At 44.4% G+C, this 271432-nt stretch overlaps 1 protein-coding gene across 1 annotated transcript; it reads right to left on the bottom strand.

Annotated features, from left to right (window-relative positions):
* Positions 1-53164: 53164 nt before the first annotated feature.
* LOC309341499 (craniofacial development protein 2-like) lies at positions 53165-270197 on the bottom strand (the record flags this gene model as incomplete). The annotated part of the gene is made up of 2 exons (XM_081861051.1): positions 270034-270197; positions 53165-54222 (listed from the first exon to the last, which is right to left on the bottom strand). Exon 2 carries the CDS (start codon positions 54218-54220, stop codon positions 53165-53167), a length of 1056 nt encoding a protein of 351 aa, XP_081717177.1. The 5' UTR covers positions 54221-54222; positions 270034-270197.
* Between the last annotated feature and the right edge of the window lie 1235 nt (positions 270198-271432).

Here is a 271432-nt window from a genome sequence, read left to right as displayed (position 1 = left end):
TCCTCATGTAGATGATAAACAAAAACAACAACAATGGGGTATCTCACCTTGTAGTTGTAGAAATTTTTGCCAACTTAGACTAAAATTCAGTGAAAAAAGTCTTTGCTGATAAAGGATTCTCTGGGTTATGGGTAATATGAAAGGACAGCAGATTAAATTAAATAAGAGGAGGAATTAATTAAACAAGGAGACAAGAACAGAGCAATGGAGTTTGATATATAGTCTTGATCTTTTGCAGCTTTGAAATGGAAAGGGATATCCCGAACAGAATTAAGAAAATTGGTGTTCAGGTAGACAACCCACAGGTTGAAGTAAGTAGAATTGCTTCTTTATCTTAACATGTGATTTTAGCAATTTCTCTCTATGTTGCTGTTCTTCAGTTGATGAAAGCAGAGCCATAGACCAACAAGGATTCTGACTCCTATTTTTTTAACAATCGCAACAACTTAAAGATATCCCTTCCAAATTAGACAGCTGAGAGGGATTTGCTGATAAGGGATTCTCTGGGTTAAGGGTGTTAGGAAAAGACAGCAGATTAAATTAAATAACCCTCGCTGTTGTGTTTCTGCTGTCAGATTCCCTGCCTATTTTCTCCGTGCGGGACAACTGTTTGGCCATTACAGTTGGATATGATTTCCCTGGGAGCCTGGGAGTCATTTTGGACTCACAGCTGTCCATGGAGGCGCAGGTCAATTCTGTATCCAGGGCAGCTGTCTACCAACTCCACCTGGTACGCAGGCTGAGACCCTACCTGCCCGCGGACTGTCTCGCCAGAGTGGTGCATGCTCTAGTTATCTCCCGCTTGGACTACTGCAATGCGCTCTACGTGGGGCTACCTTTGAAGGTGACTCGGAAACTACAACTAATCCAGAATGCGGCAGCTAGACTGGTGACTGGGGGCAGCCGCCGAGACCACATAACACCGGTCTTGAAAGACCTACATTGGCTCCCAGTACGTTTCCGAGCACAATTCAAAGTGCTGGTGTTGACCTTTAAAGCCCTAAACGGCCTCGGCCCAGTATACCTGAAGGAGCGTCTCCACCCCCATCGTTCTGCCCGGACGCTGAGGTCCAGCGCCGAGGGCCTTCTGGCGGTTCCCTCATTACGAGAAGCAAAGCTACAGGGAACCAGGCAGTGGGCCTTCTCGGTAGTGGCACCCGCCTTGTGGAACGCCCTCCCATCAGATGTCAAAGCGATAAATAACTACCTGACATTCAGAAGACATCTTAAGGCAGCCCTGTTCAGGGAAGTTTTTAATCTGTGATATTTTAGTGTATTTCTGGTTTTTATGGAAGCCGCCCAGAGTGGCTGGGGAAACCCAGCCAGATGGGCGGGGTACAAATAATAAATTATTATTATTATTATTATTATGGTAGAAAACAGAGGCCAGGAGCGTGAAGACATCTCCTCTCTGTGGTCAGAAATCCCCTAAAGACTTAATGGTCCTTTTGGGCCACAACAGTTCCAGTGGCCACTCTAGCTTTTCAGTCAGCTGCCCACATGATTTAAATGGGCCTTTACTTTCAATAAGATTTTTTTTTTTTAATTATTGGCTCCCTATCAAATGACCTAGCTCATTTAAAATCAACTGGTAAAATAATACATGCTAAATGACAATTACAGATTAAAACAACGTCAACTTTACATGCCTGGGTAGGGTTGCCTAAGCAGAATTTTTTTTTTTTGCAGGTGCTGAGAAGAACAGAGCAAAGGTGATTATCTAATGTCAATATGAGAGTCAATCCTTCACATGAGCCACAATATGGCTTCATGTCTCACTTCAAGCGAAGCAGGAGCAAGAATCATATTCATTTTCCTTTTTTAGTTTCAGCAAAGAATACCAAAACGACTACTCTCACCCATTGTGACAGTGGAAGAACTTTTAGAAGTAGAGGGCAAGAAAATAGACCTCATGTTTGAGATGAGTGAGTTGGTCCTGGCATAAAGGAGCAAGAACCTGGGAGAACATGCTGCCGCCAGCTGTGGGCTGTTTTGCACCCCGCAATTAGGGAAGAAAGGAAGTATCAGCTGCTGGCTTCACGGCAAGAGCGGAAGCAGCAGCACTTCATGTGGGTAGCCAGAGAATGGCTGGTACCTCCAGGAAGTTTCTGGGGAAGAGAACAAACTCGTCTTCTGTTGTCACTGGGCTTCATGCATTGTGGCTGAAACTTTCTAAAGTCCATGAAGAAGAAATCCCTCAGAAAATTTTGTTTTCTATATAAAACTGTTTCAAAAAGCTTGTCTATAATATTATAGCTTCCAATTCAGGATCAGGTTAATTCTTCAGCCTCCTTTGGTTATCAATTTTCATTTAAAAGAAAAAGTAAGTTTCCAATTCTTATGACGTTGGAGAGAATTCTGCCCAGGTTTAATGTCTGGGTAGCTGGAAGAGAGTTTTTACTTAAGACGATTCCCAGTTCTCATGCATCTGCCCTCACACAACTAGCCCTCTCTCCTTCCTCTATTTGCCCAAATCTGTAAAAAATATCTGGATACAAAATTCTAAATTGTGTGTCCGTGTGTGTGTGTGTGTGTGTGTGTGCGCGCACACACACACACACACACACACACACACACACACACACACATGTGACTAAGCAAAGCTTGTTAATAAGCCTATAAACAATTTTGCCTAAATGGCATAAGTTGCCCTGCTCGCAAATTTTGTTTCTCTGGTTACTGAATTTGACACTTCATAGTCCAGTAATGCTAAAAAGGTAATGGGACTCCAGACCGTTAAGTCCAGTCCCGGACGACTCTGGGGTTGCACGCTCATCTCGCTCTATTCTATAGGCCTCCGCAGACAGTTTTTCCGGCTCATGTGGCCAGCATGACTAAGCCACTTCGGTCGAACCAGAGCAGTGCACGGAAACACCATTTACCTTCCCGCCAGAGTGGTTCCTATTTATCTACTTGCAGTTGGCATGCTTTCAAACTGCTAGGTTGACAGTAATCCTACTCCCGAGCTATAAAAGTTGCGTGGCCATCACAGGAAAACACGGACCCCATACTCCTTCCAATCCAACAGTAAGACTTTCAGCAAATTTGCAGTAAGGAGAGTGGAAATCTGAGAAAATAATCTTGGGCTTCTGGACATGTTATTTTTGGGCCTGCTGTCCCACTTTCAGCTGGGAAATTGACCTTTCCTCTGTTGTCTGACAGTAGTCCAGCTGGCTCACTGGCCTACCCAACCCAGGGTTCAACTGGTGTGAACTGTATAAACATGGAAAAGCAAGTTTTTGTGACATCACAACTCTTCTTCCTCACAGCTTGTAGTTTCCCGGTTCATGGAAGACAAGTGTTAGTTTTGAGTGATGTGATGTTATTAGCACAAGTGAGCAAGCTGGAATATAGCCTGGCTGTAATTCATTTGTCATATCAGGAAAATCTATTTTATCCACTGCACATAGATGACAGAGGAGCACTGTTTCCAGCCGAATGTATTACAGTCAGCCATTGTGTGGGGTCCTGTGTAGTTTAAAGCCAAAAAAAATTAAGATGGAGAGAGCGGGATCAGGACCTGGAGGAACCCTGAATGCCCTCAGCTCCTGTTGGCTTTGCAGGCATATGAACTTCATCCTGATCATACGGATTAGTTTAGTTTAAGCTGCTGCTGAGCTGGTAGTGGCTGCAGAAGCACAATCCTGTGCGGAGCTGAATACGGTCCAGAAGACTCCATGCATCTTTCGTATTTTCCACCCACTGCTGTGCTTGTGTCTCACACTGTTTGCTTTTAAGTTTGAACATCTTCATCGGAATGGTAGGCAGGTAGCTTCAAGGTTGCAAACATCAAAATTGCAAACATGCGCTGGATTATGGAGAAAGCTAGAGAGTTCCAGAAAGACATCTAATTCTGCTTCATTGACTATGCAAAAGCCTTTGACTGTGTCAACCACAGCAAACTATGGCAAGTTCTTAAAGAAATGGGAGTGCCTGATCACCTCATCTGTCTCCTGAGAAATCTCTATGTGGGACAAGAAGCTGCAGTTAGAACTGGATATGGAACAACTGATTGGTTCAAAATTGGGAAAGGAGTGCGACAAGGCTGTATATTGTCTCCTTGCTTATTTAACTTATATGCAGAATTTATCATGCGAAAGGCTGGGCTGGATGAATCCCAAGCCAGAATTAAGATTGGCGGAAGAAATATCAACAACCTCAGATATGCAGATGACACAACCTTGATGGCAGAAAGTGAGGAGGAATTAAAGAACCTTTTAATGAGGGTGAAAGAGGAGCGCAAAATATGGTCTGAAGCTCAACATCAAAAAAACGAAGTTTATGGCCACTGGGCCCATCACCTCCTGGCAAATAGAAGGGGAAGAAATGGAGGCAGTGAGAGATTTTACTTTCTTGGGTTCCATGATCACTGCAGATGGTGACAGCAGTCACGAAATTAAAAGATGCCTGCTTCCTGGGAGAAAAGCAATGACAAACCTAGACAGCATCTTAAAAAGCAGAGACATCACCTTGCCGACAAAGGTCTGTATGGTTAAAGCTATGGTTTTCCCAGTAGTGATGTATGGAAGTGAGAGCTGGACCATAAAGAAGGCTGATCGCCAAAGAATTGATGCTTTTGAATTATGGTGCTGGAGGAGACTCTTGAGAGTCCCATGGACTGCAAGAAGATCAAACCTCTCCATTCTGAAGGAAATCAGCCCTGAGTGCTCACTGGAGGGACAGATTGAGAAGCTGAGGCTCCAATACTTTGGCCACCTCATGAGAAGAGAAGACTCCCTGGAAAAGACCCTGATGTTGGGAAAGATGGAGGGCACAAGGAGAAGGGGATGACAGAGGACGAGATGGTTGGACAGTCTTCTCAAAGCTACCAGCATGAGTTTGACCAAACTGCGGGAGGCAGTGGAAGACAGTGGACCTGGCGTGCTCTGGTCCATGGGGTCACAAAGAGTCGGACACGACTAGACACAAGATCTACCCACCCTGGAGGAATGGCAGATGAAAGTAATGGACTATATGGAACTGGCGGAAATGACTGGCAGAATCCGAGACCAGGGAGAAGAGTTGGTGGAAGAAGATTGGAAGAAATTTAAAGACTATTTGCAGAAACATTGTAAAATTAATGAATGTTAAAATGATGTTGGATTGAAATGAAACGGTTTTAGCAATAAGGTTAAAAAGAGTATGTAAAAAATGGATTGATAATCAGATGAAAATATGAAGCTATAATATGTTAAGATATAGAATTAAGATAAAAACAAAGAGGGAAAGGATTTGCTGAACCAATCATGTGAACTGGAATACGAAAAAGGGAGGTGTGAGGAGGTCAGGAAACATGTAAACAAAATGTAAGATATGAAAAGATTGATTTTTTTTCTTTTTCTCTAATTGTTTTTTCTTTTTCACTTTTCAGGTACTTTGTATTTTTCTTTTGTATTTTTGTATTTGTAACTTTTTCTTTTTTATTCTGTAATTACTTTCTTTTTTCTGTTGGTAAAACCTCAATAAATATCTTTAAAAAAAAAGAGTCGGACACGACTAAACGACTAAACAACCACAACAGCTTCAAGGTGCCTTTGGACCAAGCTTTAGAGATGTAAAATACCTACATAGTACAAATTTTGAGCTGATGGAATATTGGAGGGGGGTGGTGGAAATACCTTATTTTGCTTTGCTGGACTTCGTTATCTTTTATTTTTACACAAATATCTTGTGCCTTTCATTTCAGGCTCATAAAAGATGGGAGCATAGACTTGGTAATTAACCTTCCCAATAACAACACAAAGTTTGTCCATGACAATTACGTGATCCGCAGGACAGCTGTTGACAGTGGTCTCTCTCTCCTCACTAATTTGCAGGTATATTGCTCACCATTTCCCACAATCGGGTTGTTGTTTTTTTAGCATGATTGAAGTAAAGGCTTTTAATTTTAATCTGAGGTGGAGAATTTTAGGGCTTATAAAGCTCCCCTCTTGTTTTGAGGGAGGCCTCTTGCTCCCCTGCAGCCTGTCATACTGCAAAAACTGCCCCTAAAAGCATGGGTTCAAATGGAGTAATTTGCAGTAAAATACTGGTGAAATTTTCCCAAGATATTTTTTTTTAAATTATTTTGCAAATTGCTGCAGAAATGTAGAGAACCAAATTTAAGATTAGTAAATAAGATGCTGAGAGCCCCGAAACTGACCTATCCCATTCATACCCATTACCAGGCCTGCTGGTAAGGATGATTCTTTGAGCCAAGCAGCAGTGAATGGAGGTATTTTGGGAGCTCCCCCATCATGCAAGCCTGCCCCTCATGAGTGGTTGGTTTCCACAACAGAAGTTGTCCCCATCTAGCCCAGAGCTAGGGAGCTCCCATCATCCCTGACCATTGGACATCCTGACAGGACATCCAGTCCTGAAATAACTGGAGAGCTTTTAGTTCCCCGCCTCTGATCTTGCTGTAAATCCCAACTTTACATAGAAATACACATTAAGGGCAAAATTCAAAAGAAGGACTATTGCATATTTATAGATTGAAGCAATGCATTGAGAGTAAAGCATCAGGACTCAAGTGTGTTAGAAATCTCTTACAAAAACTTGGCAAACCATTTAACACCCTCCCTGCATTTGGGATCTGGGTTTGGCCTGTGGACCACCAATTTGCCATCAATGCTCTAACCTGCCCTTCTCTCATTACCTTCAAAATGCAGCAGGAAAATAAAGAATTTGGAGAACAGCATCCCCACTACTGTATTTTCACCATTTTTATCACTTGTGAACTAAAATATGATTAAATACGACAAGACTGAGGAATTGGCAAAAACAGTAGTTTTGAGGGGTTAGAATGCAGGATATAAATACCCAAAATATATAAATATATGTGGTTTGTATTGTATAGTTCCATTTGCTGCCCTGTGATGTGTACTCTCCCTTATTTGCCCAACTGAACCTTTTGAGAAGCAGGAATTTGTCTTGTTCTTGTATGGACTTGATTTAACCCGAGCTGAGCCCTTTTTCTGATATAATATTTATTAAATTTCCATTTTATACTATTAAAATACATCCATATTTTCCATATTATTTTTCAAATAAACTGTTGACCTCCCTCCCTCCCATCTCATGGTTACCTTAATTCTTTTTTTAATATCATAGCATTTGTACTTCTTCCTCTTTACATTTATGTCCCTTCATTTATCAAAAATTTTAACCAATATATAAAAAGGTATATATTGTCATAATTACGGATCTTCTTAATTAAGTCCTGCCAGTGTTGTTAATTGCTTGCAACTGTCCTTCCAAGTATTGTATAAATTTACTCCTGTCTTTTTGGAACATTTGATCATGCTGGTTTCGAAGTTTCACTGTCAGCTTTGCCAATTCTGCGTACTCAGTCATTTTCATCTGCCACTCTTGTATTTTTGGTAAGTCTTGTTGCTTCCATTTTTGAGCTAGTAAAATTTTTGCTGCAGTTGCTGCATACCTGAACAATCTTTGGTCTTTTTTTGGAATTTCTTCACCTATTATCCCCAGTAAAAATGCTTCTGGGTTTGTTTTTTTAAAAAACATACTTTTGTATATTTTCTTTAACTCATTATAAATCATATCTCAGTAAGAAGAAGAAGAAGAGTTTGGATTTGATATCCCGCTTTATCACTACCCTAAGGAGTCTCAAAGCGGCTAACAATCTCCTTTCCCTTCCTCCCCGACAACAAACACTCTGTGGGGTGAGTGGGGCTGAGAGACTTCAGAGAAGTGTGACTGGCCCAAGGTCCCCCAGCAGCTGCAGGTGGAAGAGCAGGGAAGTGAACCCGGTTCCCCAGATTACGAGTCTACTGCTCTCAACCACTACACCACACTGGCTCTCACAAGTAAGCTTTTACTTTACTACAAGTCCACCACATATGATATAAATTTCCTTTCTTTTGTTTACATTTCCAACATATTTAAAATTTGTACGTTTTGGCCAAGTTTGTTGGTGTTAAATACCACCCGTACATCATTTACATTATATTCCTTTTCAATGCGGTGCAGGCAGTAAAGTTAATTCCTTTCTGCCATAACTTTTCCCATGCCTCTAACTGTATACTATAACCAATATCTTGTGCCGATTTAATCACAACTGTTTTAACCTCTTCATCTTTGGTATGCCATTCTAACAATAATTTAAACATTTTTGAGCTGAACCCTTAATATGTGTTGCTTGCAAATCACTACAGCAAAATAAGCCCCCCCCCCCCCAGTTCAGCCTTGGTGATTGGGTTATAAATCTCTATAAGAAGTATGTTTTTGAATCAGCAATAAAAAAGCTATTAAGATGATGTTTTTAAAATGGATAGATCAATAATAATAATAATAATAATAATAATAATAATAATACTTTATTATTTATACCCCGCCCATCTGGCTGAGTTTCCCCAGCCATTGCATAAAAGTTTCCCCATATGCATAAAAGAACCTGTAGAAGAGGCCTAGATGTAGCCTAATTCTCAGCAGTCTGCTTTGTTAAATTAATCCTTTAAAAATGGTTTGTAAACATGTAAGCAGCGCCTTGATTTTTCTGGTTTCAGGTGGCAAAGCTCTTCACCGAAGCTCTCAAATACTCTCTTCACCAAAGCTCTCTTCACCGAAGCTCTCAAATACTAAAAGCCTCTTCCACTACAGACAGTTCAATGCCAACACAGCAGTGTAGAAGAACATCCCTCACTGATACTGAAAGGAGGAATGACATTCCCGACTGATGACATGTGCCCAGTTCTGTAGATAATGACCGCAATGAATGCCTGTGTGTCAAAGATTTGTCTTCTACTTCGGAGACACTTTTGTACCCACATATTCTAAATGCTGAATATTTGTAAAGGTGGTACCCTTGGACTGTGTTCCTCGGAAGGCTTCCTTAGATATATCCCATTGAATAGAGTGGGACTTACTTCTAAGTACATTTGCATTGTTTGGGTGGTAAGCTGAAATCCCAAAGAATTCTGAAATTGAAGTATGAAATCAGTGTCTGGTTTTAATTTTTGGTGTTGCATCTGAGCATCTCCAAGTTCATTTATGTTACAGATGGTAACTTTCTAGGAATCAGAGATTATGCATACGATGGAATGATTTCCCGGAAAAGACCATAAAAATATGAAATGTAAATCGAAGCTAGAAACGGAATTGTTAGAGCCTAAGACTAAGGTACTTTCAAAAATGTATAACTTGCTGTTAAAATGGAATACACAAGATGAAACGGTCAAACCGGCTATGATAAAGTGGGCACAGGACATTGGATATAACATCATGTTTGAGGACTGGGAGAGGTTGTGGACCACTGGGCTGAATTTCACTACATGTAATGCTTTGAAAGAAAATGTTATGAAAATGATATATAGATGGTATATGACCCCAGTCAAACTTGCAAAAATATACCACTTGTCTGATAACAAATGTTGGAAATGTAAAGAAAATGAAGGAACATTCTTTCACCTCTGGTGGACTTGCCCTAGAGTGAAGGCTTTCTGGGAAATGATATATAATGAGCTGAAAAAGGTATTCAAGTATACCTTTCATAAGAAACCAGAGGCCTTCCTTCTGGGTATTGTCGGCCAGAAGGTGCTAAAGAAGGACCGAACATTTTTTATGTACGCAACAACAGCAGCAAGGATACTAGTTGCCAAGCACTGGAAATCCCAAGATTTACCCACACTGGAAGAATGGCAGATGCAACTGATAGACTATATGGAACTGGCTGAGATGACTGGCAGAATCTGAGACCTGGGAGAAGAGATGGTGGAAGAAGATTGGAAGAAATTCAAGATTTATCTACAAAAATATTGTAAATTGTATGAATGTTAAGAAGGATGCTAGAGTACAAACAACTTGGCACCATTAAGCTAGATGAAGTGAAATATGAAGATAAGCTAAATTTAAGAAAAGATAATTTTTTGGAAATTTTAGGTTATATTTAAATTTTTAAGATTTGAATAAAGGATATCTAAAATTAGAGACACAACATTGGAAAATTAGATAATAAGAATAGAAACAAGGGGATAAATTTGCTGGATAAAATTTTATAGTCAGGAACGCAGGAGCGGGAGATGTGAGGGAGTCCAAAGAAGTTAAGAAAATCATGTTAAGAGATGTGTTATATTGTATTGTTTATTGGTATTGTAATTAAAAATAAAAACTGTTAATAAATATTTATAAAAAAAATAAAAAAATAAAAATATGAAATGTCATGAGATATAGCAGCATTACATACGTTTTAACCAACAAACCAATTTGCATTTCCCCGCCTCAGAAGTTGCTCAGAAATATTGTCTCCTTCTAAAGAGAATTTTTTAAAAAGGTGATTTCTTGGGCTTTTCTTGGAGACTCGTTCTCTGCTCTACCTGCAACTGCCAGGGAGACATTCAGAAGACTCGTATAGGCTAGTAAAAACCCTCCATTTAGCTGTCCTGTAGTCTTAATCTATTTCCTTCCCACCACAGCTCTTTCTGAAGAATTTCCTGCCTTCTCCTTGGCAGTAATCAGCCTTCTCCTGCTTGATTTACCTCAGCAATACTGCAATCACTTGCTACTGAATATGATGAATGTGACAGGAACTCTTTCAAGTAAAGAGAACAGCAATTCACAGCTTTCAGTGACAGCAGATGACAGTAATAATGCTGCTTCTTTTTGTTTGTTCTTAAGCCTCAATTGGCCTACTGTCTTCCTCTGCACATGGGGGGGGGGGGCAGTTCTCACTCTGCCTTGTTATGTGATGCAGGAATTGCATCAAGTTGCTCTTACGATGACAAAAGATTTGTGGGGGAAGATTTTACCCCAGGACACCCTCACAATAACCCTGTGTTATGGCAGGGCTCAGGGAGAAAGTCTTCTTTGATAACTTGGAAAGATGTGGGAGGACCGACGCTACTGATACAGTGCCAGGTTTTTCACACAGAAGCTCCCATTACACCAACAAATGGTTGTTGTATCGTTACTTGTGCTGCAAAAATGTGTAGAGGCCACAGTACAGAACAACAGGACACCCAAAAGTCTAGCAGAATGTCTGGCAGAGGTTTTCCCTTAGCAAAGTGTTTTTGGAATATGAGGAATGGCAATATAATGCTATTCAGTATCTGTCAGTGGGACCATGCATATTTATTCCAATTCTGCTTCCTTCCCACCGCCTTTCATTCCTTTATTGGCCCTTACTCCTCCTGCACTGATAAGGAATGGCACAAATAGGCCAAGAGCATTACCTGTGTAACTGCTACCTGTTATTACTGCAATCCTATACAGTGGTGCCCCGCAAGACGAACGCCTCGCAAGACGGAAAACCCGCTAGACGAAAGGGTTTTCCGTTTTGGAGGCGCTTCGCTAAACGAATTTCTCTATGGGGTTGCTTCGCAAGACGAAAAAATCTTGCGAGTTCCCGCGGGTTTTTTCCCGCTTTTTTCGCCCTGTTCCTAAGCTGCTAAGCCGCTTAACAGCTGATCCGCTGATAAGCCGCTTCTCAGCTGATCGCTAAAAGCCGCTAGACCGCTAATAGCGCTAATCCGCTAAGCTGTCAATGGGCTTGCTTCGCAAGACGAAAAAAACCGCTAGACGAAGAGAATCGCGGAACGGATTAATTTCGTCTTGCGAGGCACCACTGTAAAGACTTGAGAGCAGGCCCTGGTCAACTGACACCTTATTCACACTGTAGCAATAAACTTACATCTGGGCTATAGCATTTCAGACTGTGTCCTGCACCATACAAATAAATATTCTTCCATAGGAAACTTGCAGGTGAGGGATCTTCTAGAACCCTTCTCCCTGGTATGTTACATTTTCTGTTCTGCTTTTTTGCACACACAAAGCTTCATGTGGAATGATTCCTTCAGAGTGGAAGCTGCCTCCAGACTTGTCAATGTTTTGCAGGAGGAATTATTGAAGTGCACACCAGAATTTTAGGCCTGCACAATTAAAGCAGATTCAAGTAGATTAAAGCTCTTTTGCCACAGTACAACAAATCCACTTAAAAAACAACACTTTTTGTTTGTCTGAAAAGTGATGAGGATATGCAGTGATAAGTGGGGGATGAACAAATTGATTTTGTGGAAACACCACACAACTAAATTAAGATGAATGCTAATTATCATAAAAATGGCCCAGAAATAAATCAGAATGAGTTTTCAATAAAGACTGAATGTAAGCTACTGTAGCCTTATTGGAATTCACCAATTGGGTCAGCGTTGCTCCGGGACAGGAGGAAGGAAATCAAACGACACCTGAGGTTGATTCAAAGAAAGAGTTTATTCTGCTCTCCGGATAGCAGAAGGCACTTGCGTGATCAAGTCCACAGCAAGTCCAAAGAAATGACAAGTTTCATGCAGTATATATATCCTCCAGGCACCCTCTCCCTCCTTCCAACCACATCAGCTTGTATACGTAGGTTGACATCACATATGTTCCTGCTCCGGCACTCTTAACCATAAAAGGGATTTCCTTCCTGCACTCCTGACCATAAAAGGTTATTCCTGTTCCTACTCCTATCTTGGAGCAAGAGGTCACTACTTCCGAGAACATGCTCTGGCGTTAGTCCCAGACTTGGGTCTCTGCGTCATTTGTGGTCAGGACATAAGATATGTCTGTGTCTGTTCTACTGGTAAAGTCAAGGCCAGTCTTGCCGTCAAACTGATAAGGGATAGAGCTGTGTTCTTGTTTTGCATTTGCTCAACGGCTAAAGTTTATGCATTTTAGCTAAGGAGAAATGGGGATTTTGGTGCAGTTTAAAAACTGCCTGCACAGTCAGTTTTGGGTTTTGGAAACCCATTCCTTCACTACCGCGTAAACTTCCTGCAAGCAAATATGGATGAATGCTGAATAAGCAGGTCAAGTAGAGGAGCCCTCAATAAACAAAGGATTGGGCTATAAATGGTGCAGTGCCAGTTGAACCAGGAAATTCTTCCTACATCTCTAAATTCTTACACAAAAACCTTAGACATTGCCTTCTATGTCTGTGATTTCCATAATTAATGTATAGGGGACTTTACAGTCCCTTTAATATACCTTTTGCATATGTCACATACATCAAACTTAAACCGAGATGTTTTCCTGGTTTTCATTCTGCTTGTGGCAGCTCCCTTCCTGCACAGGAAGGAAAAGAATGGGGAGCCCTACTCTGACTTGAACGTTCATTTACCTCAACAGCTGCAGGTACTTGAACCACACTTTCTGCAGCGTCCATAGCCTCTCATACAATGGATGAGGAAATTAGCTGAGAAACAAACCAGGATTGAATGCATGCTAAATGCTAGTTAATTGCATACCAGTATTTCCATTTTGCAGCGAGTGCCAAGCTCCCCGCAGGCACAGGTGCTATCAATGCACAATCCTTCTGCAATCACCCCTTTAATTACACGCTGCACCAAAGGCCTCTCAAATGGCAAAGATCTTCTTGCTCACGGTGACCATCGCTCTGCTTTTTGTTCTGACTAAACAAAAAAGGTTTGTTCCCTCCCTCGCCCTGCTGCGCCCAGTTCCTTATGCCAAATGATACAATGCACTTTTGCAAAAATGCTCACCTCTGTTTTGATATGTATCCTGGATACCGAGACAGAGAACAGTCTTTCCTGCCCTTTCTTCCTGGGCATGCAAGCTCTGATTGTATCTGCATCCCAGGGCCCTCTTATCCAGGAGGAAGGGTATAACCTTAAAGCATTCTGGGAGAAGGCTTCAAGTGCTTGCAGCTGCTGTGGGGATCAATGCAGATTAAAAAAAAAAGTCTTTGCCTGCTGTGAAACAATTTTGACTTCTAAATTTTCAGTCTTTATTATTCTGCATCAGAAAGTTGATGTAGCAAATATAAGCAGCGGCCATTTGCTAATCTATAAAGAGCCAAGTCAACCTTTGTTTTAATGAAGGTTGAGGACCAAAAAAGGGGATGAGGAGGCAGTAAAGAACAGAAGTTTTATTACTGCACAAGCTAGGAAGCATGAGTCTCTTATCATAAGCACAGGCTGGGGAAAGAGGAGGACCCAGTTTCCGGTAACAAACCGTGTTCTGCAGGAGGCTTTTACTACTTGATAGCATGTTCTTGCAATGCCTACAACTTGAGGCCTAGTTCTCACTGGGGTGCTGGGCCTGTCTCTGGGCTCCTGGCCTCAGACTGCAGGCAGAATCTCATGACTGAATGCTCCTTCTTGTTAACGCCACTTCCCTCTATGTCAAAAACCAGCATGCCGGGGAGAAAAGTTCTTTTCTAAGCTTCATCCCAACATTCTAATTTTCTGGGTCACCTCGGAGTCCTGCATCCAACAGCCTAGTGCTGACAGAAAGTTCTGCCCTTCACCCATATCTGTCCTGACTCTGATTCCTAGTGTATTTGTTGACATTTTACAAACTGATAAAAACCTGGGTTGTGCCTCGAGACAGAGCAGTAAATGGTGCCGTAGAGGGCCCACCACTTAATACCACCAATTAATAATGTGGCGGATCCACTCCTCTAACTGCCCACTATTAAATGTAGTGCACCCATAGCTGTCAACTGTCCCTTATTTGGCGGGAAACTCCCTTATCCCAGCGTCGTGTCCCGCTGCTGTCCTGTAAATTTCCTGGGTTTCAAAGGAAGCAGCTCCTCTCCCTCCCTCCCTGAGTCCCTCCCTGAGCTCAGCCTCTCCGACCCTTCTCACCGCCGCCGGTGGCAGCAACAACTACACCCCGCAGCCACGCGCTGCTTGGCAGCATCCGTCTCCCCCCCGCAAGCCCGGGCCCGCCAGGCAACAGCCCCCTGTGGCCCAAGGCCCCGTGTCTTCCGCCCCTTCCTCTTCGTCGCCTCCTTTCTCCAGCGGCAACAGAGGTGGCGGCAGCAGCAAAAGTGCCGCCCCCCCCGGCCCAAACACATCACTCTGCCAGTTTCCAGGATCCCCGAGTCCTGGCGCCTCTGCACGATCCCGCCGCTTCTGCGTGCCCAGGGCGCTGTCACTTTCAAAGAAAAACCCCACAGGCCACGCGTCGTGGTTGCAGGGCGGGCGAAAGGCAACTGAGGCGGGAGGAGCAGCAGTCTCCCCCCCCCCCGCCGGGGAGGGAGGGGGGTTAGCAGCAGTAGCCCGATGTCCTCCCTGTCCTCTCGCCTCGCCTCTCCCGGCGGGGCTGCAGCTGTCCTCGGCTCGTGGCGGAGCTGGAGAGACCGTCCCCTTCCTCTCTCCCTCCCTAGGAAGTGTGGTGGGGAGAGATGAGCGAGCGCGGAAGAAGCGAGAGGCAGAGGGCACAGCGAAAGGAAGGCTTGCAGGTAATGAGGGGAGCTGGGCAGCCCCCACTTCATGCTGGTCACAACATGGGAACCACCGCTTGAGGCTTCGTTTGGCTGCTGGTTGTCTAAAATCCCTTATTTTGGCTACTGATCTCTTATTTTCGAGGCTGCTGGCCCCTGACACTCTGGAGTTGTTGAACAAACAGAGAAGTTTATTGAACAAAATAGGTTTATGAAACAAAGTGGGCCAGGAAATGCGTTCCTTCAGGTAGAAGTTAACTTGTTTACTCTAACTAACTTTAAGATGTCCCAGGCTTAAACGCAATACTATAGGCACATCCTTTCTTGAACTTCAGTTACTAAAAGTCGGGTGTTACACTTCAAGTGGTAAATATTCAGGTTTCTAGGATAGTAAAATCTTCAGCTCCATTTTTGTCCTTCACAGCTTAATTGTTTGGTGTGTGAGCGAGGGGCACTCAGTTATCCACTCTTTTAACAATCCCACAGCTGAGGGATTCCCAATGGTGCAACAGACCCGGGGATCCCCTCACCCCTTGTCCCTGGACCTAGAAGACCTCTCCCTCCTGGCTAGACTGACTCAGGGAGCCTGGTTTCCCACAAGATCCACCTCTCCCGGTTCAGTCACAGCCCTCCCACTCCTTTCCCAGACCCTCAACCCAGCCTCCCTATCCAAGCTGTGAGGCTCTGTGCTCTCGCTGCGGAGAGTCTCCTCAGCGTGGAAGTCTCACTTCACCCAGAACCAGTTCTCCATATCTCCCAGCCTGAAACCTGTTAACATCTCAAATCCAGCCCTAGCCCTCTTCTCCAACCCAGCCCTGCCTCTCATCTTAAATCCAGCCCTATCTAACTCATTCCCTCAGAAACGGCTCCTTTTATTCAGCAAGAGGCTCCAGCCCTTCAGAGGAACTGCATCCACAGACTCTAGTCTGACTCTGCTGTCCATCACAGGTGCCTGTCCTTCCCCCAAGGTAAAAAGTACCAAGACGGGCACCTAAGGAAGAAAACCCCACAAGCATTTCTTCCCCGGCCTGACGGTGAAAACATCAGCATCAAGTAACGGGCAATGTGTTGTCCCCTGGTGACACTCCTCAGCATCAGCCTGAAACAGCTGCTTTGTGGTCATCCCTACTTGAACTGGGATTTCCTTTATTACATCCAGAATTTATTACATCCAGAATTTCAGCATGCATCTGCCAAAGCCAAAAGGGAGCCAGTGTTTTCTTGATTGGATCCATTCTGTTTACACAGTCAGACATTGTAGGCTACAAATGCATGGATTTTGCCTCCCCATATAGCTGGACTTGAATCACAGCCAGAAATATAGTGCCAACAGAGATGAGTGAGAGAGAAAGGAGTGGGGGCGGGGGAGGATACCAGTTCAGTTAAGAGGTAATAAAGATTGAAGCCTCAATAGAATGGAGAGTGGCAATTAGACTAACATGTCTCACTTGTAAATGATTGCATGGCAGTCTTGTTTAACCCACCTAGCTCCTCTGATGCACCATGGTTAAGATATATTCATGCCAAGTAGAGTCATCTTTAAAAGAAAACAGTATTTATCATTAACTACTGGAGAAAGAGCCAACAAATTGAGAAAAGTTATTGAATAGAGTCTATTAAAATAATAGATACGTCTTCCATTGTCAAATAGTCCATAATGAAATTTTGTCTTATAAGTACTTCAGATTAATTGTTTCCACACTAATTTTGGTGCTTTTAGACTGCTTGAGATGAGGAGGAATTTCTTTTCCTTGGTATTGCAATCTTCTTACATAAAATAAGTAGTAGCATTATGTCGCCTGATAGAGGAAATTCATTGCCTGACCCTTGAAGAATTTTTTTAATGGTGAGAGGTGCTGATATAATATGTAGTCCTCAACCATCATAATTAATGGAACAAAAAACCTTTACTTCAGTGAAATAACAAATTCAACAAATCATGCACAGAGACTTTAAAATACAACATTAAAATCCAACTAACAGTACTATCCTAGCCATGTGTACTCAGAAGTCAGTCCTATTGAATATGCCTATTTGTTGAGTAAAAGAGTTCACCTGAGCCGGAAGCTATGCTTACAACCTGGGACTGCAGTTTCTTTTCTGCACACTACATAGCCCGACAGAGCAAGCGTTCCTTGAAATGTGCTTTAAGTAGCTTCTCAGATAAGGCCTGAAATGAAGCCTTATTTACCTAGGGATCCATTAGCCTCGCCATCCCCTGGACCATGGAGGGAACAAAAGTACCAGGAAAGCAACTTCTTCTTTGGAGAAAAGAGTTTATTGCAATCTGCGCAGAGTGACAACCAGCAGGATCCCTCCTGAAAGACTGGCTGTGCCCCAAGACACTTCAGCAGACTTTCTTATACTTTTCTGAACACTCTTCCCCCTCCCATACCCTTTCCAGATTTGCCCAATCACCTGGCAAATGTTCAACTTATTCCCTTATATGGCACATCTATATTGCTTGCTAAACACATTTTTAATGCTTGCTAAACATTCCTCATACGTGCCTTTCTGCTAGCTAAGCACTCCCCCCTCCCCTTCTGCTTACACGTGTCTTTTCTTATCTTTGCATTAGTAAGCATAAGGCAGGAAGAAGGGGCTTCCTGGCCTCCTTATGAAGTCTGGTTAAATCTGCAAACAGCAGCTAAAATATTTTTGCAAGCTAAGAAATGGACTTTTGACCTGCCAGACAAATTTAGCTGGCGATGTGCTAACTGTCTGGTCAAATTTGCAGAAGTAAGATTAGCACAGGATTTTTACTGCAGATAGCATTTGAGAGCAATCTTTCTTAGGTACAAAGTACAAGGCACAGAGAGTATTGAAAGAAATCCTTCCCATCTCCCTTTACTCCCTCCTCTTCTTTTGAACAATCTATTACTTAGATTCGTTCTGGGGTAGGGGTCTATATTCTCTCATTACAGCAATCACGCGAGGTCCCATCATGCGAGACATCATCTTTTCCATCATATTCTGCAAGCATTGCATCAAGCAGGGAATACAAAAGCAGAGAAGCAAAAGGATTATAAGTGGCCCTGCTATAAATACCATAATATGCCTGATCCAACCACCATCGGGCAGCCAAGAATATAACCAATTCCATGGATCACCTTCTGTAATTTTTAGCGGGTTTTCAGCTATCATTGTTTCCATGTGGTCAATTGTGGCCGAAATGCTGACATTATTATCTGGGATAAACATACAGCAATGAGAATGAATTAACGCACAAACTCCTCCCTTCGAGGCCAACATTACATCTAAAGCATAACGATTTTGCAAAACGACCTCCCTCATAGCAGACACTTCTTGGTTGAGGTCCTTTAATGCCTTAATGGTATCATTAAATAGTCCTTCTGTCCAATTGGCGAGCAAATGAAGATCTCTATAATTCATGGCTGCCCCTAAGGAGGGTAGTAGGGCCCGCGATATCTGGGTCCCAACATAGTGGTTAATAGGTGCGTTCACTGCCCTGCGGTTACGCAGTCTGAGAGATGTTGGTAACTCTCCTATTTTATATAAAAGGGGAACCACCACTCCTAGGGTACAAACTCCAGTAAGATCTCGGGGAACGGATTTAAATGCTGCATCGCCACAAATTAGCCAGAGCTCTTCCGGAAGAAGGCGACTGATGTTTCGGTGTTGCTCCGACCACTTGAAAGCTTGTGAAAACAGAAGGCTTACGTGCCATAGCTCCTGGGTAAAATTTAATAGGGTCTGAACAGAGGAATTGGAAATAGAGCTTTTGTGGAGGTGGTGCATATCAGTCATTAACTTGGCGCTAGTATCGGATTGATAACACCGGGAGGTATTTCCATAATTAACGAAGGCAGAGCAGGCCCTATCAAATACAAAATTCAATACATGTAAGCAATCAGGGTAAATCCCTCGTGGGGTTGACCCTTCAGAAAATTTTAAACAAATAAAAGCTGGCTCGGACAGGGCCAATTTTACGGGCGGCCACTGAGCTTCTTCAGGGTTTTTTCTATTTTCTATATTGAAGATATCATCAATGGGAATTCCATGTAGCATCAAACCTGGCCTTTTAGCATAAGGTGGTATGTGCATACACAGCCAACAATTGGAAAGATTTAACATTGTGGTGAACTTGAACATATCCTTGATATAAATATTGTCTTTCCACATCTTATGATAATTTTCTCCTCGTGATATTTTACTCAATAATCTAGTCCCCATCTGACCATGTTCACCAGGTGCAGCACCTTCCTTGTCTCCTGCAACTATGAGAACGAGGAACACTAGGAGGATCATCAAGGGGATAGAAGGATCGGGCCGTCGTCTCCCGCAGAGCCTATGACGCTCATGCCAGCAGAAAAAGAGACACATCCATGTGGCAAGGGCAGTTGAAATAACTCCCATCCACCATCCCCAATCACTCCATGGTTCCTCCCAGCAATATTCAGGGGGTGTGCTCATTGTTGAAGAGCCCACTGATATTCGTGCTCGATTACCTGTTGAGCCTCAAGGATGAGAGCCCACCGGTGAGCTGATGCTCCCACTATGTGGGTCAACTTTCCTACTAACCCTGTTGGGTGGATTGAACTCTCGTGCTGCCTCCCTACTGACCAGAGCATATGGAAGCTGAAATCCTGGGGTGGCAACTCTTACTGGCACTTGTTCAGCAATTTCAATGCACACCTGGTTAAGGCTCCCACCCCTGCAACACTTGCATTAAGATAGGTTCCGTCCCATCTAGCGCCTGGATTAAGAGTAGGACCTGGTCTATCAGATGAGGTTGGTACAGTGCTCTACCCCCCAGATAACAGTTGACTACCCTCCCACAACAGCAAGAGCGGTCCAGAACTTGATAGAATTCGACCGTTTCTGCAACTTCCCGTATGAGCACTACCCACGCGTGCTGGACAGTGGTGTGGGAGAGGAGCCACAACGGGGCAGTGGGGTGTTTCAATACGGCAACCTCATCAAACCCCAGTTTCCAATAGCCAAAGAGCACGCCATCTCTTACCACCGGCAAGACGAACCATTCGTAGCAGAGGCCAGCAGGCCAGTAAGGGCGGTATGGCTCAGTGGGGTCAGGGCTGTGGGGCATAGAGCAGATAACACACACACACAAAAAGGAAAAGTCCTTATGAAAGTATTAAATGTCCTGGTGGACTTCCTGGATCAGTCCCAGCACGGGTTTTCACGTTGGGGACGCTGCCCGCGGGCGCCCCTCCCATCCAATTCTTCAGCTGTGCGTAGAGATATCAGCTTCCGGTGTGATATCAGCAGAGCGGTCGTCAGCGGAGGGTCTGGAGATGGTCAGCCGAAGGGGTTAATCGGGATTTAGTTGCACAGTCCAATCTGTAGTGGTCACTCTGGTGTGGTGGACCCAAGGGGTGATGCCGGCAACTTTCACGGCTGTGGGTGTGGAGAGCAGGACGGTATAAGGTCCCTTCCAGCACGATTGTAGCTGCGTCCGTGCCCAATCTTTTACCCACACTTCATCACCTGGCTCGAACTGATTCAGCCAATACACAGGGGTTGTGAGCCTGGGTCCACCTGTGGAAACAGGAGAGAACTTGGGAGAGTGACTGCACATAGTTATTCAATTGCATATCTTGGCTAGCATATGGAGTTAACATTCTAACATATGGGACTGGTCTCCCAAACAAAACCTCAAAGGGTGTTCACCAGGTGGGCAGGATGGACCAGAAGTGAAGGGTGGCAGGAGGCAACTGAAAGGAGTGGAGAGGACTAGAAGTGTGAAAGGCAGAGCAGGAAGGGAACAAATACAAACAAATAAAAGAAGCAATAAAAAAAATACAGTTTCAAATCATCCAGCATTCAGCATTGCGAGTTACCATTGCTACAAAATCTTCAGCTGGAACACCAGCCAGAATTCACTAAAATGCATCAATTACAGCAGAAATTCATTTAATCACACAATTAAGCTGCTAAACTGCCCATAGGGGTTTAGATAAAAAGAATCCATGGAGGGATCAAGATGTAATATCCTGCAGTGTGAAATTACTAGATTAGACCTAGAGCAAATTTTCTATTTTGGGAATCTCAAAACAAAAATGCTTTTTAGATAAAAGAATAAAGACACTCCCCCCCCCCCAAAGAAATGAAAAAGAAAAGAAAAAAGAAATCTGTGAGTGAATTCAGGAAGATAATACCAAGCATACAATAAAATTATTATTATTATTATTATTATTATTATTATTATTATTATTAATGCTGTTATCCTCTGCTCTGTCATGGAGAAGTTATGGAGATGCGAGCTCTGGGCCTAGTGCAGAGCGTCCTCAAGGTATGACTGGTTTGCAGTCATATAGGAATGTGTGCTCCTCTCTCCGCCATCCTCTCAACCCTATTTTAGCTGTTCCACCGCTGCAGCCAGTAGCAGAGGAAGTAGATCCCTGGAGTATTGCCCAGCAAAACCAGTTTCTGCCAAATCAAAGCATTGTGCCTTAAGATGACCAAACACTCTCTCTCTCTCTCTCTCTCTCTCTCTCTCTCTCTCTCTCTCTCTCTCCCCCCCCCCCCCGCCCACAAACCCAGCAGCAGCAGCAAAAAAGAAAAAAAGAAAGTGTAGAAAGCTGATCACGGCACAAATATTGCCACTGCCAGTAATATCATATTTTTGAACTGCTGTAACGCTACTCATAACATATTTAACCTACACTTTCCTCTACCCCTACCAGATGAATGTATTTTTATATATGTACCAAAAATACACTACACACTGGCTTTATTTTTAAGCACACATGAAGGAAAATATACCGTACAGTTCATTACTATTCCATGAATACTTATTATTTCTTTTCCAAAATGAGACTGAGTTTCCTTTTCTCTGAATTCTTTTTAAATATAATGTCCAAGCTGTTCAGAAAACTACTATATGTGTGTTATGGGGCAAGTGGGGGTAGAAAAAAACAAAACATTTGGAAGTTCAAATGTATCTCTGGGGCATTCAGGCTAAAGCATCAACAATACATAGATTTTCTTTTTCTATTTTTGCTTTCAAGTACAGGGTTTGCATATAGTACAAATTCTTTGCAGGGGTTGGACTAGATGCCCCTTCTTCCCTTCCAGCTCTACAATTCTGTCATCAAGCTATGACTCAAAAGGTGGCCTATAGAAAAAATTATTAAACACCCAAAGCCATGTTTACACTTCTGTGGTATAGTGATCCATGTTTTTTGCCAAGAACAACTGAATTTGAAACTGCTTTGGTAGTCACAGGCAGGACTCAGGAGCAAGCAGTTACACACAATGAGGTAACCCTGAGTGGTGTTTGAAGACGTACACAAAGCCTGCAAGCACAGAGAAAACTCAGGAAACCCAATAGCTTAATTTTGGGGTGCAGCCCCCAATGCAAAGCCTGAATGTAAAGTGCAAACTGTTCTGATTTTTTGGTTTTGGTTGCAGTAACTTTAATAAACATTGCCCAGTGATGAGCTTTCGAATCCCCGTGATGGGGTGAGTCCCCGTTGCTCGGTCCCTGCTCCTGCCAACCTAGCAGTTCAAAAGCACGTCATGTGCAAGTAGATAAATAGGGACCGCTCTGGTGGGAAGGTAAACGGCGTTTCCGTGCGCTGCTCTGGTTCACCAGAAGCGGCTTAGTCATGCTGGCCACATGACCCGGAAGCTGTCTGCGGACAAACGCCGGCTCCCTCGGCCTATAGAGCGAGATGAGCGCACAACCCCAGAGTCGGTCATGACTGGACCTAATGGTCAGGGTTCCCCCTAGTGATGAGCTATGAGTAATTAAAAACATGAGACAAACCACAGTAATTGTTTTTTCTGCCTCCTAACACCCCTCCCCCAGTTTGTAAATCAAAATCAAACTTCAAACATATTTTGCTCCTTCTGATGAAGTTGCTTGGGTTGGCTGCTACAGAGGATTTTCATAGTCAGAGATAAGGGCATGAAGCAGATAGGTCTCCCTCCCAAAGCCTGGTCCCATCCTTCCCGGCTTGTGCAAAGAGGCCTGCGGATCTGGGTCTCACTTCATGCCACGTGGGGAAGGGGAAGGCAGGACTCTCTCCTGGTCTTTGGGGCTTCTGGGAGGGGGCGTCGGCTCATGGGGGCAAAATGCACTTCCTTTTCTCTGTGCCATAAGCCACAGAAGCCAGGCTTTGTGATGCAGCAGCAGCAGCAGCAGCCCTCCTGAAGACCTGGAGGAAGGCTGGCTGGGCGAGGGGTCTGGTCAGTCTCTGTCTCCTCCTTGCCTTTGACATGCGCTGTGTATCCGAAGCCGCTATCTAAAGTCTTGTGTCAGGTACATAATGCGTAGCTCCAGGCAAGCTGCTCTCTCTGAGCCCCAGTCCTCCCGTCACTAGCCTCCGTCTGCAGAATCCTCATATTACCTTTAAAGGTTTACTGAGATCATGTCTATGAAAGACTTAAGCAGTCTGGGAAAGGATTATAAACACTGTGTTAATATGGAGTTCTACCAAAGGAATGTGTAAAATGTGCAGCAAATAAATGCCATATATTGTTTATGTTTTCAAGGTTTTTGTGGTAGCAGACTTGGAAACCCCCATAAATATATTTTGACAAAGTGGGGGGAGGTAGCTCTCTTCCATATTTTACCTCCAAATTCTAATGATTTCAATGTGAAAAAGACAACTCAAAACCTGAGAAACTATTTTATATTTTTGTTTGAGCAGAGTTTAGGCACCTTTGCTGAGGAGGGATCAGAGTGGTGATGTGAGAGTCAATATTCTCTTTCTGCAGCTAGGGATGTCAGAGAATTCAGACAAAAATGGAAACAGAAGTGGAAATCCCTTTTAACAGAAATTAAAAGATTTGAAGAAGGAAATTAATAACAGCAAACTGAAGGCATGATTAAAAACATTCATATTTTTTAAAAGTAGTTGCAAGCTAATGTAAATGCATATAATATAGAGAAAACAATTTGATGGAATCTAATAACAATTAGAAGCAAACAATACATGACTTTTTATCCAAAGCAAAATAATATGAACACAAACAGTGTATATTTGCCAGATATCAAGAATATCCATTTGTGATGTTCCCTTTTGATTTATATATAAAACATTTGGTTTACTGTTTGTTGAGACCAAGAGGAAGACCTAGGTCACAAGGCAACTGGGCTTTGCGATAGTTTGTTGGCTGAATTTGTTTTGTTTGTTGGCATTTTGGGGCTCTAGGATATCTTATGAGATTTCTTCAGTTTGTTGATATTTTAATGCAACAGAAATAAGTCCAGCTGTGTTTTTTCCAGGCCACAAATGGTTTGTAATTGATTACTTCCCTCTTTGTTTTTTAACTGTGTTTCCTTTGCATTGAAACAAATGGTGTGGAAACAATTATGTTTAATACTACTATTACAAATATTTATAGTAATTTCATTATTTGTCCCCTGCCCATCTGACTGGGGTGCCCGTGTCTTTAATTGTGTTAAATTCCTAACTTACATGACTTATGTAAATAATTTTGTATATTATTATTATTATTATTATTATTATTATTATTATTAAATTCTCCGTACTGCCCTTCATCTGAGGATCATAGAATAATAGGAAAGGGCAATCACAAACAACCTGTAACAAGGTACATGCAAAAAACCCACATATCACACCCCGGAGAATCTCACTGAACTCTCCACTGATAAATTTCAAATGTAAATTCTTATGAAATTATGGGCAACTGAGGCAGCTGGAAGAATAGGACTGGCTTTTAGCACAACAGGGAGAGAGAAAAGGATCCCCAAGAATATGTTTATCTAGTGCATATTGCATTTTGGTTTTGATTTGCTCAAGAAAAACCTTGATCACAGGAACTGATTTTACCAAGCACCTCCAAATATTTAAGGCCAGAACAAGGCATTTGAAATAAAGGGTGTCACTTTTGCACTGATCTTCTCACTGCGCTGGCAACGCCCTCTGAGTAATCAATTATTTTAGATTGTAATGGCATTCCTGTTTTGTGGTTCATTTGGCCAGTCAGCTTCTGTGTGCTGGGGAAGGTCATGCTGTAAATAAAAAGAAAAGGTTTATGTCCACCTTTAAACTCCAACCAAATTATAGCTCATCAACTGTCACCCCAAACTAATTGATGCTGGTGGGTTTTATTGAGCTAACACTCCTTTCTCATTACCTGTAATCACTCTGCTGTCCTTTTGTCTGCAGTGTTTTGGAATGAAACTCTCCCACATTCCCAAAAAAGCCATACTGGAACCTGCCTAGCAACTGGTACACAGTCATGGGCTTAGGATTTGCTCCTTGGCCCCCACAAACTGGGGGAGAAGTGAAGTAAATGAGTCAAGAAAGAAAGCAGGAAAAGGCCAGGTATACATAAGTATATAATAATGATAAGTAAGTCGGGGACACAAAGGAAGACATAAACTGAAAGTGCAACAGCAAAGGAAAACCCAAGAGAAACCAAAGCACAGGAAGATAGTAAAAAAAAAAATAAAAAATGAGTAAAAGTACACAGTTATTTGGGGTGGGTTAGGGTTAGGGGAAAAGGCTGAAGAAAAGGAATTGATAGGCCCCAAGCAAGCAGGATTCAGACCGAACCAGTCAACTACGGACCATGTTTTAGTCTTGCACCATCTAGCCCGAAAATATTCCTCTTCAGACCGAGGCCAACTCTGTGCGGCTTTTATCGACCTTAAGGCTGCATTTGACAGCATCCCCAGAAGGTTACTCTGGGAAAAGTTGGCCCGATGGGGAATTGATAGAAGACTTTTATGGTTAATAATCCAGCTGCATGAGGGGTCAGCTGCTAGGGTGAGAATAACCCCAGCCGGCGATCTCACAAACTCTGTGCCCATCAACAGAGGAGTCCGGCAAGGATGTATCCTGGCTCCTTTTCTTTTCAATTTATTCATTAGTGACATGAGGATACCATTGGCTGAATCTCAGGAAATCATCCATGACCCCATCTCGCAAACTATCGTTGCCCATTATTACTCTATGCTGATGATGCTGTGATTCTATCCTTCTCAAGAATTGGCCTCAGGAGAGCATTAAAAATTTTTGTTTCATACTGTAAAACCAATCCCCTTACTATAAATCAATCTAAATCAAAAGTACTATTTTTTTCAAAAAGTCGGAAATCCTATAAGTGGCAATTAGATGGGAAACCTTTTGAACAGTTCTATAAATTCCAATACCTGGGAGTTTTTCTCCAATATAATCTGGGTTGGAAGGCGCATATTGCACATATTTTAAACAAGGCTAAGACCCTATCCTTTGCACTTTTGCGCTTTTTCTTTTCGGATGGGGCTCTTCATGTTCCATCTGCCCTGAAAATATTTAAAGCTAAAGTAATTGCAACATTGGCATATGCTGTTCCTTTATGGGGGACCGCAGTAAACTTGATACCCTTGGAGGTAATCCAAAATCAATTTCTAAGACGACTGCTAAAACTTCCACAGTGCGTTAGTAACGCAGCTATTCGCCTAGAATTAAAAACTACATCTTTAGAAAATACTCTTTGGAGGCGCAGCCTTTGTTACTGGTTGTCCTTAAGGCATAGGCTCCGGAATCTGTATCTGATCCAATGCCTTTGGAGAGATGATTTCCCCGTCCTATGGGCAAAAGAGATCCACTCTAAAGTAGTGACCTATGGGTTGTCTCCATCAGAATTATTGGAACTGGACTTAGCCACAGCAAAAAAAATCCTCACTCAAAAACTTGAGGAGATTGACCTACAACACAACACCATTTTGGGTAGTGGCACTTGCTCACCATTAAATCTTGGCATAGTGCCCTCTCAGCAGATACCATCTTATTTGACTTCTTTGTCTGTAGCGGTCCACAGATATGCCTTTATTAAGGCAAGATTTAACGCCTTTCCTTCCAATGTCATGAATAATAGATTTTCCAATGGTCAGATCTCAGCGGTGTGTATATGTGATAATAGATCTATAGAATCCTTACAACATATACTATTCTGTTGTTCACTACATTCAGTTTCTCGGATCAGATTTTTGTCCCCTTTATTATTGGAAATCTTGGGTGACTCATTGGAAACACAGCTAATACATTTACTGCAAGATTCTGATCCGAGTAGGTCTCTTTCTGTTGCCAGATTTCTGATAACAGTATTAGCTTATAAGAGGAAAAATGGATTACTCTATGATTATTGATTTTGCCTAAAAACATTGATTTATATTGATAATTTGATATTTTAAGCGCTATATTGTTCTTATTTTAATAGAATTTAGAAATTTACGGTTTGAGATGTACTTGATTTAAACGTATTTTAATTTATTAATTTTACTTTGTTATACCTGTTTTGCAGTATGATTTATTGAATATGGGCCTATGGCCGTAATAAACTATCTATCTATCTATCTTGGGGTGGGGGGTGAGGAGTAGAGTTTTATATTGTTGTTGGCATCCGTCTGTCTCCAGAGACATTGGACTGCACTTCCAAGGTTAAATCAAATTTCTGCTTTACCAGCACCAAAGTGACTGGGAAGTGTGGATGGAGGTTCTGCTCAGATGACAAGACCCCCTCTTGGCCTCAAGGACGTGCTCCAGATGAAAGTAGAACAACACGCTTGGCACCAGCTTGGCACTGTCTTGGATCCTGGGGCCCAGAAACCACCTGGAAGGAAGGTGATGCTGGACTCAACCCCGAGGGGCACCCAAGACATGGGCAGTGTTGTCAGTCATAGCAGTGAGTGGGTTTCTCCAGTTCTGCTCCATTAGTGACCCTCCATTCTGATATTGTTTGGGACATGGTAGCTATTGATGAACCTGTGTAAAAATTAACAGAGTGAATTGATCCTTCCTCTCTCATAGCTACCAGTCCTACCTTGCTTTTCCTATCTCTGCACGAGGCTGAATCTCAGATCTTCGCAGATACATTTCCCTTTTATAGGGAGTATCTGCTGACACCTCAGCAGACTGGAAAAGGCAAGCAGGAAACAGACAGCCGTTGTTTCATAGCTGCTAATGCTCTACTATTCCCAGAGGCATTTTGCACAGAGGAAGGAGAGGTTTATGTCAGATGCAGAAACCTGCAAATACCTCCCCTCCTCTGCGCAGATTGTCTTGATTTTTGTCAGGTCAAATCCTGATCAGTTCTCCTGCCTGGGTCATGCCTGGGTTAATGGCCACCTCCAGATGCAAGTCAACTCAGCTAGTTCCCCAGGCTGTCCCCCGGAAGTTTGGTGGCCCACCTGCTCCCCTCTAGGCTTCAGGGCAGAACTTGCCCGCAGAGCCCTTTAACGGGGGACCTGGAGATATCACACCTGTGGGAAGGCAAGAGGGTGATGTGCCACTTCGCCCCCTCCCAGAAAACAGACTCCGGGATTCAACCCAAAGTTGTGGTGATTGATATGAGGAAGGCAAACACCCTAAACGGGCCCAATTTGTTTACATGCAGATTCTTTCCCAGCCGTGAATACAGAGACCAATTATACCACAGCAAGGTCTTAAAACCCCAGTATCCACAGACCCGGTGGCTGGGCTGAAATGGTGCCAACTGTGCCGCTTGGTCAGAGTGCAGCTGACCTTGAACTGCAGCAGCAAAACTAGATATGATGGGACAGATATGCTTGTTTGCTTTTTCACCTGTTTGGAGAATTCACATGTGTGAGCCACTTAGACGGGGAGAGGCTCAATTCTGAAGGGTGGGAGTCGCACTCTCATTCAGCACCCACTGACCATTTGACACCTAAATGAAGTGGTGTGAATAAGAAAGGTGCCTGGCTTTTACTCCTGAGAAGAGTAAAAGTCAAAGAGGTGCAAGACCCACCAGAAGAGCTGCAGAAGGTCCTGGAAAGATGGGATGATAATCTACAGATGATGGTATTTTGGAAGGTCAGTGGAACAAAGGGAGTCAGCGAACATAAAATGTTCAACTGGCAGATCATGAACTAAAAGTTTAGTTGTTGAGGCCTTTTAATGGACTAGCATTTAAAACATTATCTCACTGGATCAGGGAAAGGCAGAGAAGATGATTTTCTGCTAGGCAATGAAACCCCTGCTGTTGCTATAAGGATTTAATTACTTGCCACATTACAGGAGAGTGAATGAAGCTGGCAATGGAATAGCTGAGGATTTATTTTTGTCAATGAAGGTTGCAAAAAATATTACAAAATGGTGGCTAATAAACTGGATTTTATTAGCTGTACTTATTAACAGTCTTTATAGGCTAGCATGCTGATGGGCACTTGGATGGAATTGCACTCCTCAGTTGCGATCACTTAGGGACTACTAAACAACAAGAAGCATGCCAGAAACCTGAAAAACATAATGTGCGCATATGTGAAATCAACGTTTATATATCCAGACAGTACATAATTGGTTTGGCAGCAGGTGTGAAAAGCTGCTGAAGCAGTTGCGGTATTGGTCTTAGTTGATTTATACATTGTTTTGAAGCAGGATTGACCACCCTGATGAATTTAAACTTAGAATAGAGGCAGGCAACCGTCTTTTAATTTTTTGCTGTAAAACCACAGTACAAAACAATGTAGTGTAGGAAACAATGACATCAAAAAGAAATAATACAGAGATTACTTTTAAGCTATTGTACATAATTTATACAATATAAAACTAAACTGTTCTAGGAAATTTGTATGGTTCAAGATTATCTTGTGTTTGTTGCACCAATACATAGTACAGAGCAGCAATACATAGTACAGTGAAGCAGTCACTGAATTCCTTCCCTTACTCCACTGGTTAATTTTATCATTTGTACCACTTTCCATATTCATGATATCCAGCTCTCCAATATCAGTACTCGCCCCCAGTTATAATTATCTAATTATCTATATGAGGATAACCAGCCTCATATAACCAACATGGTTAAGTCTGATTAATGCACAAGGGAGTCAATGCCATGGGGTAAGCTGTCTTGACAGGCTTAGCTAGGTCAGTCCCCCACACCTTGGGAGGAAGGTAATCAAGCCTATTGTTGCACCTCCAGTCTACCCGAGAAGCTCAGTTTGTGAGAAAATCTGAGCTCAAACCACATGGGTCTAACAAGTGTCTTTTGAGTTCCTATAAATTTAGGAACTTCCACGACTGTAACCAAGCCATTCTGCCTGTGCAGCTATTTCTCAATGCTGAACAGAAAAGCACATGAAACTGACTTTTGGAGAATTTGTAAGTAAACCATTGTTAACCTACAACTGTGTGGTCTTTTTCTATGCTAGTGGAAGGGGGAAACTTTGGAAGGAACTTGGAAGGGCATATTTTAAAGATCTAAAAGCCTATATTTCCATGCTTTATTTTGCTGTGTGTTTTGTGATTTTAAATAGCTACTGGGGTTCTCTTACTAAAGAGCACTTGCCCCCAACCTGGATCTTGGCATCTAGGAATTCTTCCTTTACATACTTATTTTTCTTCCTTGCCACCAAGATGGTTAACTGATGTATTACCATCACTCTTTCTCTAATAAAAGATCTTTTAACAGGCTCAAACAGTATGACTTAATTACTCCATGGCTAGATCACATCCAGTTGGGACTTCATTTTCTCTTATTATAGCAGATCAGAAGGATCAAAAATGTTATATATTACCTTGGTTTCCTTTATATCTCCAACATAAATTGTTAGAACCTCTACAGATATTATTTGATCTCCGTGGGTGTTAAATATCATCAGACAGTAAACTTATTAATGATTTCTTTCAAACTACTGCCAATAGTTTGCTGTAGATTTTGCGTGTCAAGGTCCCCAAGCCACCCCCAAATAAATCACAATTCACACAGAATTTTTGTTTAAGGTTTTTGTGTTAGAGGGGGATATTCCACTGGTGGCAGATGACAGAAGACTGTGACACCATGAGACCAGTGTAAAACCAAATAAAATAAAGATTTTATTTCAAAACAACAAACAGTAAAGCTTGTGGGTGTTTTTCTGCAGGCAGAGTTCAAACTGCAGCTTTTCTCCTTTTGTAGCCATGGCCAGCTGCAACCAATTAGCCCAGAGCTCACAAAAATTGTTCTTAAAGGTACAAACATCTTTACTGTTTCTGTGCAGAATGTTTCCCAACATTTTGGCATAATTTTGGCCACAACTTTATTAAAATACATAAATGTGAGTGGTTGCTTAGGCATTGGTTCCGACGATCTGTCAGAACTGACTTGCGGATTCCAGCGAAAGCCAGTAAGGGAAAACAATATTGGGGAGAAAATGGGGCTGAGCCCCAGGCCCTCACCTCTCACCGCATGCCCCCAGGAGCTTGCGCGGCCCAAGCCCCACGCCAGGGATTCGGACGAAAGCATGGCGAGCCACTCTGCTATCCACACGCTTTCTAGCCCTCATGGTGGAAGCTGGGCAGTGGCTAAAGCCACAGGCTGCAATAACTGGCGCACAACGTGAGCAATTAGATGCCTGTCTAATGAGAACCCACTTTCGTGCACTAGGAGCGAGCCAGCCCCCAGGGGAATGAAAAGCCAAATATTTCTGGTATCCATAACAGGGCAAGGGCCCGCCTCACCTGTGACCACAAGCCTGATGGTGGCAACCCTGCCCACTAGGTCTGACTTAGAGCGCCAGACACTAATGACAAGCTCCAAAGCAGATAAGGAAAAGTCCTGAGGCAATAAGCCTCCAGACTCACAGCCCCGTATTGGCTCCAACCCGACGGTCCCTGAACTCCTCAGTCCAGATGTGCACTGCCACTACAATGGGGAAAACTCAAGAAAAGTTAGGTCACATGTGATTGCCTTGCCCTGTCAGGCTCAAGGCCAGTGTACATGATGATGAAGGGACCCCGGGCCATGAGACAACCTGGCCAAGCAAGTATGGAAGGGGCAGCCTGGAGCAACCACCCTGCATGCAAAATTTAACTGACCTAGCAATGATAGGATCTGACGAAGCAACACTTGCTTCAGAGGAAGTATTACAAGAATAACTTCCTTCAAGGGAAACAGCTTTTCCACAGGCAAGCAGATGTTTGAGCAATGGTATCTACCGTATTTTTCACTATATAGGATGCACCTTTTCCCCTCCAAAAATTAAGGGGCAATGGGTGTGCGTCCTATGGTGCAAATGCAGGCTCCTTGGCTTCAGCGATAGCAACATGAAACCTCTGAAGCGCAATACAAGAGATGGAAGGCCCCTGATGAAGAAGGCCTCGGGTGGAAGGTAGAAAGCAGGCTGGAAACACTGCCAGAGTACATCAAATTCTAGGGCAAAGCAGGGCAAAGCCCCAGGATCACCTGCTAGGCCAGACATAAATGTTTCCAGTGAGATAACAGACTCGAGGCAGCCCACCACCTGTCCAGGTACCCCTGCTTGCCCTTTTAGAGGGAAGCACCTCCTCAAGAAACTCAAAGTTCTTTTTGGGAGCAATATCACAAATGGGCCAAACTACCCAGCAACAGAATAGTCCATAAGGAGCAGTGTTTTGTTTTGTTTTGTTTTGTTATAACAATGGCTAAGTGTGGGATATGAACCCAGACTCCCAGGTCCTAGTCCTGCACTCTGGCCACTAAGCCACAATGGCTCATCTCTAAAATGGCGATCACCACTATCAGGGCAAAACAAACTTGAAGAAAATAAACTTGTTCCGAAACAGCATAGTTAAAGAGCATACACAGAGTGCTCATTGGAGGCACAGAGAGCCTCTGGCTCCACTCTGTCTGCCTCAGATATACATTAGCAACAACTGAGCCTGCAAGCAGATACGTTCTTATAGAGAGAACGAGTCACGTGTCACAGAGACTTAACAATTTACTGTACTGCTAACTGTAGCAGATTTAGGATTGAATGATATGTGCAGGCTGTGAAGGCTTCCCTGCTTCTGCTCTTAAGAATCTTTGTCTTATTGCAATATTAAAGGAAGCTCAAAATAGCGCTCTCGCCCAAGGCTAGATTAAAATTTGGCCAACAGCACTGCATGCACCCAAAATAAAGCCAACCTTTGGGGATACTATAAACGAAAGTGATTCCAGCTAAGCTGGGAACAGCCCTGGCTAGCCCCACAGTTAACAAACAGGTGAAATGGGGGGAACCTTTTTGTGAAAGAAAGCCCCTAACGGGGGGCTCTCCCCTATTGGGAAAGGCAAGCCAAGGAGGATTACGCACAGACAGCGCTCACAGATACAGGAAGAATCTTCCCACAGGGCAGGGTGAGGGGTGGGGTGGGAAATCAAACAGGAAAAAGGGGGAATTAAATTATTTAAGGAACTAGAGAGGATTAAAAATAAGGGGGAAATAAAGAAATGTAACCAGACAATGAGAAGATCGCTCCACTGTCCTCCAGACTGTCCGAGTGCTCCAGGTGATCCGGTGCACACAGCGAAAGAGAAAGTGCGAAGCTGCGAGCCCAGCTTAAAAAACGTTTGGTCCATCCCTGGACAACATCAAAATTAGCCCAATAACCCAAACAGCCCAATCACTGCCAATGGCTATCTAAATGATTCCGCCCAGCAACTGAGGGGGTGGCCTGTCAGATCCCACTGCAACACGTGCTCTCCATGAAGGAGAAAACGCTTTGCCAAATCCATTTTCATACTGGGATATCATGCCATTAAAATATTGTACAACAGATCCTATTCTAAATGGTCAAATGCTGTTTCCACATCAAAAAATAAAATCGTGTATGACTGTTTTATTAATGAGGTTTCTTGAGCTTACTTATATTTTTGAGATATGTGTGTGTGTGTAAAAAGGTAAAGGACCCCTGGACGGTTAAGTCCAGTCAAAGGCAACTATGGGCTGCAGCGCTCATCTCACTTTCAGGCCGAGGGATCTGGCGTTTGTCTGCAGACAGCTTTCCAGGTCACGTGGCCAGCATGACTAAACCACTTCTGGCATACAGAGGACTGTGATGAGTGCCAGAGTGCACGGAAATGTTGCTTAACTTCCCACTACAGCTGTGTGTGTGTTCAAATATGGAACACAAGTAACATGTACAGCAATGTGCCAAAAAAGTAATTTGACAAGTACAGATAAATCTTATATTGTAAATACATAACCATATTTACAATCTAATAGGGAATAGGTAACCAAGTCTTTTGCTCTCTCCCTCTGCATGTGGGCTTCAGCAACTAAGCAACTTTTTAAATTGCATGTGCATCTTTTCTGACTGTTTGTATGTAAAAGCACATGAATCTGACCTTTGAAGAGATTTGTAAGTAAAACCATTTTATGACTTACCTGTGCTAGGCAAGTGTGAAAGTTTGGCAATAACTTTTAAAAGGGGACATTTTGAGGGTTCACTGGAAGAGCACATTTTAAAATGAAGGGTTTTTTGGTGCGTGTTTCGTGATGCCCCATGCCCTGTATAGTCTATGCCTTTCCCAGAGAAGTTTGCCTGGCACAAATGTTGATTTCTCTTCGGCACCAAGTGAATACTTTTTTATTTGCCCAGGCAATCCCAACAGTGTGTGAATTTTTTAATGGCTTGATGGATTTTACGGGTTCACTGTTTTTTACTGGTTCTTGGTTGCTGCTCCTTATTTGTACTGATGTTTTATGGGATCATCACTTTATTTTAATTACTTTTGTTGTATTCCATCCTAGGAATCTTTGTATGGAAGGGTAGTCTATGCATCAAATAGCAAAGCAACCAAATCATTGTGGGACGAGACGTCACATTTGAGCTCATGGTTGATTCACTGGTATTTCAGAGAATATGCTTTGTGCAGCATACCCGAGAATTGGTTTGTTAAGTTATGTAGGAAGACCATTGCCAGCTCATAGTTTTTATTTTGAAAACTGTTCTGGAATACAGTGCTGACTGGGTGCAACAATTTATATATTTTAGAAAATGGCCCAGAAATAATAAGAGCTTCAGTCTAAGGATGGCTTTTGGAGTTATGTAAGAGTATGGGACGTGGGTGGTGCTGTGGGTTAAAGCCTCAGCGCCTAGGACTTGCCGATCGAAAGGTCGGCGGTTCGAATCCCCACGGCAGGGTGCGCTCCCATCGCTCGGTCCCAGCACCTGCCAACCTAGCAGTTCGAAAGCACCTCCGGGTGCAAGTAGATAAATAGGGACTGCTTACTAGCGGGAAGGTAAACGGCGTTCCGTGTGCTGCGCTGGCTCGCCAGATGCAGCTTGTCACGCTGGCCACGTGACCCGGAAGTGTCTGCGGACAGCGCTGGCTCCCGGCCTATAGAGTGAGATGAGCGCACAACCCTAGAGTCTGTCAAGACTGGCCCGTACGGGCAGGGGTACCTTTACCTTTACTTTTTAAGAGTAGATTGCAAACAATGCTAGGCAGCCCTGCTCTCCTTGTATCCTCTGAAGTTTTTCTGAGTGCCAATTTTGTACTGAGTAAGCATTGCAAATTTTTTTGTATCTTGTAGTTAATAAAAGTTTGCCAAAATGGCATGTGCTAATTTAAGCAGCTGAAAGGAGGGAAGGTAGTAAGTATGGATAATTAGGGACCAGTTCTGTCAATCTGAGACTCAAAGTTAACAGAAAAGTTTCTTTCTTATTTGTGTGATTAGTGGGATGGTGATGGGGACCATATGTGTTAACATCTGTACTGGGAGATCGAGGACTAATCATGCAGAACGAATGAGATTCACTCAGTGCTGCAATGCTCTCTCCCTCCATATGTTATGGTAGAAATTGCAGGTGGCTACCAGGACTTGCAATAGGGACATACGGCACCATTATCTACAAAGAGGTGGCTTCGTCTGGCTTAGAGATTGCAGACAGTTAAAATGTGTTGTTGACAAAAAATAAAACATAGAGCTGAAGAGTAGGAGAGACATGTGGAGTTATTGATTGTCCCATCTTTAAGTTACCAAACTTTTTCTCAAACAATTTCCAACCCCATGAGGCCCAAGCTTGTTAGAACTCCCTAAGGAATGGGTTCAGAATTTGTTTCATACTTGTGGTATTGGTCAGCATTTCCACAGTGGTACAAATCATATGAAACTTTTGATTAGATATGTCTTCACCCAAAAGGCAAGTGATGCCCAGCCTGGTGATAACAGAATAAATGATGTAAGGAGGTAACTGCAGCCCAAGATAGGAAAAGAGGTAGCAAGGGAACACCAGGCTACTTGAAATGAAGTCAAATCTCCAGGGAGCTGCATCCAAGGGTTCTAAAGGAGCTTGCGGAAGTAATTTCAGAGCCTTTGAGAATTCTTGGAGAACAGGTGAGGTCCCTACAGACTGGAGGGAGGTAAATGGTGTCCCCATCTTCAAAAAGGGGGGAAAGGAAGACCGGTGAACTTGACATCGATACAAGGGAAGGTTCTAGAACAAATAATTCAACAGTCAATCTGTGAGCTGTGGTTATTCTTCTTTGGCGATCACTCGTAGCCGAGTAAGATTGTCTTCCATAAAAACGGTTTTAACAATGCGTCTGTAAGTGAGGCCAATTCTGGATCCTTACGTCCTTCCATTCGGGATGTCATCATTCAAAATTCCTAATAAATATGATTCTCTTTTATTTTGTGATGTTTTTATTACCTTTTTAATTTCCTCATATATCATATTCCAATATTTCTTAATTTCCGGACATGACCACCATATATGGTATAAGGTTCCTATCATTCTATTACACCTCCAACACTTATCACCCGGTTTTTTCATTTTTGCCAACCTGTCTGGCGACATATACCATCTATGATGCTTCTTCATGAAATTTTCTTTCAATTGATAAGCCATAAAATTTATATTTTTTTGTCCAAAATTTAACCGAATCTTTGTATTCAGTTTCATAACCTAAATCTTGTTCCCACTTTAACATATTCTTACTTTTGATTTCTTGATCTATTTGTATATTATTTAGTAATTTATACATTTTTGTAAGTATTTTTTGTTTACTCTGTAAGATTTCTTTATCTAACATCAATATTTTATTTTCAAAACCTCTGCTTTTTATATCTTTCTCAAAAGTCGCTTTCAATTGGAAAATATTCCAGCCAATTTATTCCCATCTTTTTAAATTCTTCATAATCTTCTAATTTTGGTTTTTCATTCATTTCTTCCACTAACTCTTTGTAGGTTGGCCACAGTTTTCTTGCATTATTCTTGAGTGTGGAGGTTGCCTCTACTGGGGAGGTCCACCATGGAGTTTTTTCTATGATTTTCTCCTTTGTTCTCTCCCAAACTTCAAATAGAGCCTTTCTCACTAAATGGCTCATAAATCTTTTGTGTACCTGTATTTTCCCATACATTAGATAGCCATGCCATCCGTAGATTCTATTCCAACCTTCTAATTCCAAAATCTCCATATTTTTAAGTAACATCCACTCTTTCAGCCAGATCCAACATGCAGCTTCATAATATCTTCTTAAATCTGGAACTGCAAAGCCTCCTACTGTGGTACCTCAGGTTACATATGCTTCAGGTTACAGACACTTCAGGTTACAGACTCCTCTAACCCAGAAATAGTTCCTTGGGTTAAGAACTTTGCTTCAGGATGAGAACAGAAATTGTCTCTGGCAGTGTGGCGGCAGCAGGAGGCCCCATTAGCTAAAGTGGTGCTTCAAGTTAAGAACAGTTTCAGGTTAAGAACGGACCTCCGGAATGAATTAAGTACTTAACCCAAGGTACCACTGTATTTCTTCAGACCCTTTCATGATTTCAGATTTAATTCTAGCTTTTCCCCCTTGCCAAATAAAATTGGTTTCCTTCCTTGAAGCCTGCGTTGAGTTATGATCTTGATAGCCATCATGGAGCATATTAGTCGGTGATCTGTCCAGCAATCATTGGCGCTTGTCATAGCTCTGGTAAAGAGCACATCACGGCGATCTTTAGCACGGACAATAACATAGTCTAAGAGATGCCAATGGTTTGACTGAGGATGCCTCCATGATGTTTTAAATTTATTTTTCTGTCAAAAGAGTGATTACTAATTCCCAACATGGGTTTCTCAAAAATAAGTCCTGCCAGACCAATCTGATTTCTTTTTTTGATGGAATTACAAACTTGGTGGTTCAGGGAAATGCTGTAGTCCCCCATGTCGGCATCCTTCAGGGGTCGCGAAGCCAGCTGGCTAGCCCCCAGCTGGATTATGCCCTTCCAGCCGTGATGATCCCCCAATCTCTGGTGCAATGTAAATCAGCGACTCAGACTTCAAAACCTGAGCACACTATATCAGCAGAGCATACTGTGCAAGCAGAAGTGGCATAAGCCTTGTGTAAGCATACTAACAAGCTACAGATTTATTAAGCATAAATCAGGACAAAGAAAACATGTCATCTCTCTTTCGTCTCATCAGAGAGTCAAAAGCAAAAACTATACACAACGGAAGTTCCCAGCAAACTGTGCTGGAATGTAAACAGACATGTGACATGTAACAATCCCATGTCTGCTCCTTAAGGTGGAATAGAAATTCCCAACAGATATTCTCACAAGGAAGCTGGTAAAATGTGGATTGAACAAGGTATCTGTTATGTGGATTTGTAGCTTGTTGACTAACTGTACCCAAAGAGTACTCATTAATGGTTTCTCATCATCCTGGAAAAAAGTGACAAGTGGGATGCCACAGGGTTCTGTTCGAGGCCTGTTGTTGTTTAACATCTTTATAAATGACTTGGATGAAGGAATTGAGGGGATGCTGATCAAATCTGCAGATGACACCAAACTGGGAGGGGTAGCTAATGCCACAGAAGACAGAATCAAAATTCAAAATGACCTTAACAGATTGAAGAACTGGGTTCAAGCTAACAAAATGAATTTCAATAGGGACAAATGTAAGGTTCTGCACTTAGGCAGGAAGAACCAGATGCACAAATGCAGGATGGAAGACATTTGGCTTACTAGCAGTACGTGTGAGAACAATCTCAGGGTCTTGGTGGACCACAAGCTTAACATGAGTCAACAGTGTGATACAGCAGCAAAAAAAGCTAATGCTATTCTAGGCTGCATCAACAGAAGTATAGTGTCCAGATCAAGGGAAGTAATAGTACCACTCTATTCTGCCTCAGTCAGACCACACTTGCAATACGGTGTCCAGTTCTGGGCACAACAATTGAAGAAGGATGTTGACAAGCTAGAACTTGTGCAGAGGAGGGCAACCAAGACGATCAAGGTCTGGAAACCAAGCTTTATGAGGAGCGCTTGAAGGAGGTGGGTATGGTTAGCCTGGAAAATAGAAGACTAAGACGAGATATGATAGTCATCTTCAAATATATTAAGGGCTGTGACAGGGAGGAGAAAGCATGCTTGTTTTTTTCCTGCTCTGTAGGGTAGACCTGAACCAATAGCTTCAAGCTGCAAGAAAGGAGATTCCGATTAAACATTTGGAAAAACTTTCTGACCGTGGAACAGACTCCCATGAGAGGTGGTGGACTCTCCTTCCTTGGAGGTTTTTAAACAGAGGTTGGAGGGGCATCTTCCATGGATGCTTTAGCTGAGATTCCGGCATTGAAAGGGGGTTAGACTAGATGACCCTTGTGATCCCTTCCAGCTCTAAGATTCTATGATCTTGAAGAGTAATTTTATAGTAATGGGCAAATCTATTATATTTCTGCTTGTGTAATTTTCACATATTTATCAATAATTCAGATCAATTTCCACATTAATTGATGATCTTAAAAATTTCCTCTCAATTTCAAATTTCCTAAGCACGGGCTTAGAACTTTTATGTATTTTCTTTCAAAGCACTTTTATGTATTTTCTTTCAAAGTATTTTCTTTTAATGCATATTATCTCTCAAAATTCACATTTAAACATGCATTTTAGAATGTTTAAAGGAGTGTGAAATTTGAAAGATAGTAAAATTCTGATTTACATATTTGTTTGAACTTGTGGACCATGTTATTCCGCATAGGAATTCCCCAAAAATAATTTTCTCAAGTGTCCCTGTGATTTTTCTATATCCTTTCTGAATGAAAGTTTTGGTAGCATCTGGAAACTAGCAGCAAGCTGTTACGGAAATTACGGGGTGGGCACATCTTTAAAGTTGTTAAATGATACAAATATTATGCCTGAATGTATCCTTCCAACTTGACAGCTCAGAGAAGTTACCTAGCTTTAAAGTAATATAAAATCATCTCCTTTCCCAGTTTCCTCCATTCCAAAGCTACTTTCCCCTTGAAAAAGGACTCCAGGAAGTTCTCAGAGGTGAGAATTGCTGGGCTCATTGTTAGCCAAGGGAAGCCAAATCTCATCACCTGACTTGCTTCAGGCTCCAGACATGCAAAGGAACTTCTATTGTACTTTTGGGTGGTGGGTACTTAAGACATATTTGTCTATGCTAATCTTATACCTGAGTCTTGCTTATGTCTGCTTATGCTAATCTTGTACCAAGGACTTGTCTGTACATGTTTGCCAAAGTTAACCCCTCCTCTTTTGTGACATGTCAGTGATGTAGGAATGATGTAGCAATGATGCTGTACGAACTGTATTCTGGGATATAGTGGGAAAGTTTTAAAAGTCTTTGTCACCCCATCCTCGGGGTTCAAATTTCCTCTTTGAACCTATTGCACAATAAACTTTGGTCTGCAGCTATTTGCTCCGGTTGACTGGAATCCTTCCTTTATTCCGCAGGGACCTGTGGGCTCTGCCCGACCAGCTGGGGGACTGAGCAGCCTCACACCTAGATTTTTCTGAAACAAAACCAAGTGTTGCTTAGCGGTGATGAGCAGAGTCCCTGGTCAAACTAGTAAAAAGTATGATAGAGTTAGCCATATTGTAAACACAGGTGCCCAGAGAGTGCCTGTCCAGGTGTGCAAAAAAGTCAGCTGGGTAGTAGTAGGGAGACCACACGGCTGGCAAAGGTGGCACATGGTAGGGGGCTGAGCAGTGGGCATTTTATGTGCCAAAATGACGGTGCCTGGGGGGCTGGGGAAGAGTTTCAATTGGCTTAAATGGGATGAAATGTGACAGAGGGAGGAAGAGGAATGCCTTAAGAAAGAAGTTCAGTGTTCCTTTAGGAATAGTGGTGTTTAGTCGTTTAGTCGTGTCCGACTCTTTGTAACCCCCTGGACCAGAGCACGCCAGGCCCTCCTGTCTTCCACTGCCTCCCGCAGTTTGGTCAAACTCATGCTGGTAGCTTCGAGAACACTGTCCAACCATCTCGTCCTCTGTCGTCCCCTTCCCCTTTCTGCCCTCCATCTTTCCCAACATCAGGGTCTTTTCCAGGGAGTCTTCTCTTCTCATGAGGTGGCCAAAGTATTGGAGCCTCAGCTTCAGGATCTGTCCTTCCAGTGAGCACTCAGGGCTGATTTCCTTCAGAATGGAGAGGTCTTGCAGTCCATGGGACTCCTTCAGAATGGAGAGGTCTTGCAGTCCATGGGACTCTCAAGAGTCTCCTCCAGCACCATAATTCAAAAGTATCAATTCTTCGGCAATCAGCCTTCTTTATGGTCCAGCTCTCACTTCCATACATCACTACTGGGAAAACCATGGCTTTAACTATACGGACCTTTGTTTTTTTGTTTTTTTTAAATAATATTTATTAGCAGTTTAAAAATTACAAAAGAAAAGAAAAAGAATTAAACAAGACAATACAATACAATACAAAAACAAAAACACCACACAACCCAAGCCCTAAAACATTAACTCAACCAAACAAAACAAAAACAATTAAAAACACATCCATTAATTTCAATATCATAACTTTCGTTCACTTGTTTCAGCGACCTCCTCACACCTCCCTTTTTGTATTCCACTTCAATTAACTGTTTCAGCAATTCCTTTCCATCTTCCTCTGTTTTCTGTCCTGTAATTTATCTTAACATATTCTAACCTTGTTTTTTCCCTTTAATACATTTACAATCTGTCTGTACCTAATTCCTTATAACATTTCTGCTAAAGCCATATAACTTCATTCCATCATTTTTCTAACATTCATTAATTTTACAATATTTCTGTAAATAATCTTTAAACTTTTTCCAATCTTCTTCCACCGACTCTTCTCCCTGGTCTCGGATTCTGCCAGTCATTTCCGCCAGTTCCATATAGTTCATCAACTTCATCTGCCATTCTTTCCGGGTGGGTAAATCTTGTGTCTTCCAATACTTCGCGATGAGTATTCTTGCTGCTGTTGTTGCATACATAAAGAAAGTTCTGTCGTTCTTTGGCACCAATTGGCCGACCATGCCCAGGAGAAAGGCCTCTGGTTTCTTCAGAAAGGTATATTTAAATACCTTTTTCATTTCATTATAAATCATCTCCCAGAATGTCTTAATCCTTGGGCATGTCCACCAAACGTGAAAGAATGTACCTTCAGTCTCATTACATTTCCAACATTTATTTTCGGGCAAATGGTAAATTTTTGCAAGCTTGACTGGTGTCATGTACCACCTATAAATCATTTTCATCAAATTCTCTCTTAGGGCATTACATGCCGTAAATTTCATACCTGTGGTCCATAACTGTTCCCAGTCAGCCATCATAATGTTATGTCCAACATCTTGTCCCCATTTAATCATAGCAGATTTCACCGTTTCATCCTGAGTGTTCCATTTCAACAGCAAGTTATACATTCTTGACAAATTCTTAATTTTGGGATCTAGCAATTCTGTTTCCAATTTTGATTTTTCCACCTGGAAGCCAACTTTTTTGTCCAAATTATATGCCTCCATTATTTGGTAATAATGGAGCCAATCTCGCACTTTGTTTTTTTAATTTTTCAAAGCTCTGCAGCTTTACTCTGTCTCCATCTTGTTCCAAAATTTCCCAATATTTCGGCCATTTGGCCTCCATATTGAGTTTTTTCTGTGCCTTCGCTTCCATTGGTGACAACCATCTTGGGGTTTTATTTTCTAACAAATCCTTATATCTTATCTAAACATTAAACAGTGCTTTTCTAACAATATGGTTTTTAAACGCTTTATGTGCTTTTACCTTATCATACCACAAATATGCATGCCAACCAAATACATTGTTAAAACCTTCTAAATCCAGCACACCAGTGTTTTCAAGAAGCAGCCATTCTTTCAGCCAGCAAAAAGCAGCTGATTCATAGTAAAGTTTAAGGTCTGGCAGGGCAAATTCACCTCTTTCTTTAGCATCAGTTAATATCTTAAATTTTATTCGAGGCTTCTTGCCCTGCCAGACAAATCTGGAAATATCTCTCTGCCACTTCTTGAAACAGTCCATCTTGTCTATAATTTGCAATGTTTGAAACAAGAACAACATCCTTGGCAATACATTCATTTTTATTGCAGCAATTCGACCTAGCAATGATAGCTTCAAATTTGACCATATTTCTAAATCCAACATTTTTCATAGTTATCTGTCAGGGTTTCTGGGAGAAGTGAGGAGATGGCAGAGGAGACGGAAAGCGAGTGGGAGGAGGGAGAGAGAGACGAGGAAGAAAATGACGGAATTCGAAGGGAATCTATGAGCCTAAGCAGTGAGTCAGAGGATTCCCAAAAGGGAGCTAGCATGATCAGGCGAAAAGCAGGAGAAGAGAGAAGCTGTGAAAAGTCAGGGAAGGAGGGGAGAAAGCCCAGTGAAGCACAGACGCTGTCAGAGGGGTCTCAGCCGGAACGGAGTAAAGGGGGTGGAGTTGTCAGCCTCTCGGAGGGAGGAGGAACAGGAGAAAACAGAGAGAGGGGGTTGGAGCAAGGTGTTCAGCCGGAAAGGGTAGAGAGTGGAACAGGGGGCAGTATAGAGGACGAAGGAAAGGTCAAAAGCAACGTACGCGCGCCAAGTTCAAACATAGAGGCGCGCGGAAGTGGGGAAAGCTCAGAGGAGGAGCCCGGCCCCAAAGCCAGAAGGAGGGGGCAGGAGGCGGCAGAGGATTCAGCCTCAGGCGAATCCCGGAAAGAGAGAACCCAGGGGGGCAGAAAGACCCTGCGGAAAAGAAAGGAGAGGAAGAGGTGGTCTAGAGCCAGGCTATTAAGTTGGTGTGGAGGAGGGGAGGAGTCAGAGGGGGACTTCGGCGGTCTAACGTGAGAGACGTACAGCCACAATGCTGAACTGTGAAAGAAGCAATTATCTTCAATAAACTTTTCCTGTAAGTAAACTATAACGGAGTAAGGTCTCTCGTGAGCTGGGACCCACCTGGGTGGCTGTGACAGAAAGTCCCCCTCTCTCTGAAAGCAAAAATTTTTTTTTTGCGAAGCTCACGAACGGGGCAGCCATGAGTGCTGAGGAACAGCTGGCTGCACTCCGGGATCAGATTACCACTCTCACAACGGCAGTCATTGCTTCGCAGAAGAAGAATGCTGACTTGGAGAAAGCGTGCCAGGATTTGCAAGCAAGGTGGGAAAATGCGGACAAGGCGGGGACCCCGGGCTCCAGAGCGGAGGGCATTGCGCTTGGAAGGAGGGGGGGTGCCCTAGTTTCGCATTTTAATGGCAACTTGCAAGACTATCCCAACTTCAGGGCAGATGTCGTGTATGCACTGCATTTACTCCGTCATGATTTTAGAGATGAGGAGGAGAGAGTGGGATTTATTGTTTCGCACCTGCATGGGGAGGCCAGGGCTTGGCTACGCAATCTGTGGCGCGAAGATGGACCAGCCCGTCGCAATGCAGATGCGTTTATCAAGGCAATGGATGCTTGTTTTCAATCCTCTGTGGATAAGGACATTGCGCGCCGGCAGATGCACGGGCTGAGGCAGGGGAGAGCCACTGTACGCCAATATCATTCTAAATTTTTTGCATTGCTCACCGCCTTAGATTGGCCGAAGGACAGTCTACCGGTCAGGGATCTTTTTTGGGAGGGATTGAGCCCCTCCGTCAAGGATGAGATCGCAAGGGGGGACAGACCCCAGACCCTGGAAGACGTGGTGCAACGGGCTTTGGCTATAGGAATTCGACATGAGGGACGTCCGTGGCACGAGGAGGGGGGGCCCCAAGCGCGCGCGCAAGCAAAAGCTCTCCCTTTTGTGCACAGGGATTTCAGCCGTGCGCACCCCTCACCAATGGGGAAGGAAGGCGAGGAGCCAATGGAGATTGGTGGTGCTAGGGCTCAAAAGCCATCCCAGAGCCCCATCCCTGCTGCAGCCAAAGCGAAGCCTCCTAGAGGGACCAGGAAGTGTTACATCTGCGACAGTGCACACCATATGGCGAAAGAGTGCCCCCAGAGGCTCCAGAAGCACACTGCAGCACTAGCAACTGTGACAGCAGAGGTGCAATCAGAGGAGCAGCTTCAGGGAAACTGCAGTGCCTGGCTGGAAGCAGAGCTACTGGGGCTCAGCCAGGCGGATCTGTAGAGAAGTCCCCAGCATCCTTGCAGCGCATGGACCCTTTACCTCCCAAACCAGCAGTTTTACTCACAGCAACACTCCAGCTGCCTGATGGGCGACTTCTCGAGGTTCCAACAACCATCGATTCGGGAAGCAACGCCGATTTCGTGGGATTACAGTTCGTCAAGCAGCATAACATAGCGCTCCTGCCTGCAACGACGCCTCTGAACGTGGTCACGGTAGACGGCAGGAAGTTGCTGGGGGGGCAAGTGGTGCAGCAAACCCCTCCCATGATGATGCAAATTGGAGACCATCGAGAGCTTATTAGTTTCAATGTGACCCACTTATCGGACACGCCCATCGTGTTGGGCATGAGTTGGCTGGACAGGCACAGTCCCGCGGTTGCTTGGTACCAGAGGCAGATCACCTTTTGTTCATCGTATTGCGCCCAGAATTGCATCCAAACCGATCAAGGAGGAGAAGCCGAACAGCAGCTGCATCTGAGTATGGTGCAAGCGGTTCCTCACAAGTACGCGGAGTTCTTGGAGGTTTTCTGCGAAAAGGAAGCTGACAAATTGCCGCCTCACAGACCTTACGACTGCGCGATTGACTTAGTGCCAGGCGCGCAGTTGCCAACTGCCAAGCTGTACTCCATGTCGGAAGACGAGCTGCAAGAGCTTCGGGAGTTCATAGAACACAACCTCAAGCGCGGATTCATCCAGGAATCTAAAGCAGCGGGAGGCAGTCCTGTTTTCTTTGTGAAAAAGAAAGACACGCCCCAGAAGAGGCTCATTGTGGACTACCGGTTCATAAACAGACTAACTAAGCCCAAGGCCTTCCCCATGCCCAAAATTGACGACCTTTTGGCTACAGTCAGGAGGGGGAAGATTTTTACCAAGCTGGATTTACGTGGAGCTTACAACCTCATCCGCATCAGGAAGGGCGACGAGTGGAAGACGGCCATGTTCACTCCTTTGGGCACGTACGAATACAGAGTTATGCCCTTCGGTCTACAAAATGGCAGCCATGTTTTCCAAGCATTCATGCATCACGTCCTGGCAGGTCTCCTCTACAAGAAGTGTGTCTGTTTTCTCGACGATATCCTGATTTTCTCGGAATCGCCAGAGGATCACGATAAGGACGTGAAGGAAGTTCTGCAGAGGCTGAAGGAACACAGGCTGTACGCCAAGTTGGAGAAGTGCCAGTTTGATGTGAGAGAGGTAGATTTCCTTGGCTACAAGCTGTCCGACGAGGGACTGGCCATGGACAAGACTAAAGTCCAAGCGCTGTTGGACTGGAAAAGCCCTCGAAATCGGAAGGAGGTCCAGAGGTTCATCGGCTTTGCCAATTTTTATCGCAAGTTTATTAAAGGTTTTGCAAACGCGACGGCGGCAATCACTGACACCCTCAGTTCCAAGAAGAAGAAGTTCGTCTGGACCGAACAAGCAGAGCGATCCTTTCGGAAGCTTAAAAGCCTTTTCGCCTCCGAGGAGCAGCTGCTGCACGTGAATCCTGGCAGGCCCATGCGGGTAGAGACAGATGCATCAGACAGAGCAGTTGGGGCCGTCCTCTTGCAAGAGGATTCGCAAGGCAACTGGAGACCGGGTGCATTCTACTCCCGGAAGCTCAGCAAGACGGAGCGCAACTACACCATATGGGACAGGGAGTTGTTGGCCATTCATGCAGCTTTCAAAGCGTGGCGACACTTCTTGATAGGAGCCAAGCACACGGTGCAGGTCCGCACGGATCACAAGAACTTGGAGTATTGGCGGACGGCTAAATTGCAAACCCAACGACACATGCGCTGGGCGGAATTCTTTGCGGATTTCGATTTCAAAATAGAATACATCCCTGGAGACTCCAATGTTATAGCAGACGCGCTGTCCCGAAAGCCTCAATACCTGGAGGAAGTAGCTCCAATCGCAGCAAAGTACATCTTCGCACCGCAGGCGTGGACGTGCGCTACCATCGCAGTCGACCTGGACGCGGTGCGACGCGCGCTGCAAGAGGATCAGTTTGCACAATCCAAGATGGAGGAGCTCCGCAGAGGGTCGCCTGACAACAATGAGTTTCAGTTGCAGGATGGACTTTTGACTCGCAAGGGCGCCCTTTACGTGCCCACCGACGAGCTTCGCGCCACGGTTTTGCAACAATTGCACGATGCCCCGAGTGCGGGCCATTTCGGCAAAGAGAAGACGATGGAGTTGGTGGCAAGGGACTTTTGGTGGCCCCAGATGAGAGGAGAGGTGGCGGACTACGTAGCCAGGTGCGATATCTGCCAGAGGTCCAAACCAGTGCATCAGAAGCAGGCGGGATTGTTAGAACCGCTGGAGACACCGCAGCAACCGTGGGAGAGGGTAGCGTTGGACTTTGTTACAGACCTGCCCAGCTCCAGAGGTAAGACGGCGGTGTTAGTGGTTGTGGACTTGTTCACCAAGATGGCGCACTTCATTCCTTGTGCCAAGGTGGCGACGGCAGAACAGACCGCAAAGCTCTTCATCGATCACGTCTTCAGAGTGCATGGACTACCGCAGTCCGTCTTGTCCGACAGGGGGCGCCAATTTGTTTCCACTTTCTGGCGGAAGCTTCTGGGTATCTTGCACGTCAAGATCAACCTGACGTCGGCGAGGCATCCACAGACCAACGGTCAAGCGGAGAGGGTCAACGCGATCATGCAGCAGTACCTACGGTGTTACGCCAACCAGCGACCCGCGGCGTGGGTGGACTACCTGCCGATGGCTGAGTTCGCCTACAACAACACGAAGCACGCATCCACCGGGGTGACGCCTTTCTTCGCGAACTATGGACGTCATCCCAGAACCTTCCCGAGCTTTACAGCACCTGAAGGGGGGGGACCTCAAAATGCCGACCAGTTTGCAGCAGAGTTGCAAGAGGTGCACGAGGAGCTGCGGAGACATTTGGAGCTGGCAAAGCAGGCGTATAAGGTGCAAGCCGACAAACACAGAAGGGCGGGGGAAGACATTCAGGTTGGGGACTGGGTATGGTTAGCAGCCCACGCGATGCCGGCCAGGTCGTTGGCCAAAAAGAAGTTAGAACACAGGCAGCTAGGACCATATCAAGTTGAGGCTAAGATCAATCCGGTGGCTTTTCGCCTAGCCCTTCCGGAGGGCTCCAGGGTGCACCCGGTCTTTCATAGGTCGGTGCTCACTCCCTACAAAGCCCCACACAGGTTTCAAGAGTCAGGAGCACCTCCAGAGCCACGTAGAAGGGCGCCTGAGAGAGGGGAGTCGCCAAGACCAGAACCTCTTAATGAGGTCACAGAGATACTGGATTCACGATGGGGGGAGGAGGGAGTTGAATATTTTCTCGCCAGGGAAGGCACTCCAGTCTCTGCAAATAGCTGGGTGCCGGGTTACGCTTTGGACGAACCCCTGTTGAAGGAGGAGTTTCATGCAATTTTTCCGCACAAACCCATGCCCGAGGAGTATTTTGATGATTGGCTTTTCACGCCCACTTTGTCGGGCAGCACGTTCGGGGGTTTCTCCTCGCCCGAGGGCTCTACGCCCAAAACAAGCCCGACCAGGGATCCCCGCCTGGGGGGGGGAGAGACAAACCCTTATTGGTGGGTGGATCAGCCAAGGGAGGTATGGAGTCAGAGGTGGATGATAGGTCCTTGGCAGGCAGCGCCAGGAGAAGCAGTGAGGGAGGAAGAGACTGTGATGCCTTCAGGGGGGGAACCCGAGTTCGAACACACGTATACGGAGCTGCCAGAGGAGAAGATTGACGTGGACACCCGGTATCCTGAACCGACCCAGGAAGAACCACATTTCCCTCAACCTGCACCCAGCGACCGGGAGGGGGGAAGGGGGGGCTTCGAGGGGGGGATGGATGTCAGGGTTTCTGGGAGAAGTGAGGAGATGGCAGAGGAGACGGAAAGCGAGTGGGAGGAGGGAGAGAGAGACGAGGAAGAAAATGACGGAATTCGAAGGGAATCTATGAGCCTAAGCAGTGAGTCAGAGGATTCCCAAAAGGGAGCTAGCATGATCAGGCGAAAAGCAGGAGAAGAGAGAAGCTGTGAAAAGTCAGGGAAGGAGGGGAGAAAGCCCAGTGAAGCACAGACGCTGTCAGAGGGGTCTCAGCCGGAACGGAGTAAAGGGGGTGGAGTTGTCAGCCTCTCGGAGGGAGGAGGAACAGGAGAAAACAGAGAGAGGGGGTTGGAGCAAGGTGTTCAGCCGGAAAGGGTAGAGAGTGGAACAGGGGGCAGTATAGAGGACGAAGGAAAGGTCAAAAGCAACGTACGCGCGCCAAGTTCAAACATAGAGGCGCGCGGAAGTGGGGAAAGCTCAGAGGAGGAGCCCGGCCCCAAAGCCAGAAGGAGGGGGCAGGAGGCGGCAGAGGATTCAGCCTCAGGCGAATCCCGGAAAGAGAGAACCCAGGGGGGCAGAAAGACCCTGCGGAAAAGAAAGGAGAGGAAGAGGTGGTCTAGAGCCAGGCTATTAAGTTGGTGTGGAGGAGGGGAGGAGTCAGAGGGGGACTTCGGCGGTCTAACGTGAGAGACGTACAGCCACAATGCTGAACTGTGAAAGAAGCAATTATCTTCAATAAACTTTTCCTGTAAGTAAACTATAACGGAGTAAGGTCTCTCGTGAGCTGGGACCCACCTGGGTGGCTGTGACATTATCCTTAAACAGATTCACATTCTTGGCAGTCATGTTAACCCCTAAATATTTCACTTTCATGACCAATGTTAATCCTGTCTCCTCCTGGAACCTCTCTCTCTCATTCACAGTTAAATTTTGCCTTAGTTTTCATTTTGTTCAACTTAAAGCCTGCTACCTGTCCAAATTATTGAATCAGTTCCAGTACCCTTTTGGTACTAGATTCTGGCTCCTGTAAAGTCAAAACTAAGTCATCAGCAAATGCTTTCAGTTTGTACTGTTTAGCTCCCACTTGTATACCTTTAACCAATTGGTCCTTTCTAATCATGTTTAAAAACTCCAGGACCGATATGAAAAGCAATGGAGAGATTGGGCAACCTTGTCGTGTTCCTTTCTCAATCTTAAACTCTTCTGTCACTACATTGTTCACAATTAATTTTGCCTTTTGTTCTGAATAAATTGCACCTATACCATTTTCAAAACCTTGACCTACCCCCATCCCCTGTAAATTCTTCTTCATAAAACTCCAAGAAATATTATCGAAAGCTTTCTCTGCGTCCACAAATATCAGAACTGCCTTAGTATTAATATTCACTTGTAGTTTTTTCTAAAATATTAATTATGTTCCTCATATTGTCAGACAAATGTCTGCTCGGGAGAAAGCCTGCTTGATCTTTATGGATTTCTTCTACTAGCACCTTTTTTAATCTTTTAGCCAAAATGTCTGCAAAACTTTTATAATCCACATTAAGCAGCGATATGGGGTGGTAATTCTTAAGCTGTGTCTTTTCAGTCTCTGTTTTCAGTATAAGTGTAATATAGGCTTCCTTCCATGACTCTGGTGCCCTTTTTCCTTCCAATATTTCATTACAAACTTCCTTCAATGGTTGTATTAACCATTCTTTCAAAGATCTGTAATATCTTGAAGTCAAACCATCCGGTCCTGGAGATTTACCCAATTGCATGTTCTGGATGGCCCCTTCCACTTCCTGATCCGTTATTTTATAATTCAACATTAACTTATTTTCCTGAGAGATTTTCTGTAGTCCATTTAAACTATACGGACCTTTGTTGGCAAGGTGATGTCTCTGCTTTTTAAGATGCTGTCTATGTTTGCCATCGCCTTTCTCCCAAGAAGCAGGCGTCTCTTAATTTCGTGGCTGCTGTCACCATCTGCAGTGATCATGGAGCCCAAGAAAGTAAAATCTCTCACTGCCTCCATTTCTTCCCCTTCTATTTGCCAGGAGGTGATGGGCCCAGTGGCCATGATCTTCGTTTTTTTGATGTTGAGCTTCAGACCATATTTTGCGCTCTCCTCTTTCACCCTCATTAAAAGGTTCTTTAATTCCTCCTCACTTTCTGCCATCAAGGTTGTGTCATCTGCATATCTGAGGTTGTTGATATTTCTTCCGCCGATCTTAATTGTATGGACAGGCGGAGTCCCCAGATCCCGCGCAGTCCCCCCCCCCCCCGTCATGTGGAATAACGACTCAAGACAACATGCTATGGGATTAAATTGGCCACAACTTTATTAAATTTCAAATGTGGGTAGACCTTGGCTCAGGCATTGGGCGTTCTCCCTCCCCAGTCCCCAGCCGGGGACCTAGGGAGCATCAGGGCTATCCGGGGGGGGGGGGGCGATGGGCTGGCTCTGGAGAACATATGTTCAAGCAGAGATAGCCGCCCCCGTTACGCCGCCGCCGCAGGGGAGAGCAATGACGACCTTTCGGCGTACGGTCAAAGCCTCCCTTCAGAAACCCCTTTAACGGGGAACCCTGGTATCGTCGGCGCAAAGAGGAAGATGGACTAAAGGATTCCGCCCAAGGCCTGATACTGCCAAAGTTGTGACGTTTTGCTACGGGAAAGGAGAAACCTGCCAATGCAGGGAAATTCCTTTGCGGCCCTTTAACAGCGACCTTAACGTAGCAGCGCCCGCATACCTGTGAAGGAAAGTTAACCTGCAAAACCTGTGAAGAAAAGTTAACCTGCAAAATAAGACATTAACTGAGGGTGGGTAGGGTGGGAGAAGCTCTGGAGCCAAGTGGGGATTCCCAGGTAAGATCCTCCCTCTATTGTGTGGGCAGGTAATCCCTCTCCTACCTGGCCTGGTCTCCTTGGCAACACTTCCCCCAGGTGGGATTGGACAACTGACTGAGGTAGGCGGAGACCTCCAGGTATCCCACCTGAGGGAAGGCAAAGCCAAGCCTATGCTGTTGGAGCCGCTCCAGATCTAGGGGCTGCGCGCGTCCCCGCAAAGGGCACCCCCCGTTTTAAGCGGGGAGCGGTCAGTCCGGCTTGGGATTCGTCCAGCCCAGCCTTTCGCATGATGAATTCTGCATATAAGTTAAATAAGCAGGGGGACAATATACAGCCTTGCCGTACTCCTGTCCCAATTTTGAACCAATCAGTTGTTCCATATCCAGTTCTAACTGTAGCTTCTTGTCCCACATACAGATTTCTCAGGAGACAGATGAGGTGATCAGGCACTCCCATTTCTTTAAGAACTTGCCATAGTTTGCTGTGGTCGACACAAAGGCTTTTGCATAGTCAATGAAGCAGAATTAGATGTCTTTCTGGAACTCTCTAGCTTTCTCCATAACCCAGCGCATGTTTGCAATTTGGTCTCTGGTTCCTGTGCCTCTTCTAAATCCAGCTTGCACTTCTGGGAGTTCTCGGTCCACATACTGCTTAAGCCTGCCTTGTAGAATTTTAAGCATAACCTTGCTAGCGTGTGAAATGAGTGCAATTGTGCGGTAGTTGGAGCATTCTTTGGCACTGCCCTTCTTTGGGATTGGGATGTAGACTGATCTTCTCCAATCCTCTGGCCACTGCTGAGTTTTCCAAATTTGCTTGGCATATTGAGTGTAGCACCTTAACAACATCATCTTTTAAAATTTTAAATAGTTCAGCTGGTATATCATCACTTCCACTGGCCTTGTTATTAGCAATGCTTTCTAAGGCCCATTTGACTTCACTCTCCAGGATGTCTGGCTCAAGGTCAGCAACCACACTACCTGGTGTATACGAGACATCCATTTCTTTCTGGTATAGTTCCTCTGTGTATTCTTGCCAGCTCTTCTTGATGTCTTCTGCTTCTGTTAGGTCCTTTCCATTTTTGTCTTTTATTATGGAAATCTTTGTACGAAATGTTCCTTTCATATCTCCAATTTTCTTGAAAAGATCTCTGGTTCTTCCCATTCTGTTGTTTTCCTCTATTTCTTTGCATTGCTTGTTTAAGAAGGCCTTCTTGTCTCTCCTTGCTATTTTTTGGAAATCTGCATTCAATTTCCTGTGTCTTTCTCTATCTCCCTCGCTTTTTGCTTGCCTTCTCTCCCCTGCTATTTGTAAGGCCTCATTGGACAGCCACTTTGCTTTCTTGCATTTCCTTGAGATGGTTTTAGTTGCTGCCTCTTGTATAATGTTACGAGCCTCCATCCATAGTTCTTCGGGAACTCTTGTCCACCAAATCTAAATCCTTAAACCTGTTCCTCACTTCCACTGTGTATTCATAATGGATTTGACTTAGATTGTATCTTACCGGCCCAGTGGTTTTTCCTACTTTCTTCAGTTTAAGCTTGAATTTTGCTATAAGAAGCTGATGATCTGAGCCACAGTCAGTTCCAGGTCTTGTTTTTGCTGACTGTATAGAGCTTCTCCATCTTTGGCTGCAGAGAGTATAATCAATCTGATTTCGATGCTTCCCATCTGGTGATGTCCATGTGTAGAGTCGTCTCTTGTGTTGTTGGAAAAGCGTGTTTGTGATGACCAGCTTGTTCTCTTGGCAGAACTCTATTAGCCTTTGCCCTGCTTCGTTTTGAACTCCAAGGCCAAACTTGCCAGTTGTTCCTTTTATCTCTTGACTCCCTACTTTAGCATTCCAATCCCCTATAATGAGAAGAACATCCTTCTTTGGTGTCATTTCTATAAGGTGTTGTAAGTCTTCATAGAATTGGTCAATTTCAGTTTCTTCAGCACCAGTGGTTGGTGCATAAACTTGGATTACTGTGATGTTAAAAGGTCTGCCTTGGATTCGTATCGAGATCATTCTATCATTTTTGAGATTACATCCCAGTACAGCTTTCACCACTCTTTTGTTGACTATGAGGGCCACTCCATTTCTTTTATGGGATTCTTGCCCACGGTAGTAGATATGATGGTCATCCAAACTGAATACGCCCATTCCCGTCCATTTTAGTTCACTGATGCCCAGGATGTCAATATTTATTCTTGCCATCTCATTTTTGACCACATCCAACTTACCCAGGTTCATGGTTCTTACATTCCAGGTTCCTATGCAATATTTTTCTTTACAGCATTGGACTTTCCTTTCACTTCCAGGCATATCCGCAACTGAGCGTTCTTTCGGCTTTGGCCCAGCCGCTTCATCAGCTCTGGATCTACTTGTACTTGTCCTCCGCTCTTCCCCAGTAGCATGTTGGACGCCTTCCGACCTGAGGGGCTCATCTTCCAGCGTCATAACTTTTATATGCCTATTGTCTTTGTCCATGGAGTTTTCTTGGCAGGAATACTGGAGTGGCTTGCTGGTTCCTCCTCCAGGTGGATCACGTTTGGTCAAAACTCTCCACTATGACCTGTCCATCTTGGGTGCCCTGCTCGGCATCGTTCATAGCTTCTCTGAGTTCTTCAAGCCCCTTCGCCACGACAAGGCAGTGATCCATGAAGGGGGGAATAGTGGTACATAATTAAAAATGCTTATGTCTCCTTGAGCAAAGTTGTATCTGATAAAATTAATCTCCAAACTCCACACTCAAATACGTTCTGATTACTCCTGTTTTTCCCAGTTTAGCAGCTTCTAAGCTGCTGAAGTGCAGTCTTTTGTTCATAATGTATATCCTCTATTGGGATAATTTTCTTATTGAAAATGGAGTCCATTCAGCTGCAGATAAGATAATCAAATGATCACTTGCCTCCACAGAACAAAGCACTGCCTTCCCTCAATTTTGCCAGCTGCAGCCAATTCAACAGATCAGCCAAGGGCTGGGGGTTTGTTGTAAGCAATAGGAAATGGGCGTGAACAACAGAATCTGAATTGGAACATTCTTTCCTGGCTTTTCCACCTCCTTTCCTCTGGCTGTCACTCACACTGTTGCTTTTCCTTTAGTGAAAGAGGAACACATCCCATTAGTTAAAAAACCTTCCCATAAACCACCAAAGACAAATAGCTTCAATATAATCTGATTCATAAACTTAGAGAAGAAATAAATCTCTCTCTGTCTACTGAATTACTCTCGAGTAAGGTGGTGCTGTGGTCCACAGAGCCTAGGGCTTACCGATCAGAAGGTCAGCAGTTCAAATCCCTGCGGCAGGGTGAGCTCCCGTTGCTCGGTCCCTGCTCCTGCCAACATAGCAGTTCAAAAGCACGCTAAAAAGTGCAAGTAGATAAATAGGTACCGCTCCAGCAGGAAGGTAAACGGCGTTTCCGCGCGCTGCTCTGGTTTGCCAGAAGCGGCTTAGTCATGCTGGCCACATGATCCGGAAGCTGTGCGCCGGCTCCCTTGGCCAATAAAGCGAGATGAGCGCCGCAACCCCAGAGTCATCCGCAACTGGACCTAATGGTCAGGGGTCCCTTCACCTTTACGTAGGGTACTGCCTAGCTATGTGTTCCTCTCTCCAGACTTGCTTGGTGAGGCCCCAGGTCCTGCAGTTCCCCTCAGAAATAAACACACCAACACAAGTATGTTGGGTTAATGGGATAAATAAGGCCACAACTTTATTGGTTACAGATGTGAGCGGTTTGGCTAAGGCATTTGGGTGAAGCCAGACTATAACCTGACTCTCCTGCCCATCTACAGGAAGTCTCTCAAGGGTCAACCACTGACAGGGGGAGCCCTATGATATGCATCAATTAAGAGCACCCCCAGGGTCGCCAATGGGGTCGTGGCACGGCCCTAGCCCACGCCCAGGCTTCGGACAGGAACCACACCCCCGGATCCCTTTAATGAGGTACCCTTAACGAGGAGGGGCAGGCGGCAGCAACAAACTCCCCTCCCACAAACAAGGCTTGCCCAATGCAAGGCAGGCGAAAACCAAATGCCTGGTGCCAATTTGCCAAGTGGAAAAATTCCTACCTGGCCCTCGCAACTAGGTGACCAACATTAGTCCATAGCAAGGCCAAAGTCAAGCAATGCATGAAATAGAGGGCGGGCGGGCTGGGAGATCTGGCGAGAAGAGGTTGCACCCTAGCTGCGCGGCGGTGTAAACGGCAAGCAGCCACGCCCCCCGGCTAATCCAATTGGGTGTGACGCGGTTGGGTGCCCTAATGACGTGGGCAGCATCCATCCACCCACTCTCAGGTCACTGCGAGGTCCCAGATGTCTGCCAGCAATGCTGCGCCCCCGGGGAAGGGGAGCGGTCGAACACCTGCTCCTAAGCCTCTTTTTTAAAAGGCACATGCACCCAGACTCAGAAGAAGAAAAAAGAAATGATGTACATGAAAGCAAGTCTGAAAAGTAATCACACAGATTGAATGGGAGGAATTTGCAGTAGAAACTCTTCAGATTATCAGTTAGGCTGCAATCCTAACCCCACATACTTATGGGGGTAGGCCCCACTGAATTCAGTAGAACGTGGTCAGGATTGCCCTAAGCACCCATTTGGTCATTAACTTACTGCAACAGTTGCTGTCAAACACCATACTTTACAGAACATGCTGAATTTCGATGCTCTGTTTTCTCTGCACTTTCTGCTTCCACCACATGGTGGAGTGTGCTTGTTTTTTTGTTTTTTAATTGGGTTTTATAAACAAGAATAATGTTGTACAAACAAGTATACCAAATTTTCTCATGTCATTAGTATGTCACAAAAATAGCATAATAAATGTGGAAAAATATCTACAACACATTTCATTATTAGTGATCAATGTATAAGTTCTTGATTTATGAATTGGTTTAAACAATTAGGAAGAAGAAGGGGGGAGAAAAAAGGTGGAGTGGCGAGTGGGGTGGGGTGGTTATGCTTCTTTTTTTAAAAAAAATAATTTTTATTAACTGGCCAATCACATCAAATTAAATCACATCATATAAATTCCGAATTACAAAGCCAAATTTTTAAATTTTGTTGGGGGAACCCATACTTCAAGATCCAAAGGGGAATTCAGATCATCTTATTACTGCGTTAATGTCCAAATCAGTCCCAATCAGTCCAAACAAAGTTCATAATTCTATCCAGTCTTATCTTGGTGTTGCCACATCATATCTTGTTCATATAATTTCTCTTTTTCCTTTACGATCTCTTCTGTTAGTCTCCTTAAGCCGATAGCAAGTGTAATAATCCTGTGTGGATTTCCCGTTCCTCCACTAAGTCCAGATGGTTTCCATATATCTCCTTTGTAGATAACATCACTTTTTCCATCGTAAATTTTGGCATTTGTCGCTCTTAAGTCCCACCGAGGAGTTGATTCACAATATGTAAACAACTCTATTTCTCTCTTTCTCCTCCCAGACCCAAGAGCTCCCACAATGCCTCACAAAATGGCGACGGTATTTTTCCTGAGTGTGACACTCCAAAACTCTTAGCTTTTCAGCTTCATCTTGAAACATTGCTTTGGATCGAAAGTTTATCTCCACACAGCCTTAAATCCACAGCTTAAGTCCTTAATTTCTGACTCATTAGGGGAGGGGATTCTTGTTAAATCACATAAAAAGGTAGAGGCAGGTTTTTCCCCCCCTCCCCCCTCAGTCATTTGTCATACCGTATCTTTACGTTCTTCTCGTATTTTATTGTTGTCTTGTTATCAGAGATCTCTTCTGTCAGCAGTATTTACTCCCCTTTTTCCTTGATGTATGTGCAATTAATCATGTCCAAATTGTTTCTTTTTAAAGATCATTGCAACCAGCGGCGCGAATCGGGGACGGCGTCGAGGAGTGCCGAAAATCCCACAGGAGGGCTTTGTGCCTAGTGCCCCCACCCCCACAAATTCGGGGGTGGTATAGGGCACAGCAGGCAAGGGCCGTCCCCCCCATAATCCTGGGGGGGTTAAGGAGGCTAATTACCCCCATCATAGCCTCCAAATTACCTCGTGTGGGTCGGAGAGATGTTATTGTCAGCCATCTTCCGATGCGCCACCTGGGGTGGTTATGCTTCTATTATTCTACTTAGTGTGTGTGAACGATTTTGTCAGCATTACTTGTGTGGGTTCTCTTACTATTCACTTGTTGTATTTCCTTGGTAGTGAGAGAGGTTGGGGGTGGCTTAGGGTGTGGTTGGTTGCCTTTGGTTGGCTGTAGTGAGAATTGTTTTTGTGTGTGAGCAGGGTGTGAATGTGTAATTTGAATCAGGTTAGCCAGACTGATTCGTATGCTGTCGGTGGATTCTTGTTGTTGTCTTGTTGGGCTGTGTATGTGATAAAGTGGGACCATACTGGAGTGAGGGCGTCTTCTTCTATTTGTTCCTGCGTCAGTTTCACTATTGGTTAGTTTTTCTAAAAAGGCTGTTTCCCATACTATTTGATACCACTGGTCCATGCTTACTCCTGACAGGTCTCTCCAGTGTCTGGCTATGATATTTCTTGCTGCTGAGAGTAGGTGGGTTATGAGCTCTTTATGGTGTGCTTGTTAAAGGGTTGCACAAGTCAAAACATTTTCCTATTCATATTTGTTGTGTTGAATATGAGTTGAACTGTTTTGGACCCAACTTTTGAAGAGAGTAATCTGAGTTTCATTTAGGGAGAGCATTTTTGGCATCATGTGCAATACAGAAAGGGTGGTGTCTTTCCTCCAGCAATGTTTTAAAACTTTTCATTCTTTCGAAAGCCCTTAGGGTTACAACAATCGTGTGCATCTTCTCAGGTCGTATCCCTGTTGTGCTGCAACAGAGAAGACCCTCTTCCTGCTTATCACCTATCTCACCTCTCCATAGGCAGGTGTCCTTCCAGGAGGAATACCTCACAGGATGATCTTCAGGTTTGAGCAGTTTCATGGAGAGCTAGGCAGTCCTTTAAATACCTGGGTCTTAAGCCATATAGGATTTCAGAAGTTGTACAGCAATTCAATTTTGCCCACGGAATGTTCATTCCTGAGTGATTATTTTGGTGGTCCTCCAGACTGACGAGTTTATGCACATTTAAAAGAAGTCCAAAACCCTTTCTGGCACATACAGAGAGGCAAGCAGTACAGATAAGTGAGATAGCTCTGTCCCCATCAATGTTCTGATAAGCAGGAAGTAGGGGACCTCCGATGCTCATGGAAAATCGAGGTTCTGAAATGCATGGGAAGCAGGGTTTGTTTTTCCCGGGGGAACTCGCTGGAACTTAGTTCTGGCACCTCTCAGGTGGGTGTCATTGCAATTCTAAGAGAAAGAGGGAATCTTTCAAGAAAAGTTGCACTCCCCATTTCAGAATATCATCCTCCAATCTCTGGAAAGTGATTAGACTAGCAATTGGGGGAAGTAGAATAAGCTTGCCCTCTCATGTGTTTACTTAATGTGGATAGTGAATGTCTGAAGAAGGCTACAGTGTCATAGCTGGCCATGCAACTGTGGATTACAACAACACCTACTCTTTACTGGACTGATTTCTTATTCTTTGAAAATGCTCTCCTTTGTTCTCTCCCTCTTTTCTCCTATTTATCAGACATGTAAAATTTCCATTGTGTGCTTTTTATTCTGTTTTGAAAACGCATACACCTGGGCTCAAGCCAAGCATTGGGGGCAATGTGCTCCTCACAAGATAACTTTTTCTGCAAAAAGGTTTCCTGCTGGAGCTGAAGAGTTCATTTGTTCAGTTGCCAGGCTGCCCCCACCGTTCAGCCGATATGAGGCCATTCAAGGTGACAGAAAGCATCCTCTGTAATAAGCAGATCTGAGACCATCCAGAGCTTTGAAGAGCCTGATCAACCCCTCAAATAAAAAGTATGTATGACATAACCTTCAGAAAGACAGAATATATTTTAGTCACCACTCCAAGAGCTCCTCTGAGAATTAGAATGAAAAGCTTGTCTGAAGGAGGGGGGGGAGCATACCCAAAATCTTCAAAACCCAAAATTTCTCCAATGAGCATATTATTCCAAAATGGCTCTTCAGGAACAGAGTGAAATGCAACATGACTTCTCCCCATATGCTCCCAGGGGCTCTGGCGTGGCCCTAGCCCCTGGAAGGCGAGCCCCTGGATTCCTTTAACAGAATACCCTTTCGCACATTGGAGGGGCAGATGTAACAACCTCCCCTCTCCTCCACATTGAACCAATGCCTAACTGCCAAACCTTACAAAGTTGTGAGGATTTGCTACGTGGCAGGCGAAACCCAAGTGGCACCAGCCAATTCGCCAAATAGGAAAATTCCTCCCGGGCCCCTGTCTCAGAAACAGACGACCCACGATGGCATAGCAAGGTCATAGGTAAAGGTAAAGGTACCCCTGCCCGTACGGGCCAGTCGTGACCGATTCTGGGGTTGCGCGCCCATCTCGCTTAAGAGGCCGGGGGCCAGCGCTGTCCAAAGACACTTCCGGGTCACGTGGCCAGCGAGCCTGCACCAGCGCAGCACACAGAAACGCCGTTTACCTTCCCGCTATAAAGCGGTACCTATTTATCTATTTGCACTTAAGGGTGCTTTCGAACTGCTAGGTCGGCAGGAGCTGGGACCAAACAACGGGAGCTCACCCCGCCGCGGGGATTCGAACCGCCGACCATACGATCGGCAAGTCCTAGGCTCTGTGGTTTTACCCACAGCGCCACCCGCGTACGGGTCATAATGAACCTTAAATAGAGGGAGGGTGGGAGGGTGAGCTGATGCACGAGGGAAAAAAAGGAAGCTCAGTGCAACTTGCAGCGGTATATATAGGTCCCTTGGATAATGCATGAACAATCCCAATGGCCAGAATTACCGCTGCAGCCGAGGGACCACCAATCGGGTTGTTGTGGCTATCCAGTCGCTCCTACCCACACAAGCAGTGAGGTCAGTCCTGATGATCTCACCGCAACACATGCTCTCTGTGAGGAGGACACGGTTTCTAACACCCCCTGCTTATTAGCAAAGGGAGCCCTATAGCAACAAACACAGATCCAAGGAGAAAGCAAATTATATAAAAACAGTTACAAACTTCATAGAAGATTAGCAGTGTTTATTACAAATCAGTTTGTTGCAGAAAACTAGAGATTTATTCCTATGTTATGACGAAATGTACACTCAAACCTCCTCCCTAAAAATGCAGAGAATTTTACCGGGGGGGGGGTCATACTTACAGGTATGCCAAACTTGCAAAATACACAGAAAAATGGCTGTCCCCTTTGTAGAATTGGTGTGATCCAGGATTCACATGCTATGACAGCTTATGGAGCAGTGCTATTGCCAGCATTAATACTTGGAATTGATCAGGCTTGCTTCATATAGTCTGAGACTGAACAGGTTGCAAATGTGGCTGTTTTTTGTGGTCTTGGCACTTTTTTAAAAAATTGAAGTGATATGTGAAGTGGCCGTAACTCCCCCCACCCCCACCCCCCGGCATGGGCACGTAGTGTGTTCTCCTCAGCACTGACAAATGTTTTCACTGTTCCCAACTATAAAAGGAAAATAAATATGCCGTTCTACTGGGAAATCCCAGCAGGCTTTTTGGAAGTAATGACTGAGTAGGAAGGAAACTCCCATTGCAGTCTCTCGTCCTCCCTCCCTCCCTCTTCTCCTCAGCTGCCAGGGCTCAGGGCTGAACAAGGCTGGCTGCTTGGTGACAGAGCTCTGAGCCACCTTGGCGATGATTACCTGATGACAATTTCACAGGCTGTCAGTGACCGTCTTGCCTGAGTGGGTCTCCTGAAGGGTAATGGGGTTTAATTGCCCTTTGGAGGACAGAGGAGAGGAAATTTTTGTTGGGACTGTGGATACCATTAAAAAAATATATATTTATGAGGAAAAGCTGGAGGGACAAAGGAAATGCTGAAAGCTGTTCATTTATGGAGGGGGGGGGGTTTAGAGGTGGAAGCTGCTCTGTTAAGCAAACCTATCCCAAAATCTGCTTGAAAATATTTCCCGTGCCCCCCCTTCCTCCGGTTTCCAGGCAAGATTCACATCTGACAGACGTTGGTGGAGCTCCATCAACACTAATCTGTGCTGGCTAAAAATTCTATCCATCTTCATTTAACTATCTGCTCCACCGTGTCCCATTTATCTCAAGCTGGAATGCTGGACGATGCCGTGCAAGGTTAATCGGCTCACCCTCCACCTCTGCAATTCCGTTACATGGAGAAGAGTTCAAATGCAATTCTCACACCTTTCCCAACCTGCACTTGCCCAAATTTCAAAATCACCATCCGAATTCATCTTGGCACCATTTGGTACTTTCTGCTGAGCATTAGAAACCACTGGAGGTCAAAAGGAAGTGGGGCCCTGGCAGAATCATGAGAGGGGGACAGCTGCCTGTCCAGACGAGTTTTGCATAATAACTGACTCCCTGTATGCCCTGCAAAATGATTCCAAGCCTGCCCTTTGCAGGGCAAGTGTCTTCTGTGAGCAAGGTCAGTCTGCACGTTCCCTCTTTGTTCTCCTTGCCTGCTCTTTTGACTGGTGAGACGGGCCCTGGCAAATCCAATTTATTTGTTCATTTTTCACTCTCAGTAGCGCATTTGAAACTCTAACTGGTACCTTGGGAAATGATCTGCAATCACCAAGCAGGAGAGCCCCCTCTGGATGCAAGTTAGCTGGATTACTGATGGATTAGGCAGTCCAGCCCTGAAAACCACCAATGTATTTGCCATTGGAAAAAGACTAAGCAAAAGCCAACCTGACTTTTGCCATTCAGAGAAATATGGATTTTTGTTGTAGTAGTAAAAATAAAGAATAAAATGCCTTCCACCATTTGTTTTATAATGCCGTTGCCATTTCATTTATTTTATTTCATTTTACAACATTTGGATATTTTACCATCAGTCATACTTCAGCTATATTACCTAAAATGTCCTTGGTTTTTTGCGTGTGTGTGTGTGTGTGTGTGGATGAAGTTCTTATTTGCCTTTTATTTTGGGAAAAGATTACAGTGTAACTAGCCTTTAGCTGAGGAAAATACCCCATCTTTTTATTCTGCACTACACTTGCTGAAGGGACGTGGGTGGTGCTGTGGGTTAAACCACAGAGCCTAGGACTTGCCGATCAGAAGGTTGGTGGTTCGAATCCCTGCAATGGGGTGAGCTCCCGTTGCTCGGTCCCAGCTCCTGCCAACCTAGCAGTTCGAAAGCACGTCAAGTGCAAGTAGATAAATAGGAAGGTAAACGGCGTTTCTGTGCGCTGCTCTGGTTCGCCAGAAGCAGCTTAGTCATGCTGGCCACATGACCCGGAAGCTGTACGCCGGCTCCCTCGGCCAGTAAAGCGAGATGAGCACCGCAACCCCAGAGTCTGCCATGACTGGACCTAATGGTCAGGGGTCCCTTTACCTTTACACTTGCGGAAAAGGTCTGAGGCAAGCTAAACAAATGGTATGGATAATTAAAGCTTGTGGGCCGTATTCAATGAAATTGTTGTGCTAGTGGAAGCCAGTTCAGTGATTCCCACTAGTGCAACGGGGCTTCCTCCCTGCTCCATCTCCCCATATCTGCTCTGGAGGCCTGGGGAAAACCCCAGAACTGTACATGGGGAAAAAGGAAATGTTGCTCCGTCAAGCGAGTAGAAATGCTTCTGCTGATGGAAAAATTTCCGTGGCACTAATTGGAATACAGTCTTTTGCTCTGAGACAGAAGACGGTTTCCTGGCAGACTCTGGTGTATCATACTCATTAAGGGACCGAGTTTGGTTGGCAACCCACCTTTGCTAGGAACTTTCTAGGTCAGCCATTATCCACCTGCTGTCTTCAAAATGTATTGGGCAGGTTGCTGAAAGCGGCTTTAGTTGGGCTGATACAAGTCTTTATTAATTTCATTGCATTAATATCCCACCTTTTTCTCAGTGGACTACAAAGTGGCTTCCATGATTCTGCCCCCCCCCAATCTCATTTAATCCCCACAATAACCCAGCGAGCTTCATGGCCAAGTGGGGATTCGAACTGTGGACTCCCAGGTTGCAGTCCATCACTAACTGCTACACCACACTGGCTCTCATGTGGGATCAGCCTTCCTGCCCCTATAATAGGGGAATAATATAATATATGTGCTTTACAAAGTTGCTGTAAGGAGATAAGAACAATCTAAGCAGCGTATATGAATTCTAAGCATTATTCTATTAATCCACAAAAATAGATATGCACACATTTATTGCTTATATAATCTAAAAAATTATATCCTGCTTTTATTTAAAAAGCTCTAGGCAGCTATCAATGACAAGTTAAAAGCAAAATGAAACCAACATGACAAAACTGCATACCTATCCACACCCTCCCTCTTAGAAGGCATGCTTTTAAAAGCACAGAATTGCCAAGAGGGATTAATTTGAGCTAAAGTTGACCACAACCTTCCTCCACCACTTCTTTCAAATGCTAAGCTCCAACATATTCATGCTGGAACAGGCGAAGTAATAATAAACGTAAAGGCACCTCTGAGTTTATGCTTGAGTACCAGGGTTTGTATTGGTCCCTGAACTGTGTCTTTAACATCTGTTTGATGGTACATAGAATAAATTATGTGGAATATTAGGATATTTTCCTGTGCAGTTTTTAAAAGTGAAAGCAGCTGCAAGTAAAGCTGTATTGTAGTGGGTGTGCAGAGTGGCCACACTTAATTCTGTCATTTCAACAACTCAGAATCAACATCTCTGGCTGGTTTTTCACCTCCACACAGGGAAATACTGTATATGGGTCCTCATATATGCCACTTGATTACAGTAAAACCTCTAAGCGGTTTACAAGAAGAATGAAAATTACCAATAAAAAACAATTGAAACAGTTCATTTAATTATTTTTAGATGTTTGTAATTTAACATTAAAAGTAAAAACAGTAAAATTCAGATCAAAACTTTTCAACTTATTTCAACAGGACATGACTGGCTGAAACCCCTCAATAGGAACATTCTGTTAGAGAGTGATGGTGTGTAAAAATGTTTTGTAGCAGATAGAATTGGGGGGGAAATGGACTCAATTCACATTTAGAAGTAAATGTATGTAACCCACACTTTCTGAAACAATTCAAAAACCAAAACACCCACCCTTCCTTTGAAATTCTGCAATGCAGTTTTCCAGGCAAGTAATACATGAATGATGCTATGGTCAGGTAAACTGCATATAAATGCATACAGTAGTGAAAATAATATACGAAAATACATTCTATTACAGTCATACCTCGGGTTACGAATGCTGCGGGTTGCGTGTTTTCAGGTTGCAGACTGTGCCGAACCCGGAAGTACCGGAACAGGTTTCTTCCGGGTTTCGGCGCATGTGCAGAAGCGCATAATAACATAATGACACACATGCGCAGAAGCGCTGAATCACATCATATGTGTGTGCAGATGCAGATGCAGATGCAGCGCTTCAGGCTGCGAACGCTGCGGGTTGCGAATGTGCCTCCCGCATGGATCATGTTTGCAACCAGAGGTATGACTGTACGGGAAACTGATTTGCAAAATCACATATGAAAATACCTGTGTCAGGAGAAATTTGCACTAAAATGATGCTGAGCTTTCATGAGGATCTTTAATATATTTGGCAAAACTGATGTGGAAAACTGAACTTAAGAGATACCCGACTAGAGATCTTCCCCCATCCCTAGCTTCAGGTACCACTTGCACACTCTGATCACTGGGGACGAAGAGCCAAGGGGTGCTGCTGCCTTCATGGCCTCTTTGTGAACTTCCGAATGCATCTGGCTGGCCACTGCTAGCCACAGAATAATAGACTAGATGGAAATTGGTTGGATTGAGGAAGAAATACTTGTGATGAGACATAATTCATACTTCATATAGCTCTTTGCAATGTGCAGGCTATTTTATAAATTGCTTCCTCCTCCACAAACAAATCTGTGAGCTATTTCTATTTTACAAGTGTGGAGCTGAGGAAGAGACTTGTCTGGGAAAGCATTTTTCAAACTTTCTACTGTACTTTCAATGACACTTTGCAAATTGAATCCTTTGTCTGGGTCATGTAGGGACATCACACTCAGGTCATTGGTTGTTGTTTTTTTAATGAGCCCATTGAGCTTCACTGTTACCCCCTATGAACTGAGACTTCAGCTTAGCACCAAAGATATATCACATCTCTTCAAATGTCTTTTAACATTTGTCGCGTGGCTTAATCCTTCCTTTCTAAACAGGGTCAGATCAGTAAACTGAGATTAAAACAGTTTCCCAGTTTTAAACGAGAACATTGTGGCTTAATGGGAGGAGAGGAGAGACAAGGAGTGAATGTGCAAGGCTCGTTCTTTGGCCAGTAAATCATGGTTGTTATAGCAGAACCAGTTTAGGCAAACTATAGGTCCTGGGAGAGGAAATAATTATAAAAATAATAGGTCCTATGGAGAGGAAATACCGTATTTTTCGCTCTATAACACGCACCTAACCATAACACGCACATCGTTTTTAGAGGAGGAAAACAGGGGGGGGGATTCTGAATGAAACAGTGGATGTATCATTTTTGTGCTTCATGCTGTGGCTACAGACATGTGATCTGATGGTGAATTTGGGGTGACCCAATGCAAAGATCCTGAGGAACCATGTGGATCCATGCTTTGTAACCACATTTTTGCACCATTGCAGCCCCAGGCAACAGTGGGTGCGTGATTTTTTTGGTGCAGGCTGTAGCCATGGACATACTATGTGATCTGATGGTGAATTTGGGGTGACCCAATGCAAAGATCCTGAGGATCCATGTGGATCCATGCTTTGTAACCACATTTTTGCACCATTGCAGCCCCAGGCAACAGTGGGTGCGTGATTTTTTTGGTGCAGGCTGTAGCCATGGACATGTAATGTGATCTGGTGAATTTGGGGTGACCCAATGCAAAGATCCTGAGGATCCATATGGATCCGTGCTTTGTAACCACGTTTTAAGTGGGGAGGGAAGGAAAAACCAGAAGGGACAAGGAGCACGAGAGGGGTGTGCAGAGAAGCATGCAGGAGAGGGGTTTAACGGGAGGGAGAAAAGGAAGGCAAAAGTTTCCACCCACCCACCCAAGCCAGCTCTCTCTCTCTCTCTCTCTCGCGCGCTCTCTCTCTCTCTCTCTCTCTCTCTCCCACCTGCATGTTTACCGGCTGCCTGGGAATCCCTAGAATGCTTTCCTGGACGCAGCAGCAGCAGCACCGGAGCATGGAGAGGAATTAGAAGGAAGGACACAATCCTTTCCTTTCCCCTCTGCTTGCCAGGAGGGGAGGGGAGGGGATTTCCCTTCTCTTTGTTCTGTTTGAGCAAACACAGCAACGGAACAGAAGAGGGTGGGCAGTAAGACCCTGAGGCAGAATACAGGAAAGTAGCAGCTTCCTCTCTTCAGACTTCCCTCCTCCTTGACGCGCGATTTGATTTTTGCCTGATTTTTACCCCTGCACTCATGTCAGTCGGCTCCAGGGACCACACATTCGCTCAATAACACGCACAGACTTTTCCCCTTACTTTTTAGGAGAAAAAATCTGCGTGTTATAGAGAGAAAAATACGGTAATTGTGAAACCACTTTGGCGGCTTGATGATTCTCATCAGTGTTAGCTCTCCATGGGTGCCCAGGCTCCAAAGCTTACTTACAAAGTGTTAAAAGTTCCTAGTTTCATAGAATCATAGAATCATAGAGTTGGAAGAGACCACAAGGGCCATCGAGTCCAACCCCCTGCCAAGCAGGAAACACCATCAGAGCACTCCTGACATATGGTTGTCAAGTTTATTGGTATAGGAACTCAAGAGAGTCTTGCTAAAGCCATGTGGCTGGAAGGAGCAGCTCAGAGTTCCTCACACAACAAAGTCCACATGTAGATTGCAGTGGGTGGGACAATAGGCTTGCTGAGGGTAAGTAGACATAGTTGAGCCTGGCAGAACAGTTTACTCTATGGTATTAATCCATTCATGTATTAATTAGACTTAAGCATGTTGGTTTTAAGAGGCTGGCTATCCCACACCTGTATTTTGTACAGCACCCAGAGACAGAAACGGAAATAGAAGTAAGTGATATCAGTACTGAAGTAAATAAACCTGTGTCAGTTACTTCACTGGGGCAGGGGAAAAGAAATGATATGGCTTAGTGGAAGAGTTATACTGCTGTTCCTTCTGCCGCTGGAGGGAGAGATTTTCCCCTGGGGATTTCTTAGTAGGCTTCTCCCACCTGGCACTATCTGCTGCACTCTGCTCTCCTTCCCTCTCTCCCTGAGGAGGAAGCAGGGAAGTCTTTTTTTTATTAAGGATGGACCTGGCATGCTCTTTCCAAGCCCCCTTTCTGTGTGGGACGCTCCCCCCTGCCCTCAGCCTTGCTCCCAGTTAAGTCCTGGAGCGGGCAATGAATCATCGAGCCCCCATCCCTTCCTAACTTATATTGAAATTTCATTGCAGCACCAAATAAACTAAATAATGTCTCTTTTAAACAATTCCTATGAATGGGACCATTTTACACACACACTATTTGAAAAGGCTGCCTCTTGCATTCACCATGCTGACAGAGGCATTAAAATGTATTTATAACAGCCAGAGATAGCTTGGCCTGAAGAGTGAACTTAATTCTTTGTCTGCCAGGCATTCTTTTATGTATGACAGTGATTTGCCCCTGGTGTTCTCACTCCCTCACGTGCCCTTCTCTGTTTCTCTGTGTCGCTTATAAAGCTGTACTTGACAGTCTAATTTCATATAACTAATAACATTATGTGGTAAACTGACTCTTTATTAGTCTCGCAGGAAACTATTTGATAAACACTCTCCTACTCCATTGTTTTCCTCACCTCTTCTATAGCCTGTTGGTTCTACAAATACGCTTGATTTAAAAAGTTAGTTTTATCTTGTCACCCAGTGACTTTTCAAGGAAAAACCTATGGAGGCAACCACCAGTGTATTAATGACCTGCAGTGAGTGACCGGTTAGGCCTTAAAGTAACACTTTCATTTAACTAAGAGAACCAATGTGGCGGGCAAATCTGACCTCCAGAGTTGCCACTGAATTTTGAAGCATATTTGCTAAGCAAAAATCTCAGAGGATCTTCAGGGTCTACCCCATTTTAAAGCCATACAAGTTGGTGGCAACAACTTTTGGTGGCCAGTTTCATTGCTCTGTCCTGAACTGACAACTTTTTTGAATGGCTCTGTGTTTGAGTATTGTGAGCAAGGAAGGAAAACACACTTTCTCTACACACCATGCAAAATCATGCGCTGTACAGTTGTGTCCTGCAGCAGTTTATTCACCTCATTGCAGTAACACAACCATTGTGCTAGCCTAACCTAGAGTTCACCAAGTCATGGATAAAATGGCCCAGATGACCTCTTCCCAGTAGAGTTTGTAGCTGGTGAAGTTGATAGAACACCTTGGACAATGATATGATCCAGCAGAACTCCCAGGCCATGAACCTGGTGCTTTGGGGCAGTGTGGTCACATTCAGAACAGCTTGCACCCCACTTCCTTAGATAGATACGGGGCCACCTCCCTACCACAGAAGCTCTGGTCTGAGCTGCAGTTCATCAACCCTCATCCAATCCATTACTGATTCAGAATAGCATCAGCATTAGGAATTAGCAGCCAGATATGAGCTGCATCATATTTGCCAAGGATTTTAACAATAAGGTATCCTACCTTAGGGGACCTGCATAAACGAGATAAAAAAGTTATTTCTACAGTGGTTTCTGTGGGCCATGATGAGAGACCGGCTGGGAATGTGCCACAATAAATTGTGAAGTTAAAGTAGCCTGTGAGTTGTCCAAAGTGCAAACCCCAGAAGATGCTGCTGTCCGTTGCCTCTCTGCCCGATTAACCACTCTGGCTTTTTCTCCTTCCAGCCGCTCCCACTGGGATTCTGCTGCATATTGATATCAGGAGTGTTTGGATCATCAGTCTCTGCTGTACAGAGAAATGCAGCAGAATTATCTTCCTTCAGAGGAAGCACACCCAGGTCATTCAGAAATACAAGGCAGGGAGGCAAACTTGTCTGAAGGTGGGCATGTGTCAATCAAAAGGCAAGTGTGGAATGGTCCTCCAAATTTATTTCATAAGAACAGTCAAGTGTACTATTGAAAGTTTGTGAGAAAACTGCTGTAAGAATTGTATTTGAAACTTGAACAGAGTACCAAACATTCTCACTAGTCAGTCAATATTTGAGAGCTGTTTCTTTTTTAATAGCTGTTCCACACCTGTATCATGCTGTTGTTTGTAATGGCTTTATGGTGCCATGTTGACAGTTAGTCATCTACTTCCCTTTCCATCTAAGAATCCCAGCTGATGAATCCCAGTGTGTGTTTAAATAAAGACCAGGGGATCATTATCAGTTTATCCTGTTTGCAGCGGAATAAACTATACTCCACTGGAACTTCTAGAAATCCATCCAGTCAGCAGGTAATAAAATCAGAGTCGGTGTAACTGCTCCATTGGATGGCCTAAAGACCATGAGAGTGGCATTTGTTTACAAGATTTATCTTGCTGAAAAGTCAGGAATGGTGGAGGGCAACTTTCCATGCCCAAGGCTGAGTTGCTGCTGAGGAAACGATGAGACAAAAGGGCCAAGGTTACTCTGCTTAAAAGCGGAGCTTTAAATCAGAAGTCACGGCTGGTGATGGCTAAGAGGACCTGCTGGGACATTCAGTCTTCAGCTTTAATACAATGGTGTTCCTATAACAAATAGTATTTCAAAATAAGGATTTAAAATAATCACTCATTTTTTTAAAAAAGATATAAAACCTAACCTCTGGAAACTGGGTCAGAAACCTCATTTGTGCAAAAGCCAGATTGGGGCTATGCTCAGAAAGCAAGGGAGGAAGGAGAAGGCAGGGCAACTGGCCAGGAGAAGGGTGGAACAGAGCAGGCATTCTGGACAAAGTGACCAGGAGAAGGCCTTTGTTGTGGGTTGCTGCAGTGGTTAGAATTTTTATATATATAAAAAATTTAAGCTGCCACATGGAAACCACAGCACAGGCATTTTCCAGACCACCTCACCCAAATGCTTGAGAAGAATGAGGCCCAAGCCGCTTCTCAGAGACCAGGCAAGGCTGGAGGCAGAGAGCTAGGTGGCCACCACAAATGGAGCAGTCAGCTGCTGCCACAAATAAGAGACAGGCCCAGCAACTAATGTGGCTCTTTCTTTCTTTTTTTTATAATGATATTTTATTCAGTTTTACAAAAAAAAGAAAAGACAACAAACATCAAAACAACAACAAACATCAACATTCAAACAACAAAAACAAGCAATCAAAAAACAATCAAATTAACAGAGGATAGAAAAAATATTACAAACAAAAAGAATTTAACATAAAAAGAAATGAAAAAATAAAAAAGAGCTCTTTTCAAACTCATATCCTTCATAACCTTATTTTCCTAGCTTCCACCCGCCTTCCTTTCTTGTATTCCACTTTAGAATTAATTTAGCAAGTTCCTTCATTATTAATTTTATCCTTTAAAAAAAATCCTTCACATATTATATTGTTCTGATTTTCATCTAATATCTATCCCTTCTTTCATACTCTTATTTATCTTATTCACTAGGACCCCTTCGTTTCATTTCAATGTCCTCAGCATTCAAAAATTTTACAATGTTTTTGTAGATAATTTTTAAACTTCTTCCAGTCTTCTTCCACCTGCTCTTCTCCTTGATGTCGTATTCTGCCAGTCATTTCTGCCATTTCCATATAGGCCATTACCTCTTTCTCCCTCTTCTGTCTCCTGTGGGTTCTGAGATAAGAAGCCGCAGAAGCCCCGTTGGATGTTCGGGTTCCAAAATAACGTTCGCAAACTGGAACGATCATTTCCAGGTTTGTGGCATTCGGGATCCAAGGTACGACTGTACTCTTTTGATCCAGCAGCCACACTAATTTCTTAAAGCTCTTTTAATGCGCTTAGCAGCTCAGGCCTGTTTATCACATCTGTAGGACTCATTTCTGTTTGGGAAGGTAGAAATTGTTTCTGTTTTTTGGATTCCTCCATGCTAGTGTCATGTTTCTTTCTGACTCAGACAGTGGAGGAAAATGTATCCTTATGCTCTTAACATACTGTTATGAATTTGGGGTGGAGGGAAGCAGGCCGCATGCAGAGACCTTGCTAACTCTTGGATCCAGCAAGTGTTAAATATAAGCCAGTCTAGCTTCCTGTGTTGAGGCGATGCCTGGAGGATGGGCCGCAAAGGAATATGGATCTGTTTGAGATGGCAAATGGCTGGGAGGCCCCTCCCTCAACTGGCTGGTATCTAGAAAAAGACCAAGGCGAGAGCTGAGAGTTTGCAGTGATGTGACGTCGAAGTAAAGCAGAAAGCTGGAGAGTCATAGAATAGAATCATAGAATCATAGAATCATAGAGTTGGAAGAGACCACAAGGGCCATCGAGTCCAACCCCCTGCCAAGCAGGAAACACCATCAGAGCACTCCTGACATATGGTTGTCAAGCCTCTGCTTAAAGACCTCCAAAGAAGGAGACTCCACCACACTCCTTGGCAGCAAATTCCACTGTCGAACAGCTCTTACTGTCAGGAAGTTCTTCCTAATGTTTAGGTGGAATCTTCTTTGTTGTAGTTTGGAACCATTGCTCCGTGTCCGCTTCTCTGGAGCAGCAGAAAACAACCTCTCTCCCTCCTCAGAGTCAGAGCAACATCTGAGAGCGATGTTGAATTTCTGTTTGAATCCAAGGCTGTGGTTAGGGGTGAAACAAGACCCTTTGGGGCTGTTAATGCTGTGAACTCCTCCATCGCAGACTCAGGTTGTATATATGTATAAATAAACCATAGACCATAAAGTCGCCACAGTCTCTGCTATGCCTCATTCCCAAAAGAAACACGAACCCTGGGTAAGCGCCTGGAACTCCTGGGGTCTCTCACCGCTTGGAGATGAGGGTGGTGAACAGCAGTACAGTGGACCAACTCACATCCATTCCACTACGAGTGTAGAAGGTGCCTCAAGGAAATAAGAGACTTTTAAAAAAATGTTCTACTGCAGAGTTTCCCCATTAGTCCCCACAATTTGCTATGGGGGGACATGGGGTAGTTCCCTCCTCAATGTCTTCTTGGCTACAGAGTCCATGAAGGACGTAGGTGTGCACACTACTTCCTTAATACACAGCAAGGTAGTTTTGTGTTCTTTTTCTCAATTCAGTTCAAAGCTGGTTGGGGGAGAATTTGCATCCAAACCCAGCAGTATTTCACAAGAAATGACAGGCTAGATATGGATTGCCGCTAACATCCTGTGTCCACTGCTTCCCCAAAAAGCTTTGGGGGCAGAGTAATTGGGAGTGTGTGTACACAGCCATAGTCTCTTACGTCTGGTGGGCTTTTGTGTTCCACTGCTTGCTCTTGAGCCCCAGGGCAAAACTTCTAAATGAAGAAATCCCTGTTGCAAAGCCAGTGTTGTTTACTCCCCACCCCTGGCCTTCTTTGTGAAGCCTTTTCATCTCTCCCCCTTCATTAATATGCATTTTAAAGGCTTAATTTGGAAACTGCTAATGTCCTTGATCACCTCCCTGCTTACATTTCATCAACGCTCTCAGAGCAAAGGGACTCTGCGTCCTCCCTCTTTCCACATGCTCCCCTCCCTGCCCCCCCACGCCTGCTCGTCACCCTCCTCTGAGATCAGTTTTCAAAAGATCAAGAGCAGAGACTTCAAATGCAATAAATATTGTAAGAGCTGCTGCTCTTCTGAGACCAGCATCTCTGAGATCGATATGTCTTCCTGGTGGGGGGCGGGGGCGGCACCAAAACCTTCAAAGTAAACACATTGGCAAGCCTGATCTAAACGCTCTTTGTGATAAATACATACACGCAAATTGATGCACATGGCTGGGTTAAATAAGTGTTATGTAAGTGTAACCATAATGCTAGGAGATGACGTTCCTCACAAGGGAAGGTTTATATAGGGCACAAATGCCCACCTTCTTGAAGCCCTTCTGGTCTCCGAAAAGCACTCTTGATGACCAGAAGTGTATTTTGCTGCGCAACTTGCCTTTCTCACGAGCAAATTCGCTAGAAGAACTTCCCAGTTCAGGAGAACCTACACCCAACTCCAGGTGTATTTATTATTTTAGACATTTGATTATATTCTGCCCTACGGCCTCAAGAGACAGTGATACAGTAGAACATACAGAAGAGCCTTGGCTGGGGAGGGTGGGGTATAAATAAAAATTATTATTATTATTATTATTATTATTATTACTCTATTTTTTACAACTTGGAATCATTTTTCATTTCTTTTACAGGTGAAGCAGACTTGACAGGGCTTTGAGAAGCCAAATAAAACTAGTTGGGTTACCATCTTGGCCTTCTTGATATAGGAGACAGAATTAAGTGCACATAGGACTGCAGTCTTAACGCACACTTACCTAGGAGTACGTGTGTTGTTTGGTGTCAGGGGCTCAGGAGCAGAGGCACAGGGGAGAGAGGAAACGGAGAGTGAAGGGGAAGAATCTGAGGGCAGCGTAGGGGAGTATGACAGTGGCCCGAGAGATTCCATGAGTTTCTCCAGCAATTCAGAAGATTCCCAGAGGGGGGCGCCGATGGCCAGGGCAAGGGGGGTCCCAGGGGGGACGCACCAGAAGCAAGGGGCCAGCGGGGACTCCCAGAGCAGCAGCGGAAGATCAGGACCAGTTCCCCCACCAGAGCGTAGTGGGGGGGAAGAGTCCCATGTATCAGGGCCAGTGTCTCCTCCAGTAGGGAGAGAAGATGAGTCAGGGCTGACCACGCCTCTATCAGAGAGTGAGAAAATGGAGGGGAAGTCAGGTCCAGCTAGCCCCCCCGAAAAGGGAAGCAGTGACAGGAGCAGTGTAACGGTCAGGAGAAAGGTTGCCGGCTGGGCGCGCGCGCCAAGTTCAAATGTACAGGCGCGCGGGACGGCAGAAAACCCGGATTGGGAACCAGGTCCTAAAGCCCGCCGGAGGCAGGGGGAAGACTCAGGGGACTCAGCGTCAGAAGAGTCTAGAAAGGGCAAGACCCCAGTGGACAGGCGGACCCAGAGGAGGAAAGAGCAAAGGAAGAGGTGGAGCAAGACTAGAGTCTTAAACTGGTGTCTGGGGGGAGGAGATTCAGACGGAGCTTCAGCGGTCTAGAGTTCAAGACGTAGAGCTGCGCGCCGCGGCTTTGAAATCGAAACTGAACTTCAATAAAGACTTTTGTATATAACAAGAACTGGCGTTGGTCCTTTGTGAGCTGGGACCTCGGGCAGCTCTGACAGTAAGCTCCGTCTCCTGAAAAATTTAACCCTCGCAGCGTGAGTTGGCGCAGCGAGGGGCAAAACTTGGTGTTTTGCGAGCTCACGAAGATCGGTAAAGATGACTACAGAGGACAAGGTGAAAGAGCTGACAGAAGCAGTTTCGACGCTTTACGCAGAAGTAGCAGCATCCAAAAAGAGAGAGGAAGAAGCAGTAGCGCTCTGCCGAGATCTGCAGACCAGATGGGAACGTTTGGGCAAAGAGGGACTGCCGGGACCCAAGCCAGAGGGAGTTGGCCTCGGGAAGAGGGGGGGCAGCATCGTATCCCACTTTGACGGGAATCTGCAGCAGTATCCTAACTTCAGAGCAGACATAGTTTTCGCGCTCAATTTGCTTCGGAAAGACTTTAGAGATGAGGAGGAGAAAGTAGGCTTCATAATAACTCATCTGCATGGGGAAGCTAAATCGTGGCTGCGCAATTTATGGCGCGAAAATGACCCTGCCCTCAAAGATTCAACAGCTTTTATCGAGGCTATGGACAATTGTTTTAAATCAACGGTTGATGTGGATGTGGCCAGGAGGGAAATGCATGGGCTGAAGCAGGGCAAAGCCACTGTGAGACAATATCACTCCCGCTTTTTTGCGTTAGTAAATGTGCTGGGCTGGGAGAAGGACTCTGCTGCCGTCCGGGATCTGTTCTGGGAGGGGCTGAATGGGGCTGTGAAAGATGAACTAGCGAGAGGGGAAAGACCCAACAGCACCACAGAAGTCGTACAAAGAGTGCTGGCGATAGGGGTGCGTCTGGAAGAACGCCCTTGGAGCAGGGATGAGGGACGTATGGCACGCACACCAGTCAGAACAACTCCCTTCCTACCCAGAGAGACAACGCGCGCGCAATCCACACCTCCAGTGGGGGGGGGGGGAGAAGAGCCGATGGAGATAGGTGGTGCCAGGGCTCAGACAGCAACCAGAGCCCAAACACCAGGAGCAGTCAAGGCGAAGGCTCCTAGAGGGAGCAGGAAGTGTTATATCTGCGACAGTGGACAGCACATGGCCAAAGAGTGTCCCCAGAGGCTCCAGAGGCACACTGCAGCCTCAGCAACAGTAAAGGGAGCAGTTCAGCAGGGAGAACCACTGCAGAGAAACGACGGAGTCTGGCTGGAAGCGGAGGCACTGGGGCCCAGCCAGACGAGTCAGTGAAGCAGCCCCCAGAGATTTTAGAGCCCACAGACCCCCTCCCACCCAAACCAGTGGTGCAACTCACCGCATCGCTCCAGCTGCCCAATGGACTCACCATGGAAGTCCCTATTACCATTGACTGTGGTAGTAATGCAGACTTTGTAGGAGTGGATTTCATCAAGCAACATCACATAGCGCTCCTGCCAGCCATGATGCCCCTAAACGTCGTCACGGTCGATGGCAGAGAGCTACTGGGAGGACAGGTGGTACAGCAAACACCGCCAATGGTAATGCAAATTGGAAATCACCGCGAAGTCATCAGCTTCAACGTCACCCACCTGTCGGACACGTCCATAGTGTTGGGCATGAGCTGGCTGGACAGGCACAGCCCGGCATTAGCATGGTACCAGCGTCAATTGACCTTCTGCTCCTCCTACTGCGCAGAACAATGCATCCTGACTAGCCAGGAAGATGAGGGGCAAGAGGATGAACCACAGCTCCACTTACGCATGCTGCAAGCGGTACCCAACAAGTACAAGGCGTTTTTGGAGGTCTTCTGCGAGAAGGAAGCGGACAAGCTGCCTCCCCACAGGCCCTACGACTGCAAGATTGACCTCCTGCCGGGGGCGACGCTGCCGACTGGGAAACTGTATTCCATGTCTGAAGACGAACTGCAAGAACTCAGGGAGTTCATAGATCACAACTTGAAGCGAGGATTCATCCAAGAATCCAAAGCAGTGGGGGGCAGTCCCATGTTTTTCATGAAGAAAAAAGACGCCCCAACGGAGGCTGGTAGTTGATTACAGAATTATCAATTCGAGGACGAAGCCCATGGCATTCCCCATGGCCAAGATTGACAACCTGCTCGCGACGGTGAGGAAGGGCCGCATCTTCACCAAGCTGGATCTTCGAGGGGCGTACAACCTTATACGCATGCGGGAGGGCGATGAGTGGAAGACGGCCATGTTTACGCCTTTGGGCACCTATGAATACTGAGTTATGCCGTTTGGTTTGCAAAATGGCTCCCATTGTTTCCAGGCCTTCATGCACCACGTGTTAGCGGGACTCCTCTACAAGAAGTGCGTCTGCTTCCTAGACGACATCCTGATCTTCTCGGAATCGCAGGAGGCTCACGACAGAGACGTCAAGGAGGTCCTGCAGAGACTACGGGAGCACAGACTTTACGCCAAACTGGAGAAGTGCCAGTTCGACATGACGGAGGTGGATTTCCTGGGCTACAAGCTGTCCGACAAGGGACTCGCCATGGACAGCACCAAGGTCCGCTCGGTGTTGGACTGGAAGAGCCCGCACAATCGGAAGGAGGTCCAGAAGTTTGTCGGCTTCGCCAACTTTTATCGCAAATTCATCAAGGGGTTCGCGATGGAGACGGCGGTCATCACGGACACCCTCAGCTCCAAGAAGAAAAAGTTCACCTGGACGGACCAGGCGGAGCAGTCCTTTCAGAGACTCAAGCGTCTCTTCGCGTCCGAAGAACAGCTGCTACACGTCAACCCCAGCAAACCAATGAGGGTTGAAACAGACGCCTCGTACAGAGCGGTGGGGGCGGTCCTGTTGCAGCAAGACCCGCAAGGGGACTGGAGGCCGTGCGCATTCTACTCCAGGAAACTCAGCAAGTCGGAACAGAATTACACCATCTGGGATAGGGAGTTGCTGGCCATTCATGCAGCCTTCAAGGCGTGGCGGCACTTCCTCATCGGAGCCAAACACACAGTGCAGGTCCGCACGGACCATAAGAACCTGGAGTACTGGCGCACGGCGCGGTTCCTGAACCAGAGACACATCCGCTGGGTGGAGTTCTTTGCGGATTTCGACTTCAGGATAGAATACATCCCGGGAGACAACAACGTCATGGCGGATGCGCTATCCAGGAAGCCGCAGTATCTCGAGGAAGCGGCACCGGTGGCGGCCAAACACATTTTCGCACCGAAAGCGTGGGCGTGCGCTTCAGCCACCGTGGACCTGGACGCGGTACGTCGCGCGCTGCAGACGGAATCGTTCGCACAATCCAAGATGGAGGAGGTGCGACGAGGCACAGCGAAAGACGACGAGTTCCAGATACGCGACGGACTGCTCATCCACAAAGGGGCCCTCTACGTGCCGGGAGACGACCTCCGCGCAAAAGTACTGCAGCAGTTACACGACGCACCCAGTGCCGGGCACTTCGGCAAGGACAAGACGGCGGAATTAGTAGCCAGAGACTTTTGGTGGCCCAAGATGAGGGGAGAAGTCGCGGATTACGTCACTAGGTGTGACACATGCCAAAGGGCCAAACCAGTACACAGGCCGCCAGCGGGACTGCTGGAACCGCTACAGACGCCGCTCGAACCGTGGGAGAAAGTGGCCCTGGACTTTGTCACAGATCTGCCCAGCTCGTGAGGCAAAACAGCGGTACTCGTGGTCGTAGACCTGTTCACCAAGATGGCGCACTTCATTCCTTGCGCGAAGGTGGCCACAGCGGAACAGACCGCCAAGCTGTTCATAGACCACGTGTTCAAGGTTCACGGCTTACCGCAGTCCATCCTGTCCGACCGAGGTCGCCAATTCATCTCGAGCTTCTGGCAGAAGCTGCTGGGCATCCTGAACGTCAAGATCAACTTAGCGTCGGCACGACACCCGCAGACCAACGGACAAGCGGAGAGGGTCAACGATATCATGCAGCAATACCTGAGATGCTACGCGAATCAACAGCCCGCGACCTGGGTGGACTACCTACCGCTGGCCGAGTTTGCCTACAACAACACGAAGCACGTGTCCACGGGGGTGACACCGTTCTTCGCCAACAATGGGCGGCATCCCAGAACCTTCCTGGGATTGGAGAAAGTGGGGGAGGGGGAACCACAGGGAGCAGAGGCCTTGGCAACGGAATTACAGGAGGTCCACGAGCAACTCCGAAGGCACTTGGAACTAGCAAAACACGCCTACAAAATGCAGGCAGACAGACACAGGAGAGTCGGGGAAGACATCCAGGTGGGGGACTGGGTCTGGTTAGCAGCCCAGGCAGTACCGGCCAGAACGGTAGCTAAGAAGAAGCTCAGGCACAAGCAGCTAGGGCCTTACCAAGTTGAGGCACAAATCAACCAAGTGGCCTTCCGGTTGACACTCCCGGAGGGCTCCAGAATGCACCCAGTCTTTCATAGATCGGTGCTCACACCCTACAAGGAACCCCACAGGTTTCAGGCGCCAGGGAACGCACCAGACCCACTCAGCGAATCGCCAACAAGGGGGGGGGGTCACCGAGGGCGGCGCCACTCAACGAGGTCACGGAGATTTTAGACTTGAGATGGGGGGAAGAGGGGGTTGAATATCTACTCGCCAGGGAAGCTACCCCGGCCAGCGCCAACAGGTGGGTACCGTACTATGCTGTGGAGGAGCACTACCTCAAGGACGAATTCCATGCACTCTTCCCACACAGACCTATGCCGGCAGATTATTTCGACGAATATCTTTTCACACCCACACTTTCAGCCAGCACGTTCCAGGGGTTCTCTTCAGCTGAGGAAACGGCGCCAGAAACGAGCTCCCCAGAGGGATCACTCTCGGGGTCGGTCACAGAACGCTCTTATTGGTGGGACGATCAACCAGAGGTGGGGTGGAGCAGGGAACTGCTGAGGGGGCCCTTACAGGCAGCATTCCCTGAGGCAACAGCGGGAGAGACGGACATGGACGTGTTGGGGGAGGATCCTGGGTTCGAGCACAGCTGCAGAGAGATGGAAGCAGAGGAGATCGACGTCGACGAGCCCATTACGGACTGGCCGGATCTAGCCGGCCGGCTGGACACCAGGGGGGAAGAACTGTATCCCGCACTCACCCCCACAGCACAGGAGCACCCGGACCCGAAGAGGGGGAGGGGGGAAGGGGGGCTTTGAGGGGGGGATGGATGTCAGGGGCTCAGGAGCAGAGGCACAGGGGAGAGAGGAAACGGAGAGCGAAGGGGAAGAATCTGAGGGCAGCGTAGGGGAGTATGACAGTGGCCCGAGAGATTCCATGAGTTTCTCCAGCGATTCAGAAGATTCCCAGAGGGGGGCGCCGATGGCCAGGGCAAGGGGGGTCCCAGGGGGGACGCACCAGAAGCAAGGGGCCAGTGGGGACTCCCAGAGCAGCAGCGGAAGATCAGGACCAGTTCCCCCACCAGAGCGTAGTGGGGGGGAAGAGTCCCATGTGTCAGGGCCAGCGTCTCCTCCAGTAGGGAGAGAAGATGAGTCAGGGCTGACCACGCCTCTATCAGAGAGCGAGGGAACAGAGGGGAAGTCAGGTCCAGCTAGCCCCCCCGAAGAGGGAAGCAGTGACAGGAGCAGTGTAACGGTCAGGAGAAAGGTTGCCGGCTGGGCGCGCGCGCCAAGTTCAAATGTACAGGCGCGCGGGACGGCAGAAAACCCGGATTGGGAACCAGGTCCTAAAGCCCGCCGGAGGCAGGGGGAAGACTCAGGGGACTCAGCGTCAGAAGAGTCTAGAAAGGGCAAGACCCCAGTGGACAGGCGGACCCAGAGGAAGAAAGAGCAAAGGAAGAGGTGGAGCAAGGCTAGAGTCTTAAACTGGTGTCTGGGGGGAGGAGATTCAGATGGAGCTTCAGCGGTCTAGAGTTCAAGACGTAGAGCTGCGCGCCGCGGCTTTGAAATCGAAACTGAACTTCAATAAAGACTTTTGTATATAACAAGAACTGGCGTTGGTCCTTTGTGAGCTGGGACCTCGGGCAGCTCTGACATTTGGTAAATCAGCAAATAATCCGGATGCATAGTCCGTAGGGCTTAAACCACAGTTAATGTATTTCATGTGAGAGTTCAGAACTTAACTGGTTAAGTGTTCTGAGGTGTGCGTCACTTTCTGACGTCAGCTGTCGAAGCTGGGAGGAGTCTGGGAGGAGACTGTACTTGTTGTTCTCTCTGTGTGTCTTGAGAGAGACGGACATGTTTTTACCATGACTGCAAGCAGTGATGGACAAATGTTCCAATAAAGAGCTGTAAATAGACGAACCTGTCTGTGTATGCTTGCATGGAGAAAAGGGAGAAAAAGACTGTTTTACACCGCTGTATGCTACTCTGCGAAGCCGTGGCTAAAGAGACAGCAGAATTTGTTTCGCAGCTGGGAAGGAAGCGTGCCGGACGCTGCAAATGACTGATTGGGATCGTAAAGCTATCAGAGGCCACGGCTCAACGGTCAAGCTCCAAAGATCGTTATCTTTGACAGGTTATGGAAGGTCAGTCAACGCTCGTAAAACAGTCGGCTTCGAGCCACTGGAATGCTTTGAAGTCGGCACGGAAGCTAGCCGGAGGTTGGAAGCTGCATTCCGTGAGTCTAGCCTAATGCCAGAAAGCAGAGGGAGTTTTTGCCTGCTTCTGAGAGGCAAGAGAGCTGCTGAGAGACAGAGCTAAACGCTGGGAGCAGCTGAAATCGTTCTCCACGGAAGGGAGAGCCGGAGCAGCTGGTACTGAGTGAGTACTGCTTGTGGGGCACCTTGGGAGAACGGGAGAGGATGGCAGACAGCCATGAATCGTGGTCCGTCCCATTCGAAAAATTGAACGGCCAGAACTGGGAAGAATGGTCCAGGAGGCTGAAGGCATGGCTGGTGGTGAAGGGGCTGTGGGAGGCTGTGCAGGCACCCCCTTTACCCACACCGGGGCCTCAAGCCACAGCGGCTGATATCCAGAATGCCCACGCCTCACAGAGACGCAATCACAAAGCTCTAGGAGCTATTGTGTTGAGCTTGGATGGCTCACAGCTGCCTTTGGTAGAGGGGCTGGAGAATGCGTGTGAAGCCTATCAAGCGTTGGAAAGGGTGCACCACAGAACCACTGCTGGGGCAAAGATACACACTACCAGACGCTTGTTTGAGATGAAGTTACGTCCTGGGGATAGCATCAGAAAGCACGTAACTGATATGATAGCTGTTTTTAATCAGCTGAGACTGTTACAAGTCAACTTTTCAGAGGAGCTGAAGGTGTACATTCTGCTCAGCTCTCTGGACAAGAGTTATGACAATCTGTGTCTAACTCTGGAGTCAATGGATCCCCAGAATTTGACTCTGAATTACGTGGCAGGACGTTTGCAGGATGAAGAATTACGACGCCAGAAGGAGGGCAAAGCTGGCACCGGGAGCTCTGGGAGTAAGGGCGGAGCCAGGCCAGCGGAATGCACGGTCCAGGCCTTGTTTGTTCGTCGTTGCTACATCTGTAATTCACCAGACCATTTGCGTCGCAGTTGCCCCCACCGGAGCACAGAGCCGAGGCAGGATGTTATGAAGGACACTTCTCATGGGAATCAGGCGAGTTTCCATGGCAACAAGACTGGCCAGGCAGGAAGACGTGCAGGTGGGCGTCGTGGTAAACAACAGGAAGAGTCTTTTCAAACAACTGCCTGCATGGCCTTGTTTGAGAACAGCTGTGTGGAAAATTCCGAACTTAACTTTGTCATCGACTCTGCAGCTAACCGCAACATGGTTCCAGAGACCCCTGCAGTCGAGATGTGGAATTGCACGGCAGTTCCAAAAGGACAGGGACAAGTTTATAAGTTTGCTAATGTTTATCTTTCTGTTTTGCAGGAAAGGATGGAGTTTTGTATTGTCCCAGAGGTGCATCATTGTTTGTTATCTGTGCCTTATTTGTTGAAAAAAGGGTTTCAGGTTTGTTTCCATGATGATGTCTGCACAATCTCCAAAGGGGAGAGGGTACTTGCCAAGGTTAAGAAGGGGCAGAATGATCTTTTCGTTCTTAAAACGTCTCTTGGGGGTGAGGGGAAGGTTGAGAGAGCACAGGCGCAGCGTGCTACAATTCCCGCTCATGTTACTTGTGCTTGTGCATGGCATCAGAGGACCAATCATAGTTCTGTAGAGGAACTGCAAGTGCTTCCTGAGGTTACCAGAGGGTGTAAAATTAGAGATTGTGGACGTGCCATTAATTGCGCCACTTGCAAGCAGGCGAGGAAGAAAGGGTGCAGTTACCCAAAGGTGGAACGGGTAACCACTAAACCTTTTCAGCTGGTACACATAGATCTGTTCAGTCCTGTCAGGGAACAGAGTCTAGGGGGGGCCAGGTATCTGCTAACGTTTCAGGATGATTTTTCGCAGAGCACCTGGACCCACGGTCTCAAATCCAGGGAGGATGCAGCACAGCTGATCAAGAGCTGGATTGAGGGGGTGGAACTAAGGTTCTCCACCAAGGTGCAAGCAATCGTCAGTGACAGAAATGCTAGGTACACTGGTTCTGCTTTGCAGCAGTTCTTTCACAAAAGAGGAATACGTCACACAGTTACTTCACCCAGTAAGAGGGGGGTGGCAGAGCTGAGGAGTGAAGCTCTGGTCAAGGCTGCACAGGTGATGCTGACAGAAGCCAGGTTACCTCCAAAGTTTTAGCTGGAGGCAATCCGTTGTGTGTCTTTCACCTGGAATCGTGTCTACAACTCACTGGTAGGTGACACACCGTACTCGTTGTTGAATGGCAGAAAACCCCAGGTTCACTTTCTGCGCAAGTTTGGATCTCCTGCGGTTGTCCCTGTGCCTAAGGCTTTGCAAGGGCCAGATGGAGCCAAAGTCCAGAAAATGATCTTCTGTGGGTATGAGCCAGATGCTCGTGCTTGGAGATTTGCTTACCCGTCAGGTGATCAGAGTAAGGTGCTGGTCAGTAAACACGCTGAGTTCTTTGAGCAGGATGAAAGGCCAAAGATTTCTGCACAGTGTGATGTTCTTTCAGAATGTCTCTCTGATCCAGAGGACAGTTCTGTTGAGGAGGAAGAAGAGGCTGAGTCTGCTGATGACGACCAGGTCACTGACCAGGGTCAGGAGCAGGGTGGGGCGTCTCCACGAGTTGTTAGAAAAGGACAGCCCAAGAGTGAGCCTAGTTCTCCTGTGAGTGTAATGGAGAGGATTCGAAGACGCTTTAAGTCAGAGGGGGAATCCTGTGATGCAGAGGACACACCTGCTGGTGACAGTGAGCCAGAGGAAACACCAGAGTTTGTGCCTAGGCGATCCAGTCACACAACCAAGGGTATTCCACCTGAGAGGTACCAGGCCACAGGTACGTGGGTAAGTTTCGCACAGTGCGATTCTGAGAGTTGTGAGGTGATTCCACAGATGCCTAACAGGTACGCCAAGGTAGGGCGCAAGGCATTGGGGAAGGGATTGATCTCACAGGGTGTTGCTGAAGATGTTACACAGGTCTTGTCAGAAAGCAACGCAAGGGGGGGTGTGAGAGTTCAGAACTTAACTGGTTAAGTGTTCTGAGGTGTGCATCACTTTCTGACGTCAGCTGTCGAAGCTGGGAGGAGTCTGGGAGGAGACTGTACTTGTTGTTCTCTCTGTGTGTCTTGAGAGAGACGGACATGTTTTTACCATGACTGCAAGCAGTGATGGACAAATGTTCCAATAAAGAGCTGTAAATAGACGAACCTGTCTGTGTATGCTTGCATGGAGAAAAGGGAGAAAAAGACTGTTTTACACCGCTGTATGCTACTCTGCGAAGCCGTGGCTAAAGAGACAGCAGAATTTGTTTCGCAGCTGGGAAGGAAGCGTGCCGGACGCTGCAAATGACTGATTGGGATCGTAAAGCTATCAGAGGCCACGGCTCAACGGTCAAGCTCCAAAGATCGTTATCTTTGACATTTCACTGTCCCTTCAAAATTCAAAATTTTTACACACCCAAAGCAAATGGAGGTGCCACTCACAGGGCCTTATGCAACTCGATCCCATCCACATCTGTTCATTAGGCAGATGGAAGAATTCCTCTGCACTATACAACTTCCTAATGATCAAAATAACTTAATTAAAAGGCTAAAGAGGAAATTCTCATTACCTTTCCAACAGATTGATTTTAGCCATCAGACAGTACATTCTGAAGAGGAACGCCATTGTGCTGAACACACAGTTTGAACGTATGTATTTTTAAAATTACATTTTAAAAGAAAATTTGCATAATCTGCATATTCAAGCTTTAACTTTTAGTTATTTGTTGGCACACAGCAAAGCATATTTGTGATGCACAAGAAAGGGTATGATATGGGCATTGACAGAGGATGACTAGATTATATAGCAGATATACCTTGTTTTTCCATGTATAAGACTAGGTTTCCCCCCTAAAAAATAATTTCAAAAATTAGGGGGTCTTATACATGGATACATCTCCACCCCATTTTTCTTAAATCTGAGCCCCCCAAAATAGGGGGCGTCTTATACATGGGGGCATCTTATAGACAGAAAAATACGGCAATGCATTTCTTCTTTGGTGCTGGAATGTAGGGATCTCGATCTGCCTGTAGACTGCTGGATGATCTGCAGTAGATCGGCATGGATTTCTAGCTCTCAGTTAACAGCAGCAGCAACAACAAAAGCCTTTCTGCCTCCCACCCCTTTGCCAAATTAGCCTGCTAGAACTCTGGACTGTAGTATGTACACTTGCATTGTGTATACAAGTCTTGCTATTGGCTTCATCCTTTGAGGCTTCATAGAATCACAGAATTCTAGAATTGGAAGGAACCCCAAGGGTCATCTAGTCCAACTCCTTCAGGGCCCCTCCCAACTCTACAGTTCTATTCATTTTGCATCTAATTCCCCGTCTCCACTGCTCTACCCCATATGACTTTTGCACCTGACTCCACTTGCTGGATTTTGGGCTTCAAGTGAAAAACCAAGGCCTTTCTGCCGAGTGCCTAGGTCACTTTCCATGAACCTGATCTTTCACATATTTTTATTTCCTAAAATAAAATTACACAAGGATCATCTACTCCAGCCCTTTGCAATGGAGGAATATGCAGCTGTCTCATACGGGGATCAAACCTGCAACCTTGGCATTATCAGAACCATGCTGTAACAACAACAACAACAAAAATACTAGACCAAAAGATGGGACATTCCAGGATCCAATCTTCTGTGATCCAGGATTGGCTTCTGTGATTCTTGGATGTCCCACTTAAAATGGGACGGTTGACGGGTAAACATGGCCTTAGTACAGGTTCTAGCAGACAGATCCCAAACATGTTTGAGCTCAAAACAGGGATACCCTTTGGAAATGCAATGTATTCTATACCCTCAGAAAGTGTAAAAATGTGCCATTGTGGCAGTGTGATTCCAGCATGGCAGCCTTTATACACATTCAGCAATTTCCCAATTAGTGCTAATTCCTAAACCAGAATCTTAGAATGGAGAAATACGGTTTTGTGCATCTCTTCTCCTGCTAACCCATATACTGCTGTGACTTATTTGAAAGTTATAAAAAAGGAAGAAACAGGAGCTGGTTTTGCATGTTCTTAGAAGGTAACCCAGGGATTGGGAATCTGCAGCTGTCTCAATGTCTCTGGACCACATCTCTCATCATCTGTGACCACAGGCTCCATTGACTGGGGAGGATGGAAGCAGAAGCCAAGCAACGTTCTAGAGGTCCACAGATTCCTCATCTTTGAGCTAAACCTAATTCACGTTCTGAAAACAAATAGATGCACCCCATTCTCAAGAACTAATTAAGATCCTGGAAATTACAAGCACAGTGAAATTAACCCAGGCAATCAAATTGAGAGAGGGTTAATAGCAAATCTCAAAATATTAAACCCTTGGACCAAGCAGTTAAATTACTTTGAAATGATAACTTATTTATGTTTGTGATTCCTTGTTTTGATTACTCTTTCATAATGTTTGCTTGGTATTTTTCTTTTCATTAGTAATGTTGGTTTACTAGTGTTTGCTTGTGTTTCCTAATTACCTTTTTGACTGTTTATTTCTCAGATAATATTATCAAAAGGGAAAGAATGAACACATCATAATCTAACACTTTATCTGTTGGCAGTGGTGGCAGTGGAGAGCAGGCAGGGGCAGGGCAGCGTGGGTGGGTGGGGGGCAGCAGCCACGATGGCACCCTACAGGGATGGCGCTGCTGGGGGTGGTGCGCTCCCCAAACACTCCTCTTCCTCCGCCAGTGTCAGTTGGATGGATGGAGTCTATCTGCTGGCCTTGGTCTCCACTTGGTTGTTTGGGGCTCGCAACTGGTTTGGACCCTTCCTTTTCCTGCCGATGGAGTCCTGATGTGGCTTATCTGTATCTTGTGGGAAAGGAAAGAATTGGAAACTGTGTCACCGCCACAGTCTTGTATGGCTTTTATTTAAGTGGAGAGAGAGTGGTGGTGGTGGTGGAAAACCGTGGGACTGGTTTACTTGAGGGCTCACCTCTCCCCATATGTGCCTATTTAACTCCTTTGGTTGTGCAGAATTTGCCCTTTTACAAATGCCCAGTGATGCTTGTTCCACATTGGTGATGAGTCAATCTCTTAGCACAGCAGCACCTGCCTATTAGGATTTTTCAGACAGCTGTTGAACATTTTTATTTCAGCAAGCCTACCCAGAAATATAATTTAGCTAGTTATGCTTGTTTTAAAGGTTTTACTGATTTATTGATAATTATCTTATGTATTATTTGTTTTTAAACTGTTTTGTGAACTTTAGCTGCTTTTTATTGATAATCCTATTATGTACACTGCTTTGAGAGTTTTGTGCTTTTGTGGTCTATAGATTTTGTAGTCTATAATTCTTTTAGAATGAATGAAATAAAAATTGTACGATTGCAATGACCCACTAGCATAACAAAAGTTATTTAATTAACTTTGACCTATGCAGAATTAATTAATTTTGACCTATGCTGTGCTGCTCAACATAATTTGCCAAATATATGCCTTGACCAACCCACCTGCCAAACCAGCCAGAAGGTCTAAGTTAAGCTGAGGCCTTTTGACAATCTGCAGATAAGTTGAGCAAAGCTCTTTAGCTGGTGTCAGTCACAGAGTCTGATCGGTTGATAATAGCTCCTTCCTAAGGAAACCAATGCAAGTTATCTCAGGACAGCATGTAACAGGGGGGGAAAACCTACTTGGATGAATTTTATTCACAATGTGCAACTGTGTGTCGGCGAACATGTGCCTGCTTTATGATTCCAGGTCCAGGGTTTTTTAATGGTTAACTCAGAAAGGAGAAAGCTGTTTGCCAGTGAGAGGAATTGCTTGAACATACTTGCTGATCAGCATAATTAGGGTCAAGACTGGATCTCTTTGCCTGGCTTAAGAACTAGAAAAATCGTAACCCTCCTGGAGACAATTATGATGGCAAAGCAGGAGAGAGTACTTGAGTTTATTGCTTTCATACCTGTTGCTGCTTTTCCCACCATTGCTTGCGACAGGCATCCTTTACCTCTCTGGATGCTCACATTCCTGTCGTCAGATGCCTTTGCACACTGCCATATTATGCAGCTGGTGGCTACAACAATTGTGGAGCATTTTGATTTTTATGATGACTATTTCTTTTTCATTCCTCTTTCAGCTCTTTCCCCCCGTGGGCGTTTTCATTTCCTCTCACCTGCCTTAGCCTGCCTTGGAGAAAACAGCAATGTTCTGTGAAGTTACAGTGGAAGTAGACGGGAGGGTACCAGACCCATTGTGAAAATTGGGCCTGTCAATTAATGCATATATAGATGGGGCGTTTGGGGAGGGGAGGTTCCTCTGGTGGGGTACACATTGTGCTCCTTCTGGGTTAGTTTGCCCCCCTTTGGTCCCCACCCTGCACTTGTGGCTCCTAAAAGCTGTCAGCAGGTGACAGTGGCCACACCCTGGGAACGGCTTCCACTGACCAGCTAAACCAGGTGAGTGGAGCCAATGGTCTCAAACCCTTGGTGAGTTAGGGACTTCTCCTGAACTGGTTTCTTTAGACACCTCCCAGTTTTCTTTCTTTTTGGAATTGTCTGCATTTGGGCCTTCAATATTTCTCCTTTTAGAAGATCCATCTTGGACTCTTCTCTCTTTGAGTAATTCTGACCAGGGGTTCTCACTCAGAAGCTCCTTAAGCTTTTTGAAATTGGCCTGCTTAATGTCCAGAGTGTGTGTCCGCCTATACTCGGCTTTCTTTTGCCTTGGTGTAATGAAACCCAAGAGGACATGCTCACTTCCTCCCAAGTTTCTGAGTACTTCCACTTTGTTGATCAGTTCCTCACTGTTGGTCCAGATAGATGATCCTCTTGTTGCTTCTTCCACTTTCTGGGAAATAAAATTGTCAGTGAGGCAATGGAGGAATTTGTTGGACATTGCATTCTTAGCAGAATTTGAGTTCCAAGAGATATCGGGGTAGCTGAAGCCTCCTATATATATAGTTTGAATTTGATTAATGTTTAATTGTTTTTTAATGATTGTTCCTGCTATGCCCCCATGTTTTTAGCTGTTCTTATTTTATCTGTAAGCTGCCTTTAGTTCCTTTCAGGGGACTTGTGGGATAGGGGCCATTGCAACACACCTAGGCCTCAGTCTCATACCCTCAAATATTCTCCAGCTGAAAATAGGGACATTTATCACCCCCCCATGACCCTCCTCAACCTCCTTTTTTTTTCTCTCCCCCTTCCACCCGCAGAGCATTTCCTATCAGAAGAAGGGTGGGTGCCGCCACCACTTCACCAATTGGACACAGCACACACGCCCTCCACTGCCCTGAGAAAACCCTTAATCCTGATTTTGTTTTATTTTATTCTTTGGTAGATTTACAAACACCCACACACCCACACACACCAGTAAATAAATTTTAGAAAGGGACATATATGAGACATAGAAAGGGACGCATATGTACAAAGTGTTTTTTCTTTCTTTTTAAAATCAAAACTGCTTGCACTCTGATCATCTTTCTTGCACTTTGCCCCTTTTCTTCCTGCCTGGGGCAGCCCTCCCCTCAAAGTCACATGAGGCTGGGCCTGTGCAGCCGCAGCCTATCCTCCTCCTCCTCCTTCTCTCCTGTTCCCCAGCAGCTGCTATGAGCTGCCCAAGGGAAGAGGCCAGCAGCAGCCCCCTAGCAGCCACCACTGCTGCCGCCACTCAGGACAAGCTCAGCAGCAGCGGCAGCACTGGCAGGGGAAAGAGGGACATTCCGGGATCAAATCGGAAGCCAGGATGCCTTTCGTAATTCTGGAACTATCCCTGGAAAATAGAGACGCTTGGACAGTATGCCATCTAGGTGGAAGGAAGGTGGGCTGCCACTGTGCCTCACACCAGTCTTGCTGCAGTTTCCAGGAAGGGAATACTGCCAAATTCCCCCATCCTGGAATGCAAGATTGCCTAACAGGCACTTCTGAGTCAGTTTCTCATCCGGACAGTGACCAGATGGGCTTTCCTTTTGCAAAGTGGTGGCCTCTTGTGCTTTCAAGGCATATCCTTGCTGCTTGGGTGGTGCAGGAAGGAGCCCCGGAATTTTAGTTATGTATGAATTTCTTAATTATGTATGGATTTTAGAATTTAAATTATGCATGGATTTTATAATTGGTTTTATGCTTGTAAACTGCTTATAATCCATTATGGCTTGTAAGCAGTATATACAAGAAAGAAAGAAAGAAAGAAAGAAAGAAAGAAAGAAAGAAAGAAAGAAAGAAAGAAAGAAGAAACACTACTACTACCACCACTACTACTACTACTACTACTACTAAGAGCAGCTGCAAGAGGTGTTTCTGGTCCTCAGACAAAGGAGTGATATGTAGGAACATCCTGATGCTGTTAACATGGAAAATGGCCCTCTGCACTTCTAATGAAACTTATTTCAATTTTTTATATTAATTGGTCTGTTTGTTTAGAGCTGTGTCCTATTTTCTTCTCTGCAGCTGTCAGCAACTTCCATTCCTTGGAGGAGGATAAAAGAATGCCTGTGCCAAACACCCAGATCATATACAGTGTACGTAAGGGACTTCATTTCCCCCCAAACTAAGTCAATACATATCTTTTTATACTTCATTATCAGCTTTGTAAATAAGTGTCAGACGCTACTGGAAGCAGTAACTCTTGATCTCCCTACCTACATTCTGTCCCCTGATTGCCCAGTTCCCATCTTGCAGTCTGGTTGTATACATGCGTTTTCTGTAAACACATAATAAAGCAAACACTCCAATTTATACATACATTGGTTATTCTTTGATTGGCAATGTGGCGTATCATAATCCTATATGTCGGCATCACCAGGACAATATAAAGACAAAGGATTAAGTGGGAAGCGGTCTCTTGAAAGCCCAGTCAGTTGATAATTAATAGGTTGAGCATTCAGTGTTTAAAAATCTGAACACTGAGCCCTCAAAACCTTTATGCTAATCTGCAATGGGCATGAATTTTGCCACAAAAAAGAAAGAATTCCATATATATTTTTCTTGCAGGTGGGAAAGTAACAGGGGGTGGGGTTGCCATTTTTTTGTGTGAGAAGAGAGTCAGAAGGAAATGGTTTAGCAACCCTCTATCCCAATCCTAATTAAAGTCTCTGATTCTGATTTTCAGTAATACCGAAACATCAAAAGCTGTTGGCAGACCGTTTGTATGTGTCCTGTATATAGTGCTATTTTTCTAGAAAAAGAGGTGCCAGAACTCACCATGAACACCTCCCTTCTTCTCTTATAATGGCAATGGCGCCCACCTGAGAGGGACCAGAACTGAGCTCTGGCTGCGGGGGGGGGGGGGGGGGAGAGCCCTGCCTGTATGCCATTTGGATACAACCCTGTGTTGCTTATTTTTGGGCACCCAATAACTGGGAGAGCTCAGATTCTGGTTTGTGAAAACTCTTACCATAGGCTGGCACCGTCATTTGTAGATGATATTAACAGAAATCAAGACAGATTAGAGTTTCAGCGCACTCTTAGGTCTTTATGAGAAGTAAAGTGGCATCTCATGCTTCAAGGGAATTCCACACTTGACCTTGTAGCTGCAAGTCCCAAATTCTGAGTAACATTTCCTTCTGGGATGACCAGATACCTTGTGTGAATAATGGCCGTCTTTCAGCTAGGTCCTCCATGTCAGCTGCAGACTGTGATTCACTTTCCAACTTGTGATCCTTGCTTGGAGTGAAAAGGAGGCATGTAAGTCATGTAATAAGTCACAAGTAATAAGAAAAGAGCTTAGCTGTATAAAAGGAAGACAGAACACGCACAAACTGAAGGAGGGAGTAAAAGGTTATCTACATAAATGGCCTGATTATATAAGACATACTTTGAGCTGTATAGTCCCCCAAAGAGTTCCTTTTATAGGTTTATGAACTCTGGGAAAAGGGCCAGGGTAGCCCTAATTATATTTTGTTTAATCAGCTCTTTAAATAACTAATCATTTCCTTAGATCTTTTTGCCATGTTGATATTGCTCATATCTTTATTACCTTGACATATTCCTCCCCCCGCCCCCACAAATTCTTCTGTCTTTATTTTTTGGGTAATAGAAATGCTATAAAGATTGCAGGATTTATCAGATATGGGGGCATGCACAAACTCTGACTGGACCTCTCCACACTTTGCTCTTCTTGGTGAGGATATTAAGGGACGTTCACCTCTAAGTCCATCCTTCTGAAATAAACTGCTGCCCAGATGACAAAACCCCACTCTCAGCCTCACTGATGGGTCTCATCCGCTCAATTCACCAGAGCCTGTCTTCACATGCAGGGGAAGTCCCTAACTTACCCAGGGTTTGAGACCCATTGGCTGCCCTCACCTGGTTTAGCCAGCCAGTCGAAGCTGTTCCCAGGATTGTGGATGATGTCACCTGCTGACATCTTCTAGGAGTCACAGGTGAGAGCTGAGTGCAGGGTGGGGCCCAAAGGGGGGGGGGCAAACTGCCCCAGAAGAAGCATAACATGTCCCTACCCCTCCCCTAACTGCCCACACCCCTATTTAAATATGGATTTGTAAATTGAATGAATAAATTGATTGGAATATGTGAAAGCCAGTGAATGGCGTGAGAGGTGTGAGTCTGGCCAGTTTGAACTGGTGTTCACAAAGGCTGAATTCCTCAAGCATCCTTAAAGCATATACAGAACTCTCTTGAGACACTTTGCTAGTCTATCAAAACTCTTTTGGCCAACCACTTCTGCCAATCAGGGAAAAAAATCTTTTGTTGGAGAAATCTTCAAATCAATTTTAAATTTTGCTTTTGTTGACACCAAGCGACAATTGTCCCTTGAGAAATTCTGCTAATTGTACTGAAACTAAGGATACATCCCACCCGAATGAATAAAAAAAAACACTGAACCAAGTAGGGTTCATTCAGTTCCATTTTAATTTATTCTAAAATATATGCACTAAGTCACAAATGTCTATACATGGATAATAGCGGATTGGCATGTAAATGTTGGTATTTATTCTCTTTTTCATATTTATTTTTATAGGCTTTTGATGAAAGTCTCTGTAGTGGGTGGAAGTTTGCTATAATTTTTCTTTCCAGGCTATGACAATTTTTAACTTCAATTTTTTGTTGTATCTACCTTGTTTCTTTTTTCCTGCATTCCTACACAATCTAAAATTCAATAAAAATATTTAGAAAAAAAAAAAAATAAATGGGACTCCGAATTCGAACTTTCACTAATAGCCATCAGAATGGGTGGTAGCTATCCCACCCCTGCTTTCATCTGCAAAATGTTGGAGAGTATACTTCCCCCAAATTGGCTGTTTATAGATCTGATGAAAGCCCTATGCGTGGAGGTAACAATTTGATTCATATTTTGCCAATTTTTTTTTAGATTGAGTTGCTTCCATTTATGATTCCTGGCCCTACAAACAGATGATGACATCTCACGTGAATTGGTGAAATGTGCCGTTCTCTTGCAGATGCTCCAGAACGCAGTATTGGTCCAGAATCTGGTTGCAGCTCCATGACACGCTTCCACATACTGCACTTCTAGAAATCACTTTGGGAGATGCTGGCTAAACTACAGGAGATGTGTGCAATATTTCGGTTAATTAAGAAGCAGCTGGTCCGCACAATGGGGAAGAAATTGTGTGCTACTGAAATTCCTCTCTGGCTGCTTTTCTGCTCAAGACTGCCTTCCCAACTGCTTTCCCAGCTACATGAGGGGTGAGTCGATATGACGACACCTTCATTGCTACTCTCCCATTCACCATAGCTTCTTTTAATAAAAACAGACGAATGTTGGAAGGCTGTTACACACATCTCCTGTGCTGTGTCTAGTTTGGCTCTCAGAAGAGGTAACATACACAATTCTTCTCTCAGAGTACTACTCCCGTATTTTCAAAGTGCCTTGCTGAATGCTCCATTCAGAGCCCTCCAAAAAGGAGTGATTCCCTGGTGAGGTGAACAGCTGAATGATAATAATAAGTGACCTTTAAATTCAAAAGTCTCAGAAAATATCTGTAAACAGCAAGCAACTAAAACGCTGCTCCATCCAGCCCCAAGCTGATACCTCCCAGACTCCTTCACACAGCAAATGTTCTCATGTTTACCTTAGAAATGAGTTCAGATCTCTGCATTATTCCAATTTACCTCTTGGCCATTTGGATAACCCATCTATCAGGGCCTACTATTCTGTCTGTCATGCTGTGCGGACATATGTGAAAAGTGCCAGGCAGTGGAAAGGCAGAATAAATGCAGGCAGACACGGAGACAAGCAGCACGGAACAGGAAAGCACTTGCATGTTGACACATGGCGGGCAGTTATGTGCTGGAAATGACATGGGTAGGACATCACTTAAATCATCAGTTTAAGCTGGCAGTCTGACAAGCTGCATTAGCTGCCCGAAATTTGATTTATCTGCTTCATCTGTACCTCATTAAAAAGAGCCTTTCACAACTTAGCATCTCATTTTACCATTTGAGAAGCTAACTGGGGCATTTCTCTGTGGCTACTTTCCATTTTTAATAACCAAACTACTCGTTTATTAAACTCTAATTGTTAAATGTATCAGAAATCTGCCATATGGCATATCATGTTCCCTGCCTTCATTTCCTTTTTCGTGTTGGGCTGCTGTATAATTCAGCTTTAGGTATGTATGATGGGATGATGAGCTGCTTGTGCGTAAAAGCTTAGTCCCTCAGAGCTTGGGCATGGTTCTCAAAACTCTGTCTTAAGCGGAGCCCCTTAAACATGACTCCCTTAATCGCTGGCAGAATCCGACAGTGGGCGTTTGCGGAATCTGCTCCAACATAAAAGTTCCTTAACGGAAACGCGTCTTCGGGATTCTCGGCACGACAGTTTCCGGCGAGGAGTGGGTGTACCTATGGGGGGTTCTGAGACTTCTCCACTGTTTTCACTAGAAGTCTCTCGGAGCCCTCCCTCCGACTCACTTTCTCTCTGAGCTCCTTCCCTCCCCCTGCTGGTACCTTCCTCTGCTGCCGAGTCTCTCTTAGCGTCCGAGAGCCCTTCCACCGCCTGCCTTTCCGATGGCAGTTCCCTGACATCCACCTCCCCTCCAGGGCCCCCTTCACCTCCTCCCGCCCCCTCATCTACGGGCGGTGAGGACGGAAACCCCCGGAAAGAACCTCCCTCATCGTCAGAGGACTCGAACACTTTTCTCCACTGACTCCCGTCTCTTCTTCCCGAGTACTCCTCCTCATCGGAGTCTATTCCCTCTTCCAGCCCTGATTCTGGGAACCCTTCGAACTCCTCTTCCTCATCGGTGGTGCCGAAGTGTTCCCTCCCGAACCGTGTCACCGGCTGAGGTTTCCTTGGGAACCGTTGATGAAACATTTCTATTAAAACCTCGTCATTGACCTCTTCTGCCGGTACCCATGTGTTCTCTGACTCCGGTTCTCCTTCCCATTCTACCAAATACTCCACCTGATTCCCCTTCCACCTGGAATCGACGATTTCTGCCACATGATTGTTGCGTTCCCTTTCTTCTATGACTGGTGTTTGAGTAACCTCCCTCTCGGTACGGCGACAGTAAGGACCTGTGAAATACTGGGTGCAGTTTCATGTGGTTGGGCAACCTGAGTTTGAATGCCACTGGGTTGACCTGTTGTATCACCTCAAATGGTCCCAGCCGTTTAGGTTTCAATTTCTTACACCCGCCCTTGAACGGCAGCCCTTGGGTGGATAACCACACCCGGTCCCCCACCCTTATGGTTTCACCTTCCCGTCTGTTTCTGTCTGCTTGCTTCTTGTATTCTTCTTTGGCCCTCTCTAAATTAAGTTGGAGCTGCCGGTGGATCACTTCCATCTCTTCTACAAAGTGTTCCGCTGCCGGGACACTCCATCTTTCCCCTCCTTCTCCTGGAAATGCCCTGGGATGACACCCATAATTTGCCAGGAAGGGACTCATCCCTGTGGACACATGCTCCGCGTTGTTGTAGGCAAATTCTGCCAGAGCCAACTTATCTACCCAATCATTTTCTCTGTCATTAACATAACACCTCAGGTATTGTTGTAGAATACCGTTTGCCCTTTCCGCCTGCCCATTTGTTTCTGGGTGTCGGGCAGTCGAAAAATTGACCTCTACGTGCAGTAAGCTCATGAGCTTCCTCCAGAACCTGGAAGTAAATTGTTTCCCTCGGTCTGAGACCACCCTCAAGGGGGCGCCATGCAACCTAAAAATATGTTTTACAAACAACTTGGCGGTTTCTTCCGCTGTGACCGCATGCGAGCAGGCTATAAAGTGGCACATCTTGGTTAATAGGTCTACCACCACCATGACAGCTGTTTTCCCTTTGGATTTTGGCAGATCCGTCATAAAATCTATGGATACTGCCTCCCATGGCCTTTCTGGTGTGGGTAAGGGTTCCAGTAGCCCCGCCGGTGCCAGCCTCTCCCCTTTTGCCCGCTGGCAGCGGTCGCACCCCCTTACATATTCCCGTATGTCTTCCCTCACCTTGGGCCACCAAAACTCCCTGGTAACCAACCACATGGTTTTGTGTTGCCCGAAGTGCCCCGCTGTGGGGCTGTCGTGCAATTGTTTGAGTACCCGGCCCCTCAGTTCTCCTTCGGGTATGTACAGTGCCCCCTTGTAATACAACGCTCCGTTCCTTTCCTCAAAACCCCCTGTGTTCTCTCCACCTCCCCGGAGTCCTCTGAGCTTATCTTGGGCGTATTCATCGTTCTCGGTTCCCTCTACCAGTTCTCTTGGCCCCACCAATGCCGCCCCACACACCCAGTGGTCCTTGGGGATGATATGTCTCTCCTCTGGCGCTCCCTCCCCCTCTAAATACTCTGGTTTTCGAGAGAGAGCGTCCGCTCTGACATTCTCCGGCCCTGGCACGTAGCAAATTTCAAAATGGAATTTGGAGAACTCCTGGGCCCATCTCACTTGTCTCTGGTTCAGTACTCGGGCCGTTCTCCAATATTCCAGATTTTTGTGGTCCGTGCACACCTGGACCTTGTGCTGCACTCCAATCAGCAAGTGTCGCCATCTCCGGAACGCCTCATGAATGGCGAGTAGTTCTCGGTCGTACACGGTGTAGTTCCTCTCGGACTTGTTCAGTTTCCGCGAGAAGGCACACGGTCTCCATTCCGACGTATCCTTTCCCGGCTGAAGAAGCACCGCCCCTACCGCGCGGTCTGATGCATCTGTTTCTACTCTCATCGGTTGTTGCAGATCCACGTGCAAAAGTTGTTCTTCCGACGCGAACGCCTTCTTTAACCTTTCGAACGCTCGCTGCGCCTCTTCCATCTAGACAAATTTCTTCTTGCTGCTGAGACAATCAGTGATGGGCACCGTTAAGTGGGCGAAGTTCTTGATGAACTTCCGGTAGAAGTTCCCAAACCCCAGGAACCTTTGCACGTCCTTCTTTGTCCTCGGTGTCTTCCATTCCAGTACCGCTTGAACTTTGCTGGGATCCATGGCCAATCCCTTGTCTGACAAACGGTAGCCCAGGAATTCCACCTCTCTGGTATGAAACTGACACTTCTCCAGTTTCACCCACAGCTGGTTTGCTTGCAGTCTGCTCAGTACCTCTCTTACATCCCGCACATGCTGCTCCTCATTCTCTGAGTACACCAATACGTCATCTAAAAATGCCACACAGTTTTTGTAAAGTAAAGGTCCCAGGACATGATTCATGAATGATTGAAAACAGGCTGAGCCCCCCTGTAGACCGAAGGGCATAACGAGGTACTCAAAGGCCCCCAAGGGGGTGAACATGGTAGTTTTCCATTCGTCTCCCTTTCTCTTTCGTATCAGGTTATACGCCCCCCTCAGGTCCAGTTTGGTAAAAAATTTCCCCTTCCTCACTTGGGTCAAAATGTCATCAATTCTGGGCATGGGGAAGGTCACGGGTTCTGACACTGCATTTACGGCCCGGTAATCCACTACCAACCTGGGTTTATCCGTGTCTTTTTTGTCCACAAAGAACACTGGACTACCCCCCACCGCTCGTGACTCCCTGATGAAACCTCGTTTGAGGTTCTTGTCAATGAACTCCCTTAACTCCTGCATCTCCCTGTCGGACATGGCGTACAGCTTGCCCACTGGCAGCTGGGCTCCTGGGAGTAGGTTAATTTGACAGTCAAAGGGCCTATGCGGGGGCAGTTTATCTGCTTCTCTTTCGCTGAAGACGTTACCCAGGTCGGCGTATTGTCGTGGTACCTTCCCTTTATCTGCTACTTCCATCCCTGCTAGGGTGGCCTGGGCTCCTCCCTGAGCCTCTCCCTCCTTGCAGTGTGCTAGGCAATGTGCTGACCCAAAGGAAACTACCCGCTGGTGCCATCCCACTAGCGGATCATGCAGCGCTAGCCAGCTCATTCCCAATATGATGGGCGCTCCTCCCAGGGTGGCCACATTAAACGCTATCACCTCCGTGTGTCTTGCCACCTTCATTATCATGGGGACAGTTTGTTGGTTAACTTCTCCACCCAACAGTTCCCTCCCATCAATCGTTGTCACCTGCAAAGGGTTACTTAAAGGGATAGTCTGTATCTGGTGTTCAGCTGCAAACTCCTTGCTCATAAAATTGCAGGAGCTGCCTGAGTCCAATAGCGCCTTTATCTTTAGCGGATGTCCGTTTGGTAGCTCTAGCACCACCTCTACTACAAGCGCTGGTCTTGGGGGTTCAGGCTTGGGCACATTCACTGATCTTTGGCCTGGCTGCTGTGCCCCGATGCTGGCAACCAGGCGTTGGCTTTTACCTGCTCCTTAACCCCCTATTCTTCACCCCCAACAGCTCCCGCCATTCCTTGCCATCCCTTCCTTTGAGGGCAGACTCTGGCAAAGTGACCTGGCTGTTGGCAGAGGAAACATTTCTTGGCGCTCTTTCCCTCCTTCTTCCGCCCTTCGTTGGTGTTTGAAACTCCGCGCGCGCGCGCTGTTCCAATCTCCATCGGTTCTACTGGCGGGGAATGCTGCTCTGGCATCTCTGGAATGCGGAACTCACTCCAACGTTCCCCTTTCTCTTCCCGCTTCTCCAAGGCTCTCGCCTCCTGGCGCGCTCCTATGGCAAGCGCGGATTTAGTCAGCTGGTCCATAGACTCCGCCCTGGGCGCGCGGGAAAGTTCATCCTTCACCGCCGAGGATAAACCTTCTTCGAACAGCATTTGTATCGGGTCCGCAGACAGGTCCCACCCCAATTTATGGATCAGCATGGTAAACTCTGTCCAGTACTCTCGGACAGATCGGTTCCCCTGTTTACACGCCATCAACTGTCTGCGCACCACCCCTTGCTCAATCTCGCTGGAAAACATCAGGTCCATGGCGCGAAAAAACTTTCTCGAGTCTTTTAGAGCGTCATTATTCGCTGCCATCAGGGGCCTCACCCAGTCTTTCGCCCCCCCTTCGAGATGCCCAATGACAAACACCACTCTCGATTCCTCATCGGGAAAGTCATCAAACTGCAGATTGAGGGCGTATTGCATCTCTGTCCTAAAGGCTTGATAATTTCTGGGATCACCCCCAAACTTCTGCACCAACCCTGGCACCTTCCTTGCGAGTGGGGTGGTTTTTCCCTTGTCTGCATCCTGAGCCCGCCTCTCTTCGAGCCTCGCCGTTTGCAGCGCTAGCTGGATCTCCAACACCCTGTACCTTTCTTCCAGGCTTGGACCCGCTCCAGCTCCTCCTGCGTCTCCGGCTCCGGTTGGGTTGCTCATGATGCCTCTCTTTGCACAAGCGGCTTTCAGGGACTGTCGGATTGCTATGATGGGATGATGAGCTGCTTGTGCGTAAAAGCTTAGTCCCTCAGAGCTTGGGCATGGTTCTCAAAACTCTGTCTTAAGCGGAGCCCCTTAAACATGACTCCCTTAATCGCTGGCAGAATCCGACAGTGGGCGTTTGCGGAATCTGCTCCAACATAAAAGTTCCTTAACGGAAACGCGTCTTCGGGATTCTCGGCACGACAGTTTCCGGCGAGGAGTGGGTGTACCTATGGGGGGTTCTGAGACTTCTCCACTGTTTTCACTAGAAGTCTCTCGGAGCCCTCCCTCCGACTCACTTTCTCTCTGAGCTCCTTCCCTCCCCCTGCTGGTACCTTCCTCTGCTGCCGAGTCTCTCTTAGCGTCCGAGAGCCCTTCCACCGCCTGCCTTTCCGATGGCAGTTCCCTGACAGTATGTTAAAGCTACAGACCACCACTGGTGAAGGTTCTGCAGTTGCTTAAAGGTTTTGTTCTAGATTTGGCTACCAGAACTATTCTTCATAACAAAGCATTTTGGGACACTGACTGACTCCAGCTACAAAAGCTGAGGCCTAACAGGAAGACTGTGCGAGACAAGCAAGTTAGGGTGAGTGCAAAACTTTCAAGTTTTATTATGACTGTAACAAAAGGCATCCCAAATGCAACAGGGGACTATCCACCCCCGAAACGGAACAAATCTGTATTTTAAAGGACATGTGGCAACTCTCTTCCTTTCCCCTTTTGAGCCTGCTATTCCCCTCCCCACCACCACCATTTTTAATTAATTTGAACCTGGAACATGTTGTGAGAGAAAAGAAAGCCAGCTGAGAGCTTGAAAGGTTTGGAATCCACAAATGTTTACATTTTGATGTATTCAGACACAGGGATTATTGTTTTATCTTTCCTTGTAACCAGGCTACTGCTTCTGTCCCAATTTCTCACGCTTACGTTTTGGAAATGGATATACCACCAGGTCGCCCTCAATTTCATTTACACCAGTGGGTATGACACAACGGCATGTGGCCACGCTTTGTGCGCGCGTTTTCACCCACAAGAACGGCAGGAAAGACCTCTAGGCTGGAACAGCACCCCAGATTTCATCACATGGTGTGATTTGCAGCAGAAAATTTACAGCGTAAAACTCCTGTGATTTTCTGGGTTAATGGGGTTGCAAATAGTCCCCCCCCCCCATACACACACCATAAGCAATTAAACGCAGAAATGAGCTCTGAACTTCCATTCCATTCTGCTACATTTCAGAAAATGGCTTTGACATTGTGTGGAATAGATATAAAAAATTTTGGGAATTAACACGTAAAGAAATGTTGGGGGAAAAGGAATAAGTGCTGTCTAAATGTAGCCAAAAAGAGGCATGCAAGGTACCAGTGTTTCTAAAAAAAACAATTTTCTGCCCATTCCACAACATTACTTTACAACCATGTGGGCATGATTTTTGGTTGTTAAAAATAAAACACAATCTGACATGGTAATTTCACAGCCAATACCACATGCTGCATATTGAGACTCACCCGCAGCATTTTAAACAAATCTGATGACAATCTCGTCCCGCTCACTGGCCCGGTGCAATGAACAATTCCCAAATCTCCCTGTGGTCCCTGGCAGCACCCTGCAACCTCCACTGCAGGTAAAAGGCAGAAATTATCTCGCTAAATCTTTTTTCTCTCCCCTTCCCCCCACTTAATTTTCATAAGGAGTGGCAGGTTCCCGGATTACTTATGCATCTGGCTCTGCCTCCAATAAACTAAATGTAATTAAAAACTAGACCGGAGCCCCGTTTTAAACAGCTTGGAGCTCTCCCTGTGGAAAGCTCGGCAAACAGTGAATGAACATGAAGATCCAGCTTTCGGCGGCACCTGCCAGGCACCCTTTGTTAAGATTAACAGCATCACACCAGGTTATTAGACTGAACATAAATACGTTTGAGGCTCTGTGGGTAGTTATGGTATCACGTTTTATTATCTTCCACAGAAATGAAATTACTTATTGTAATTGCTTGTCAGTCACAGGCCAACAACCCTGACAAAGGAAAGCCTGTGAGCTGGGAAGGTGGGCAGAGAGAAAGCGAGGGAGGGAAGAAGGGAGGGAGGAAGAAGGAAGAAAGTTGTGCTCCTCTGACATTGTGTGTAAGTAACAGAAAGTGTGTGTTTTTAATAAGGAGCCTTACACATGCACACACAAACACACACTATTTTCCAGAAGCAATGAAGTAAGGATGGATAAATGATGGGGAAATAGTGCTCTGAAAGCAAAAGATCAAAGGAAGGAATAGGGAAGAGAGAGTAAGTTACACTGGGAAGGAGTGACAGGTTTATGGGTGTTGAATGAGCCAAAAGTGGCTCAGCAAAATTCCTCGATAAGATCTAAAATTATTTCCTCCAGACACACTGATGTCTGCTAATGCCAGTCGGCGGGAGATATAAGCTCAGTGTCAAGCATGAATCAGAGGCATGCGAGGGGCGGGTGGGGAGGAATCCTCCATTAGATTGTGTGCCCCTCCCCTTCTTTAAAAGAAAAGTTTGGTATCTACATTGAAATCAGGCTTTGGCAGAAGCCAGCAGGGATGTGCACAATGGGTGTCATAGACAACGCTGTGCTCATCCTCCAGCTCCACACTATAAATCAGGATGTGCGATGGGAAATGGCCGTTAAAGGAGGGGTGGGCAAGAAAAGGAGCAGTTCAGTGATAATACATCACTTAGAAATCCATTAGGGAGGCTGGAGAAGGTGCTGGCATCTTATCGGAGTGCCACTGCAGCTCAGACTGAAGCTTTTAGGTGTTCACAGGAGGATACTGCAGTTACCAAGGCGAAAGAAGTCATTTAGATGGTCTGAATGCACCTGTATCCTCGGCCTTGGGGTGGGAGGGAATGATTATAATCAGAACAGAGTGCATTATCTATGGGGATGAAGTTGTGATGATAATCTAGCAAGAGACTGGAGTGCTTATGTATACTGAGGGGGCTGAATAAATGGACTTTTCTTACATTTTTAAAAAGAAACCGATGCTCTCCTGCTCTCACCGCTTTACAGCAGTCTTTGCCATTTCTAAAGTACTTTTGCAGGTAGGACAGGAAGTATTTATTATTTAGATCCTCAGTTAGAGTCAAAATACGGAATCTGTCAGAGTTTGACCTAAATTGCAGTGGGGTACAGGAAATACCCGGAATGGTCTGGATTTACTCCTAGAGGTGCAGCAATAAAAAAACTTCTAGCGCGCTTGCAAAGCTAATCAGGGTCTGGTACAGTTTCACATTGGAAGGGGGACTGTGCGCATTGCAGAGAGAGGTGGACTAGCTGATCCTTTGAGACCCTTCCAACTCTACAATTCTATGAGTCTACATTGAATGTCTTTCAGGGAAGTGACAGTCCTCCCTCTCCAGTGCCCCAGCACCATTTATCGGTTCCTGTGAACTACTAGCTCAGCATTTTCTACGATTTGGCCACAATGATCACTACATGATGACAACTGTATCTGTTCAGAAGTAACTCCTATTTAATTCACTGGGTCTTACTCTGAGCACCAGGTATGTGGGATTCAGCCTTTCCCATTTTTGTATCCCTCCCTTCCTGGGACCTGTATGGCAGTGGGAAGTGGTGCCAGTTGCAGTGGTAGGCAGAGCGATGGATACATTCCTCTTCTTTTTTTTTAATAATTCATCTTTATTGATTTAAAATATCATCTTACATGTACATTACAAATAATTACAGAAAAATTAAACACAAAAATATAAAGGAAAGAAATATAGTAAATGAGGATAAAAAGCAAAGAAGAGTTAACAATAAGAGATGAACATTGACTATAACATCCTCTCTTTTCTAATAAAGTCTTCTGGAAGAAACTTCTAATAATTCTCGTTGTACTTTTCCTATTGTCTTAATTTTATTGCACAGTTTGTTTTATAACTTTTCCTGTCAATTTTCCTAGTATATTTACTCCATTTGTTTATTTTGTACAAGTATCATTCAGTTCTGCTAGGATAACGTCATTTTTACAGTATAAACTTATATATTCTTTGAATAGTCTCCATTCTCTGAATATTTTTTGATTTGGGGCTCCTCTGACTTTTCCAGTCAGCTTTGCTAATTGGAAGTACTCAAGCATGACTGATTGCCAATCTATTATTGTAGGTGTTGTCAGAGCTGCCCAAGGTCCCAGCTCACAAAGGACCAACGCCAGTTCTTGTTATATACAAAAGTCTTTATTGAAGTTCAGTTTCGATTTCAAAGCCGCGGCGCGCAGCTCTACGTCTCAACTCTAGACCGCTGAAGCTCCGTCTGAATCTCCTCCCCCCAGACACCAGTTTAAGACTCTAGCCTTGCTCCACCTCTTCCTTTGCTCTTTCCTCCTCTGGGTCCTCCTGTCCGCTGGGGTCTTGCCCTTTCTAGACTCTTCTGACGCTGAGTCCCCTGAGTCTTCCCCCTGCCTCCGGCGGGCTTTAGGACCTGGTTCCCAATCCGGGTTTTCTGCTGTCCCGCGCACCTGTACATTTGAACTTGGCGCGCGCGCCCAGCCGGCAACCTTCCTTCTGACCGTTTCACTGCTCCTGTCACTGCTTTCTCCCTCGGGGGGCGGGGTAGCTGGACCTGACTTCCCCTCCGTTCCCTCACTCTCCGATGGAGGCGTGGCCAGCCCTGACTCATCTTCTCTCCCTACTGGAGGAGACGCTGGCCCTGATTCATGGGACTCTTCAACCCCACTCCGCTCTGGTGGGGGAACTGGTCCTGATCTCCCGCTGCTGCTTTGGGAGTCCCCGCTAGCCCCTTGCTTCTGGTGTATCCCCCCTGGGACCCCCCTTGCCCTGGCCATCGGCGCCCCCCTCTGGGAATCTTCTGAATCGCCGGAGAAGCTCATGGAATCTCTCGGGCCACTGTCATACTCCCCTACGCTGCCCTCAGATTCTTCCCCTTCGCTCTCCGTTTCCTCTCTCCCCTGTGTCTCTGCTCCTGAACCCCTGACAGGTGTTGTTTCACATTTTTAACTTCTGGCTATCAGTATTCTTGCAGCCGTAATTGAGTACATAAGCAGTGGTCTTGTATTTTGCTTTATTTCTATTTGCAGTATTCCTAGAAGGAAAATCTCTGGCTTTTTTTGTTAAAGTTTGTTGGGTCGTATATCTTCTGACCCACCGAGTCTGCTGCCACTCTCTGCGCGCTGCCACTCTCCTCAGTGGCCAGATAATAGCAGAGTTCACACACAGCATAAAATGGCTTGTCTGTGTCGATGTGGTGTCTTGAATAACTCAGCTCAACACCAGCGCTTCTAATATAAAACTCTTTATTTAGTAGCATTCAAAATAGAAAAGAAAACCTACAGAATCTAGCTGCAAGTTCGCAGCTTTCTGTCTCGTTAACAAAAACCGAAACGACCTTGCTAGTGTTCCCAGACAGACTGCTCTCCAGAGACAGCTCAACCCCCACAGAGCACAGATCAAAGGAAAAAAGCACAGATCATGTGGGCAGTGCACCAAGCTGATAAGAACGCTCCTGGAGTGTTAACTCCTGGCAGTCCAGAACCACACCCCGTCTTGTTCGCAATGACCTGGGTGCGAATATACAAACAGTTCAACCCATGTTTAGCCCCTCACAGAACTCTCTGTGCTTCTGGAAATCTAAGGGCTTGGTAAAACCATCAGCAAGGTTTTCTTCACTAGGACAATACCTCAGTTTGATCACGTTTGTCCTAACGCTCTCTCACACATTTTTGAACCATATGTCCAAATGCTTGGTCCAGGCATTAAATTGGCCTGATTCTGCCAATTTCAGGCAAGCTTGATTGTCCTCCCACACTGTTATGGGTAGACAACAATCTCCACATATCTCCTGGACCAGACATGTGTAGAATTCCAGCTCTCTACACACTCCTGAAAGAGCGCTGAATTCTGCTTCAGTCGATGACAGAGCAATGAGTCTTTGTTTCTTGGACCTCCAGCCAATTACAGAATCTCCGTACATTACAACCATTCCGGAGATAGACTTCCTGTCTGAGTTGTTGGCCCAATCTGTGTCAGCCCAGCACTGAAGCTGTGCATCTCCCTGAGCTGACAGTGTGAGGCTATACTCCTTGGTCTCTTGCAGATACCTAAGGATCCTTTTTACACCATTCCAGGCCACCACACTGGGTTTTGCAGCCTCTCTGCTCAGGAGATTAACAGCAAAGGCTATATCGGGTCTGCTTCATTGTGATAGATATAGCAGACTCCCCAGAGCAGATTGAAACACCTCCCAGTTTTTGAACTCTGGCTTTACCTCAGACTGGCCGTCTTTCAGAAAACATGTTTCCATTGGTGTTCTGATACCTTTGCAGTCTGCCATCTTGAACTTTTGCAGTAATTGCTCTATCTTTGCTCTCTGATTTAGCAAAAAACTGCCATCTCGGTCTCTGTGAATCTGCACCCCAAGATATAAGCTCACAGAACCCAACTCCTTGAGTTTGAAGAGCTGCTTCAGCCTCCTTGCAAACTCCTGCACCTGTTTACCTGTACTGGCAACAAATACAATGTCGTCAACAAAGATAAGAGCCAGGTCCTGCTGCTGGCCTGTCCCCTTCAGGTACAGGCAGCTGTCTGTCAGACTCTTCTGGAACCCTAGCTTCCCCAGAGCTTCGTTGAGACATAAATTCCAATTTCTGGCTGACTGTCTCAAGCCATAAATCGAACGGTGCAGTCTCCATACCAGACCTGGTTTGTTGCCCTCAAACCCTGGTGGAGGTAACACGTATATCTTCTCCTGCAGTGGCGAGTTTAAATAGGCAACATTGATGTCAAAATGAGCGACCTCAGAACCTCTTTGCACTGCTATTGCCAAAAGCAATTGCATGGTCTCATTTCTGGCTGTGGGTGCGTACACCTGGGAATGGTGTAGCCCCAGTTGCTGGCTGAAACCTCTTGCCACCAATCTGGCTTTATATTGTGGCTCTCCACCTGCAGTGGGTTTCAACCTGTAGACCCAGCAACAACTCACTGCCTGCTGGTCAGCTGGCAGAGTTGTGAGCGTGAAGACTCCTAGAGACTTCATCGCACTAAGCTCCTTTTCCATGGCTTTCTGCCACTTGCTGGATTCTGCCTGAGGTAACTTCTGAACCTCAGCAAAGCTTTCTGGTTCACACTGAGCAAAACCAGCCCACACATTCGTGACTGTGAAACGGTCAGGTGGTTTACCCTTCGTGGTCCTCTTAGACCGTCTTGGCCCCATGCCGGACTCCCCCTCTGACCCAGACATGCTGGACTCTGCCTGTGAGTCCCTGGCGTCTGGTGAACCACCAAGCGACTTGCTGCGCCTGCGTTGGTCTCCTGGACTGTGCTTGTCTGTAGGACACAAGGGAGACCTTCTGCACCTGCGCCAGCTAGGGCAAACCTGCGGAGATGAGGGTACACTCCTGGGTTCTGACTTCACCTCTCTCTTTGGAATTGCCCCCTCCGGCACTGGGCCCTGGTGGTGGTCGGCAGCTCGGCCCGGACCGCCAGCAGGTGCATCACCATCAGCTCCGCCAGAAGGTGCAATTGGTTGATCCTCTGAACCAAGACCTCTAAACAAAACTGTGAGCACTTCGGGGTTTCCGTGAATCCTGTCCCAACCAGCCTGCTTACAAAATTAAGCGTTCCTGCTGATTACCACATGTAAGCGATCTCCACTTGGATACGTAAACCTCCAGGCTTTTGACCCTGGTTCGTATCCACAGAAAATCATTTTGCGTGATCTAGGGCCACCTTTCCTGTGCTGTTGTTTGGGAATCAATACCCAAGCCTCCGCCCCAAAGGTACGAAAGTAGTGCACCTTGGGTTTCCTTCCATGGAGCATGAAATAGGGCGTGTTCCCAACCACAGAATTACCGTATTTTTCGCTCTATAACACACACCCGACCATAACACGCACGTAGTTTTTAGAGGAGGGAAATCCATAGGCATGCCACCCGTAGGCATTCCCTCCATAACACGCACAGACATTTCCCCTTACTTTCTAGGAGGAAAAAAGTGAGTGTTATGGTGCAAAAAATACGGTATATGTCCTGTTCAGCGTGAACGACTCTGCCTTCACAGCCTTGGCCCAATAGCATTTGGGCAGCCCTGAATCGAACAGAAGAGCCTCCATGGCCTCTTGCAGCGTTTGATTCCTGTGCTCCGCAACTCCATTTTGTTGCGGGGAATAAGGCACTGTCTTCCTGTGCTTAATACCCTTCGCACGGAAGAAGTTTTGCAGACTAGAGGCCATAAACTCCGACCCTCTGTCTGTCTGAAACGCTTTGACGCGGGTGTCAAACTCCAGTTCTACTGCCACTACCCACTCTTTGATCTCCTTGGCTGCTTGCCCTTTATCTCAGAGTGTGATAATCCATCCCACCCTCGAGAAATCATCCGTGAGACACAGAATGTATCTGGAATTACCCAAGCTAGCCACTGGCATCGGACCACAAAGATCCACATGCACAAGCTCAAAGGCTTTCTTGGTCACTCTTTGAGACCTCGGGTAATTGGTGGTCTACACTTTGGATTTTTTTACAAGCTCTACAGTCGAGAAACTTAGGGCACTCCTTCATTTTACAGCCCTCAGTGCACTCTACCTGTTTACACACGTATCTCCAGTTCGCGTGTGAAAATCTTCCATGCCATAAGTGCATACACTGGTCATGAGTGGGGACATTGGCACACTTTTCCTGTGCTTCCTCAGAAGCGTCATCACCTGTTTCTAGTATGTACAGCCCATTGTGGCCTCGTACCTGTACTAACTGCTCCCCAACTTTGGAAATGGTGCATACCTGGTTCCCAAACTGCACCTGGAAACCAGCATTGTCAAGAGCATAAACAGAAAGTAACCCACATTTCATACCATCAAGTACATACACATCAATATCAGCTTTCAAACAGGGCATAAAAACAACACCAGCTTTTGAAATACCTTATTTTTCGCTATATAGGACACACCCGACCATAGATCGCACCTTGTTTTTAGAGGGGGAGAACAAGAAAAAAAAAATCTCCCCCTCTCTGCGCAGCGCCACTTCAGTGAAGCGCAGCGCCACTTCAGTGAAGCGGCAGTAGAAATGGAGCTTAGCTCCCGCTGCGCTCCAGAGGCTTCAGGCGGCTATCTTTGAAACCTGAAGAGCGAGAGGGGTGGGTGCGCACTGACCCCTCTCGCTCTCCAGGCTTCTGCAGAAGGCAACCCGAAGCCTCCGGAGTACAGATAAAAGGAAAAAAGCACGGATCATGTGGGCAGTGCACCCAGTTGATAAGAACGCTTCTGGAGTGTTAACTCCTGACAGTCCAGAACCACATTTTTTAAAAAGTAAGTTTACATAATTTCTTAAATTCATCATATATTTTATTATTATATTTATAATAATAAATAATTTTATTTATAATTTCTTAAATTCATAATATATTTTATTCCAAAACTCGCTTATAACCATGCAAGTCCACCACATATGGCAGTAAGATCCTATTTCCTTTTTACAACGCCAGCCTATTGGTGAACTTCCCTTGTACATTTTGGCGAGTTTTGCCGGGGTGTGATGCCATCGATAAAGCATCTTCATGGTATTTTCCCTCAAATTATAACATGATTATAAATTATAGCATTTCCCAATATTAATATTGTATCCAAAGTCCTGCGCCCATTTTATCATAGATGTTTTAACCTGCTCCTTTTTCACTTCTCACTCCAAAAGTTGTTCGTACATTTTTGATATATATTTTCCTTTGTTATATATTAACTCTTTTTCAAAGGTGGAAGTTTCCTTGGCAAGACCTTTTCTTTTATCTGTGCTCATTTTTTGGTTTAGATGGAAATGCTGTAGCCAACCTGACAGATGGTGTTTAATATCCTCATATTTTTTTAGGATTGGCATTTCTTTGTCTGGTTCTAATAACATCCTGTAAGTGGGCCAGTCTCCCTTCATGCTTTTCCTTTTGACTGCTATCACTTCTGTTGGGGATGTCCACAAAGGTATCTTAGGTTCCCAAATTCCTCTGTATTTACTCCAGATTTTATAGAGTGATCTTCTTACTACATGGCCCAAGAAACCTTTGTGTACTTTCACCTTTTCATATACCAGATAGGCATGCCACCCAAACCGGTTGTCGTGCCCCTCAAGATCTAATACATCTGTATCTTTTAGTGTAATCCATTTCTTTAACCAAACTAGTCCAGCTGCGGCATGGTATAGTTCCAAATCCGGTAGTCCAAATCCACCTCTTTTGTCTATTAATATCTGGTGTTTGATTCTCGGCTTATTGCCATTCCAGACAAATCTGGCTAGCTCCTTTTTCCACTCCTGCAAGCATTTCATTCCTCCCAAGATTGGAAGAGTTTGAAACAAAAAAATCGTCTTGGGGAGGATGTTCATTTTTATTGCCGAGATTCTTTCCAAAAGAGAGAGGTGTCATTTAGTCCATTTTTCCATATCTTTCTTTATTTCCTTCCATGTATAAATATAGTTATCTTCATAATGATTTATGTTTTTGTTTGAGATCCACAATCCAAGATATTTTACTTTCCAAGCCTGTTTTTTCCTGTAATTCAGTTTTCTCTTCTTGTGTTAAGTTTTTGGTCAATAACTTCGTTTTTTGGTAATTTATCTTCAGGCCCATTCGCTTTCCATATTTTGTGATTATGTCCATGGCTGCTGGGATACTTTGATTTGGTTCCTGTGTTGTTATTATTATGTCATCAGCAAATGCTCTAATTTTATATGATTTCTCTCCAATTGTAATTCCTTTTATACCCTCTTCTTTCCTAATATTATGCTGCAGCGGTTCCAAAGCTAGTATGAATAGCAGGGGTGACAGAGGGCACTCCTGTCTAGTTCCTTTATTTCTAGTGATATTATCCGTTAAATTTCCATTTATTATCAACCTTGCCTTTTGATATTCGTATATTGATTCTATTCCGTTTCTAAATTTTGTTCCTAGACCCATAACCTTGAGTTGTTTATTCATATAATACCACAAAACATTATCGAATGCTTTTTCTGCATCAAGTAATAAGAGAGCAGTTTTTTTGTCATTTTTAACTTCTAAGTATTCAATAATATCTATAATATTTCTAGTGTTAGCCGAGCTTTGTCTTCCAGGGACAAATCCTGACTGATTTGGGTGTATTATTTCCTTAATGGCCTTTTTGAGCCTTTGTGCCAATATATTGGCAAAAAGTTTGTAATCACAGTTTAACAACGATATTGGCCTGTAATTGGATAGTAGCTCCAGATTTCCTCCTGGTTTTGGTATTAAAGTTACGTATGCTTCTTTCCATGTATCTGGGATTTTTCCTTTATTTAGAATAGTATTCCTTATTTCAGCCAGTGGAGCTATTAGAATTTCCTCCATTTTTTAAAAAAATAGAATTCTGCTGGGAGTCCATCAAGACCGGGTGTTTTCCCTGATTTTAGTTTTTTAATTGCATTTTTAATTTCTGATGTTGTTATTGAAGAGTCTAGGATTTGTAATTTTTCTTTGTTTATTTCTGGGATTCTTTGTTGACATAGGAAGTTATCCACTTCTATTTCTGCATGTATATCTTTCTTATATAGGTCTTTATAATATTTCTTGAATTTTTGCATTATTACTTTTGGATCATCTATGATTTTCTCTCCTATTTTTATTCTATTTATTTGTCTTTGATTTTGCCTCTTTCTCAATTGCCACGCCAAATATTTTTTGGGTTTGCAAATTCAAAATTATTTTGCTTCCACATTTTCACATTCCACTCTACTTCCTGTTCTATTTTGGACATGTATTCTGTCTGTAATAACCTAATTTCTTTTTTAATTGTTTCATTATTTGATTGTTTAATTTGTTCTTTTCCCCTTATTTCTTCCATTAGTTTTATTTTTTCCTTTTCACTTTCCCCTTTTTATTCTTATACCTTGTTTTATAAAATATCCCCTAATCACTGCTTTACCCGCATTCCAGGCATGCAAATCCCTGGGTATTTATACACACCCACCCCTCATTTTCCTCCATCCAGGTAGCCAAGAGACATTATCAGAGTTGAGGGACACACTCCAGATAGGAAAAAAGCATTCAGATGCTTTTTTCCAGATAGGAAAAAAGCATTCAAGTGGTATGGGGGAGTGAGGAGTCTTGGGAAAAAGGAGTGTGGCTGATTTTCTCTTCCATGAAACATCCCTCCTTCTATCCCTCTTGGCTCCTTTCTCTATGGCTCATGTAGTGGCAATATTCCTGCAAGTGAAATTACTCGCTTGCTTAGAAAAATTGTTAGGACTAGATCTTACGAGAAACGTAATTGGTAGCAGGACCCAGAGGAGGAATGAAATCAGCCTCAGTGGAGTTCCCTTCGTTTATTCAATCCTCGTCCTCAAAGCTGCACACACTTTGAGAGCCAGTTTCACTGAAAGTAAATCAAAGCTGGTGCCTCTTTGAATTGCTGCGGAGAAAGGTAAAGGTGAGCCGAGTTTACATGCTCATTTTGTCTGCCTCCAAAGCATTGGATTCTTTGCTGACAAAAGCCCTTTCCCAAAGCAGAGCTGGGTTTCCAGACATTCCACGAATGCACTTAGAGGGGTGGAGTGGGGGACTGTGACATCTAGCACTAGAAGTCCGGCATTTAGTTTTGCATGCTGACAGGCCTTTGAAGCTGTTTAAATTGATTAGCCAGTCACTTTACTGAGTATTTGTATTGTGTACGTTCATAGTGGCATTTTATACACTGCCCTGATAGTTTATGATTTGGCGATAGAGAAATGCTTTTCTAAATATAAATAAATACAATCTGATGCACGTCTGCACTGTGCATCCCCTCGCGTGCTCGCAGGTGTCAGAATGGGGTGGAGCCTGCGACCATGCCCTAGGTGCATTCTTTGAATGTGTGGGACCCCTGCCACATTTGTGCCTTGGTCACAGAAGATAAAAGTCCTATCAGGGATTAGCTTAATTTGTTCGATGGGAGAAAACTTGTGCTCTGTAGCTCTTAATTGCATTATGTGGTGCTCACATGCAATCATGGAAAAGGATTTAGACCTTAGAAAGAGATCTTGTTAATTAAGTCATTCTCACAATTAACATGCATACCTTACATGTACCCCCCCATCCGCAGTCATTGCTTTCATAGTTGCTCCCCTTCTGAACCCATTCTTACAGCTATAGTTCACCTTTCCTCCAAGGACCTTAAAGTTGGCACGCATACTTCTCCCCTTGCGTGCCAAGGCCCTGTGACCCAGTGACCCCTATATGACGAAATAGCCATACAAAACAACAGAATATATGTTTTGGGTTCAAATAGGCCACAGCTTTATTGGACACTGTCATGACTCACAGGCTAGTGATCCCCTCAGTCTCGAGACGTTGTTCAGAGGGCCCACTCCACACCCCCTGCATACTTCCCAGCTTCCAAATGCTGCCTTACTGGCTATGGTGGCCGGCAACAGAATATTTCTGTCTCTGTTTTGCCTTCTGCTCTAAGAGAGGAAGGGATCACCTGGTCCTTAGAGAAGGAGAAGGTTCTACCAGGCTTTCTAGTGACTTAGTGTTCACTGTATGCTATACTGTTTCTCCGATTTCTGAGTCCTGCCTCTGTTCAGGAATAGAGCATCTGCTAGCTTGCTCCGGTTCCCCATCTGCCATTATTTCCCATTATTTCTTTGCTTCTTCTTCTGGGGTGTGTCCTGTTCGCCACCACCATGAATCTAGGTCCATATTACCGTCACCTTCCTCCTGCCTGCCCACCTCTTACATCAAATAGGGGTACCCCCAAGGGGTTCCTGCTGGAGTTCTATGGCCCTAGCCCCCGTCTGGATTTCAGACAGAAGCAACTCCTCACAGATCCCTTTGATGGGATACCCTTAACCAAGGAGGGACAGACGGAGGCTGCAACCTCCCCTCCAGCCAAACAAGCCTCAAAGGTAAATGGACCCCTGACCATTAGGTCTAGTTGTGACAGACTCTGGGGTTGTGGCACTCATCTCGCTTTATTGGCCGAGGGAGCCGGCGTACAGCTTCCAGGTCATGTGGCCAGCATGACTAAGCCGCTTCTGGCGAACCAGAGCAGCACACGGAAATGCCATTTACCTTCCCGCCGGAGCGGTACCTATTTATCTACTTGCACTTTGATGTGCTTTCGAACTGCTAGGTTGGCAGGAGCAGGGACCGAGCAACGGGAGCTCACCCCGTCGCGGGGATTCGAACTGCCGACCTTCTGATCGGCAAGCCCTGATCCGTGTCCCAAACAAGGGTTACCCAATGCCTAACCTCACAATGATTGCTATGAGGGAGGCAAAAACCAAATGACCAGTGCCAATTTGCCAAGTGGAAAAATTCCTGCCCAGCACCAAATATAGTAGATAACAACGTCCATAGCAGGGTCTTAGCCTGAAAGAAAAGCATGTGGAAAAGAGGAGGGAGGGTGGGAGATCCAACAGAAAACTGAAGAGGATTGCTGGGTTCATCTCAATTTATTCCCCAGGGAGTGTACCCATGCAAGGCCCATTGGCTGGTGGGGCCTGCTCCCTGGGCAATCCCCAGAGCCAGGCCTGCCTCCAAAGGCCAATCTGCAGGCAGTCCAACAGTTCCCAGCAACCGGCTGCTGGATTGCTGACTAGGCTCATGGCCAAGCTGCAGACTTCCCCATTTCATTTGCAAAATAAGTAGGCATGTTTTGTAGAGCAAAAAAGAGGACACACTTGCTGGCTTCTACTTTTAACTATAGATCACTACCCATGGAAAAAGAGGATGTGTCCTGGAAAAAGGGGACATATGGCAACCCTAGAACGAGCCTTAGGCTTGGTTCTTGAGAATAACAGAGAAACTGCCACTAATTGTTTTGCCTCTCCACTGAGCAGTGGAGAGAGAAAACCATCTAAGCTGTGCTTAAACTCTGGGGTAAGCAGGAGACATGGAAAACATACCATGATGTTTCATCACCACATATTTTCCCTAACATGATATTTTATAAGGAGCAGATTCAACTGCCCCTGGCCATGCCAGCAAAAACTTAGAATATTTTAACTTAAAAAAACAACAACACTTAATGGATATGTGTGGGTTCTCCCTCCGACACACAGTAGGAAAAGGTAAAGGTACCCCTGCCCATCAGAGCCAGTCGTGACCGACTCTAGGGTTGCGCGCTCATCTCGCTCCAGAGGCCGGGAGCCGGCGCTGTCCGAAGACACATCCGGGTCACGTGGCAAGCATGACTAAGCTGCATCTGGCGAGCCAGCACCAGCGCCACACACGGAAACGCCGTTTACCTTCCCACTAGAAAGCAGTCCCTATTTATCTACTTGCACTTAGGGGTGCTTTTGAACTGCTAGGTAGGCAGGAGCTGGGACCGAATGACGGGAGCTCACCCCGCCGCGGGGATTCGAACCGCCGACCTGTCAAATACTTGGCTAGTTTAGATGTATTCAAGTCTTCAGGGCCAGATGAACTGCATCCAAGAGTATTAAAAGAACTGGCAGATGTGATCTCAGAACCACTGGCAGTCATCTTTGAGAATTCCTGGAGAACAGGCGAAGTCCCGGCAGACTGGAGGAGGGCAAATGTTGTCCCTATTTTCAAAAAGGGGAAAAGAGAGGACCCAAATAATTACCATCCAGTCAGTCTGACATCAGTACCAGGGAAGATTCTGGAGCAGATCATTAAGCAAACAGTCTGTGAGCACCTAGAAAGGAATGCTGTGATCACCAATAGTCAGCATGGATTTCTGAAAAATAAGTCATGTCAGACTAACCTGATCTCGTTTTTTAACAGAATTACAAGCCTGGTAGATGAAGGGAACGCAGTGGATGTAGCCTACCTTGATTTCAGCAAGGCATTTGACAAGGTGCCCCATGATATTCTTGTAAAGAAGCTGGTAAAATGTGGTCTTGACTATGCTACCACTCAGTGGATTTGTAACTGGCTGACTGACCGAACCCAAAGGGTGCTCATCAATGGTTCCTCTTCATCCTGGAGAAGAGTGACTAGTGGGGTGCCACAGGGTTCTGTCTTGGGCCCGGTCTTATTCAACATCTTTATCAACAACTTGGATGATGGACTCAAGGGCATCCTGATCAAATTTGCAGATGACACCAAACTGGGAGGGGTGGCTAACACCCCAGAGGACAGGATCACACTTTAAAATGACCTTGACAGATTAGAGAACTGGTCCAAAACAAACAAGATGAATTTTAACAGGGAGAAATGTAAAGTATTGCACTTGGGCAAAAAAAAATATATGAGAGGCACAAATACAAGATGGGTGACACCTGGCTTGAGAACAGTACATGTGAAAAGGATCTAGGAGTCTTGGTTGACCACAAACTTGACATGAGCCAACAGTGTGACGCGGCAGCTAAAAAAGCCAATGCAATTCTGGGCTGCATCCATAGGAGTATAGCATCTAGATCAAGGGAAGTAATAGTGCCACTGTATTCTGCTCTGGTCAGACCTCACCTGGAGTACTGTGTCCAGTTCTGGGCACCACAGTTCAAGAAGGACACGGACAAACTGGAACGTGTCCAGAGGAGGGCAACCAAAATGGTCAAAGGCCTGGAAACGATGCCTTATGAAGAACGGCTAAGGGAGCTGGGCATGTTTAGCCTGGAGAAGAGGAGGTTAATGGGTGATATGATAGCCATGTTCAAATATATAAAAGGATGTCACATAGAGGAGGGAGAAAGGTTGTTTTCTGCTGCTCCAGAGAAGCGGACACGGAGCAATGGTTCCAAACTACAAGAAAAAAGATTCCACCTAAACATTAGGAAGAACTTCCTGACAGTAAGAGCTGTTCGACAGTGGAATTTGCTGCCAAGGAGTGTGGTGGAGTCTCCTTCTTTGGAGGTCTTTAAGCAGAGGCTTGACAACCATATGTCAGGAGTGCTCTGATGGTGTTTCCTGCTTGGCAGGGGGTTGGACTCGATGGCCCTTGTGGTCTCTTCCAACTCTATGATTCTATGATTCTATGATCTTTTCCTCAGTGTAATCTCTCAAGAGATTATTCTAGTTGGGGAGAGATTATATTACTGGGTGGTAGAGGAGTTGTTCTCAAACTTTCTGTTCCACTGAGATGCCCGGAAATTATTGAGGCCCACCTGTCACAGAGTGCTGGTGCAGGGGCAGACCCAGGCACAAAATGGCAGCAGGTGAAAGCAGAGTTTGGCATAATCAGCTGTCAGTTACAGACATCATTTTCTACTGATATTTAGTCCATTCTAGGAAAGCGCTAAATTCTTTACCACAGCATGTGGCAATGAGTTAATTAGCTGAGCTTACCTCAAGCTTAAGTACATACATTTGTTCTGAAGGTATTGGGAAAGATTTCCCATTTGAGGCAGGATTTGCTTCCCAGAGGTTCTAAATAGAAAAGCCTTTTTCTTTCATATTTTTCCCTTTCCCCACCCAAATGCCTCTCAAAGTATTTCTACCCATCTCCTTTAATTTCTTCCCCCATTCTCCTTTCACACACAGCTTGTACCTTTATAAGGGCCACACGATATCCATACATGACATTGTTTTTAATTGAAGTCCTTCCTTTTCTAAAAAAGATAAACATATCTTCCCGCGCCTTCTCTAAAGATAAAAATAATTAAATGTCCTTAAGTCAACTTATTTTAGAAGTAAAGTCAATCAGTGAGCACACCAATCTCAGGCACTTGGTAGCAAGTCTCCCCATCTTCCTGCCCTTTAATTAAAGCCCCACAGAAGATGTCATGAGGGAGCTCTCCCCGTGGGGCTTTCTCAGATCGGGGAATGTGGGATAGGCTTGCTGCCTGCAGAGTACTGGAGAACGGTTTAATGGCATGACCCACCTTGCACTGTAAGGTAAGCTCAAAACTCAACACTCACGGAAATCTCAAAAACGAAGGCTCCCTGTGAATGGAGCAGAGAAACAGAAGCTGCTTTTGCAGGGAAAGAAAACTTTCAAGAAATTTGGAGGACAGGTTTGGGTACAGCACAGCATGCTGCACTTTTTAAAGTGAAATGGTCCACACTAGTTTCCCCAGAGAACATATTTTCATGGGAAATTATAATTTATGGAGCAGCCTGAAGTGAAACAGTGCCACGTGTAATTCTGACCCAAGACAGTGGAATTTGCTGCCAAGGAGTGTGGTGGAGTCTCCTTCTTTGGAGGTCTTTAAGCAGAGGCTTGACAACCATATGTCAGGAGTGCTCTGATGGTGTTTCCTGCTTGGCAGGGGGTTGGACTCGATGGCCCTTGTGGTCTCTTCCAACTCTATGATTCTATGATTCTATGACCTTTCGATCGGCAGGTCCTAGGCTCTGTGGTTTAACCCACAACGCCACCCGCGTCCCTACACACAATGGGATGGGTCAATATTGATTGTTTACCTTTTGCTTATATGGGTAATGCTTGACAGTCTTTTAAGTAAGTGCATGCAGTGCTTTTTTCTGGGGGGTGCAGGGGTACACATACCCCTAAACATTTTGTGAATCTAAGCTTGGTCCCATTGAGGGGCAGTATTTCAATATGAGTAGGAAAATGAGAGTACCCCTAAACATTGTTTAAAGAAAAAAAGCACTGAGTGCATGCCAGCAGAAACTTGGTTTTAATTAAGACTGAAGCCCTGAAAAGTACTAAATGCAATACATACTTTTCAATTCGTCTGGCCCCTTAATAAAGCTGGCTTACACTTATGTGGTGTTGACAGTCAGTGTGAGCCTGCAGGCCTAAGGTGTTTATGAGCTCTGGGACTAGTGAGTAGAAAGTTAATTGTATGACTGGCACATTGCCCTTCACTCTGTAAAGGCTGGCCAAGTAACAGTTGGCACATGTGGGCATGCATGGCATTGTGCAGAGGCCACGGAACGTTTCCTGAAGATAATAATAAAGCTATCTCTCTCTTTTTAAAAAGTTACTATAAAGCTACTCGCCCTCAAATGCATAATAGCTTTGCAATGTAATATCCGCATGGAAGAAAAATGCTGGGTTTTCCCTAGATAAATCTAGAGTTCCTGTGTTTCATGGCTTATCCTTATGGCTCCCTGATAACAATCCAGCCAGAGTCAGGCACTTGTAAGTCAAATGTATTTGGGAGTGAACCATGTGCTCAACTCACCCAGTGAACTCAGTGGGACTTTGAAATGCTTCATTTTCAGTGTGGTGTAGTGGTTAAAGTGATGAGCTAAAAGCAGGGACACTTAGCTTTAAATCCCCTCTCCGCCATGAAACTCACCAGGTGGCCTTGGGCCAGTCTCTGTGTCTCAACCTAACTTCCCTTCACTGAAGATTTTTGTGGCTTTAGCTTTCCTCATATGCCTGAAGTTTATGCCCTGGGCTTACCTTCTGTTTAGATTGTGCACACTTCCTCCTCATGTTTAAGGAACAGAAGCCTAAAATAACATTAAGAATGCTAATCTATCATGAACAAAATATACCTGAGTAGTTTTATCAAAAATAGCTGCCATTTATTTAGAAAACGGAGGCTGTGTTTCTTGTCTGAATTCTCTTTTGGTAGATTAGATGCTACAGAGAGCTTTGGCTGATCAAACGCAACCATGACATCACAGAGGCAGCTTCTGAAAATGTCTCTTGATAGGCTCTCTTTCTCTCTAGATATAACAACTGCCTCATATTGTTCAGAGGACGAAGTGGACTGTGCTGTCTTATCTCACAGCCTTTGACATCAATGATCTCCTACTTTGTTTTTTAATTGATAAAAAAACCCCACTCACTTTCATATTTTCTCTGAATGTAGGCTTTTAAAATGTAATGTTAGGTATGTAAGCTGGGGAAAGCTAACAGTTCTCTTAATACTCAATGAAATGAAATAGATTGCATTTTGTATTCTTGGGTTGTATCCCTGTTTTCTTGTGCCTTGGGACTATTTTGAAGTTACCTTTTGATACGAAGACGATTCTGATCTATGGATGATGAACAGTAAAATTCCTGCATGGTGCATAGTGGGATGAAAAATCTGATTATACGGGGGGGGGGGGAATGCTGTTACCGGAAAGTCCGAGGGCTCTCTTGGACAAATGAAGACACCGACCAGAGCAATTCAGAGCAAAACAGCAGCCAGTAGGCTCGGTCTTTATTTAAGAAAAGACTGTCGCGACAGGACTCCCACCGCCCACGAAGTGAAGCAAGATGGAAGCCCCGAACAAAGGAAGACCCTAACTTTTATTAGTTGCTAATCCCTGAAGCTACACCCCCAGAATTACATCATATTTACATCATGATTACATTAAAAATTAGGAGGAGTCGAGGAGGGGCTACACAGGTAATCTGAGTGCCCTGACACCTGGCCGGAGCCTCCTCTCCCCTCCCCACATGAGTCATTTTAAAGACAAAAGAGAAGGGCGAAGTTTCCTGCCCCCTGAGGGGAATCCGGTCAGAGCCCTTTGTGAGAGTCCATGCGGAATACACTAAAATATGCAAGTTATTGTGTCCCTGATAGCCTTCTGTCTGAGCCCATCACGATGGTCGTCAAGGTTGTCACGTCCGCTGCAGAGTACGTGACCGCTCGGTCAAAGGATTATGGTTGCCATGTATCAGGTCACCCCCCTTTGATAGTCCTTGTAATATGTAGTCAAATAAAAGTGGTCCGATGAAAATCCGATGTACGGCTGATTTTTGGTGAATTTATAAAGAATATGGTCCTTGAAGTTCAAAGTACTTTCACTTTTCGGAAGCAACTTGCTACATTTTGATTAAATCAGTCACGGTCAATTGAACTCGGAAACATTGTATTGAGAGCTGTCAAAAGGTGAGGGAACAGCCGCTTGCGGCTTGCAGTACCAGCGTGGCCGCCGCAAGGGGCGCTGTTCGATAATGGTGATTGGCTGAGGCGGCCGCTGTTTGACCTAGAGTTCAGGCGCCCGGTCTACTCACAGTAAAAATAGGGCGAAGCGGAGCGCTATGGCGAAAGGCTGTCAGTCTAGCGCTTCCTTATCTACGGAAGGCTTTTAAGAGATGACCCTCTAAAGGGACATCTCTAGGGTCAGGGAGGGGAGATGCGTGTATGTGTGTGGTGCTTGTGCGGTACACGTGTAAATGAAGGGGGGTGGTGATTTCCGGCGACAGTTCCCCCCTTCGGAGATAAGATTGCGAAGGTAGGAAAACCGCGCAATCCTTCTCTCCGCACAATCAATAAATGTCTGACATGTCATACCTAGAATCCGGATTTTGAAAGTTCTTCAGGGGTCCCATTTCGATGGGAGTCGCCTGGGTTCCTGGTGCCGGCAGTCTGTAGGCAGTAGCTGATTGCGGGCGAAGAGTCGGAAGGCAAGAGCCGCAAGTCTGACAGCACATCGGGAAGCAGTGGATTGCGCAGCAGAAGACAGCAATGCAGATGGTCACAGTGATGAGGATCAGGAGTCCGTTCCCTAGGAGTTGTTTTATCCAGCCTGACCCAGGCAGCCAGCTCCACAGCTGGATATCTGACAGTCCTTCATGTTGGATGTCTTTAAGCTCATCCGTTAGTTTATGGATGTTGTTAAGGTGTCCGGTGATATTAAGGGTTTGATCGGACACGTGTGTGCAACACTCGGTTCCGACAAGGGCACAAACGCCTCCGGTCGAGGCAAGAACGTAGTCCAAAGCAAGGCGGTTCTGTATCGCGGTCTGCCTGACTTCTGTCAACTCCGTCAGGATAGATTGAGTTGCCGCATTGGACTCTTCCATGAAATTTAGTAGGATATCCGTTAATTTAAGGATATCAACGTGATTGGAGCTGGCTCCATACGCAGGAAAGAGAGCCCGGCCATAAGTTTCATTATTGGCCGCTACGTCGGAGAGTTGTGATAAGTCCTTTGCCCTCTTATTGCATCTCCTCCCGGGGGGTAGCTTTTGTGTGACCTGGACGCCAGGTAAGATCAGGCCAAGGTAACAAGTGCCGCGGGAGTGGGGACTGGCCCATACATAGCCGCGGTGGCCACAAACCCAGAACAGCCCCTGTAGACACGAGTCTATGCGGCCAGTGAGGAAGGCATGGAAAAAACATTGGGAGACCGGGGAGGGGCTCCAGGAGTCAGGTAAGCTCATTACGCGTTTCCATGCAGACATTAAACTGGGGTGGATAGAGGGGTTGTTCTGGTGCCATAGGGTAATCCTGCCGTTTAAAGTAATGTCAATGGTGTACTTACAGGTGCTTTCGCCGATAACTTTGTCATTCCCGCTGAACTTCCGGCAAAGGTCACCTGTTGTGGGTCCAGTTAGATAGATGTATTGGTAAGTCAAGTTCACGGCAGTCAGGTTCCAGGATTGCACGTCAGCGGAGAGATGTTGCAGGGTGAGGGGTACTCCAAGAAATGGTATGCCGCTGTGGAGGTGTGCAGGAGCATTGGCACAAATCCAACACTCATTGGTTGTTGTCTGTTTAGCAATTTGAGAGATCAGTTTCACATAGGTGTTGGAATGCCAGGTGGACAAAAAGTCATTATTGTTGGGGGTTTTGGATATTGACAGTTCCCCCCTTTGTCGAGGTGCGGTACCGGCGGGGTGAAGGGGGTCTTGGCGGAGCAGGTATGTGAGGTTTGTGGCGAGACCTCCACACCTTTGGGGTCCGGTAGTGTCCCATTCTGCTGGAGGTGTAACGGAGTGATGCCAGCCTTCAAGGTACGCTTTCCCGTCCCAACCGGAAGCGAGTCCGATGTCCCAGACGCAGCAGTACCTTCGGAGGCAGACTCCTTGCAGGATGGTTTGGCGTGGGGTGGAGTCCACTCTTTGACAGTAAAACCCATGAATTAGGCGGTCTGTGGGGTGATTCCGGTCAGTATAAACTGACTCACCGCCACTGTTGTCAAGAAGTGTCCAGTTTAGAGTTTGTTTGGGTGTACTATCAGAAAAGAGTACGTAAGAACCATTGAGGCACTGGGCTCGGTTCCAAGGGCCATCTCTGGTGAGGATGAGTTTGCCCAGTGGCATGTAAGAGGGGGAGCGAATAAAAAGTTCCCATGTTTGGTGAATAGCGAGGGTCGGTAATATGGCATGTCGAAGGAGAACGCGGGTTTCGGGTAGGCAGAAATCAAAATCTCCCAGGCGGTCCGGTGTCCCTCTTTTCACCATATCAACAATTCCGAAGTGCAGATATTTGTATTCCATTTGTAATCCTGGGCATGAGCTGTGTGTGGTTATGGTGTGTTGGGAGAGAGCAGAAGTAATAGAAAGGACGAGCAGAGTGGGTATGGTATTTGCCATTGTGAATAGCGGGTGTCGTCAGGCTGCGGAGCTGTCAAACGGAGCTGTCAAATGGAGCTGTCAAACTGCGGAGCTGTCAAATGGAGCTGTCAAACTGTAGAACTGTCAAATGCGGACGTCTGTTCTACGGAGTTTGAGGCGAATTGGGGGTTGGTCGTTCTGGTCGGCTGCTGTGATTATTTCGGAGGTCCAATGGGCCGAAGTGTCAGGTCCGGTCTGTTGGGCCCGGTTCATGCCCCGATCTGGTCCGGTCTGTTGGGCTCGATTCGTGCCCCGATCTGGTCCGGTCTGTTGGGCTCGATTCGTGCCCCGATCTGGTCCGGTCTGTTGGGCTCGATTCGTGCCCCGATCTGGTCCGGTCTGTTGGGCTTGATTCGTGCCCCGATCTGGTCTGGTCTGTTGGTCCTCTTCGGTGCTGGTGTCGTCGTCTGCTGGGCGGGCTGGTGTGTCGTAGGGCGAGTCGTCCGGTGTGGGCTCGGGTGGCGATGCGGGTTTGCAGCGGGTGTGGTGCAACCAGGCTGTCTTTTCTGCTACCTTAACAGAAGTTGGAGTGGTTAAAAGTACTTGGTAGGGGCCCTCCCAAGTGGGCTGCAAGGGTACCTTATGGTAAGTCTTCACTAGTATCCAATCCCCTGGTTGATACGGGTGAATGTTTTCGTCAAGGGGAATATTTTGGCTGGAGGCAGCGTATCTGTGTAGAAGAGTGAGTTGCTTCTGGAGTTGTATTACATAGCTAGTTAACTCTGCCTCTCCAACCTCTAGTTCTGATGTTGGAAATTGGGTATTATACACTGGGGATGGTCTTCCGAACAGTAATTCATAGGGAGATAATTTGAGGTTTCCACGAGGGCATGCTCTTAAGTTGTGGAGGACTAATGGAATGGCATTAACCCATTTGATACCAGAGTCTTTACAAAGTTTTCCTAGCTGAAAATTTAAGCTGTTGATTCATTCTTTCGATTTGCCCGGAGGAAGGCGGATGGTATGGGGTGTAGCTTCCATTTAATTCCGAGGGCGTTTGCAACCTGTTGGATTATCTCTGATGTGAAGTGGGAACCCCTGTCGCTGTCTATGTGTCGGGGAACTCCGAAGCGGGGTATGATTTCTTGTAATAGGATCTTTGCAACAATGTGGGCAGTAGCTCTGCGAGTAGGGAAGCACTCTACCCACCCAGTCAACTGGTCAATAATTACTAGAGCATGTTTGTTGCCGAGACAACGGGGTAGGTCTATGAAATCTACCTGAAGACTTTCAAATGGGGGGACTTCCGGAGGCGGCGCGAAACGGTAGTGGCTGCCCTCTTCTAACCGGGAGAGGGTAGCTCCGCTGAAAAGGGTCGTCCGCTACGGCAAAGCGGAGACCCACATCGGAAAACCGCAGGCGGCAGAAGCCTGCGGTCTTGGGACCCGGCGGGCGCCAAGAGCTGCCCCCAAAACGTTGAAGGAACCCCGTAAGGGGCTCCGGATCGCGGAGGGGGTAGCGGCGCTGAGGGTCATTCCGCAATCAACGGAGCGAAGCCGCGTAGCTGTTGCCGGTGAGCGCTGACCTTTCTTCCTGAAATTTCTGTTTTGGAAAAGCAACAACCCGTGAGTAATAATAGACTTTGTACAATTTGGGACTTTAAAGCATTGAATTTGGCTGAAAGCGGAGTGACGAAAAACAGGAAGTCCGTCTTCCGCCCTCATTGAACTTCAAAGCAAAGAGCTGGAGGAGTGGAGGTAAAGAGAGATCTTTTAACCTAACTGATCTGAGCACCCATTGAACTTTATTTTAAGTGGAATAAGGACTTTAAGTGCTGGACTTTTTGCGTTTTAGCTGTATGGTGATACCTTTCTTCTATTGGAGCTACATCTCAAGTAAAAAACCCAGAATGCACAAGCAATTGGAGAATTGAAGGAGGCTGCAGGGGAAAATCGGAAATTGGCTGAGGATACCAGCCAAAAACTTGAAAATTTAGAACAAGAGGTAAGACCACTCTGCAAACAAGTAGGTGAACACCAGACCTATCTTTCTATGATAGAACTGCGGAACCGTGAGAGTAATTTAAGGATAAGGGCGATACCAGAAGTGGAAGAAGGCAACCTAGCTGAATTTTTGACTAAAGAATTTTCCAAATTTTGGAACTTAGAGGAAAAGGACTTTAAAATTGTATCAGCTTTTAGACTTGGAAGACTTATAAAGAAAGAGAAGCCCAGAGACTGTTTGATAATATTGAGGTCAAAGGAGGAAAGGGACAAGATTCTGGGCCTACACTACGGAAAGTCACTGGACATCTTGGACAAAAGAATTGAGATTTACAAGGACATTCCTAAACAACTGTTGGATCTTAGATCTAACTATTTGGAGCTGACAAGATTGCTAAGGAACAATTCAATCATCTTTAGGTGGGAATTTCCCCAAGGATTATCTTTTACCTTTAGAGGGAAGAAGATTAAAATCAGAACATTGGAAGATAGAGATAAATTTCTGAACGCACACGGAGAGGACCTTCACAAGGGAATTGATCTACTTCCAGGGCCTGAAACACCAGAGGTACCTGCACCCTTGGATCCTGAAGATCCAGTGAATAAGGTACCACCCCCTGAAAAATAACCAGATTTATTCAGGATGTCTCTGCAACTTTTGAGTTGGAATATTAATGGTTGTAACATCCCGGAAAAAAGGAGGAAAATTTTTCATATATTAAAAAAAGAACAACTGGACATTATTTGCTTACAAGAAACACATGTGACTAGGCTCCATAGAAAGGTGTTAATAAACAAAAGACTTGGCCAAGAATTTATATCTTCGGACAGAGTAAAGAAGCGAGGGGTGGTGATATATGCAAAAGAGAGCCTGTCACCTAAATTTTTATTCAAAGATGAACATGGAAGAATTCTAGCAATTGAGATACAACACCAAGGAGAAAAGATTCTGATATTAGGAATTTATGCACCAAATGACGGGAAATCGGAATTTTACAAGAAGTTGCATGAGATTATGTTGGATTATCTGGACTACAACAACATCATTATGATGGGAGATATGAATGGGGTCGTATCGACTAACATGGATAAGTCACAAAACCAAAATGTTACAAAAGACGGCAGACTACCAAAGACTTTTTTTGAAATGACAGACAATATGGACTGGATTGATATTTGGAGAACCAAGAACCCCCTGGGAAGAGAGGGAACATTCTTCTCTGAAGCCCAGCTGACTTGGACAAGAATCGACCAAATATGGATAACTAGAGGTCTGGCACCCAAGGTTAGAAAAGTGGAAATCTGCCCAAAGACCTGCTCCGACCATAATGCACTGAAGATGGACATGACACTACTGCCAACCGGTTCCTTTAGATGGAAGATGAATGACAAATTGCTTAGAGATCAGGAGATTATTAAGAAGGCCCAAAAAGTTTTGAAGGATTACTTTGAGATAAACATGAGCACTACGGTGGAAAAAAGAACTATCTGGGACGCAAGCAAAGCTGTGATGAGGGGGTTCTTGATACAACAGAACGCTGTAAAGAAAAGGATACAAAATGAAAGGAAAGACAAGATCCTGCAGAAAATCAAAGAACTGGAGAAGAAGTTAAGATCAAATCCGAAGTCACAGCCGATTCTGAGAGAAATTAAACTCTACCAAGCACAATATTCTAAACTGATAAACCAGGAAATAGAGTGGAAAATTAAATTAATGAAACAAAAAACTTTCGAATCGGCGAATAAATGTGGGAAACTGCTTGCGTGGCAGCTGAAGAAGAGACAAAAATTAAATACAGTTACAAATCTAGAAATCGAAGGAAGAAATATTCAGAACCCCATGGAAATCAGAAAGTGCTTCCAGAGATATTTCAAAAAATTATATACTCAAGGGCCGCAAAACGAGGTTGAGATTAAACAATTTTTGGAAAGAAATGGATTAACAAAATTGTCACAAAAAAACAGATCAATCCTGAATAACAAAATAACACGAGAAGAGATTGAACAAGCCATTCAGAACATGCAATTGGGCAAATCTCCAGGGCCAGACGGCCTGACCTCAAAGTATTATAAGACATTAAATGACTACCTGATCCAACCAATGATGGAGGTCTGCAACGAAATTATGGAGGGGAAGAGGGCGCCGGAATCGTGGAAGGAAGCTTTTATCACATTGATACCAAAACTGGAAACTGAAAAGACACAACTCAAGAACTATCGTCCCATTTCCCTTTTAAATGTGGATTACAAAATATTTGCAGATGTTTTGGCAAGAAGATTTAAAAGAGTTTTAAACGAGGTAATCCATAAAGACCAAGCAGGCTTTCTCCCAGGTAGACACATGTTTGCTAATACAAGGAACATTATTGACATTCTGGAACTTTTGCAAACAGATATAAACACAAAAGCAGTGCTAATTTTTATAGATGCGGAGAAGGCCTTTGATCATATTTCTTGGAAATTTATGAAGGGAAATTTAAAAGAAATGGGAGTGGGACGAGGGTTTGAGAATGGGATTGATGCAATATATTCAGAACAAAAGGCCAAACTGATAGTTAACAATGTGGTTACAGAAGAGTTCAAAATTGAAAAAGGAACACGACAAGGCTGCCCGATTTCCCCTCTGTTATTTATTTCGGTTCTGGAGGTGCTCTTGAACATGATCAGAGGGGATCGGTTGGTGGAAGGGATTCAGGTCGGAGCGAAACAATACAAACTTAAAGCTTTTGCAGATGACCTAGTTTTGACCCTGCAGGAGCCAGAATCTAGTACGAAAAGAGTATTACAATTGATTCAGGACTTTGGTCAGGTGGCGGGATTTAAATTAAACAAACAGAAAAGCAAGGTGTTGGGAAAAAAATTGACAGATACAGAGTCAGAACGGTTTCAGAGAGAAACAGAACTAACTGTTGTTAAAAAAGTAAAGTACCTAGGGGTAAACATAACAGCAAAAAATCTGAGTCTATTTAAGGATAATTATGAAAAATGTTGGTCTGAAATTAAGAGAGACTTGGACAGTTGGACAAAACTGAAGCTTTCTTTGTTAGGCCGAATTGCTGCTATTAAGATGAATGTATTGCCAAAAATGTTGTTTTTGTTTCAAACACTACAGATTGTGGACAAGATGGAGTGCTTCCGGAAGTGGCAGAAAGATATATCTAAATTTGTCTGGCAGGGCAAAAAACCCAGAATTAAGTTTAAGATATTAACAGACGCGAAAGAAAGAGGGGGCTTTGCCCTGCCAGACTTAAAGTTGTATTATGAAGCCGCAGCTTTCTGCTGGCTAAAAGACTGGCTACTTCTCGAAGACACTGACGTACTGGACCTGGAAGGTTTTAACAATGCTTTTGGTTGGCATGCATACTTATGGTATGATAAGGTTTAGATCAATAAGGCCTTTAAGAACCATATTGTCAGGAAAGCAGTGTTTAATGTCTGGACAAAATACAAAGACTTACTGGAAAATAAAACTCCAAGGTGGCTTTCACCTCTGGAAGCTAAGGCCCGAAAAAGACCCAATATGGAGGCCAAATGGCCAAAATATTGGGAAATATTAGAAAAAGACGGAGACAATTGGAAATTGCAGAGTTTGGAGAAAATGAAGGACAAAGTGCGAGACTGGTTACATTATGCTCAGATTAAAGAAGTTTTTAAAAATGACAAAAAGTTAGGGTTCCAGGTGGAGAAATCGAAGTTAGAAACAGAATTGTTAGAACCAAAGACTAAGGTACTATCTAGAATGTATAACTTGCTGTTAAAATGGAACACACAAGACGAAATGGTTAAATCGGCTATGATAAAGTGGGCACAGGACATTGGGCATAACATTATGTTTGAGGACTGGGAAAGGTTATGGACCACTGGGCTGAACTTCACTGCATGTAATGCTCTGAAGGAAAATGTAATGAAAATGATATATAGATGGTACATGACCCCAGTTAAACTTGCCAAAATATACCATTCGTCTGATAATAAATGTTGGAAATGTAAAGAAAATGAAGGAACATTCTTTCACCTCTGGTGGACATGCCCTAAGGTGAAGGCCTTCTGGGAAATGATATATAATGAGTTGAAAAAGGTATTTAAGTATACCTTCACTAAGAAGCCAGAGGCCTTCCTTCTGGGTATTGTCGGCCAGAAGGTGTTAAAGAAGGACCGAACATTTTTTATGTATGCAACAACAGCAGCAAGGATACTCATCACTAAAAACTGGAAAACTCAAGATCTACCCACACTGGAAGAGTGGCAGATGCAGCTGATGGACTATATGCAACTGGCCGAGATGACTGGCAGAATCCGAGACCTGGGAGAAGAGAGGATTGAGGAAGACTGGAAGAAATTTAAGATGTATTTACAAAAACATTGTAATTTGGTTGAATGTTAAGAAGGATGCTAGATTATAAAAAATTGGCCACCACTAAATTAGATTCTGAATTTGATGATAAGTGAGATTAAAGAAAACATAAATTTTATGGAGAATTGCTAGATTATACTTAAATGAGTGGATATAAGATCGTAAACAAGTTGATAATTTGCTTGGAAAAACCTTTTAACGATGTAAATGGGAGCGGGAGACGTGAGGGAGTCCAAAGAAGTGATGAAACTATGTTGTGATAGAAGTAAGATTGTTTATTACTGGTGTATTTGTATTCAAAAACTCTAATATATATATATATAAAGACTTTCAAATGGGACAAAGGCCCATGGTCTTGCCCCTGGTGGGCATCTGGCGGTATGTTTTGGATTAAAGCTCTGGCAAGTATGGCAATTCTTTACGGCAGCTTTAGCGGCGAGAGCAAGCCCTGGGGCGTACCAACAGCGTTGTATTGTGTCTATAAGTTTGTCTCTGCCCCAGTGGGTACGTTGGTGCAGGATTCTCAAGTGTTTGGGTACCCATAGTCTGGGCATTATGAGTCTTTTATCCGGGAAATACCAAACGTCATTTTCTAAGTGGGCCCCTTGTTCTATCCATCCTTTAATCTCCTCTGGGGTCGCAGTTTTGTACATTTCTGCAAAATCCACGTCTGATAAGACTTGTGGTCCCTGGAACTCATTGTCTGCGGAGGGGGGCTGAAGGGCTGCCTCCTGGGCCACGCTGTCAGCCCGTTGGTTCCCTCTACAGACTGGGTCCCTGCCTTTCGTATGTGCTTTGCAATGTACCACTGCAATAGCTGCCGGAAGGTGTATTGAGTTCATGAGGCGCTGTACTAGGGAGGCGTGTGCAATTTGCGTTCCTGCTGTAGTCAAAAAACCTCTCTGTAACCAGATTTGCCCGGTAGCATGCACCAACCCGAAACAATACTTCGAATCGGTGTAGATAGTGATCCTTCGTCCTGCTCCTAATTCACAAGCTCTGATCAAGGCGATAAGTTCTGCTGCTTGTGCACTATATTTTGCATTGATCGGTCGTGCCTCTAGGGTCTCGCTATCGGTGACTATGGCATATCCACTTTTCCGTTCCCCTCCTATAACCTTGGAGCTCCCGTCAGTATATAAGATGAGATCTGGCTCAGTTAAAGGGAGGTAATCAAGATCTTCTCGTGGTTTCTCTACATGGCGGACTATTTGAGAGCAGTCGTGATGTGGGGTGCCATCGTCAGGGAGGGGCAAAAGGGTTGCAGGGTTGAGCGAATTTACTCTTTTTATGGTGACGTTTGAAGGACTGAGAAGGATGGCCTCGTATCTATTTAATCGTTGTATCGTAAAACATTGACAGGCTAAGGAGAGTAGCAACAGCATGGGGGACGTTGACAGTTAGGTCGTGTCCTAGGACAGTTTCTTGTGCCTTCTCTAGGAGCAGGGCTGCAGCTGCCACGGCTCTAAGGCATCCTACATTTCCTAGTACAGTGGTGTCTAGTTGAAGGCTGTAATAAGCGACAGGCCTATTCTTCCCTTGGAAGGGTTGTGTAAGGACGCCTGAAGCTACTCCCTTATTCTCATGCACAAATAGAGAAAAAGGTAGTCTATAATCTGGGAGTCCGAGAGCAGGAGAGGACCGCAGTTCTTTCTTAATAGATTCAAAGGCTTCAAGTGCCTCTGCTGACCACTGCAGCTGGTCTGGGGCATTGTCGTGTGTCATTGCTGTAAGGGGGCGGGTGAATTCCCCGTAGCGCGGAATCCATGCTCGGCAGAATCCACTCATTCCGATGAAACCTCGGAGTTGCCTTTTAGTTTTTGGTAGGGGTAATTTGGTTATTGCCTCAATTCTGTCTGTAGTTAGCGCACGGGTGCCCTCTCCTAGTATGTGGCCGAGATATTTCACCTCCTTTTTTACAATATTGTATCTTTTTCGGGGATACCTTGTGTCCCTTCTGTGCTAGTAGGTTTAGGAGAGCTATAGTGTCCCTTTTGCAGGATTCTAGATCCTTACCACAGAGTAAAATGTTATCAACGTAGAGTCTCAGGGCTGAGCCTCCTGGCAGAGTCACGTCTGATAGATCTTGGTGTAATATAGATGAGAAGATTGCTGGAGACTCTACATATCCTTGGGGCAGTCGAGTCCAGGTTAACTGCCCTGTCTGCCAGGTGAAAGCAAAGAGGAATTGGCTTTCTGGGTCTACGGGGATGCTGAAGAAGGCAGAGCATAGATCTATGACAGAGTAGACCACAGTTCCTTCCGGCATGGTGCTTAGGAGGTGGTGTGGGTTGGCGACTACCGCGTGTCGGGGGATAACAAAAGAATTGACGAGCCTGAGATCCTGGACAAGACGCCACTTGACGGGATTTGTATTGGGCTTTTTGACGGGAAGTAGGGGGGTGTTGCAGGGAGAGGCGCATGGGACTAAAACTCCCATCCTCAGGAATTCATCGATCATCGGGGCCAGTCCGTCTATTGCGTCTGGAGGAAGGGGGTATTGCTTAGTACATGGGAAGGGTAGATCCTTTCTGTAGTTAATCTTGACTGGCACTGCGGACTTTAAGAGCCCGACGGAGGTTGACTCGGTTCCCCATAAGGAGGGGGAGACACCTTCTAGCAATTCGGGCGGAAGATCAATTGTGGTGGTATGGGCTTCCTGTAGGACTCCTTGGAAACTGAAGATGGATTCATTTGGCATATGTAAGTAAATGCCTTCTTGGCCACATTGTATGGTGGCGTTTAATTTACAGAGCAGATCCCTCCCCAAGAGATTGACGGGGCTAGATGTCAATAAGAAAGTATGTTTAACAGATAGCGGTCCGACAGAAACCTTTGCAGGTCTGGAGAGAGGGCAGTTCCGAGGGATTCCATCCAGTCCCATTACGGTTCTGGTTTCTTCCCCAGGGGTTAAATGGCTATTGGTGAGAGTGGAGTAAGTGGCTCCCGTGTCCAAAAGGCAATCGTAGGACTGTCCGTCGATTTGCATTGTGCAGATTGGGTCGGAAGAGGATAGTTGTAGAACGGGACAAAGAAAAGAGAAAGAGGCGGGATCTGCTTCTAATTGTCAATGTTCTTGGTATTCCTCCATCACCATTTCATGAGTTGGGTTCGTGGGACGGTTACCGTGTTTAAAGGGATTTGTGACGTCGTGAGGTGGGTTCCGAGGCCGTGGTTGTGAGGGTGCTGAGTAGGGTTGTGTTTGCGCTTGGTGTCGGTTTGGTTCGTGTGGAGAGGAAGGCTCCCTAGGTCTAGGATAGGTGGTTTCCCTGTACTCTGACCTGTATGGCTTCGGATTCCTATACTCTGCCCTCCTGGCTCCTATCAGAAGAGGACAGTATCTCTTTATGTGCCCTACTTCATCACAGTGGAAGCAGACACGGTCGTCAGGTAAATCTGATTTTCCTAGCTTAAATTTCTCTTTGGGTGCCATGCTAATCTTCTCTGTATCGTTCCAATTTTAGTATATGTGCTTCTCTCATTCATAAATCGCGAACTAATCCCTGGAGATCTCAAACTTGAACTGAAAACCTAAACCACGGGTCTCTCTGCCCGGAAAAACCTAAACCACGGGTCTCTCTGCCCGGAAAACCTAAACCACGGGTCTCTCTGCCCGGAAAAACCTGAACCACGGGTCTCTCTGCCCGGAAAAACCTGAACCACGGGTCTCTCTGCCCGGAAAACCTGAACCTCAGCGCTGTTTACAAGACTAACCCTAGTGTGGGGCCCCAATTGTGACCTCCCCTCTACCCTCCACAACAGCCTCCTGCCTAGCCTTTGGATTAAGTTCGGATTCCTTACTGAACGCCTGCGCAGCGCAGTGCCAGATCAGGACCCGAGAAAAACAAAGTTTTGAAAGGAAGCAAATGACCTTGCGTTCTCACGTACACGGGTCATCCCTAACAAAGGTCGCCGTGCAGGAGGGGCGGCTTCATTTGCATAAATAGGGACAGTAAAGAAGGGTTCGTACGGACGCCTCTAGACGACTCCGAGAGAGGACGTCAGAGAAACAATAAGCACCACGTTTTTCCCGGCCACGCTCCGAGAGGAAAAACGGGGGAGAAAAGGATAGAGAGATTCGTAGGGGACGCCTCTGGCCGACTCCGAAAGAGGGCGTCAGAGAAACAATAAGCACCACGTTTTTCCTGGCCACGCTCCGAAAGGGAAAACGGGGAGAGAAAGAGAAAGAGAGATTCAAGATTTAGGTGTAACGTTGGAAATAAAGAGAAAGATTTGGCTGTTGTGGAGATGTTACCTTCCACCCTCCTCCCAATGTATTTTCTTCAGAACCATACTCACGTCCGTTGATGTCCCTCGCAGATCCCGGGATCCTTTTCCTTGGCCGGCTTTACCTCGCCTTTGCTCTCTCTGGTTGGGCTTCTGGTGACGGTTGATTACCGCCCGCAAAGAGGAGGCAGGGAGAGGAAAAAAGGATCCCTGGGCAAAGGTTGCCCAGTGGCGCCTGATCCCCTCTATCTCCCCTCTCACCTTTGCAGGAGAACCAAGTGTCCCTGAGCACGGTCGCCAAAACTGTTACCGGAAAGTCCGAGGGCTCTCTTGGACAAATGAAGACACCGACCAGAGCAATTCAGAGCAAAACAGCAGCCAGTAGGCTCGGTCTTTATTTAAGAAAAGACTGTCGCGACAGGACTCCCACCGCCCACGAAGTGAAGCAAGATGGAAGCCCCGAACAAAGGAAGACCCTAACTTTTATTAGTTGCTAATCCCTGAAGCTACACCCCCAGAATTACATCATATTTACATCATGATTACATTAAAAATTAGGAGGAGTCGAGGAGGGGCTACACAGGTAATCTGAGTGCCCTGACACCTGGCCGGAGCCTCCTCTCCCCTCCCCACATGAGTCATTTTAAAGACAAAAGAGAAGGGCGAAGTTTCCTGCCCCCTGAGGGGAATCCGGTCAGAGCCCTTTGTGAGAGTCCATGCGGAATACACTAAAATATGCAAGTTATTGTGTCCCTGATAGCCTTCTGTCTGAGCCCATCACGATGGTCGTCAAGGTTGTCACGTCCGCTGCAGAGTACGTGACCGCTCGGTCAAAGGATTATGGTTGCCATGTATCAGGTCACCCCCCTTTGATAGTCCTTGTAATATGTAGTCAAATAAAAGTGGTCCGATGAAAATCCGATGTACGGCTGATTTTTGGTGAATTTATAAAGAATATGGTCCTTGAAGTTCAAAGTACTTTCACTTTTCGGAAGCAACTTGCTACATTTTGATTAAATCAGTCACGGTCAATTGAACTCGGAAACATTGTATTGAGAGCTGTCAAAAGGTGAGGGAACAGCCGCTTGCGGCTTGCAGTACCAGCGTGGCCGCCGCAAGGGGCGCTGTTCGATAATGGTGATTGGCTGAGGCGGCCGCTGTTTGACCTAGAGTTCAGGCGCCCGGTCTACTCACAGTAAAAATAGGGCGAAGCGGAGCGCTATGGCGAAAGGCTGTCAGTCTAGCGCTTCCTTATCTACGGAAGGCTTTTAAGAGATGACCCTCTAAAGGGACATCTCTAGGGTCAGGGAGGGGAGATGCGTGTATGTGTGTGGTGCTTGTGCGGTACACGTGTAAATGAAGGGGGGTGGTGATTTCCGGCGACAGTTCCCCCCTTCGGAGATAAGATTGCGAAGGTAGGAAAACCGCGCAATCCTTCTCTCCGCACAATCAATAAATGTCTGACATGTCATACCTAGAATCCGGATTTTGAAAGTTCTTCAGGGGTCCCATTTCGATGGGAGTCGCCTGGGTTCCTGGTGCCGGCAGTCTGTAGGCAGTAGCTGATTGCGGGCGAAGAGTCGGAAGGCAAGAGCCGCAAGTCTGACAGCACATCGGGAAGCAGTGGATTGCGCAGCAGAAGACAGCAATGCAGATGGTCACAGTGATGAGGATCAGGAGTCCGTTCCCTAGGAGTTGTTTTATCCAGCCTGACCCAGGCAGCCAGCTCCACAGCTGGATATCTGACAGTCCTTCATGTTGGATGTCTTTAAGCTCATCCGTTAGTTTATGGATGTTGTTAAGGTGTCCGGTGATATTAAGGGTTTGATCGGACACGTGTGTGCAACACTCGGTTCCGACAAGGGCACAAACGCCTCCGGTCGAGGCAAGAACGTAGTCCAAAGCAAGGCGGTTAGGGGAGATGCGTGTATGCGTGTGGTGATTGTGCGGTACACGTGTAAATGAAGGGGGGGGTGATTTCCGGCGACAATGCCACCAGAACTTCCTTCAAGCCATAAACTGTTTTTCACACATGCCCTGATGGCTTCCCTTAAGCAGCGAGGAGGTTTTGATGGATGGGTGGTATTAGAAAACTTTGTTTTTCTTCCTTGCCCCATTAAAATCTGTTCTCTTTTGGAACTCAGAGCGTGCAACAAGCTGCCTATTATCTTTAAATGCATTTATAACCCAGGCACTCCATAGAAGAGCTCCAAGTTTATGAGATTAAAAGATGTTTGGGAAGCAGAAGACCTGATGATTTATTGGATTTGACAAGGTTTTTATAGGAATGGTTTTATAGCGATGGTACCATGACAAGCTGTACATGACAAGCCATATCAAAAGTACCTACCGTTTACAGAAATTGATGTTGTGTTCCTTGTCTTAATTACTTTTGGGAGAGTGGATGCTACATAGTGTTTTGGCTTATCATGGTGGGACTTTATTCAAAGGGTATAGCTTGGTTTAGTTCATAATTGAGCTTCATTCAAGTACATGCTACTAGAAGAGAAGATAGCTCTCACATAGCTTCTGCCGCCAGCAAGAAATGTGTAACAGGAAGGTGACTCATTGGAACAGATTTTCATCTTCTCATTCATCTGTAATTCTCATTGATTTTTGGTGGTTGTAAGGATGAACCTTATAGATGATGGGGAAAGAAAATTTCAATCCATTTCAAACAGGTTTACACCTGCACTGATTACTGTATCATTTCTGCTGCACTTTGTACATATTTTAGAATCTGGGACCCCCCCCCAACCATGTCTTGACCACTTTATATAGGATTTTGGTTTCTTAATATCACTCTATAATGACTAGATGCCTGTAGTTAATATTCAGACTCTGCCCCCCCCCCCCAAGGGTTACCTACTGCACTACAAATCCCTTGGCAACTCTAAGTTGCCGCATAAGTTTTGCTGGTTTTGCTGCAAGAGATTGACATCTCTTTGTCTTGACTGACACTTTCTCACCCATCTCTCTGGCCTAATTCTCACTGAGATGATAAATCCATATCTGGGTTTTAGTACTTCAAATTCTAGTGGAGGCTCAGGTGATAGAATGTTCTTCCACACAAAATATTGGGGAATGTTCTCCTGATAGCCGAGGATTTCTCTTCAATGTTTTCAGAGTACATGACTGTTATAGGAAAATCTTCCAGGCTCACCTGGATTGCCAAACAAAGATACCAGCCAAGAATATAGGAGCAAAACAGCAGGCTGTAGGCTTCAAATTACCACAAGGAAGAAGCCCAGAACAAAGGATGGCTCCCTTTTTCACCCTTAGTGAAGCATCATACATACATCATAAGTACATCACAGCTATGTCATAATCTGGAAAGGGTTTTCTGGCAAAAACCTGAACATCAGGTTTGCCTTCATCCTTCCCTTGAGCTCCACTTCACACCCATTAAGTAAGAGGTGAGTAGTACAGTCATACCTTGGGTTGAATATGCTTCAGGTTGAGCGTTTTCAGGTTACGCTCCACGGCGACCTGGAAGTAACGGAACAGGTTACTTCTGGGTTTCGCCGCTTGCACATGCACTCAAAATGACGTCACGTGCATGCACGGCAGCGGCAAAACGCAACCCATGCATGCACACTCGTGTAGTCGCGTGTTACGTTCTACTCAGGATGCAAATGGGGCTCCGGAACGGATCCCATTCATATCCAGAGGTACCACAGTATGTACATGTCCCTGTTCTCTGGTCAAGTTAATCACACCCCTTTGTCTTGACCAAGATCCTAATAAACTGAGGTTAGGTTTACTATTGTTTCTGGAATGGCTACCTGTCTGGCACTCAGGGGCCAGGATGCCAGAGATTATCACCCAGGCAAGGAAGCTGCTGATTACTTTTCTCAGGCTTCTGGGATTGTGGCTGCCCCTGCTCATGTCCCAGGCTCCCCCCTTTGTAGCCATTTCCTTCCTGAACAGAACAAAGTTGGAAGGTGCAAGTCGGACACTGGAGCGATTTTATATGACTTTCTAACATTTTCCCGTTGAGCCAGTACATAGATACATTTATCAATGAATTGTTACATTTGGTAATGTGCAGCAGAGGTCCTTTTGAATAGAGATAGGAAAAAACTGTGTGATGAAGTGTTTTGTGGGGATATCTGCAGGAGTGATTGTGTTGATTTTGGTAGTCTGGGGGAGAGTGATGTCCGCTGGAGGGGCACCCCCCTAACCTTTCCATAAATTCTGCTAACATGACACAAGTGAAACCATTTCAACAGAGGAGAGAGGACCAAAAAATGGGAAGAAAACAGTTTACAGTTTGAATAGAGGCAGAGGAAGCATTAGCTGAAACTGCGTATGCAATCTCGAGGAATTTATGGGAAACTAGTGTGAATGCCCAACTGCTTTCACAATTGCAGGGTGAGGCACCTGTAGGCTTCCAGATGCTACTGGATTCCAGCTCTCATTTGTCTCAGCCAACATGGCGAACAGTTAGGGATGATGCCCGGCTCTGTGCTTTGCTTGAGAATCCGTAAATAAAGCAAATTTTAGAGCAACAAAAATAGTCTTGGATATTTCTGCTCGAGAACAGAGGGTATCTTAATTTACATTCATAAGGGATTCTCTACTACACAGAAAAACTTGTAAAATTATTGTAAGAATATTTTGACAGCTAATGACAAAACTTACTGTCTTTGACAGCTTTAACTCTGCTTTAATCTCAAAACCCCATCATCTCAATCAGTTAAATCTCAGCCTCAGAACACCTGATGATCCATTCTTCTTTTGGATTGCAATCTTCCATATTAGGTACAGTCATACCTCATGTTATGTCCACTTCACATTACATTCTTTCAGGTTATGTCCCATGGTGACCCAGAAGTACCGGAAAGGGTTACTTCCAGGTTTCGCCGCTCACGCATGTGCAGATGTGCAAAATGATGTCATGCGCAGAAGCGGCAAATCGCAACCTGCATGTGCGCAGACACGCCGCTGTGGGTTGCACTCTTTTCATGTTGCGAATGGGCCTCCAGAATGGATCCCATTCGCAACCAGAGGTACCACTGTAGTTGAATAATATAATCACTATGAATATAAAGTTGTTAGACTACATCATGGCTAGAGTGTGGTAAGTTTTGTTTTCTTATATCTGTGTACTTTTTGATGATGTAGTTTTATGTTTTAGGAGCAGTGTTGCTCATTCCCAGCATTGCTCAAAAATTCCCCAAACCAGAAAAAAACAGTGAAATTTTGAAATAAGTGGTTAAAATCAGTGGAGTTTTGAAAGCTTCAATCCATCACCTTTATTCAAAATGACATCAAGCTGTATTCAAACACAGATGAAATTTTTTTCTCTTGATCTCAAGAACCATTAGAAAAATGTGGTAATCATATTGGGTGTCTAAATGCATAGTGAACCAACAATATTCCATACAGTAGTTTTTGAATTTGCATTTTAAAAATTATTTGTTGTATGTTCTCCAGTGAAGTTTATCTTATGGGATGGCATACGCATGGCAAAATGAATAACCAGATAACAAAATAAACAGTGACTAAAATCAGTGAGTGAGCAAGCATGCCCTTAAATCCAAGTCAGTGTTTCGCTTGGCATTTATACGGGGGGGGGGGGTGTAACTGAGCGCAGTTATATGTTGGCAGATACTGATAAAATGTGTAATTTGTGCATGTGGAGAATACCTGAGCAAAGGAAGATTTATTATACTTTTAGCTATTCAGTGCAATTGCCTTTAAAATGCCATGTTTTTGTAAATACAGATAAGTGTGTTACTATTACTTGGTGGGAACCCTTAATTAGTCTAAGGAAGAAATGTTTCATTTTGACATGAAAATGGAGTGTCTTAACCTCTGCAGAACTGAGTAAGTATCGTTATCCATATTTACACTGATGTTAAAAACAAAGTCAGGTGTTTAAGAGCATGATATTGCCATTCAAGGGGCACATAGGTAATAGCCAAGAGCTTTGTGTACTGCTGGTAGTGAGAGAAGGCAGCTTTCTCTCATTAGGGCAGAACTGTGAAAAGTTTTTTGTGCCCTTTGCCTCCTAAGTTCTTATCAGAGCTTTTGGAGTTTAACCAGAGAAGCACTTCTCATTTCTTCTCTGTCTAGGGGTGGCAGCTAGAACAGAGAAGAAGAGGATTCTAACCCCCGCCTTCTCCCTTCCCCTGATTGGTACAATCTTCTAAGATTATACATTATACAATATCATAAGATGATGATGATGATGATGATGATGATAACAATAGATGCATTGCATTGCAATGATCAATGCAGCTCTCAATGCATTGTCTTTCAGCTAGATCTATTGTCTGTGCACATACATGGGCAAATGATTGCTGGTGCTTCAATATCTTTTGCGGTCACTTACATTGTATTTTCCTTAAAGCTCTATTATACGTAACAGAATGTTCTCTTAAAGCAGAAGCAACCTGTGTTTTCACCGTTCCTAAATGCTTAGCTTTGGCACATACAAAACAACTTTTCCTCCCTGCTTCTCCCCCTCTGCCTTCTCCAGGATTACCCTAGAGCCAAACCGAAGCGGCTGACTCACCTCCTTTCACTCTCATTGGCTCTAATCAGCACAAATTGTGAGAAGGCAACTTCTCAGAGGCTAAAAAGTGCTGATTGGGCAGCTCTATGATGCCGGAGACAGGGGACCTTGACAGTGGAGAGACCATCACAGTGGAAGCAAAACCCACCCACTGCCCACACACAGAGAGAGTGGCTTGTCCTCTCCAGTGGCATTAACCCAACAGAGGGAAGTCCTGTGGTTTCAGGTTTTGGGTAGTCCTTTGGGAATGTGTCCCCCATGAGCCCCCTTAGCCTGGAAGACGGGCCCAAAATCTCCCATGGTGCCTCTGAGCTCCTTGGCTGCATTACTGCTGGAGTAGTGGGGTTTTGCTACTCTTGAGCATATTTTGATCTCCACACTTGCTGCCCTCTGGATCCAGTCCTGTACGTTTTACGTTTTATGTTTTATCCTGTATGTTTTATTTATTATCTTACACTTATATCTCACCTTTATTCAATCATGGAACTAAAACCATATAGTGGTCACCTATCCAGGCACTGATCAGACCACCCAGACCTGCTTAGCTTCAGCAAGATGGCAGCCTCATAGGCATGTAAATTGCCTCTCTCTGTGCAAAGCGCACAGAGGTGCATTGAACACCCCCCCACACACACTCACACACATACATACAGGCCTGTCATAACGATGGACATTTTGTTAATATGCAATAGAGGATGATTTAGTTATTTTGCAAAATCAGTTTGGTAGGTCTCCAAGAAAGGAAGCTCAGTAAAGGATGATTACTGAAGTGTTTTATTATACGCCCAAAGTCAGCAAAGGGAATAAATGAATAACTTTTAAAAAAAAAAAAGCTACGCTGAGACAGCATACTTGTAAATATGCTGCAGGACAAAGAGACCATTGTATTGATTGTGCCAGAAACAATTTACTCGAGGTCCATGTCATCCTGGTCATTAGAGCAAAGCATCATAAAGGAGTTCAAAACATATTTCAAAAGCCCTTCTAGCCTATGTGACTGCGAGGAAAATGCTGAGATGGGTCAGCAGCAAATAATGAAGAAGCTGTTCAAAATGCAGTTAGTAGGATGGTCACCTCTACTAATTTTCATCTCCACGGCTCTTCCTTTTTTCCTAGTTGCAGAGAACAGAATGTAAACATGCTGGCCATCTTGGAGTTTTCCTGGTATACAGTTTGGGACACAGATCAGACTGCCAACTAACTATCCAGGCCTGCTCTCATGCCCTTAATAGCAGCTTGTTTTGTAGAATTATCACCTGCAATTGTCAGCAGATTGAGCTGAGCTGAAAGAGCACAAGTTAGGGGTGCAAAGTTAGCAGCCTTGAATAAGCACAGCTCCCATTGCTCAGTCCCTGCTCCTGCCAACCTAGCAGTTTGAAAGCATGTCAAAGTGCAAGTAGATAAATAGGAACCGCTCTGGCAGGAAGGTAAATGGTGTTTCCGTGCACTGCTCTGGTTTGCCAGAAGCGGCTTAGTCATGCTGGCCACACGACCTGGAAGCTGTACGCCGGCTCCCTCGGCCAGTAAAGCGAGATGAGCGCCGCAACCCCAGAGTCGGCCACGACTGGACCTAATGGTCAGGGGTCCCTTTCCCTTTCCCTTTATTTTCCCCTCCATAGTTTTTTGTTGCAACTTTTCATCATCTAACAAAAGTATTAATATAAATAAACAGCCTTTGTTTGATGGCTGTAGTCAACAGGATAAACATGGGGCTTTAGAAATACACCTCTTTGGGTAACTCAGCACCTACATCTGGAAGGATGACCCCTGTGGTATCTAGGATATATCATTTGACACCTGGCCACTAACCAGCAAGCTCTGGCAGAAACTGTGACTGAGCGCCTTTCAGTTTGAGGGAGCTCTTGCTTTCCCTCTTCCTCCTTTTGCCCATTTTCCAGTAGGCAACTGCATGCATTTTCATGAGTTAACAGAATTATCTCAAATGAGCATTCAAATGTTACATGGTGCGTGGAATGTGATAGATTCTCCATCTGGCTGGGATTCAGGTAAGACTCTTCAACACTTCAGCAAGCTGGTAGAAATGAAGGAAGTAATTCCTTCACGTTGATCGCTTTCTCTCTGAAGCCCCCCAGAAGTCTGGGATTGCTGACCGAGCTTTGCAATATAGCTAGTGGAGGCTTAGGAGAGTCCTGCCTGGGGGGGAAATGAACTTGCCTCTGCAGGATTCTCCCACCTTCCCTTTGTATTGCAGGTTTCAGGGAAAAGCAAAATGTAGGTAGCTTAGAATGTTAAATCATGGGCTTTGAAAGACAGAGAGTTTGTTTTAATTAGATAATTTTAGTAGAACCTATTTGTGTCTTGGGGGGTTGGGGGAGTGTGTTGCGTTCATAACCTTGAAGTCATTGGTTACCACTCCATCTTCTGACTAGCCTACAAATTCCTTAGGCCTAAACTTTTGAGTCACCTGACACAAGAATTAATGCAGCTCCTGGGGCAACACACCACTATGAACAATTGATCCAAGTGCCCCTCCCCCCTTTTCTCTTTCAAGAACAGGCAGAACACACAGTAACTCCGGTTTCTGTCGGCAACTGAGGAGATAGATGCACCTTCAGTTTGATTAAAAACTCATTGATCTCATAAGGCTCTTTTTAAAAAAAGTCCAAACACTATGCACAAATGCACATTAAGGTTGCAATCATATGCATACTTAAATGGGAGGTAATCACACTGAACACAAAGAGACTTTCCTCTGAGTATGCATGCATACAATTGTGCTGTAGTAGACTTTGGCGTTGCTGGTCTATGCATTCTTATCTAGGATTAAGCCCCCCTGAACACAGTGGGTAGGAGAGATGCCATACCGCTGCCCCATTTCCAGCAGATGCCTCTGATAGGAAGGGAGGAGATTTCCTCTGATATGCTCTACAGCTTCCTGAGGTACATTTGAACCTCTGGAACAGATTGGAGGCAAGAATTTAGGGGGCTGCAGTGGAAAAGGAAGCGATCTCCGCACTCTTAGGTTAAAGGAGCTGTCCACGGGATAACCAGCCTCATATAACCAACATTCGAATTAATGCATGAAGCTGTGCTACTAGGCTTAGCTATGTCACTTCTCCTTACCTTGGGAAGAAATAGGTAATCAAACCTCACTATCCTACCTGAGAAGCTCAGCATGTGAAAAGGTTTGAGGCTCTCACCAGCCACTCTTGAGTTCCTATACCAATACTCTGTTATCACTTTGTAATTAAGCTATGTTTTACTGCCTGTGCAACTTTTCTGACTGATGTGTGGAAAAGCATATGAACTGGACCTTTGAATAGTTTGTAAGTAAACCAATTTTTAATTTACCAAATGTGTAGTCTTTTCCTATGCTGGGGGAGGAGGGAAATTTTGGAACTTCCTTGGAAGGGCATATTGTAAAGGTCTATATTTCCACGCTTTACTTTGCAACATATTTTGTGACTTTAAATCTCAGCTGGAGTTCTCTCACTAAAGAGCACTTGCCCCCAAATTGGATCTTGGCATCCAGGAATTAGTGTGTGTGTGTGTGTGTGTGTGTGTGTGTGTTGTACCAACACTGTCCAATGGATCAAAAGCTGCTACGTAAGCAGACTGGCTCTATCCAATGGGACATACCTTACTTTGAAGCCCACTTCTTAGGTTGCAGGCCTAAGAAGACCCGTGATGGATCAGCATCTAGTCCAGCATCCAGTTACTCACTGTGGCCAAGCAGATGCTTCTGGGAAGTCCACATAGCTTTGCTTCAGTGTACTGATATATGGAGAGAAATTTGCCATGGACATTTTTATGGCTTTGAGTGCTCCTCTAACAAATTCACCCCAAATGCGGCCCTCTTTGGGGGATAAATTAATTAGTGTCTGCTATTGCATTATACTACCCTTTCTACAGCTTCTCCTTTCCCACCAGCAACTGGATAGAATGGCAAATGTATCCCTAAATATATATCCACTGAATCAGAATGCAGGTGTTTGCATTTCAGCTCTGACCCCCAGGCAGATCATCCATTATGTCTAAGAGGGAATGAATGCCAGTTGGAAGAGGCGGAGCTGCACCACACTGATTGACAATTAGTGCCACAAAAGGAAAATATATCCTTCATGTACAAGTTTAAGGAGAAAAGCTGTAGCTTTGTTAAGTATTGTGGATAAGGAGGCTTCTTTTAGAAGTGGATTAATTCCTTTTTTAAAAAAGTATCTTTTACCAGATTTGAAAGAAAATAACCCGACCACATCTGTTGCCAATTACTTAGTGATGTGCAGCTTTGCTGTACAAAATAGCAATAATGTTTTCTATAAAATTTGGGGGTAATTATGATTTAAAGACCATTGCTCTGGAATCATGCCAAATAGATGCCTATTTTTCATCTTGAAAAATGATAAACAGGAAAATTGCACTCACATAAAAAGACTCTATCTCACATTCTTTCTGCCGCTTTTGTGGTGTGAATTACTGACTGCCACTGAAACTTGTGACAGATGCACACCCACATTTGCAGCAGCAGAAAAAAATAGCCGTTGCACTGAAACACTCTTTGACTGAAGGTGGCTCCAAACATCCTCAAAAGAGCAGCAGCGACACTATCTTGCTTCCATTCGAAAGGTGTGGATGTCATCATAGAATCATAGAATCATAGAGTTGGAAGAGACCACAAGGGCCATCGAGTCCAACCCCCTGCCAAGCAGGAAACACCATCAGAGCACTCCTGACATATGGTTGTCAAGCCTCTGCTTAAAGACCTCCAAAGAAGGAGACTCCACCACACTCCTGGGCAGCAAATTCCACTGTCGAACAGCTCTTACTGTCAGGAAGTTCTTCCTAATGTTTAGGTGGAATCTTCTTTCTTGTAGTTTGGAACCATTGCTCCGTGTCCGCTTCTCTGGAGCAGCAGAAAACAACCTTTCTCCCTCCTCTATGTGACATCCTTTTATATATTTGAACATGGCTATCATATCACCCCTTAACCTCCTCTTCTCCAGGCTAAACATGCCCAGCTCCCTTAGCCGTTCTTCATAAGGCATCGTTTCCAGGCCTTTGACCATTTTGGTTGCCCTCCTCTGGACACGTTCCAGTTTGTCAGTGTCCTTCTTGAACTGTGGTGCCCAGAACTGGACACAGTACTCCAGGTGAGGTCTGACCAGAGCAGAATACAGTGGCACTATTACTTCCCTTGATCTAGATGCAATACTCCTATTGATGCAGCCCAGAATTGCATTGGCTTTTTTAGCTGCCGCGTCACACTGTTGGCTCATGTCAAGTTTGTGGTCAACCAAGACTCCTAGATCCTTTTCACATGTACTGCTCTCAAGCCAGGTGTCACCCATCTTGTATTTGTGCCTCTCATTTTTTTTTTGCCCAAGTGCAATACTTTACATTTCTCCCTATTAAAATTCATCTTGTTTGTTTTGGCCCAGTTCTCTAATCTGTCAAGGTCGTTTTGAAGTGTGATCCTGTCCTCTGGGGTGTTAGCCACCCCTCCCAGTTTGGTGTCATCTGCAAATTTGATCAGGATGCCCTTGAGTCCATCATCCAAGTCGTTGATAAAGATGTTGAATAAGACCGGGCCCAAGACAGAACCCTGTGGCACCCCACTAGTCACTCTTCTCCAGGATGAAGAGGAACCATTGATGAGCACCCTTTGGGTTCAGTCAGTCAGCCAGTTACAAATCCACTGAGTGGTAGCATAGTCATTTTCCTTTCACTCCCATCTGGGGACCCTTGAGCAAGGGACACTTGACCATGGTAACAGCCAACCATTCTCATCATCTGAAGATGCCATTCCACTTCATAACCAAATGGGGAGTGTTGGTTTGATCTTTCTCATGTTAGTGACAGAATGGACCGTACCATTCCAGCTACAGTCGGGCAATCGCTTTCTTGATGATTTCCCACAAATTAAATTATGGACAGATTAGCTACATACAAACGAATTGCATGTCGACGGAAAATAAGAATGGATAAATATGAAGAAATCTGGAACAAATATTTAAGCGATAAAGCGGATAGTGGTGGGAAGTAGGGGGAGGACAAAGAGGTGGGAAAATTTTGTTAAAAAGGTGTAGTCATAGGTATATCAGTGTATTCAAATCTGAATTGTCAAATTGTGTTATTCTTATTATGGTTTTTGTTGTATGTGTCTTTTGTGGTTGATGTCTGTATCAAAAAAATGATTAAATATTTTTTTTAAAAAAGCAAATTTAAAAAGTGTAAGTAGACTAGTGCAGCAGACAGGACTCACCTAGGATCCTATTTTAAGTTTATGATTGCTCAGAGTTTCACATGGGAAAACATTCAAATATGTTATTCCCCACCTACATTTTGCAATGGTACAGTCCAACATGTTATACTATATAATGTCTTGTTATACTTAATGTGTTGATAAAAATAAATAATCTGTAGTAGCTTATTATTGTTAGTAGCTTAAATGTGCGACTTTGGTTTTTAACTACATAGAAGCATTGAGAGGTGTAAGCCAAGGTTACTAGACGTCCCTGTTTCCCGGGGACAGTCCGTGGATTTACAAATCAGTCCCCTGACAAAATCCAATCATTCCTACTGAAGTTGAAGTGTCCCCGGATTCATTGAAAAAAATCTTGTAACCTTAGTGTAAGCATTTCCTTTTGTGCTCATGAACCATCAGATCCCAACAAACAAATAGAACCAAAGCATAAGCATAGCAAATCAAGGTGCCTGTATGTATGTATGTATGCAGCACATGGAAATAAAGATATATGTGCACTTCATCTGGGATTCAGTAGCAATGGTAAAACTTGGAATGGTAGCACAGGGAGGGAGAAGGGGGCACTATAAGACCATTAACTGAGGCAGGGGTAACTCATCCCATTTCTCTGCCTGAGGTGAAATGGGAAGGTGCCCCCCTTACTGGGCTCACATGACTGCGCTTTCTGGGTTCTGGTGACATCTCATGAGAAGTCTACAAGATCTTGCAGGAACCTGGAAGCCGGAGTTGCTTCTCTTTACTTCTCCAGTGGTGGTGGGGTAGGCGGGTGCCACCCCTTGAGATTCTACCTCATTGGTGGGCTGGCCCTGAGTTGAGTATCTAGCTGCACCCCTGTTCAAATTCATCACTGAGCCTGCATAAGAATCGTAATATTAGACTAGGGGAAAAATACAGAATATGAACATATCAGGTGAATCTTTTTGGAACATTTTTTTAAAAAAATAAATAAATTCCATTCTATTCCTTCCTAACCTTATAAACCAGGGACTAACATTGGGTCTAGAGCAGAAAAAACCCCAAAGAAAGTTTGCCACCCTGATTTAAAAAGCACCTGTAACTATGTATACAGACAGCCATTTGTCAGTGTAGGAGCCAGTGTGGTGCAGTGGTTAAGAGCAGTAGTCTCGTAATCTGGGGAACCGGGTTCGCGTCTCCGCTCCTCCACCTGCAGCTGCTGGGTGACCTTGGGCCAGTCACACTTCTCTGAAGTCTCTCAGCCCCACTCACCCCACAGAGTGTTTGTTGTGGGGGAGGAAGGGAAAGGAGATTGTTAGCCGCTTTGAGACTCCTTAAAGGGAGTGAAAGGCGGGATATCAAATCCAAACTCCTCCTCCTCCTCTTCTTCTTCTTCTTCTTCTTCTTCTTCTTCTTCTTCTTCTTCTTCTTCTTCTGATTATATTTAAAAGAAAGGAAAGAAGGATGCTATCTCTGGGCCTGTTTTTGGGACTGCACTGGTAATCTGCCCTCTCTAGGTAGTCATTTTAGGGGCACGTCGGCTGTGGGGCTCTGGAGTTTGGCCCCAAGACCCATACCTAGCTGCACCTTTGAGCCAGAACATCCCAAATAACAAAGGGAGATTAAAAACTATCAGGCCCAAAACACCTGCCTGCCAACCGCTAGTGGTGTCCAAAGAAGTCTGAAAAAGGTGTGATAGACAGCATGTTAGGGTGAGTAATGTTAAAAATGAGAAGATTTGAAGTCTACTCTTTTTGAAAGTGATGGATAATATTTTGGTGGCCCAGGGATGTTTACTCTGACATTTTTGATCGAAGGCTAATCTGGTATTATTCGTAGTATGCCAATCTCTAATATATTTAATCACTGACAGATTTTGCAGTGAATAATGGAGAATCAGCATTTTAGGGCCACAAGATCAATCAAAACATCTACCCTCATCTCTCTCTGTGTCTAGCTTTTGTTCCAATACTCACACAAGCCCCTGTTTAAGAAAGTCTATAAGGCTACCCCATCCTGCATTCATGAAGAGGCTTTTTGTGAGGTGCAAGCGGCCGTACTGTGGAGGAGGAACAGGAAATGTTCCTCCTATGGACTTCTGCTAACTTACCTTAGGATCTAAGCCAAACAGTATTTCAGTGCCAGGTTAAACTAAGAATTGTATTGCTACGAAAGAGTAAATTTGGCCTGTTTAGCAGGTTTATAAAGACATTTGGCAGATAGCATCCCAGAAGTCCAATAATGGCATAAGTGTTAAGATTAACAAATGTTAATTACTTAACATTCCCATACTCTTTCCTCATCCCTTGCTACCAATACATAATATCTGAGGAAATGGAATGGTTTAGGGAAAATGCCCAACTGTCTTCTCACAATGAAATATTAGTAAAAACTCCCACAAGAAAAGCATTTGATCATGCCTTAGGCAAATGGATAAAACTGAGTACAGTGGTACCTCAGGTTAAGAACTTAATTCATTCTGGAGGTCCGTTTTTAACCTGAAACTGTTCTTAACCTGAAGCTAATGGGACCTCCCGCTGCTGCCGCATGATTTCTGTTCTCATCCTGAAGCAAAATTCTTAACCCAAGGTACTATTTCTGTGTTAGCAGAGTCTGTAACCTGAAGCGTCTGTAACCCGAGGTACCACTGTATACAAATCTGGGTATAGTTACTGACACTTATCTTTTTTTACATATACAGTGGTACCTTGGTTCTCAAACTTAATCTGTTCCGGAAGTCCGTTCCAAAACCAAAACATTCCAAAACCAAGACGCACTTTCCCATAGAAAGTAATGCAAAATGGATTAATCTGGTGCAGGCTGTTGAAAAACTACCCCTAAAACACTTCTCCCCACCACCCCAGTCAGTGCGATCTTTCAATCTTTCTCTCTCTCTCAAGTCAAAGCAGCTGGGCTTCAGAGTGCTGCCGGGACGCTTCTCCCCACTGCCCCAATCAGCGTGATCTTTCTAAAAACAGAAGCACAACACTAAAAACAGAAGCTCAAGTCATGTTTGACCTCCAGAAAAAATCCGAGAACCAGAACGTTCACTTCCAGGTTTGCAACGTTCGGGTTGTAAGTTGTCCATGAACTAAGGTACCACTGTATACTAAGGAAACTATGAACATATTTGGAGGATGCAACTTAAATGCTAATGCAAAACACTGGAAGAGGCCTCCTGGATCAGACCAAAGGCCCCTTCTATTTCACACAGTGGCCAAATGCATACCATTGAAATGTCACATAGGCTTGCCATATTGTGAAGAGCATAAAATAGGATGCTATGACGACTCTCATTTGAAATACCCCTACTATATGTAGGCTATAGAAGCTGTGATCTATTGCTGAGGGGGGGGGGGCAGGAGAAGAGGAAAGCAAGTCTTCAGCCACCAGTTATGTCTAGGTCTCATCCAGAAAGTAGAGCCAGAGACATTTTGACAAATATAAAAAATCCACCTGGACAGAAATGTTACCCCTGAAAAAGAGGCTGTGTCCTTGAAGTCACAACCAAAATTCAAGGAGATTGCATCTCCTTCTTTTTGTCACTTGGTATTTAGAGGAACAGTGCCTCCGATTATCGGGATTCCTTTAGGATAGGGATTTGTTTTGATTTTTGGTGATGAGCATTAAATTATTATTAATAATTAGAGTTTTAGCACTTTGCTTATTGTGTTTTACTTTTTTTATGTTGTTCCTGCACTGTATTCTCAACTGTAAGCTGTGTCGAGACATCATCATCATCATCATCATCATCATTTATTATTTATACCCCACCCATCTGGCTGGGCTTCCCCAGCCACTCTGGGCGGCTTCCAAAAAAATATTAAAATACTGTAATACATCAAACATTAAAAGCTTCCCTGAACAGGGCTGCCTTCAGATGTCTTCTAAAAGTCTGGTAGTTGTTGTTCTCTTTGACATCTGGTGGGAGGGTGTTCCACAGGGAGGGCGCCACTACCGAGAAGGCCCTCTGCCTGGTTCCCTTGGCTTCTCGCAGGGAGGGAACCGCCAGAAGGCCCTCGGCGCTGGACCTTAGTGTCCGGACAGAACGATGGGGGTGGAGACGCTCCTTCAGATATACTGGGCCTTTGAGGCCATTTAGGGCTTTAAAGATCAGCACCAACACTTTGAATTGTGCTCGGAAACGTACTTGGAGCCAATGTAGGTCTTTCAAGACCGGTGTTATATGGTCTCGGCGGCCACCCCCAGTCACCAATCTAGCTGCCGCGTTCTGGATTAGTTGTAGTTTCCGGGTCACCTTCAAAAGTAGCCCCACATAGAGCGCATTGCAGTAGTCCAAGCGGGAGATAACCAGAGCATGCACCACTCTGGTGAGGCAGTCCGCAGGCGTGTAGGGTCTCAGCCTGCGTACCAGATGGAGCTGGTAAACAGCTGCCCTGGACACGGATTTGACCTGTGCCTCCATGGACAGCTGTGAGTCCAAAATGACTCCCAGGCTGCACACCTGGTCCTTCAGGGGCACAGTTACCCCATTCAGGACCAGGGAATCCACCACACCTGCCCGCCTCCTGTCCGCCAAAAACAGTACTTCTGTCTTGTCAGGATTCAATCTCAATCTGTTAGCCGCCATCCATACTCCAACCGCCTCCAGACACTCACACAGGACCTTCACCGCCTTCACTGGTTCTGATTTGAAAGAGGGGTAGAGCTGGGTATCATCCGCATACTGATGAACACCCAGCCCAAACCTCCTGATGATCTCTCCCAGTGGCTGCATGTAAATATTGAAAAGCATGGGGGAGAGGACAGAACCCTGAGGCACCCCACAAGTGAGAGCCCAGGGGTCTGAACACTCATCCCCCAACACCACTATTTTTGTGTGTGCATAAGGCACATTTGCAAATCAGAGAATCTGTTATGGGCACCACACAGAAATCACACTTGAGCACAGACTACAGCTTATACTATTGCTGACAACAGAATGCTTCTTTCAAGCCTAATTTCACCAGGGGGAGGGAGAGGTGACCCTTGGGCATCGGGGAAAGTCTGTGTGGGTAGATGTGTGCTCAAGTGCACTGCTGGCGACCCTGGTATAAGGCGTTGAAAAAATGAAAATAATTTTAGATGGTTATACAATTGTTGTTGTTTAGTCATTTAGTCGTGTCCGCCTCTTCGTAACCCCCTGGACCAGAGCACGCCAGGCACTTCTGTCTTCCACTGCCTCCTGCAGTTTGGTCAAATTCATGCTGGTAGCTTCGAGAACACTGTCCAACCATCTTGTCCTCTGTCGTCCCCTTCTCCTTGTGCCCTCCATCTTTCCCAACATCAGGGTCTTTCCCAGGGAGTCTTCTCTTCTCATGAGGTGGCCAAAGTTTTGGAGCCTCAGCTTCAGGATCTGTCCTTCCAGTGAGCACTCAGGGCTGATTTCCTTCAGAATGGATCGGTTTGATCTTCTTGAAGTCCATGGGACTCTCAAGAGTCTCCTCCACCAGAATTCAAAAGCATCAATTCGTCGGCGATCAGCCTTCTTTATGGTCCAGCTTTCACTTCCATACATAGAATCATAGAATCATAGAGTTGGAAGAGACCACAAGGGCCATCGAGACCACTGGGAACACCATAGCTTTAACTATATGGTTGGCAAGGTGATGTCTCTGCTTTTTAAGATGCTATCTAGGTTTGTCATCACTTTTCTCCCAAGAAGCAGGCAATATGGTTATATAATTTTAGATTATCTACCTCTTCTTGGCATGCAGCCAAAAATAAGCACTTGAAAATAAAATAAGTTGCCTAACTCTGACTTAGAGAAGGGTTCTTAGATGCTGGGTCCATGGTTTCATTCAAATCAAAATGTCATGTGAATTTTAAACCAACTGAGGCTCCCTGACCTTTAAAATGCAGCACTGTAAATTCTGCAGCATCATAATTCTAATAGGAAAACCTCCAACTCCATAATAGCTTGGATATTGCTTATGGGCTGTCATAAAAATTCTAAAGCTTTCATGAGAAGAGTGTTTAATTCCAATCGCTATTATATTTAATACTTTAATAGAGGCTTTCACTGTTCAGGTTTTTTTTTTATAGTTTGCGACAATTTAAACTCCAAAGAAAAATGGCCTTCTATGCAGGAAAATTTGTGCTGGTAACATGAAGAAATAGGAAGACACTGTCTGCTGACTGATGGATAATTTTACGCCAGCGTTTAATGGCGGTCTTTGCCTCGAGCTCCGAGGCAGGACTGCTCCGCGAGTTCGGGTCTTACCCGCTACGGCAAGCGGGGGACCCCTAAAATCACAGGCGCTGAAGCCTGTGAACAAGGAGATTCGGTGGGCACCTTTGTGCCCCCCGGTATCGTGAAAGAGCCTTTTTAAAGGGCGAGCGCGGTGCTGAGGATCGCTACCCAGCTTGCGGAGTGAAGCCGCGTCGCCATTGACGGAGAGCGCCGATTCCTTTCTGAAACTACCGATTGGCAACAACACCCGTGAGTAAGAACGGAAAAATTAAGGAAACGGGACTTTAAAAATTTTGAAGATTTGGCTGAAAACGGGAAAGGCAAAATTAAGGAAGTCAGCCTCCCGGAATTGCATGAGTGACGGAGCAATGAAAAGAATGAGCTGTACTTAAAAGGAAAGTTATTTTAAATCCTATTAGACCGGACATCGAAAGGGTCTCCCCCCTGTAGAGCAGGGGAAGGGGGGAGGAAAATTGAACTAATTCAACCTGCTAAAAGAAAGAAAGAGTTATGAACGGGGAAGTTTCCGCTGCCGACACCTCTGGCCAGACTGCCGGAGCAGCGATCGCCTAGAGAAGGAACTGTCAAATGAGCTGTCAAAAGATCGCGGTTACAAAATAAGATCTATTTGAAACATAATAACGGGACTTTGGTGGATAAAAGTTTCAACACCATAAAGTGCTACAAAGTAGGGAATTTGGTTGGACTTTTGGTTGGACTTTTGCTTTTGGGACTTTCCGTTTCTTTGTCTATCTGTTACCTCTGTTTGGATACAATTTCTCCCTCTAGAGGGCTTCAGTTGCATTACGGTGGATTCAGCGGGATTTTCCACTTGCAACTTTCCTGTGTGAACGACCTTGAGTTATGAGCAACCCGCTGGAGGAAATATCAACAAGAAGCAAAACAAAGCAGGCTCAAAAGCAAGCTCAAAAAAGAGGTTCCATATCAGGAGCAGCAGCTGCACAGGAGAAAACAACAGCAGCATCAATGGATTCTATGACACAGGCTCTACTCAGAATAAATCAATCTTTAGAAGTACTTACTAAGCAGTCTGCAGAGCTTACTAAACAGTCTACAGAGAACTCTAAGAAACTGACGGAGTTGACAACAAGATTGGACTTGAACACAACGACAATATCATCTAATACAGACTCTATTAATCGTTTAATTCAAGAGAGCACGGAAACAAGGAAAATAGCTGAGAGCGCTAGGAGCACTGCCGAGGAAACCAAGGGAAAATTTGCGCCCATTGCAAAGAAAGTACATGAACATGATGCAGCTCTGGCCCTTTTGGAATTGGAGAGGAAAAGTAAGAATCTGAAACTGAGATTGGTACCAGAAGAGGAAGAGGACAAGCTTGGGGAATTCCTTACAGATAAATTTCAAGACTTTTGGAATGATGAGCTAGATGGAGAGGAAGATGAATTTGTAATAACTACAGCCTTTCGGATTGGCAGGAAGCAAGGCAAGAAACCAAGAGATTGTTTAATCACTTTGAGATCAAAGGAAGAAAGAGATAAAATATTGAATTTACATTTCCAGAAGGCTTTGGTCATTAAAAACTCCCAGATACAGATCTTCAAGGATATTCCTAAACACTTTTTGGAGGTCAGAACTCAATTTAAAGACTTAGTTTATTTACTCAAACAGAACAACATTCCATTTAGGTGGGAATTCCCACAAGGGCTGTCCTTTAACTTCAAAGGGAAGAAAATTAAAATAAAAACAAATCAGGATAAAGAACATTTTCTGGAAAGAAATTCAGAGGATCTTCAGAAAGGAACTGTGAGTGAGAGGGAAATACCGGACATTTCAAACCTATCATTTGGATTGAACCAAGCACCGACCGAGCAGGAGCAAGAACTTGGTGCAGTCGGTGGAAGAGGTACCCAGCAATAAAAATGTCTCTGCAACTCTTGAACTGGAACTGTAATGGTCTAAACCATCCCCGAAAAAGGGGCCAAGTGTTTCATATATTAAAGAAAGAACATTTAGATATAATCTGTTTACAAGAAACCCACATTGCCAGGACACATAGAAAACTTCTAACAAACAAGAGATTAGGACTAGAATTTATCTCTTCAGATAGAGTTAAGAAAAGAGGAGTAGTGATTTATGTCAAGAAAAAATTGGAACCAAAAATGATCTTTAAGGATGAACAAGGAAGATACCTGGCAGTGGAAATTCAAATTCAAGGAGAAAAGATTTTGATTGTAGGAGTTTATGCACCTAATGAGGGGAAGGCCGAGTTCTTTAAGAAGTTGCATGAGACTTTAATGGACTTTTTGGACCTTAAAATTATAATGATTGGCGATATGAATGGAGTTGTCTCCACAAACATGGACAAGGCCCAAAGACAAGTAATATCTAAGGATGGAAGACTACCAAAGACTTTTTTTGAACTGACTGACACTATGGACTTGATTGACATTTGGAGAACTAGGAACCCTCTGGAAAGGGAGGGGACTTTTTTCTCTGAAGCAAAAATGACATGGACTAGAATCGACCAAATATGGATTTCTAGTAATCTGGCATCAAGGGTTAAAAAAACAGAAATTTGCCCAAAAACCTGCTCCGACCATAATGCAGTAAAGATGGAAATGAGACTGACAACAGCTGGAACCTTTAGATGGAGAATGAATGACACCCTTTTTGGAGATGAAGCAATTTGCAAAAAGGCCCAAAAGACACTCAAAGATTACTTCGAGATAAATCTGAGATCAGATGTCGAAAAAAGAGTAATTTGGGACGCAAGCAAAGCCGTGATGCGTGGTTTCCTAATACAACAGAATTCCATAAAGAGGAAAAAACAGAATGAGAGGAAAGAGAAAATTTGGAACCTAATAAAAGAAGGGGAGAAGAAACTTAGATCTAAACCTAAGTCTCATGAGATTTTAAGAGAAATAAAGTTTCATCAAACACAATATATGGAACTGATGAATCAGGAAATAGAATGGAAAATAAAACAAATGAGGCAAAAGACCTTCGAGTCAGCAGACAAATGTGGGAAGCTACTGTCATGGCAATTGAAAAAGAGACAAAAGTTGAATACGGTGACATCACTCGAAGTAGATGGGAAGTTTATTAATAAACCAAATGAGATAAGTAATTGTTTTCAAAGTTTTTTCAAGAAACTGTACAAACAAGGGCCAAAGAATGAACAAGAGATAGAAGAATTTATTGAAAAATACGGCCTGCCAAAAATTTCGGAAAAAAACAGAAGGAGCTTGAATGAGAAAATTACAGATCAAGAAATAGAGGGTGCCATTCAGGATATGCAACTAGGAAAATCACCAGGACCAGATGGGCTGACCGCGAGATACTACAAAGCATTGAAGGAATGGTTAATACAACCATTGAAAGAAGTTTGTAACCAAATCTTGGAGGGGAAAAAGGCTCCCGAATCGTGGAAAGAAGCATTTATCTCACTTATACCGAAATCAGAACTTGAAAAACATCAAGTTAGGAACTACCGCCCTATATCACTTTTGAATGTGGATTACAAAATTTTTGCAGACATTTTAGCAAAAAGATTTAAAAAAGTTTTGTTAGAGGAGATTCACAAGGACCAAACAGGCTTTCTACCAGGCAGACAAATGTCAGATAATGTGAGGAACATTATAGACATTTTGGAACTTTTGGAAACTGACATAAATAGAAAAGCTGTGTTGATTTTTGTGGATGCAGAGAAAGCCTTTGACAACATTTGCTGGAGTTTTATGAAGAGGAATCTTCAAGGGATGGGGGTAGGCCAAAATTTTGAAAACGGTATAGGTGCAATATATTCTGAGCAAAAGGCTAAACTAATTGTAAATGGTATGGTCATGGACGAGATCCCAATTGAGAAAGGGACACGACAGGGATGCCCAATATCCCCCCTATTGTTTATATCGGTACTGGAGGTCTTGCTGAATATGATTAGAAGGGACCAGCTGGTTAAAGGAATACAGGTCGGAACTAAACATTATAAGTTAAGAGCATTTGCAGATGACCTAGTTTTGACATTGCAACAGCCAGAAGCCAGTACAAAAAGAGTTCTGGAATTAATTGAAATATTTGGTCAAGTAGCAGGTTTTAAATTAAATAAACATAAGACAAAGGTGCTGGAAAAAAATCTAACGATGGGGGGAAAAGATAGTTTCCAAAGAGAAACCGGTTTGGAAATTGCAAAAAGAGTGAAATATCTGGGGGTGAATTTAACATCTAAGAATGTGAACCTATTTAAAGATAATTATGAGAAATGTTGGTTGGAAGTGAAGAAAGATCTTGATATATGGTCCAGGCTGAGACTTTCCTTGTTAGGCCGAATTGCTGTTATTAAGATGAATGTATTGCCGAGATTGTTATTTTTGTTCCAGACATTGCAAATTTTAGATAAGATGGACTGTTTCAAGAAGTGGCAGAAAGATATATCTAAATTTGTCTGGCAGGGCAAAAAGCCCAGAATAAAATTTAAGATTTTGACTGATGCAAAGGATAGAGGGGGTTTCGCCCTGCCGGACTTAAGACTTTATTATGAAGCAGCAGCTTTTTGCTGGCTGAAACAATGGCTACTTCTTGAGAATACAGATATCTTGGATCTGGAAGGCTACGACAATAACTTTGGTTGGCATGCATACTTATGGTACGACAAGGTAAAGGTTCATAGAAACTTTAAAAACCATATTGTCAGGAAAGCACTCTATAATGTATGGAATCGATATAAAGATTTGTTGGAGAGTAAAACCCCCAGGTGGTTGTCACCAATGGAAGCTAAGGCGGTAAAAAGACTGAACATGGATTCAGACTGGCCAAAATATTGTGAAATTATAGAATATGATGGTGAAAAGTTGAAACTACAGAGTTTTGAGAAATTAAAACCTAAAGTCCGAGATTGGTTACATTATTACCAGATTAATGAGACCTTTAAGCAGGACAGGAAACTAGGATTCCAGAAGGAGAGGTCAAAGCTAGAAACAGAATTGTTAGAACCCAATACTAAGAATTTGTCTAGAATGTATAATCTGCTGCTAAAATGGAACACACAGGATGAAACGGTCAAATCAGCTATGATTAAGTGGGCACAAGATATTGGTCATGATATTATGTTTGCTGACTGGGAGCAGTTATGGACCACAGGTATTAAATTCACGGCATGTAGTGCCTTAAAAGAGAATATAATGAAAATGATCTATAGGTGGTACATGACTCCAGTCAAGCTTGCAAAGATATATCATTTGCCCAATAACAACTGTTGGAAGTGTAATGAATGCGAAGGAACTTTTTATCATCTTTGGTGGACCTGCCCGAAGATTAAGGCCTACTGGGAAATGATCTATAATGAAATTAAGAAAATCCTTAAGTGGACATTTGCAAAGAAACCAGAGGCTTTTCTCTTGGGCATGGTAGGCCAAATGATTCCAAAGAAAGATAGAACATTTTTTATGTACGCAACAACAGCAGCAAGAATTCTTTTGGCAACGTACTGGAAGACTAAAGAAATACCTACTCTGGAAGAATGGCAGACCAAGGTGACTGAATTTATGGGACTGGCAGAGATGACCGGCAGAATTCGTGACCAGAGGAGAGAGACAGTGGAAGAGGACTGGAAAAAATTTAAAATTTATCTTAAAAATTGTTGTAAAATTTCAGAATGTTAAGATGTCAAGGGATTTGATATAAAGAATTACAGCTGTAAAAATTTAAGCTTAAGAAAATTTTAAAGAGAATTAAATATAAAAATGGATGAAGGATTGCTAAAAAATTTTAAAACAAGGATGCAGTGAAGGGGAGGTATGGGGAAGTCGTGTTATGTTTGTTTGTTTTTTGTTTATGTTGTAAAATTAATAAAAATTATTTTTTTTAATAAAAAAAAAGATAATTTTACAATATTTTGGAAGGTTTAATAGAAAATGGTCTGTTTGCATGGCGGTGTAGATTCCAGTTCTCTGTTTTAGTGTTTGCGTGAAAAGCCCTAAATGACTTCGGGCCCAGTTATCTGAAGTAACACCTCCTTTTGTATTGTCCTGCCTGTTATTCAAGATCAGCCTGGGTGGACCTTGTTGTAATCCCATTGCCAAGTTAATTGTGTGGAGCTGGGGTTTGGATAGGGCCTTTTCAGTGGTAGCACTTGGGTTCTGGAATATCTCCTCCACCGCGAGGTATGGCTGGAGCTGACATTAATTAGTTTCCAGGGCCTGCTGAAAACTTCCTCTTCTTCCATCTGTAGCCATCTAGTTTGTCTTAGAAAGGAATATTTGGAGTGAATCATATATTGTCTTGCTGGATTTAAGATTTTTAATTGACCTTAAGGTAAGGTTACCAGACATCCCTGTTTCCTGGGGACAATCCCCGGATTTACAAATCAGTCTTCTGACAAAATCCATTGAAGTTGAAAAGTGTCCCCGGATTCATTGGGGGGGGGGGGAATCTGGTAACGTTACCTTAAGGTGTATCTTATTGTGTATTTTTGTCATCTTGACTCATCCTAAGATCACTTTGCAGGATCACTTTTACAAATAAGTAATTGGTGTGGCAGTCAAAAGAGGGTTGGTATATATGATTGATGTGATTCTTTACAATCGCCATAGCAAATGTCTACTTGTATCAGCAAACTCCTGGGATCAAGATAATGGTCTCTTTTTCCTACTAGGCTGCAAAATTAGAATAGATCTCTGGAATGCATATGATCATTTGAAAATCAAAATTACGTTTCTGAAATTAAAGCTATGATAATGACCAGATTTTGCTGGAAAATATTTGTTCCCAAAACTTTGTCCTCACTCATTTCAGCAAAGTTTTACAATACAGTTTTCCCTATGTGCTGCCTTGGTTGCTAAAGATAGTGTTATGAAAATCTCTGATGGGATTAAGTTCTGGAAATTGAATTTCACATTTATTACTTTTTGAAAGTGATCCTTAATTTTCTGTGGAGGAATGCAAAGTATCATTTTCTTCTCCTTTCAGATATTGGGCTAGCTTCTTAGATGGTGTAAGCTGGCATTTCACACTAACCCCCAAAGCAGCATAGTGGTCCATTATTCTAGAGCAACTGAGAATCTGAAAGTTCTATCGCTTCATAGTCTAAAACTGCTAATAACCAGGGTGCCCCATGGGTGGATATGCTAGGTACTGAAACAGGCCTAGGAGAGGAAGACATTGCTGCAGATGTGTGGCTTATCCCAAAGCTATGAACAACCAAAGGCTGCACCAAGGACTGCATCCCTGGTGCAATGAGGGGAGAATGCAAATACAGGCCCTCAGCTGCAGTGGCTTCAGGTGGGGTTGCCATTTAGTGGAAAGGAAGCAAGCACTTTCTAAAAGAGTAGAAGTGTCTAGAACAGCATGCCTATGGGCTGCTGGCTCATGTCTGCAGCTTGGAACATCAGCTGTGAAATTGCTCCACTCACCAAGACAAGGCAAGAAGAGGACTTCCCACTTGGTCTGAGACGCCCTGAGAACCAACAGTCTTGACAGCTCTTTGAGTTTCTTGCCCTGCCTCCTTCTGGCTTGTTTCCTTAACCCTGACTTCCTGGTCTTCTTCTCTTGTGTCTCTGGCTCAACTGCTCTAGCTCAGCCTTGACAGGAAAGGATGCTGACTGTGTTCTAGACTGCCTCCTTAAAGATGACGGTTGCCATTGTGAAGGAGAGGCTCACAGGCCAGTCTCTCTCTCTCTGGACAAAGGGCTCGCCAAGAGAAATGGAGAGATTGTTTTCTGCATTTCCTGACACAACTGGCAGCTATGCCCTTCTCTGGAAATGGCTCATGTCCCTGTGAAACCGTGGCACTGCATATCAGTCATTCCAATGCCTTTTGTACTCACTGGTTGCAACTTAGGAAACCAGGAGGACCCAATTTATTCTTACCAACTAATTGGATAGAGTAGACAGCCATAATGGCTTTCAGATTTCTCAAAAATTAAAGGGCTAGAGATGTCATTTTCTTTAAATGAAAGCTACAAATTCAAGGTGGGGTCTGGAAATCCCCGAAAAGGCCAGATCCACACAGGCCTTTCTATGGCATCAGCTGTGGGCACAGCATTGTAAACTGATTGCACATTTTCATTCTGCGTCCCACCAGTTCCCCAGAGGTTGCTCTTTCAATTCCTGCCCACCAGACAAATGGCTATTTCTGAAAGATAAATCACATTTATCATTCCCATTATTATAAGTTGTTTCCCTGCCCCCCCCCCAAAGCTATGTTTTGCTTATTTCATAGCTTCAAAATTCTCTCTCTTTGGATCTGCATTTTGGCAGATATCTTGAGTGGCAAATGTGCTCTATTGTGTTACTGGTAATGGTTGGGGACACAGTGGTGCAAAGGAATGATCTTTCACCATCATTGCACTTGCAGCCAGTGGAGGCCACCAAGATTTATGGGATTCTGGAAACTTGAGGTGTTATCTTCTATTCCCTGGACTTAGGTACAATATCTGCTGGTGATGTGATTTTTACAGCTGGATAATCACAGTGAATAGTAGGATGACTATTGATGGGAGGCCTTCCTGGAAATCTTTATAGCTCCTGTAGTCATTGTAAAATATGATGTCAAGGGCTAGTGGAAACCAAAGCTGCCCTGAGTCTAGTTTCTTTTTCTTACTCATATAGCATGATTCCTTTTCTATAGCCATACTTTCTCTTCCACCATTAAGCTGCAACTCATTTTAAGCTTCAGTCAAGGTTATAGGGAGGAGAGTGACATTTTTCACAAAAATAGCACACTGGGATGTGCTGTTTCAGCCCGCTCACTAGGAAACTTTGGGGTTTTCAGGTATTCCCCAACCTTGGGCAATCTTCTGAATCTAAATACTTTTATTACAGAGGTGATCATTCCTCTATTGTGGATCAGCAATTCTATCAGAGCTCAGGGAACAAGAGTGTTAACTCCCTCCCAATTTATTTCTTTTTCTTTTTAACCCTCCCTATTTCTGGAAAAAATAATATCCATCAAGGGGTTTAAAAGTGCTTGAATTATGATGGTTAGGGGGTTCCTAAGGAAACCCCAGCCTCTAACTCTGCTCCATTTAAGCTAAATCATGGCCCACATCTTGGTGCCACCAGCCACTGCAAGACCACAATGCTGAGCTAACAGTCTTTGTACCTCTGACACTTTGCTGTGTTTCTTGCCCATCCAGCAGCACTTACAAGGAACCATTGGTGGCCTCCAGTGAATCACCATGGGAACTCACCTTGTGCATTCTCATAATGCCATCGTTCTCCCATTTTCACCCCCTCCCCAATATTTTGTTCAAAATCACTTGTAATCTCATGATGATACCACCTTGATGTCTGCAACCCATACAGCATGTGCACTTTTGCACCATGCAGAAAATGCCACATCCTCCTTGCTCTGCACATAAATACTCGGCAGCGGACACTAGCAACCCACTTTGTGAGCCCATGTTAGGGACTGGCTAGATGGTGAGGAGTGGTGAAAGGTGTCAGCCAGGGAACCCCCAAGGGAAATCCCAGAGGAGGAAGGATCAGAAGGCAGGGATTGGTGGTGGGACACTGAAGAGGTTAGAGGGGGAAGATTGGGAGGAGGGGCTGGAAACTGAAGGGGCGACAGAGTTTTGTGAGCCAGAGGAACCTGTGAAAGGGAACAGTTCAGACTCTGAAGCTGAAGCAAAGGAGTGGGGTCAAGGGGCTGCTAAAGAATCCCGGGACTCTCCATCTCCTGCTGCGACAAGCTCCCCTCCCCCTGGTCTCCAAGAATGTGCAGGAGAACGAGAAGGGCAGAACAGAGGTCAGAGGTGGGCAGACACAGTTTGAGACTGCTTGGGAAACATCCGGGAGAGGGAGCCTTAGGATGGGTGGAAGGCAAGGACCTTCAATCCAGGCAACCGCTCTATAGGGGCAAGACCTGTTGGGAATTGTTGCTGAGTTGTATGTTGTGTCCTTGAAGAAAGAGTTAACTTCACTGCCAACTGACTCTGCATTGGACTCCAGGCCTGACAGCCCACACTGCTCAGTGCATGAGTTGTAAGTGAATTCATGGATTTTATGGTGGGTTGCAGAATGGGCACTAGCATTTCCAGATCACCATTTTTTTAACAAATGCTGGTATCAAGAACATCAAAGTGACTTTAACATTTATATCTTGTGAAAACAACAGCATTCTGATTGAATTTTGGCTTCTGCCTGTCAGTGAGGCAGAATAGATGACAACAAGGCATTTCAAATTCTTGAGTACTGTTGTGACATTTCTTAAATGATATATGTGGAGTGTATTCAAACAGCTGTTTAGCTTAGCGGTTCATGGATGGAAATTGTCAAAAAGAATAAATGGTATTCATTGAAATCCATAAAGGTAATAAAATAGTGAAAGAGATGGCAAGAAAAACAACTCCATCACCGGCAGTGTGGTTTGCAAGATAACAGCTGTGCTTCATAACACTAAGGCAAGGGTAGGGAACCTTTTCTGAAGGTTGGCACCAATCATTATCTCCTTCCCCCTCCTGTTGCGACAAATTTGACAGGTGGGTGGGGTAGCCCACCTGTCAATCACCTGACATTAGTAAGATGTGCTGTGCTTTGAAGCCCTGATTCTTGGGACTTCAAATCACAGCACGGAGCTGTCTGAAAGCTTTTGCAAAGAGCCCAGTCCTGCTCTTTAAAGTGCCCCAAACTGGAAGTTCCAAAAGCAGCAAGGGGGCTTTCAGAGAGAGGTGGTCCTTGAGATCTCATGCTCCTGAGCCATAAAGGGCTTTAAAATTCAAAGCCAGTACTTTGGATTGAGCCCAGAGATTAATTAGTAGCCAGTGCAGTCAGGTCAGAAACAGTGCAATATCACCCGACCTCCTGGTCCTAGACAATAATATGGCCTCTGAATTCTGCACAGTCTACACTGCACTAAATGTATGACCTGTCTTCAAAGGCAGCCCCATGTACAGCATATTGCAGTAATTTAGCCTAGAGGTTACCACAGGTTCGGCAACTCAAGCTGTCTATATAGGGTAGCAGTTGGGGCACCAGTTGAAACTGCCAGTGAACCTACTTGTGCCTACAGTTACAGTAAAGAATACAGAAGTACCTCCAAGCTGCATGGCAGCTCCTTTGAGGGCAATGCAAGCCAAACGACTAAACAACAACAACAACAATGAGAGGGACATTATAAATATTAGACAACTAATACCAGAGACCTTATTTGCAACACCTTTCAAGTCCACGGTCTCCTTGGATGAATGGACTTTGTGAAAGGGCAAACCAAACTCAGCTTCAAGGCTTGAAAACCTTGCTGCATGATGCCAATCTTCCAGAGAGTTATTGGGCAGAAGCGCTTGGCTGTTTTGTTTATACTTATAATCACAGATTATCATCACTGATTGGTTGTACCCCCTATGAAAAGATGTTTAGCAAGAAACCATACATCAAGCACTTGATAATTTTTGGTTCTGACATGTGGGTTTACACACCACAAATCTCCAAGTTAGGCAAACGTTTTGCATGGTATCTTTCTAGGATATCAGAAAGGTTCTTACAGAGTAATGATGACTGACTCTAACCCAGATAGGCTCACTAGAAGTTGAGTACAATGCCAAATGGGGGGAGAATGTGGGAATTTTCCAATGCTATCCTGATGACAGTAAAGAGACTGAGGATAAACAACAGCAAAACCCCACACCCACTGATGAAGGTTCGGATTCTGATTCTGAAACTGACTCGGATGGTTCAGAGGATTTCAAGAGTGCTAAGGCCTCTTTGCGACCCTCTGAAGGCTCTGATCGAGAATTGGAGGAACCACTGTTCACCATAAGAAAGAAGAGGAGAGCGTTGAAGACTTACGTCTAATTCTCAGGACTGAAAGAGCCACAAAAGATGACCTCCAAAGAGATTTGCTGATGAATTTGCTAAAGCAGCAAAAGCTGTAACTGTTGTTAATAGCTCCAAGAAGGTATTTGAACCTTCAAGCTTCCAAGAGATCCAGGCTTTGGATTCGAAGGATGCTGTGCCATGGTTAACTGCCATGAAGGCTGAGCTTGATACCTTAGAGAGGAACAAAACATGGGAGCTAGTTCGAACAGTTCCAGGGATGAAACTGCTTGACAGCAAATAGGTCGTCAAAGCAAAGACAGACCAAAATGGCAAGATAGTCAGACACAAAGCCAGATTGGTAGCCAGAGGTTTCTCACAGATACCAGGAGAAGACTATCATGAGACCTACTCACCCACCATGAGATATGAGAGCATTAGGCTTATGCTCAAACTTGCTGCAGAAGAGAATCTAAACGTTTCTCATCACGATGTGAATACAGCATTTTTGTACGGAACCTTAGGTGAATAACTTTATATGCTTCCACCTGATGGCGTACAGGTAAAACAGGGATTTGTTTGTTCTCTGAAGAAGTCCCTATACAGTCTCAAACAAAGTGCACGATGCTGGCAGTCTAAACTCACTGAAGTGTTGTTTTCTCTAGGTTTTCAGCAAGATAAAGCTGATCCATGTGTATTTGTCAAAGAGGAAGGGCAAAAGAAGCTGTATTGCTTATTTTATGTTGATGATATTCTTTTCTTTTGGAAGGATGTCAAGATGTACAATAGCGCCCTAGCTCTACTGAAAGAGCACTTTGACATGAAGGATCTTGGTGAGGTAACCAACTACCTATATCTGGAAATAGAGAGAGACCAAGATGGTAATATTTTAGTACACCAGTCACAGAAAATTGCTGATGTGTTAACCAAACTGAACCTGATGGATGCTAACCCTGTAGACACACTGATGACAACAGGATATCAGGTAGATGATACTGAAGAAGCTTGGTTGTAACGGAGATGCCAACAAATATATGTGGCTGGAAGTATTTGGTACGAGCAAAAAAGGTGTGGTCCAGATACGGACTCATCACAATCAAATAAGTCCGTAAGGATTTTTCTAATTCTTCAGTGCAGAAGCCAGAATTTCAACAGTTTGTTAGGGGTACCATATTTCAAACAGTGAAAAAAAGTTGAGTTGGTTTTTTTAGTTTTGCCAAAATCGTCCCCCAAAAGCCATTTCTGGGCTATTTTTAGGTCAGACCTCTCCATTCTGAAGGAAATCAGCCCTGAGTGCTCACTGGAAGGACAGATCCTGAAACTGAGGCTCCAATACTTTGGCCACCTCATGAGAAGAGACGACTCCCTGGAAAAGACCCTGGTGTTGGGAAAGATGGAGGGCACAAGGAGAAGGGGATGACAGAGGACGAGATGGTTGGACAGTGTTCTCGAAGCTACCAGCATGAGTTTGACCAAACTGCGGGAGGCAGTGGAAGACAGGACTGCCTGGCATGCTCTGGTCCATGGGGTCACAAAGAATCGGACACGACTAAACAACAACAAATATAATTTGCCTAGTCACTACAGTCAGTGGGATATGCCTTTCTACACATCTCAGCAGCTCAGCTGATGGAAGAGGGGCAATAATATTTTGCAGCACAAAGGATGTAGTACTGCTCTGATCCATTTTGCCATAGTTCGCTTGTCACCAGTTGGTAAACTGGTTGTATGTATAGTCCTACCAACTGGGAAGGGCAATCCTCATAACCTACAAAGTGATTATATACACACTGTGGGGAGGTGTCACTTACTGGATTTACCCATGACTTGTTTGGGCATCATATGCATGCTGTATGAAGAAACATGAAGGAATTGGGATTGTGCCCATTGGCCCAGACTAACCTCCATGCATCCATCATAAATTCTGATAGGCTATGGATTACAATGAACATGTGGAAAAGGGGGCAGTGGGTGTAATCCTACTCCTATGAACATTTGAACACAAGATCCGTGTTGTATAAATATGGCTTCTGTGTCTTGACATTAGGTGTTAATTGTATTCTAATTGGCATTTCAGGGAGAACAAGACCCCAAGGTGGCTATCACCAATGGAGGCTAAGGCCCCGAAAAGACTCAATATGGAGGCCAAATGGCCGAAATATTGGGAAATAATAGAAAAAGATGGAGATAATTGGAAGCTGCAGAGTATGGAGAAAATAAAAGATAAAGTGCGAGAAGCTGTAAGTGTAAAGATAAAGTGTAAAGAAGCTGAAGGAACATTCTTTCACCTCTGGTGGTCCTGTCCTAGAGTGAAGACCTTCTGGGAAATGATATATAATGAGCTGAAAAAGGTATTTAAGTATACCTTCCCTAAGAAACCAGAGGCCTTCCTTTTGGGCATTGTCGGCCAGAGTGTGCAAAAGAAGGACCGAACTTTTTTTATGTATGCCACAACAGCAGCAAGGATACTCATCGCTAAAGGCTGGAAAACCCAAGATTTGCCCACACTGGAATGGCAGATGCAACTGATGGACTATATGGAACTGGCAGAAATGACGGGCAGAATCTGATACCTCGGAGAGGAACTGGTGGAGGAGGAGTGGAAGAAATTTAAGGACTATTTACAAAAATACTGTAAATTGTACGCATGTTAAGAAAGATGTAAGATTCGTAACAATATGGCTCCAATAAATTAGTAACAAGGGATATAAATTTAAATGTAATTGAAAGATAAGACAAATTTTGGATAAAAAATATCCTAGAATTAACTTTTAAAGAATAAGAGTTATTTAAACTCTAAAATTTGAGATTCAATATTGGACAATTATATAATATAAATTGAACTAAGTAAATAATTTGCTAGAAAAATTTATGTGTTTAGAGTGCAGGAACAAGAGATGTGAGGAAGTCCAAAGATGAGAATGAAATGTGGCTAATGAAAAAGAACATGTTTTTATGTATGTTGTTGTTTATTGTTTAAAAATTTAATAAAAATTATTATAAAAAAATAATAATTGGCATTTCAGGCTTGGTCTTCTTTCATACTCTGACTTTGCTTGTCAATGTCACTATTCATTTTGTTCCTATTTGTTTGCTTTTATGTAGGGTTTATTTCATTATATTTCTGCACCTAATGAGGCCAATGAATGCCTTCATTTTCTTGGAGTTTCTGACATTTGCTTCCACATGGTTGTCAGGTTGACTGCAACACAAAAGGAATGTGACATATTCAAATATTGCTGAGATGGCAAACTCAGCAAATTACTGATGGGCAAACTAAGGTCTATTTCATATAATTATTCTCCCTGGAATTCTGTGATTGGTAAATGTTGAAATAACATCACCCAGCTCCCATTACTGCATGCGAAAGATCATCTGCTCACCCTCAGAATAAGAATAGAATCCAAGAAGCACAAGGTGATATTGATTGTTCATTGTACAGAAGTCCTTGGCTATGATGCTCCAAGGTGAAGATATTTCATGGCTCATATGTGATTCCTTTTGTTAGCAAGGTGGGAAGCTGTTCTCTACCTATATTTCTCTAATATAATATAAAATTTAGAGTTTGTGCAGACAGGCATTGTGAGCAATATCACCAGTGAGAGTTCCTTATCACTTCAACCATACTCTCCAAATGTATTCTTCTCCCCCCCCCCCCGGGGCAATCTTTATTTTCTGTTTCCTGCCCCAGGTACACTGCAGTCTATACTTTGTCCATGTTGTGTTTTGTATTTTCCTTCAATCCTGTACCTGCAAACAGATAATGATATTTTATGCACATTGGTACTATGTGCAGTTCATATGCTGATGCTCCAGAAATCAATCCTCCAGAACTGGGTTGCAGTTCCCTGACACATTGAAACTGGAATTTTATACCCAGTTTCCTGTGAGTAAGCCTCATTGAATTTTATGGTACTTACTTCTGGGTAGACATACAGAATTGCACTGTGTGAGATACATTAGCAGTGATGTAAATCGCTTTTGGGAACACAGATCAAACTAGATGTTACACAGGACATATATGTAGCTATCTTCTGCATATTTTAATTTAAGTGAAAATCCGCCAGTCCACAGAAGGACTGTGGGGTGCTGAGTACCCACAGTGTGGGGCCCAAGTCAGCACCCCTGCCCACTGACAACCCCCCAGTATGTTGATGCTGTTTTAAAGAAAGCTTGACATGGTTTCTCTTGACACTTTAGTGTAACATCTACTTTGGCCCTTGGTCTGCTGGACTACTGTGGCATTCAGCTGATTGATGAGCAACTGGTGGAAATGGCAATCCTGCTGCACGTTTTAGGTGCCCCAATCTCTGTTTCCATTCATGTCTGTTTAACATTTATCTCTCTGTCTCAGACAGAGAACAGTAACATAAGAAATACAACCTGTTCTGCAACACATTTGAAAAGACTTATGGTAGCTGAACTGAAATTGACAGTGATAAATATCCTATATTGGTTAACTAGTCCCATACTGTGCCGTTGTGTATATGGAAAGCCCTGTCTTGTAAATGTATTCCCTATGACATTCCTGTCCCAAACTTAGATTTTTCTTTCTTTAATAAAGAATGTCTGCAGAATGTATTGACTTACAGTGTCATCACGAAAGTGCAATTGAATCAAGCCCCGCCTGATGGCTTGCAGCTGTTCTGAGTTGATAATTATGCTTGATTAGTATTGATTCACTAAGAATGGAAATCAGCAACGGTCTTGGTTTAGATCAAGAGCGACATTTTTCTTCTCATTTGTAGCTATCACTTTTGTACAGGAAGAAATACAGAACTGCATATCCCTTCGACAATTGCAGGCTATATGGGAACCATCTGACTAGTGGGTGAAACCAATGTCCTGTTGGGTGCTTTGGAAAAAATTAAACTTTGCCCTTCAAATCCAGTTTGTTGATGGCATACAAATACATCTAAGCTGGGGGACGTAGTTTAATTTGGGGGCAACGTCTTCTGCTGCTGTTGTCATCAGGTTTCTCCTTGCAGAGCTTACACTACCTGAAATGGGAGTTCAGAATCAATTATGATTTGCTCCATTTTGTATGTTTGTGTAATACCTAATGCTAACATGTATATCTAGACTTCCTAAGCAGAGGCCAGTGCAAGATGGTTTATAACAGTTTAAAATAAGCATTATAACAAAAACAATTTAAAATGCAATAAAAGAATGGAAAGCAGCAGAAAAAACAGCAAAAAGTAAAAACATGGGCAGCACGGCAGCAAAAGATCCCTGCAATGAAAGAGCTGCAGCAGGGGAGTTGTCAGCACAGAGTTCATCTCTGGAACTCCATGCCACAGGGCAACACAAGGCTAACAGGGCTTGGGCAGGGGGCAGACAGTCTCCAAGGGAAAGGCAGCTCTCAAGCAAGAAAGCTCACAACAGACAGTGAGCCAGAGCAACACCCTTAATTTTGCCCCCCCCCCCCATGTTGCTCTGTAGCCTCCCCACAGCTTGGATGTCAGGTTAGAGGGACCCCTAAACAAGAGTTCAGCTCATTTGCCCCCAAACCCTTTAATTCCTGCATAAATGTTAGATGGCCTTTGGCGAGGTCCAGCTGGGATTTTCTTGCCTTTTTGCTGGCTCTTTCAATAAAAAAAACCCTAAGCAATGTAAAGGGAACATGGGAAGCTGCCCAAGCTCAGACCACTCATGGATTGATCTCAATATTGACTACACAGGCTGGCAGCAGCTCTCCAGGGTTTCAGGAAGGGGACCTTCCCAGCCCCAGCTGGAGGTGCCACTGGGGATGGAACCTTTTGCATGCAAAGCGGATGCTCCGCTGCTGAGCTGCAACAGAAGGAGAGAAGAAGAGCCGCTGCGCATTCCAGATTCGGGGGGAGGGGGCTGTTAACCCAGCAGCACCAGGGCCCCCAAAAGGGGCTCCTTATGTCTCTTAAGTGTTTCCTGTCCATCATCTTCCTCTCCCTCCCTCTCTCTCTTTCTAGAAATAAAAATAAAAATTGGTCCAGTAGCACCTTAGAGACCAACTAAATTTGTTCTTGGTATGAGCTTTCGTGTGCATGCACACTTCTTCAGATACACTGAAACAGAAGTCACCAGACCCTTATATATAGTGGGAGGGTGGGGAGGGGTATTACTCTGAAGGGTAGTAGGAGATGGGTGATTGACTCAGCAGGTATGGTAAACCTGTTGATGACTGTTAACGACTGCAATTAGTCCTACAGGAAAAAGCAAGGGGTAGTATGCAGATAACCAAAAATAGTTTTAGCATGTGTAATGAGACAAGAATCCAATATCTCTATTCAGACCAGGTCTCTCCATAGTTTTCAATTTAGTAATAAGTTGTAATTCAGCAACTTCTCTTTCAAGTCCGTTTCTGAAATTCTTTTGTAATAAGACAGCTGCTTTGAGATCCAGTATTGAAAACTATGGAGAGACCTGCTTTTTCCTGTAGGAATTGCATGCTTGGCTGGTGGGTGCTTGAGACTGGGCCTTTTCAGTGGTGGCCCAACATTTCTGCAACTCCCCAAAGAGTTATGAATGACCTCGTATAGGTCTTTTTAAAACAGATCTTAACCTTTGTTTCAGTATGTGCTGGATTGAGGTATTGTGCGCTGCATGTTTATACTGTTACTGTTTTTAGATTGGAATTAGGCTGTTTTTGTGTATTCCCTATTTTAAAATTGTTGTTTACCAGTTTTTGCAAGCTTCTCTGGAAGGGCTTTGCCCTGATAGGTGGTATATAAACTCCTCAAATAAATAATATATGGTATGAGTACATAGCAAAGGGATGTGCTTAGATCAACACTCAACATATTCTGTTTGCCTGGATTTTGAATTTAGACGCTCATACAAGCTTCTTTGCTTGTGGGGTTTGCAATGCTCACAAATGCATTCTGTATTTTCTTAGCAGTTCTATCATGATAGAATCTGAAGTTCCAACCCAGGTTTTATATGTCTTTCAATAAGGTGTGGCTTATTGTTCAAAGGCCTTGTGTCATTCGTAACTTAAAACAGCTCTGGTTGGCCAGGAGGCATACATGGAAATTTGATCTTGTTTCCAGTGCAAGAGCCTTAAACTGAATATTAAAAGTGTCTGGGGTTTACGGGAGTTGTGCTCCCCAACATCTGGAGGGCACCAAGTTGGGGAAGGCTGGCTTAGTTTGTCCCAAAATATATAGGAAGGAAAACAGGTCTGGCCTGGACTGAACTCAAGTCCCCATCAGCACAGGAGAAGACCACTGCCCAGCTCCAAAAGGTTGAGGGTAGGTGCTTTGCTGAACAGGAATTGTGGTGCGTTCATGTTTTGACCTGAATGGACACCTAAGCCCTGTCCTCGTGAGATCAAATTGCAGAGCTCAATAACTGCCTCTAGAACACAAGGAACACTGGACACCTGTGGAATGCGATGACATCAGAAGACATCAGTTTAGAAAGAAGGGTGGATCTTTTTCTTTAACTGTAGTGAGTCAGAGTTCTACGAGAAATAGGTCAGGGTACTGAGCTTGGGATGGAAAGGGTATCAAGCAGGGGGCACACCTGCCTCTGTGGGGAGGGGCTGCCACAACCTAGGGACTGCCCTCTGCTGGGCCACCCTGCCAAACCTCTGAGGACAGTGGAACTGCCAAGAGGGCTCCCTCTACTGATCTCAACACCTGAGAGTGTTGCAGGCGGTCGGACAAATATTTGGGACCTGAGTCATTTAAGACTTTGAACACAAGTGTGAGCACCTTGAATTCGACCCAGAAACAAATTAGCAATGGCAATCAGTGCACCTATTTTAACACAGGGGTGAGTTGTAAGGGTTGTAACTACAACCCTAGGCAGCAATCATTTCCTTCTTTTCTGAAATGATTCTGTATTCATTTACAAAGAAGGGAACATGTCAAAGTGTCCTTGTGTCCATTTGAGAATTGCCAGAGTTCCTTCTTGGATAGTTCTCTGGCACTCTGTCCCAAGGATGCTTTGCCCCCCATTGGAGGGGGGTGGCAGACCGAGTTTGACACCATGCATACGTGATGCCTGCCCCCTGTTGGGTGCGACTCAGTGCATCTGGTGAGTTGCAGCCATGCCAGTGCTGCCACTGCTACTACTGTATTATTTGCCATTGGTATATATTTCATTGGGGTGCAACAAACATTTTGCTTTTTTAGTATAGGCATTCTGCTATTGCAAAAGTAGTAAAAGGAATGGCTGTACTAATCGTAACAATGATGGTGGTGCGTAGACAGAAAAGCACCGTGCATGAGGCAGGAAAAGTCTTGACTGAAAAAGCCTGTTGTCCGTTGGCAAAAATGTGAACGTATGTTGAAAAGCGGCCATATGATTCTTTTGTACCTTTTGTACCAACAAAGTCAATGGCATTAAATGACCAGCCATCCAAGTACTTAACTGCTTTTTAGATTGAGTAACCATTTGTCACTCTTGAACCTGTAATACCACTTCTCATTCACTCTTGTTCCTCTATGGTTTAATTTCCCTGCACAAAGATTGAAATGGTGTCCCATTACTAATACCTGCCAGTAGCCATTTAATTAGTGCAATTAATTATAAAGCAATTTATTAAAATGTAACTTCCAGATTATTCAGTATAACCCACAAACACACACATGTATCCTGCCCTTACCAAAAATTGCAGAACCATTAGGCAGTATGCAGTGGTGCAAGTTAAAGCTGCTGAAATAGTAGATAAATGGAACTGTCATAGATCTAATTGTTAGGCAAAGTTTTAGCTGAATCCACTAGAGTGTTATTAGAGTTTTCAGACAGAAAAACAATGAATCACCATTTGTTTTCCAGTGTGTTTTGCTGTATATGAAAGACAAGGTTGTTATGGCCGACTAAGGGGCTGCTTTATTAAAGACTAATTTTATGTAGTTAAACATAGGGAATGCACCACTGTAAAAACTGGACAGTGGTGTATCTCTGAAGAGTTAAAACTCAATGGATGAATTTCAGTTATATTAATGGCTTTAATGTAGATTTAAATACCACAATGCAATATTTAATTAGATCTAGCAAGAATGGAATTTCATTCTCTTGTTTGGTCACTAGAAGATGCTCTGCTTAAGATGGCCTATTTGTTAGTTATTCATCTTAAGAGGATACAATTGCTTCAACAAAGCACATTTGAACAGATTTGAAAAAGAACTTTTTAAAATATATAGGGACGTAGTCAATGCTATTTGTACTCAGAGTAAGCCTACAGATATTAATAAGCATGACTAATGATGAGCTTTTGGTCTAATTTATTGGGACCTATATGGGACCAACATCTGTGCTTGTTATAAGCACACTGTTGAATTTATTTTAGGGACTTAACTAGGGTTCTTTGAAAAATAAATCTGCATCAGAGTCTTTATCTTTTGTAGCTTTGAATCAGGAAAAAACATCTCAGGACTCAGCTACACAGATGCTATTATAACGTTGTAAGTGTGTTATAAAAATGTGGCACCAGATGGCGCTGTAGAGCTCAATGGCAAATTGCATCTATATTTTTATAATGTTTTTAATAGCATTTTCATATCGTTTTTTCTATATCTGTAGATATCTGTATCTATATCTTCAGAGCAATGGAAGGAAGGAGGAAGTACGATTCTGTAGCCAAAGTAAGTAGAATTACTTATTTATAACAAAACAAATTCCTTCCAGTAGCACCTTAAAGACCAACTAAGTCAGTTCTTGGTATGAGCTTTCGTGTGCATGCACACTTCTTCAGATACACAGATGGGACCTATTCAGTGTATCTGAAGAAGTGTGCATGCACACGAAAGCTCATACCAAGAACTGACTTAGTTGGTCTTTAAGGTGCTACTGGAAGGAATTTGTTTTGTTTTGACTATGGCAGACCAACACGGCTACCTATCTGTAACTTACTTATTTATAGTTCAGCTTTAGAATGAACCTTTATTTCCTTCTTCCTGTTCCTGAATCCATTACGTTCTTTTGAGAGCGATGACCCTTGAAGGATCTATCTGATGGACTGGACAACTCTAAATGTATTGTGCAAGTGCACATTTTTCATAGATCAAACAGACAGACCTACTAGCTCAAGATCAGTGTGGTTTGCATGGCTCTTTCATAACCTTCTTTGCACTTGTTAATAGACATTCTGCTGGCTGTCAGGGAGGGATAATGAAAATCAAGCCAAGCAAAGACCTACAACCTCACTCCATCGGGGATAGTTATCTGCTGCTAGAATTGTCTGCAAGGCTTAGCTAAAATCAGCCAGTACCACATTACTCTTCCCCCTTTCATTTTTTCACAACCAAACATGGTCAGAGAATAGAATTCTTCACAAATCTGTTGCTCATCTGCCAAAGCAGCTTTCCAGAAAGGCTCCTCTTCTATCTAGATCCTTTGTAATCGAGTAGTGATTTATTAACTAAGCAAGAGAGAAATATAATACATTACCTTGGAATTCATGAATATGTAATTCTGTTTCAGGCATAATAATGGATCACCATTTACCAGCCTCCTCCTTTCTTGTGAGCATTGTGATGTTCAGTTCCATATACATTTTCTCTTATTTATGTCCCCTTGCATTCTCCCTTTGTGCAACTCCTTAAAAAAAAATTAATCCAGAATGTCTCTGAATCAAAAGCCCTACTCCCAAAATTTCAGTCTATTTTCATAGTACATGTTAACTTTCCTTTTCTGGACAAGTACAGTATTATGCTTCCATTCAGGCCACACATGAAAATTTGCATAAAATACGGAAATAAATGCATATATACCTTCTAGTCTAGTACTTACTGCACACCAACATCATTTAAGCACAACACACAATTACAGTTCCTGTTTAACCACAGGTATAAGAATCAAATAATAATTAAACAAACAAACAAACCACGTATAACACATCATAGTTTAAAAATAACCAATCTATATTAGGTTTATATGTCCAGCAAAGCTTGCTAGTTGGTTGGTCTAAAATTGTCCGTGGGTTGTTTGTGAAATACCAATAAATATGTTTTGTAGAAGCACTGTTAAGAAACTCATATTGCCTGGCAGGTGAATCCTAATAGAAGACATTCCTCATAGCTTCATCTTATACTTCACCACAGCAGCAAAACAGTGGTCAGTATGGGGCACAATGGCAACTAGACGAAGTGGCAGCGAACAGGAGCAAGGTGAGAAAATGGCCAAAGAGGCAGGCCTTTCAGGACCGCTAGAGACAAGATATTCTTGTTCCATTACATGCAGACAATCGAGAGAGAGGTGCCTAGTTTCCACTGAGGTGGTAAATGTGGGTATGAGCTTTACCTTGCCGGATTACAAGTTGAGGTGCAGATTATGTAAATATCTCTTGTGCACATCAGCACTGTGCCTGGCAAATTTGACGCTGGCTGCGGGGGGCGGGGGGGGAAGAGATTTCTAGCTTAGCCTTCTCCCTGCTGACTAGGCTTTTGGGTTTAGGATGCCGTCTCCCCAGTCCTCATTCGGAGGAGCATTCAGTCTATGGTTCTCTATCAGCAATTTGAAATGGTACAATCCAAACCTGGCTTTACTCCCTCAGCAACAGCAAGGGCCAAGTAATCCTTTATACTCCCCCCTGCGTGACACAGTTTCAGGCTGTGTTGACAATGTATAATAAAGCAGGGGGCAGGAGGGCCCTTAAGAAACAAAAGCAAAACACACACAACAGTGCCATTCACAGACAGCAATGTTTATTCTGGCTTTAGGCTGCTTTGGAAATAAGATTTCCCTTCCCTTCTAGGTCAATGCAGTTATGCTAGTTTCATGGCCCCTATTGGCTAGTGACCGTGGCATCACTGATGATGAGCAGCATGGTATCCTTTTGGTCATTCCCAGGCCATTTTGTGGCCTACTGTTTCTTCCTTCGTGGTTCAGCAGTCCCTACCATACTAATCAAGTAGTGCAGCACTACTCTAATTCTTTAAAATGGAACAGCAGAGAACAAGTACAGAGTGGGAGGGGTCAGCAACTGGAGTGTCTGTGCCAAATCTATCCCACCGCCACCCATTGCTAACCAAAAAGAAAAATAAATGTGCAAGGTTACCCCACTACCATGGGCACAGCCAGGATTTTAGTTAGGGGAAGCAGGACCTGGGAGGGGGGGAGGAATCATAGAATCATAGAATCATAGAGTTGGAAGAGACCACAAGGGCCATCGAGTCCAACCCCCTGCCAAGCAGGAAACACCATCAGAGCACTCCTGACATATGGTTGTCAAGCCTCTGCTTAAAGACCTCCAAAGAAGGAGACTCCACCACACTCCTTGGCAGCAAATTCCACTGTCGAACAGCTCTTACTGTCAGGAAGTTCTTCCTAATGTTTAGGTGGAATCTTTTTTCTTGTAGTTTGGAACCATTGCTCCGTGTCCGCTTCTCTGGAGCAGCAGAAAACAACCTTTCTCCCTCCTCTATGTGACATCCTTTTATATATTTGAACATGGCTATCATATCACCCCTTAACCTCCTCTTCTCCAGGCTAAACATGCCCAGCTCCCTTAGCCGTTCCTCATAAGGCATCGTTTCCAGGCCTTTGACCATTTTGGTTGTCCTCCTCTGGACACGTTCCAGTTTGTCAGTGTCCTTCTTGAACTGTGGTGCCCAGAACTGGACACAGTACTCCAGGTGAGGTCTGACCAGAGCAGAATATGGTGGCACTATTACTTCCCTTGATCTAGATGCTATACTCCTATTGATGCAGCCCAGAATTGCATTGGCTTTTTTAGCTGCCGCGTCACACTGTTGGCTCATGTCAAGTTTGTGGTCAACCAAGACTCCTAGATCCTTTTCACATATACTGCTCTCAAGCTAGGTGTCACCCATCTTGTATTTGTGCCTCTCATTTTTTTTGCCCAAGTGCAATACTTTACATTTCTCCCTGTTAAAATTCATCTTGTTTGTTTTGGCCCAGTTCTCTAATCTGTCAAGGTCGTTTTGAAGAGTGATCCTGTCCTCTGGGGTGTTAGCCACCCCTCCCAGTTTGGTGTCATCTGCAAATTTGATCAGGATGCCCTTGAGTCCATCATCCAAGTCGTTGATAAAGATGTTGAATAAGACCGGGCCCAAGACAGAACTCTGTGGCACCCCACTAGTCACTCTTCTCCAGGATGAAGAGGAACCATTGATGAGCACCCTTTGGGTTCGGTCAGTCAGCCAGTTACAAATCCACTGAGTGGTAGCATAGTCAAGACCGCATTTTACCAGCTTCTTTACAAGAATATCATGGGGCACCTTGTCAAATGCCTTGCTGAAATCAAGGTAGGCTACATCCACTGAGTTCCCTTCATCTACCAGGCTTGTAATTCTGTCAAAAAACGAGATCAGGTTAGTCTGACATGACTTATTTTTCAGAAATCCATGCTGACTATTGGTATCACAGCATTCCTTTCTAGGTGCTCACAGACTGTTTGCTTAATGATCTGCTCCAGAATCTTCCCTGGTATTGATGTCAGACTGACTGGGCGGTAATTATTTGGGTCCTCTCTTTTCCCCTTTTTGAAAATAGGGACAACATTTGCCCTCCTCCAGTCTGCCGGGACTTCCCCTGTTCTCCAGGAATTCTCAAAGATGACTGCCAGTGGTTCTGAGATCACATCTGCCAGTTCTTTTAATACTCTTGGGTGCAGTTCATCTGGCCCTGGAGACTTGAATACATCTAAACTAGCCAAGTATTCTTGTACTATCTCCTTAGTTATTCTGGGCTGTGTTTCCTCTGCTGAATCATTTGCTCCAAATTCTTCAGGTCGGGCATTGTTTTCTTTATTGGAGAAGACTGAGGCAAAGAAGGCATTGAGGAGTTCAGCCCTTTCTGTGCCCCCGTTTGCATTTTGGGGGACTTGGGGGGGGCAGAACTAATGTGATTGGTTCATTAGTTAAGTATTTCTATTATTTTATTTGATCTAAGGGGGGCAACTGCCCCCTTGGCTTTGCCCATGCCCACTCTCTATATTCATGTAGCTATAACTCTACGGGTAATGTTTGAATTTCCAAAAATTGCCTGGATAAGCCCCAGTGGCGTAGCATGGGGGGTGCAGGGGGGGCCGGCCGCACCGGGCGCAACATATGGAGTTAGGGTTAGGGGGCGCAAATCCACGGGTTAAAGGGTGCAAATCCACGGGTTAGGGGGCGCAAATTACTTGCCTTGCCCCGGGTGTTGACAACCCATGCTACGCCACTGATAAGCCCTGCTTTTGAACAAAATTGATTTAAAAGGACAGAAGTGAGGCTCTCTTTCACATTAACATAAAGCTCGCAAGGACATTCGCACAGCAGTCTTTCATTAAGCTGCTCTTTCATGCTCAGCTTTGTCCAAGAAACTCCTTGTCAGACTCGTACTCCAAGGATCCAGCACTCCTGTTTGAATGACTGACAGGGTGATTGGCCAGGGAACGCTACCATTATACCTCGTGTCAAGCTCTGTTTGCCAATTGCTTGGGATTAAATAAGAATGGGGAGGGAGGGGGAGGATTCGGGGGGGAAACGGATCCCATTGCATGGCCCAGCCACTCCATGTTATTGTTATCTGCCCCCCCCCCTTTCTGGATAAACTCCCTGGATGTTAGCCTGACCTTAGAGTGCAGAGTGAGGCTGGAGCAGCCAGAGGCAGCCCATCCCTTCGGAAAGAGGGAGGATCAGTTAAGCCATAGATTTGCATTACACACACTAAACTAACAGAAGAGACTATTTACAAGACTTCCCTAAATGCTTAAATCTATTTTGTGGACAAAGGGATTTTAAGTTAATTTATTTTGCCAAACGAATAATTTAAAGCAAGTTAGCATTTTGTTGACAGAATTATGATGAAATTCATTTTGTCTGCATAATTGATTGGACAGATAGCAGAATGCATTTCCTCCGCAGAATGAAGTATGTGCAGCAATTGTCAAACAGCATTGCCTCGGTGCTCTCAAATCGGTCTGTCAACAAAATGAATACAAAATCCTTTTGTCCACAACCCAAGGGCAGGTGTTAATTATTTGGGAAATGGATTCCAAGCCAAATTATCCTCTGCTGAGCACTGATAAATTTTTATTCTATGGGTGAAGTACTCTTCTGCTAGGCAAACGTTAATCTTGCAAACAAATCCCTTTGGAATGGAATCGCATTGTGCCAGGCTCAAGATTGGTCCATGAGTTGGTGATCATGAGGAGAAGAGATCTCTCCCTCTGACTGTCATTTTGTCAGCGGAGTTTTTCCCAGGTGGTTTGAAACCTGTTATGTTTCAGGCTCCAACCTCCCAGATGTGGACAATCTGTCACTCACTGTGATGGTTTTGCTAGATTCTCTGTCAATCAAAGTGCTCCTATTTGAAGATAGAAGCTTTAGTTGGTGGGCAATGCCAGTGGTGGTCTCCTATTCAATGTCAGCAGATGGCAGCATGTACAGCCATTTGATTCATTGACAGCAGTGTCTGCTGGTGTTCTTCCAGGGCCATTGAAAGGAGGTGGATCCACAAGGACTGGGATTCATGTTTCTTAAATACTGTCTGTCCTTATATCTTTTTGGGGCCTTTTTAGAAGCCATCTTGTAGACATGCTGGAAAACTGGCATATTAGTGTTTAAAATAACTAAAATGGCCTTTAAAGTTCATAATTTTTTAAAATTAAATTGTGAGATTCAGATTTCAAGTTCATGTAGCTTGTAAGTTTTATGTCTGTGAAATAATTCTATTTTGTCTCTAGTTTGCATATTTTGATTTGTTGTATTAGTGTTGGGTGTGGGCAGGTAGGAACAGAGGACTCATATTATCTCACATTTGCTGAATTTGTTCATTAAATCGCCACCGGAGGCGGGACACAACTAGCAATAATTAGCAAAGCATGTTTTGTGCTGAAAAAGAATGTGCACTGAATTATAGGGGACGTGTTATGTGGTTGGAGATGAACTCATTTTTAGTTCCTTCTAATACAGGCTTCTAAATACAATACTCTTCCATAATTACTCTCTCTCCTGTTGAGGGTAAAGCAAATCGGTTGTGTCAGCCTCCCTTGCTGCTAAACCCAGGCAAAAAAGCCATTAATGACTGCAACATATGTTGCTGTTTTCCAAGCCATTGGGACCTTCATGCATCTGTTAGTACTGCAGGACTCAAGACATGATTGTTAATATCATCATCCCAACATCCTTAGTCAGCAGAACTGCAGAACACTCCCCCCCCAAAAAAATTAGCACTTTGTTAGCTCTTTCTAATTCACTGGCAAATAGAGATATGTGTAAGATACTGATTAAAAATGTTGTGTTGGGAATAAAGGTGGAAAATTAAGCAAGAAACTAGAAACTATGACTAGGATATATTTACTTAATGAAGTTTACAGAAGGAAAATTTCCTTTTCTGTGCATCAACCTGTGCCACCCAGGCTTACTGACACACCCATTTTGCTCAAACTTCTGCCATTGTTTTAAAAAGCCACTTCTTTCCTTTCAGTGATCCTCCCCCCTCACTGCACCCCCTTATTCTTCCTCCTCTTCCATTCCTCAGCTACTTCACGTGAGCAACATAAAGGATGTGGATCCTGCAGATATTTCCCAGTACTTCGCTCAAACCTCTGCCATTGTTTTAAACCATCACTTTCCCCCTCTGTGCTCCTCCCTTCTTGCTCCCATGCCTTGGCCACTGCTGTTGTACAACCTGCCTTCACTTTTATTTCTCTATCCGGCCCCTACTTTATGTGAATCCAGGCTTGTGATGGGGCACTACAAATCGTCCAATGGGGACTGTGTGATGACATTATTATATTTTTATTATATAGAGAGATAAGCACCAGTTATGGTCAATAGATTGCTGCATGTGGGTGGGGAGCAGATAATTGGAGCCAGTAAATCCTGTTGGCAACCCAAAATGGTTGGATGGGATTGTTAACCATGTGGAATTGTTGTTAACAATGGAATTGCCCAAAGAAGGGGGCACAAAAACACTGAGGAGTTTGAACTGAGCCCTGTTTTCAAGAGTGCAGGCCCCGAAGGGGTATGCATGAAGGATGTGGGTTATAAAAAAACATGTAAGAGAACTATAGCTGGGAGCTCGGGGTTGGCTGATAAAGGCCCAGCTGGAAGGGCCACCTCTGTGTGTCCCACTTTGATCGGTAGGGAACCTGAGATGCCCCTGCTTTCTTTAGGCATGCATCATTTAAGGAGGACCAGCAAAAGAACATTCACAATACCTTGTAGGATTATGTATTCAGTATATCAGCAATGTGAATAAAGGTTTGTGGGAGAGGAATGACAGTATGGGCTGTCCTTGCACCATTCCTGCGCCGGTTTCATCTGTAAGAGCGATGTCTCAGCATCTGTTGTCTTGCGACTGCTTACAATGTGAATCATAATTGCCTCCTGGTTACCTTATGCTCCCCTTCCATCTGTTTATTTTATCACACCGCTGTTCTAGTGCTGCATCTGATGTGCAAAAATCCTCTGGAGCAGAAATTATGTTTGGGTTATTTGTGTACAGTTGCTAGGGCAGAAAGGCACAGAGACTTGTCCCCTCTACCATTCCCCAGGCACTGCTGTAATTAATTGTAGAGGGTCTGGTTCAAGCTTTATGGTTTCAGGTGGAAGTTTTGGATGATTAAATACATAACCCCCCCCCCCAGTGTCCCTATTTTTCAGGGATAGTCCCGGAATTACAAAATCCATCCCAGCTTCTTATTTGATCCTGAAATGTCCCTATTTTCTCCTCCAGCGCCACCAAGCTCAGGGAGGAGGATAAGCCTCCTACGTCACTCCTACTGGTCAGATCCTCAGATTCAGGAGCCATCAGATACTCCGGCTCGATCTGAGCTGGCGCTGTCACCGAGGGAGCTTGTCACTTGTTGGGTCAACAACATAGCTTATGTAGCTCTGCCTTGCACCTGCTGTGCCTCCAGCCCTTGCCTTGCTTGTGTACTGTACTGATTTTTGGCATACAATGTGATCTGCGTCCGACTCCTTCATCCAGAGAGCGCCAGGTCAACCATCCATCTTGTGCTTTGCTTGACACTTGCAACCTACTAAAGAGCCTAGAATAGAAGGTGATGGTAAAGGTAAAGGTACCCCTGCCCATACGGGCCAGTCGTGTCCAACTCTAGGGTTGTGCGTCCATCTCACTTAAGAGGCCGGGGGCCAGCGCTGTCCGGAGACACTTCCGGGTCACGTGGCCAGCGTGACAAAGCTGCTCTGGCGAGCCAGCACCAGGTGATGGTAGTAGGTAGCTAAAATTGCTGGGTTTTGCATTGTTCTTATTCCACTGGAATAGCATATTTTGACATCCAAGGAAGCTCTGATTGGTAATGGTGATGTCAGGGAAATCACATTGCAGTATTAATGGACTGCCCCTTTAAGTAGCTCTATTAAGCAGCAAGCAAGTATTCCTGGGTGACACAGATGCACATTTTCATGGTAATGGAATCTCTAACGAAACCTCCATGATCAATTAACTGTCCTGTTCAATTAGAAAAGAAAGATATCACCCTCCTTCCTTCTGAAGGTGTCCTTGGTTACGATTGATGCTGCCTGTTGCGGTTCTTTCTGGTCACTAATTGTGGCCAAGAATGACACCTGCAGAGCCCAGCACAAACATCTGAAGTACATTGGGTTTGGTGGGGAGCATCTGCACCCCTAAGTGTCTGGTTAGCTTTGTATCTCCCCTCTCCTCAGCAAAATGGGCAGCATGTCACAGCCACACCAGGCCCAGAGATGGTATGTCTCACTAAGTGATGGTCTTGCAAACAGAGCTTATTTTTTTACACCCACCCTCAAGAGGGCTATGCTCCAAAAGCTATTTTTAATACAAAGCCTCCAGAACATGCAATGCTGGAGAGCATCTCCGAGCTTGCACAGAGTTCCTTTTAATCACCATAGCTGTCAAGTGTCCCTTATTTGAAGGGACAGTCCCTTATTCCAGCGCCATGTCCCGCTGCTGTCCCTTATTGATGGATGTCCCTCAAATGATGTCCCTTAAATTTCAAAGGAAGCAGCTCCTCTCCCTCCCTCCCTCCCTCCCGGCCAGGGAGGAGGGAGGCTCCAACTGTGTTGCTTGGCTGTGTTGCTCACCCAATAAGAAGTCTAAGAAAGACTGGGGGGGTGGAGCTTGGATGCCTTGTGTGTGGCTAGTTAATGCAAGCTGAGGGGGTTTTTGAATGCTGGGCGCCATTTTGTTGCACGTGCTGCTGCAAACTTTGAGTTGCAAAGCCAGGCCGGGGAGGCATCTTAAGTTGTGGCTGCATAGGCCTTGTGGTGCATGTGATTCAGATTCTATTCAGTTGAACCTCTGGTTACAAAGTTGGTTGGACAGTGTTCTCGAAGCTACCAGAATGAGTTTGACCAGCCTGCAGGAGGACAGGAAGACTGGAGTGCCTGGAACAGGTGAGGCTGCAGGTCCCTTATTTTGGCTGCTGCTCCCTTATTTTCAAGGCTGCTGGTCCCTTATTTTCAAATCTGTAAGTTGACAGCTATGTTAATCACCCCTGAGTCAACAGAGGCAGCTCCCAGACATCTGGAATTCTGGCTAGGGCTTTCAGATCCAAGGCTGGTCCAAGACATTTTGGCACCTGAGACAAAGCACAAAATGGCATCTCCCACCCTGCTAGGGAAGAATCTACATCAGGAACAAGGAGGGAATAAAGATCTACATTGGGAGCTGCTGCCTCTGTGGATCCTGCCGCCCGAGGTGGTTGCCTCACTTTGCCTCGTAGGTGAGCCGGCCCTGTTCAGATCACATGATGTGCGTTCCATACAAGTTTGAGGCCTAACACATCATCAAAAATGGTAAAAAATGAAAAAAGTGCCTGCACAAAATGGCTACCACGGGCAGTTCTTTGTACCAGAGAGTATCATCACACAAAACATGACTGATTATAACCACTGCATTGACACTCATGCCAGGGATGCATATAGCCATTTGGCAATTTTTCTTTAGTGTATAATCCCAGAAATGCTCTTTCCCTGCTCTTAGATATCTCTGCACCACCACTGCTACCTAAACAGCCAGGCTATCTTTCTGCCTAATGAACTACATTTGTTTCCAAGCATTTGTGGCTCTTCATTATCAAGTGGATGTTCATTGGTTGTGTTGACAAGAAAAAAACAGTGTGATGGATTAAATCTTGGGAGAAGACAAAATGAGCCCGCCTGAATGGAGCTAGTCAGCAATTGATCAGTTTACCCAACATGTGGATTGCTCTCAGAGATAAAAAAGAACCATTTTTCCCTTTACAAAGTAAAAGCACTCAGTTGAATCACCCAAGCTTATTTTCAGGTTCTGTAATACTAAAAGGCACCCACAACCCATTAATTTACAATTTAGAGATGTTAAGGAAATTAAAAGCATAAATCATATTAAATAGGGCTACACAAAAGTTCAACTCCAGCTATTTTGCTTACATCAGTAATTTGAATCCAGGATCCAGGGCTTCTCCTGGACTCCTTCTCCCTTCCCTTTAAAGTTATAGCTATTTGCAGGGCTATCCCAAATACGGCGACCAGATAGCAGCACAGCCAGCCAGCTTTTATGCCCTGCGAGTGGACCAGACCAAAGACTAGCCCAGCCAGGTCCCCATTCTTCTGGGCTCTGAGCAGCCCATGTAAAATTTAAAATGATTGGTGAGCAATCCCACCAGCCCCTGCAGCCGGCTGAGTCCAGTACTGATGTCAAATGTAAGCATCCCCCCCCCGCCTCTTCATTATATAAAATGCACAAATAAAACACACCAAAGACCAGAAACTAATTGGTTGCCACTCTAGTCCTGCTAGAATTAGGGTTGCATGTTTGGACTGTCTTGCCCCAGTTAGCAACCTGACCACTGAATTCTGCACCGTCTGCTGTTTCTGATCTGTCTTCAAAGGCAGCCCCATGCATATAGCATTGCAGTAATCCAACCGAGAGACTGCCAGAGTGGGCAGTGCAGTTGTTCATTGGAAACAGGATCCTTCAGAAGGGAAGCAAATGGGTCTCCCAACTCACAGCCCTGCAGCTTAAATTTGCTCTCACCAATTACAGCAATTTTACAGGACTCTTAGAGGCATGAGGGTGCACTTGAAAAAAACATTTTTTAAAAAACCCCCAAAATGCTTCTGAGCACATTGATTTTGTAAAAGTTCCCTCTGCTATATTTCCTCTATTACCCAGCCTTGGAATAAATGGGACCCCATAAATGGGGACATCACACCTGTCATTAAATGCAAGGAAGCTTTGAAGACTTTTCTTGGCAATTGCTGTAACTGCTCATGTATGCAAAGCCGGACACATGTGAATTGGCAATGTGGTGCATATTTGGTCATGTTGTCCAGGTGGTGCTCATCTGTTTCAGTGGAAAAAATCAAGATAGGCATTAAAAAAAAGACACAAAACTCTTGTGCTTCTTTTTAAATCTTGGAATTTCACAGCCATTCTAGTCTAAATATGTCAGCTAACCCCACAACCTGAATACTATCGGTTGATACCATACACCAGCTCTTATACAGCCATGACTTACTCCCAACTCCTCTAGCTCCAGGTCAGCTTACTTGATGTGGAACCTGACCTTCAACCTGTCCTAGACCATGTCATCTGCCTCTGGTGTTTTTGACCTTTTGCATGCTTGTGCCACAATTGGAACCCCGTTGCAGCTTATCTTAAAAACTGGCCGCAGACGGCAGGAGTATTTTCTCCAGAATAGACCAGAATGTTGAGGGATCCTGGTGGATTTCTCTGAGACAAGAGCAGAGCAATGGAGTTTGATACATAGTCTTGATCTTTTGCAGTCAAGAAATGGGGAGGGACATCCCAAATCAACTGAGGAAAATCGGGATCGAGGTGGAGGACCTGCAGCTTGTAGTAAGTAGAATTACTTTGTTACCTTAATGTGTGATTTTAGCAATTTCTCTCTATGGTGCAGTTCTTCAGATGATGGAAGCAGATCTGTGACTGATCTTAATTTTTCACCTTCTGGGGCTGAAAGTGTTTGAATCAAGGTGAAAACTAATTTCAGTCCAGTTACCGTACCTAGTCTTAGTTGTGTTATGAATCAAGCTGGAAAATACATTTTAAAATGTTTAACACCCTGAATGCTAGGAGGTCTTGATTTCAAAGACTCAGTTTTCATTTAAAACAGAACTCTTTTTAAATATCAGCCAAAGTTGGGTACTCAAAATGTCTAACAGCTATTAAAAATTTAGACTGTATCCTGGAGCATGGTGCTAATAAGCATTCACTGCCTCCAATTTCAACATGGATGATTCAAGTGATCTAGTCTCATCAGTCCTTTAGCATTTTATATATTTTTCAAATGCAATTGGATACCCTAGTACATTATGCAAAATGAAATACAAGATGACAGTTTAGAAATCCATTCATCTCAATTCACAGCTTTATAACTTCCTGCTAGCTAAATGATATCAACACTGCTAAGATGTCAGAGTGGTTTACTTCCAACATGATAGCAGGGTACATGTGAAAAGTGTTATGATGAAAACTGATGTCTTGAAAGCGACACAACACTTGCGGAGTGATCGTCATGGGCATTTGATTTTCAAATGCATCCTTTACAAATTGAGTTGGACAGTCCATTTTGTTACAAATACAGAAGCGTTTCCATTTTTGTTATGAAATAAAAAGAGGCCCTTGTGTGTTCTCTGTGCTAGATTTGGTATTGGGGAAATGTACACTTTTCATTCAGAAGCAATGAAACCTGCAATTTCTTCTTCTAAGATTATGAGTTAAAGGTAAAGGTAAAGGGATCCCTGACCATTAGGCTGCCCCTGGGGTTGCGGCGCTCATCTCGCTTTACTGGCCGAGGGAGCCGACATTTGTCCACAGACAGTTTTTCCGGGTCATGTGGCCAGCATGACTAAGCCGCTTTCTGGCGAACCAGAGCAGCACACGGAAACACTGTTTACCTTCCCGCCGGAGTGGTACCTATTTATCTACTTGCACTTCGTGCAATTAGGCAGTGTTAAAGTGTGACATGGTGGAGGCCAAGGGAAACAGAGGCTCTTGTACAGAATTGTATATAGGAGAAGGAGAAGCTAGAGCACTTGGATTGAGCGGGATTGGTCTTTGAGTGGGGAGCAAAGAAGGATTCCTCAAGGTGTCATGTCAAAGAAAGGTCGGAAGATCTCAAGAACTTTTAACTGAACTTTTAACTGAGTTAAGATTAAAAAAGGATGTGTACAAAAAATGGAAAAGGGGGGAAACCACCAAAGAGGAATTCAAACAAATAGCCAGCATCTGTAGACACAAAGTCAGAAAAGCTAAAGCACAGAATGAACTCAGGCTTGCTAGAGAGGTTAAAAGCAACAAAAAAGGCTTTTATGGGTATGTTCGTAGCAAAAGGAAGAACAAAGAAACAGTGGGGTCACTCAGAGGAGAAGATGGTGAAATGCAAACAGGGGACACAGAAAGGGCTGAACTCCTCAATGCCTTCTTTGCCTCAGTCTTCTCTGATAAAGAAAACAATGCCCGACCTGAAGAATTTGGAGCAAATGATTCAGCAGAGGAAACACAGCCCAGAATAACTAAGGAGATAGTACAAGAATACTTGGCTAGTTTAGATGTATTCAAGTCTCCAGGGCCAGATGAACTGCATCCAAGAGTATTAAAAGAACTGGCAGATGTGATCTCAGAACCACTGGCAGTCATCTTTGAGAATTCCTGGAGAACAGGCGAAGTCCCGGCAGACTGGAGGAGGGCAAATGTTGTCCCTATTTTCAAAAAGGGGAAAAGAGAGGACCCAAATAATTACCGCCCAGTCACTCTGACATCAATACCAGGGAAGATTCTGGAGCAGATCATTAAGCAAACAGTCTGTGAGCACCTAGAAAGGAATGCTGTGATCACCAATACTCAGCATGGATTTCTGAAAAATAAGTCATGTCAGACTAACCTGATCTCGTTTTTTGACAGAATTACAAGCCTGGTAGATGAAGGGAATGCAGAGGATGTAGCCTACCTTGATTTCAGCAAGGCATTTGACAAGGTGCCCCATGATATTCTTGTAAAGAAGCTGGTAGAATGCGGTCTTGACTATGCTACCACTCAGTGGATTTGTAACTGGCTGTCTGACTGAACCCAAAGGGTGCTCATCAATGGTTCCTCTTCATCCTGGAGAAGAGTGACTAGTGGGGTGCCACAGGGTTCTGTCTTGGGCCCGGTCTTATTCAACATCTTTATCAACGACTTGGATGATGGACTCAAGGGCATCCTGATCAAATTTGCAGATGACACCAAACTGGGAGGTGTGGCTAACACCCCAGAGGACAGGATCACTCTTCAAAATGACCTTGACAGATTAGAGAACTGGGCCAAAACAAACAAGATGAATTTTAACAGGGAGAAATGTAAAGTATTGCACTTGGGCAAAAAAAATGAGAGGCACAAATACAAGATGGGTGACACCTGGCTTGAGAGCAGTATATGTGAAAAGGATCTAGGAGTCTTGGTTGACCACAAACTTGACATGAGCCAACAGTGTGACGCGGCAGCTAAAAAAGCCAATGCAATTCTGGGCTGCATCAATAGGAGTATAGCATCTAGATCAAGGGAAGTAATAGTGCCACTGTATTCTGCTCTGGTCAGACCTCACCTGGAGTACTGTGTCCAGTTCTGGGCACCACAGTTCAAGAAGGACACTGACAAACTGGAACGTGTGCAGAGGAGGGCAACCAAAATGGTCAAAGGCCTGGAAACAATGCCTTATGAAGAACGGCTAAGGGAGCTGGGCATGTTTAGCCTGGAGAAGAGGAGGTTAAGGGGTGATATGATAGCCATGTTCAAATATATAAAAGGATGTCACATAGAGGAGGGAGAAAGGTTGTTTTCTGCTGCTCCAGAGAAGCGGACACGGAGCAATGGTTCCAAACTACAAGAAAAAAGATTCCACCTAAACATTAGGAAGAACTTCCTGACAGTAAGAGCTGTTCGACAGTGGAATTTGCTGCCAATGAGTGTGGTGGAGTCTCCTTCTTTGGAGGTCTTTAAGCGGAGGCTTGACAACCATATGTCAGGAGTGCTCTGATGGTGTTTCCTGCTTGGCAGGGGGTTGGACTCGATGGCCCTTGTGGTCTCTTCCAACTCTATGATTCTATGATTCTATGATTCTATGATTCTATGTGCTCACTGAAATAGCAGGATTTCAATCCTCTTTGGGTCTTCTCTGAATATGAGCCCATTGAGAACTGGGACAGACTGTACTTGGATGGGTCCAGGTGTCTAGCAAGTTGCTAAGCCTATCCCCACCACTACTACAAAATCATGAAATCTGCCCAGATTGTAAGTGTTCAAATAATGAAAAGGGTTGCAGGAGAGAGAAGAGTTAAAGACCTATACCAATGCAGCAAACTCTGACAGGTAAATGAGAAGTGATGTTTACTTTTTAAAAATAACAATACATCACCTTCACAGTAGCCTGAAGATGTGCAATAATAGCTAACCAGAAACTCTCCATGCGCCTAATGTGGGGGAATTTATTGTGCGACTGAATTTTCTGTTACATTTACTGTAGATGTGCAGCTAGAATGATCATTTTCTGAATGTGAGGCAGTTACTGCTTCTAACATTTCATTTCCATTTAATAAAATGATTGGGAAACCCACTGGGTTTTTTTCTTTTTTAAAAAAAACATGTAATATATAGGAGCCCATCAATGACAGCAAAAGAAAATAAAACCCAGTGTGCCTCTGTCTGCTGTATGTGATGTTGCACACAGAAAGCAAACAACTGTCGATGTAACTGCAGAATCTTGCTCAAGCATGAAATGCCTGAAGACATGATCACACACTTCCCCTGGGTTGTGGAGTGGCTTTTCACAGGCACCAAGCAGAACCCAGCCTCCCCCCACCCCCCGCTCTATCGCATTAACCACTGGCATGCTGGTGTGCTCCATTACAACCTCAGCCATTCTTATACAACCAGCAGCCTGCCACTCTGGGGTCCTATCCATGGTACAAGAAGCTCGCAGTTTACGCTCGCTTTACTTACGAGACCATAACCTTACATGGATGTGGCTAAATAAATAAGTAAATGACAAGCAGGGGAAACTCACAGTTCTCTACATTTATTTATTCACTCCACCTTCACACCTAGCAGGTTTTCCTTGCTTACAGGGCTTTGGGCAGGGAAACTGAGGGCTCTGACAGCATCCCAGAGCCTTCACACCACCTTCCCAAAGGTGTCCCAGAGGGTGTCCCAGAGGGTGGTAAGGAAGGTGCCTCCTTGCATACTGGAGTCTGGCAAGGTTGTGGTATGGCCCTGGAAAACTCTCAGGACCCTCCTGCGATCTTTCCAGCTCTGGTAAGCAGCCCTCTGAGTTACATCTGAGTTCACTTTCAGACTTCCTCAACTGGTGACACCCTTCGTTTTGGCACATGACACTGGAATCCATTCATCTTATTGACCTTTTGTTCTGTTTTCTGAGGAGCTCAAGTCAGCATCCATGTGTATTTATTTGCCAGAGAGGCTTACATATCTGACCTAGAAAAGAATGAATCCCTGAGTGATGAATAGGAGGAGGAGATGGGCCACCAAACTCAACATCTCAAACTTGCCATCACAGCTTTGCCTTAAAGAAATTTGAGGTGAATTTGAGGGTTCTGCCTCAAACACGTGGTGTTTTTCAAGGACTTTTGATTAAAAAAACCCCACAATTGCTCAGGAGGCTTCTGTGCAAACATAAATTGCCACCTGAAATGAAAACTGAACATATTTGAAAGTTCCTCCTCAAACAAAACGTCCGAGGAAATTTTAAAAAAGATAAATAATTGTTGTTCTGGCACATCTCTGCATTTGCAGCACTTCAGAAGCAATCCACTTACTATGTCAAAGAGAAAGGATTGTGACCAGGTATATACCAGAAACATATTAAAAAATTGCAAAAGATGCTGAAAAAGAAGAAGACCACAACATATCTTAGTACCTGTAAAAATAAATAATAAAATCCCAGCAGCAGTGTTATATATGAGACAAAAATGATATAGAACATGAGCTGGGAGTTCAGCCAGCAGAGAATTGCTGTAATCAATTGCAGCCACAACAAAAGCATGAGGTCTCAGGCTGGTAATACTCTGAGATGGAGAAAAACAGCTTTAGAAGTAGGTCTTTAATATATTCCTTACAGGTCATTAGAATCAACAGTGACACTGAGTTTCTTGACAGAGTTGGTAGATAATAATTGGATATTAGCCATAACATTCACAAGAATCAATAAGTAATTTTGGTGGATATATCAATGCAATACTGCTTACATCTGAGTTCACTTTCAAACAGTTGGTGCTACAAAAGGGTAGTACTTTCTGTGTTGCTGATCATGCGATATTTCCTTGGGGATTAGAAAGATTTTGTTTTCATACATTGCCTCGAGGGCACATTTTCAGCTGTCAGTCATACAGAAGCCAGATTTCTTCATTGGTTTCTCCTCCTCCTCTGAACACATAGGCAAGCGCATCTCTTTCTCTCAAACGCAGCTTTAACTAGACAGCTGCCAGTCATTTATATGAGCCACACATGCAAGCTCTGTGATAAATAATATTGCAATCAGATAAACTATATGAGCAAGAGCAACAAAAACCCTAAACAGAAACTTACTAATTTATGCAAATCATTATTTGCATTATTGTTGAAGGTGGGGGTAAAAGTACTAAGCAAATGTCTATAGATAAAAGCAGAAACTGTCTTCTTCAAAGTTTCATGATATAGCATTTCTCTGAACAGCAACATATTACCAAATAAATTTTGGTATCTCAACAGATGAGAGAGTGGCTAATTGTTGCTAGATCTCAGCATATCCAAGTCTTCTGTAAACACTGTTAAGTTGTGGGTGAACATATCAGACGACACAATGATTCTCCAAACAGCTCGTTTATTCACAGGTCAGAACAGAACTAGACTGAAGGGTTCAGCCAGTACAACGTAACTGTAACAACTTTCTGTAACTATCCAATCATTGAACGTCACTTTCGATCCCTTATTTGCATATGTGGACCTGAACTATCTACAGTATCCCCCTGCTGGCCCAGGGTGAGAACTTCAGTACATAACAAACACCAACATTTATTAATAAGATTCAGACATGGCAAAACACCAATAGTAGGTCCCAGTTCGGTTTACAGAACTGTTTGGCCACACTTTGTGTTTGCTCAGCAAGTATTGCCTACAGGTTTCTTAAAGTAATATTACACCACAGTAGCAGACAGCATAATACTGTAAATATCATACCAAGTGTTATAAATATGACAGCTGCCTTTCAGTTGTGCTTCCGAGCACAATTCAAAGTGTTGGTGCTTATCTTGAAAGCCCCCAATGGCCTCTGCCCACTAGACCTGAAGGCGCGTCTCCACCCCCATTGCTCCGAGGGCCTTCTGCTGCCTGAAGCGAATGGACAGGGAACCAGCAAAGGGCCTTCTTGGTAGTGTCGCCCGCCCTGTGGAATGCCCTCCCTTCAGATGTCAAGGAAATAAAGAATTACACAACTTTTAGAAGACATCTGAAGGCAGCCCTGTTTTGGGAGGTTTTAAACTATGGTTACCAGATTTTTTTCAATGAATCCGGGGACACTTTTATTTTTTTTATTTTTTTGACGCTGAGTAGCAATAGGGAGTCAGTAGTGGGGATGGTGAGGCGAAAGACCCTGGGCCCAAGCACACATGCATATTGTATAAAGGTGCAAAGCCCTTCTTTTGCACCCTGTGAAACATAAATGCCCTGAGTTTTTAAAAAACTGGGCTATGGTGTGCTGCCCACCAGTGACTCCCAAGCCTCCCCCAATCTCCTGCCCCCTTCCCACCTTGTTTTGACTGATCAAGGGAGGCTTGGGAGTTGTGGGCAGGTGGCCGTTTCCCAGTTTTTTTAAAAACGCAAAGCATTTATGTTTCACAGGGTGTGAAAGAAGGGCTTTGCACCTTGCCTGGCAGAAAACCACGTGCCTTGTGCCCCTCCTGGGCAACAGCCACCTGCCTGCGACTCCTGAGCCTCTCCCGATCTGTCAAAACAAAGGGAGAAGGGGGCAGAAGATCTGTACCACTGGACGTCCCTGCTTCCCCCTCAGCAGTGGCGGCGGCAGCAAGCAGCTCCTGAAGCCATCCAGAGCCAACTGTGCTACCAGGCTGGCTCCAGGCTGCTGAGGCTGCCACTGCCACGTTTCCCAGGGACAGATTTGCAAGTCTGGGGACTGTCCCCGGGAACCGGGGACACCTGGTAACCCTATTTTAAACACTTGATGTTTTTCTTATGTTTTTAGATATGCTATAAGCGGCCCAGAGTGGATGAAGTATAAACAACAACAACAACAACAACAAATCTCCACAGATTTGCACAAGGAACATCCTATTAAGACCTGGGGAGATTACCGCCACGCAACTGCAGGATACTCTGTATCCTGCACCCAGAGTGGACAAATACAAACGACCGAAGCACCTTCAGGTGAGTAAATCTCCTCCTCTACCTCCTCCTGTTTTTTGCTATTGCTTTGGATGTTAGGGCTATTATCATTTTACTCTTTATTAAATGTATATACCGCCTTCTACCCACAGGTCTCAGGGCGGTTCACAGAATAAAATCAAAATATAAAACCACCAAAGGGCTAGACGATATCGTTTCAAGCAGAGCTGGCTGGCCATCTCTCACAGATGCTTTGCAGGGGCTTGGACTAGATGACCCTTGGGATCCCTTCCAGCTCTAGACTTCTAGGATTCTATGGGATATATGTCAAGTGGAAGAACAGCACCACCTAGCAATACAGGCAAAATAATTGCAGGGCATAACTCAGATTACAAAACTGCGCTGATTTTTTGGTTTCATGGAATTCCCAAGCAATGCCAGGCGTAGGGCTACAAGTTAAAAATTAAATCCACACTGGAGGACTCAGAATACTATTTTCCTGCCTTTCTCCTGAGGCTTTCTTTATGGGTCTTTTTTGATTTGCCAGTACCTTCTTAATGGGCAACAAAATGTTTTGGGGAAAATGAAGAGCTCTCTAAGGCTAGAATTGTATGCACATTTTCATTTATTTCCTTGCAGTCTTTATAGGCTGCCCTCTAAGTGAGTTCTCAGAAATGCACAGCATTGTAGCATTGGGACACAGGTAAATCCCACTAAACTTTACAGGGGCGGAGAGTAGAACTGGACACACGGCTGCCATTTTGCTCATACACAACACATTCTAAGCAAGCATGGATACCATCAGGCTGGCCTGTGGTCTACTGAGAATGCTGCACAAATCACACAGGGCTTTGCAAGAGTGATTTGGTGCCCTGTTGGAAATCACATTCTAGATCCCATGACATTGGCGTCTGCATTCTGACCCCTAGATTATTTCCCCTATCTATATCGCAAAGTTGCAACAGTATTTTTTTTAAAAAATTGCCAGTTTTATTTTTTAGATATTTGTAAAAGGTTACTGAAGTGCAACTTTCTTCTCAACTGTGTGAATAATCAGAGAGGATGATTAACGCAGTTCCGATGGTACCTCTGCTCTGACTAAAAGCCGCTGTAGGTTTTAAGCGATATTTAAATGATATGTTTTCCTTTCAGTGGCCACTGCCAACTGAGCCTCCTCAGTTTTTTGGGCAAATAAGTGTTGCTGGGACTGGGGATATATTATACATTACAGGGCATTATTTGCAAGTGAACTAAACATGCCACAAAGGAAAGTAAATTGGTGCCCATCATTACTTCTCAAATGAGGCGTCTCTGTGCAACATTCTCCATATCCCTGTGAAACTGCTTTGTTCAAAGTCTGGTAATCAGCAAGCACTGTGGGGAGCATAGGCAGATGGAGGGTGAGCCAGAAGGCTTAAATAGCTGCTGTTCCTGCTTCCTTTTCACAAGAGAGATAGCGAGAAAGCACAGCCCCCTTGTTTGACCTTGATGTAAGACCCTTTAGAGTCCAGAGGCTCTGAGAATAGAACGTGGTGTTACTTTAACCGTCATAACATTTGCTCTCAGTAAAGCCTTTCAAAGGATACTACGCTGCATTTGAGACCAGCTGAAGATACAGTTTTCCTAAAAGTACTTGAGCAGGTAGTACTTCGGTCCATCAAGACTGAAGGGAACTAATGATGGTCCATATCCTTTGAGGATCAAACACAAATCTGTAGCTCAACATTTTTACGCTGGCCTTTCATTGGAATGGCAGGCTCACAGCTTGTGTTGACCAGCAAATCTAGGTGTGCATAAATCTAGCAATGCATGGGCAAAATCTAGAGCAGCTCACAGTCTACATATTTGGTGATGTGCCACTCCATATTTTTTTTAAAGAAAGTCTTCTACAATTTCTTCTACAAGAAATTGACCCCAACAGCCATTTATTAATTCTGAATATTGTCACTTCCATAGCAGCCCTAAGGAAAATCAGATGTTTCCAGTGCTCAGGGTTAGATCTTAAAATATTTGTGGATTTGATCACGGCTCAGGGAAATTGGAATGAGCCAATCAAATGCCGTGTGAGTACGACAGAACCATATTGCTATAATATCAAAGGCATCTTCCATTCTAAGCTCGCAAAAAATAGTAATGTCTGAAATAGAAGACTGTACCAGGCTGGCAGTGTGTAACATAAATAAAAAGAGTTAATGATGGAATTCTAACATAGGTGCCAAGAAGTTACCATGAGGGTACGGTAGCCCACTCTGAAATTCTGGGCAATCAGGGCATCTTTGCAGTGTAAGAGCATCTACTCAAAGGGACTGTTCACACATGGTTCTTTCATCCAAAAGTGAAGGTTTGCATGTGTGAATGTGTCATTGCTGATCAGACATCACTGACAGCTTTCCTTTTGTCTCACAGCATCTCTAACAATTGTTTTCAGTGACTTCAGCAGGGATGCGAAAACTCATCCATTCATTTATTTCCATGAATCAACTTCTCTCTGCTATAGTTCCTGGATGTCCACCCAGACTGTGGAATCTCTTGTGTATATATACTTTTAAGAATTGCAAGCACATGGCAACCTTTCCTTTTAATGAACTGCATTTGCTTGCACCTTCAAATGCACACCTCCCTTCTCAGTTCTCCAATTACGTTGTACAAGTGTTTCCACTTCCAGCTACAAATAATTTGTTTTTGGAAACTGAAAGTGAGTCAGATAGAAACAGACAATGGATGTGTTTTGGAGAATTTAACACACCAGCGTAACTTTAATAGCCACACTGGAATCAAAGCTGTTGAATTGTTGTGACATCCCTGGGAGTTGGCCAGTTTGCACATTTCAGCTGCATTGAGCAATCAAGTGATGAGAAACCAAGGACTGCACATGCATGTGGGAACTAGCTGTTAGTTTGGGTTCAATGCCAGTTCCTCAAACAGATTTTTAAAATACAGCCACAGTACTTAGTGGAAAAGAAGGGATAAAGAAGGGAAGCTGCAGCAGAGCAGACAAGGCAAGAAAGGAGAGGAGAGGCGGAAGTGAAATAATAGATGGCTGTTTTGGTCTCTGTGGCATTTTGTGTCCTGCATGAGTAAGCTCTCCTCTGCTCACCTCGGATTAACTCAGAAGCTCTCTGAGGTTAGATCATATTACAAACCAATCCAAGGCTTGACGAGACTCTTCCCTTGTCCAAGATGACCCCTCCTTGCTTTAGAGTAGACCAAACTGTCCCCTGGATAGATCCCCCCCCCCAATCCCTAGTTTTCCCTGGAGCAGCTCCTAGGCAAAGCAGTGAAAGAACATCTTTCTTTTGTTTCTGGCTTGGAGCCCAGATAACTCCAAGGGCACTTGTAGTCCTGTGAAAACTTGCTTTGACATTTCCACAGAAGGGTGAGAGAAGTTTAGTTTGGCACTTTTATATTCATAACCGAGGCAAATGTTTTATTTAGAAAATTATTTGATTTTTTAAATGACTGAGTTAGCAATACATTCAGAGCACAACCCACTGGGTGTGGAGCCCGGGACATTCACACGGATTTACTAACATTTTTATTTCGTTTGGTTGTTTTGACAATTTATATGAAGCTTAATTACTGCCATCTGTAATTGAAACAATGAAACCAAAAGTAAGTTAAAACTATAAAGTTGGAATTCAATTCAAAGCCTTCATTAGTTCAAAGAGGCCTGTCTGACTTCAGCTGGAAGGAAGTTCCATAAAGCACCGTCTCTCATCACGTCAAATGCACCAGTGGTGCAAATTGCCTTCAACAGGGCAATTCAATTTCTTTTTCATCCAATTCTGGTGAGGTGATGAGGAGCTATACTAGCGCCAGTGTGCAGTAATGGAATGGATGACGTCAGTGCAGACAAAAGAGAGGTCCTGTTGGTGGGTGGCTCATGGGAGCTCCATGTTAGTGTAGCACCCTGCTTGTGGTTAACGCTTAGCTGGAATGAAATATTCAACGCAGCAATAGAGAAATTAAAATAGTAATTTATTTGTCAGACAAATAAATAAGAGGCACAGTGGTACATGGTTACCAAGCTCTGGCCTGGCCTCCTGCCATTCTGGCCAGCACTTATATTCCCTTAATCCAGCCCCCTTTGCTCCTCCTGTGGCTGCCTCTGTCCAATCAGCCTGGTTGAAATTCCTATTGGCTGTTTGCTAGAACCAATCACAAAAAATACACCCACAAAAGATACACCCATTTCCTTGCCCTTATAAGGGAGACAAAGAGCTATATATATGACATATAAGTAATAATATATCTTACATGGAATCTTAATTACCAGCTCACCTCTTGCCCTCCTTGCCCTATTGCCTTCTAAAACAAATGTTTAATCTTACATTTTATGTTCAACAGATGTCAAGGATCTTGAGTTTCACATCAACATTGAAAGATTTCCTTCATTTAATGTTTCTAAACAAATGCCTGACAACTATATATCAAGGCTGCTTAGATGGCGTCTTCTGTCTGGCAGGGGGGGGGGCTGGTGGCTGACTTAATTTCAGGATAAATACAACTCTTACAACCATATGAAATAAGAATCTAGCATTCCTTAAATCCTTTGCATAATTACATTTAAGCCAATATATTTAGGCTAATATATTTCATACATTTATCATAGGTAGCCTCTTAAAAGAATAAAGCTTTTCAAAGTAAAAAGGAAGAAACTCAGTAAAACACAACTTCTAAACAGAAGCCTCTTCAGTGTACACCTCCCCCTTTCCAGCCTCAAAATAAAATAGGAAGAAGCTGCTTCTTCTGCCAAGCCAGTTGCCTTTCCAACATTTAACACATTTTAACCTTTTTAACTCTCTCAGTTTAAGAAAGAATGGCTTTAGAAAAAGACTTCCCCAAAAATGCTCTCTTTCTTCTAGCTAAATGTTTTTCCCCATTTGCTCCTGGCCTTTGAACCTTAGAAAGAAGATCTGGCTCATTTTACTGGGAGGCACATTGGTATTATCTTCCCCATTCCTAATGGTGTTTTCTCAGCCTTGGGGCAGCATATGTAATTCTCCCTTTTTATGACTTTGAGAATTGTTTTTCTACTATAAATCAATGGGGCCCTCTTGTCTTAGGAGAATGGCCAAGGTTTCTTCTGCCTGGCATGAAACATTTGAAAATCCTTTTTTAAGCTCATTTTTAAATACAAGCCTTGATTGAAATATATAGAAGCTTTGATAAAAATGCAGGCTTATGGTTAGGTGCCTCATTCCCCCCTTTCAAGCTCAAGGACCTTCATCCCAAGTGTCCTTGATAGCTTGACCTTCATCATATTCCTGAGGTAAAGCTCTGTATAGGGCCATGATATGAGGTAGAGTTTCATTTGAAACCATCTTGCTAATTGTACTTCTAAAACATGAAATGATACATGGCATCATACATAAAACCAATACTACTACTGTCAAGAAAAACAAGCAAGACAATAGTATCCCTTTGAGTCCTGTGACATTAGGTAACCAATTGGTGAGCCATCCCATATCCCATCCTTCCCATGTTTGTACTGGGACATGTGCTATATTCTCCATCTTTGTGGCCAACACACGGATTGCCTCACCATTATCAGAAATGTTAAAGCAACAGGCATTCCCTGTCAAGTTCAAGACTCCACATAGGCCTCCCTGCCTGGCAAGTACATAATCCATTCCCATTTTCAGCTGCAAAATGGCGGCTCTACTTTCATCCAACTGTTGTGCAATAAGTCTCAAACTCTGGGCCGTTGCATTGGTTACAAGTTCCACTACTGCTTGCAATCGAATTATTCTGTTTAGATTATAAATAGGATCCCGTGCCCCTTGTATGAGCTCACCAGGATTCCAGGAGGCAGGATCATAATAGGCTATAATGCGCTCTGGTGGCCAATCATCAGTACCGCTCCAACTTTGGGTACTTCCTCCTGCTATATGAGAAATATCAGCATTCCTTCGTGTTCGCCTGGCCGAACTAGTGGGCATAATCCACATTGGTGGTAATACCCAACCCAAGAAACAAGTCCCACTCCATTTGGAAGGGAGTTTCTTGTACGCCCATTCTCCACATATCCACCACAACCATCGGGTCTGAGGTTTTTGGTACGGGGAATACAGAAGGCGAAATACCAAAAGGGGTAGAGAGTTCACAGTGCAGTATGTTAGATTGCCTTTTTCTGTCACAGTTATGTTCCACACCACTTTCCATGCGTGAATAAAAGGAGGTGCACAGGGCAAGGTATTCCGAGTTCGATAGGTAGTACCGTGTGCCCAGGTATGACTATTCTTCTTATAATCCCAAGTATAGTGACAATGAGAAGAGCCTATCATGGGAGAATCAGCTGCATCTGATGATTTATGTACACAGAATTCCCCTTGTACAGGTATAACTCGTAATGGTTTAGTTGAGTTCCATCCGGGGAAATTCTGTATTTCAGTTTGGTGTGGCATTTCGCTTACCATACCAATAGCATCTAATGGTATCGGTAATAAGGGCATACCTCCCTCTGAATCATCTGGCCCAAGAGAGCAAACAAGGCAATTGGTCCTATTTGCAACATTAGCTACCATTTCAGCTAAACCTACCCACATATTGTGGTCATGGCTGAATCCATATTTAGCCAATTTGGTCAGATTCAAGGACCCTTCCCCTTCCCAAGGGATCAGGATTAATAATAAAATCATGTTGATGTCTAGTATATGCATGCCTTCCACAAAAGATTACCTTATTGTGATAGCAAATAATTATTAGCCCCAATATAATTCCCCCAGTGACAGAAATGGGGAACCACCAAGACCAAAACATATATCCCGAGGATCCCCAATGAGTAATATCTCTGATAATTGTTCCACAAAGGGGGCAGTCAATCAATTGTATTAGAGAATCTTTCCGTTCACAGTCGCTGGTTCAGACGCTCCTCAAGCTTCAGGCGTGCGCAGGTCAGCCAGCTTCCAGGTTGTGGCTGCAGCAGGCCGGTCGTCAAATGTTGCCCGTGACCTAGCCCGTTCCCGGTAGGGCTAGATACAGGGGTTTTTGGAGAGAGTTAGTTTTAAAGGATTAGAGGGGTCACCTTTGCACGTCCAACTGCCTTCGGACTTCTTCAAACGAGAGTGATGAATCCAGGGGGTCACCTCAGCTACCTTCACCGCTGTTGGAGTAGAGAGCAAGACGGTGTAAGGTCCACGCCACTTAGGTGCAAGTGGATCACGTTTCCACTCTTTCACCCATACGCTATCGCCAGCCTGGAACTGATGAATCGGCTCGGCAATGCTGCACGGCGTGCGCTCGAGGGCCCACCTGTTAAGAGAAACAAAAACACGGGAGAGAGATTGCACTTGTCCCTGTGTCACATGATCTCCTATTTGTTTAAGGTCAGCTGGAATATCCTGAACAAAGGAGGGCGGTCTCCCATACAGGAGCTCAAAAGGTGACAACTTAAGTCTTTTTGTGGGTGCACACCGAACACGAAACAGTGTTATGGGTAACACATCTACCCTTCTGAGACTTTAGACATATTAGTGGGCTTCTGGCATGCCCTGCGGATACCTTGCACAAGTGTCTGGCGGTAGGTGGTAAGTCTGGCCAGGTGAATTGCATTGTTTGGATCCCAATTAGGATCTTCCAAGGAAAAGTTATCTTGGAGATGACGGTCAATATTATAAATATTTCCCCCTCTGGCCTGCTCACGCAAATATATCTGTGCCTTTTCAATTATGTCTCTCCTTTCCTCAGTGGTGAACAGAGTATTCAGGAGCTGGCGGCAATCTGTCCAAGTAGGACTATGAGTATTTATTATTGAAGTCACCAAGTCCATCATAGCCTGAGGTTTTTCTGCAAAAGATGGGGTGTGTGTTTTCCAATTCATCAGATCTGTAGTTGTGAATGGAATATATTGCAGAGTCGAAGTTCGAGGTGGCCGTGGTCCGGGTTGCCCATTAACCAGCGCAGGCTCCTCAAGTGCATCAAATACTCTTCTAAGAGGGGCTACTACGTGATCTTTCTCTTCACTTTGCTCTAGGGGCCTCAAATCATAGGGGATGGTATCTGTCGCAAGGCGTTCTTTTAGCAGCTTTATACGCCTGGCTGTATTGCTTGCTGACCGAGCAAGGTCTCCCTGTAACTTCTGTAACATTTCTCTGGGACTTGGATGTACAGGGGTTTGGGGTGGGCAATCAGTTGTTCCACTAAAGGAGACTGTAGATGGAGGTCTATTAGGAGTCACAGGTGGAATAACCACTTCTGCTTGGGCTTTATTATAGGACTCCAATGCCTCCTGAAGATATTTATCATAATCTATCAAGGAATCAAACTCTGTGACTCCACTCCCATTATTCATTCCAGTTTCTTGCCTTGGGGTTACAACTGGTGGAGTGTTTGGATTAAGCTCCCTTCGATGTGGAGCATAGGGTGGAGGTGGAAGCACCTCTTCCTCTGGCCCCTCAAAAATGGGTTTGAGTTTATTTGGCAAGATTCCTTTCCTAGCTTCGGCTTTTACAGCCAATAATTTGCATCGTTTGACTTTGCATTCCCTTATCCATGGAGGATTTTTATTTAATGTGCTCAGCCAGGAATCTATATATGGAAATTGTTCTGGGCACCCTCCAGTTTCTTTGGCGATATCAGTCCAAAGTTTGCTCACTAAATTTATATCAAAAGTTCCCTGAGATGGCCATCCAGTATTTTGTTTTGGCCATTCTAGTTCACATAACGTTCTCAAGCGCTCTGGCGTCATTTTGACTCCATATGCCCCTGAGAAGGCTTTCTTAAAATTATTTAACATACACTCAAGAGGTGTATTTTCCCCCTTTGAACCCCCAACTCCCATTGTATGGCCCTGTGAAGTATCCACTCAGTCACTCACAGACGCGCTTTGTGGGTTTCCTTGCCTAGATGGAGTCGCCTCACTAGGAATCGAAGTACTGCCCACTCCACACTCAGGTCAGCTACAGATTGCTCTGTACTTTCTCACACATACAATGCGCTGGATACTTCACCACACTCTACCTCCCAATCCTTCCCTTTCCCTACACCAGATCACCATCTGATGTACCCAACCACCTAGCGTACTCAGTTTCCCCTTACTGAGACGCAGAAGTTTGATCAAGACTTCTCTTCCTCCTAATTAATTGGAGGGCCAAAAATCCCTTTGTGCACTTACCCTTGGTTGGTTCCCTGTTTCCCCCGGTCCGTCGCCGCCAGTGAGCAGGGTATCAGACAGACGAGTCTTCTGCGTTCCCCCTGGAAAAATTTACCAGTGCGCGCTTTGGGTAAGCAGTTGTCCTCTCTCTTGTACCCTGCCCAGTAGGGCGAAGGGGCTGCGTTCCAGCAGACCACTTATCCGAGTCACAGGGCACCATAAAATGTAGCACCCTGCTTGTGGTTAACGCTTAGCTGGAATGAAATATTCAACGCAGCAATAGAGAAATTAAAATAGTAATTTATTTGTCAGACAAATAAATAAGAGGCACAGTGGTACATGGTTACCAAGCTCTGGCCTGGCCTCCTGCCATTCTGGCCAGCACTTATATTCCCTTAATCCAGCCCCCTTTGCTCCTCCTGTGGCTGCCTCTGTCCAATCAGCCTGGTTGAAATTCCTATTGGCTGTTTGCTAGAACCAATCACAAAAAATACACCCACAAAAGATACACCCATTTCCTTGCCCTTATAAGGGAGACAAAGAGCTATATATATGACATATAAGTAATAATATATCTTACATGGAATCTTAATTACCAGCTCACCTCTTGCCCTCCTTGCCCTATTGCCTTCTAAAACAAATGTTTAATCTTACATTTTATGTTCAACAGATGTCAAGGATCTTGAGTTTCACATCAACATTGAAAGATTTCCTTCATTTAATGTTTCTAAACAAATGCCTGACAACTATATATCAAGACTGCTTAGATGGCGTCTTCTGTCTGGCAGGGGGGGGGGGCTGGTGGCTGACTTAATTTCAGGATAAATACAACTCTTACAACCATATGAAATAAGAATCTAGCATTCCTTAAATCCTTTGCATAATTACATTTAAGCCAATATATTTAGGCTAATATATTTCATACATTTATCATAGGTAGCCTCTTAAAAGAATAAAGCTTTTCAAAGTAAAAAGGAAGAAACTCAGTAAAACACAACTTCTAAACAGAAGCCTCTTCAGTGTACACCTCCCCCTTTCCAGCCTCAAAATAAAATAGGAAGAAGCTGCTTCTTCTGCCAAGCCAGTTGCCTTTCCAACATTTAACACATTTTAACCTTTTTAACTCTCTCAGTTTAAGAAAGAATGGCTTTAGAAAAAGACTTCCCCAAAAATGCTCTCTTTCTTCTAGCTAAATGTTTTTCCCCATTTGCTCCTGGCCTTTGAACCTTAGAAAGAAGATCTGGCTCATTTTACTGGGAGGCACATTGGTATTATCTTCCCCATTCCTAATGGTGTTTTCTCAGCCTTGGGGCAGCATATGTAATTCTCCCTTTTTATGACTTTGAGAATTGTTTTTCTACTATAAATCAATGGGGCCCTCTTGTCTTAGGAGAATGGCCAAGGTTTCTTCTGCCTGGCATGAAACATTTGAAAATCCTTTTTTAAGCTCATTTTTAAATACAAGCCTTGATTGAAATATATAGAAGCTTTGATAAAAATGCAGGCTTATGGTTAGGTGCCTCATTAGTGGAGTTCATCCTGTGCTGTATGGGGCTGCAATTCTCATAGAGAAACAAGTTCACATTCTGGCAGTACAAGCGTCTCCCCACTTACATTGGGGTTATGATCTGGGTCTGTATGCGCATAAGTGAAATTGTGTTAATAATAATAATAATAACAACAACACCCATTTATTTATAAGCTGCCCCTCTGGTTGGGTTGTCCCAGCCACTCTGGGTGGCTTCCAGCAACTAAATACATTAAGCACGGTAAAACATAAACATTAAAAACTTCCCTATACTGTACAGGGCTACCTTCAGATGTCTTCTGAAAGTCAGATAGCTTATTTCCTTCCCAAAGGGCGGGTGCAACTTCTGAGAAGGCCCTCTGGAAGTGGGAGGACCCTCTAAACCCTCTTTAAAGGCCCTCTCTGCCACTCTCTTCAACCCATACCAAAAATACTATATCCAAAATATCCACAGCTAGATTTGAAGCTCTGGGGCTGGCTGGGGGCTGGAGGACACATGGGGAAGTGGCGCTGGCTGCTGCGCTACCCAGCACAGCAGCAGGGAGCAGGGGTGCCAACTTGAATAAAATATGGGGGGGGCAGGTAAGCCCTGCCTCACATAGTTGATCGCATGATGCAGTGCACACACATTTGAATGGCAATCCCCACCAACTGGGGGGCAGCCTCCTCAAATATTTTATTGTGGGGGCCAAAGTCCCTATGGTCCTTAGGAGTTGGCTCTTATGGTGAGGAGGCTGAGCACATTAGGCTAAGCAGCATAAACAAAGTCCTGCTGTGCCTCCAGTCTCTTTGGGGCTTCCTCTGCCCTCACTGAAGTCCTCTTTGGGCTCTGGGGATGATCTCCTCATGAGCCACGAGGACTCTTCAGCTCTCTCTCTCCCCATTTCTGGGTTTGGATTTAATTATTTCCTGGTGCTGTAAGCCTATGTGGTTGTGTGTAAGTTGGTCGCATATAAGGGGGGTGGCGTGCCTGTACCCCCTAAACTATCTCTGTCAGTAGCAATGCAGGCTCCTGCCCTAGCACAGAACACCTCCCATCAGATTGGGGTGGTCGACCACATGTCACTCTGTCTTGACAGAGCCTGGCATCAGCGAACTATCTTTTGGTGGCCCCATAAAATAAGACTCCTGTAATACATTATATACTGGGATGTGGGTAGTGCTGTGGTCTAAACCACAGAACCTAGGGCTTGCCAATCAGAAGGTTGGCGGTTCGAATCCCCACGACGGGGTGAGCTCCCGTTGCTCGGTCCCTGCTCCTGCCAGCCTAGCAGTTCAAAAGCACGCTAAAAAGTGCAAGTAGGTAAATAGGTACCACTCCAGCGGGAAGGTAAATGGCGTTTCCGTGTGCTGCTCTGGTTCGCCAGAAGCGGCTTAGTCATGCTGGCCACATGACCCAGAAGCTGTACGCCAGCTCCCTCAGCCAATAAAGTGAGATGAGCGCCGCAAGCCCATAGTCGTCCGCGACTGGACCTAACAGTCAGGGGTCCCTTTACCTTTACTACATTATATACAGGGCTTTCTTCAAAGACAATTTCAAACCTGCAACTAATTCAAAATGTAGCTGTGAGGCTGTTGAGTGGGATTGGGCTTCTTCGGCCACAGTAGCACCCTGTTTATTTTTGGGTTCAATTCTCTAGAGTCAGTTTGTGGCTGACTGGCTTAAGCTTGCTGGTTCTGCCTTGGCAAGCCACCTTACCCTCGAAGTTACATGTGATTGCAGCATCCTGTGTTAGTTTCTGGCTCTCCCATTCTGAGTTGCAGTCAACTGCAAGTCCTCTGATTTTTGCTGCCTCCCAGGGTCAGGTAACATTACCAGTTACTTCTACCTTTTGTCATCTCTCTCTCTCTCTCTCTCTCTCTCTCTCTCTCTCTCTTTCTTCCTCAGGTAACAGCAATAATATTACACATTACATGTCCTTACAGCTGAATGACTAATGATTGTCATTATAGCTCTATGAGAGCCAGATAACTGCAACACTTCATTATATCTCTCTTTTACAGCCTGTAACTGCACTTCTCCACATTATACATTTCTTTCTTTCTCTGCAAATAAGGTAATTGTTATGCTCATCTTTATGTGTCTTTCTGGAGCCTGGAGCTTTAGCAGTTTCCATTGTATCTCCTCCAAGCTTGTAATGCTAATGCTCCCTGCTATGTATCTTGGGGTCATGAGCTGATCTTGGCGCGGAATCATCTCTGCTCTACTCTCCCTTACACGTTTCACCGCTGTATAATTATTCTATAAAAAATGTGTGTTTATTCTTCTTCTTTGAAGATCTTAATACTTTTTCATACAGCGGCAAGTTCAGGCCAAGGACTGAGAATTGTGGCACAACAAATAAGAAACACAAGTTTGCAGAAAGGCCTTTATGCCCATTTTCGCCTCATGTCCACATGCATTGAAAAACAAGCTTGGTCTGTTGTTGATTTTTTTAGGGGAAACCCTAAAAAAAAAAAAAATCCATGCGAAAACTGGAAATTATTTATAATTACGTTGTTGTTGTTGTTTTGTTTTGTTTTAGAATCAGATGTAGGAACTAGCTATGAGGCAGTACAAACACTGCTTTCTTGTTTAAGAGCAGCTTCAAATCTGGGTAAAATGTTTTTGAAAATTCCCTGAAAATGATGGAATATCCATAACAGACGTTCACTTCCTGGGTATTTCCATAGAAAGAGCTGACTGCTCCCATCTACTGGTGGAGGTAGTGAATACAATTGAGATGGGGGGGGGGCTATGACAACAGGGAGTGACACCCTACCCTCCATACACCCTGGTCCTCCCCCTAGTTAAAAGAACAACGAATTAAATTGCTTTCACACAATGACTGTAATGTGGTTTTTTTAATTTTTTTAATCAATTTTTCAATACAAACAACAATCACAAAAAACAGATACAACAAAAACCGCAATAACACTAATAACACAATTTAACATTTCAGATTTGAGTACTGATATACCTATGACTACACCTTTTTAACAATATTTCCCCACCTCTCAACCCCCTACTTCTCACCACTGTCCGCCTTATCGCTTAAATATTCCTTCCAGATTTCTTCATATTTATCCATTCTTAATTTGCGTCATAGAATCATAGAATCATAGAGTTGGAAGAGACCACAAGGGCCATCGAGTCCAACCCCCTGCCAAGCAGGAAACACCATCAGAGCACTCCTGACATATGGTTGTCAAGCCTCTGCTTAAAGACCTCCAAAGAAGGAGACTCCACCACACTCCTTGGCAGCAAATTCCACTGTCTAACAGCTCTTACTGTCAGGAAGTTCTTCCTAATGTTTAGGTGGAATCTTCTTTCTTGTAGTTTGGAACCATTGCTCCGTGTCCGCTTCTCTGGAGCAGCAGAAAACAACCTTTCTCCCTCCTCTATGTGACATCCTTTTATATATTTGAACATGGCTATCATATCACCCCTTAACCTCCTCTTCTCCAGGCTAAACATGCCCAGCTCCCTTAGCCGTTCTTCATAAGGCATCGTTTCCAGGCCTTTGACCATTTTGGCTGCCCTCCTCTGGACACGTTCCAGTTTGACAGTGTCCTTCTTGAACTGTGGTGCCCAGAACTGGACACAGTACTCCAGGTGAGGTCTGACCAGAGCAGAATATAGTGGCACTATTACTTCCCTTGATCTAGATGCAATACTCCTATTGATGCAGCCCAGAATTGCATTGGCTTTTTTAGCTGCCGCGTCACACTGTTGGCTCATGTCAAGTTTGTGGTCAACCAAGACTCCTAGATCCTTTTCGCATGTACTGCTCTCAAGCCAGGTGTCACCCATCTTGTATTTTTGCCTCTCATTTTTTTTGCCCAAGTGCAATACTTTACATTTCTCCCTGTTAAAATTCATCTTGTTTGTTTTGGCCCAGTTCTCTAATCTGTCAAGGTCGTTTTGAAGTGTGATCCTGTCCTCTGGGGTGTTAGCCACCCCTCCCAGTTTGGTGTCATCTGCAAATTTGATCAGGATGCCCTTGAGTCCATCATCCAAGTCGTTGATAAAGATGTTGAATAAGACCGGGCCCAAGACAGAACCCTGTGGCACCCCACTAGTCACTCTTCTCCAGGATGAAGAGGAACCATTGATGAGCACCCTTTGGGTTCAGTCAGTCAGCCAGTTACAAATCCACTGAGTGGTAGCATAGTCAAGTCCGCATTTTACCAGCTTCTTTACAAGAATATCATGGGGCACCTTGTCAAATGCCTTGCTGAAATCAAGGTAGGCTACATCCACTGCGTTCCCTTCATCTACCAGGCTTGTAATTCTGTCAAAAAACGAGATCAGGTTAGTCTGACATGACTTATTTTTCAGAAATCCATGCTGACTATTGGTGATCACAGTATTCCTTTCTAGGTGCTCACAGACTGTTTGCTTAATGATCTGCTCCAGAATCTTCCCTGGTATTGATGTCAGACTGACTGGGCGGTAATTATTTGGGTCCTCTCTTTTCCCCTTTTTGAAAATAGGGACATTTGCCCTATTTGCCCTATTTGCAACATTTGCCCTATTTGTGTCGATATGCAATTTGTTCATAGGTAACTAGTCTGTCCATATTGTCAAGCCATGTGCTCAATGGAATCTTTTTGCAGCTCTTCCAATTCATCAGAACAAGTTTTTTTGCTTCTAATATGGCACGGTATATCCAATTTTTTTGACCCCTTGTAATCTCCCACGTTTCCGGTATATAATTTAGAATTAAATTCAATTCCCCTAAATAACAATTTCTTTTTATCACTCTTGCTATATATATATTTATCTTGCACCAAAATGTTCTTATCATTGGGCAGTTAATCATCATATGTACTAAGTTCACATTTTTACTTCCACATCTCCAGCAGTTGTCTGCATTTGTTATTTTCTTCTGGTAAAGTTTTGCTGGAGTCCAGTGGACTCTGAATATTATTTTCTGTTGAATAAGTCTTACTCTTAGATCCATAGAGGCTATTTCTGTTGATTTTATACTTGACTCCCATATATCATCTGTTATCTGTACCCCTAACTCTTCACTCCATTTTTGTCTATCATATTCTTTTTTTTATTATTATTAATTTTTTAGAAAAGTTTTTCTTTTACAAATTTAAATAACACATACTTTCCAATATAATACATAAATTCTTTTAGACTTCCCCCAGCTCCCTCCACAATCCTCATGATTTTAAAATTTAATTCACATTTCCTTTATAATTGTATTGCTAGTTAGTAAATCTTTACAGCTCTTTCCCCTCTTACAACACCCTTTCTCCTCACAAAGCCTCTTTAAAACCGACTAGCGTTGTCTGTTCATCACATATATTTTCCAGATAAATCGTAAACTTTCTCCAGTCCTGTATGAACTTGTGATCCTTTTGGTATCTGATTTTTCCTGTCAGTTTGTCTAATTCAGCAAAGTCCATCAATTTCCGTCTCCATTCTTCCAATGTTGGTAAATCTTCTTGTTTCCATTTTTGAGCCATTAAAATTCTTGCCGCCGTCACTGCATATTGAAAAAGTTTATAATCACTTCTATTGATCTCGCTTCCTGTAATTCCTAACAAAAAGGCTTCTGGTTTCTTCACAAACGTATATTTAAACATCTTTTTCAACTCATTATATATCATTTCCCAGAAGCCTTTTACTTTCTTACACTCCCACCACATATGATAAAACGACCCTTCCTTCTCCTTACATTTCCAACATTTATTACATGTCTTATACATTTTTGCAAGTTTAACGGGAGTGATATACCATCTATATACCATTTTCATGATATTTTCCTTTATCGTCATACATGCAGTGAATTTCATATTTTCCTTCCATACCTTCTCCCAATCTATCAGCTGTATATTATAACCAAAATCCTTGGCCCAATGTATCATAACCGATTTAACTTCTTCGTCTTTTGTTTGCCATTCCAATAGCATTTTATACATTTTTGACAAAACCTTATAATCATTATTTATTATCTCTTTCTGAAATCTAGACTCTCCTTCAATATATTTCCTCTCTTTACAATCCTTTTTAAACATTTCATTTGTTTGGAAGTAGTGCAACCAATCATATACATATTTTTTAACTTGTTCATATGGCTTCAATTTCCATTTCCCCCCCTCTTTAATTACAATATCTCCATAAGTCATCCAATCCTCTCTCATGTTTGTCTTTTTAACACTCATGACCTCCAGTGGGGATAACCAGTGAGGTACATTTGGTTCCAAAATATTTTGGTACCTATCCCATATTTCTATTAGGGCACCTCTAAAAATATGATTGGCAAAACTTTTGTGAGCTTTCTTCTTTCCCAACCATAAGTAGGCGTGCCAACCGAACCTGTTGTCAAACCCTTCCAAGTCCAATAACTTATTATTTTTTAGTGTTATCCAGTCCTTTAACCAACAGAGACAAGATGCTTCATAATAAAGTTTCAAATCTGGCAGGGCGAAGCCACCTCTTTCTTTCGCATCAGTTAGTAACTTAAATTGTATTCGTGGCTTTTTGCCCTGCCAGATATATTTGGAAATCATTCTTTGCCACTCTCTGAAGATCTTTGTCCCCTTGATTATTGGAATCATTTGAAATAAAAACAACATCTTTGGAAGCACGCTCATCTTAATTGAAGAGATTCTGCCCCAAAAAGATAATTTCATCCTACTCCACACTTCGAGGTCTCTCTTAATAATGTTCCAAGTTGTCACATAATTGTTTTGATATAAATCAATATTTTTTTGAGTTAACCATATTCCTAAATATTTTACTTTTTTCGCCACTTCCATCTCTGTTTCTCTTTTTTTTTTTTTTATAATAATTTTTATTGATTTTACAACATAAAGAAAAAACAAAACAAACATAATGCGACTTCCCCAAACCTCCCCTTCACTGCATCCAAATTTCAAAATTTTTAGCAATTCTTCATCCCATTTTTATATTTAATTCTCTTTAAAAAGAGTTTCTGCTTTATAAATTTCGATTTATAGCTGTAATTCTTAGTGTCCAATCCCCTGACATCTTAACATTCCGAAATTTTACAACAATTTTTAAGATAGATTTTAAATTTTTTCCAGTCCTCCTCCACTGTCTCTTTCTTCTGGTCACGGATTCTGCCGGTCATCTCTGCCAATCCCATAAATTCAGTCACCTTGGTCTGCCATTCTTCCAGAGTAGGTAGTTCTTTAGTCTTCCAATACTTCGCCAAGAGGATTCTTGCTGCTGTTGTTGCGTACATAAAAAAGGTCCTATCTTTCTTTGGTACCAATTGGCCGACCATGCCCAAGAGAAAAGCCTCCGGTTTCTTTACAAATGTCCACTTAAGGATTTTCTTAATTTCATTATAGATCATTTCCCAGTAGGCCTTAATCTTTGGGCAGGTCCACCAAAGGTGATAAAAAGTTCCTTCACATTCATTACACTTCCAGCAATTGTTATTGGGCAAATGATATATCTTTGCAAGCTTGACTGGGGTCATGTACCACCTATAGATCATTTTCATTATGTTCTCTTTCAGGGCACTACATGCCGTAAATTTAATACCTGTGGTCCATAACTGCTCCCAGTCAGCAAACATAATATCATGACCAATATCTTGTGCCCACTTAATCATGACTGATTTAACCATTTCATCTTGTGTGTTCCATTTTAGCAGCAGATTATACATTCTAGACAAATTCTTAGTATTGGGTTCTAGCAATTCTGTTTCTAACTTTGACCTCTCCTTCTGAAATCCTAGTTTTCTGTCCTGCTTAAAAGTTTCATTAATCTGGTAATAATGTAACCAGTCTCGGACTTTAGGTTTCAATTTCTCAAAACTCTGTAGTTTCAGCTTTTCACCATCATATTCTACAATTTCACAATATTTTGGCCAGTCTGTATCCATGTTCAATCTTTTTACCGCCTTAGCTTCCATTGGTGACAGCCACCTGGGGGTTTTACTTTCAAACAAATCTTTGTATCGATTCCATACATTATACAATGCTTTCCTAATAATATGATTTTTAAAATTTCTATGTACCTTTACCTTGTCATACCATAAATATGCATGCCAACCAAAGCTATTATCATAACCTTCCAGGTCCAGAATGTCTGTATTCTCAAGAAGTAGCCATGGTTTCAGCCAGCAAAAAGCTGCTGCTTCATAATAAAGTTTTAAGTCTGGCAGGGCAAAGCCCCCTCTATCCTTTGCATCAGTCAAAATCTTAAATTTAATTCTGGGTTTCTTGCCCTGCCAGACAAATTTAGATATATCTTTCTGCCACTTCTTGAAACAGTCCATCTTATCTAAAATTTGCAATGTCTGGAACAAAAACAACAATCTCGGCAATACATTCATCTTAATTACAGCAATTCGGCCTAACAAGGAAAGTCTCAATCTTGACCATATATCGAAATCTTTCTTCACTTCAGCCCAGCATTTCTCATAATTATCTTTAAATAGATTCACATTCTTAGATGTTAAGTTCACCCCCAGATATTTTACCTTTTTAGTAATTTCCAAACCCGTTTCCCTTTGAAAACTATCTTTTTCCCCCGCCGTGAGATTTTTTTCCAACACCTTTGTCTTGTGTTTATTCAATTTAAAACCTGCTACCTGACCAAATATTTCAATAAGTTCCAAAACTCTTTTTGTACTAGTTTCTGGCTGTTGTAGTGTCAAAACTAGGTCATCTGCAAATGCTCTTAGCTTATAATGTTTAGTTCCGACCTGTATACCTTTAACCAGCTGGTCTCTTCTAATCATGTTAAGGAAAACCTCCAGTACCGATATAAACAATAGAGGGGAAATTGGGCATCCCTGTCGTGTCCCTTTCTCTATTGGAATTTCATCCATAACCATACCATTTACAATAAGTTTGGCCTTTTGCTCAGAATAAATTGCACTTATACCATTTTCAAAGTTCTTGCCTACCCCCATTCCTTGGAGATTCCTCTTCATAAAGCTCCAACAAATATTGTCAAAGGCTTTCTCTGCATCCACAAAAATCAAAACAGCTTTTCTATTTATGTCAGTTTCCAAAAGTTCTAGAATATCTATAATATTCCTCACATTGTCTGACAAATGCCTGCCTGGTAGAAAGCCTGTTTGGTCCCTGTGAATCTCCTCTAACAGCACTTTTTTGAATCTTTTTGCTAGAATGTCTGCAAAAATTTTATAATCCACGTTCAAAAGTGATATAGGGCGGTAATTCTTGACTTGATGTTTCTCAGTTTCTGTCTTTGGTATAAGTGAGATGAATGCTTCCTTCCACGATTCGGGAGCCTTTTTCCCCTCCAAAATTTGATTGCAGACTTCTTTCAATGGTTGTATTAACCAATCCTTCAATGCTTTATAATATCTCGCAGTTAATCCATCTGGTCCTGGTGATTTTCCCAGCTTCATATCCTGGATGGCACTCTCTATTTCTTGATCTGTAATTTTCTCGTTTAAACTCCTTCTGTTGTTTTCAGAGATTTTTGATAGTCCGTATTTTCCAATAAATTCTTCTATCTCCTGTTCATTTTTTGGCCCTTGTTTGTATAATTTCTTAAAGAAACTTTGAAAACAATTACTTATCTCATTTGGTTTGTTAATAGACTTCCCATCTACTTCGAGTGATGTCACTGTATTCAATTTTTGTCTCTTTTTCAGTTGCCAAGACAGTAGCTTCCCACATTTATCTGCAGATTCAAAAGTCTTTTGTCTCATTTGTTTAATTTTCCATTCTATTTCCTGGTTCGTCAATTCCATATATTGTGTTTGATAGAATTTTATTTCTCTTAATATCTCCTGGGATTTAGGCTTAGATCTCAATTTCTTCTCCCCTTCTTTTATTTGATTCCAAATTTTCTCTTTCTTCTCATTCTGCTTTTTCCTCTTTATTGAATTCTGTTGTATTAGGAAGCCACGCATCACGGCTTTACTTGCGTCCCAAATGATTCTTTTTTCTGTGTCTGATCTCAAATTGATCTCAAAGTAGTCTTTAAGTGTTTCTTGGGCCTTTTTGCAGATTTCCCCATCTCCAAAGAGAGTGTCATTCATTCTCCATCTAAAGGTTCCAGCTGTTGTCAGTTTCATTTCCATCTTGACAGCATTATGGTCAGAGCAGGTCTTTGGGCAGATTTCTGTTTTTTTAACCTTTGATGCCAGATTACTAGAAATCCATATTTGATCAATTCTAGTCCATGTCATTTTTGCTTCAGAGAAGAAAGTCCCCTCCCTTTCCAGAGGGTTCCTAGTTCTCCAAATATCGATCAGATCCATAGTGTCAGTCAGGTCAAAAAAAGTCTTTGGTAGTCTTCCGTCATTAGATATTGTTTGTCTTTGGGCCTTATCCATGTTTGTAGAGACGACTCCATTCATGTCACCCATCATTATAATTTTAAAGTCCAAAAAGTCCATTAAAGTCTCATGCAACTTCTTGAAGAATTCAGCCTTCCCCTCATTTGGTGCATAAATTCCAACAATCAATATTTTTTCTCCATAAATTTGAATTTCCACTGCCAGGTATCTTCCTTGGTCATCCTTAAAGATCAATTTTGGTTCAAATTTTTCCTTGACATAAATCACAACTCCTCTTTTCTTGACTCTATCTGATGATATAAATTCTTGTCCTAATCTCTTATTTATTAAAAGTTTTCTATGTATCCTGGCAATGTGAGTTTCTTGTAAACAGATTACGTCTAGATGTTCCTTCTTTAACAAATGAAATACTTGGCCCCTTTTTCGAGGGTGGTTCAAACCATTGCAGTTCCAGCTGAAGAGTTGCAGAGACATTTTGGTTACTGGGTAGACCTTCCACCGACTGCACCAAGTTGTTGTTCCTCCTCGGTCGGTGCTCGGTTCAGTCCAAATGATAGATTTGAGATGTCCGGTACTTCCTCCTCGTTGACAGTTCCTTTCTGGAGATCCTCTTGATTTCTTTCCAAAAAGAACTCTTTATCCTGGTTTGTTTTTATTTTAATTTTCTTCCCTTTGTAGCTAAAGGACAGCCCTTGTGGAAATTCCCACCTGAATGGGATGTTATTCTTCTTAAGTAGATCAACTAGTTCTTTAAATTGAGATCTAACCTCCAAAAAGTATTTAGGAATATCCTTGAAGATTTGAATCTGAGAATTTTTAATGACCAAGGCCTTCTGGAAATGTAGGTTCAATATTTTGTCTCTTTGTTCCTTTGATCCTAAGGTAATTAAACAATCTCTTGGCTTCTTCCCTTGCTTCCTGCCAATCCGAAAGGCTGAGGTTATCATAAATTCATCTTCCTCTCCATCTAGCTCGTCATTCCAGAAGTCTTGAAATTTGTCTGTAAGGAATTCCCCGAGCTTGTCCTCTTCCTCTTCTGGAACCAGTCTTAATTTCAGATTCTTACTTTTCCTTTCCAGTTCTAGTAGGGCTAATGCTGAATCATGTTCATGTACTTTTTTTACAATAGGCGCAAACTTTCCTTTGGTTTCTTCAGCAGTGGACCTAGCACTCTCAGCTATTCTCCTTGTTTCCGTAGATTCTTGCACCAAACGGTTTATAGAATCTGTATTAGATGAAATTGTTGTTGTATTCAGGTCTAGTCTTGTTGTCAACTCCGTCAATTTCTTTGAGTTCTCTGTAGACTGTTTAGTGAGTTCTGCAGATTGCTTGGTAAGTACTTCTAGTGACTGATTTATTTTAAGCAGGGCCTGTGTCATTGACTCCATTGATGCTGCTGTTATTTTTTCTTGTGCAGCTGCTGCTCCTGATAAGGAGCCTCTCTTTTGAGCTTGTTTTTGAGCCTGCTTTGTTTTACTTCTTGTTGAGATTTCTTCTGGCGGGTTGCTCATAACTCAAGGTCATTCACACAGGAAAGTTGCAAGTGGAAAATCCCACTGGATACTCCGTAATGTAACTAAAGCCCTCTAGAGGAGGAAATTGTAACCGTCCAAAGGCACCCAGAACAAAGAAACAGAAAGTCCAAAGGCAAAAGTCCCATTAAAAGTCTTTAGTTTGTAGCACTTTACTGTTAAAATTGTAATCCACCAAAGTCCCGAGAATGTTTCAAAATAAGTCTTATTTTGTAGCCGCTGTCCTTTGACAGCTCACTTGACAGTTCCTTTTTTCAGGCGATCGCTGCTCCGGCAGCCTGGCCAGAAGTATCAGCAGCAGAGGTTTTTTATTCCTTATCCCTTTCTTTTGCAGGTTAAATTAATTCTGTTTCCTCCCCCCCTTCTCCTGCACAACAGGGGGGAGACCCTTTCGATGTCTGGTTTAATAAGAGTTAAAAGGAAAGTCCATTTAAACACAGCTTAGTCTTTTCATTGCTCCGTTAATCATGCAGTTCCGGGAGGTTGACTTCCTTAATTTTGCCTTCCCGTTTTCAGCCAAATCTTCTAAATTTTTTAAGTCCCGTCTTACTTTTGCAGTCTTACTCACGGGTATTGTTGTTGCCAATCGTTGATTTCAGAAAGGAATCGGCGCTCTCCGTTAATGGCGACGCGGCTTCACTCCGTAAGCTGGGTAGCGATCCTCAGCACCGCGCTCACCCCGATGCCGCTCCGGAGCCTTTAAAAAGGCTCTTTCACGATGCCGGGGGGGCGCAAAGGTGCCCACCGAATCTCCTTGCTCACAGGCTTCAGCGCCTGTGATTTTAGGGGTCCCCCGCTTGCCGTAGCGGGTAAGACCCGAACTTACGGAGCAGTCCTGCCTCGGAGCTTGAGGCTAGGACCGCCATCAAACGCTGGCGCCGACCGGAAGTTGCCCCATCTCTGTTTCTCTTTGCACTTCTTCCATCAGACTTTGGTCCAAATTCTTCACCATAAGTTTAGTTTTCCTCTTATTTAGTACAAATCCGGCTACTCTTCCAAATTGGTCAATTTCTTTTATAACTTCTTTTAAACTTCTTGTCGGATCTTCCACTGTAATTACCAGATCATCGGCAAAGGCTTTAACTTTATATTGATTTTGACCTACTGTTACCCCCTTTATTAGTTCATTTTGCCTAATAGAACTCAACAGGACCTCCAGAACCGTAATGAATAACAGTGGCGAAAGAGGGCATCCCTGTCTTGTACCTTTCTTTATATTCACATCTTCTGTAATTACATTGTTTACAATCAATTTTGCTCTCTGTTCTGAATATATTGCCTTTATACCATTATAAAAGTCTTCTCCCACTTCCATCATTTCCAAGTTTTTCAACATAAATTCCCATGAAACATTATCAAACGCTTTCTCTGCATCCACAAACATTAGGACGGCCTGTCTCTCATTACTGGCAGTCAGATATTCCAGAATATTTATTATATTTCTTACATTATCCTTCATGTGTCTGCCTGGAAGGAAACCTGCCTGATCTCCATGGATGTGCTGCTGCAATATCTTCTTAAGTCTTGTTGCCAAAATACCCGAGAAAATCTTGTAATCCATATTTAGCAGAGATATCGGTCTATAATTCTTCACTTGTGTGAGATCGGAGTCTTGTTTTGGTATGAGTGTTATAAAGGCTTCTTTCCATGTTTCTGGTATGTCCTGATGTTTCAAAATATTATTCATAACTTCTTTGAGTGGTACCGTCAGGGAGCCCTTCATTTCTTTGTAATAAGTTGCTGTAAATCCATCTGGTCCTGGTGCCTTCCCTTTTTTCATCTGTTTTATAGTTTCCACAATTTCCTCGTTCTCTATTGGGGCATTCAGTCTGTCTTTCATTTCTGTCGGGATCTTTTGCACCTTTTTTTCTTTCAAAAATTTCTCTATCTTCTTTATATTGTTTTTCTCTCGTCTTGCATATAAATGCTTGTAGAAATCCAAGAATCCTTTTCTGATGCCTTTTGGGTTCTCAATTTCCTCGCCATCCACAATAATTTTGTTTATTATACTTTGCTCTTTCCTTTTTTTGATTTGCCATGCAAGCCATTTTCCAGGTTTGTTTGCGAATTCAAAGTTCCTTTGTCTCAGTCTTTTAATATTCCATTCAACTTCTTTGTTTATGATCATGGCAAACTGTGTCTGCAAAACTTTAATGTTTTGTTTTATCTTAATGTTATTTGGCTTTTTGATTAGCTTTTGTTAATTGTCCATTATTTGTTTTAGGATGTCCTTCTTCCCTTTCTCTCTATTCTTGTTTTTAATCGCATTCTGTTGGATAAAAAATCCCCTCATTACCGCCTTGCTTGCATCCCAAACTGTACTGATCTTTGTGCCTTTGTTCATATTATCTACAAAGTAATCCATCAATTTTTTGCGAGCATCTTGAATGATTCTTTCATCTTCCAAAAGGTAATCTTTCAATCTCCATCTAAATGTTCTTTCTTCATACGCCTTTATCTCCATTTTTATCGGATTGTGATCCGAAATTACTTTAGGTTGGATTTCTATTTGTTGGATTCTGGTAGTTAGTTCATTCGAGATCCAAATTTGATCTATTCTTGACATGGACTGATTCGGTTCCGAATAAAATGTAAACTCTTTTTCTAATGGGTGTCTGAGTCTCCAAATGTCAATTAAATTGAGATTTTGCACCAATGCAAAAAAGGTCTTCGGTAATTTCCCTTCTTTACTGTCACTTTTTTCTCTTAATCTGTCCATTTCCGTTGATACAACTCCGTTCATATCTCCCATTATTATAATTTTTTGATCCATGTATTCAAACAATCTTTCTTCCAATTTCTTGTAAAAATCAGTCTTGTTTCCATTTGGTGCGTAGATCCCGACAATTATTAATTTTTCGCCCTGCCAATTAATCTGTATTGCAATTATTCTTCCTTCTTCATCTTTAAAGATCTGTTGAGCTTCTATATTTTTTCTTACGTAAAGGACTATGCCTCTCTTCTTTTCTTTATCCGAGGATATAAATTCATTTCCCAATCTGTTGTTAATCAAAATTTTTTTATGTTTCCTTGCCACGTGTGTTTCTTGAAGACAGATGATGTCCAAATTTTTCCTTTTTAAATATTGTTCAATGGTATTTCTTTTCTTCTTATCATTCATCCCATTAATGTTCCAATTCCATAATTTCAATGCCATATTTTCTGATAATTAATTAAAAAATATAAAATTTTGTTCTAAATTTCTCTCTTTATAATTCCTCCTCCTTTTCTTCTTCTTTATACTTGACTCCCATATATCATCTGTTATCTGTACCCCTAACTCTTCACTCCATTTTTGTCTATCATATTCTAAATCATATTTCTTCCTGTTGAGTAGGGTTTTATATAGTGCAAGTGTAGAGTTTTTTGTTTTTGTTGCAGAAATTAAGTCTTGTAGCAGCATGGGTGTTTCCGAGGCTGCTATAGCGTCAGGGCCAAACTGCCTTTCCAACATACGTTTCAATTGGATGTATTGTCATTGTGTTTCACTGGTTAATCCATACTTTACTTGCAAAGTCTTATATTCCACAAATTTGTAATTTTTATCAATTAATTGATTCAATGTCAAAATACATTTTTTCATCCAATTTTGCCAAATTATTACTTGATTTCTAATTTTTAATTTTGGGTTGGCCCATATTGTTAGTTTCTCAAGCTGATAGGGGTCATCCTTATTATTTTTATTTATATTCATCCAGTTTTTTATAGGTGCTTTAATAGTCTCCAGAATAATAGGATATTTCATAAAATTAGAGCCGAGTTTAGTCCACCCTTCAAGAGGTTCAAAGAAACTATATTCGAGAGTAGCCCAATTCGGATTCCTGCTAGCTCTCCAATCGTTAGTCTTACTCAGCAGGTAGGCCTGGTGATATAGTTCCAGATTTTGGAGACCAAAGCCACCTTCCTTAGTTGGAAGTTGCATTTTATGTAGTGATATTTTTTGTGGCTTTGTACCCCACAGGCACGATCTAAATAGTTGATTTATTTTTTTGGAAGTAAAATTTGGGAATATGTATTGGTAATCCTCTAAGAATGTATAAAAGCTTTGGAACAACATTCATTTTGAGGACATTAACCTTTCCCCAAAGGGAAAGGTTTAGAGGTCCCCACCATTCAATATCAAAAGTAATCTCATTTATAATTTGATTCAAATTTAATTTTCAATTTGGTCTATATCTGATGAAATCATTATAGCCAAGTATTTAATAAATTCTTTGCACATCTGAAATTGATGGTTTCTATACAATGTAGCCCTTGGCCCAATTGGTAAAATCTCGGATTTTGTCCAATTTATAGAATATCCCGATATTCTGCCAAAGGTTTTTATTTTCTCCATAATTTTTGGAATTGTATCTTCTGGTTTTGTAATAAATAAAAGGATATCATCTGCAAATAACACAATTTTGTAATTATCTTTGTTGTGTTTTACACCCTTGATATGCTCATCCTGAATTATTGCTCGTTAATGGTTCCAGGCACAGATTAAACAATAACGGAAAAAGAGGACATCCTTGTCTCGTTCCTCGATTTAAACTAATCAAATTCTAAATTCTTCTGTTTGTAACAATCCAGGACGTTGGGTTTTTATAAATCATTTTAATCCAATTACAGTATTCTATAGGGAAACCAAATTTACGTAACACAAACCCTATGAATTCTTTATATATTCTGTCAAAAGCCTTTTCTGCATCTAATGACAATATCATACACTCCTCCTCATCTTTATTTAAATTTATCAAATCTAATGTTAATCTGATATTGTCTGTAGCTTGTCTTGTTTTTATAAAACTTGTTTTATTATTAGGTATCAAGTCTTGAATAATCTTTTGTAGCTTTGCCGCCAATATTGCATTCAAAATCTTTGCATCAACATTCATTAATGATATTGGTCTATAATTTGCATATTAGTAGGATCTTTGTTAGGTTTTCGTATAATTATTATTAAAGCTTCATTGAATGTTGTAGCAGATGTACCATTATGAGCTATTTCCTCATAGACTTCTACAAGTCTTGGGATTAGTAGATTTTTGAATATTTTATACCATTCTTTAGGAAGACCGTCTGGTCCAGGTGATTTCCCATTTCCCATTGTTTCTATTACATTCCCAATATCTGATATATTTAGGGGTGCTGATAGCATATCTTTTTGATATGCTTCAATAGTTGGTATTTTAATGACTATAATGTGTTATTTGAACCTTAGGCTTAATTTTCAGAGATGGCAAATCTGTGTTTGGGCTGTATGGCCTTAGGGTGAAGGTGAGATTCACATGGCTAAATGCGCTCCATGTAAAATATTCCCTCCATGTAGGAAAACCAATATAGCAGGATAAAAGAACTATGTTGTTTAGTCGTTTAGTCGTGTCCGACTCTTCGTGACCCCATGGACCAGAGCACGCCAGGCACTTCTGTCTTCCACTGCCTCCCGCAGTTTGGTCAGACTCATGCTGGTAGCTTCGAGAACACTATCCAACCATCTCGTCCTCTGTCGTCCCCTTCTCCTTGTGCCCTCCATCTTTCCCAACATCAGGGTCTTTTCCAGGGAGTCTTCTCTTCTCATGAGGTGGCCAAAGTATTGGAGCCTCAGCTTCACGATCTGTCCTTCCAGTGAGCACTCAGGGCTGATTTCCTTCAGAATGGATAGGTTTGATTTTCTTGCAGTCCATGGGACTCTCAGGAGTCTCCTCCAGCACCATAATTCAAAAGCATCAATTCTTCGGCGATCAGCCTTCTTTATGGTCCAGCTCTCACTTCCATACATCACTACTGGGAAAACCATAGCTTTTACTATATGGACCTTTGTTGGCAAGGTGATGTCTACTTTTTAAGATGCTGTCTATGTTTGTCATTGCTTTTCTCCCAAGAAGCAGGCGTCTTTTAATTTTGTGGCTGCTGTCACCATCTGCAGTGATCATGGAGCCCAAGAAAGTAAAATCTCTCACTGCCTCCATTTCTTCCCCTTCTATTTGCCAGGAGGTGATGGGACCAGTGGCCATGATCTTCGTTTTTTTGATGTTGAGCTTCAGACCATATTTTGTGCTCTCCTCTTTCATCCTCAATAAAAGGTTCTTTAATTTCTCCTCACTTTCTGCCATCAAGGTTGTGTCATCTGCATATCTGAGGTTGTTGATATTTAAAAGAACTATAGAATCATATAATTGTACAGTTGGAAGGGACCTTGAGGGTTATCTAGTCCAACCTCCTGTAATGAAGGCTTCTCAACTAAAGCATCCCTGACAGATGGCCATCCAACCTCTGCTTAAAAACGTCCCAGGAAGGAGAGTTCACCACCTTCCGAGGGAGTCCATTCCACTGTTGAACAATTCTTACTGTCAGAAAGTTCTTCCTGATGAATCTCCTTCTTTGTAACTTGAAGCCACTGATTCAAGTCCTACCCTCCAGAGCAGGAGAAAACAAGTTTGCTCCATTTTTCATGTAACAGCCCTTTACATATTTGAAGATGGCTCTCATATCTCTTGTCAGTCTCTTCTTTTCCAGGTTAAACATCCCCAACTCCCTCAACCATTCCTCATAAGGCTTGGTTTCCAGACCCTTGATCATCTTGGTTCCCCTCCTCTGCACATATTCCAGCTTGTCAATATCCTTCTTAACTGTGGTGCCGAGAACTGGACAGTTTTCCAGGTGTGGTCTGACCAAGACAGAACAGAGTGGCACTGTGACTTCCCTTGATCCGACACTATACTTACTTCTGTTGATGCAGCCTAGAATAGTGCTGTTGTTGTTGTTGTTTAGTCGTTTAGTCGTGTCCGACTCTTCGTGACCCCATGGACCAGAGCACGCCAGGCACTCCTGTCTTCCACTGTCTCCCGCAGTTTGGTCAATCTCATGTTCGTAGCTTTGAGAACACTGTCCAACCATCTCGTCTTCTGTCGTCCCCTTCTCCTTGTGCCCTCAATCTTTCCCAACATCAGGGTCTTTTCCAGGGAGTCTTCTCTTCTCATGAGGTGGCCAAAGTATTGGAGCCTCAGCTTCACGATCTGTCCTTCCAGTGAGCACTCAGGGCTGATTTCCTTCAGAATGGAGAGGTTTGATCTTCTTGCAGTCCATGGGACTCTCAAGAGTCTCCTCCAGCATCATTAATTCAAAATCATCAATTCTTCAGCGATCAGCCTTCTTGATGGTCCAGCTCTCACTTCCATACATCACTACTGGGAAAACCATAGCTTTAACTGTACGGACCTTTGTTGGCAAAGAATAGCACTAGCCTTTCTTATTGCTGCATCACACTATTGACTCATGCTCGTGGTTTACAAATGTTTCCTTAATTTTTTTGTTTGTTTGTGAGCATCCTCCCAAGTCCTCACCTACAGTCTAAAGCTCTGCAGCCTTTACTTAGGGACTGAGGAAGATGAGCAAACTAAGTCCTCTTCATCCTGGAGAAGAGTGACTAGTGGGGTGCCACAGGGTTCTGTCTTGGGCCCGGTCTTATTCAACATCTTTATCAACGACTTGGATGATGGACTCAAGGGCATCCTGATCAAATTTGCAGATGACACCAAACTGGGAGGGGTGGCTAAGACCCCAGAGGACAGGATCACACTTCAAAACGACCTTGACAGATTAGAGAACTGGGCCAAAACAAACAAGATGAATTTTAACAGGGAGAAATGTAAAGTACTGCACTTGGGCAAAAAAAATGAGAGGCACAAATACAAGATGGGTGACACCTGGCTTGAGAGCAGTACATGTGAAAAGGATCCAGGAGTCTTGGTTGACCACAAACTTGACATGAGCCAACAGTGTGACGCGGCAGCTAAAAAAGCCAATGCAGTTCTGGGGTGCTTCAATAGGAGTATAGCATCTAGATCAAGGGAAGTAATAGTGCCACTGTATTCTGCTCTGGTCAGACCTCACCTGGAGTACTGTGTCCAGTTCTGGGCACCACAGTTCAAGAAGGACACGGACAAACTGGAACGTGTCCAGAGGAGGGCAACCAAAATAGTCAAAGGCCTGGAAACGATGCCTTATGAAGAACGGCTAAGGGAGCTGGGCATGTTTAGCCTGGAGAAGAGGAGGTTAAGGGGTGATATGATAGCCATGTTCAAATATATAAAAGGATGTCACATAGAGGAGGGAGAAAGGTTGTTTTCTGCTGCTCCAGAGAAGCGGACACGGAGCAATGGTTCCAAACTACAAGAAAGAAGATTCCACCTAAACATTAGGAAGAACTTCCTGACAGTAAGAGCTGTTCGACAGTGGAATTTGCTGCCAAGGAGTGTGGTGGAGTCTCCTTCTTTGGAGGTCTTTAAGCAGAGGCTTGACAACCATATGTCAGGAGTGCTCTGATGGTGTTTCCTGCTTGGCAGGGGGTTGGACTCGATGGCCCTTGTGGTCTCTTCCAACTCTATGATTCTATGATTCTATTCTATGAAGTCTTGTTTAAGTTTGGCAATATCAGTTTGCTGATGTCCAGTCATTTCTCAGAAATGAGGCATTGCTTATATTTCCACTTTCAAAATCTTTCACATACTTAGAGAAAACAAAAAGTATCATGGAGTAGAGGCTTATTACAAAAATGCCTTTTTATCATGAATATCACATCTCAGAATACAGGAAACTCTCAGAGCCCTGTTTCAGAGAAGTGTGGCCTGTTTCTTTGGTTCTTTTATGCATGGCTTGAGCTTTTGAGCCAGTGTGGAATAAGCAGATGTATTGGGAATTTCATGGTATCTATGTTGTCAGTAAACCTGGATTTATTTATTTGTTATTTTTTATTTTTGTGGCCAAAAAAGAGGATAAAGAAGACAACCTTGTCTAATGTATAAACTGTCTGCAATGGAGAACGGAGCTGGGTTGTTGTTTTATATAAAAAAGCAGACATTTTCTAAATGTTATTAGTCTTATTCGCTCCCCACAGCAGCAATCAATATGCATTAATAGAAATATACCACACATAAAGCCTTGGCAATGTTTTGTTTATTGTTAAGTTTGTATCTGATAAAGTGATTAATCTAATTTTAGTGGTTAAATGGGTTCTGTGAATCCAATAACTTGGTTTTGTTCAGGTTCCAATTAATCTCCCTAGGATACTATCCAAAGGTAGTGACAGAAGCTGCACATACTGAGAATAATAAATAACAACAACAACAACAACAACAACAATTATATTTATACTCTGCCCTCCCTGGCCAAAACCGGGCTCAGAGTGGCTAACATCAAATGTATAACACATTAATATAAAATAGCAGAAGTAGGTGACAAGCAGCCCAATAGGTGTGTATGCCTTGGATGCAACCTGGCTAATTAACAAAAACAGAATCCACGTTGGGCCTTGGTTTTCAGATCCCAGGCTAATAGAATGGGAAAGGATATGATGATTAGGAGCACTTTGCATGTGAGCTGGCGGGACTTGCCCATAGTCTCTTTAAAAGTGGGGTGAGCAGGGGGCTGGTGTGCCTCTTTCAGGCAAGGCAAAGAGGAGCTGTTACCAGCGGCTGTGTTGCGTGAGGGTGAAGGCCCATCTAGCAGAGCGTGCGTCCTGGCTTCACCAGGAGGGCAGGTGCCTTCAGCTTTGTTTCCAGCATTAAGAGATGTCCCGGTCAAGCAGACTTGTATTGCCACATGCTGTGATGCAACATCCTTGTCCCATTTCTGTTGATTGCCTCTTCAATGGAACAGCCGCTTCCTTGCCTCCTTCCGAAGAGAGACAACCTTTTTAAAAAAAATAAATCTGAAGCGACAACATAAACAGGACAATATCAACATGATCCAAAACAAATGAACAAACCCGCAATTACATGTGGTGACATGCAGGTCAATGGGAAAGCCATTGAAAGCAGCATTAATACTTTGCAGTTGATCGAACTAAATAGTAAGTGAATGCACTGCTGCTCTGCAGCCCATGGCACACGACGGAAGGAAGACTGCTTTCCTCCCTCTCCAAAGATGCCTTGCGTGGATGTCCATGCCATCCAGATATTTTCAAAAAAATAGTATTTTTTTACACAGGAGAGTTCTTAACCTCTTTATGACAGCTGCTTCATCCTCCAAACTGCTTTTTAATTGTTTTCATTTTATGTAATCTCCAGGCTTCATTCTTAAGATGCTCATTCGGCTCTTTTCCCGGCTATGAGCCCCACGGGACGTGGCAAACTGTAAACAAGCATAATGAACAGGGACTCATAACCGAGAGCAGAATTTTACTGACCATGTAAAAAAGAGCCTCCTGCAGGACATTGCTTCAATGTGGTTGCTTTGGAATTTTATTTTTTTATTTTTTTGCTGGGGGGAATTCCCAATATTATAAATCTTATGAACTTGCAAGCTCGTCTCTCTTCACCTTTATTCCCTTTACTTTGAAATGGTGTTAACAAGAGACAAATCTTGCCAGGATTTTACTCTTTACAAAATTTAGGACCCTGGTGTCCAATCTGCAGCATGGCTCTTGAAATGGTGGCGGCAGCAGCTACGGGCTCTCCTACATTGCTTTCAGGGTTGCCTCTCGCCATTGCTTACACCCACCCCATCCACCAAAACTAGAGGCAAAATCAGAGCATAGTGCAAATTTGATTTGTGACGTTGCTGCTCTAGAACAGGGCCTGGGTCTTGCCATATAAACTGCTTTGCTTCCTACTGTGGATCCTATTGGAGGCCTCTAGCTGGTAGGGAGAAGCAAGCCAGACAGAAGCAACTGTGTCATGATCACACACGTTAATGAAAAAGACTGAGGAGAGGTCAAGGCAGGCAGAAACCTGGTCCAGAGCACAACGTGTTAGCTCAGTGCCCTTGGCTAAAAACATTTCTAGGAAAAGTAACCAGAAACAAGAAAGTCATCCTGGAGTACTGTGTCCAGTTCTGGGCACCACAGTTCAAGAAGGACACTGACAAACTGGAACGTGTCCAGAGGAGGGCAACCAAAATGGTCAAAGGCCTGGAAATGATGCCTTATGAGGAACGGCTAAGGGAGCTGGGCATGTTTAGCCTGGAGAAGAGGAGGTTAAGGGGTGATATGATAGCCATATTCAAATATACAAAAGGATGTCACATAGAGGAGGGAGAAAGGTTGTTTTCTGGGGCTCCAGAGAAGCGGACACGGAGCAATGGTTCCAAACTACAAGAAAGAAGATTCCACCTAAACATTAGGAAGAACTTCCTGACAGTAAGAGCTGTTCGACAGTGGAATTTGCTGCCAAGGAGTGTGGTGGAGTCTCCTTCTTTGGAGGTCTTTAAGCAGAGGCTTGACAACCATATGTCAGGAGTGCTCTGGTGGTGTTTCCTGCTTGGCAGGGGGTTGAACTCGATGGCCCTTGTGGTCTCTTCCAACTCTATGATTCTATGATTCTATGATCCCATTGTCTGGGTTCCTGGGGTATATGCTAAGCTTTCTTAAGTTGTCCTTGTCCAAGGCTCCTGCAGTACAGAAACACTTTAATATTGAACCTGGATAACTTATTATCACTTTTTAATATTAGACAAGGGCCAAGGCATATCAGCCAAGGTCTAGTACAGAAAACAGAACCCTTTTGGGATCCCAGTGGGAGACTGACAAGGACTTCATTCCAGTAGTGGGCAGGGCAGACTCCCACACCCCATTCTCACGGAATTCCTGTGGGAAAGAGTTAAATATGTAATAACATCCTTCTGGACCGTCTAGAGGGGCTGGGAGCTGGGGGCACTGTTATACAGTGGTTTCGCTCCTTCCTCCTGGGCCGTGTTCAGAAAGTGGTGGTGGGGGATGAGTGTTCAGACCCCTGGGCCCTCACTTGTGGGGTGCCTCAGGGTTCCGTCCTCTCCCCCATGCTTTTTAACATCTATATGAAGCCGCTGGGAGAGATCATCAGGGGGTTTGGACTGGGTGTCCATCAATATGCAGATGATGCCCAGCTCTACCTCTCTTTCAAATCAGAACCAGTGAAGGCGGTGAAGGTCCTGTGTGAGTGCCTGGAGGCGGTTGGAGGATGGATGGCGGCTAATGGATTGAGGTTGAATCCTGACAAGACAGAAGTACTGTTTTGGGGGGACAGGGGGCGGGCTGGTGTGGAGGACTCCCTGGTCCTGAATAGGGTAACTGTGCCCCTGAAGGACCAGGTGCGCAGCCTGGGAGTCATTTTGGACTCACAGCTGTCCATGGAGGTGCAGGTCAAATCTGTATCCAGGGCAGCTGTTTATCAGCTCCATCTGGTACGCAGGCTGAGACCCTACCTGCCCGCGGACTGTCTCACCAGAGTGGTGCATGCTCTAGTTATCTCCCGCTTGGACTACTGCAATGCGCTCTACGTGGGGCTACCTTTGAAGGTGACTCGGAAACTACAACTAATCCAGAATGCGGCAGCTAGACTTGTGACTGGGGGCAGCCGCCGAGACCATATAACACCGGTCTTGAAAGACCTACATTGGCTCCCAGTACGTTTCCGAGCGCAATTCAAAGTGCTGGTGTTGACCTTTAAAGCCCTAAACGGCCTCGGCCCAGTATACCTGAAGGAGCGTCTCCACCCCCATCGTTCTGCCCGGACGCTGAGGTCCAGCGCCGAGGGCCTTCTGGCGGTTCCCTCATTACGAGAAGCAAAGCTACAGGGAACCAGGCAGAGGGCCTTCTCGGTAGTGGCACCCACCCTGTGGAACGCCCTCCCATCAGATGTCAAAGCGATAAATAACTACCTGACATTCAGAAGACATCTTAAGGCAGCCCTGTTCAGGGAAGTTTTTAATCTGTGATATTTTAGTGTATTTCTGGTTTTTATGGAAGCCGCCCAGAGTGGCTGGGGAAACCCAGACAGATGGGCGGGGTACAAATAATAAATTATTATTATTATTATTATTATTATTATTATTATTATTGGTAACTCTTCATTTTCCCAGGGTAGGATTCACCCTGCAGCAGATGTCCACTCCTCTTCATATTCTGGGGCAGTTCTTACAACTTCCAACAGAAACTTGGGGCAGAGGAACTGCTCTTCAGTCTTTTGCGCTGTGCTCTGGTCCATGTTGTTGTTTAGACGTTTAGTCGTGTCCGACTCTTCGTGACCCCCTGGACCAGAGCACGCCAGGCACTCCTGTCTTCCACTGCCTCCTGCAGTTTGGTCAAGCTCATGCTGGTAGCTTCGAGAACACTGTCCCACCATCTCGTCCTCTGTCATCCCCTTCCCCTTGTGCCCTCCATCTTTCCCAACATCAGGGTCTTTTCCAGGGAGTCTTCTCTTCTCTCTCTTTTTTTTAATATTTATTCAGAGTTTAAAAGTTACAAAAAGAAAAAAGAACAATACAAAATACAAAAGAAGAATACAACAACAACAAAGAAAGGAAAATAAAATAAAAATAAAAATGAAAAATACATTCACTTAAAAATATAAAAAGAACTGATTAAACCTTTACATAACTTTCTTCCTTTACTTATTTCCTTGACCTTCCCTCACCTCCCAATTTTGTATTCTAGTTCAAATTGTTATTTCAGCAAATCCTTCCAACCTTATTTTCATTTAAGTAATTTAATTTATTATATTATAATTTAACGTCCTCTCTTTCATCAAGTTCATCAACTCACTCTTACTTAATCCTTTATATTATTTCTACCAAAACCACCTAATTTTCTTTTTCCAACATCTTTCTAACATTCCTTAATTTTACAATATTTTTGAAGATATGCTTTAAATTTTTTCCAATCTTCTTCCACCGACTCTTCTCCTTGGTCCCGGATTCTGCCAGTCATCTCAGCCAATTCCATATAGTCCATCACTTTCATCTGCCATTTTTCTCGGGTGGGTAGTTCTTGTGTCTTCCAATACTTTGCAATGAGTATTCTTGCTGCTGTAGTAGCGTACATAAAAAAGGTTCTATCCTCCCTTCGCACCAATTGGCCGACCATGCCCAGGAGAAAGGCCTCTGTTTTTTTCTGGAAGGTATATTTAAATACCTTTTTCATTTCACTATAGATCATCTCCCAGAAGGCCTTAATCCTAGGGCACGTCCACCAAAGGTGAAAGAATGTACCCTCAATCTCTTTGCATTTCCAACATTTATTATCAGGCAAATGGTAAATTTTGCCAGCTTGACTGGGGTTAGGTACCACCTGTAAATCATTTTCATTATATTCTCTCTTAAGGCATTACAAGCCGTAAACTTAATACCTGTGGTCCATAACTTTTCTCAGTCAGCCATCATAATGTTATGTCCAAAGTCTTGTGCCCAATTAATCATAACAGATTTAACCATTTCATCTTGTGTATTCCATTTCAACAGCAAGTTACACATTCTTGATAAGTTCTCAGTTTTAGGGTCTAACAATTCTGTTTCCAGTTTTAATTTTTCCACCTGAAAACCAATTTTCTTGTCCAAATTGTATGCCTCCCTTATTTGATAATAATGAAGCCAGTCTCGTACTTTAGTTTTTAAACTGTCAATCTCTGCAGCTTTAATCTATCTCCATCCTGTTCCAGAATTTCCCAATATTTTGGCCAGTTTGTCTCCATATTAAGTTTTTTCAGAGCCTTAGCCTCCATTAGAGACAGCCACCTTGGTGTTTTACTTTCAAGCAAATCCTTATATCTCATCCAGACATTAAATAGTGCTTTCCTGACAATATGGTTTTTAAAGGCTTTGTGTACTTTGACCTTATCATACCACAGATATGCATGCCATCCAAAAGCATTATTAAAACCTAAGTCCAAAATGTCCGTGTTTTCAAGAAGCAGCCAATCTTTCAGCCAACAAAATGCGGCTGATTCATAATAAAGTTTAAAGTCTGGCAGGGCAAATCTACCTCTTTCTTTAGCGTCAGTTAAAATCTTAGATTTTATTCGAGGTTTCTTACCCTGCCAGACAAATCTTGAGATATCTCTCTGCCATTTCTTGAAACAGTCCATCTTGTCCAAAATTTGCAATGTTTGAAACAAAAACAACATCCTAGGCAATACATTCATCTTTATCGCAGCAATTCGGCCCAGCAATGATAACTTCAATTTTGACCATATTTCCAAATCCTTTTTCACTTCCATCCAACATTTTTCATAATTATCTTTAAATAAGTTCACATTTTTAGCAGTCATATGAACCGCTAAATATTTCACCTTCTTAACCAATGTTAATCCTGTCTCCTTCTGAAACCTCTCTTTTTCAATCTCTGTTAAATTTTTCTCTAACACCTTAGTTTTCAGCTTGTTCAACTTAAATCCCACCACTTGACCAAATTCTTGAATTAATTGCAATACTCTTTTAGTACTGGATTCTGGCTCCTGTAATGTCAAAACTAAATCATCAGCAAAAGCTTTCAATTTATACTGTTTAGCTCCGAGTTGTATACCTTTAACGAATTGGTCCTTTCTAATCATGTTGAGCAAAACCTCCAGGACCGATATAAAAAGCAATGGGGAGATTGTCGTGTTCCTTTCTCAATCTTAAACTCTTCTGTAACTACATTGTTCACAATTAACTTAGCTTTTTGTTCTGAATAAACTGCACCTATACCGTTTTCAAACCCTTGGCCTACCCCCATTCCCTGTAAATTTTTCTTCATAAAGCTCCAAGAAATATTGTCAAAGGCTTTCTCCACGTCCACAAATTCTCTTCTCATGAGGTGGCCAAAGTATTGGAGCCTCAGCTTCACGATCTGTCCTTCCAGTGAGCACTCAGGGCTGATTTCCTTCTGAATGGAGAATGGTTTGATCTACTTGCAGTCCATGGTACTCTCAAGTGTCTCCTCCAGCACCAAAATTCAAAAGCATCAATTCTCCAGCGATCAGCCTTCTTTATGGTTCAGCTCTCACTTCCATACATCAGTACTGGGAAAACCATAGCTTTAACTAGGGATTCATCCAGCCCAGCCTTTCGCACGATGAATTCTGCATATACGTTAAATAAGCAGGAAGACAATATACAGCCTTGTCGTACTCCTTTCCCAATTTTGAACCAATCAGTTGTTCCATATCCAGTTCGAACTGTAGCTTCTTGTCCCACATAGAGATTTCTCAGGAGACAGATGAGGTGATCAGGCACTCCCATTTCTTTAAGAACTTGCCATAGTTTGCTGTGGTCGACACAGTCAAAGGCTTTTGCATAGTCAATGAAGCAGAAGTAGATGTCTTTCTGGAACTCTCTAGCTTTCTCCATAACCCAGCGCATGTTTGCAATTTGGTCTCTGGTTCCTCTGCCCCTTCAAAATCCAGCTTGCACTTCTGGGAGTTCTCAGTCCACATACTGCTTGAGCCTACCTTGTAGAATTTTAGGTATAACCTTGCTAGCATGTGAAATGAGTGCAATTGCGCGGTAGTTGGAGCATTCTTTGGCACTACCCTTCTTTGAGATTGGGATGTAGACTGATCTTCTCCAATCCTCTGGCCACTGCTGAGTTTTCCAAACTTGCTGGCATATTGAGTGTAGCACCTTAACAGCATCATCTTTTAAAATTGTAAATAGTTCAGCTTCCACTGGCCTTGTTATTAGCAGTGCTTTCTAAGGCCCATTTGACTTCACTCTACAGGATGTCTGGCTCAAGGTCAGCAACCACACTACCTGGGGTGTACGAGACAGCCATATCTTTCTGGTATAGTTCCTCTGTGTATTCTTGCCACCTCTTCTTGATGTCTTCTGCTTCTGTTAGGTCCTTACCACTTTTGTCCTTTATTATGGTAATCTTTGTACGAAATGTTCCTTTCAAATCTCCAATTTTCTTGAACAGATCTTTGGTTTTTCCCATTCTATTGTTTTCCTCTATTTCTTTGCATTGCTCGTTTAAGAAGGCCTTCTTGTGTCTCCTTGCTATTTTTTGGAAATCTGCATTCAATTTCCTGTATCTTTCACTATCTCCCTCGCATTTTGCTTGCCTTCTCTCCTCCGCTATTTGTAAGGCCTCATTGGACAGCCACTTTGCTTTCTTGCATTTCTTTTTCATTGGGATGGTTTTAGTTGCTGCCTCCTGTATAATGTTACGAGCCTCCATCCATAGTTCTTCAGGCACTCTGTCCAGCAAATCTAAATCCTTAAACCTGTTCCTCACTTCCACTGTGTATTCATAAGGGATTTGATTTAGATTGTATCTTACCGGCCCAGTGGTTTTTCCTACTTTCTTCAGTTTAAGCTTGAATTTTCCTATAAGAAGCTGATGATCTGAGCCACAGTCAGCTCCAGCTCTTGTTTTTGCTGACTGTATAGAGCTTCTCCATCTTTGGCTGCAGAGAATATAATCAATCTGATTTTGATGCTGCCCATCTGGTGATGTCCATGTGTAGAGTCGTCTCTTGTGTTGTTGGAAAAGCGTGTTTGTGATGACCAGCTTGTTCTCTTGGCAGAACTCTATTAGCCTTTGCCCTGCTTCGTTTTGATCTCCAAGGCCAAACTTGCCAGTTGTTCCTTTTATCTCTTGATTCCCTACTTTAGCATTCCAATCCCTTATAATGAGAAGAACATCCTTCTTTGGTGTTACTTCTATAAGGTGTTGTAAGTCTTCATAGAATTGGTCAATTTCAGTTTCTTCAGCACCAGTGGTTGGTGCATAAACTTGGATTATTGTGATGTTAAAAGGTCTGTCTTGAATTCGTATCGAGATCATTCTATCATTTTTGAGATTGCATCCCAGTACAGCTTTCACCACTCTTTTGTTGACTATGAGGGCCACTCCATTTCTTTTACGGGATTCTTGCCCACAGTAGTAGATATGATGGTCATCCGAACTGAATTCGCCCATTCCCGTCCATTTTAGTTCACTGATGCCCAGGATGTCAATATTTATTCTTGCCATCTCATTTTTTACCACATCCAACTTACCCAGGTTCATGGCTCTTACATTCCAGGTTCCTGTGCAATATTTTTCTTTACAGCATTGGACTTTCCTTTCGCTTCCAGGCATATCCACAACTGAGCGACCTTTCGGCTTTGGCCCAGCCGCTTCATCAGCTTTGAATCTACTTGTACTTGTCCTCCGCTCTTCCTCAGTAGCATGTTGGACGCCCTCCAACCTGAGGGGCTCATCTTCCAGCATCATAACTTTTATATGCATGTTGTCTTTGTCCATGGAGTTTTCTTTGCAGGGATACTGGAGAGCCTTGCCGGTTCCTCCTCCAGGTGGATCACTTTTGGTCAAAACTCTTCACTATGACCTGTCCATCTTGGGTGCCCTGCTCGGCATAGTTCATAGCTTCTCTGAGTTATTCAAGCCCCTTCGCCACGGCAATGCAGTGATCCTTCATGGATTACTGCCTTGCTCTGGATTATTTTATAATAATAATACATTTCCCTCCACACTCAGTCCTGAGTGTGCAACAGCCTAAAGGGCCCAAAATAACCCAAGCAGAGAAATGCAAATAATGTCACTGATTGTACAGGTGACCTACAAAACTTGCCCTACAAAGGCTCAAGTGCAATTGCATCGTGTACATTACATGCATGGAATTTGCAAACTGCATGGATGAATTTTTGCATATTTGCAATGCCCAATCTTCACACAGTTAGTTTTTCTTACATCCTACTGCAGATCTCCATGCAGACAAAGGAGCTGTGAGTACACATCTTCCAAAACTAATGGTTTTCCCTCCATTGCAATGGTAATGAAGGCTGAAAGGTCAAACCTCCACTGCTGGAGGCAGTATGAGGCTAAATGCCAGTTGCTAGGAATCCCAAGTTGTGCACAGGTCCCCATTTTGGGGTTTCTCACAGGCATCTGGTTGCTCACTGAGAAAATAGGATGCTGGCCTAGAAGGGCCACTGGCCTGTTCCAGAAGGCCCTTCTTATGTTCTTAAGGCATACAGCCTTTCCCCTCCCCACTGAGCTCCCCACCAGCTGCTAAGCAAGAAACACTGAGCAGAAGAAAGTGTAGCTTTTCAGTCCCAAGACTTAATGACTCAGGACTGCAGTACCTCAAGGACCACCTCTTTCCATATGAATGTACCCGGACCCTGAGATCATCTTCTGAGGCCCTTCTTCATGTGCCTCCTTCTTGAGAGGTCCGGAGGGTGGCAACACGAGAGCAGGGCCTTCTCTGCAGTGGCTCCCCGTCTACAGAATGCTCTCCCCAGGGAGGCTTGTCTAGCACCTTCATTATGCATTTTAGGCACCAGGTGAAAACATTCTTCGGCAACCTGGCCTTGGACTAATTATCAGTCTATGTCCTTTAAAATTTGTCTGTGGGGAGGGGCCTATTATTTTGCTTTGTTCATGTTTTTATTATGTACTGTGTGGTTTTATTCTGTATTTTTATGCTGTGAGCAACCCTCAGATCTTTGGATGGTGGTGTACAAATTTTAACAACAACAGCTCCCAGCTATGCTATGATAGACAGCTGTGAAGGGATCCAGAGAACTGAACTAATCCTGAGACAGCAACATACGGCCCACTGTTCAAGAGGTTCCTCTCCCATCATCTGGTATTTCAATGAAGTCCCTGCTGTAAAAATACTACATTTATCTTAGAGCACACTGTCAGTTGCTGAAGTGATAAAATATAAAGATGTTTAATCTGTGCCATGAATTTTTTTTTGGCAAACTTTGTTTAATTTTTGGTATGACTGGTGGTTGACTTATTTTTTAATATCAAATATATGAAAATTAATTCCCTACCTTAAAAGGCGATTATTTCTTTCAAGTTTCTGCACCGAACATTAGAGGAACTTTTTTTGGGGGGGGGGGATCTAGCATATGTTCCCTCTCTTTTTACATGACCATTTATATATAAGCATATACATATGAATTAAAGATTTGAAACTGAGATGTAGAACAGATAACTGCCTTGATATAACTAATCATTCTTATACTTAATGGCTGTTCCTACAGACTATTCATGTTAAAGAGAAATAATATTCCCTTTATACTCTTTCTTGCTTTATCTATAATAAAAGAATGCTGTTCTCTTTGATATTATGGAATCTGACAAATATATAACACTGTTGGTATTCCAAGACTTTTCTCATTCATCCTTGGCCTTCCCCATCCCTCGGCATTGTATCTTCATTCATTAATACAAAAACAAGATTGAAGCTACACAGTCTCAGTACATGGGTTATGATGATGATCAACTGACCCATCCGATGAGACTCCTTTTTCCTACATATGTGTACCAGAATCTCTGCTTTTATCATTTCTGTTTTACTCCGGTATTGCTTCCTCCGGACACCAACCCCTACAAACACATGTACATGCATCTTAGAATCGATTCATAGTTAGTTAAAACCCAAGCAGAATATTGGTGGAGATATCTTTAAAAAGGAAAATGTTTAATGTGACTGTCTGAAGATGAAATGGTTGCGTTGGAATGGAGTGAAAAAACACCCCACTCCTCTCCTTTCTTCTCCTAAATAGCTGAGCCAAAGGACACTTTATGTTGAACGTGTTTCTGCTTCAGGTGGTCTCTTTTATTTTCAAGGAAAGTGGCCATGCTGTTACCTTGAAGCTTATTTCAGCTTAACTCTGCGCATGCCCTGGAACTATGTGACTGCTTTGGCTGTGCTTGGTACGGTTCTCATGGTGCCCAGGTGCAAAGTAGCAAAGGATGGAAACAGTGGCTTAAGCTGGCTCACCTCCCTAGGCATGGGCTGGAGCCAGGAGCATCGTAAAGAAATGCATGTGGTTTCCTAATGAGTCACTAGGAGCTTTGCCATATTGAGTACCAGGCGACACCTCCATCCTGGAGAATCTTCCCCTGGTGATTAGACTGAGCATCAGTTTGCAGTTTTAGGCAGCACTCCTACCTCTTCCCACAAGGAACACCTTCGGGACCAGGCTGTTGGCTCTGATTGGCCCAAGACTCCCTCGTGACAACCCTGAAACTTTGCAGGAAGAAACCTGTCTTTCTATGCCTGCTAACAATCAAGTATCCAAGGTGACCAATGCCCTTCAGACCAGCTTTCTCCCTCCTCTAAAAAGGTAAAAGTAAAGGGACCCCTGACAGTTAAGTCCAGTCGCAAACGACTCTGGGGTTGCGGTGCTTATCTGGCTTTATTGGCCAAGGGAGCCGGCGCACAGCTTCTGGATCATGTGGCCAGCATGACTAAGCTGCTTCTGGCGAAACCAGAGCAGCGCACGGAAATGCTGTTTACCTTCCAGCTGGAGCGGTACCTATTTATCTACTTGCACTTTGACGTGCTTTCAAACTGCTAGGTTGGCAGAAGCAGGGACCAAGCAATGGGAGCTCACCACGTTACGGGGATTTGAACCGCTGACCTTCTGATCGACAAGTCCTAGGCTCAGTGGTTTAGACCACAGCGCCACCCACATCCCTCTCCCTCCTCTAGCTACCTTTTAATTGTAGTCCACCAGGTCCCTTTCCTCTATGGACATCCAGTTCTGTTGTTCAGCCTTTTTGTTTCCCCCAGGAAGTTGCTCCACACTTCATTTGACCTCATGGATATCCCTGGGAGAAGACAGATTTAGCTTAGCAAGACCCCTTCTCCCTGCCCTCTTCCCTCATCTGCTTCTCTCCATGTTTGTCATTTCTCTTAGCAATGTTTCGTAGATGTTTGTTAAACAAAATGTACCTTCATGCCAGCAACCACAAGTAACTCACAACTGGGGGTGGGGGGAGTGGCGAAGGGATAAAAAGACCAAGTTAGAGTCAAAACTTCTGAAAAGTTTTAATTAATATGGAAGAAAAAGAGGATGGTTAGTTCTCTAAAGGTCTCCAAGTCCCCTCTCCAGAGAAGGAAAAACCCTAGCAGATAAGAAATGCTGATTATTAAATATATTTTTCATAGTTGCTAGCAAATTTGAATGCCATGAATTACTTATAGCACAACACAAATTCCCTTGTTTTGATTTCCTCAAAGGCCTTCAGACTAGTGTACGGAATGGAATTCTAGTTAATTCCACATACAATATGCAAATTAAGTTGTGTCCTCCTTTAAAAGCAATTATATTTCTGATTCTTCAACTTCTAAAAAGTGTGTGTGCTTTAAAAAAAATCGGTTTGAATCCACGGAATTTTTTCTCAACCTCTGCCTCCCAAATGTAGCCTCTTGCTACCCTGAAAATCCACTCCGGGGGGGGGGGGGGAGCAGGGGGCTTTGAGAGCTTAGGATGCTGTGGGTGGGAAGTGCATTGTGCTTACGCATAGGGTAGTCTGGACCCTGCACAAACTAATATTTTTCTCAACCAAACTCACATTTACTTGAATTTGGCAGCATTTTTAAAGATTCTATTGTGCTTGTATACATTTAAAAATAAATATCCAGTTATTTATGCTGTTGGATAGGAGTTCAGAGCTGGCCCTACCATTGGGCAGAGTGAGGCAGCTGCCTCAAGCAGTGGATACTGTGGGTGTAGAACGAGGGTGAGGTGCTGGAGGACAGGTCTGTGTGTACCACACAATGTGTCCTGCACCTCTTGGCTAACCTGCTGTCTTCAGGTGCAATGGCGTAGGAATCACCAATGCAATACCTAGAGATGACTTGAGTTTTCTCTGTCCAAAAGGGGCCCTAACTGGTGAACCATGTAATAAAGCCCCTTGCTCATGAAGATGTGGGAGAGTGATGTGGACGCATGGGTGGGGTGGTAGAAAACTTTGACTTTGACATGGCTGCAATGTTGCCTGGAATGCCAAGATGAGAGTGACCCAGGTGCCGTTAGAAAAGTTGTCAAGCATAAGGTTTTAACATTTCAGCCAAGACACATAAGCATAACCCCCAGGAGTTGTGTGTGTAGTAGACAGACAAGGAATTACATCAAATATTTGTTTTTTCCTCTCCTATAGATGTCTCTTTTTGGGCAATTTGCTGAAAGCAATTTGAAAAATGTAACATTTCAGACCTTTTAAATATACACAATCTCTGACAAGTCATTATCTGAAAAAAAAAAATCTTTGGGCTTTTCAACAAATTTACATTGTAGTTACAGCAGAATCTCCATGTGTAAACCGGGGAGGATATTGGGGAGAAAATTGATTCATTCTGTGTAAGCCAATTAATTCAACAAACAAATGCTAGCTGCTGAGGAAGAATGATGTGTGATAGGATGAGCAAGAAGCACTTCTTAGCGTTTGGTCAGTGCATCAGGATGAAAAAAGGAGGAAATTATTTACTCTTACAATTACACTTTCTGACAAAATATTTGTTTATTGCAGTATTTTTGTACACAGGAATTGTTGGAATGATGCTGATCTCCCACTGATGAAGAAAGATATGTTAGAACGTTGCCATAATGTCTATTATTCTCTTAGGCTTTTTATATCTTATTCTGATTGTCTCTTATTTTATTTTTGTACACTGTCAGAATGACTACTGATTTCACTGAAAATGGTTTAAAATGTGGGTTACCTCGGAGCAAAATTTCATTTGCACATTTTTTGAGGAAAATCTGATGATGCGAAATATAGTTACTGTCAGTCAGTGAGTAAGATGGACTGAGAGTTTGATTTGGTGCAAGGAAACTTTATGTTGATATCCTGGAGTGGGGTATTTCTCAGCCTCTTTCTTTCCCACAATGGAAGTTTAAATATCTTTAAGCCATCTTTCCAACTCCCAAAGTCTGTAACATGTATGCTGACGTAAATTAGCTCAAGATGTAAAGAGGTGAGTGAATTATGCCCTCCTGAAGGATCAGTTCTAGGGTGGTTGACTCATCACTTGGCCTTCCCTCCACTTTTCCATGGCAAGTATCATACAGGGCAAATCAGTATTTACTTAAAATATAAAAGGTAAAAGGTAAAGGTTTACTGTACTTAATTATAATGCAGGCAAATTAATACAGCTTTTTTAAAAGGCTTTTTCGGGATGCAGGTGGCGCTGTGGTCTAAACCACTGAGCCTCTTGGGCTTGCCAATCGGAAGGTCGGTGGTTCAAATTCCTGCAACGGGATGAGCTCCTGTTGCTCGGTCCCAGCTCCTGCCAACCTAGCAGTTCGAAAGCACGTCAAAGTGCAAGTAGATAAATAGGTACTGCTCCATCTGGAAGGTAAACAGCATTTCCGTGCGCTGCTCTAGTTTCACCAGAAGTGGCTTAGTCATGCTGGCCACATGACCCGGAAAAACTGTCTGCGGACAAATGTCGGCTCCCTCGGCCAGTAAAGCGAGATGAGCGCCGCAACCCCAGAGTCGTTCGCGATTGGACTTAACTGTCAGGGGTCCTTTACCTTTACCTTTTAAAAGGCTTTTACTACACCAAGCTTTTGTTATTTTTCAATACTGAAACCTTGAGATTGGGAACTCTGTGAATGCAGAGGGTTCCTGATCACATGGCAGCTTATAAACACATCCAACTGAATATGGACTTGCCTTTGGTCTGCAAGGCAAACAGTACTTGCAAGGTGAACAGTACTTGCAGACAGACCCACATGAGAAAGGTTGGCCATGCCTATAGAATAGATAGGAATAGATATGAGAGGAATAGGAATAGATATAGGAATAGATGGGAGGTCGGGTCTATAGTCCAAAAACCATTTTTTTCCTTTATAATCTTGTAATTAATATTGGGTTTATCTCTATTTTCATTTGTATTTTTGTTTTTTGTCTTTTGGTGTATCAATAAAAAAGAAAAGAAAAAGAAAAAAAGAACATGTGTCTTGAAAGCTCTGTAGAAAGGGCTGAGCCCAGTGAGAACTACAAGTTAATGGCCCTGGTGCTAATGAGAGCGAGCAGGAGAGCGAGAGAGCTCTTAGTAAAGGAATTAATCCCAACATCTGTCAATCTTTCTTCATGTTTTTAATGTCTTTGCTGTGGAAGAAGCTGCCCTTAGCATTACTCTCCCTAAACTTTAAAAAAAAGAAGGAAAAAAGAAGAAGCAGTGATGAAACCTGACATGCTGTATTAAAGAGCCGTTGGGGTAACTATATATTTAGCCACTTTTAAAAACATGTCATACTGTGTAGAATTCAGAGTCATGGTATCTATCACATCTGGTTAATCCATAAATTAAAGTTAATAAAAAGCCAGGTACATACAGTGTGAGCTGGGCATTAAAAACAATCTAGAAAAAAATCACCAACATACTCATTTTGAGTTTCTGCCATGCATAAAGGTGACCTGGAATGGAATAACAGGCAAGTGTAATGAAAATCTGCCAACTTCCACTGACAAAAACAGCCATCACTTCAAATGCTTGGAGAATATAGCAAAAGAGAGTGGAGTATCCTTTGCTCTATGAAGCAAAAGGAAGCCTCAAAAAAAGAATCCCTTTATAATCTGTCATATTCTATTTATATTGGTAAACACAGTCTGAATTAGAGATGGGCAAAACAGGGTCTTTCCAGTCCATGCTACTTTTTAATGTTTTACCAATAAATCCATTCTGTTCTGTCTCTGGATTAATCTGTGCATTCATTAAAAAAAACAACCTGCATGTATTTCTGAACACACCTCACCAACATTTCTAGACACGTTTTCTCTCAAATAATGCATTTCCAAATGTATCTCAGAAGACACACTTCAAAACATATTTCAATATGTTTTTTTTTAACTGAGAACCCCATTGGAACATTTGAGAAGTGTGAGGCCCGTGGTCCCGGAAGGGAGAATCAGGTCTGTTTGTATCATAATTCACAAAGAACTAATCCCTCAAGCATCCTTAATCTGAAACTAGTTTCATTCTTTCTGAATTAAGTTAACAGGCAAAATGGCTTACCTCTGTAATATGTTTTTAAAAACATGGTTGTTGTTTTTTAATTTACTGTTTGTAAAGAGCGCACATGACTATCATTTTTAAAGTTATTAACTTTTGCCGTAAGATTTTCTCAAACCAGAATTTTAGACCTATATTGGATTTTTATTTATTTAATGTAATTTGTATTCTGCTTAATTGTAAACTGTTTACATAAAATGAAATATACACTCAACTTACCAGTGAGTCAGAGTTTAAAACAAGTTTATGTAATACATGATCAGAGCCATCCCTTAACAACTGATAACATTATTGTATCAACTATAGCATTATTACTATTTCAATTACAATATAACATTGCAAGGCAATACAGTGGTACCTCAGGTTAAGTACTTAATTCGTTCCGGAGGTCCGTTCTTAACCTGAAACTGTTCTTAACCTGAAGCACCACTTTAGCTAATGGGGCCTCCTGCTGCCGCTGCACGATTTCTGTTCTCATCCTGAAGCAAAGTTCTTAACCTGAAGCACTATTTCTGGGTTAGTGGAGTCTTTAACCTGAAGCGTATGTAACCTGAAGCGTATGTAACCTGAGGTACCACTGTATCTAAATGGATTTTTTGGGGGGGGGGGGTTAGAAAATGGCAACACTGTACCTGTCTAATTGATTTCTCAGGGTGTTTGGAGAATTTGTAGGGCAGTAATTCCCTGCTTTCTATGTGAACTGTGCAAGAACTTGCAGCACCTCACAATGGCCCTTTTGCATCACTGTCCTTCTGTTGCCACATTACAGGTGCCTTTGGCAATATTGGCACAATATGACAACTCAGGATGATTCCAAGGTGCAGAGACACTTATACACAATCCTTTCCTGTTCACTCAGATACTCACAGAGATTCTTTTAAAGATGGGATAATGGATTTCACACTTAAAAATTGAATCCATTATAGAGTATCAGTTGGAGATATTATTTAGGAAAAACTGGCTTCATGGCCGTGATAGTAGGGAGGAAGTGAAAAAGAGAAGTGTATCTCTCCCCTCAATCTCTTTGCTTCTTCACTGCCTTTACCCTTGAGGACTGAAGCTGCTGTCAGTATGCATTTAAACACTGATTCTGGCATTAACACATCTCCATTAAGCTTTCATGTTTTATTAAAAAATCAAACAATGCTAATTATCCTCTAGTTTTGATGTCTGAAATAAAAACAAAAAACCCGAAGCCCAAGCAGCTCAGATTCTCCATCATTGTAGTAGCACATCTCCTGTAATTGAAAGCCTTGCCAGCAAGCTGCCTAGTGAGACTTATGTACAAAAGATTTATCCTCAGTACCAGGCTTATTCAAAACTCACTTTTAACCTATTATCTAGTGAGCATCCTTACAGGCCAGGGGTGATGATAATAATAAAATGCATGGAGAAGAGGAGGTTAAGGGGTGATATGATAGCCATGTTCAAATATATAAAAGGATGTCACATAGAGGAGGGAGAAAGGTTGTTTTCTGCTGCTCCAGAGAAGCGGACACGGAGCAATGGTTCCAAACTACAAGAAAGAAGATTCCACCTAAACATTAGGAAGAACTTCCTGACAGTAAGAGCTGTTCGACAGTGGAATTTGCTGCCAAGGAGTGTGGTGGAGTCTCCTTCTTTGGAGGTCTTTAAGCAGAGGCTTGACAACCATATGTCAGGAGTGCTCTGATGGTGTTTCCTGCTTGGCAGGGGGTTGGACTCGATGGCCCTTGTGGTCTCTTCCAACTCTATGATTCTATGATTCTATGATTCTATGATTTTCCTTTTAGCACAATAACATGTGAACAGAACACATTTCAGCAGCCTGCCTTAAGAAAACAGCAAGGTTGTGAACCATTGCAAGTGAAGCCTGGAGTCTTGAAAAGCATCCATCCACAATACCCAGAAACATGAAGGGGGCGTGTACTGAGAATACCACGGAAGAAACCCTGCCCCTGTAGGATTCAAAACAACCCGGTTGTGCGCAGCAGTTAAATCTGATTTCGTTATCACAGGAAAATCCAACAGGCATCCCAGGGGGACAAGCTTTGAAGGTGGCTATCTTTGAAGATAGTGCTGACATTCCAAATAACTACTTCTGCCTTTCAGAACTTTAATCGTTGATATTGCAGACCTCACCCAAGGCAGAATTCTTCATATTCCTTTGATGCTGGGAAGGCGATCATGCGATAGCCATTCCCACAGGTGGTAAGGGGGGGGGGACCTAGTGCAAATGAGACCTGGAAACTAAAAGAGCAATTACAGCATGAGAACAAAACAGCAGCAAAATTGTCCACGACAGAAGTCTGTCATTACTCCGGGGGGGGGGGGGCAAGGTAAATGCAAAGACAAAAATCAATTATCACTGGTAGTGTGCGCTGTGATGTTTTTCAGTTGCTGGTTCTTAAACCAGTTCTTCTCTGAAAACTATACAGCATGGCAGTCTGGAACAGGCAGTTGTGCTCATACTGAGAGGGTAGAGATGTAGAACAAAGCTTCCTTTTCCTCTCTGGCCAAGGAGAATTTATGGGACAGGTGCTATTTTAGCCTGGTACTTCCTTTTCCTGTAAGACTAATATTAGTATTTTAATACTATTAGCTTTAAGGAGAATAAAACAAACAAGAACAATGAGAATGTTCCAAAAAGTATAATCAAATTGCTTCTCTGTGAATATTCTCTAGCTATTCTTTGCTCAAATATTTGCTCAATATTCACTGAATATTTTATATGCTTCAGTATTTCACTTCAATATTTTGAATTTTTACAGTATTCTTAATTGACAGTGGAATTTTTTATTTGACAGTACCTGACAGCTGGCATGCAATGTTATCAAGTACTTGACAGCATTTGATAGGAGGGAAATACCTATCTAAAAAATATTGATTATCAGTAAACAGTGGGCAATAATTTGGAAGCAGATGAGATTTTACATTTAATGGCTGCAAAAGCAAGAGAAGCCTACAGAACTCAGCAGTATCTAATTTTGTGGTGAAATTTCATACTGAAAATTTTACACTCACAATTTGAGTTGTAAAACTGGAAATTCCAAATTTGATGTTAACAGACGTATCAATAATGCTTCAAGGACTTAACACTGTGCTTACAGCTTAATAGTTAAATATGAAAATCAGCTACTCAGTTTTATTTACTTTTCCACTAAAATCTACAGTTTACTTACCACATTGTCACCAGCTTGCTGCTCCCAATATTTGCCAGTTAGGCGTTGCTTTAATTATTTCCTACAAGCACTCATAAAAAAATGAGCAAGTTCTATAACAAAGGATTATAAACGTAATCCTAGATAAACACCCAACTCTGTGCAGGGAAGAGCTATACAGTCAGCTGTGTGTTTGCTGGTGACAAGCCTACGCTGACCAACCCACAACCCCTGAATTAGTCATGGGTGCAGGACTATTGAGAAGGATGGAAAAGGGTGAGTTCATTCAATGGGTGAGTTCCTTGGATGAGATGAAGCGATTCCTTATTTCCCAGTGAACTGAGGCAACCAGGTTTGGCAGAGAAGTAGCCTCCACTCTTTTCAGGCTGAAGCTAATTTGGACCATTTCTCCAGCATCCCTATTTCCAGGGAATTATCGTTCTGCATTTGTGTAGGTTGAGATCTCCTTGGCAGCAGCCCTAGCACCCAGACTAAGTTCAAGCTCCAAGGATATAGGTGTGTGGAGTGGTCATGTGGGAGGCAACACCTCAACTGGTATAGAATAGTTGTTGTTAAAGTTTATTTCTGCATCCCCTTTCAGCCGCAAAAGGTCCCATGGTGTCTCACGAGAGTTGATGCACAGACAAAATTTGAGTAAAAAGATGCAACTTGCAAAAATGTAAGGCTACAAAATCTCAGCAATTTAAAAAAGGCTGAAGCCCAAATACATCCAGTGAGGTAGGCACAGCAAGTGAAAAATCTTGCCCTTTGATGGCCCAGCACATCCCTCCCCACCCCATGCTTGGGAGTGTCCATTTTTGGGACAGGCATCCCCTCACTTTCTACCTTTCTCTCACCACCCTCACAAAGCGAAGGTTTGGGGCTGCTGGTGTGGAGCACAAAGATCACCTAGGCTTATCCATAATGATGGCTGATAAGAAAGAGCCAAGAGCGGCAATGTTCAAGTCAGACAAGGCAATGGGGCCAGGATTCTTACCACAATGATGACATCAATCCTTAGTGTCTCTCCAGGCTAATAATTCCCTCGTAGATTTCTTCCTCCACAGAAGAATACCTGTGGGGAAGATTCTGTGTCAGAATGCAAAATAGATTTTCCCCCAAGAAAAGGCTTCATTGATCCCTTTTCTTGCATATAGATCTTTCCAGCAAAACCCACACAGATTTTGTATTCTGATACGACGCTTTGGTATATCTCTTTTTATATTCCTGTCAGAAACACAAAAAAAGTTACATGAGAATTGATCTTGAGTAATTTGTGGTTGGATTACACAAGAACCTTATGACAACTACCTAGCTAAAAATCTTAGAGCATAAACTTGCCTTTTAACCTTCATGGTTGCTACTGAGACTTTATGAAATATTTCACTCTTCATTAAGATGCACTAAATAGGCTTTTTCAGCTTTCATAATGAAAAAAATCCCATTTTGTAAGTACTCACAAAATCAAATTAATATTAATTGTATTCAGCTGTGTGCCAGTAAGGGGAATTTCAATTGCTTCAACCAGAAAGTTAATTTATTTTTTCTTTCCTTTTTCTGGAAGGAGAACATTGAACAAAATGGGAGGTGTGGGTCATCCTTTATTCAGCTGGATTTGCTCAGCCACATAAGTGTCTTGCTTTCCTTTGCAGAGAATGCTATTCCAAAGGCCCAAGCCTCCTCCAAAACCTGGCATGTATAATTCCTATTTTGATAACTTCCCTGGGTTGGAATAGCTGCAAGTAGGTGGTCTGTGAGTGTGGGGCATTAAGGTGGCTAGGAGGGGGTCAGTTTCCTCTGTTTTCCTCCAAATTTTATTGTTATGCTTTGAGAGGATCTATATTTCTAAACAAGTCTGGCATTCTGAGGATGGAGAGTGACAGAAATGTAGTATACAGTGGGCCTGCAACTTACGTGGGGGTTACATTAGGGGGGGTTGCACGCAAAGGCAAAATCATGCAGAGTGAGGAAGACCTCTGGGACCCCCCCCCCCGGTGATTATCCTACCTTTTTGGGCTCTGGGAAGGTCACTCAAGGCCTCTGGAAAGCTGTGGGTGGCTCCCTCCAGATCTTGTGGGAGCCTCACAGAGCCTTCCAGAGTTTGGTGAGCAAGGTGGAGGCTTTCAAAAAAACCTCTGCAGGAGGAGCACCTGGAGCAGAAAGAGCTTTTTACAGTATGCCCTCTGGGAAGGTTGCCCAAGATCTCATGGGTCCTTCACAAGATCTCGGATGGCCTCTTCTAGCTACCCACACCCCAAATTCTCTGCGTACTTATTTCTTTTCATGCAACCCATGGAAACTTGCAACTGCTTAAGTAAATCACACATAAGTTGTGGGTCTGCTGCACTTAAATTTAAATAGAGTCAAAGTAAGGCCTAGTTCTTATTGAGGTGGTAAACCTATGTCTGGGCTGCACCATTTAAGACTGCAGAAGAGTTCTCACCCAGCCTTAACCCTGACATGCTAACTTTCTCTGTGAATAAGCCTTCAAAGCTATGAGCTCCTACAGCCCAGACACAGATTTCCCATCTCAGTGAGGCCTAGGTCTAAATTTCACCTCATTCTTGCAGAACTGGTATTGGTCTCAAAAGAAAGGCTGGCTCTTCCTATAGTTCTCATGGCATTTGACTTATCATGTCACAGGGCAGGAGAGCAGGAGACCCCTCTTGTTTTGTACAGGTCCTCCATAAATAGTCTGCTTTGTCAATACTGCAGCCTAACCTGCGGCTTCAGGGCAGCTTCCCAGTCACCCTTCTCCAGGTGCCTTGTTTCCCTAATCTCCATGCCACCTTGTGACACAACAGTAGGTTAATCACCCTGTTCAGCCTGAATGCAATCCATGTCTTCTGAATCTGCATGAGACACTGAAACACAAGTGCTCCCTGGCACTATTTCACCTTGACCCACACTGAGGCTAGTTCTTGGTCCTTGCTGAAACTTGCCCTTCCTTTCACTGAAGTCTCAAATGGTGTCTTCGTGTGGGAATAAGGAAAGGATCTATTCTGACACTGAACTCCCCATAGATTACAATTTGAGAAGCCTTCTTTGAGACAGAGGGCTGGTTCTTGACTCAGACAGTCCATTCTCATGGCAGAAGTAATTTAATTAGCTCTAAATCATCCCTGCTAGGCAATGTCAAGTCTGATTCCGAATATATTCAGAGTTGGCAAATTATCTTCAGTGATTTCATGTTGCCTCTTTGCTGCTTGTTCCAACATTTAATTGCTCTTTTTGCCAGGGACTTTATTGAAAGCCTTTTTATATTCCTACAGTGTATCTCTGGAATGAGTGGCTGGAGGCTCTTCCAGACTCAGGACATGGAGCCTCCACCTGCTGCTAAACCAGTTCAAGAGCTAGGCCTGATTATATGCTGAACCCATATGCTGGCTTGTTCCGGTCCAGGTGTGCCACACATTCCCACACAGTCTGGGCCAAGTGTGGCATGCAGCACAAGAGAGGACAAGGTGAAAATGAAGCAGACAGGTAATGGTGCTCTTTCCTTTTCTTACTTTTCATCCAGTCCTCCACCACCGGAGAAACCAGCCTTTGCCAGACGAGTAAGCAAGAACAAAATCAAATGCCCCTGTTTCCTTTGAGACGGAAATAATAACTGACGGTACATGTACACAGCTGTGCAAAACACAAACTTAGATTCATAGAGTTGGAAGGGATCCTGAGGATCATCTGGTCCACCCCCTGCAATGCTTTCCCATATGGGGATCAAACCTGCCACACTGGTGTTATCAGCACCACGCTCTGACCAACTGAGCTTCCAGGCTGACAAAGTTTATGCTCATGGGACACTTGGAATAGTATAACCCTCTAAGTGTCCTGATTTGAGTGTCTGAGGGCCCTGCTCCTTCCTGCCACTCACCATCTGGCCTGGGGCGGGGCCTGAAGCCTCATAAGGACTGCTGGACTCTGCTGCCCGGGAGGACTCTCCTGCATGTGAGTGTCTGAGGGCCCTGCTCCTTCCTGCCACTCACCATCTGGCCTGGGGCGGGGCCTGAAGCCTCATAAAGGACTGCTGGACTCTGCTGCCCAGGAGGACTCTCCTGTGTGAGTGTATGGGGTCCTGCTCCTTCCTGCCACTCACCATCTGGCCTGGGGCGGGGCCTGAAGCCTCATAAAGGACTGCTGGACTCTGCTGCCCGGGAGGACTCTCCTGCGTGTGAGTGTCTGAGGGCCCTGCTCCTTCCTGCCACTCACCATCTGGCCTGGGGCGGGGCCTGAAGCCTCATAAAGGACTGCTGGACTCTGCTGCCCGGGAGGACTCTCCTGCGTGTGAGTGTATGGGGTCCTGCTCCTTCCTGCCACTCACCATCTGGCCTGGGGCGGGGCCTGAAGCCTCATAAGGACTGCTGGACTCTGCTGCCCGGGAGGACTCTCCTGGGTGTGAGTGTCTGAGGGCCCTGCTCCTTCCTGCCACTCACCATCTGGCCTGGGGCGGGGCCTGAAGCCTCATAAGGACTGCTGGACTCTGCTGCCCGGGAGGACTCTCCTGGGTGTGAGTGTCTGAGGGCCCTGCTCCTTCCTGCCACTCACCATCTGGCCTGGGGCGGGGCCTGAAGCCTCATAAAGGACTGCTGGACTCTGCTGCCCGGGAGGACTCTCCTGTGTGAGTGTATGGGGTCCTGCTCCTTCCTGCCACTCACCATCTGGCCTGGGGCGGGGCCTGAAGCCTCATAAAGGACTGCTGGACTCTGCTGCCCGGGAGGACTCTCCTGTGTGAGTGTATGGGGTCCTGCTCCTTCCTGCCACTCACCATCTGGCCTGGGGCGGGGCCTGAAGCCTCATAAAGGACTGCTGGACTCTGCTGCCCGGGAGGACTCTCTTGCGTGTGAGTGTCTGAGGGCCCTGCTCCTTCCTGCCACTCACCATCTGGCCTGGGGCGGGGCCTGAAGCCTCATAAAGGACTGCTGGACTCTGCTGCCCGGGAGGACTCTCCTGCGTGTGAGTGTATGGGGTCCTGCTCCTTCCTGCCACTCACCATCTGGCCTGGGGCGGGGCCTGAAGCCTCATAAGGACTGCTGGACTCTGCTGCCCGGGAGGACTCTCCTGGGTGTGAGTGTCTGAGGGCCCTGCTCCTTCCTGCCACTCACCATCTGGCCTGGGGCGGGGCCTGAAGCCTCATAAAGGACTGCTGGACTCTGCTGCCCGGGAGGACTCTCCTGTGTGAGTGTATGGGGTCCTGCTCCTTCCTGCCACTCACCATCTGGCCTGGGGCGGGGCCTGAAGCCTCATAAAGGACTGCTGGACTCTGCTGCCCAGGAGGACTCTCCTGTGTGAGTGTATGGGGTCCTGCTCCTTCCTGCCACTCACCATCTGGCCTGGGGCGGGGCCTGAAGCCTCATAAAGGACTGCTGGACTCTGCTGCCCGGGAGGACTCTCCTGCATGTGAGTGTCTGAGGGCCCTGCTCCTTCCTGCCACTCACCATCTGGCCTGGGGCGGGGCCTGAAGCCTCATAAAGGACTGCTGGACTCTGCTGCCCGGGAGGACTTTCCTGCGTGTGAGTGTCTGAGGGAGGACTCTCCTGTGTGAGTGTATGGGGTCCTGCTCCTTCCTGCCACTCACCATCTGGCCTGGGGCGGGGCCTGAAGCCTCATAAAGGACTGCTGGACTCTGCTGCCCGGGAGGACTCTCCTGTGTGAGTGTATGGGGTCCTGCTCCTTCCTGCCACTCACCATCTGGCCTGGGGCGGGGCCTGAAGCCTCATAAGGACTGCTGGACTCTGCTGCCCGGGAGGACTCTCCTGTGTGAGTGTATGGGGTCCTGCTCCTTCCTGCCACTCACCATCTGGCCTGGGGCGGGGCCTGAAGCCTCATAAAGGACTGCTGGACTCTGCTGCCCAGGAGGACTCTCCTGTGTGAGTGTATGGGGTCCTGCTCCTTCCTGCCACTCACCATCTGGCCTGGGGCGGGGCCTGAAGCCTCATAAAGGACTGCTGGACTCTGCTGCCCGGGAGGACTCTCCTGCGTGTGAGTGTATGGGGTCCTGCTCCTTCCTGCCACTCACCATCTGGCCTGGGGCGGGGCCTGAAGCCTCATAAAGGACTGCTGGACTCTGCTGCCCGGGAGGACTCTCCTGCGTGTGAGTGTATGGGGTCCTGCTCCTTCCTGCCACTCACCATCTGGCCTGGGGCGGGGCCTGAAGCCTCATAAAGGACTGCTGGACTCTGCTGCCCGGGAGGACTCTCCTGCGTGTGAGTGTATGGGGTCCTGCTCCTTCCTGCCACTCACCATCTGGCCTGGGGCGGGGCCTGAAGCCTCATAAAGGACGTCTGGACTCTGCTGCCCGGGAGGACTCTCCTGTGTGAGTGTATGGGGTCCTGCTCCTTCCTGCCACTCACCATCTGGCCTGGGGCGGGGCCTGAAGCCTCATAAAGGACTGCTGGACTCTGCTGCCCGGGAGGACTCTCCTGGGTGTGAGTGTCTGAGGGCCCTGCTCCTTCCTGCCACTCACCATCTGGCCTGGGGCGGGGCCTGAGGCCTCATAAAGGACTGCTGGACTCTGCTGCCCGGGAGGACTCTCCTGCGTGTGAGTGTATGGGGTCCTGCTCCTTCCTGCCACTCACCATCTGGCCTGGGGCGGGGCCTGAAGCCTCATAAAGGACTGCTGGACTCTGCTGCCCGGGAGGACTCTCCTGTGTGAGTGTATGGGGTCCTGCTCCTTCCTGCCACTCACCATCTGGCCTGGGGCGGGGCCTGAAGCCTCATAAGGACTGCTGGACTCTGCTGCCCGGGAGGACTCTCTTGCGTGTGAGTGTCTGAGGGCCCTGCTCCTTCCTGCCACTCACCATCTGGCCTGGGGCGGGGCCTGAGGCCTCACAAGGACTGCTGGACTCTGCTGCCCGGGAGGACTCTCCTGCGTGTGAGTGTCTGAGGGCCCTGCTCCTTCCTGCCACTCACCATCTGGCCTGGGGCGGGGCCTGGGGCCTCATAAAGGACTGCTGGACTCTGCTGCCCAGGAGGACTCTCCTGCGTGTGAGTGTCTGAGGGCCCTGCTCCTTCCTGCCACTCACCATCTGGCCTGGGGCGGGGCCTGGGGCCTCACAAAGGACTGCTGGACTCTGCTGCCCGGGAGGACTCTCCTGTATGTGAGTGTATGGGGTCCTGCTCCTTCCTGCCACTCACCATCTGGCCTGGGGCGGGGCCTGAAGCCTCATAAAGGACTGCTGGACTCTGCTGCCCAGGAGGACTCTCCTGCGTGTGAGTGTCTGAGGGCCCTGCTCCTTCCTGCCACTCACCATCTGGCCTGGGGCGGGGCCTGAAGCCTCATAAAGGACTGCTGGACTCTGCTGCCCGGGAGGACTCTCCTGTATGTGAGTGTATGGGGTCCTGCTCCTTCCTGCCACTCACCATCTGGCCTGGGGCGGGGCCTGAAGCCTCATAAAGGACTGCTGGACTCTGCTGCCCAGGAGGACTCTCCTGCGTGTGAGTGTCTGAGGGCCCTGCTCCTTCCTGCCACTCACCATCTGGCCTGGGGCGGGGCCTGAAGCCTCATAAAGGACTGCTGGACTCTGCTGCCCGGGAGGACTCTCCTGTGTGAGTGTATGGGGTCCTGCTCCTTCCTGCCACTCACCATCTGGCCTGGGGCGGGGCCTGAAGCCTCATAAAGGACTGCTGGACTCTGCTGCCCGGGAGGACTCTCTTGCGTGTGAGTGTCTGAGGGCCCTGCTCCTTCCTGCCACTCACCATCTGGCCTGGGGCGGGGCCTGAAGCCTCATAAAGGACTGCTGGACTCTGCTGCCCGGGAGGACTCTCCTGTATGTGAGTGTATGGGGTCCTGCTCCTTCCTGCCACTCACCATCTGGCCTGGGGCGGGGCCTGAAGCCTCATAAAGGACTGCTGGACTCTGCTGCCCGGGAGGACTCTCCTGCGTGTGAGTGTCTGAGGGCCCTGCTCCTTCCTGCCACTCACCATCTGGCCTGGGGCGGGGCCTGAAGCCTCATAAAGGACTGCTGGACTCTGCTGCCCGGGAGGACTCTCCTGTGTGAGTGTATGGGGTCCTGCTCCTTCCTGCCACTCACCATCTGGCCTGGGGCGGGGCCTGAAGCCTCATAAGGACTGCTGGACTCTGCTGCCCGGGAGGACTCTCCTGTGTGAGTGTATGGGGTCCTGCTCCTTCCTGCCACTCACCATCTGGCCTGGGGCGGGGCCTGAAGCCTCATAAAGGACTGCTGGACTCTGCTGCCCAGGAGGACTCTCCTGTGTGAGTGTATGGGGTCCTGCTCCTTCCTGCCACTCACCATCTGGCCTGGGGCGGGGCCTGAAGCCTCATAAAGGACTGCTGGACTCTGCTGCCCGGGAGGACTCTCCTGCGTGTGAGTGTATGGGGTCCTGCTCCTTCCTGCCACTCACCATCTGGCCTGGGGCGGGGCCTGAAGCCTCATAAAGGACTGCTGGACTCTGCTGCCCGGGAGGACTCTCCTGCGTGTGAGTGTATGGGGTCCTGCTCCTTCCTGCCACTCACCATCTGGCCTGGGGCGGGGCCTGAAGCCTCATAAAGGACTGCTGGACTCTGCTGCCCGGGAGGACTCTCCTGTGTGAGTGTATGGGGTCCTGCTCCTTCCTGCCACTCACCATCTGGCCTGGGGCGGGGCCTGAAGCCTCATAAGGACTGCTGGACTCTGCTGCCCGGGAGGACTCTCCTGTGTGAGTGTATGGGGTCCTGCTCCTTCCTGCCACTCACCATCTGGCCTGGGGCGGGGCCTGAAGCCTCATAAAGGACTGCTGGACTCTGCTGCCCAGGAGGACTCTCCTGTGTGAGTGTATGGGGTCCTGCTCCTTCCTTCCACTCACCATCTGGCCTGGGGCGGGGCCTGACGGGCCTCACTAGAACAGTTGCTGTTACTGCTGGAGGGGTGCAGAGTGCTTTTAAAATGTTTTAAAATTTTTATTTTGAATTTTTTGTATGTGGGGGGGGGGTGCGGTGGATGTTCATTGGGCCTGGGAATTTGTTTGATTTTATGTTTTTGTAATTTTTGTAATTTTTATTGTTCTTTGTTTATATTGTTTTATTTGTGTTGTGTTTTTTCTTTTCTTTTTTTTGTTGTGTTTGTTTTTTAAAGGGGTTATTTTGTTCTTAAGGGGAGGGGTCAGGGCTGCCGGGGAATGGGCCCCAGCCCACAAAATGGCTGGGATATGCTTCACAGGGGGGAATGCACTGGGACAACCGATCTCAGTGATCATGGGTAGGAGGAGGAGTTACGCTAAGACCAGACCATGTCATTACAGAGGAGGCAGGTTTAGTCGTTGTCTGAGGACTATCCCTACCTCTGGGTCTGGTCCTGACCGGATGGATACTAGAATCAGCAAGGGATACCCACATGACCTGAAAGTGTTGCTGTGCAATGCCAGGTCAATGATTCATAAGACCACTGCCATCCATGACTTGATCATGGATGGAGGACTTGACCTGGCATGTGTAACAGAGACTTGGTTGGATGAAGCAGATGGGCCTGTCCTTGCCGCTGCTTGTCCACCAGGTTTCTCTTACGCACAGCAACCCAGGTCATGTGGGCGGGGAGGGGGGGTTGCAGTGATTTTTAGGAAGTCACTAGCTTGCACCAGGCGTCCTATTGGGAAGACCCAGTTTTCTGAGTGCATGTTCTGGAAGTTGGGCAATAGGGGCAGTACAGGATTCCTTCTGGTGTACCGACCTCCCCGCTGCACCAAGGATTCCCTGCCCGAGCTGCTTCAGGTCGTGGCGGATGTTCTCCTGGAGACACCTAGCTTGGTCGTCCTAGGGGATTTTAACATCCATGCTGACACGACCTTACAAGGGGCCGCTCGGGACTTCGTGGAAAGCATGGCCTCCATGGGGCTGTCCCTGAATAAGTCAGGCCCAACCCATAGCCGCGGACATGCCTTGGACCTGGTGTTTACCTCTACGGATGTTGGTGATCTGACACTAAGTAAAAGCGAAACGAAAGAAGTGCCATGGTCAGACCACTTCCTGGTGCAACTGGACTTCTCTGCGACCCATCCCCTCTGCAGGGAGGTGGGACCGATTCGGATGGTCCGCCCCCGCCACTTAATGGATCCAAATGGTTTCCAGAGAGTGGTTGGGGATGCTTTATCCCATGTTGATGGCCTTTCAGCCGATTCCCTGGTGGCCCGCTGGAATGTGGAGTTAACCAGGGCTATTGACTGTTTGGCTCCAAAGCGCCCTCTCCGATTGCATGGAGCCCGGAGAGCCCCGTGGTTTTCCACGGATCTGAGGGCAATGAAACAATCGTTGAGACGGCTAGAGCGCCGGTGGCGGATAACTCATTCTGAATCTGACCGGACACGGGTTAGAGCTCAACGTCAAGCCTACCAAGTGGCGATAGCGACGGCGAAGAAGACTTTCTTCACCGCCTCTATTGCATCTGCAGAAAACAGCAGCAGGAGACTCTTTCAGGTGGTTCGCAATTTAGCGGAACCACCTGTAACATCGGGGCCCAGTACGGGCCACATGTTCTCCTGCAATGATTTTGCAAATTTTTTTGCAGATAAAATCGCTCAGATTCGGGAAGAAGTAGACTCCACCGTGGGAGCAGGGCCGGGGCGGGAGAGTGCTAGAGTCCTGTCTGGTCAAGTTGTGTGGGATCAATTTCAATCTGTTACCTCCGAGGATGTGGACAGGCTGCTTGGACGAGTGAAGCCAACCACCTGTCTCCTTGATCCTTGCCCATCCTGGCTTATAAAAGCTAGCCGGGAAGGACTGGGCTTCGTGGGGTGGTGAATGCTTCCCTCCGTGAGGGAGCCTTCCCAGACCCGCTGAAAGAGGCGGTTATTAAACCGCTTCTTAAAAAACCATCTTTAGATGCGGCCACGATGGCCAATTATCGCCCAGTCTCAAACCTTCCATTCTTGGGCAAGGTGATTGAGCGAGTGGTTGCTGAACAACTCCAGGCACGCCTGGAAGAAGCGGACCATTTGGATCCCTTCCAGTCGGGATTCAGGCCTCATCATGGGACTGAAACTGCCTTGGTCGCACTGGTTGATGATCTCCGGCGGGCTAGGGACAAAGGTGAGAGCTGTTTCCTAGTTCTGCTGGATCTCTCAGCGGCGTTTGATACCATCGACCATGACATCCTTCTGGACCGTCTTGAGGGGCTGGGAGCTGGGGGCACTGTCATACAGTGGTTCCGCTCCTTCCTCCTGGGCCATGTTCAGAAAGTGGTGGTGGGGGATGAGTGTTCAGACCCCTGGCCACTCACTTGTGGGGTGCCTCAGGGTTCTGTCCTCTCCCCCATGCTTTTCAACATCTACATGCAGCCGCTGGGAGGGATCATCAGGAGGTTTGGGCTGGGTGTTCATCAGTATGCAGATGATACCCAGCTCTACCTCTCTTTTAAATCAGAACCAGTGAAGGCGGTAAAGGTCCTGTGTGAGTGTCTGGAAGTGGTTGGAGGATGGATGGCGGCTAACAGATTGAGGCTGAATCCTGACAAGACAGAAGTACTGTTTTTGGGGGACAAGAGGCGGGCAGGTGTGGAGGATTCCCTGGTCCTGAATGGGGTAACTGTGCCCCTGAAGGACCAGGTGCGCAGCCTGGGAGTCATTTTGGACTCACAGCTGTCCATGGAGGCACAGGTCAAATCTGTATCCAGGGCAGCTGTTTACCAGCTCCATCTGGTACGTAGGCTGAGACCCTATCTGCCTGCGGTCTGTCTCGCCAGAGTGGTACATGCTCTGGTTATCTCCCGCTTGGACTACTGCAATGCGCTCTACGTGGGGCTACCTTTGAAGGTGACCCGGAAACTACAACTAATCCAGAATGCGGCAGCTAGACTGGTGACTGGGAGCGGCCGCCGAGACCATATAACCGGTCTTGAAAGACCTACATTGGCTCCCAGTACGTTTCCGAGCACAATTCAAAGTGTTGGTGCTGACCTTTAAAGCCCTAAATGGCCTCGGTCCAGTATATCTGAAGGAGCGTCTCCTCCCCCATCGTTCTGCCCGGACACTGAGGTCCAGCTCCGAGGGCCTTCTGGCGGTTCCCTCACTGCGAGAGGCCAAGTTGCAGGGAACCAGGCAGAGGGCCTTCTCGGTGGTGGCGCCCGCCCTGTGGAATGCCCTCCCATTGGATGTCAAGGCGATGGACAACTACCTGACATTCAGAAGACATCTGAAGGCAGCCCTGTTCAGGGAAGTTTTTAATATGTGACATTTTAGTGTATTTTTTATCTCTGTTGGAAGCCGCCCAGAGTGGCTGGGGAAACCCAGCCAGATGGGCGGGGTACAAATAATAAATTATTATTATTATTATTATTATTATTATTTCCCAGGGACAGTCCCAGAATTACAAAAGCCATCCTGGCTTCTGATTTGATCCCGGAATGTCCCTATTTCCCCAGCCAGTGCTGCCACCACTGAGCTCAGGGTGGAGGGTGAGCCAGCACTTGTCCTGAGTGGCGGCAGAGAGGGAGCATCCCATGGCCTCCCCAGGGCTGCTGCTGCCACCAGCCTCCTTCCTTGGGCAGCTGGTAGCAGCTGCTGGAGAGCAGGTGAAGAAGAGAGGCTGCTGCCACTTAAAATGAAATCAGGATTGAGGACGGTGGAGGGTGTGTTTGCTGTGTCCTATTGATGATGATGATGATGATGATGATGATGATGATGATAATAATAATAATAATAATAATAATAATAAATTTATTATTTATACCCCGCCCATTTGGCTGGGCTTCCCCAGCCACTCTGGGTGGCTTCCAAAAAATTTTTTAAAAAAAATACTGTAATACATCAAACATTAAAAGCTTCCCTAAACAGGGCTGCCTTCAGATGTTTTCTAAAAGGTTGGTAGTTGTTGTTCTCTTTGACATCTGGTGGGAGGGCATTCCACAGGGAGGGCGCCACTACTGAGAAGGCCCTCTGCCTGGTTCCCTGTAACTTGGCTTCTCGCAGGGAGGGAACCGCCAGAAGGCCCTCGGTGCTGGACCTCAGTGTCCGGACAGAACGATGGCGGTGGAGACGCTCCTTCAGATATACTGGACCGAGGCTGTTTAGGGCATTATTGATGAAGTGGTGGCGGCACTCAGCCTTCTTCTGATAGGAAATGTTCTGCGGGGGGGGGGGCAGGGGTTGAGGAGAGTCAATTGAGGGGAGTGAGAAACCTCCATATTTTCATCTGAGGAAGGTTGGAGGGTATACCTTCTGGGGGTACATACAGGAACTTTTCAATGAACCAACTTTGCTATGCATATAACATGTCTTGGTTATCTTGAGGGAGAAAGAACCCCCTTGGCAAGGATAGCAGAGGAGATGGCAGTCCTGCCGCAACGGCCAAGGCTGGGTGTGTGTTGCAGCAGGGTCAGCAGGTGCCCAAGGTCCAGGCAACCAGGCTGTCAAAGCAGCGTCCAAAGGCAGCCCAAGATCAGGGCAAGCAGAGGGCCATCTGATGGTGCCCCTGGAGCCGAGTTTTAAACTTGCTCCTATAGCAACCTGTCTTTTAGTTACTTGTTTTAATTATCCATATCAGGTTAGCTCCCAGAACAAGCTCTGTCTTTAATAGGCAACATACTTTTTGAGGAAATGGGATTTCCCACTGCGTTTAAAGTACTAAAACAGCAGTATGAAGAAACTGGTGCATGCTGCTTTCAGTGTAAGCAGTTTGCTGACTCCCTCTCCTCCTCCACTCCCACTCCCCATGGAAAGATGAGGAGCAAGGAAAACCCTTCTATTTGTTAACTCTACAAGCATAGGCTGAACTTTTCTGCTGCATTTTGTACTCTCTGCTCGCTGGTCTGTGCTGCCGTTTTAAACTGGAAGAAGAAGAGCTTTGCTGAATTGTTGACTTATACTAGCTGCTAATGTGAGGCAGCAGAATGTGTTGACTTATCCTGGCGACTAACATGATCTCGCTAATGGGTTCAGCTGAAGAAAAGGGCTGCTCTTGTGCGCCAATCCTCCACTAGTGCAATTTGCTCTCTAGGCTTTGCTGGGATTTAAATTGCATTTCCTTCAGTGTTTGCTCTTTCAGAATTGGCAGAGAGGATAGGGAGGGGAAGTCAGAGATTACTTACCATCCTGAGGGCTAAACGGGCAGTGAGAAACTGGCAGCTTTAGTTAATTTTGGCAGCAGTAGGGGCTTCTACACTGGGGCAAAACTGCCTTCTTAGTACAGGAGATTCTGTCAAAAGTCCATCCCTCATCCATTTTGCTGTCCCCATCCCATGAATGAATTATTACTGTTTACACTCGTTATGTCACCTCATACAGGAAAAGGTGTCAGAGAACTTAACAGATAAATGCAATCAGATAAGATTAATTAAATTAAAAACCAGATTTAAAACTGTGTACAATACCAAATTCCTAAAATGCTCACCCAGCACTATAAGGAGAAACAAGTCCCACCCCAGCAACAAATTCAGTATGGAAACTGCTGGCCTGGTGCAGAATGTAAGAACCTTGGGTTTCTTGGTGTGCTTGGGTGTGCTGACATCAACCTGGTCTTAGTCACAGTGGTGTGTCTGCATGTCTTAGCTGTTATTGCTCCTTCTGCTGCTCTGGCCTGCAGACAGGCATAAACAGGGCCAGAAACATCTCAGGGGATAAGCTAGTCTGCCTGTGATCAAGCTAGCAAGAGGGTGATGGGAGCTGTAGTCAAAAACATGCAGGGCATCAGGATGGGGAAGGCTGGGACAAGACAAGACAAGGGGTGGCACAGTGGAGTACGTACTTTTTATGTGAGGCACGGAAACATACTGTGAATGATGGGCAGTGCCTCTAAGGCTGTCTGTACAGACACATGGAGGTACCTCATCCAGAATGGGACTACTGGCCCATCAACTCCTCAAATGTCTACTCTGACTAGTGGCAGCTGTCACAGGTTTTTAAAAATGCTATTTCCCAGCCTAGCTACCTATCAACCAGAAAATGTGAGGATTTATGCCTGGGTCCTTCTTGCAAACTCTTGATCTACCAATGAGCTATACATAGCTCAGCGGTTGTTTTAGAGGAAGGTTTATTATAGAGGAAGGTTGGTCTAGTACTAATGGTCCCCAATAAACCCTGGAAGCAGAGACCTAATCTGTGGCAAATCCAGAACAGATAGGATCAGATTCTCTATCTTAACTCGGTCAGAGGTCGCGTGAAAAATAGCTAGTGCAGATGGAAGAAGAGTGATGCATGCAGTCCTGCTGGTACCAGCAGCAGCCTGGAAGCTGCTTGCCACAGGCATTGAGGGACTGGGCTATCTGTCAGCATCTGCCGTCATTCTGCTGAAGTTTGCTTGCTCTGCTGTAGAGAACAGAAGGAGAATTTATGACATCGCTTTCCCGCTTCCTCTTGAAGAAGCCCTTGTGGTTGTGTAACTCAGTGTGCAAAATACTTCTTGAAGCCAACTTTTCAGATCAAGAAAAACTAAGACAACAGGAGGGGGACAGGCTTTTCAAAGATGTGCCTGGTAGACCAAGAAAAATGAATTTGAAGTCAAGGAAGCCTTGCAGAGTGTAACCTGATGCCAATGACCTGTTGTTTATAGCAGGAAAAGTATGAACTCGTGTCTCAACTAGATGGCAAGGATGGCACCAATACATAAAGACACAAACTATCAAAACAAATACATTCCCCTGAAATCAGTTCCTTGCTTCAAACAGCATAGCATGCTTGTTACATGTTACTTTCTCTTTAAGAGATAGACAGCAAATTGCAGCAGAATTGGTAACTGCCGCCCAGTGCGGACTGCCCGCCCCACTCCCCAGCTACGCTAGGTCTTTTGTTTTTTTGTTTAAGGATGATAAAGTACTGGAAACAGGGATCAAAATAACCTCTAACTTTTCACTCTGTCAAGATCAACACCGATATGCACAAGTGAAGCTTTCATTGCATTGACTGGGTTTGTAGAGTAGCTGGTCTGATGACCACACAAGGATACGGCTAAGGTCAGTTCTGCGTCAGTTGGCATGAGAGAGAACAGGGCCACCAAAAGAGGGGGCAGTGGCCCTGTGAGAGGGGTTAAACCTCACAGCAGCCAGGGGAAACAACCCCCCCATAAGACATCGCCACGAATGCAAAGAACTCTTCTAAACATGTTTTTATTTCCCAATGTTACACATTTCCTATTTCATGTAAAAAACTGAGGAAACCCCACTGGGTTTCTCTTTTATAACACAGGAAAGGAGGATCAGCTGAAAAGCTCCAAAAGCTTATTTATTTATTATTTTAAATCATGGCTTTTAAAATATATTTTTCATAGTTTTGTCATAACTATTCAGAAACTTGCTGCTATTTTGAGGGCACTTTCCAACAGTTGTGGGAAAACCCAGTTTGCATTTGAACGATGAAGATTATCAGTACTTGCTGCAACAAGGAGAAGGCCCAGTTACACAGATATAGTATTGTTTGCACTGGCCCTAAAACGATACAGAAACAACAGTCCAGCACAAAGTTAGGTACACTTGCAGCCCGATGAGTCACCAGACACCAGCCCATTCAAGGAAACAGGCTTCCATACATCTGCCTCAGGGATTGGGCCATTTCCCCTGGCTTAGTGAGACAAATGTGAGTTGGATTGTTGGACTGGACAAGGGGACAGAGGAAAAGGCTCTCAATGGCTGCTAGCCTCTGCCATAGGCAGCTTGCTTCTGAAGAGGACTTCCCTGAAGCCACAGGAGGGGAGGGGGCTCCTGTGCTCAGGGGCCGCTTGCTGGTTTGCCACAGGCCTCCATCTGGTTGGCCGCTGAGAGAACAGGAGACGGAACTCGATGGGCCCTTGGCCTGATCCTGCAGGCTCTTCTTATGGTCTTCCCTTTCCTGCCAAGAATTTGGACGTTTCCTAAGCGATGCCCTTGCGTGCTCATGCGTGGAGTCTTCAATGGCTTTTGCACACTTCATGTCTCCAAGTCATGGATGAAAACCAAGCAAAAGTTTGAGGGCGCACCAGAAGAAAACCAAAAGCATAAGGTGCTCTTTGCCAAAAGAGCCAAAAGAAAATAAGATGGCTTCTGCTTAAAGGTAAAGGTAAAGGTACCCCTGCCTGTACGGGCCAGTCTTGCCAGACTCTAGGGTTGTGCGCTCATCTCACTCTATAGGCCGGGAGCCAGCGCAGTCCGCAGACACTTCTGGGTCACGTGGCCAGCATGACAAGCTGCATCTGGTGAGCAAGCGCAGCACACGGAACGCCGTTTACCTTCCCACTGGTAAGCGGTCCCTATTTATCTACTTGCACCCGGAGGTGCTTTCGAACTGCTAGGTTGGCAGGCGCTGGGACCGAACGACTGGAGCGCACCCCGCCATGGGGATTCGACCCGCCGACCATGCGATCGGCAAGTCCTAGGCGCTGAGGTTTAACCCACAGCGCCACCCGCGTCCCTAAGGGCTTCTGCTTAGTCCTTGGCAAAAACCAGCTTGTGTTAACCGGGGACTGCAGGCTTGTTTCCTTCCCTTGGCCGTAGGAACAGATAGTGCAGAGTGTGTAACAGTATTTTGGCTGGGCAGCTTCCTTGACCTTTGTCTGGACCTGCTAACACCAAGCAGAATGCGTGTTCTGGAAATGCCTCAGAACAAGATCAACATTAAATTCAGCTATTTATTTAGGAGAACTATCAAGTGTAATTGTTGACTTTTAAAAATCCACGACTGAGCAAGGTGGCTTGTCCGCACTATTCTTGTTGCAAAGATGGAAAGACTCCAAAATACATGAGGGCGCATGTTCAGTTCACACTCCATCAATGTTTTGCTCTGCAGTGTTACTAGACTGCTGGCTTAGCAACAAAACAAAGCCAGGGCAATAATTCAGTCTAAACTTACGCAAGTGGGAAGTTTCACATTCTGTTTTCCTTCCTTCTTGTTTTCCTTTTTTCTCCCTGATGGATGATATTGGTCTGGAGTAGATTGCATTTTTAAATGAAAGATGGCAGAAGGTGGGTGAATTCTTTGGTTTCTGGCATTTTTCACTACATTTCTTTCATTTGGTAAATGTCTCTGCAAAGTTACAAACTGAAGGGTACTTTTTTATTAAAAAGTTGAATTTACAGTTCAAGTCCATTGCAGCATTCTTTCGTAAAAAGCTTAAATTGCCATCCTGTCTCTTTCCCTCTGCAGGGTAATGCTGATGTTTGCAACCCCCAGGACAGCTTAGATCGATTTGGCAGGTTCCTATTATTGGTGTGTTGGCCGTAAAACAGTCCAATGCTGTTGATCCCACTGCAAAGTTATAAGCCATTATCCAGTTATAAGATAGGAGGGTGAATAATTACCTTTGCCTCTGTCTAATGCAACAAGCACTGCCGTTATCAACCCTCAAACAATTAAGAAGGATCCCTTGGCAGGGTGGCACAGATTCCCTCTGTCTTGCATGAAATGATCTCAAATAGGCCAGAAACCACAGGGCACAATTCATGAACCAAGATCTCAGTTCTGTTAAAATAAAGACTGTCTTGATTGCAAACATGAAACAGATACTTACTTTGTTTGGCAATCTCTGCTTTTATGTGTTTCTGATGCACTTCAGTTTATTGGCGTACTTTTATCAGAATCTTCCATCCTGATTCCAAAAGTTTTCACCCATGGACACTTGGGGGCGGGAGGAAGCAAGTAACTGTATGTGTGTCTGTGCTCCTATCTGCCTTTTGTGTTCCCCTGGGGTGTGGGGTATTGTTGTCCGTGTTTGCTTGCAGAAAGAGCTACTCTCAGTCTCCACCACTGGATCAGCCTTGTAGTTCAAATTTATTTTCTGCTTGTGTTGCTAGCTGTTTGTGCTGTGACTGTGTGGCTTGTTGTATAGGATAATTCTTTAGTCTGGCGGGCTACTCTCTACCATCCATTCTTGTGTAGTAGAACAAAGTAATCTTTGCTGCCATATTGCCTACCCACCTCAGCTCTTTCCTCCTTTCTTCCTGTACCAGCAAGGTAGTTCAGTTGGCAGAGCAGGAAACTTTTAATCTCACAGTCATGGGTTCAAGGCCCACTTGGGCAAAAGATTCTTGCATTGCAGAGGGTAGAATTAGATGGCCCTCATGGATCACTGCCTTGCCGTGGCAAAGGGGCTTGAATAACTCAGAGAAGCTATGAGCTATGCCGTGCAGGGCACCCAAGACGGACAGGTCATAGTGGAGAGTTTGACCAAACGTGATCCACCTGGATGAAGAACCGGCAAGCCACTCCAGTATCCCTGCCAAGAAAACTCCATGGACAAAGACAACAGGCATATAAAAGTTATGACACTGGAAGATGAGCCCCTCAGGTCGGAAGGCGTCCAACATGCTACTGAGGAAGAGCGGAGGACAAGTACAAGTAGATTCAGAGCTGATGAAGCGGCTGGGCCAAAGCCGAAAGGTCGCTCAGTTGTGGATATGCCTGGAAGCGAAAGGAAAGTCCAATGCTGTAAAGAAAATTATTGCATAGGAACCTGGAATGTAAGAACCATGAACCTGGGTAAATTGGATGTGGTCAAAAATGAGATGGCAAGAATAAATATTGACATCCTGGGCATCAGTGAACTAAAATGGACGGGCATGGGTGAATTCAGTTCGGATGACCATCACATCTACTACTGTCGGCAAGAATCCCATAAAAGAAATGGAGTGGCCCTCATAGTCAACAAAAGAGTGGCAAGAGCTGTACTGGGATGCAATCTCAAAAATGATAGAATGATCTCGATACGAATCCAAGGCAGACCTTTTAACATCACAGTAATCCAAGTTTATGCACCAACTACTGGTGCTGAAGAAACTGAAATTGACCAATTCTATGAAAACTTACAAAACCTTATAGAAGTGACACCAAAGAAGGATGTTCTTCTCATTATAAGGGATTGGAATGCTAAAGTAGGGAATCAAGAGATAAAAGGAACAACTGGCAAGTTTGGCCTTGGAGATCAAAACGAAGCAGGGCAAAGGCTAATAGAGTTCTGTCAAGAGAACAAGCTGGTCATCACAAACACTCTTTTCCAACAACACAAGAGACAACTCTACACATGGACATCACCAGATGGGCAGCATCAAAATCAGATTGATTATATTCACTGCAGCCAAAGATGGAGAAGCTCTATACAGTCAGCAAAAACAAGACATGGAGATGACTGTGGCTCAAATCATCAGCTTCTTATAGCAAAATTCAAGCTTAAACTGAAGAAAGTAGGAAAAACCACTGGGCTAGTAAGATACAATCTAAACCAAATCTCTTATGAATACACAGTGGAAGTGAGGAACAGGTACAAAGATTACCATAATAAAGGACAAAAGTGGTAAGGACCTAACAGAAGCAGAAGACATCAAGAAGAGGTGGCAAGAATACACAGAGGAACTATACCAGAAAGATATGGCTGTCTTGTACACCCCAGGTAGTGTGGTTGCTGACCTTGAGCCAGACATCCTGTAGAGTGAAGTCAAATGGGCCTTAGAAAGCACTGCTAATAACAAGGCCAGTGGAAGCTGAACTATTTACAATTTTAAAAGATGATGCTGTTAAGGTGCTACACTCAATATGCCAGCAAGTTTGGAAAACTCAGCAGTGGCCAGAGGATTGGAGAAGATCAGTCTACATCCCAATCCCAAAAAAGGGAGGTGCAGGGCAGCGGCTGAAGAAGGAGCAAAAAGGGTCTTCTCGTGTGTGTGTTTCTTTGTGGCTGATTAGCTGCTCTCCCTGTGCAAAGGTCAGAGGGGGCAGGGTTTCTGTTGAGGCAGGTGATTAGCTGTGGGAGGAGCTTATCAGAGCTTGCAGGGCAGCAGCAGAAGAAGGAGGAAAAAGGGTTTTCTTGTGTGTGTGTGTTTCTTTGTGGCAGTTTGATCCATCTTTTAGATTTAGGGGAGCTAGTCTCAAACGTTTGTTGGGGGAGACCTAGGGTTTTTTTTTGGGTGGGGAGTTATTTGTCCTGTCTGCACGCTTCTTATGATGGAGGACCACTGTAGCCACCCCCAATGACATGTTCTCAAGATGGAGAGTGAGGGAACAGCTGCAGTCGCCTGCGGTTCCTGCACAATGTTTGCCATCTTGCCAAAGGTTGCAGGCAGCTTTACCTGCAGCAATTGCATGTTGATTGCCCTCTTAAAAGACAAAGTCCAGCAACTGGAGGAACGTGTGTCTACGCTCCAAAGAATTAGAGAGCTGGAGCTCTTCTTGGAAGCAACAGAGCACACCGTCTCCACCAAGGAGGAGACAGGGGACTCCCCTGAGAAGGAGGTTAGTTCACCAACACAGGAGCCAGAAATATGGAGAAACGTGACTCAAAGAAGTAGGAAGCCCAGGGTTCACTCTGATTGTTTAGAAATACACAATCGCTTTGAGGTCCTCTCCCCTAGCATGGAAGACGAAGAGGAGACTCCATTTGAGGATCTCTCCCTCATTACAGTCGATCAGGTATATGAAGATGAGCAGCAAAGTCAGTCCTCAGGGAATGTGCAAGTGACCTTGGAACAGACAGCTCACGGAAGAACCCCGACCAAACCTAAGAGGAGGCGTGTAGTGGTGATAGGGGATTCCCTACTGAGGGGAACAGAAGCAGTGATCTGTCGGCCTGACAAGATGTCTCGGGAAGTGTGCTGTCTCCCCGGGGCTAAGATCCAAGATGTAACTGAACAACTGCAAGGAATCATAAAACCCACTGACAAATACCCCTTCCTCTTGGTTCATGTGGGAACCAATGACACTGCAAGCAATAGCCTCCAGAAGATCAAAAGAGACTATGAGGGTCTGGGCAGGAAATTGAAGCAATTAAATGCACAAATGCAAACATGCGCTGGATTATGGAGAAAGCTAGAGAGTTCCAGAAAGACATCTACTTCTGCTTCATTGACTATGCAAAAACCTTTGACTGTGTCAACCACAGCAAACTATGTTGTTGTTGTTTAGTCGTTTAGTCGTGTCCGACTCTTCGTGACCCCATGGACCAGAGCACGCCAGGCACTTCTGTCTTCCAGTGCCTCCTGCAGTTTGGTCAAACTCATGCTGGTAGCTTTGAGAACACTGTCCCACCATCTCGTCCTCTGTTGTCCCCTTCTCCTTGTGCCCTCCATCTTTCCCAACATCAGGGTCTTTTCCAGGGAGTCTTCTCTTCTCATGAGGTGGCCAAGGTATTGGAGCCTCAGCTTCACGATCTGTCCTTCCAGTGAGCACTCAGGGCTGATTTCCTTAAGAATGGATAGGTTTGATCTTCTTGCAGTCCATGGGACCCTCAAGAGTCTCCTCCAGCACCATAATTCAAAAGTATCAATTCTTTGGCAATCAGTCTTCTTTATGGTCCAGCTTTCACTTGGAAAAGACCCTGATGTCTGCCATTCTTCCAGAGTGGGTAGATCTTGTGTCTTCCAATATTTTGTGATGAGTATTCTTGCTGCTGTTGTCGCATACATAAAAAAAATTCTATCCTTCTTTGACACCAATTGGCCGACCATGCCCAGGAGAAAGGCCTCTGGTTTCTTCAGAAAGGTATATTTAAATACCTTTTTCATTTCGTTATAAATCATCTCCCAGAAAGCCTTAATCCTTGGGCACGTCCACCAAAGGTGAAAGAATGTGCCTTCAGTCTCTTTACATTTCCAACATTTATTATCGGGCAAATGATAATTTTTTGCAAGCTTGACTGGGGTCATGTACCACCTGTAAATCATTTTCATAATATTCTCTCTCAAGGCATTGTTGTTGTTGTTGTTTAGTCGTTTAGTCGTGTCCGACTCTTCGTGACCCCATGGACCAGAGCACGCCAGGCACTTCTGTCTTCCACTGCCTCCCGCAGTTTGGTCAGACTCATGTTTGTAGCTTCGAAGACACTATCCAACCATCTTGTCCTCTGTCGTCCCCTTCTCCTTGTGCCCTCCATCTTTCCCAACATCAGGGTCTTTTCCAGGGAGTCTTCTCTTCTCATGAGGTGGCCAAAGTAGTGGAGCCTCAGCTTCACGATCTGTCCTTCCAGTGAGCACTCAGGGCTGATTTCCTTCAGAATGGATAGGTTTGATCTTCTTGCAGTCCATGGGACTCTCAAGAGTCTCCTCCAGCACCATAATTAAAAAGCATCAATTCTTCGGCGATCAGCCTTCTTTATGGTCCAGCTCTCACTTCCATACATCACTACTGGGAAAACCATAGCTTTTACTATACAGACCTTTGTTGGCAAGGTGATGTCTCTACTTTTTAAGATGCTGTCTAGGTTTGTCATTGCTTTTCTCCCAAGAAGCAGGCGTCTTTTAATTTCGTAGCTGCTGTCACCATCTGCAGTGATCATGGAGCCCAAGAAAGTAAAATCTCTCACTGCCTCCATTTCTTCTCCTTCTATTTGCCAGGAGGTGATTGGCCCAGTGGCCATGATCTTCGTTTTTTTGATGTTGAGCTTCAGACCATATTTTGCACTCTCCTCTTTCACCCTCAATAAAAGGTTATTTAATTCCTCCTCACTTTCTGCCATCAATGTTGTGTCAGCTGCATATCTGAGGTTGTTGATATTTCTTCCGGCAATCTTAATTCTGGCTTCGGATTCATCCAGCCCAGCCTTTGGCATGATGAATTCTGCATATAAGTTAAATAAGCAGGGAGACAATATACAGCCTTGTCGTACTCCTTTCCCAATTTTGAACCAATCAGTTGTTCCATATCCAGTTCGAACTGTAGCTTCTTGTCCCACATAGAGATTTCTCAGGAGACAGATGAGGTGATCAGGCACTCCCATTTCTTTAAGAACTTGCCATAGTTTGCTGTGGTTGACACAGTCAAAGGCTTTTGCATAGTCAATGAAGCAGAAGTAGATGTCTTTCTGGAACTCTCTAGCTTTCTCCATAATCCAGCGCATGTTTGCAATTTGGTCTCTGGTTCCTCTGCCTCTTCTAAATCCAGCTTGCACTTCTGGGAGTTCTCGGTCCACATACTGCTTGAGCCTTCCTTGTAGAATTTTACGCATAACCTTGCTAGCATGTGAAATGAGTGCAATTGTGCGGTAGTTGGAGCATTCTCTGGCACTGCCCTTCTTTGGGATTGGGATGTAGACTGATCTTCTCCAATCCTCTGGCCACTGCTGAGTTTTCCAAACTTGCTGGCATATTGAGTGTAGCACCTTAACAGCATCATCTTTTAAAATTTTAAATAGTTCAGCTGGAATACCATCACTTCCACTGGCCTTGTTATTAGCAGTGCTTTCTAAGGCCCATTTGACTTCACTCTCCAGGATGTCTGGCTCAAGGTCAGCAACCCCACTACCTGGGGTGTACGAGACATCCATATCTTTCTGGTATAATTCCTCTGTGTATTCTTGCCACCTCTTCTTGATGTCTTCTGCTTCTGTTAGGTCCTTACCACTTTTGTCCTTTATTATGGTAATCTTTGAACGAAATGTTCCTTTCATATCTCCAATTTTCTTGAACAGATCTCTGGTTCTTCCCATTCTGTTGTTTTCCTCTATTTCTTTGCATTGCTCATTTAAGATGGCCTTCTTATCTCTCCTTGCTATTTTTTGGAAATCTGCATTCAATTTCCTGTATCTTTCTCTATCTCCCTCGCATTTTGCTTGCCTTCTCTCCCCCGCTATTTGTAAGGCCTCATTGGACAGCCACTTTGCTTTCTTGCATTTCCTTTTCATTGGGATGGTTTTCGTTGCTGCCTCCTGTATAATGTTGCAAGCCTCCATCCATAGTTCTTCAGGCACTCTGTCCAGCAAATCTAAATCCTTAAACCTGTTCCTCACTTCCACTGTGTATTCATAAGGGATTTGATTTAGATTGTATCTAACCGGCTCAGTGGTTTTTCCTACTTTCTTCAGTTTAAGCTTGAATTTTGCTATAAGAAGCTGATGATCTGAGCCACAGTCAGCTCCAGCTCTTGTTTTTGCTGACTGTATAGAGCTTCTCCATCTTTGGCTGCAGAGAATATAATCAATCTGATTTCGATGCTGCCCATCTGGTGATGTCCACGTGTAGAGTCGTCTCTTGTGTTGTTGGAAAAGTGTGTTTGTGATGACCAGCTTGTTCTCTTGACAGAACTCTATTAGCCTTTGCCCTGCTTCATTTTGCTCTCCAAGGCCAAACTTGCCAGTTGTTCCTTTTATCTCTTGGTTCCCTACTTTAGCATTCCAATCTCCTATAATGAGAAGAACATCCTTCTTTGGTGTCACTTCTATAAGGTGTTGTAAGTCTTCATAGAATTGGTCAATTTCAGTTTCTTCCGCACCAGTAGTTGGTGCATAAACTTGGATTACTGTGATGTTAAAAGGTCTGCCTTGGATTCGTATCGAGATCATTCTATCATTTTTGAGATTGCATCCCAGTACTGCTTTCGCAACTCTTTTGTTGACTATGAGGGCCACTCCATTTCTTTTGCAGGTTTCTTGCCCACAGTAGTAGATATGATGGTCATCCGAACTGAATTCGCCCATTCCCGTCCATTTTAGCTCACTGATGCCCAGGATGTCAATATTTATTCTTGCCATCTTATTTTTGACCACATCCAACTTACCCAGGTTCATGGTTCTTACATTCCAGGTTCCTATGCAATATTTTTCTTTACAGCATTGGACTTTCCTTTCGCTTCCAGGCATATCCACAACTGAACGTCCTTTCGGCTTTAGCCCAGCCGCTTCATCAGCTCTGGATCTACTTGTACTTGTCCTCCGCTCTTCCCCAGTAGCATGTTGGATGCCTTCTGACCTGAGGGGCTCATCTTCCAGCGTCATAACCTTTATATGCCTGTTGTCTTTGTCCATAGAGTTTTCTTGGCAGGGATACTGGAGTGGCTTGCCGGTTCCTCCTCCAGGTGGATCACGTTTGGTCAAAACTCTCCACTATGACCTGTTCATCTTGGGTGCCCTGCTCGGCATAGTTCATAGCTTCTCTGAGTTCTTCAAGCGCCTTCGCCACGGCAAGGCAGTGATCCATGAAGGGGTCTCAAGGCATTACATGCCGTAAATTTCAAAAACCAATGGTCCATAACTGTTCCCAGTCAGCAAACATAATGTTATGTCCAACATCCTGTGCCCATTTAATCATAACAGACTTCACCGTTTCATCCTGGGTATTCCATTTCAGCAGCAAGTTATACATCTTTGACAAAATCTTGGTTTTGGGTTCTAACAATTCTGTTTCTAATTTCGATTTTTCCACCTGGAATCCAATTTTCTTGTCCATTTTATAAGCCTCCATTATCTGATAATAATGAAGCCAGTCTTGCACTTTGTTTTTTAATTTCTCAAAACTCTGCAATTTCAATTTGTCTCCCTCTTGTTCCAAAATTTCCCAATATTGTGGCCATTTGGACTCCATATTAAGTTTTTTAAAAAGCTTTCACTTCCATTGGTGACAACCACCTTGGGGTTTTATTTTCCAATAAATCTTTGTATCTTATCCAAACATTAAACAATGCTTTCCTGACAATATGGTTTTTAAATGCTTTGTGTACTTTAACCTTGTCGTACCACAAATATGCATGCCACCCAAAAGCATTATTAAATCCTTCTAAGTCCAAAATGTCTGTGCTCTCAAGAAGCAGCCAGTCTTTCAACCAGCAGAACGCTGCTGATTCATAGTAAAGTTTGAGGTCTGGCAGGGCAAATCCACCCCTTTCCTTTACATCAGTTAATATGTTAAATTTTATTCTGGGCTTCTTGCCCTGCCAGACAAATCTAGAAATATCTTTCTGCCACTTCTTGAAACAGTCCATCTTGTCCACAATTTGCAACGTTTGAAACAAAAACAACATTCTAGGCAATACATTCATCTTTATAACTGCAATTCGACCCAACAAGGAAAGTTTCAAATTTGACCATATTTCTAGATCTTTTTTCACTTCTGTCCAACATTTTTCATAATTGTCTTTAAATAAGTTCACATTTTTTGCTGTCATATTAATCCCCAAATATTTCACTTTCTTAACCATGGTCAAACCGGTCTCATTCTGAAACCTTTCTTTTTCAATTAATGTTAAGTTTTTCTCTAAAACCTTAGTTTTTGACTTGTTCAATTTAAATCCTGCCACTTGACCAAATTCTTGAATTAAGTCTAAAACCCTTTTAGTACTAGATTCTGGCTCCTGTAACGTCAGAACTAGGGCATCTGCAAATGCTCTCAATTTGTACTGTT

Source organism: Podarcis erhardii (assembly GCF_964252035.2).
Source record: "Podarcis erhardii genome assembly, chromosome: 1".
Lineage (NCBI taxonomy): Eukaryota > Metazoa > Chordata > Lepidosauria > Squamata > Lacertidae > Podarcis > Podarcis erhardii.
The sequence above is the reverse complement of the archived record's forward strand: the minus strand, read 5'-3'. Positions and strand labels throughout refer to the sequence as shown.